Source organism: Hyperolius riggenbachi, chromosome 10 (assembly GCF_040937935.1).
Source record: "Hyperolius riggenbachi isolate aHypRig1 chromosome 10, aHypRig1.pri, whole genome shotgun sequence".
NCBI classification, from domain to species: Eukaryota; Metazoa; Chordata; class Amphibia; order Anura; family Hyperoliidae; genus Hyperolius; species Hyperolius riggenbachi.
The window spans coordinates 256516143-256783138 of record NC_090655.1 but is presented as its reverse complement, the minus strand read 5'-3'; the positions used below and the strand labels follow the sequence as shown (position 1 = coordinate 256783138).

Sequence of the window (266996 nt, the reverse complement as noted above, 5' to 3'; positions counted from 1 at the left end):
GTGGAACCGGACATAAGCAGGGTGGCCTTTTAGATGACAGGTTGTATTGGTCCTGATCTGATGGATAGGAGTGCTAGGGGGGTGACAGGAGGTGATTGATGGGTGTCTCAGGGGGTGGTTAGAGGGGAAAATAGATGCAATCAATGCACTGGGGAGGTGATCGGAAGGGGGTATGAGGGGGATCTGAGGGTTTGGCCGAGTGATCAGGAGCCCACACGGGGCAAATTGGGGCCTGATCTGATGGGTAGGTGTGCTAGGGGGTGACAGGAGGTGATTGATGGGTGTCTCAAGGTGTGATTAGAGGGGGGAATAGATGCAAGCAATGCACTGGCGAGGTGATCAGGGCTGGGGTCTGAGGGCATTCTGAGGGTGTGGGCGGGTGACTGAGTGCCCTAGGGGCAGATAGGGGTCTAATCTGATAGGTAGCAGTGACAGGGGGTGATTGATGGGTAATTAGTGGGTGTTTAGGGTAGAGAATAGATGGAAACACTGCGCTTGGGTGGTGATCTGATGTCGGATCTGCGGGCGATCTATTGGTGTGGGTGGGTGATCAGTTTGCCCGCAAGGGGCAGGTTAGGGGCTGATTGATGGGTGGCAGTGACAGCGGGTGATTGATGGGTGGCAGTGACAGGGGGTGATTGATGGGTGGCAGTGACAGGGGGTGATTGATGGGTGATAGGTGATTGGCAGGTGATTGACAGGTGATCAGTGGGTTATTACAGGGAAGGACAGATGTAAATATTGCACTGGCGAATTGATAAGGGGGGGGGTCTGAGGGCAATCTGAGCGTGTAGGCGGGTGATTGGGTGCCCGCAAGGGGCAGATTAGGGTCTAATCTGATGGGTAACAGTGACAGGTGGTGATAGGGGGTGATTGATGGGTAATTAGTGGGTGTTTAGAGGAGAGAATAGATGTAAACGCTGCGCTTGGGTGGTGATCTGATGTCGGATCTGCGGGCGATCTATTTGTGTGGGTGGGTGATCAGATTGCCCGCAAGGGGCAGGTTAGGGGCTGATTGTTGGGTGGCAGTGACAGGGGGTGATTGATGGGTGATTGATGGGTAATTAGTGGGTGTTTAGAGAAGATAACAGATGTAAACGATACATTTGGGAGGTAATCTGACGGTGGGTTTGCGGGCGATCTAATGGTGTGGGTGGGTGATCAGATTGCCCGCAAGGGGCAGGTTAGGGGCTGATTGATGGGTGGCAGTGACAGGGGGTGATTGATGGGTGATTGGCAGGTGATTGACAGGTGATCAGTGGGTTATTACAGGGAAGAACAGATGTAATTAATGCACTGGTGAATTGATAAGGGGGGGTCAGAGGGCAATCTGAGCGTGTGGGCGGGTGATTGGGTGCCCGCAAGGGGCAGATTAGGGTCTGATCTGATAGGTAAAAGTGACAGGTGGTGATAGGGGGTGATTGATGGGTAATTAGTGGGTGTTTAGAGGAGAGAATAGATGTAAACAATGGATTTGGGAGGTGATCTGATGTCGGATCTGCGGGCGATCTATTGGTGTGGGGGGGGTGATCAGATTGCCCGCAAGGGGCAGGTTAGGGGCTGATTGATGGGTGGCAGTGACAGGGGGTGATTGATGGGTGATTGACAGGTGATTGACAGGTGATCAGGGGGATAGATGCATACAGTAAACAGGGGGGGGGGGGGTCTGGGGGGGGTCTGGGGAGAATCTGAGGGGTGGGGGGTGATCAGGAGGGGGCAGGGAGCAGGGGGGGGGGATAAAAAAAAAATAGCGTTGACAGATAGTGACAGGGAGTGATTGATGGGTGATTAGGGGGGTGATTGGGTGCAAACAGGGGTCTGGGGGGTGGGGGTCTGATGGGTGCTGTGGGCGATCAGGGGGCAGGGGGGGGGGAAATCAGTGTGCTTGGTGCAGACTAGGGTGGCTGCAGCCTGCCCTGGTGGTCCCTCGGACACTGAGACCACCAGGGCAGGAGGCAGCCTGTATAATACACTTTGTAAACATTACAAAGTGTATTATACACTTTGTATGCGGCGATCGTCGCATAGTGGAAATTGAAATGCGATTGCGATCGCGATCGGAATCATTTCATAGTGGAAAGAGCCCTTAGAGCAGGTGCAGAGACAAGCAACAAAATTGATACGTGGGATGGAAGGTCTCGCTTACCAAGAAAGGTTAGATAAACTGGGATTATTTAGTCTAGAGAAAAGACGCCTTAGAGGGGATCTAATTAACATGTATAAATACATCAGAGGGCAATATAATAGCTTGGCGGATGAGATTTTTGTCCCTAGGCCTTCTCAAAGGACTAGAGGACAAGATCTGCGCATGGAGGAAAAACGTTTTAGCCATTTATTTAGGAAAGGGTTCTTTGCAGTAAGAGTGATTAAGATGTGGAATGCATTGCCACAGGAAGTCGTTATGGCAAACTCTATACCTGCATTTAGGGGGGGCTTAGATGCTTTCCTTGCGTTGAGGGACATCCATGGCTACAATTACTAGGTTATGCCTAATGATGTTGATCCAGGGATTTTATCTGATTGCCATCTGGAGTCGGGAAGGAATTTTTCCCTTTAGGGGCTAATTGGACCATGCCTTGTAAGGGTTTTTTCGCCTTCCTCTGGATCTACAGGGATATGTGAGGGAGCAGGCTGGTGTTGTACTTTATTTTCTGGTTGAACTCAATGGACGTATGTCTTTTTTCAAAAAAAATAACTATGTAACCCTGCCTGACGCGTAACCATACCCATACTGCACAAACACCCTAGCTTACAACTAACCCTAAGACCCCCCCCCCCCCCCAATTTTTCAGGCACCTCTATAGGCGTCCATTGAAATCTGTGTTTAGCGGTAATTTGGTCGCCTCTGATTCCCCCTTCCTCAGATGGCTGCATTATGTGGGCCCCCTTATCCCCCCCCCCCCATGCTCAGCAGCATTCGGTGGCCACTTGGTTTCTCCCCCCACCCCAGATAGCAGCATTAGGTGCCCCCCTCATCCCCCAACCCTCAGATAGTAGCATTGTGTGGTCCCCTTGCCCCTCACCAGATATCAGCATTAGGTGGACTCTTTGTCCCTCTCCACCCAGAAAGCTGCATTAGGTGGCCACGTTGTCCTCTCCCCAGATAGCATAATTAGATGCTGCTTCGTCTCCCCCCTCCCCAGACTGCAGCATGAGGTGGCCCCTTTGTCATGCTCCCCTCAGATACCAGCATTAGGTCACCAGTTTGTACCCTCCACCCCCATCCAGATTGCAGCGTTAGGAGCCCATAAAGCTGGCAGGACCCTGGGCCCGGTGGGTGTGCGTCAGGTGACTATTGGTTGCCATCTCCTTATGATAGCCACAAGTGGTCATGAACCTATAAACAGCCATCCATATAGCAAATAAAGAATATTCACAAAAAATGTCCAAAAGTTTAAACAGTATTTATTTGGGACATTACATGTACAACACCGCAAGAAGTGTAATTCCAGTGTCAAAAAGTAAAATGTGTATCAAAGCGACTCACATAATAACGGTCACATAAGAATATATATATATATATATATATATATATATATATATATATATGTATATGTATATATATATATATATATATATATATATATATATATATATATATATATATATATATATATATATATACACACACACAGATAAGCTCATGATACAATGGATCACATAATATGATAGCAATACAGAGAATACAGAGCAAGCATTCAAGCAATATACAACCCCCACATATGTATCAAATGTAGGATATGCAAAATTCTCAAATGCACCTCTCATAAGATCCCTTCAATATGTAATAAACCAAAAAGAAATTCCAGTGGAGAGTAACATGTGATCGGGAGATCAGTCTATGTAAAATAAATATGGAAGAGATAAGATGAAATTAAAGTAAGAGCTTACCCACCTTACCCAAAGTGACAAGACACCAGACCGCCACCCTCACGTGATCAGATCAGAGTAGCTGAGTTGGGTTATGTTGCACCGGTGTTAAACACAATTGTCCACAGGATTCAAGCACTTCAATTGCCAAAAACAAGTTCAGCATGAGACAGTCCAGCAGGGTGGTCAGCTGTGATCAAGTGGAAAAAAAGCACAGAAAGATCCGCCTTTACTAACTGGCATTTAGCAATTGAAGTTCTTGAACCCCACGGACTTGTGTTTAACAAACACCAGTGCAATGTACCCCGGCACAGCTAATCAATGCAAATCTTCCATAGCATGCTTTCTGAACATGATCATTGGTCTGATCAGACTCTACGGTTCAGCATTGCTCAGGTGTGTGGATGTGAGCAGAGATGGGTGTGCATTTTGTGTGTGGATAACGTAGGTGGTTCATAGTTGTTCGAAAGTCTCTCAGCAGACGATTGAATGTCATTTTATTGGAGGGAGGGATGAGGGTGCTTTTTATCCATGTGCAATTATTCATTAACATTTGTATTTTGTCAAAGTAGACATGTGTGAAACCCGATTGTTCAAAGTTCACTGTATATCACACTCTGGCTCCCCCTTCTTAATAGGGGTGACATTCAAATTCCTGTTGAGTTTAGTGCTCCTTATTTTTGTTTTTGTGATTAATGATAACAATACAATTTATTTATTACAGTGAATCTGAGTGATGCAGGTAATAGTACATCTTACATCACATGCAGAGGAACAGAACACGTCACACTGTGGGAACAATATACAGCTGATATTCAGCACATTATCCAGAGGAATAACTTTATTAGCAGCTTTAGCCACAAGAGAGATACTTGGGGATGCATCAGATTTCCATTCTAATAGGATTTATTTGGTTACATAACACAGAATCGTCTCTAGCCTTAGCTTCCCACATTTGTCTATAGCAGTGATTGTAACACATATAACAATAACCTGTCCCCCTCTCCACCCCAGAATTCCTGAGTCTCACCTCAGAACCTGTCACAGTGATCAAATCTTTCTGAATATTAGTCCTATGTGTGTCCACCTTTAAGGAAAACTGAGGGGAGGGGGTAAAAAATATTTTATGCATTGGAAGGAGAAAACACCAAGACTCTTGGCACTACAGCAAATGGTTATTCATTAACCACTTGAGTACCAGCAGTCTCTGGCCTGTTAAGGACCAGAAACTGCTGGTACAAAAAAACTGGGCTCACCAACATCTCACTGCACAGACCCACCGCTCTCGCTGGTCAGGCCGGTCTCCTGTCGCTGAAGCCCACTCACCCTCCCGTCCCTATCACCGCAGAGCTCCAAGAAGTGGTCAGGAGCTAATTTCATTGGCGCCTGACCCTGTGATCTATGCCCTGACAGGGATAATAGGTCCCAAACAGGATGTAGATTTGGGCCAGGAGCAGTTAATGATGCATCAATGTGTACATGTGACAGACATAAAAGAATGCTACACATCCCCATGTGGGGTAACATTAGTGGGGGCAGCCATGCCTGATGATCATTATGCACACCTGGGTGTTCTCTAAGGCTCACAAGGGACCTGCTTGTCTCCTTTACTAGGTTAGCAGGGAACTGTCTGCACAGAGTTTGTATGATATGCGTACGTTAAAAAGGGGCGCTGGGAAAAAGGGCGCCGGGTTTTTAACGATAAGCATGGATAACGTTTAAAAATGTATTGTACTGTATTTCGTTTAAAATTAATGTTTTATAAAGTTATAAATCATTAAATAATGTGCATTAAATCGGCAATTGTAAAAACGTTAATCTTTCGTTTAAATAGTGAAACGTATAATAACGTTTAAAAAAAAAAAATTACTAAGTAACCCTCCCTGTACCTACCCCTAACCCCTAGACCCCCCTGTTGATGCCTAAACCTAAGACCCCCCCTGTTGGTGCCTAAGTAACCCTCCCTGTACCTACCCCTAACCCCTAGACCCCCCTGTTAGTGCCTAAACCTAAGACCCCCCTGTTGGTGCCTAAACCTAAGACCCCCCTGTTAGTGCCTAAACCTAAGACCCCCCTGTTGGTGCCTAAACCTAAGACCCCCCTGTTGGTGCCTAAACCTAAGACCCCCTGTTGGTGCCTAAACCTAAGACCCCCCTGTTGGTGCCTAAACCTAAGACCCCCCTTTTGGTGCCTAAACCTAAGACCCCCTGTTGGTGCCTAAACCTAAGACCCCCCTGTTGGTGCCTAAACCTAAGACCCCCCTGTTGGTGCCTAAACCTAAGACCCCCCTGTTGGTTTTTTCGTTTAAAAATAATGTAAAAAAAATGTACTGTTTTTCGTTTAAAAATAATGTTTGAAAAAAAAAATATTGTACTGTTTTTCGTTTAAAAATAATATTTAAAAATGTATAAATCATTAAATAATGTGTAATCATGAGAAGCAGTAATAAAACATGAAGTCTCCGGGCGCCGCTTTTAAAACGTTATTTTTCTCCGGCGCCCTTTTTTCCTATCGGGCGCCCATTAAACGATATTTATTATAGGAGTGAATGGCGGCGCCCGATTTGTCCACTAGCCTCAGGCGCCCGAATTTACTGTTACCGTATGATATTCCCTGTGTCTGTGTGGGTTTCCTCCGGGCACTCTGGTTTCCTCCCACATCCCAAAAAACATATAGATAAATTAATTGGCTTCCCCCCTAAACTAGCTCTAGAATATGATACATACATTAAATGATACAAACATAGACATATGACTATGGTAGGGATTAGATTGTGAGCCCCTCTGAGTGACAGTTAAGTGACAAGACATTAATGGCCTCAATTCACTAAGCTTAACTCCTGTCTTTAATAACTCTTCTGAGCTGTTTTACAGTTATCACCATGGTGATATAATTGTGATAACTGTAAAACAGCTCAGAAGAGTTATTAAAGACAGGAGTTAAGCGTAGTGAATTGAGGCCAATATACTCTGTACAGCGCTGCTGAAGATGTTGCCACTATATAAATACTAAATAATAATAATATATAATGGGGTCAAAAGGCTCTTCCTTCTGTCACGCCCCCAGCGCACATCATCCTGCCCATGACGGACCGCCCACCCAGTCACTTCCTCATTGTGGTGGAATGCACAATCCCCTATGCAACCAGAAGGGGCAAGGGAAGCATGGTTACCCCCACTGACTCCTGACTCCATAGCAATTGGTGCAGACACCCATGTGACTAAAGATCAGACACAATGTTAACTAAACAAAAACACAACTGTGACAAATACAAACATGCGGACTGCAGGTGCCTGTATAGCATTTTATTGCAGCCCAAAGGTAAATTCAGCACAGTTCAAAAAATGCCACGCAAAAAACAATCTAAGGCCTTTTTCACAGTAAGTCGGTGTGTTTGATGCGACGTTAAAGAGAAGGTTCACAGTGGGTGGAAAAAAAATAAAAATGCACATCCACTTACCTGGGGCTTCCTCCAGCCCGCCTGGGCAGGACAGCCCGGAAAACGTCAGCGTGCCCCCGTGAGGTGCATTTTGGAGCGCAGAAGAGCGCGACCTGGCAGCCGGCCTGGCTAGGTCGGGTGCGCCACCGGAGGCGACCGGGAGCCTGCGGAGCGGCGGCGAGGGTACATCCTGCCTGCCACGGGCTGGAGGAATCCCCAGGTAAGTGGATGTGCATTTTTATATTTTTTCCACCCACCGTGGATCTTCCCTTTAAGGTTGCATAATGTGCCCCTAATGCAACGCATTGCAAGACTATAACTTGGACGTTATAAAACATTCTTTAGCCCTGCGTTTGGTGCGCCGTTTTAGTCGCACAGTGATGGAACGAAAACGGCGCATGCGTTACATTAAAAAACAAAACATTACTGAGCATGTGCAACACACACAACGCAACAGATTTATTGCTAAACGCACAGCATGCAGCACTTTGTAAATATTGCTACACGTTACACACAACGCAACGTGTGCACTGTGAATGTTGAACAGACTTAATATTGCTTAGTCCACGTTAAAACATTTTCTAATGTGCGACTTTAACGTCGCACTGTGAAAGAGGCCTAAATGCCATTTGATTGGGTGCATGTTGTAAATTTCATGCAAACTTTGTGGGCTTGCCTGCATGGTGTGAGCCTTTAACAATCCATAAATGCATTAAATGATCGTCAGGCTTAGCTGCCCCCACTAACGATGCCCCACAGCCTGCACTGGGAGGGGTCTATGTCTGTCACATGTACGTGTTGATGCATCACTGAAGAAGAACCATTTGCAGTAGTGGCGAGATACTTGGTGTTTTCTCCTTCCAGTGTCTCACCTGAGACTTCCTCCAGGCCCTTGAAGTCTGTGTGGTGCCTTGCTGAGGCTCTGGCCTTGTCCTGGCAGCTGTTTTCAGTATGCGGAAGTTCACAGACTCAGGCCGGGTTGTGAGCTCCTGTGCATGTGCAGTAGAACTGCAAGCAACGCGCGCCTGTGCATAAGCTCATGACAGAACCTGGATCGGCAAGCTTCTGCATACTGGAAACAGCTGGCAGGAGGTAACCGGAGCCTCAGCAAGGCACCACATGCACTTCAAGTAACTGAAAGAAGCCCAGGTAAGTAAAGATTTTTCCCTGAATATAAAACAAAGACACAGAGAGAGGGAATCGTTCAGTCTGGATGGATGGGAGCTTCTAATATTCCAACATCTGCAGCTCACAGTATATAAATCATGCTATATAGAACTGAAGTCTCACATCCTGATTTTGAATTGTGCACAGCAGCCATATCAGTGTGATGTAAAATCTGGCACATTCAGCTCCCAACAAAAACAAGTAATTACCGTAGCTTTTCAGCACTCTCCTTATCACCAGTGTTTATTCAGCAAGGAAGAATAGTTTTGGCTTTCATTTACTCTGCAGGAGAGCTGTGGCTGTATGTGACTGAACACCCTGCCTCATTTGCATAGAAAAAGCACATGGTTTATTAACGCTTGAAATGGGAAAGTTTTAACTAGTAGTTGTATGAAAGAAAAACAGATGAGGTTGCATTCCCTTATTAATTAACATGAGCACAAAGTATAATAAATAACATCACTCTCACCACGGTGTAGTCTGGCTGTGTTATGGCTCGGACCCCCGAGGTGTGCTCCGTTGGAACGTAGGAAGAGTCCATGAACTGGGTCATCAGTAAGTAGAATGAAAGATACATGCACCTTCCATCCCGGTTAGTAGCTGTTTATTATGTCCACAAGCCGAACGGGTACATCTCCATCACAGAGCCAATCTTAGAGGTAGTCCAGCGTCATGGGATCCACCAATCACCATGGGAGTGGAGGTGGGTGTCAGGGGACAAAGCCGGAGCTGGCAAGGCCAGTCGGCCAGCTCCCATTTTGACCCCTGTTACCCACCTTCAATTCCACGGTGATTGGTGGATTCCATGACGCTGGACTACCTCTAAGATTGGCTCTGTGATGGAGATGTACCCGTTCGGCTTGTGGACATAACAAACAGTAATGGAATGGAAGGTGCATGTATCTTTCATTCTACTTACTGACAACAATGTTCTAACAAGGCTTAGTACTATATGTACCCATGTTTATCTCATCACGTCACCTTAGTTCAGGGACGTTCCACCTTACAAACCAATGCACTGAGTAGCAAAAAGGTCCTCAGAATTCTGTGTAAAAACACTTTCATACGCACTTTGCAAAAGGTAAAAGAAATACTGGAAAAAAAAAACACTTCAGGCCCATTTCCACTATCATGGTTTCCGCGCCGAATCTGCAGAACTTTGCCATAGGGTACAATGGCACCGCCAGCCAAATCACTTGTGCTAGCGTTTCGGACGACATTGCCTTCCAAAATGGTGCGGGAGGCTGCGAATCCCATAGCTGTGCATGGCAAGGCTGATGGGATTCGTTTGCATAGCCGCAGGCCCAGAAATACAAGTGGAAATGGGTCCTTATTGCCAAGACATTTCCCACACGGAACACAAATGTCTGACAAGCAGTGATTCACATTCCCCACACTTAGCACATGAATAGGTTGTCTCACAAGTAGGGATGGACCAAACTGTTTGAGTGTGAACAGTCCATGGGCAGCCTACCTCTGGATTACTGCTGGGTCGGCAAGGTCCCTCAGTAGTACGCAGGAGCTGACCCAGCGGCGTGTGTCCTCGATCAGGCCTGAGTCCAGGCACACACTGCGCATCTGTGTGATGTCACAACTACGTTCGGCTCATCCCTACTCACAAGGGATGATCAATGAGATGCAAATATTGCAGAGGTCATGCAAATTTATGCAGCTTGAAAATGAAACAATTTAAAGCTTGGTGGGACTTGATTGGTCCATTCATAAGCTGCATAAATTTGAATACAAATTTACATAGGTAGAAAAAAACAGTCTTGTAAAAGTTTACCTCTTAATGGCTAACTGATAAAGTTAAATGATGCAAGCTTTCTGGGATCTAGTCCCCTTCTTCAGGCATATTTCTAAATGTTAGCTGTAGTAAAACACTGATGAAGGTAAATAGCAAACAAGAAGATGGCAGTTGTGCTGGTTGCTGTTTAGCAGTTAGGTGTCAGGTGATCAGAAGGCTGGAGCCAGTGAGCTCATGCAAGCAAACAAGAAATTTATGATCTTCCCACCTCGGACATCCATAAACCTCCCAGATGTGCATGTCACTGTTAACCACACTACCATTCGCCCTACCTCTCAAGCCCGCTGTCTGGGTGTCACCCTGGACTCCGCACTCTCCTTCACTCCCCACATCCAAAACCTCACAAAGTCCTGCAACTTCCACCTTCGTAACATCTGTAAGATTCGCCCTTTCCTGACCTCTGCCACCACCAAACTCCTCATCCATGCCCTCATAATTTCCCACCTTGACTACTGCAATGCCCTGCTGTCTGGTCTCCCTATGACCCGAACAGCCCCACTGCAGTCCATCATGAATGCGGCAGCCAGAATTATCCACTCCTCCTATCGCTCCACCACGGCGGATCCCCTACTTGAATCCCTCCACTGGCTTCCTATCCAGTCCAGAATCAGATTCAAGATACTGTGTCTGACCTACAAATCTGTCCACAAAACCGGTCCAACCTACATTTCCGATCTTACTCAGAGGTACACACCTAGCCGCTCACTCCGCTCTTCCAATGAACTTTGCCTAACAGCCCCCCGCATCACCCAGTCCCATGCACGCCTCCAGGACTTCTCAAGAGCTGCTCCAACACTATGGAACTCCCTACCTCCACTCATTAAGGCAGCCCCCTCCTTCAACATCTTCAAGAAGGCCCTCAAAACTCACCTTTTCACTTTGGCCTAGTGCTCTAAACCCACAGCTGAACTCTGGTCCCTTACCTTTCATGTCCTTACCTCTCCCTCTAGATTGTAAGCCTTTGGGCAGGATCCTCCTCCTTTTGTGTCCTACCTGATCATGCACCTCCATTACTGTGCACCCATGCTATGCATCTGAGTGAACCTAACTTGCCTAATCTCCATGCTCCCCTCCAGTGACTAAGCATTACCTTGTACTCATACTGTGCTGCATGATCTGGTCTTTCTTGTATTCAGGTATTGTCATTTTGATGTATGTCACCACTAAATATTGTCTGTAACCTAAACTAATGTCCAGCACTGCGTAATATGTTGGAGCTTTATAAATACAATAAATAAATACATCTAGCAGGTTTCTGAAGATCATGAAGCCAAGTCAATCATGTTACATAAGGAGTCATGAATCCCATTCCACAATTTAACCCTTCTGTCTAAATTGTGGAACGGGATTCATGACTCCTTATGTAACATGATTAACTTGGCTTCATGATCTTCAGAAACCTGCTAGATTTCATGTTTGCTTGCATGAGCTCACTGGCTCCAGCCTGCTGATCACCTGACATCTAATTGCTAAACAGCAACCAGCACAACTGCCATCTTCATGTTTACTATCTACCTGCATCAGTGTTTTACTTCAGCTCACATCTGGAAATATGCCTGAAGAAGGGGACTAGATCCCAGAAAGCTTGCATTATTTAACTTTATCAGTTAGCCATTAAAAGGTATTACTTTTACAAGACTTTGTTTTTTTCTACCTACATATATTGTTTGGCTAACACGGTACAGAAACATTTTTACTACTATAATACAAATTTACATAATACTGCATGAACTCAGAAATATTTGCATCATTGATCCTCTCTACTTTTCATTAGTGTGACATTTCTCATGTGTGACAAGATAAGATTTACATTCAAAACATTTCCCGCACTCAGCACATGAATAAGGCTTCTCACCAGTGTGTGATCTCTCATGTTTGACAAGTGTAGTTTTCTGAGCAAAACATTTTCCACACTCAGAACATGAATAGGGCTTCTCACCAGTGTGTATTCTCTCATGTCTGAGAAGGTGTGGTTTCTGAACAAAACATTTCCCACACTCAGAACATGAATAGGGCTTCTCACCAGTGTGACATCTCTCATGTGTAACAAGCAGTGATTTACGCCCAAAACATTTCCCACAAACAGCACATGAAAAGGGCTTCTCACCAGTATGCAATCTCTCATGCGTGACAAGATGTGATTTATTCAAACAACATAACCCACACTCAGAACATTGATAGAGCTTCCCACCAGTGTGAGATCTCTCGTGTATAACAAGCAGTGATTTACGCCCAAAACATTTCCCACACTCATTACATGCATAGGGCTTTTCACTAGTGTGACATTTATCATGTCTGACAAGGTCTGATTTATATCCAAAGCACTTTCCACACTCTGCACATGAATAGGGCTTCTCACCAGTGTGAGATCTCTTATGACTGACAAGGGTTGATTGACGTCCAAAGCATTTCCCACACTCAGCACATGAAAACGGCTTCTCACCAGTGTGAGATCTCTTATGACTTACAAGGGTTGATTGATGTCCGAAACATTTTCCACACTCAGCACATGAATAGGGCTTCTCACCAGAGTGAGATCCAGAGTGAGATCTCTCATGTTTGACAAGGTGTGGTTTCTGAGCAAAACATTTTCCACACTCAGCACATGAATACGGTTTCTCACCAGTGTGAGATCTCTTATGAATGACAAGGGTTGATTGAAGTCCAAAACATTTCCCACACTCAGCACATGAATAGGGCTTCTCTCCAGAGTGAGATCTCTCATGTTTGACAAGGTGTGCTTTCTGAGCAAAACATTTCCCACACTCAGAACATGAAAATGGCTTCTCACCAGTGTGATATTTCTCATGTCTGACAAGGGCTGTTTTGCATCCAAAGCATTTCCCACACTCAGTACATGAATGGGGCTTCTCACCAGTGTGAGATCTTTTATGTATGACAAGCAGTGACTTATGCCCATAACATTTCCCACACTCCGCACATGAAAATGGCTTCACACCAGTGTGAGATCTCTTATGAATGTCAAGGGTTGATTGACGTCCAAAACATTTCCCACACTCAGCACATGAATAGGGCTTCTCACCAATGTAAGACCGGTGAGGGGAGTCTGGTGGAATATTTGGAGTAACCAGGATATCTGCGGGAGACGCTTGTCCAGTGACATCATCATCCGTTGTACAGTCTGTGGATACAGAAAGACGAGTCTCTGAGAGGGTCCTGATCCCGGGACTCCACCCTGCAAATAGAGAAACATCATTACTTCCTGTTAGAGAATTCTGAGGGGAGGAGCAATTATCATTAGGGACGATTAGTGAGCTGCTGATAATTCCACAGTTGATGCAAAGTTAATGCAACTTTAATATGGGCCTGATGCAGCAGCTGCATAGCTCTGCATATAAGACACACAATAATCCGCTGTATAAGACACACTTTTTCTCCCCTAAAAATGAGGAGGAAAAGTCCCTGCACCTCTTATGGCAAAGGCAGGGAATCCCCGACTTACGAATGCCCGCCGATACGAACCGCCGACCCACCTTAACGTCGGGGATTCTCTGTCTGTGTACCCGGCTCCTCCCTCTCCTGCTCCCCGCCTCCCTGGTTGTGTAGTGGCAGTTGCTTACCTCATCCGCCATGCCTGCTGGGACTGCAGACCTCCTAGCTCTCCAAGCGGCTTCCTCTAGTGACAGGCTTCTAATGATTGCATCATCATTAGAAGCCCATCACCAGAGGGAGCCGCATGGAGAACATGGAGGTCTGCAGTCCCCACAGGCATGGCGAATGAGATAAGCAGGTGACACTACACACCTGTGTGTGTGAGTGTGGGGGGGGGGGAGGCAGGAGAGGGGGGGATAGGAGAGGGAGTGAAGGCATGTGGTGGAGCCGGGCAGGACACATTGGGGAGACAGGAGGACACAGGAAGTCACATGGGGAGACATGGAGACACAGAAGAACATATGGGGGACACAGGAGAACACATGGGGAGACATGGGGACAAAGGCAGACACGTGGGGCAGACATGAGGGACACAGGAGGACACATTTGGATACAGGAGGACACATGGGGCAGACATGGGGTGCACCGGAGGACACACAGGGCAGACATGGGGACAAAGGAGGAAACGTGGGGCAGACATGAGGGAGACAGGAGGACACGTGGGGCATACAGGAGGACACATGTGGATACAGGAGGATACATAGGGCAGACATGAGGTGCACCGGAGGACACAGGAGGACACATGGAGCAGGCATGCGGGACACACAGGGAGACAGGAGGACACGTGGGGCAGACAGGAGGACACATATGGATGTGTTCCTGATAAGAAGCGACAGACTGGACTGTTCCCTGCTCTCTGCTAAACTGCTAGCAGACACTGCTACAACTGATTTATAACACGGCTCATACACTACAGGGCAGTGCTGCTGCTTTTCACATGCAACTAGCGAAGTAACTAATTAGCAGGCTGTTTATGTATTTACTTAGTTAGTTACATGTGAAAAGCAGCAGCACACCTCTGTAGTGGCTCTCTCCTTAGTGGCCTCCTCTGCACCCTCAGCAGCTTCCCATGTAGTTCAGAGACAGAGCTCAAACTGTGAGACCTTTCGTGCAAGCAAGGCTTTGCCTCCCACCAACAGGCACGTCCCTAAGTTGAACGGGGTGCTGGCCCATACCATGTGCTAACAGCTCCTCCCATATTCCCTTGAAGAGGAAGTGGCCGATATGCATGAGGATTCCTGAGTAGCGAATCACTCCTTTTCACAGTTCACAGTGTCCAATATGCCCTGTGCCCTTGATCACTCTGTTGGCAACAGGGATCATCTCACAATGGACTTATGGAGTAGCTGCTTCAGACAGAGCCACTGGGTCACTGTTGTGAAAGTAGCTCAGCAGCAACTGGCACAGCAGCAGCAGCAGCAGCACAGCTGGTGGTGCCACCCTGCAGGTTCAGGGGAAAGCCTGCCACTTTCTCCTAAGCTACCGGTTCCTCAACAACCACAAGCATGCCCGTATCAGCAGCAAAGTGGAGCACCGCTACTGCCAAGCACTGCTGAAATTAGTGACCCTAGGGCCCCAGAGACAGAAGGCTGAAAACATTCTGGCCACCCACTGGAAGCAGAAGCAGAGGAGGGTAACCCCCCAGAGACCTCCACATAGGCTGCCTGACTAGTCTTAATATTTCTCCTCTGGTTTCACCCCTGTCTGTGATGTCGATTACACTGTCTGCTCCCTGCCTCGACCCTTTGCCTGGATTCCAACCACTCCTGTCTGCTGCCTGCTCTGGTCTGCTTTCTGTGCTGAGATCCCCTCATTGAGGTGTTCCATTCACCTGACCACAGTCTGGAGCTATCCAGCTATCCCAGGGGTGACGTGGTGGACACTAGGCTGCTAAGTCCATTGTCCCTTGCGGGGCACGCTGGTGAAGACCCGTGGAACTTAGATCCATACCTGTGTAACACTCGTCTGCTAGTGAGAGGGTCAATGAGCACCCCGAATATAACATAGTCCAACTCAGTAAAACTCCACTCCGGCAATGTTGGAGCGACTGTGCCAGCACAGGTGGGCTGTGTCCTAGTACCTCCTGGAGCAAAACATTACTGGCACAACAACACCCCATATGCTGACTTTAGTGGAGTGGGGGCAGATGCAACAGGTCTGCCTGGTATTGGCTCCATTATAGCAGGGAACCAGCCTGCTGAACAAGGAGCATGCATCTGTCTTCAGTTGGTTCCCAATGATTTTTCTGCTGGACGGGGCACTGTGTGATCTGCTTGACCAGGAAGTGGCTGCCCTGGAAGAGCTGGATCAAGCAAGGGTGCAGGGAGGCAAGCAGGCCCCCTCTGAGGAGGACTTGCAGGTGGTGGAGGATAAGCTGGGATTGGGAAGATGCAGAGAGCCAGCGTCGCGGAATATGTTGGCACTTTATAAACAAGCAATAATAATAAAATGTGGAGAGTCAGCAGCATCGTCAGGAAGCAAAAGATAAGCGTGTCCTTGCTGGGGATGACTTTCTGAGGATGACGTGCCCTGACTCACCCCACTACAAAGCCATGTTGCACAATGAAGACCAAGAAAATCTATGTGCCCTGAAAGAAGTGGTCAGCTCTATGCTCCCTCCAACCCCAGAAAAAGCACACCACAGCTAAAAGCAAGGAGGACTATGTGGAAAAAAAGCTAACCACATACCAGTCCCTACAGAGAGAATACAAAATGGCCCCATTCCTGGAAAATCTGCAAAACTCTCAAGAGAGGCAAATCCTGAGTGTCTACAGACTGAGTGCTCACAACCTGGAAATAGAGTCTGGAAGATACAGAGAGATGTACAAACCCAAGCAGGAGAGACCCAACACTATGAGCAGAAGACCCTTGAGGATGCATACCACTTCCTGTTGCACTGCCCCAAATATACTACAACCAGGGACACTTACTTTAAGAAATTGATGGAACCATTTCCAGACTTTCTCACATTAAAGGAGAACTGTAGTGAGAGGTATATGGAGGCTGCCATATTTGTTTCCATTTAAGCAATACCAGTTGCCTGGCTATCCTGCTAATTCTCTGCCTCTAACACTTGCCCTGAACAAGCATGCAGCAGATCAGGTGTTTCTGACAATTTTGACAGATATGACAAGATTAGCTGAATGCTTGTTTCTGGTGTGATTCAGACACTTCTTCAGCCAAATAGACCAGCAAGGCTGCCAGGCAACTGGTATTGCTTAAAAGGAAATAAATATGGCAGCCTCCATATACCTCTCACTACAGTTCTCCTTTAAAGGATGAGAGGAACATACAGTATGTATCTTACTGGGAGAGCAGGAATCCACAGTGACAATTGCTGCACACTATGTCACAGCATGCCACAGACTGAGAGGAATCCACAGTGAAAAATGCTGCACACTATGTTAGAGCGTGTAACAGACTGGGAGGAATCCACAGTGACAATTGCTGCACACTATGTCACAGCATGCCACAGACTGAGCGGAGGAATCCACAATAACAATCACTGCACACTATGTCACAGCATGCCACAGACTGAGAGGAGGAATCCACAGTAACAATCACTGCACACTATGTCACAGCATGCCACAGACTGAGAGGAGGAATCCACAGTAACAATCACTGCACACTATGTCACAGCATGCCACAGACTGAGAGGAGGAATCCACAGTAACAATCACTGCACACTATGTCACAGCATGCCACAGACAGAGGAGGAATCCACAGTAACAATCACTGCACACTATGTCACAGCATGCCACAGACTGAGAGGAGCATAACTAAACTGTAGACCTAAACATTTCCATAGACTGCTTAGCCATTGTACCCCTACCCCACCCCCTTCCATGTCCCCCTTTTCCCCTTGCTTTGGCAATGCCTGTATGAATCTTGGTCATGCCAATAAAGCTATATTTGATTTGATTTGAAAGAGAACATTGGAGTGCAGCTGCAGTACTCCAAGATTGGGAGAATCAGGAGAGTCAGTGGCATCAGCAAGGGGATGACGTGGTGTCTGGCCATTAAGGTGTGCCTCCGCAGGCACAACTTTTCACTATGCCGATCACATGCTGCGTTGCCTCTGCAGGGAACCCCGGGCGATTCAGATGAAGACAAGGAAGGATCTGTGGGTCGCCCTCATTCTTGACCTTTGACTGAAGGGGAACCTGGGGCAATTTGTTCCTCAGGGATGTCATGAAGAGCAAATGAGAGAGAAGCAGGAGGCCCTTGTCAGCCTTCCACCCACATGTCCACGTTCATCGGGCTCAGCAGTTGGCAGAATCCTTCAGTCACCTGCATAGTGGCTGACTACCTTCAGTCCCTGAGTGTATATGACAGCATGACCTTTGAGGACCCCATGAAGTACGGGGTTTCCAGACTGAACACCTGGAGGGAGCTTTCCCAGTACGCCCTGGAAGTCCTGTCCTGCTCCCCTCCCAGTGTGCTGTCTGAGAGAAGATTCAGTATGGCCGGTGGCGGGATCACTGAGAAGTGCTTCTGTCTGTCCAACAAGTTGGTGGACCGACTCCCATTCATAAAGAAAAGAAGACTTGGAACAAAGGTGATTTCCTTTACCCTGCTGTTGAGAGGACCTGAACTGGGAACCCTCTACCTCCCTCAAGTTTCCCACAAATTTGTTGTCTTTGATAAATTAAACTTGTCTGCCTGATTTGTCACCACTTGCTAACCTGCTGCCATTGAGGGCGTTCAGGTTGTAAACTGTGCAGTCTGATTTGTGGTAAGGGCCAACTGGGGCTTTAAGACTGCTGCCTCCTCCTGCTGCTGTCTTAATTTTGTTTAATTATTGCAGTGGTCCCACCGACAGCGTACGAGAGAGAACGGCGCCGGAGACTTGGGCGCAGGACACAGCCAGTATATGGCTGATCCTGCTGCCGCACAAGTCCGGGCCATGTTAATTACTATTCCCCCTCCAGGCCGACATGGATAGTGGGGGAATGAAATAATTTGGCTTCCAGCAATTGCTGGAAGCCGAATTATTGTTTTAAATGCAACTTCAGATCCGTCTTCTGACGGCGCTGAAGTTACTCCCTGTGCCTGCGATAGCCGTAGTTCCTATTACGGCCTAAGTCTCCTGCGCTGCTGCGCCCAAGTGTCCAGCGCTGGATTTACCGTGTTCGCCACCGACAGGTTCCAAGGCCTACTCTGCTACCATCAATTCCTCTTGCTACTTCTGTCATAATTTTATTTAAAGGATACCACAACTGAAACTAAGATTGCGGCTGTGTGTGGGGGAGTAGAAGTAATTACCTTCAGCTCCTCCTGCCCCCCTCCGTCTGCCGCCGTTCATTTACTATTTCTCCCGGTGTCTGCCGACTCTGTTGACCCCCCACCCGGACATACTGCGCCCTGTGCACGCAGTATGTCATCCCCTCTTCGCTTCTGGCCGGCGGATAACGATCGGCTCAGAAGCACGCTGATTCTTCTGCCTCCACTGGGCTGCGTGTGCGCTCCATTACACTAAGCGTCACATGCTAATCATGTGTTGTGGTATCCTTTAAATAATGCTGATGTGACCAGATTGAAAACTGTGCTGTCCAAGTGGTTGCAAGGCCCCAACTGTAGCCTCATGACCGCTGCCTGGAAACTCTTCCTGTTGCAGTTCTAATTTTGTTTAATTAATGCTGTGGTTCCACTGCCTGGTTCCATGGCTTACTCTGCTGCCACCAACTCCTCCTGCTGCTGTCATAATTTTAATTAATGCTGTGGTTCCACCGCCAGGTTTCACGGCCTACTCTGCTGACATCAATTCCTCCTCCTGTTATTGTCTTAATTTTACTTAATTAATGCTTGGGGTGCTCGGGGAGAAAACTGTGCTGTCCAAGTTGTGGCAAGGACACAACTGCAGCTTCACAACTGCTGCCTGAAACCTTCTCCTGTTGCTATCTTTTTTTGTTATTAATACTGTAGTCCCATTGCTGGGTTCTAAGGCCACCTCTGCTACAACCAAATCCTCCTGCTGCCTAAATTTTTTTTTTTTATGCTGTGATCCCAACGCCAGGTTCCACAGCCTATTCTGCTACCACATGATCGAGAAGCAGATGCCCTGATAAACTTGTCTTGGGGGGCTCCTGCGAACAACATTATATGCCAAAGAGAAGAAGAGCTTGTCAAGATCAAGGAGTGGGTGTGCTCATGCCAATGTTACATGCCAAAGAGAAGAAGAAGGACAATTTCACCCGTTCCTCTTTGCAGCACTTCTCAAGCTCCATCAGGTTTGATGGGAAGTGTTGGTGCACAGACATTTTAAGATCTCTCCAGAGATGTTCAACTGGATTCAAGTCTGTCCTCCAGAAAGGGTCCGTCTGATAAAGTGGTCTATAGCACCACGCTGTGCATTAAGGCACTTGCCTGCACGGACTTCCCTCTCCAGCTCCATTGTCTCTCTGGCTTTGTATGGTGTCACTGCAGGTATTAGTATTCACCTAGGGCTGCACTGCCATTGCATTGGGAATTACTCTATATATACTAATATATGTGTAATACTGCTTTCATAGGATTACCTTATGTTCACTGTGCACAGGCACTTTTTCTGATCAATTAATCATTGATACCTCATTGTATTATGCATATTATATGTCACTCACATATACATCTGTATATGATTGATTGTGTGCATACGTCCTATGACCTGGGTCTTACTCCTGTATGGGCTTCATGGAGAGGTTTGTTCTCCGCCTTAATATATGCTTAAATATATCCACTGCTTGGTTGGTTTTGGCCTTTGGTCCTTATGTCGTTTTTAATTGTTTTTATGGCTTGTTTATATCTAATTTTGGCTATGTAAAATGAACTTCTTCCACTTTAAATAGAATTGTATTGGTCTGGTCTGTATCACTTTCTCATTATTTATGATATGACAGTGATGCTGCTTTCAAGGAATATTTCACTGTAAGGTCCGCCGGTGCACGCCAGTGGCGAAATGCCGAGACCCGGCCTGCAGCTCCGACTTTCAAGTCTCGGCAAGCAGCTGACGTCACTGGAACACAGGAGGCTTCTCAGCTCTCATTGGTTAGGCGGAGGACACGTCCTCAGTACGCGCTCCGCCGATGTAGCCAGTAACTCTGATGCTCATGATTGCGTGTCAGCTGATCAGCTGACATGCTGGATTGCTATTGGTTTGTGTTCAATCCTGCCTTTGTTGATTGGTTTGTTCTTGCATTTAAACTTAGTAAGCGCCCCCAGTCATCGCCCGTGATAGCATTAGCTTTGGCTAGTTGCTGGGTAGCGCTCACTGTCTGATTTATTCCTGTTGCTGACTATTGCCTTGTATCCTGACCACGCTTAAAGGATAACTGAAGTGAGAAATATATGGAGACCATATTTATTTCCTTTTATACAACACCAGTTTCCTGGCAGCCGCCCTGTTGGTCTATTTGGAAGCAGTAGTATCTGAATAATGCCAGAAACGAGCATGAAGCTAATCTTTCAGATCTGACAATAATGTCAGAAACACCTGATCTGCTGCATGCTTGTTCAGAGGTTATGGCTAAAAGTATTAGAGGCCAAAGAATAGCAGGATAGCCAGGCAACTGGTATTGCTTAAAAAGAAAAAAATATGGCAGCCTCCATATCCCTCTCACTTCAGTTGCCCTTTAACCTATAATTCTGATTGATTCCTGTTGCCAACCTGGCCTTGTACCTCGGCTACGCTTGTCTTGCCACCTGGATTGACCTCTGCGTGGAAACGGATTTGTATGAACTCTGCCTGGACTGACTTTGGCCTGCCTTGATTACGCTATCTCTGGAAAGTGTCTATCCGGACTCCCTCACTGTCACTAGGAACTCCTGGCTCCTCTGCTACTTGGCTCACTCGTCTGGATAGCCTCATCCACTAGGCCTCAGGTGACTATCTTGTTTATTCATATCTACTGTGCCCAGTATTGCATTGCCATGAATATTTAGGTTGTCTGGTAATTAGCTGTCTGTCAGTCTGTATGCTACATCTACCTGCAGAGTGTATTGTAGTATTGTGTTAGGCAGGAGTTTGCACAGGTGTTACGGGCTGGGCTCTGGGTCAGTCATATGAGCATACAGTCTGACCTGTGGTTATTGACCAGACAAGCCTGACATTCCTCTTCACAATTTATTGTTCTTGCTTCCCTAGCACACTGCACATAGACATATAATCCTCCATATATTGTATAATTGTGATTACTTCCCCAGATGCTATATATTTCTAAATGATGCATATATGTATAGATCAAAACCGTAATTACGACTCGTAATCAGAATCATGTAATTTAAATTTCTACTTGAAATTCTGATTATGGTCATCAGTGTAGTAATGGAAATTACAGAGTAGCGACCTGTAGTCATAATTGGCCGCTATGATCATACCTATTTAGCTCAACCTGTTCAAAATCACTCACCTCTGCTCATCCCTGTAATGTTTTCCTCGATAGTTTTCCTGATTATGTCACCCTCCTCCATAGACTGCTGATCACTCCTCACATATGTCTCATCTTCTTCCTCTTTAATTGTCCTCATCATGACACCCTCATCCATAGACTGTTGATCAACCCTCACATACGTTTCTTCTTCTTCCTTTTTAAATGTCCCCATCATGTCACCCTCCTCGGTAAACTGCTGATCACTCTTCACATATGTCTCTTCTTCTTCCTCTTTAATTGTCTTCATCATGTAACCTTCCTCCACAGACTGCTGATCACTCCTCACATATGTCTCCTCTTCTTCCTTTTTAATTGTCCCCATCATGTTACCCTCCTCCATAGACTGCTGATCACTCCTCACATACGTCTCTTCTTCTTCCTTTTTAATTGTCCCCATCATGTTACCCTCCTCCATAGACTGCTGATCACTCCTCACAAATGTATCTTCTTCTTCCTCTTTAATTGTCTTCATCATGTAACCTTCCTCCACAGACTGTTGATCCCTTCTCATATATGTTTCTTCTTCTCCTTCCTCTTTCATTGTCCTCATCATGTCACCCTCCACCATAGACTGCTGATCACTCCTCACATATGTCTCTTTAATCACAACATTCATATGTATCAGTTCTCTAGCCTGTATACAAAATGAGAGATAATTTAATATTTGAACACAGATACAGTAACAGTGAGCGCCCCCCCCCCCCCCACACACACACACCTTTGTGTCCTCCCTGCACCCCCCCCCCCTTACTCCCTCTGACTGGTGATGGTTTATTTTATGCTCACCCCACCTGTGTGTGTACCCTGAAGTCCCCACTCACCACTAATTCTTAAAGGGAACCTGAAGCAAGAGGGATATGGAGGCTGCCATAATTATTTCCTTGTAAAGTATACCAGAGATGACCTGTGACATGGTAAAATAGACATGTGCATATACAGTGGCAAACATACAGACACTTATGCTGTGCTCTTTTTCTTTTTTTCCCTGCCTGAAAGAGTTTATAATTAGATATGGAACTGACAGTTTTTCTCCAGTCAGGTGTCGTCTCACTGATAAATTACAGCTATAAAACACTTTCCTAAGCAGATACCTGGGCTTTTTACTGTGAGAGGAAAAGATCAAAAGGTCAATAGTTCATGTATTTTCTCTCTGGGACTCTTGAGACACTGCCATTGAGCAGAGACTATACAACTCTTTACAAAACTTTTTTAAAACTCTTTACAAAATCTGCTTTGTAAATGTTTATACATAAAATAAAACCTTGAGATATCTAAAAGAGTCATTTTTAGGAGTAGGAAGACAGATCCAATTTTTTATTTTTAAATATTTTTTCAGTTTATTTTCAGCTCTGGATCACCCCTCAGTTGTGAAGTGGTTAAACAATGTCAGCTGCCTGGCTGTCCTGCTGATCCTCTGCCTCTTATACTTTTAGCCACAGACCCTGAACAAGCATGCAGATCAGATGCTTCTGACAAAAATGTGATGAGATTAGCTGCATGCTTGTTACAGGTGTGTGATTCAGACACTACTGCAGCCAAAATGATCAGCAGGATTGCCAGGCAACTGGTACTGTTTAAAAGCAATCAAACATGGCAGCTTCCATATACCTGTTGCTAAAGGCAACACAGCATCTATATAGAGAAATATACAAAATGAATCACCCCATAAGGGACGTTCGCAATACAGTGAGCTGTCACTGGGGATGACCAGTAGAGATGGCCTGAACGGTTCGCTGGCGATCGGTTCCCGGCGAACTTCGGTGGTTCGTGATCGCGGAGAACCGCAAACTTTTCCAGAAGTTCGGTTCTCCCCCATAGTGCACCATTAGGGTCAACTTTGACCCTCTACATCACAGTCAGCAGGCACATTGTAGCCAATCAGGCTACACTCCCTCCTGGAGCCACTCCCCTCCTTATAAAAGGCAGGCAGCGCCGGCCATGTTACTCACTCGTGTGCCTGCAATAGTGAGAGAAGGGACGGGCTGCAGACTCTCTCTCTTAGGGAAAGCTTAGTTAGGCTCTTGTAGGCTTGTTAGCTTGCTCCTTGCTGATTCTTATTGCTAACATTGCACCCCACAACAGCTCTTTTAAGAGCTAATCTTGTTCTTGTGATCTATTTTTTTTTCCTGTGTGTCCCACTGACACTTGTGTTGCATAGACAGCCTTGATAATTCATACTGTGTGTGTGTGCCACTGCCAGGCCCAGCACATTCAGTGACAGGTACACATTGTAATACCCATTACTGCATATACCTACCTACCTGTTGTTCACAGTGCACCCATCTACCTACGTGTGTGCACGCAGAGTCACTCTGCCTGTCTGGTATCTGTCTGTGTGTGACAGGTGCACATTGTAATACTCATCACTGCATATACCTACCTACCTGTTGTTCACAGTGCATCCACCTCATCACTGCATATACCTACCTGTTGTGTTGAGTGCACCTACCTCATCACTGCATATACCTACCTGTTGTGTTCAGTGCACTCACCTACCTACGTGAGTGCACGCAGTGTGATATGCCACTCCGTGCATACCTGTTAACTGCACCGGGGTGACTGCACATTGTATTAGTCAAGTCAGTGCATACCTTTCACTTCATCCCCCCCTCGATATGGACCAAACGGACAAACCATCCTCCTTCTCCTCTTCCTCAAGTACAGTATCTTCAGCCGCTTTCTTCCTTGCAGCTTTACAGCCATTCTCCTCCACTCCACCTCTGCCCTTTAGCGGTTCCTGCTCCTCTGCCCACAGCAGCCAGGTGTCCGTGAAGGAAATCTTTGAGCGGAAGAAGCCAATTTCTGCCAGTCATCCCCTTGCCCGGCGTCTGACAGCTGGCTTGGCAGAACTGTTAGCTCGCCAGCTGTTACCATACCAGCTGGTGGACACTGAGGCCTTCCATAAATTTGTGGCCATTGAGACACCGCAGTGGAAGATACCAGGCCGCAATTATTTCTCTAAGAAGGTGATACCCAAACTGTACCGTGAAGTTGAGAGGCGAGTGGTGTCATCTCTGGCGAACAGCGTTAGGTCAAGGGTCCATCTGACCACTGATGCCTGGTCTGCCAAGCACGGTCAGGGCAGGTACATAACTTACACAGCCCATTGGGTCAACCTGGTGAGCGCTGACAAGCAGGGAGTACGTGGCTATGCAGCGGACCAACTTGTGACACCTCCACGGCTTGCAGGCAGGCCTCCTGCCACCTCCTCTCCTTCTCCTCCTGCTACATCCTCTTCGCTATCGTCTTCCACCTCCTCGGCTGAATGGCAGTTCAACTCTACTGGTGCTGCGATCTCCTCTCCAGCTACACAGCCCCATCTCCCCAGGGCCTATGCTGCATTGCTGCATGCCAGGAATGACGATGTCACGCCATCTTAGACATGTCTTGCCTTAAAGCGGAGAGTCACACTGGACCAGCTCTTCTGGCTGCTCTTAAACAGGTGGATCACTGGCTGATCCCACACCAGCTGGAGATCAGCAACGTGGTGTGTGACAACGGCAGCAATCTCCTTTCTGCTTTGAATTTGGGAAAGCTGACACATGTACCCTGCATGGCACATGTGCTGAATCTAGTCATTCAAAGACTTGTGTCAAAGTACCCAGGTTTAGAGCACATCCTGAAGCAGGCCAGGAAGTTATGTGGGCATTTCAGGCGGTCTTATACGGCCAAGGCATGCTTTGCAGACATTCAGCGGAGAAACAACTTGCTGGTGAGACGCTTGATATGTGATAGCCCGCTGGAATTCGACCCTGGTCATGTTCTCTCGCCTGCTAGAACAGGAGAAAGCCGTCACCCAGTACCTGTACAATTACAGTAAAAGGACACAATCTGGGGAGATGGGAATGTTCTGGCCCAACAACTGGACACTGATGTGAAATGCACAAAGTGGCGGACATGTTACCAACTCACCTGAAGGCAGAAAGGATGCAGCACATGCAGAACAAGCTGGCAACTATGTTTTACAATGCGTTTAAGGGTGATGTCACAGCACAACGCAATAAAGGTACCACTGCCAGTAATCCTTCTACCATGTCCACGCAGGCAAGGGCAGGAGGCTCTACCGATCTCATGGTGATGGCGGACATTCGGACATTCTTTAGTCCAACGCCTCTGGGTAGCCCTTCGGAATCCACCCTCAACCAACGCCTGGACCGGCAGGTAGCCGACTACCTGGCCTTAAGTGCGGATGTAGACACTGTGAGCAGCGATTAACCCTTGGACTACTGGGTGCGCAGGCTTGACCTGTGGCCAGAGCTGTCCCAATTTGCCATCCAACTTCTGTCTTGCCTTCAGCACAGCTGGAGGCATTGTCACTGAGAAGAGAAGTCGCCTAAGTCACAAAAATGTTCAGTACCTCACCTTTATCAAAATGAATGAGGCATGGATCCAGGAGGGCTACTGCCCCAACCGAAGAGTAAGTCAGTCCCCACACACAGCATCTCTGCCTGCACACCATGTGACTGCCTGCCCCAAGACTAAGTCGGTCCCCACAGAGCATCTCTGCCTGCACGCTGTGTGACTGCCTGCCCCAAGACTAAGTCGGTCCCTACACAGCATCTCTGCCTGCAGGTCGCTTGACTGCCTTCTCCGCCACCACCAACAGGGTGCAGGACTCCAAGTGGATTCCTGAATTTTTCATGCCGCTGCTAGCAGTGGCCACTATAATAATGTGTCTGGTGCATGTACATGCCTAATTTTTCTGGCTGCGCTGCGGCTGCAACAACAAAACAAAAGGCATGTACATGTGTCAATTGCCCTTTGTGATCGTTACCTTGCCGCGGTGAAGGGGCTTGCATATCACAATGAAGCAATGACTGCCGGCTATATGAGTGTCTCGTGGGGAAGCACACCAAAGATAATAAGGTCGTTGTTTCATTGTGGACAGACCAAATTCGATCAGCTGGACAGTCACTGTTGTTCTGTCACTGAACTACCTCAGCCAGATCATATAGGCTGGAAAGCCGCCATCACCTGCACTCTCAGATGTTGCCACAGATTCTCGATTTGAGGTAGATCTGGACTGACTGGGCCATTCTAACACATGGATATGTTTTGTTTTAAACCATTCTATTGCCCTGGCTTTATGTTTAGGGTCGTTGTCCTGCTGGAAGGCGAACCTCCGCCCCAGTCTCAAGTCTTTTGCAGACTCCAAGAGGTTTTCTTCCAAGATTGCCAAGTGACAGAGGTGCCAAGTGTATCCTGAACTGAATACTGTTGTGTACTCCTAATTTTATTGCCTGAGGAAGCGGGTTTTTTGCCTGCGAAATGCATTGCAGCCCCTTTGGAGTGTACCAATAAATCTGTTTGCTTGAATATAGACAGTTTCCAGTGTCTGTTTTTAGGAGGTAAGCCCACCACTGCCTCCCAAACATATTTTAAACTTTTATTACTGTGATTTTACTATTTTGGCACCTCTGTTCTTTCTATACTGCACAAGTATCCACCCTTGGCGGAGGGGGGCCCCTGCTTCTTTCTGTCTACAGAGAGCAACTTCTTAATCCTGAGTGGGGACAGGACAATCTCCTCACCTGCCTATACAGTGGTTGCCTGGAGGTAACCCTGGTTTGTGAGTATATCTATTGTACTCTATTCATTTATCTATCCATTACAGTAATTACTACACTATATTGGGCTCTCGGTCTCTAATTCTCTCTTCTTCCAAGATTGCCCTGTATTTGGCTCCATCCATCTTCCCATCAACTCTGACCAGCTTCCCTGTCCATGCTAAAGAGAAGCAACCCCAATGTCCACAGTGTGCCTGCTGCCTTCCTTGTGGTGGTAGCTGTTTCTTAGGCTCCCACTCGACTGGAATCGAACCAGGATTCCCCGCCCATTACCTGTGGTCACCATGGTACTGGGAAAGTACCATCGAAAGTTTCACACAGTTGAATGAATGGCAGACTTGCCCTCCATAATAACACATTCTTGGCAAATGCTTTCGATTTGGTTCGCCTGGTGCTGGGTCAAGGGTCCATCTGACCACAGATGCCTGGTCTGCAAAGCACGATCAGAGCAGGTACATTACTTGTACAGCATGGGTCTCAGGCTCCCACTCCAGACCGGAATCGAACCCTGATTCCCCGGCCATTACCCGTGGTCACAATAGCAGACTTGCCCTCCATAACAGATTCTCGTTGCAGGTACTGAACAGCAAGTAGAAAATGTAATAAAAAAAATAGATGTAAGCTTTAACAATGGTAGAGAAAGAACCATTGAAAGTTGATAAGGCAGTCAGAAATTACCTGATATCACTGAGGAAGAGCAATCTCGCCATGGTGCGCACCAGTCCAGCATGGCCGTCACTACACAAACAGCTGTATGCGGTGCGTTACACAGTGAGTTTAGTGTGTCAGTGTGAAGCAGTACTCTAATTACACTCCCTGATTGATGTAAACATATGCAAGATGTATTAAAGCACTTTAGGCCTGTAATTTAGCATTCAATGTGATTTCTGCCCTTAAAACGCTGCTTTGCGTCAAAACCAGATTTTCCCCGGGACTTTTGACATCTATCCCACTCCACCTTGCCCCCCTCCAGGTGTTAGACCCCTTGAAACATGTTTTCCATCACTTTTCTGGCCAGCATAAGTGTTTCTAGTTTTCCAAGTTCACCTCCCCATTGAAGTCTATTGCGGTTCGCGCGAACCGAACTTTTGAGGAAGTTTGCGAGAACCGAAAATCGGAGGTTCGGGCCATCTCTAATGACCAGTATTATTTACCTACGAGGGGAAGGAGCTGGATGAGTGAGCGCAGGAACTTCCTGTGCAGTCTCACTTGAGCACCCCCTTCTCCCTCTGAGGCGGTGTTTACAAACGGCATGCCTATTTCTGGTGAACAACTCAATGTGGGCCCAGAGCTCTGCTGGTGTAGGTTATGGGGTGCTGAGTTGAGGGAGTGAGGCCTCTGTGTGACCATGGCGCTATTGCTGCAGTGGGGCCGGGGGGGTCATTGGGTAGTTAGCTCCTGTCGTATTTGTGTCAGAGAAGTAATAGCAAAGTGTGCGCCTTTACATTCACTGAGAAGACTTCCTGCAGCCATATATGTCATGTGCTGCCTGGTCTGAGAATTTGCTCTTTCTACCGATGCAGTGCAAAGTTCTATACAATATCTATACTTTTACTATTCTCATACTTGCCCATACCCATGTCTGTACTAATCCGCCAACTGCTCCCCCATACCCATGTCTGTACTAATCTCCCTCATACCCATGTCCGTACTAATCCCCCCACTGCTCTCCCATACCCATGTCTGTACTAATCTCCCCACTGCTCCCCCATACCCATGTCGGTACTAATCCCACCACTGCTCACCAATACCCATGTCTGTACTAATCCCCCCACTGCTCCCCCATACCCATGTCTGTACTAATCCCCCCACTGCTCCCCCATACCCATGTCTGTCCTAATCCCCCACTGCTCCTCCATACCCATGTCTGTACTAATCCCACCACTGCTCACCAATACCCATGTCTGTACGAATCCCCCCACTGCTCCCCCATACCCATGTCTGTACTAATCCCCCCACTGCTCCCCCATACCCATGTCTGTACTAATCTCCCCACTGCTCCCCCATACCCATGTCGGTACTAATCTCCCCACTGCTCCCCCATACCCATGTCGGTACTAATCTCCTCACTGCTCCCCCATACCCATGTCTGTACTAATCCCCCCACTGCTCCCCCATACCCATGTCTGTACTAATTTCCCCCATACCCATGTCTGTACTAATCTCCCCCATACCCATGTCTGTACTAATCTCCCCACTGCTCTCCCATACCCATGTCTGTACTAATCTCCCCACTGCTCCCCCATACCCATGTCTGTACTAATCCCCCCACTGCTCACTCATACCCATGTCTGTACTAATCCCCCCCACTGCTCTCCATACCCATGTCTGTACTAATCTCCCCACTGCTCCCCCATACCCATGTCTGTACTAATCCCCCACTGCTCCCCCATACCCATGTCTGTACTAATCCGCCACTGCTCCCCCATACCCATGTCTGTACTAATCTCCCCACTGCTCCCCCTTACCCATGTCTGTCCTAATCCCCCACTGCTCCCCCATACCCATGTCTGTACTAATCTCCCCACTGCTCCCCCATACCCATGTCTGTACTAATCTCCCCACTGCTCCCCCATACCCATGTCTGTACTAATCTCCCCACTGCTCCCCCATACCATGTCTGTACTAATCTCCCCACTGCTCTCCCATACCCATATCTGTACTAATCCCCCCACTGCTCCCCCATACCCATGTCTGTACTAATCCCCCCACTGCTCCCACATACCCATGTCTATACTAATCCCCCCACTGCTCCCCCATACCCATGTCTATACTAATCCCCCCACATACCCATGTCTATACTAATCCCCCCACTGCTCCCCCATACCCATGTCTATACTAATCCCCCACTGCTCCCCCATACCCATGTCTGTACTAATCTCCCCACTGCTCCCCCATACCCATGTATGTACTAATCTCCCCACTGCTCCCCCATACCCATGTCTGTACTAATCTCCCCACTGCTCCCCCATACCCATGTCTGTACTAATCTCCCCACTGCTCCCCCATACCCATGTCTGTACTAATCTCCCCACTGCTCTCCCATACCTATGACTGTACTAATCCCCCACTGCTCCCCCATACCCATGTCTGTCTGCTTCCCATACCCATGTCTGTACTAATCCCCCCACTGCTCCCCCATGCCCATGTCTGTACTAATCTACACTGCAGTCCATCCTACTATATGAGCAACGTCCAGTGGATATACATTTGCTAGTATATACAGTAAAAATAATCGCACAATTACCTTTTCCAACAACGTAGTCTCTCCTTGCAACGTCTCTTCTAGCGGTGTAAAATTACTTCCTGTACTAGTCATAATTTCCTATCTGGGCGTTCCACCTGGGCGTGGTAAAGTCGCCATCTTGTGGCGAGTAGGCTAACTGCAGCCTCTGTTTGTGTGATCGCCTGCACGTCTTACTATCTTTATTATGCTCTGTCACTGCAAAACATCCTCATCTACAGTCCAGATGATCCACATTCCATCATTGCAATAATTATTAGGTCCCAGGTAGTTGCTGGAGGCGGGATAATTCTATATAAAATGGGGCACTGGGCCCTTTGAGGCATGTGTAATAAAAGGGCGCCTGGAAATTTGGGCACCCAGGAAAACCGATAGTAGAAAATCGGTAAATTTTACAATAATCTACTTTTAAAGTGTAAAGAAAATTTGTAAAATTTTGATATTAAATACTGATATTTTACTACTTATCCTACTCTCCCACAGAACCCCCCCCCCCCCCCTCGTACACACACACCACCTACCTAATGCCTAACCCTAACACCCCCCTAACCTTAACCTAAGCCCCCTTCCTGCCACCAATCACCTCCCCCACAAGAATAAAAAGCCCCCTCCACCCAGATAGCAGCATTTGGTGGCCCATCTTGTCCCTCCCAGATAGCAGCATTTGGTGGCCATGTTGTCCTCTCCCCAGATAGCATAATACGATGGCTGCCTCATCTCCTCCCTCCCCAGACTGCAGCATTAGGTGGCCCCTTTTGTCATGCCTCCCCTCAGGTAGATGTATTAAGTGCCCAGTTTGTACCCCCCCAATCCCAGATATCCGCATTAGGTGGCCCCTTTGCTTCCTGCCTTTGCTTGCTGCTATGCATTAGGAGCCCATGAAGCTGGCAGGTCCCTGTCATGAGGTTATATATATATATATATAACCTCATGACACAATGGATCACATGATATGATAGTACTATAGAGCAAGCGATATACAACTCCCACATTTGCATCAAATCTAGGATAAGCAAAAATCTCAAATGTGCCTCTCATATGTTCCTTTCAATATTATTTAGTATTTATATAGGGCTGCTGATCTCTTCCACAGCGCTGCTCAGTGTATATTGTCCTATTTGTAATACACTCAAGAGAAAAGCCAGTGGAGAGTAGTAAGTGATCGGGAGACCAGTCTATGTACAATCTATATGGAGGAGATAAGATGGAGCAGGAATATGAAAGTAAAGTAAGAGCTTACCCACCGAATCCAAAGTGACAAGACACCAGACCAGCACCTCCGCGTGATCAATTAGCTGTGTTGGGGTACATTGCGCCGGTGTTAACCCTCCTGGCGGTTTGCTAAAAAAATCGCCAGGGGGCAGCAAATCTTTTTTTTAATTTTTTTTTTTCATGTAGCGACGGGGCGGGATGACGTCACCGACGTCGTGACGTCAAAGGGGATTCCTATCCACCCCATAGAGCTGCCTGGCACTGATTGGCCAGGCAGCGCACGGGGCCTGGGGGGGGGGCGGCTGTGGCGCGACGGATAGCGGCGGATCGGCGGGTAGCGGCGGCGATCGGGCACTGCACACAGCTAGCAAAGTGCTAGCTGCATGCAGCAAAAAAAAATTTATGCAAATCGGCCCAGCGGGGCCTGAGCGGTGCCTTCCGGCGGCATAGCCCGAGCTCAGCTCGGGCTTAAACACAATTGTCCACAGGGTACAAGCACCTCAATTGCCAAAAGCCAGTTTAGAATGAGACAGTCCAGCAGCGTGACCAGCTGTGATCAAGCACAAAAGCTCAAAAGGGATGCGTCACTCGCGTACAACAAGCAGAAATATACGCCCATACTAAACTGGCTTTTGAACCCCATGGACAATTGTGTTGTCCATGAGGAAAATGGAACCCCCCTCTGTAATGGAAAACCGCACTCTGTAATGGAAAACCGCCATCTGTAATGGAAACCCCCCCTCTGTAATGGAAACCCACCCTCTGGGGGATACTTACCTCGAGAGTGGGAAGCCTCTGGATCCTACTGTGCCTGAGCTGGATCCAAGCAAGTTAAATAAATACTCGCTTGTCGGGAGAGGATTCGGGGGGAGCCAGCGCTGGATACCTGTTATCTACAAAGGTCTTGGGGACCCTGAGGCTTCCCCCTCCCGAGGTAAGTATCCCCCAGAGGGTTATTTTTAAATTACAGAGTCTCTTTAACACTGGCGCAATGTACCCCGATGTAGCTAATCCCTGCAAATCTTCCACGGCATGCTTTCTGAATGTTATCATTAGTCTGATCAGACTCTACGATTCAGTATTGCGCAGGAGTGGATTTGAGCAGAGATGGGTGTGCAGTTTTGTGTGTGGATAACGTAGTCGGTTCAGTGTTGTTGTTTGTTTGTCTTCCAGCACATGTTAGACACAATTGAGTGTCATTTAATTGGGGGGTTGAGGGTGCTTTTTGTCCATGTGCAATTATTTATTTACATTTGTGTTTTGTCTAAGTAGACATGTGTGAAACCTTTTTGTTCACAGTCCACTGTCTATCACACTCTGGCTCTCCCTTCTTGATAGGGGTGACATTCAAATTCCTGTTGACTTTAGCGCTCCTTATTTTTGGTTTTGTGATTAATTATAACAATGCGATTTATTTATTACAATAAATCTAATTGATGCAGTTAACAGTACATCTTACATTACATGCAGAGGAACAAAACACGTCACACTGTGGGAACAATATACAGCTGATATTCAGCACATTATCCAGAGGAATAATTTTATTAGCAGCTTTAATCACAGGAGAGATACTTGGAGATGCATCAGATTTCCATTCTAATAGGAGTTATTTTGTTACATAACACAGAATTGTTTCCAGCAACAGCTTCCCACATTTGTCTATAGCAGTGATTGTAACACAGATAACAATAAACTGTCTGCCACTCTCCAAGCCAGATCCCCCTGGAAGATCCCACCACTGTCACAGTGATCAAATCTTTCTGAATATCAGTCCTGTGTGTGTCCAGCTTAACCTCCCTAGCATTCTGGACGAGCTAAGCTCGTCCAGAGACGCTAGAGGGCACCGCACAGGTCCTGGTGGGCCGATTTTGATAATTTTTTTTTCAAACACGCAGCTAGCACTTCGCTAGCTGCGTGTTTGCTCCGATCGCCGCTGCTCATCGCAGATCCGCCGCTACCCGACGCTAAAGAGGGCCCCCCCCCGCAGACCCCGTGTGCAGCCTGGTCAATCACCGCCAGGCTGCGCTTTGGGGTGGATCGGGAGTCCCTGTGATGTCACGACGTCGATGACATCACAACGTTCATGGTGACGGGGGAAGCCCTATAGGAAATCCCGTTCAGAACGGGATTTCCTTATGGGCGTGATCGCTGGCGGCGATCGGAAGGGTGGGAGGGAGGGAGCAGGAAGCGGAGAATCATGTAGCTAGCGCTAGGCTAGCTACATGATAAAAAAAAAAAAAAATCAGAACGCCCAGCAGGTTAAAGGAAAACTGAGGGGAGGGGGTAAAAAAATATTTTATGTACAGAAAGGAGAAAACACCAAGACTCAGCACTACTGCAAGTGGTTCTTCTTTAAAGACTTTAGTACCAGCAGTCTCTTGCCCCTTAAAGCAGTAGAATTAGCCATACTATGCCAGGGAAAAACAAATATATAAGTAGCAAAATACTTGATCTACTTACATAACACATGTATTGTACTGTCCACGTTTTGATTTCAGTGAATGTTATATAGTAAATGAAAAGAATTCTGTTCCTGGTGGGGGCCATGTCTTCTGCCCACAGCTGAGGCTAAATCCTGATGTCATTTCTGCCCTTTACTTTTTTCTTTTCTCCTCCAATCGCTGAGTAACCTCAGCCTTGCTTGTAAACACAAGTGAGCAGAGGATCGTGTTTCAGATAAGCAGCTAAGCAGGTAAATAAAGGGAAGAGGAGGAATATATTATAGATAAAAAGAAACCCCAGCATGCAACTGTTTGGCGCTGACTACTAAAGTGCCAGTGCTCCTTAAGTATGTGATAACTCCAAATCATAACAGCAGAAAAAGTTTTGAAAGTTTTGATTGCAGGATTAGCATCTTTATCACTTAATACACTCAGACCAGTTGCTGTTGAAATTTGATTTTTATGGTGACAATCCCGCTTTAAAGAGACACTGAAGCGAAAAAAAAATATAATATAATGAATTGGTTGTGTACTATGAATAATTACTAGAAGATTAGCAGCAAAGAAAATATTCTCATATTTTTATTTTCAGGTATATAGTGTTTTTTCTAACATTGCATCATTCTCTAATATGTGCAGATTACACAACACTCAGCATTCAAAATGATTCTTTCAGAGCAGTCTGTGAAGTAATGACCTCTCCTCTGGCAGATAAAAAGAAAACTGTTCACTTACAGTTGAGATAATAAAAGTCAGAAGACAGCCCTCTCCACGACTTTGAAAGTCGTAGAGATTAATGGCTTTTTTGCATAGAGATAACAACTGGAGTTTCTTAACTCTTCCTGTACTGGAAACAATTACACTGATGTATCTGATCTTAATGTTTTATTTCTTAGCTGTGCTACACATACAAATCATAATATCATCTTTTTTTTTTTTTTTGCTTCAGTGTCTCTTTAAGGACCAGAGACTACTGGTACACAAAAAAAGAAAAAAAACTGGGACTGACCGTTGTGTCGCCGCACAGACTCGCCGCTCTCGCTGGTCAGGCCACTCTCCCATCGCTGAAGCCCACTCACTCTGTGGTTCTATGACTGCAGACATGAACCAGTCAGGAGATAATTTCATTGGCTCCCGGCCCTGTAATCACTGTGATCTATGCTCTGGGAGGGATAATAGGTCTCAAATAGTGTGTAGATTTCAATTAGCTTGGTCTGGAAGCAGTGAATGATGCATCAACACGTACATGTGACAGACATCAATGAATTGCTAGACATCCCCATGTGCAGTAACAATAGTGAGGGCAGCTAAGCTTGATGATCATTTTGTGCACCTGGGCATTCTCTAAGGCTACAATGCACTGGATTGTATACCTTACCAGGTTAGCAGGGCACTGTCTGCATGGAGTTTGAATGATCTTCCCTGTGTCTGCGTGGGTTTCCTCCGAGCACTCCATTTTCCTCCCACATCCCAAAAACATAAAGATAAATTAATTGGCTTCACCCTAAATTGGCTCTAGACTATGATACATACACTACACAATACATATATACACATATGCTGTTTTGGGTTTTTTTTTAACATAATTTTATTGTTCAAAGCACAGAAGAAAATGAACAATTCACATCCATGTAATATGTTGCATAGTACCATTCCTGTGACATCATGTATGACAATAACAATATGCAATTTGTCTACAGAAATTCGTTAACATGGATGTTTCAGCTTAACAACTTTAACATAGCTTAAAATCATGTTGAGTCAAAGGAATATTGAAAATGGCACCTTATTCACACATATCCTGTTAAGTGACAAGACAATACAGGTCCTTCTCAAAAAAATTAGCATATTGTGATTAAGTTCATTATTTTCTGTAATGTACTGATAAACATTAGACTTTCATATATTTTAGATTCATTACACACAACTGAAGTAGTTCAAGCCTTTTATTGTTTTAATATTGATGATTTTGGCATACAGCTCATAAAAACCCAAAATTCCTATCTAAAAAAATTAGCATATTTCATCCGACCAATAAAAGAAAATTGTTTTTAAAACAAAAAAAAAAAGTCAACCTTCAAATAATTATGTTCAGTTATGCACTCAATACTTGGTCGGGAATCCTTTTGCAGAAATGACTGCTTCAATGCGGCGTGGCATGGAGGCAATCAGCCTGTGGCACTGCTCAGGTGTTATAAAGGCCCAGGATGCTTCGATAGTGGCCTTAAGCTCATCCAGAGTGTTGGGTCTTGCGTCTCTCAACTTTCTCTTCACAAAATCCCACAGATTCTCTATAGTGTTCAGGTCAGGGGAGTTGGCAGGTCAATTGAGCACATTAATACAATGGTCAGTAAACCATTTACCAGTGGTTTTGGCACCGTGAGCAGGTGCCAGGTCGTGCTGAAAAGTGAAATCTTCATCTCCATAAAGCTTTTCAGCAGATGGAAGCATGAAGTGCTCCAAAATTTCCTGATAGCTAGCTGCATTGACCCTGCCCTTGATAAAACACAGTGGACCAACACCAGCAGCTGACATGGCACCCCAGACCATCACTGACTGTGGGTACTTGACACTGGATTTCAGGCATTTTGGCATTTCCCTCTCCCCAGTCTTCCTCCAGAAATCTGAAAAAAGTACTTTGGACCACTGAGCAACAGTCCAGTGCTGCTTCTCTGTAGCCCAGGTCAGGCGCTTCTGCCGCTGTTTCTGGTTCAAAAGTGGCTTGACCTGGGGAATGCGGCACCTGTAGCCCATTTTCTGCACACGCCTGTACACGGCGGCTCAGGATGTTTCTACTCCAGACTCAGTCCACTGCTTCCGCAGGTCCCCCAAGGTCTGGAATCGGTCCATCTCCACAATCTTCCTCAGGGTCCGGTCACCTCTTCTTGTTGTGCAGCGTTTTCTGCCACACTTTTTCCTTCCCACTGATTTGCCTTGATACAGCACTCTGGGAACATCCTATTCGTTCAGAAATTTATTTCTGTGTCTTACCCTCTTGCTTGAGGGTGTCAATGATGGCCTTCTGGACAGCAGTCAGGTTGGCAGTCTTACCCATGATTGCGGTTTTGAGTAATGAACCAGGCTGGGAGTTTTTAAAAGCCTCAGGAATCTTTTGCAGGTGTTTAAAGTTAATTAGTTGATTCAGATGATTAGGTTAATAGCTCGTTTAGAGAACCTTTTAATGATATGCTAATTTTTTGAGATAGCAATTTTGGATTTTCATGAGCTGTATGCCAAAATCATCAATATTAAAACAATAAAAGGCTTGAACTACTTCAGTTGTATGTAATGAATCTAAAATATATGAAAGTCTAATGTTTATCAGTACATTACAGAAAATAATGAACTTTATCACAATATGCTAATCTTTTGAGAAGGACCTGCATACTCTGTACAGCGTTGTGGAAGATGTAGCCTCCGTATACACTCACCTAAAGGATTATTAGGAACACCATACTAATACGGTGTTTGACCCCCTTTCGCCTTCAGAACTGCCTTAATTATACGTGGCATTGATTCAACAAGGTGCTGAAAGCATTCTTTAGAAATGTTGGCCCATATTGATAGGATAGCATCTTGCAGTTGATGGAGATTTGTGGGATGCACATCCAGGGCACGAAGCTCCCGTTCCATCACATCCCAAAGATGCTCTATTGGGTTGAGATCTGGTGACTGTGGGGGCCATTTTACTACAGTGAACTCAATGTCATGTTCAAGAAACCAATTTGAAATGATTCGAGCTTTGTGACATGGTGCATTATCCTGCTGGAAGTAGCCATCAGAGGATGGGTACATGGTGGTCATGAAGGGATGGACATGGTCAGAAACAATGCTCAGGTAGCCCGTGGCATTTGCTCAATTGGCACAAAGGGGCCTAAAGTGTGCCAAGAAAACATGCCCCCCACACCATTACACCACCACCACCACCAGCCTGCACAGTGGTAACAAGGCATGATGGATCCATGTTCACAGTCTGTTTATGCCAAATTCTGACTCTATCGAGACTCATCAGACCAGGCAACATTTTTCCAGTCTTCAACTGTCTAATTGTGGTGCGCAAATTGTAGCCTCTTTTTCCTATTTGTAGTGGAGATGAGTGGTACCCAGGGGGGTCTTCTGCTGTTGTAGCCCATCCGCCTCAAGGCTGTGCGTGTTGTGGCTTCACAAATGCTTTGCTGCATACCTCGGTTGTAACAACTGGTTATTTCAGTCAACATTGCTCTTCTACCAGCTTGAATCAGTCGGCCCATTCCCCTCTGACCTCTAGCATCAACAAGGCATTTTCACCCACAGGACTGCCGCATACTGGATGTTTTTCCCTTTTCACACCATTCTTTGTAAACCCTAGAAATGGTTGAGCGTGAAAATCCCAGTAACTGAGCAGATTGTGAAATACTGAGACCGGCCCATCTGGCACCAACAACCATGCCACGCTCAAAATTGCTTAAATCACCTTTCTTTCCCATTCTGACATTCAGTTTGGAGTTCAGGATATTGTCTTGACCAGGACCACACCCCTAAATGCATTGAAGCAACTGCCATGTGATTGGTTGATTAGATAATTGCATTAATTAGAAATTGAACAGGTGTTCCTAATAATCCTTTCGGTGAGTGTAAATACTAAATAACAATAATAATAACATATAATGGGCTCAAAAGGCTCTTCCTTCTGTCACACCCCCAGCGCACATTATCCTGCCCATGACAGAACGCCCACCCAGTCACTTCCTCGTTGTGGTGGAATGCACAATCCCCTATGCAACCAGAAGGGGAGAAGGAAGCATAGTTACCCCCACTCATTCCTGGCTCCATAGCAATTGGTGCAGACACCCATGTGACTAAAGATCAGACACAAGGTCAACTAAACAAAAACACAACTGACAAATGCAAACATGCGGACTGCAGGTGCCTGTATAGCATTCACCGCAACCCACAGGTAAATCCAGCACAGTTCAAAAAATGCCTGCAAAATCCAATCACTGCATGCCAATTGACTGGGTGCATGGGAGTCTTGGTGTATTCTCCTGCCAGTGTCTCACCTGAGACTTCCTCCAGGTCCTTGAAGTCTGTGTGGTGCCTTGCTGAGGCTCTGGCCTTGTCCTGGCAGCTGTTTTCAGTATGCGGAAGTTCACAGACTCAGGCCGGGTTGTGAGCTCCTGTGCATGCGCAGTAGAACTGCAATCACGGCGGGAACATGCACCTGTGCATAAGCTCATGACCCAACCTGGATCGGCGAGCTTCTGCATACTGGAAACAGCTGGCAGGAAGAGACCGGAGCCTCAGCAAGGGACCACATGAACTTCAAGGGGCTGAAAGAAGCCCCAGGTAAGTAAAGATTTTTCCCAGCTCACCTCGATTTTCCCTTAACATTGCTGGAAGATAAATCCCTCTCTTGTTATCTTACTGGAATTTGTGCATTCAGCTCAAATCTCTTCATGTTTCCTGAATATAAAATAAAGACACACAGAGAGATAGAAGGAGGGAAATCTCCTTTCCTCAGTTCAGTCAGGATGGATGGGAGCTTCTAATATTCCAACATCTGCAGCTCACAGTACATACAGTAAATAATCATGCTATATAGAACTTTCCTGGAGTCTCACTCACATCCTGACTCTGAATTGTGCACAGCAGCCATTTCAGTGTGACATAAAATCTGGCACATTCAGCTCCCAACAAAATCAAATAATTACTGTAGCTTTTTAGCACTCTAGTTATCATGAGTCTTTATTCAGCAAGATAGAAGTGTTTTGGCTTTCATTTACTCTGCAGGAGAGCTGTGGCTGCATGTGACTGCACACCCTGCCTCATTTGCATAGAAAAAGAACATGGTTTATTAACCCTTGAAATGGGTCAGTTTTAACTAGTCATCGTATGAAAGAAAAACAGACGAGGTGGCACTCCCTTATTAATTAACAACACCACAAAGTATAATAAGCAACATCACTCTCACCATGGTGTAGTCTGGCTGTGTTTTGGCTCGGACCCGCGGTGTGCTCCGTTTGTACGTAGGTAGAAAGAGTCCATGAACTGGGTCATCAGTAAGTAGAAAGAAAGGCCGGCTGGCCTTACCAGCTCCGGCTTTGTCCCCCACCACCCACCTCCACTCCCACGGTGACCGGTGGATTCCATGACACTGGACTTACCTCTAAGATTGGCTTTGTGATGGAGATGTACCTGTTCGGCTTGTGGACATAATAAAACAGCTACTAACCCAGATGGAAGGTGCACGGATCTTTCATTCTACTTATTGATGTCAAACTTCTAACAAGGCTTAGTACTATATGTACCCATGTTTATCTCATCATGTCACCTTAGTACAGGGACGTTCTGCTTTAGAAACCAATGCACTCAGTTGCAAAAAAAAAAGTCCCCAGAATTCCGTGTAAAAACGCTTTCATATGCACTTTGCACCAGGTAACAGAAATACTGGAAAAAAACAACACTTATGGCCAAGACATTTCCCACACCCAACACAAATGTCTGACAAGCAGTGATTTACTCGCAAAACATTTCCCACACTCAGCACATGAATAGGGTGTCTCACAAGTAGGGATGGGCCGAACTGTTTGAGTGCGAACAGTCCATGGGCAGCCTACCTCTAGATTACTTCCGGGTTGGCAAGGCCCCTCAGTAGTATGCAGGAGCTGACGCAGCGGCACGCGTCCTCGATCGCGCCTGAGGGGGAGCATGCTCTGCGCATGTGCGTGATGTCACGACTATGTTTAGCTCCTCCCTACTCACAAGGGATGATCAATGAGATGCAAATATTGGCAAATTCATTCAAATTTATGCAGCTTGAAAATGGATAAATCAATTAAAACCTTGGTGGGACTTGATTGGTCCATTTATAAGCTGCATACATTAAAATTTCATATAATTCTGCAGTAACTCCTCACTTTTCACTAGTGTGACATTTCTCATGTCTGACAAGATACGATTTGTGAACAAAACATTTCCCACACTCTGCACATGAATAGGGCTTCTCCCCAGTGTGACATCTCTCATGCATGACAAGCAGTGATTTACGCCCAAAACATTTCCCACACCCAGCACATGAAAAGGGCTTCTCACCAGTGTGAGATCTCTCATGTGTGACAAGATGTGATTTATTCCAACAACATTTCCCACACTCAGCACATTGATAGAGCTTCTCACCAGTGTGAGATGTCTCATGTCTGACAAGCTGTGATTTATATCCAAAACATTTTCCACACTCAACACATGCATAGGGCTTCTCACCAGTGTGACATCTCTCATGCCGGACAAGCAGTGATTTAAGCCCAAAACATTTCCCACACTCAGCACATAAAAACCGCTTCTCACCAGTGTGAGAGCTCTCATGAATGACAAGCAGTGATTTCCATGCAAAACATTTCCCACACTCAGCACATGAATAGGGTTTCTCACCAGTGTGAGATCTCTCATGTGTAACAAGCAGTGATTTACGCCCAAAACATTTCCCACACTCATTACATGCATAGGGCTTCTCACCAGTGTGAGATCTCTTATGACTGACAAGGGTTGATTGATGTCCAAAGCATTTCCCACACTCAGTACATGAATAGGGCTTCTCACCAGTGTGAGATCTCTTATGACTGACAAGGGTTGATTGACGTCCAAAACACTTCCCACACTCAGCACATGAAAATGGCTTCAAACTAGTGTGAGATCTCTTATGACTGACAAGGGTTGATCGATGTCCAAAACATTTCCCACACTCAGCACATGAATAGGGCTTCTCACCAGTGTGAGACCTCTCATGTCTGACAAGTCCTGATTTATTAACAAAACCTTTCCCACATGTGGAACAGGAATAAGACCCTCCAGCAGGGGGAGAGCTGGGCAGGGTATGGGGCCTCTCAGGGTTAGACAGGTAAGAGGAGTCTGGGGTAATATTTGGAGTAACCAGGATATCTGCACGAGACTCTTGTCCAATGTCATCATCATCCGTTGTACAGTCTGCGGATACAGAGAGACGAGTCTCTGAGAGGTTCCTGATGCCGGGACTCCGCCCTGCAAATAGAGAAACATCATCACTTCCTGTTAGAGAATTCTGAGGGGAGGAACAAATATCATTAGGGATGGTCAGTGAGCTGCTGATAACTCCAAGTTGATACAAAGTTTAAAAAGCTTGGATATGGACCTGATGCAGCAGCTGCATGGCTTTGCATAAAATTACCGTATTTTCTGCCATATAAGATGCACTTTTACTCCCCCGAAAAATGGGGAGAAAAAGACCCTGCAACTTATATGGTAAAGGCAAGGAATCTGGCCGATACGAACCGCTGCCACGTCGGGGATTCCCTATCTGTGTGCCCGGCTCCCCCGCATGCCTCTCCTGCCTCCCCAGGTGTATAGTGTCAGCTGCTTACCTCATCCACCATACCTGCGGGGACTGCAGACTTGCATGTTCTCCATGTGGCTTCCTCTAGTGACAGGCTTTTAATGATTGCATCATCATTAGAAGCCCATCACCAGAGGAAGCCGCTTGGAGAAGACGGAGGTCTGCAATCCCTGCGGGTATGGTGGATGAGGTAAGCAGGTGACTCTAAACACCCGGCAGGAAAGGGGGACAGGAGAGGGAGCAGAAGCATGCGGGGGAGCAGGGTAGGACATTGGGCAGACAGGAGGACACATGAGGGAGACAGGAGGACACATGAGGGAGACATGGGGGAGACAGGAGGACACATGGGGCAGACATGGGGAGACCGGAGGACACATGAGGGAGACATGTTGGAGACAGGAGGACACATGGGGCAGACATGAGGGAGACAGGAGGAAACATGGGGCAGACATGAGGGAGACAGGAGGAAACATGAGGGAGACATGTTGGAAACAGGAGGACACATGGGGCAGACATGGGGGAGACAGGAGGACACATGGGGCAGACATTGGGGATACAGGAGGACACATTAGCCAGACATGGGGGATACAGGAGGACACATGAGGAAGACAGGAGGACACATGGGGCAGACGTGGGGGAGACAGGAGGACACATAGGGGATACAGGAGGACACGTGGGGCAGACGTGGGGGAGACAGGAGGACACATGGGGAAGACGTGGAGGAGACAGGAGGACACATGGGGGAGACAGGAGGACACATGAGGGAGACAGGAGGACACATGAGGGAGACAAGAGGACACATGGGGCAGACATGGGGGAGACACAAGACCACATGGAGCAGATGTGGGGGAGACAGGAGGACACATGGAGCAGATGTGGGGGAGACAGGAGGACACATGGGGGATACAGGATGACACATGGGGCAGACGTGGGGGAGACAGGAGGACACATGGGGAAGACGTGGGGGAGACAGGAGGACACATGGGGAAGACGTGGGGGAGACAGGGGGACACATGAGGGAGACAGGAGGACACATGAGGGAGACAAAAGGACACATGGGGCAGACGTGGGGGAGACACGAGGACACATGGAGCAGATGTGGGGGAGACAGGAGGACACATGGAGCAGATGTGGGGGAGACAGGAGGACACATGGGGGAGACAGGAGGACACATGAGGGAGACAGGAGGACACATGAGGGAGACAAGAGGACACGTGGGGCAGACGTGGGGGAGACAGGAGGACACATGGGGAAGATGTGGGGGAGACAGGAGGGCAGATGTGGGGGAGACAGGAGGACACATGAGGGAGACAGGAGGACACATGAGGGAGACAAGAGGACACATGAGGGAGACAAGAGGACACATGAGGGAGACAGGAGGACACATGGGAACACATGGGTGAGACAGAAGGACACCATTTGGGGGAGAACATGTACAAGATGGTCCAGGAATATGGACGCACCAGGTTTAGTATATTTTTCCCCTGGTTTTGGCAAGTCACTGACCATCACTATTTATCAGCCTGACAGAGAACTGCAGAAGGTTGTGCTTATTACAGGCGGCCAATCACACGACAACAACTTTGGATTGGATGCAGATTTTATGTAGCTTGGAATTTAGCCAATTCAATGTATTTCCTGACTAAATGTACAATCTTATCTCAGACATGTATTCTGACTCTATTGCTCCTTCTTCTTTAAAGCATGGCAGATAAACTGAAGGGATCACAATACGTATATCCTGTAATCACCATCAATATAATCAGCAGTTTGGCGTATAATCTATGAATTATGCATATACAGTATAATCCATTTCCCTATATGGTTAATAAGCCTCTACTGTATAAATAAACCTATAATTGCGTCATGAGTAAAAAAATGTGTTATTAGACACACACATAGACTATGGTGGTATGGTGATTGGAATTGATACTTTTTTTAATATAGTATGCATAATTTAGTGATGTGTGGCAGTCCTGCGTATGATTTATGAGTTATGCATACATAACCCAATTCCTTATATGGCTGATAAGCCACTACTGTATAAGGAAATCTATACATTTGTCACGTGTAAAATATAGACAGTAGTGGTAATGGCATTAAAAATATGGTGCATGGAATTGATACTTATAAAACTGAATGCATAATCTCTGTGAAGTACATAGCAATTTAATTACAAATATCTTATATATGATCACCTAAATATTTGATCATGTTTGCTGTCAATATTAACATTCTCCCCTCCGAATATTATGCCTAATCGACTATTAATGTATACAGTTTTTTCCCCTCTGCATAACCCCCAATTGGTACAGCGGGAGACATGGCAGCACTTTCAAACAGAAGTTATACCTGAATGATGTATCTGCATGGATGTGCAGAGCTCCAGTAACGGGACAATATTATACACCTAGCACTCAAAACAGGCAAAGGAGGGTGTTAGCTTCAGTAAATAATGTGTGCACAGATTATTACCTAAGAGACGACAATGACGGACCCTCTCGGGGAAGGCCTAACACTAGTCTAGCAATAAAAACATAATATTCCTTGTACTGCTAATCATAAATGGTATACACATTTCATCAAGTAGACCAATAGATGTAAATAGATGAGGTAGATAGAGCAAATAGGCAGACCCCAGCTTCCCATGCTCATGAGAGATGTAGTAACCAATGGGTTTGGCGATATGCGCCAACACCTCCCCGCTCTGCCTGTTCACATGACAACAGGTAACGCCGCGACATAATGTTCATCGATTACCCTCATATGTACAAGATACATTGCATCTCCTCACTCTTTTGGAGGGATTGCAATTACCTACGGATGCTTTGTTGGTGACCCTGGATGTGGAGGCTCTGTACTCCAGCATACCACAGGAGAAAGGAGTGGATGCTGTAGGTAGATTTCTGAGTGAAATGGATGTGGGCGAGATACCACATAATCAGTTCCTCTTGGATTGTCTGAGATTTATTCTTCAGAATAATGTTTTCATCTTTGATGGCGCCCACTACCTCCAGGTGCAGGGGGCGGCCATGGGGACAACTTGTGCCCCTTCCTTGGCAAACCTGTACCTGGGGGAGTGGGAACGCCACCTATTTGGTAATGATTCCTTCGTCATGTACCTGTGCCACATTGTGTCCTGGCATAGGTACATAGACGATGTGTTGATGTTCTGGACTGGCGGTAAAGATCTATTGGATGAATTTATCATGGCTTTAAATTGCAATGATTGGAACCTGAGATTCACTATGGATAGTCACAGCAGCTCGATCTCTTTTCTGGATCTTACTGTCAGTGTCGATGGAGAGGGCCATCTATCCACCCAGATTTATCGCAAAACCACAGCATCTAATGCCTATTTACACACAAGTAGTGCGCATCCATTACACACCATACGTGGCATACCTACCGGACAATATCTACGTGTCCGGCGAAATTGCACGGATGATGTCACATTCGAAAAGGAAGCTAAATTGCTACGATGCCGATTTAAAGAAAGAGGTTATAAAGACCATTGGCTCAAAAAAGCATACAAACGAGCCAAATCAACTAATCGTTCCGAGCTTTTACAAAAGAAGCCCAAGACCTCAGCTGACTTTAAGGAAACCCGTTTGATTACGCGGTATAGCGACCAAAATCGGGAGGTGGATGGTATTCTCCAGCGGCACTGGCATATCCTCACTAAGGACAGTATCATTAAAGAATTTGTTCCCTTTAAACCTCAAATCACATATAGACGAAGTAAAACATTAGGGGATTTGCTCTCCACAAGCCATTTTTGGGGGGAAAAAGGACCCGATAGTCATTGCAAAATTAAGGGCACGTATAGCTGCGGCGGATGCGCTTATTGCCAATACTTACAAACTGGAAAATCGGTAGTTTTACCCAATGGCCGCAGGTGGTATTTGCAACATTTTGTCAACTGCAATACCCCTGCGGTCATTTATCTGCTTTATTGCAGATGTGGCTGTTTTTACATTGGAAAAACTTCCCGTGCTCTAAAAGAAAGAATTAAGGATCATGTAGGAGACATCACGTGCTGCAATTTTAAATCCCCAATTTCCCGCCATGTTCATTTTGAACATCGGGGGGATGCCCATTATGTTAGATTTATAGGACTCGATGTAATACATCGACATCCTAGAGGGGGGAATGTGGATAGAGCTTTGCTCCAATTGGAGTCTCGTTGGATTTTTAATCTTGGAGAAACGAAAGATAAAGGCCTTAATGATAGCATTAACTACCGGGTCTTTCTCCCGAACTAGGCTTGTTGGTGAAACAAGCCCTCCAGCTGCTTGTAGTCTCTGCTCCCCTGCCTTTCATTATATTCATCTGTGCGTTCCCTGCTTCACCTGCTTGGAGGGAAAAGTTCCTTCCTCCCTGGTCTCGTCCTCACTGTTACGTTTATATTGCCCACTAATATTATGGACATGGTATCTGTGCATGCCCATCAGCTATCTATTCATTGGCACGGCTGTCCATACTCTCTATGTGTTACATTAGTTAATGTATGTTCTTTATTATATGGCCACAGCGGCTACTGTGTAATCACTTGTGGTTCACTTTGCCTTGGGTTGTGTTATATATTATATGTTGCTTACATTATTGTTTTGATTTTCTGTTCTTGCCGTCTATCCCCCGCCCCTCTCCGCCCCCTGCCCTCCCTATTTTGGATGCGTCACAGCGGGCATCCGCTTTAGGGTGTCCTCTTCCGGCTTCGCCGAGATGGAGCGCATTGTTTGCGCTCCAGTGACGCAATTCCAGACGCCTCCGCGCTCTGACGCGGGGCGTCCATGCGGGAGCACGCAGGGGGCGTGGCTGGGGCTGAGGATCAACGCGGCTAGTATAAAGAACGCCGTCATGGCGTCTTAGCAATATGCTCTCCTCTGTTTGCCTTTGAGAAGGCCGTTAGGAAACGGCGAAACATGTCAGGCCAATCTACAGCGAGGTAACTCTGCCACCCTGCTACCTGGGACTCCTCTCCATCATCATCACCCCTTTCTGGACATTACTACGTTAGCTGGATTGGTAATTATACGACCATACATGCATCATACACCCGGACCTCTATTATTACCTCTGGAACTTTGCTACTTTGTTGATATCAACACCTCATTACTGCACCCGGACTTTGGGCAAATGCCCACCACACTATAGTGGCCCTTTAGTGTTGGATTCCTGTTGGTACTATTTCAATCTACTAATTGCTTGTGCATGGCTTGCTTACCCCTGCTACAGATGTTATCGCTGTCACCGGCTTCCATACTATACGCTGCAATGCTTGGAATCATATCATTTACTAACAGCTTGCTGACAGCCTGTTTGTCTCATTAACCACCTACCACCTCATTTCCATCCCTGCGAGTGGGGGGTGCATGTTTGTGGATACCAACAACAATTATTAGTACATTGTTTCATCTGCTGCATTATTAGCCCCTGCGAGTGGGGGGCTTAGCTGTATCATCTTTTTTGTGAACCCTCTAAAATAATCACAATGGAGAACAATGTTCATTAAGGTCCTATGCATGTTTCTTATACCAGCAATAACATTTTACTAATTGGTCTTTCTGGGGACTGCAGCCCCATAGTTATGATGGAGATTTTGAGCCCTTAGTGGCTTTTTGTGGCGGAGTTGTGTGATATACAATTTTAATGTTTATATATTTAGATCATGTGTATAGGTCTAGTTTTAAGATTTTGGTACTTGTTCACTAATAAAGCTGTTTATCAAATTTTCATGCACCCAAGAGCCAATCCTCTCTTTTTGTTGCTTTTCATATATTATTGTTGGCAGGATGCATGAAAAAGGTCTTTTTTGATATTTAATATCATTATTAATTTACTCATTGCTCCCAATCAACTTTAGGTTTCCTTTTGTCATGATCGCTGCTGCAGCAGGTATTGCTGGAAGTAGTAGTGCTGCAGCTCAGGCAGTTCTGATCTCTTTCCATGCAAGCTGCATAGCTTTGTCTGCCTTTCCCTGCTGTCAGCTTGTGACTGATTATCATTCACCTGTGTGGGAATCTGCATGTCTGCTCCCATTGGATGACCTCAGTATAAAGATCTGCTTCCTGCAGGGTTTCCTCGGGTTTTTTATAGCTTCAGTTTAAGCCTGCCTTGCTGTCGCTTCAGCCCCCGATCGTGTTTCTTGTTCTAAAGATACTTTGCTGGTCTTTGCATCATATATTGGTTCATTGCCAATATATATGCATACCAGCACGTTTATTATTTTCCTTGTATTCGTGTTACGTTGATACATCAGTGTCGCTGATGTATACGTACACGAACTGTTTATATCCTGTGTGCAGTTAGTCAGCTTTCCAGCACGTTTTGGTAGGTTGCGCGTATCGCGATCGCCCGTGCTGAGATAGTTACCCTGCTCCTGGTTCTGTTTGTGGATTGCGTTCATCTCTGCGAAGAGATAACGAATCCTTCTAAATCCTGTTCTGTTACCGTTTGTGGATTGCGTTCATCTCTGCAAAGAGATAACGAATCCTTCTGAATCCTGTTCTGTTACCATTTGTGGATTGCGTTCATCTCTGCGAAGAGATAGCGAATCCTTCTGAGTCCTGTTCCCTGTATTGCTCCAGTCTAAGTCAGTGTTCCTGCTTATGTCATATATCGGTTCATTGCCGATATATACATATGTTAGTCAGACGTTACAAATAGTTTCATTGATAGCTGTAATTGTAATACGCTAGGAAAACATACTTACTGTATATTTGTCTGTGTTACGTTCATCTATCCTGATCCTGCTATTTCCTGACTATCCTGTCCTGTCTTTGTGAGGCACGCCATCGCTGCAACGCATTGGCTGCCTCATTCCAGTCTGTCTCGTTGTGGACGCTTGCTGTCGCTAAGTAGCGGCTGGCTAGCAAGCGTTCATTCTGTCTACCTGTCCTGATCTCCTCAGTTCTGGTTTCTGCGCTCAGCGCTACCTTGCGCTGAGACGTAATCGTGAAAGTATGGTTTGTGGCTGTCGGATCTGCACCGGCTCTGTGCGCCACAATCTCCTATTGGAGTCAGTACTCCCCTCCACTACACTAGGGATATCCTGATTCCTTGTGCTAGTGTGTGTACCTCCTCCACGTCAGCTCATGCATTGCATGCTGACTGAGGGGAATACACCACCAAGCCTTACACCTTTTTTGAGTAATTATACAATATACTGTATAAATAAACCTATAATTGCGTCATGAGTAAAAAAATGTGTTATTAAACACACACATAGACTATGGTGGTATGGTGATTGGAATTGATACTTTTTTGAATATAGTATGCATAATTTAGTGATGTGTAGCAGTCCTGCGTATGATTTATGAGTTATGCATATATAACCCAATTCCTTATATGGCTGATAAGCCACTACTGTATAAGGAAATCTATACATTTGTCACGTGTAAAATATAGACAGTAGTAAATATCGAAGAGGCGCATGCGCGGAGCCGACCTGGACGGATGCTAGGTTTTTGAGCTCCGTTAGAACACTGCCTGGACGGCCATTACTAAGCACTTCAGAGCGATAAATTCAGGCTCCAAAAAGTATCCCCGGACGAGGGGGATGTCGCAGAGAAGAAAGAGATCAAAATCTAAACCCAGCTCGAAGGCTACGCAGACTATCTCGGACTTCTTTCAGCAGCGCGCCACGAGGCAAAGCAGCAAGATGGCGGAAAGCGGTTCCTCCCCAGTAGCTGACCGAAGCACCCCAGAACCAGAGGCCTCTCAGACTTCCTCAGAAGATACGCCGAGCTTACATGCAGACCTCTACGAGTCTATAAAAACTCTTTTCAGGACTGAATTAACTACAGCAGTCACCAGCATAAATGCGCAAATCAGGGACATTGGAACCCGGGTGAATACCCTAGAGCAAAACCACGACCGCTTTGCTGTCGCCTTAGCAGAAGACAAAAAGGTCCAAACAGCCCATGAAGCGCGAATAGCTCAGCTAGAAGAAAAACTGGAAGAGTTTGAAAATCGAGCTTGCAGGTCAAATTTAAGGATCCGAGGCCTACCCGAGTCCTTTACCGCTCTGAGGGAAGTAGCTGGAAACCTTTTCTCCGACATCTTGCCACAGGTTGAACCGTGTCTTTTCCGTATTGATCGGATCCACAGGGCCCTGGGAAGACCCAGAAATCCTGACCAGCCGCGGGACGTTATCATGAAGCTACACTATTACGAGGCCAAGGAACAGATTATGCAAGCCGCCAGACAACTTTCGGAACTACCTGGGGTACCAAAATCAGTGCAGCTCTACTCTGATCTGGCCCCGGAAACCCTGCAAAAAAGAAGATCACTCAAGCCAATTGCCCAGGCCTTAAGAAAAGCTGACATAGCTTACCGCTGGGGATTTCCGTGCCGGTTGCTCTTTCAACACAACGGTCTTCTGTACGCTATCAAATCGGTAGATGAAGGAAAGTCAGTCTGTGCCAAGTTGAAGTTGGAAGTTGAAACCCCGCCATCACCGGCACGCCCGCTTCCCCCTCGCTCGCCCAGACCGGAAAGAAGCTGGGAATCGGTCACTGCACATTCCTCGCCTTCATCCTCGCAAACAGCCTCTCCTGCCAAATAAGTACCCTATGTATTTTCTATGTTTTCAGGCCTCCGAACTGTCCCCACTTACTCACGCCTCCACCTCCCAGGGTTATAGGGTCGCTCTCGCCCACCCGAGGGTCCCCCCTTATCAACAATGGCAAACATAAAAACTGTGGTCTCTTCACGGTCAGCATTACCCCCAAACGCCTACCAAGCTCTGGCCCTAAGAACCTTCTCTGCCGTGGGCACCTTTCACGCCTACTCTGAACTCAAAATAAGACTTTAGGGTATTAGGACACTGGTTTGCACCTTGTGGAAAAACATTCATCTTCAGAAATTCCTATAAGAGACTTTTACTCATAGTCCCCCTGAGGGCTGAACATACAGTGGCTCCTTTCCCCCATCCAAGGCTCAGTTAAACCGGCGAGAATCATCTAGTCAATATATCCAGACAACGATTATCTGAAGACAGCACAATATACGATCCAGATAATGCTCACATTTGGTCCTTTAAGGAGGCAAAGCTAGCAATATTGCAGTCTAAAGTTACCCTATGTTTTGTGAGAAATGGATGTTTGCGAGCTCTCTGGGTCGAGGTACTCCTTGGTGTTGGGGTGGATGGTTTTCTGCTGCGTTGGGTGGGGGTCCCTTGGCATCGGGGGGGGGGCACTGTGGGTCCCTCTGATGCCCGGGGTTCCCACCACACGCGGGGGGGAAGGAATCTTGCTCCCTATGGGAGCGCTATGCTATAATATGTATAGAGCCAAGGGGCTCCCTATGGAGTAACACCTAGATGAATATGTATTTTCTCCTCATTAAGAAGCCATGGTAATATATAATGATGCATGTTTTAGTAAACTCCGGGTAGTTTAACAGGATACTTCTTAACAGCCTTCACGGCTCAACATTTTACGGGCATTGTAGATATCCACTCTCTACTAAAGAAAAAAAAAAAAAAAATAATAATAATAATAATGGCTGCAGGCCTTGTATAGTTAACTGTGAGGAGGAAGGGGGCGTCTGGGGGAGTGGGGTGATGGGGAGGGGATCAGCATACTCTGAAGTTTTACTGATTATCTTATATATAAAAACAAAGTGTTATGAATAATCTATAAGAATGGGATAGTTTGGGCAGTGTTCAAGGCTATGCTGCCCCGTAACGATGCTGCCCACAAACTGACATCAAGATTGATGATGAATTAGTTCATTTAGCCACACTAGCATTAAGCACTACCTGGCCAGAGACTATGCCTCATGTATGAATTGTGTGTGCGTGTGAGGAGCGCTCCTAACTCCAGGCAGGGAATTTTAGAGGGGAGGGAAAAAGGGAAGTTTTATGGGATCATGTGTCATTTTGATAATAAATTTTGATATGCAGATTGAGAACTTGGAATTTCCTTTTTTGTTGCAAGTATCACTTTTTCAAAGTTCTCCTCATTAGAGTTGCTGACATGATTTTGAAGACTAGTTCACTAGGAGTTTAAATGCATGATATAGATGGAACCCAACTTTTCTGGGATCCTACTATACCCCCTCGAGAAGTCTGTGAGCCCCCGGGCTCATAGACTGTTTTAGTTCTTCGTTCTATTTTTAAGGCACATCTGGGGGATCAGGTCCAGGACAATAATCCAGAAAACTAGGGATCCAGGAGACTAATGACTACACATGATAACAAGATCACCTTAAAGACACTCTCTATTAATGTCAGAGGCCTCAACTCTCCAAATAAAAGAAACCAAGTTTTTCAACAGCTACTTAGATACGACCCAGACATAATATGCATGCAAGAGACCCACTTTTCAAAAAAATCTCACCCAAAATATTTTCATGCCAAATATCAACAGTACTTCCTCTCCAATACAAATAAGAAACATAGAGGCACTGCGATCCTTATCAAAAATAATCTCCCATTATCAAACATCAAAACTGAATGCGATGAGCAGGGAAGATATGTAATCCTACATGGAGAACTCTTCTCAAAGCATCTATACCTGATTAACTCATATGCTCCCCCCGAATCGGCATTCCAGTTATTTACGCACCTAAAAACACAACTAGATATAGGACCAAATACGATTTTTCTGTGGTGCGGAGACTTCAACTTCACTTTAATTGATTCGTTAGAAAAATCTAAGCCATCCCCAGATAAGCTTACCAAAAAACAAAGAAAACAATTACGAGTTGCGCTGGAAGACAATTTCCTGGTAGACGCATGGAGAGAACTACATGGGAGCAAAAAGGGCTACACACACTACTCACAAACCCACAACTCATATGCAAAAATAGACCATATCCTCACCACTTCATCAAACGTCCCAGCGTTACTATTCCTTAGACATATCCCAGTACCATGGTCAGATCATGACATACTCTTCCTTGGCATTGATTTACTAGCAGGTATTAGACCACCTTATACCTGGAGACTAAACGAATCACTATTGGTTGACCAGTCCAATAGAAATGCTATTGCTGACCATCTTAGTACGTACTTCAGGGAAAATGTAACAAATGACATATCACCCAGGTCTATCTGGTTAGCCCACAAGGCAACCATGAGGGGACACCTAATAAAACTAGCCACATCTCTTAAAAGGAAAAAACAAGAAAAGTCAGACAACCTGTTTTACAAACTTCGTAGACTTACTTTAGAAAACCAAGCTCACCCTAGCAAACACATAGCATCTCTCATCAAAGATACCCAATTACAACTAAATATCATTCAATCCTCACAGGTTGAGAAGGCACTAAGATGGACAAAGGCACGACAATACAAATACCTGAATAAACCAGACTCCTGGCTAGCAGCCAAATTACGCCACCAGCACAAAATAAATAATATATATAAAATTAGAGCATCCAATGGGGAAATCACCAGTGACCCTACAAAAATATTCCAAGCATTTAAAAATTTCTTCACAAATCTATACAAAACACCTAACAAAGTGGAGCCCACGGAAATAACCCAGTTGCTCCAGAATTTACAGCTACCCAAGCTAACCAAACAATCAAGCGATTTTTTAAATCGCAAAATTGATGAGGAAGAAGTCTCCGAGGCCATAAAAAAATTGAAGCCCAAAAAAGCCCCCGGGCCTGATGGGTTTAGTGCCGCTTATTATAAGAAATTTAGAGATGAACTAGCTCCGCACCTCACTGCCTTTTATAATGACCTCATAAAGCCGGGGAAAATTTCCTCAGAATTTCTAGATGCCCAGATAAGTATTATCCCAAAACCTAATAAAGATCAAATGGATATTAAAAATTACAGGCCAATCTCACTCCTAAATATTGATTACAAGCTGCTGACAGCAATCCTAGCATCCCGAATAAATGCATTCCTACCAGCCCTTGTATCCAAAGATCAGGTAGGCTTCGTGCCAATGCGTCAGGCAGTGGACAATATCCGTAAGAATATTACGCTTATCAATCATGCCAACAGACACAAAACCAAACTAATGCTTCTAACTCTCGACATAGAAAAGGCTTTTGATAGCCTATCATGGCCCTATATGTTTGCAGTGTTGCAGCAAGCAGGAATAAATGGGCGATATGTCCACTGGCTGACGCAATTATACTCACTACCCACAGCTACACTTAAACTACCTGGCTCAGATGGCACTAGAGTCACTATCAACCGAGGTACCAGACAGGGATGCCCGCTCTCCCCTGCCATATTTGCTCTAGCAATGGAGCCTCTCTCAAGAGCTATCAAACAGCACACAGGAATACTTGGTTATAGAGTTAAGGAATACGTCAATAAAATCAGCTTATTTGCTGACGACGTGCTCTTAACACTAACATCACCTGAAAAATCACTCCCCCATTTGCTCCAACTTCTTAAATCATTTGCAGAACTCTAAGGCTTAAGGGTCAACGCCTCTAAGTCAGAAGCTCTGTTCTGCAATACTGACCCCTTAACAGCCAAAAAGATCTCTGATACCTATAAATTTCAGTATAAGGACCACTACTTAAAATACCTGGGAATCAATCTGTCCAACAATACCTCAAAATTATATAAATTAAATTACACCCCATTAATACATACTCTAAAACATGACCTAGAAGCTTGGAAAAAGTACAGTATCTCCTGGTCAGGAAGAATCACGTCTGTCAAGATGACGTTATTGCCTAAGCTGACATATCTATTTAGGGTCTTACCCATACCCCTTAACACACAAGACATATCCTCCCTACAATCTGATATATTGAAATTCATATGGAACGGTAAAAGGGCCAGAATTGCTAAGAAAGTGCTCTGGATTCATAAATCGCAAGGAGGGCTATCTGTTCCTAACATATCTAAATATTATAGAGCATCGCAACTGGCGTTTTTGCCCTTCATATATGCGAAAGACCATGCTCCTGCTTGGGTAGAGCTAGAAAATGATATACTACAGCCTATGACCTGGAAAGGCCTTCTATGGTCAACAAAATGGAAGCTGGCTCCCCTTAAGGAACTAGCCCCTACGGTTTTTCACACCTTGAGTGTTTGGAGAGGGATGAGGACGAGATACAACCTACAATCTCCCACTCCCCCACTATTAGATATTTTCGGAAATCCTGACTTTCAGGCAGGATTAAATCATATAGCCTTTAAGGCATGGAAAGAGGCAAATATCCTCTCTTTACGCGATATTACAATTGATAACAAACTCCCATCATTACAACACCTAAAAAATATCTTCCCTGCAACCCTGAACGAAAATTTTCGCATATCTCAAATCTATCACTTTACCTCATCCTTCTCCATACACAATAAACCAATCACAAACACATGGTTTGAGCAACTATGCTCTAATGACCCCACCAAAAAAGGGGTCCTTTCGCAACTATACTCAATTTTTAATCAGCCCTCTATCTCTTTTCTACATAAATATCAAAAAGACTGGGAAACTGACCTGGGCGAGACATTAGATGGTGAAACTTGGTCTGAATGCATGGAAACTCTCTCTAAAGGAAGCATATATAGCTCAGGTCTTGAGACCTCAATAAAACTACTGCACAGAATCTACATGACACCACAAAAAATCCATACCTTTGATAAAAACAAACCAGACACTTGCTATCGAGGCTGTCCAGACAAAGGTACAATATATCATATCTTTTGGTCTTGTCCCAGGTCGGTTACAATCTGGTCTAAAATACACGCTCTCATCCGAAATGATCTGGGCATACCAATAGAAAAAGACCCTTAAATATTTCTTTTAGGTTACAAACCACTAGAAATCCAATATGCTTCTCACAAGCTAATACAATTTATAGCACTCGCAGTTAAACTACATATAGCCCATCTATGGCTACAACCAAACCTTAGATATCGACAGGTTCTGGACAGAATAAACTATATAATGCAATGTGAACAACTAAACGCCAGAATAGCGGATTGCCGCCCTAGATCGCTTCGAGAGAGTATGGCAGCCATGGTTAGACTCATCCTGTTCCAAAGGGACAGCTCAACTACTACGTCATTGTTGAAGGAAGCATTAATGTAACAGAAAAAAAGAATAAATAAAAGAGAGAGATGTCTTAAATATCAAACAGCAACTAAATTAGTCTATACAAATGCAAGTCCTGAGTCCTGGTCCTCCAATACAACATTCCGACGACCTGACGGAAGTTGTCTCTGTGCCATTTTGGAGTCCCCCCCCTTTGTCATCAGAGGGACTCCTGTATATATAGTCTTATGTTCTTCTACCGCAAATCAATGCGGAAATTTCCCTTGGGTACTCTACTCTAGGGATTGTTCTACAGCTCCACCTTCTATATGTTTAATGTTCAACTTTTGTTGAGTTACCATTTAAAACGCCTTCTAGGTAGATTTCCTGCAATTATATGGCATACTAGGTTTAATGTTACTAAATTATATGCTGTTTGAAAAAAACTGTTCATGCTTCTTATGCCTGCTACCTGTACCACTGTTTTCAAGCTTCTCTCAATAAAAGTCTTTGAAAGTAAAATATAGACAGTAGTGGTAAGGAGGGTGTTAGCTTCAGTAAATAATGTGTGCACAGATTATTACCTAAGAGACGACAATGACGGACCCTCTCGGGGAAGGCCTAACACTAGTCTAGCAATAAAAACATAATATTCCTTGTACTGCTAATCATAAATGGTATACACATTTCATCAAGTAGACCAATAGATGTAAATAGATGAGGTAGATAGAGCAAATAGGCAGACCCCAGCTTCCCATGCTCATGAGAGATGTAGTAACCAATGGGTTTGGCGATATGCGCCAACACCTCCCCGCTCTGCCTGTTCACATGACAACAGGTAACGCCGCGACATAAGGATGCCTATTGGATAGGCAAATACGGAGGGGGTAGGGGGGGAATGGGAGCGTAGTTTCCATGGGGATAGGCAAACACTGCTCGCAGAGTGAAGCGGTGAATAGAGGTACACATAAGGGGGCAGGCAGATACGGTTGCCTAATGGTGATTGGAGGGTAGATAGAGGGGCGGACTACCCCTGGATAGATACACCAATAGGAAGTGCCCAATGCTTCCCTATGGGGAAACAGCGCTATTTGGCGTTTTTGTTGTTCTGTATATTTATATACAAAGTTTTTAGAAGAAGGGGCAAGCCAACAATATAGACACTCTGTGAATCGACCGGGGCGATGAACAAATGCCCAGAAAGTATCTTTTTAACAATTATGGAATAAGATATGATAACCAATGACTATCGTCCATTAGTGATTGAAAGGATCACTGACCAATGGAAAGGGATGGAAAAGTGGTCAGTTTAGGACAAACAAGTCCTGCCCTACCCAGGTAGTGTATAAGGCTGATCAGGAAAGAGGTCAGTTGATTGCTGACTTAAAGAGGAACTGTTGCGAAAATCTTAAAATGTAAAACACATACAAATAAGATCTGCATTTCTCCCAGAGTAAAATGAGCCATACATTACTTCTCTCCTATGTTGCTGTCACTTACAGTAGGTAGTAGAAATCTGACATTACCGACAGGTTTTGAGCTAGTCCGTCTCTTCATGGGGGATTCTCAGCATGGCCTTTATTCTTTACAAAAATATTCTCTGAAAAGGATTAATACAAAGATGCTGGCCAGCCTCCCTGCTCGATGCACACTATTTTGACAGTTGAATGGAGTAACTGCCTTTCACTAAGTGCTTTTGAAAATAAAGAAAACCCTGAGAACCCCCCTATGAGAAGATGGGCTAGTCCAAAATCTCTCGGTAATGTCAGATTTCTACTACTTACTGTAAGTGACAGCAACATAGGAGAAAAGTAATTTATGGCTCATTTTACTCAGGAAGAAACGTACTTCTTATTGGTATGTGTTTTAAATTTTAAGATTTTTGCAACAGTTCCTCTTTAACTGGAGAGCAGATGCTCATTTTTTGTTTTTCATATGATGTAATTGCAATGTTATTTCTTTACTGCACTGAGCACTTTTCCCTGATGACGGCTCCAACTGAGGGGTTGAAACATGTTGGTTTGGTGGGGGGTTTCTTTATGATTTACAGAGCAATAAGCAAACTAGTGGAGGTATAGGTGTTGCTCTCATATAGATCTGTCTGGATGGCAGAATCAGATGCTTACTAAATAATCAGACCATACCTTGTTTTTTTGTGTAACAACTAGTCATTATGAAAACAAGTTTTTATTATCATTAAAATTATGTTTTAAATGTACATACACACTTCTCAATAGGATCAAAACTTGTGTTTTTTTCTATTAAATGTGATTAGTTGCATACAATTTGCATTATATTTGCTTCCAAGTCAGTTATTGAACATAGTCTGAAAATATGGGCCAAGCTACAACAGACCTGGAAACCTGGAGAATCCTTGTCGTGGGACTTGGGAGTGAGGTGTGCCTGAGCGCCAGAGGTCAGGACCCAACACAAGGGACAAGATGGCGCCTGCTGGTGGTGAGTCTTGTACATCTGCTCCTGCTTCCAGTGCAGCAAGCCACGCGCAGCCACGACGGGCAGCACCTCACTCTGTGACTTTGGTGGATCTAAACGTCCTCTGTCTATATATCAAGATGACCTCCTCCATAAAGGAGGATTTACAGTCTAAATGCCAAACTAGAGCACTGCTAAACTCCATCAGAGGCATGAAACTGATAATAAACGCCTCCAAGGTCTTGCATTCAACCAGGTCTGCCAGCTACAAGAGGCAACCCCTATCACTGAGGGCCTAGACAATGGGGAGACGCTGTAATATTCAGATCAGAGCGGTACCAGGCACCCTGCAGGAAATATTCCATACGCTGCTAGAGATGGATACTAATACACTCACTGGGTATTTATAATTTATATTAGAGATAAAGTCAGGTTAGAGGAGAGAAATGAAGCAGACAGTCAGTGTACCAGTCATGAGAATAGCCAAATTTCTATTGATAAGAAGCTCCTCCCACCAAACTCAAGTAGCAGTCATAGAAGAACATCCCCATTATAAAACAAATGCAATTTATCTTGTTGTTTAAAGAGACTCTGTAACAACAAAAACCTCCCCTGGGGGGTACTCACCTCGGGTGGGGGAAGCCTCCGGATCCTAATGAGGCTTCCCACGCCGTCCTCTGTCCCACGGGGGTCTCGCCGCAGCCCTCCGAACAGCCGGCGACTGTGCCGACTGTCAGTTCAATATTTACCTTTGCTGGCTCCAGCGGGGGCGCTGTGGCGACTTTCGGCACGGAAATAGACGGAAATACCCGATCTCCGTCGGGTCCGCTCTACTGCGCAGGCGCCGGAAACTTGCGCCTGCGCAGTAGAGCAGACCCGACGGCGATCGGGTATTTCCGCCTACTTCGGCGCCGAGAGGCATCAGAGCGCCTGCGCAGGAGCCAGGAAGGTAAATATTGCGTCACGGCTGTACGGAGGGCTACAGCGAGACCCCCGAGGGACGCAGGACGGCGTGGGAAGCTTCATTAGGATCCTGAGGCTTCCCCCACCCGAGGTGAGTACCCCCCAGGGGCCGTTTTGTCGTTACAGTTCCTCTTTAAAGAGACTCTGAACAGAGATGCTCAACTTTGGAACTGGATGAAATCTGAATAGTTGCTATTCGTATTTCATCCGGTTAAAATCAAATCACCTGTGGGGGGTAGGCGGGGGTATTAATCTTACCTATCATGACGTTTTCTTCGTCCATCCCTCTGCGCCTCCCATGATGCGGTCCACGCGCGTCACGTGACTACAAACACTTCCTCTTTCAACCCGGAAGGAGGAAGTGTTTTTAATCACGTGACCGCCACTTGTACCACATCATGGGAGGCGCCAAGGGACGGACGAAGAAAACGTCATGATAGGTAAGATTAACACCCCCGCCCACCTCACACAGGTGATTTGATTTTAACCGGATGAAATACGAATAACAACTATTCAGATTTCCTCCGGTTCTGGAGTTGAGCAACTCTGAAGCCTCCTACATTTTTTTAGGCAGTCTACTTAAGAATTAATGGCTTAGCTGAAATGCCGCTATCCCACGGCAAAAAGCGGCTTTAATCCCCCCCAAAATACCGGGGCAAAAATCTACGACTTTCAAAGTCGTGGATTTTGCCGCCTGGGGAGGCAGAGCTTTTAGCTGTAGCTCTGCCTCCATCCACTGCAATCTCCCATGGATCTACGCCTCCTCCCGCCCCTCTCAGTGAAAGAAGACTAAAAGGGGTGAGAGGAGGCGGAGATCCATGGAAGATTGACGCGAATGGAGAGAGGGCTACAGCTCTGCCTCCAACAGGAAGGAGCCCTGAAATCTGCCCTAGGAATTTTGGGGTAATTAAAGCCTCTTTTTGCCGCGGGATAGCTGCATTTCAGCTAAGACATTAATGCTTAAGAAGACGATCTAAAAAAATTGCCATTTTAGGAGGCTTCAGACTCTCTTTAACAGGTAAATATTCCAGCCTATATATAGAATCCTGGCACAGACTTCAACTATGGGAGGAGGATCAGTATGGAGACCTAAAGTTGCCCATTAACGGTACAATTTTTAGCGAACAACCATATTTACGATATTTGCATTCAAGGCATGTATTTATCCCCAGTGGGGCTTGCATTGCCTCTGTTGGTTTACATTTCAGGTACAGCCTTGAGCGCTGTCATTTGTCTGTCTGTCTGCTTTATAAAATGTGAACACCATTTATGATTAGCAGCACAAGGAATATTATGTTTTTATTGCTAGACTAGTGTTAGGCCTTCCCGGAGGGGGTCTGTCACCACCCTGGGGAAGTCTATTAGGTAATAATTTGTGCACACATTATCACTGAAGCTAACACCCTCCTTTGCCTGTAGTGAGTGCTAGGCGTGTAATATAGTCCAGTTATTGGAGCTCTGCACATCCATGCAGATTGATCATTCAGGTATAACTTTGGTTTGAAAGCGCTGCTATGTCTCCCGCTGTGAAAATTGAACGTAAGTATACTAGTGGCTAGTTGCATTCATTGCTTCAAATCTACTTTCAAAATTTTAGAAATTAGAATTAGCACATAATTTGCATCTGTTTTGCATTCAAGGCATGTATTAAGCCCCAATGGGGCTTTGCATTGCCTCTGTTGGTTTACATTTCAGGTGCAGCCTTGAGCACTGTCGTTTGTCTGTCTGTCTTATTATCTTTTGGGAAACACCTATGTCATTTCCTGTAAAAAAAAATTACTTGCTGGTTGAATAAAAGTTACTTTAAGCCAAAATTTGCCAGGGGTATAAATAATCATGGACAGCACTGTACAATATATTATATATAATTACGACTCATAATCAGAATCGTGTAATTTATATTTGTACTTGAAATTCTGATTATGGACATCATTGTAGTGATGGAAATAATGGTGTAGCGACCTGCAGTCGTACTTGTCCGCTACTGTCATACTTAATTAGCTCAATTTGTTCAAAATCACTCACCGCAGCTCATCCCTGTAATGTTTTCCTTGATAGTTGTCCTAATTATGTCACCCTCCTCCACAGACTGCTGATCACTCCTCACATATGTCTCTTCTTCTTCCTCTTTACTTGTCCTCATCATGTCCCCCTCCTCCATAGACTGCTGATCACTCCTCACATATGTCTCTTCTTCTTCCTCTGTACTTGCCCTCATCATGTCACCCTCCTCCATAGGCTGCTGATCACTCCTCACATACGTCTCTTCTTCCTCTTTAATTGTCCTCATCATGTCACACTCTTCTGTAGACTGCTGATCACGCCTCACATACCTGTATGTCTCTTCTTCTTCCTTTTTAACTGTCCTCAACATGTCACCCTCCTCCATAGACTGCTGATCACTCCTCACATACGTCTCCTCTTCTTCCTCTTTAATTGTCCTCATCATGTCACCCTCCTCCATAGACCGCTGATCACTCCTAACATACGTCTCTTCTTCTTCCTCTTTATTTGTCCTCATCATACCACCTTCCTCCATAGACTGCTGATCACTCCTCACATATGTCTCTTCTTCTTCCTCTTTAATTGTCCTCATCATGTCACCCTCCTCCATAGACTGCTGATCACTCCTCACATACGTCTCTTCTTCTTCCTCTTTATTTGTCCTCATCATACCACCTTCCTCCATAGACTGCTGATCACTCCTCACATATGTCTCTTCTTCTTCCTCTTTAATTGTCCTCATCATGTCACCCTCCTCCATAGACTGCTGATCACTCCTCACATATGTCTCTTCTTCTTCCTCTTTAATTGTCCTCATCACGACACCCTCCACCATAGACTGCTGATCACGCCTCACATATGTCTCTTTAATCACAACATTCATATGTATTAGTTCTCTACCCTGTATACAAAATTAGAGAAAATTTAATATTTGATCACAGATACATTAACAGTGCCCCCCCCCCCCCCCCCCCCACACACACACACACCTTTGTGTCCTCCCTGCACCCCCCTTCCTCTCTCTGACAGGTGATGTTTTATTTTATGCTCACTCTACCTGTGTTTGTTCCATGAAGGAAGTCCCCACCCACCACTGATTCTAAAAGGGAACCTGAAGCTGGAGGGATATGGAGGCTGCCATAATTATTTCATTTTAAACAACACTGGTTACCTGGCTGTCCTGCTGATCCTCTGCCTCTTATACTTTTAGCCTCAGACTCTGAACAAGCATGCAGATCAGACATGTCTGATATAAAATGTGACAAGATTAGCTGCATGCTTGTTAAAGGTGTGTTATTCAGACACTACTGCAGCCAAAATGACCAGCAGGACTGCTAGGCAACTGGTATTGTTTAAAAGCAATCAAATATGGCAGCTTCCATATACCTGTTGCTTCAGGCTTATTTTAAAGGCAACACACCATTTATGTAGGGAAAATAACAAAACAAACCACTCCATAAGGGATGTTCATGATAGAGTGAGCGGTTGGTGGGGGTGACCAATATTACTTACCTACGAGGGGGAGGTGCTGTTCCCTAGCCCCCTGTCTAAATGGGATTCACCATGTTAGCACTGCGTAATATGTTGGCGCTTTATAAATACAATAAATAAATAAATAAATGTTATCAGGGAGTACTGCAGCGCCGGCTTTTTGAAGCTTCCAGCGAAGTTATGTGTCCTCACTGCTGCAATGCATGCTGGGAGATGTAGTCCTTCGGTTGAAGGACTACATCTCCCAGCATGCATTGCTGCAGTCAGAGACATGCGGCACTGCAGGGAGTTTGAGTCTGCAGCAGCTCTGGTCCTCCCTGGGCATGCTGGATCCTATATGCATGGCGGGCTAGAGAGAAGCCCCGCCCCCTTAGGTAAATAACACTATCCACTATCCACTCCCACTCACTGCCCACTCTCTTATGAACTTCCCTTACGGGGAGGTTCATTCTATATAGTTTAGTACATACAGTATCTCACGATAGTGAGCACACCTCTCACATTTGTGTAAATATTTTATTATATTTTTCCATGGAACAGCCCTGAAGATGTGACATTTTGGGGTGATGCAGTGACTTGCATCAGGCAGAATTATGTGCATAAAGTCTTACCGTAGAGCATAATACATTGTATGTATTCTGCTCTTTGTGCTCTGCTCATCATGCAGTAACGCTGGGAATACACCATGAGATTTTTTTGGCAGATAGATGGTTCAATAGATAACTTCCGGCATGTTCAATCTGATTTTCAGAAAAATTGTTTTTCTGATCGATTTCTCATAGAAGTGAATGGAAAGCGATCAGAAAAATGATCGAAAAATCGATCGGACAGTAAATCTGCAAAAAAAATCTCATTGTGTATTCCAAGCATAACACTTTACACGTTATTCTACTTAAAGACCAACTGAAGCAAGAGGCAAATGAAGGATGATAGATTTACTTCCTTTTTTTTCCAAATAATTTTTATTGAAAGAAAGCTTTAAAGCAGCGAAATACTGTAGGTTTGCAAACCGTTGCATTTATAATATGATATGACAATATATATAATAAGCATTGTAATATATAAAATGGTTTACAGCTCGTATTTTGGTGAGTCCGGTTACCATGCATATAGTTTGTCTCTCTCTCTTTTTTTTTTCCTTTTTTTTTTTAAATAAAACATGATCAAAAATGGGAACCCTGGAAAACATATAGGAGTTCTTAACCTCCCTTGGACATATGTGTTCATTTATCATAGTATGATGTACAGGATTGAAATTATTCAGGACTCGTGATACCAGACACCTTAAGCAGGAATGTATCTGGATAGCTTGTTCCTTCTTTTTTTTCTATCTCTTGCTTTTATGTATGTTGTTCTTTTTTTCTTTTCTTTTTCCTTTTAGCTTGACGTATGTGTTAGAGGGAGCAATATATTTTTACACTAAGATCAGATAGGATGGACTGACCCCTGGGATCTCAGAAGGAGGTTCCAGGTACCCCCATTTCCCAGGCCGGACGGCCCAACTATCTATGCTATGTTCTTCAGATGCTCCCCCATATTTTTTTCTTGTCTTCTAGTTGGTATGTTAATACCCTATGTTTTATTTGTTCTGCTTTTAAAAGCTTTGTATAATTGTTGATCTGATCAATAAAGCTTGTTAATACAAAAAAAAAAACATGATCAAAAATAGACATTGCCGTGCTGTTGGGGGTCTGATATATAGAAAGTCCACATTTGGATAGAGAGAGAAAAAAAAAAAAAAAGGAAAAGGGGCCCCAGTGAAATGATTCAAGTAATGTCGATATTCCATAAAAATCTGGTCCTCATTAGTTGCTATCAGGTAAACAACAATGGATAAATACATGGAACAATCTATTATATAGCATTTCCCTCCCCGGTGTGAATATGCCTAATCCTGCTTAAGACGGCAATAGCATTAGCAATATCTGAAACTATAATATATTAGTCCTAATATAAAACAAAACAGTCCTCATCACATCTTATTATCTAAGAGAAAGATTCATTTATGACTTTTTCGCTTATATTTGTCCATCCAGTCCACACAGAAAAGATTTACTTCCTTTTAAAGGACAACTGAAGTGAGAGGGATATGGAGGCTGCCATATTTATTTCCATCTAAGCAATGCCAGTTACCTGGCTATCCTGCTGATCCTCTGCCTCTAATACTATTAGCCATAGCCCCTGAACAAGCATGCAGCAGATCAGGTGTTTCTGACATTAATGTCAGATCTGACAAGACTAGCTGCATGCTTGTTTCTGGTGTTATTCAGATACTACTGCAGAGAAATAGACTAGCAGGGCTGCCAGGCAACTGGTATTGATTAAAAGGAAATAAATATGGCAGCCTCCGTATACCTCTTACATCAGTTCCCCTTTAAGCAATCCGAGTTGTTAATACTTTTAGCCATAGGCCCTGAACAAGCATGCAGCAGATCACGTGTTTCTGACATTATTATCAGATCTGACGAGATGAGCTGCATGCTTGTTTCTGGTGCTATTCAGACACTACTGCAGCCAAATAGATCAGCAGGACAGCCAAGCAACTAGTATTGTTAAAACGAAATAAATCTGGCAGCTTTTGTATCACTCTCAGTTCAGTTGTCCTTTATGGCAGTTTATTGCAATGTACAGTAGTCAGCATACAGCTTGTAGAACAGTGGAAATGTGCTGCCCCATCAATATAACTCATAGAGTCATAGACCCGCACACCTCCTTAAACACTACATTTATAGAAGGAACGTTACATGTGCTGTTTCGGGCAAACCAGCCCTTTTACAAGCTGCCCAACAAATATGTCACATTACAGCACACATCCAGTATAAATACAAGACACACAAGTAAAATGAACAATCAACTGGCCAGAAGGATGGCGGACCTGATTGTAGACCTGCATACAAACCTTCAGGTATACTCCCAAAATGCCCCCCCCCCCCCCCCCAATCTCCTATTGGTCGTCCGTTTCCAATGTCAACAGCATTGCAAATAATCTCAGCATAATCAACACCGCTGGTCATCATGTATTTTTATTTATTGTATTTATAAAGCGCCAACATATTACGCAGCGCTGAACATTAATTTAGGTTACAGACAATATTTAGGGGTGACATACAGCAATATGACAATACAGGAATACAAGAAAACCAGATCACACACCATAGTATGAGTACCAGGTAATGCTTAGTCAGTGACTGGATGGAGCATGGAGATTAGGCAAGTTAGGTTCACTCAGATGCATAGCATGGGTGCACAGTAATGGAGGTGCATGATCAGGTAGGACACAAAAGGAGGAGGACCCTGCCCAAAGGCTTACAATCTAGAGGGAGAGGTAAGGACACGAATGGTAGGGGACTAGAGTTCAGCTGTAGGTTTAGAGCATTTGTGAGAGGTAGTAGGCCAGAGTGAAAAGGTGAGTTTTGAGGGCTTTCTTGAAGATGTTGAAGGAGGGGGCTGCCCTAATGGGTGGAGGTAGGGAGTTCCATAGTGTTGGAGCAGCTCTTGAGAAGTCCTGGAGGCGTGCATGGGACTGGGTGATGCGGGGGGGCGGTTAGGCGAAGTTCATTGGAAGAGCGGAGTGAGGGGCCTTGGTGTGTACCTCTGATATGGTAGGATTAGATTGTCGGCTTCTCTGAGGACAGTCAGTGACATGACTATGTACTCTGTAAAGTGCTGCAGAAGATAGTGCTATATAAATACATAATAATATGGTAGGACATTAGACTATGACTATGGTAGGATTAGATTGTGAGCTCCTCTGAGGACAGTCAAAAAAGAAATACACTATTATAATTATTAATAATATTGTTATGAATAATAACTGTTTGTGCTGATCTGGGCTTTATTTGTCGGGAGGCTGGATATATATTTGGAAATGTCTGTTTGTGCTGATGGTGATTTCCGCCTCCCACTACACATGTTCCTTACTTGTTATTAAAGTGTACCTGAGGTGGCAAACATGATTTAATATGTATTTACCTCGCTATTCTAGGGGCTTTTCTTCAGACCCCTCCAGGCTACCTCCTTTGTCCGGTGTCCCGTCCATCCTGCCCCTGTATTCCACATTCCTCACCACACCTGGGGCCAGTTAGAGCCCGGCGCATGGGCAGTATACTCTGCGCACCCCTGTATATCATACAGCCTCACAGCAGCCGTGGCTGAGAGCATCCTGGGCATGCATCGTTCAGAAAGAAGCAGAACTGCGCATACCCAGGACCCTCCCGGCAACGGCTGTCCAGCCGTGCCGATGCAGATACAGAGAGGGCGTATGGACAGCGCATGCATCAAGATCCAAGCGGAGATCCAAACGGGGGCATACAGCGGAAAGACGGCGGGACAGCAGGATTAGAAAGTAGCCTTGAGGACTCTGAAGAGCCTCTAGACTAGAACATAAAGGTAAGTACATATTAACGCTTTTATTTTCACCTATCTCACCTAATGTGTACTGAGGCTCTGTGGATCCACGACAGCCCCCTGTAACAAGCTGTGGTCGCTGTAAAAACCAGGGCTGTGGATTCACAGCAGTTTTTGTTTACCTGGAGTCACATGATTTTTGTACCCATTCCACGGGCAGCATGGTGGCGTAGTGGTTAGCACTCTTGCCTTGTAGTGCTGAGTCCCCATTTCGAATCCCAGTCAGGGCACTATCTGCACAGAGTTTGTCAGTGTGGGTTTCCTCTGGGCATGCAGGTTTCATCCCATATGCCTGAAGAAAGGGACTAGTTCCCAGAAAGCTTGCATCATTTAACTTCATCAGGTAGCCATTAAAAGGTATTACTTTTACAAAACGTTGGTTTTCTTGTACCTACTCCCACATCCTAAAAATATACAGATAAGTTAATTGACTTCCTCCTAAATTGGCCCTAGACTACGATACACACACTACACGATACATACATAGACATATGACTATGGTAGGGAATAGATTGTGAGCCCCTCTGAGGGACAGTTAAGTGACAAGACAATACATACTCTGTACAGCGCTGCAGAAGATGTTGGTGCTATATAAATACTAAATAATAATAAAGTACCCATTCCAAAGCTCTGCAAATACTGTGGAGTCAGGTAGTCAGAAACAGATTTCATAAACTGAGGAGTCAGAGTCGAAGAGTTGGAGCAATTTAGGATAACTGGAATTGGAGTCAGATGATTTTTGTACCGACTCCACAGCCCTGGTGAAAACTGGTAAAACAAATACACGTCATGCCGTTCCTGACCTAATCATAAATGTAAACAAACATGTGTAGGGTTACTAGGGCATGTAAGGAAGAAGCTGCATAGTATCGGCACCTCAAACCGTACGTCCCTAGCAACCAGATGTGTTATCTCCGCATGACTGTCACATGGGTGCAACCAGGGAGTGGACAGCTGCCCAGCTCCCAGGTGTATCCTGACTCCTAGCAACATATAAACACAATAATACTCACATTACGAGAATTCCATCTCCAATGGGGCGACGAAGGGGGATGAGCCAATGACCCACAGAAACTCTATCCTAAAACAAACAAAACATTAACATACAATGAAGTGAAAAATGTAAAGTATACAGATAAATACAGTGAACAATTACCAATTAATAAAGCGCTCTGGTTTCCTGACAGACCTTCTATTGTGTTCTCCACACTTAATTGCCTGATGAAGCAGGAGATTGGCCTGTGAAACGCGTTGCACATTTGGAAATTGTTATAAATAAATGCTATATTGTGTATAACGGCTCATCTGGCCTGGTCATTGATATACTTGAGGGAGGTGAGTCCACCCACTTCCTTCCTTTTAAACGGCTTTTAAAGAGTAACTGTCAGGCTGCAAAAGCGAATTTAAACCTCTATTCTCCTGTGTTAAACAGTTTAGAAGGAAGCCAAAAAGGCAATACTGAAGTTAAAAATCTCTCTTACTTTTGATGTGTGCTGAACTGCAAGGCTGTTAGACCCAAGCTCTTAAAAGGACGACAGGCCGCATACCATACTGCAAAGCATTCTGGGGCTGCTTGGGTCCTCCCCTCAGCTGCTAGTGAGAAAGTACAGGCTCATGTTACAACAGCGTAGCACTGAAAAATCTCAGGGCAGAGTACACTGCAGGAGCCCGCTATTGTTCCTAGCCACATGGCTAATCAATATTCACTGCACAGTAGTGTTTTCCATTACGGATCTTTTGTGTGAGTGAATCATCAGGAAGCAGGCAGGACATGACGACACATTTGGCTTCATAGGAAACAGACAAACATGGAACCTGCCATAAGCTGTCAGGAGCATCAATCTCTGCAAATACTATATAAAAATTCTGTGAAATCCAAACATGGACAGTGAAATGCATATCTAATGTAAGTACAGCCAATCTTTAGCTACGATATATGTGTTTTTTTTCTCTGAGACCCTATACCCAACAGCTCCTCTTTAAGTGATTTTATTCTTTGCTGGCGCCTCTGTTAGCCTTGTTTTATCACATACAATAGTCCACCCTTGGTGGAGGGGTATATCCCCATCCTTTTCTATCTACAGAGAGCGACTTTTTAGCCTGAGTGGGGTCAGGTCATAATTCTCCCCACCTGCCTGTCCAGTGGTCGCCTGTTTGGTGACCCACGTTTGTGAGTATATCTTTTTCATCTACATAAGATTATTTGATTTATTGAAAATACTACATTAGATTGGGCTCTCGGTTTCTCACCGTTTTGTTTTTCAAACCATGTCTGTACTAATCTCCCCACTGCTCCCCCATACCCATGTCTGAACTAATCTCCCCTCTGCTCCCCCATACCCATGTCTGTACTAATCTCCCCTCTGCTCCCCCATACCCATGTCTGAACTAATCTCCCCTCTGCTCCCCCATACCCATGTCTGTACTAATCTCCCCTCTGCTCCCCCATATCCATGTCTGTACTAATCCTCCACTGCTCCCCCATATCCATGTCTGTACTAATCCTCCACTGCTCCCCCATACCCATGTCTGTACTAATCCTCCCACTGCTCCCCCATACCCATGTCTGTACTTATCCCCCACTGCTCACCCATACCCATGTCTGTACTAATCCCCCCACTGCTCCCCTATACCCATGTCTGTACTAATCCCCCCACTGCTCCCCCATACCCATGTCTGTACTAATCCCCCCACTGCTCCCCATACCCATGTCTGTACTAATCTCCCCCCACTGCTCCCCATACCCATGTCTGTACTAATCCCCCCACTGCTCCCCATACCCATGTCTGTACTAATCTCCCCCCACTGCTCCCCATACCCATGTCTGTACTAATCTCCCCCACTGCTCCCCATACCCATGTCTGTACTAATCTCCCCACTGCTCCCCCATACCCATGTCTGTACTAATCCCCCCATACCCATGTCTGTACTAATCCCCCCACTGCTCCCCCATACCCATGTCTGTACTAATCTCCCCACTGCTCCCCCAAACCCATGTCTGTACTAATCCCCCCACTGCTCCCCCATACCCATGTCTGTACTAATCCCCCCACTGCTCCCCCATACCCATGTCTGTACTAATCCCCCACTGCTCCCCCATACCCATGTCTGTACTAATCCCCCCACTGCTCCCCCATACCCATGTCTGTACTAATCCCCCCACTGCTCCCCCATACCCATGTCTGTACTAATCCCCCCACTGCTCCCCCATACCCATGTCTGTACTAATCCCCCACTGCTCCCCCATACCCATGTCTGTACTAATCCCCCCACTGCTCCCCCATACCCATGTCTGTACTAATCTCCCCACTGCTTTTCCATACCCATGTCTGTACTAATCTCCCTACTGCTCCCCCATACCCATGTCTGTACTAATCGCCCCACTGCTCCCCCATACCCATGTCTGTACTAATCCCCCCACTGCTCCCCCATACCCATGTCTGTACTAATCACCCACTGCTCCCCCATACCCATGTCTGTACTAATCCTCCACTGCTCCCCCATACCCATGTCTGTACTAATCCCCCCACTGCTCCCCTATACCCATGTCTGTACTAATCTCCCACTGCTCCCCCATACCCATGTCTGTACTAACCTCCCCACTGCTCCCCCATACCCATGTCTGTACTAATCCCCCCACTGCTCGCCCATACCCATGTCTGCACTAATCCCCCCACTGCTCCCCCATACCCATGTCTGTACTAATCCCCCCACTGCTCCCCCATACCCATGTCTGTACTAATCCCCCCACTGCTCCCCCATACCCATGTCTGTACTAATCCCCCCACTGCTCCCCCATACCCATGTCTGTACTAATCCCCCCACTGCTCCCCCATACCCATGTCTGTACTAATCCCCCCACGGCTCCCCCATACCCATGTCTGTACTAATCTCCCCACTGCTCCCCCATACCCATGTCTGTACTAATCCTCCCACTGCTCCCCATACCCATGTCTGTACTAATCCCCCACTGCTCCCCCATACCCATGTCTGTACTAATCCCTCCACTGCTCCCCCATACCCATGTCTGTACTAATCTCCCCACTGCTCACCCATACCCATGTCTGTACTAATCTCCCCACTGCTCCCCATACCCATGTCTGTACTAATCCCCCCACTGCTCCCCCATACCCATGTCTGTACTAATCTCCCCACTGCTCCCCCATACCCATGTCTGTACTAATCCTCCCACTGCTCCCCATACCCATGTCTGTACTAATCCCCCACTGCTCCCCCATACCCATGTCTGTACTAATCTCCCCACTGCTCCCCCATACCCGTCTGTACTAATCCCCCCCACTGCTCCCCCATACCCATGTCTGTACTAATCTCCCCACTGCTCCCCATACCCATGTCTGTACTAATCCCCCACTGCTCCCCCATACCCATGTCTGTACTAATCCCCCACTGCTCCCCCATACCCATGTCTGTACTAATCCCTCACTGCTCCCCCATACCCATGTCTGTACTAATCCCCCCACTGCTCCCCCATACCCATGTCTGTACTAATCCCCCCACTGCTCCCCCATACCCATGTCTGTACTAATCTCCCCACTGCTCTCCCATACACGTTTGTACTAATCCCCCCACTGCTCACCCATACCCATGTCTGTACTAATCCCCCCACTGCTCCCCCATACCCATGTCTGTATTAATCCCACCACTGCTCCTCCATACCCATGTCTGTATTAATCCCACCACTGCTCCCCCATACCCATGTCTGTATTAATCCCACCACTGCTCCCCCATACCCATGTCTGTACTAATCTCCCCACTGCTCACCCATACCCATGTCTGTACTAATCTCCCCACTGCTCCCCCATACCCATATCTGTATTAATGTCACTACAGTGTATCCTACAACATTTGCAATGCCCAATGGTCAGTACATTTGCTAGGATATAACAAGAATCACACAATTACCTTTTTCAACAACGTAGTCTCTCCCGGCAAGTGTTGCATCACTTCCTGGATTTGTCTTAATTATTTCCGATCTGTGTGTTCCACCTGACAGATGTGATGTCGCCATCTTGTGGTAAATAGGCTAACTGCAGCCTCTGTTTGTTGACTTGTGCACTTCTCACTATTGTTATTATTCTCTGTTACTGCAAAACATCCTCATCTACAGATGAACCCACATTCCATTATTATAAAAAATATTAGTTCCTAGATAGTTGCTGGTGCTAAATAAAATGGGACCTTGGGCAAAAATGTACCTGTGAATCCCCCGAGGCATACATTAAGTAATAAAAGGGCGCCTGGGAATTTTTAGTAGAAAATCTGTTAATTTACTGATAATCTACTTTTAAAGTGTAAAGAATAATTGTAAAATTTTAGTACACACACACACACACGTAACCTTAACCTAAGCCCCCGTTCCGCCGCCAATCGCCTCCCCGACACAAAAATAAAAACACATTTTTTCCGATGCTTCCATAGGCCTCAATTGAAATTGCAGCATTAAGCAGTAACATGGGCATCTGCAGCGTCAAGTGGCCCCTTCGCACCCTTCCATATACCAGCATTAGGTGCCCCCCTCATCCCCCACCCTCAGATAGCAGCATTAGGTGGCCCCCTATTCCCCCTTCCTCAGATAGTAGTATTATGTGGGCCCCTTACCCCCCCCCCCCTCACACACACACACACACACACAAACCATGCTCAGCAGCATTACGTGGCCACTTGGTATTCACCCCACCCTCAGATAGCAGCATTAGGTGGCCCCCTATTCCCCCTTCCTCAGATAGTAGCAGTATGTGGGCCCCCTTACCATCCTCCCCCCCCCCACACACACAATGCTCAGCAGCATTACGTGGCCACTTGGTATTCACCCCACCCTCAGATAGCAGCATTAGGTGGCCCCCTATTCCCCCTTCCTCAGATAGTAGCATTATGTGGGCCCCCTTACCACCCCCCCCCCCCCCACACACACACCATGCTCAGCAGCATTACGTGGCCACTTGGTATTCACCCCACCCTCAGATAGCAGCATTAGGTGGCCCCCTATTCCCCCTTTCTCAGATAGTAGCATTATGTGGGCCCCCTTACCACCCCCCCCCCCCCCACAAACACACACCATGCTCAGCAGCATTACGTGGCCACTTGGTATTCACCCCACCCTCAGATAGCAGCATTAGGTGGCCCCCTATTCCCCCTTTCTCAGATAGTAGCATTATGTGGGCCCCCTTACCACCCCCCCCCCCCCACACACACACACACACACCATGCTCAGCAGCATTACGTGGCCACTTGGTATTTAACCCACCCTCAGATAGCAGCATTAGGTGGCCCCCTATTCCCCCTTCCTCAGATAGTAGCATTATGTGGGCCCCCTTACCATCCCCCCCACACACACACACACAAACCATGCTCAGCTGCATTACGTGGCCACTTGGTATTCACCCCACCCTCAGATAGCAGCATTAGGTGGCCCCCTATTCCCCCTTCCTCAGATAGTAGCATTATGTGGGCCCCCTTACCATCCCCCCCCCCACACACACACACACACCATGCTCAGCAGCATTACGTGGCCACTTGGTATTCACCCCACCCCAAATAGCAGCATTAGGTGGCACTCTCATCCCCCAACCTCAGATAGCAGCATTGTGTGGTCCCTCCCAGATATCAGCATTAGGTGGCCTTTTTGCCCCCTCCACCCAGATAGCAACATTTGGTGGCCCCTTTGACCAACTCCCCCAGAAAGCTGCATTAGGTGGCCACGTTGTCCTCTCCACAGATAGCATAATTATCAGGCTGCCTCATCTCCCTCCTCCCAGACTGCAGCATTAGGTGACCCCTATGTGATGCATCCCTCAGATAACAGCATTAGATGACCAGTTTGTACCCCCCCCCCCCCCAATCCCAGATAGCAGCAATAGGAGCCCATAAAGCAGGCAGGACCCTGGGCTCGGTGGGTTTGCGTTGGGTGACTATTGGTTGCCATCTCCTTTTGATAGCCACAAGTTTTCATGACACCATAAACATCCATATAGCAAATAAATAATATCCACACAAAAAATGTCCAAAAGTGTAAACAGTATTTATTTGGGACTTAACGTTTAAAACACTGCAAGAAGTGTTAGTCCAGTAGCAAAAAGCAAAAATAAATAAATAAATAAATAAAAAAATTATATATATATATATATATATATATATATATATATATATATATATATATATATATATATATTACACACACACAAATCAATTCATGATACAATGGATCACATAATATGATAGCAATAAAGAGCCAACAATATACAACTCCAACGTGTGTATCAAATCTAGGGTAGTGAACAAGTGGTTACAGGCAGCACCCAACCATCTAGATGTGACGTGCTATTGGTCGTTGTCCCTCTGTCTCCAGGAACAGCAAGCAGGAACTCCAAGAAAAGAGACCCAGCACCGTCTTCAAGTGTATTATAAGCTCTTTTATTTATTTAAGGCATCAAAAAGACAAAAAGGGCAAGTCTGTGCGACGTTTCGAGAGGCGACTCCTCTCTTTCTCAAGCTGACAAGCCCTCTGAATACATGAAACACAATCAGCCTTAAATAGTCCTTGCTCCACTAGGGAGCCAATCAAAATGGTCTGGATGCCCTGTCATCAACCAATTAGGTTAAGTTCCTGCTTGCAGGCCCTCCCATCTGGTGGAGGACCTGATAGGGAACTACATCTATTTATACACTCCAATCATTTTAAAATGGCCGCTAGAGGGCCAACCAATGGGGGTAGAGCATGTTCTGAATAGAAAAAATGTCATTCAACCGTCATGCGGAAATCCGCATTGAAAATCCGCATGGGGCTGCGTTCAATGCATATGCGTAAAAAACGTACGCGTAAAAACCATAATCCAATACTATGACCACGCGGAAATCCGCATTGGATATCCGCATATGGTTAAAATTAATGCGTATGCGTATAAATGTACGCATAAACACCCGGAAGCAAAAAATCGTCTCAACCATAGACGTTTCAATCCAATCGCCTATACCGGTTACGCATAAAGTTGATCTTTACAGATTGAAAAATGTACATGCTCCTAACCCTAATAGGAATGAGTGTCAACAATATATAATAAGAGAAATCTGAAAAAAATATAAAAAGAAAAAAATGACAAAACTCACGCTAGGTGTCTGGCGGCCACCCACAGCGGCGGCCAGACACCGAACGTCACAATAGAAATAAACCACATTTCACCCTCCCAGACTGGCGTCCGCCTTAATCGCGGCGGCCAGTCTGGGCTAGCGAGAACAAAATTACCAATTCTGTCCCGACCGGCGTCCATCCCTGGCGGCCAGTCGGGAAAGAAACAGGCAAAAAAAATCAAAAAAATATATGCTTTGAAGGCCAGCCCGGACTGGCGGCCAGTCCAGGAGAGCCAACAAATCAACATAGTCAATAAATAAATATATTTTTTTCAAAACCAATAATAATAAGTTTTGCTATAAGCTCCTCTCCCCCCCGACCGGCGGCCACCGATTGTGGCCGCAGGTCGGGAAGGATCGGGAAAAAAGAAAACAGAACCAACCCAAAAAGAAGACTCCAGGCGTCCAGACCAAACAATAAACAACAAGACATCTATCTATAAACACATGGACCCAACTCGCACTCCCGGTTAAGACCCCCTGGACCAAGGGCATCCAGCTTCCTAATCCAAAACAACTCCCGTGTCAATAGTAATTTGACCCTATCACCCCCCCTGCGTGATCTTTTAATTGGGGAGGATCGGCTAAAGGGATTGCACAAATCTAGAGGATAATCTCTTTGAATAAATCTATTGGCCATTTCCTTTAAAAGATCACGCTCCAGACAGATCGATCGGATTCCTCTGGTCACTACTTTTTCAACCAATTCCAAACAAATTGAGAAGATTGTTAGGAAACATTGGCCTTTATTAAAACAAGGTTTTCCACATTTCAGGAATATCCACTTATGTCATATAGACGGGCTCCTACAGTTGGTGACACTTTGGTGAGGGCAGATATTGGCTCTCGAACTGCCAATTTAACTACTATAAGAAAAGGGACTTTTCCCTGTTTGTCGTGTCATATGTGTAATTCCATTGTTAAAGGAGATACTTTTACACACCCTACTACAGGGAAACGTTTTTCAATTAATGGTTATTACACATGTGACTCTGCATATGTTGTATATCTTCTTCGCTGCCCTTGCGGATTGATTTATGTGGGGATGACCACACAGATACTTAAAATGCGCATCTCTGCGCATAAGTCAGCTATCCCCTCGGGCACATCTGAACAAGCGGTTGCTAGCCATTTTTCTGCCTGTCGCCATAATGTTAGCCAGTTGAGGGTCCAGGTGATTGACTCTGTCCCCCCACCACGCAGGGGGGGGTGATAGGGTCAAATTACTATTGACACGGGAGTTGTTTTGGATTAGGAAGCTGGATGCCCTTGGTCCAGGGGGTCTTAACCGGGAGTGCGAGTTGGGTCCATGTGTTTATAGATAGATGTCTTGTTGTTTATTGTTTGGTCTGGACGCCTGGAGTCTTCTTTTTGGGTTGGTTCTGTTTTCTTTTTTCCCGATCCTTCCCGACCTGCGGCCACAATTGGTGGCCGCCGGTCGGGGGGGAGAGGAGCTTATAGCAAAACTTATTATTATTGGTTTTGAAAAAAATATATTTATTTATTGACTATGTTGATTTGTTGGCTCTCCTGGACTGGCCGCCGCTGATATGTGGCCGCCAGTCCGGGCTGGCCTTCAAAGCATATATTTTTAGATTTTTTTGCCTGTTTCTTTCCCGACTGGCCGCCAGGGATGGACGCCAGTCGGGACAGAATTGGTAATTTTGTTCTCGCTAGCCCAGACTGGCCGCCGCGATTAAGGCGGACGCCAGTCTGGGAGGGTGAGATGTGGTTTATTTCTATTGTGACGTTCGGTGTCTGGCCGCCGCTGTGGGTGGCCGCCAGACACCTAGCGTGAGTTTTGTCATTTTTTTCTTTTTATATTTTTTTCAGATTTCTCTTATTATATATTGTTGACACTCATTCCTATTAGGGTTAGGAGCATGTACATTTTTCAATCTGTAAAGATCAATTTTATGCGTAACCGGTATAGGCGATTGGATTGAAACGTCTATGGTTGAGACGATTTTTTGCTTCCGGGTGTTTATGCGTACGTTTTTATGCATACGCATTAATTTTAATCATATGCGGATATCCAATGCGGATTTCCGCGTGGTCATAGTATTGGATTATGGTTTTTACGCGTACGTTTTTACGCATACGCATTGAACGCAACCTTATGTGGATTTTCAATGCGGATTTCCGCATGACGGTTGAATGACGTTTTTTCTATTCAGAACATGCTCTACCCCCATTGGTCGGCCCTCTAGCGGCCATTTTAAAATGATTGGAGTGTATAAATAGATGTAGTTCCCTATCAGGTCCTCCACCAGATGGGAGGGCCTGCAAGCAGGAACTTAACCTAATTGGTTGATGACAGGGCGTCCAGACCATTTTGATTGGCTCCCTAGTGGAGTAAGGACTATTTAAGGCTGATTGTGTTTCATGTATTCAGAGGGCTTGTCAGCTTGAGAAAGAGAGGAGTCGCCTCTCGAAACGTCGCACAGACTTGCCCTTTTTGTCTTTTTGATGCCTTAAATAAATAAAAGAGCTTATAATACACTTGAAGACGGTGCTGGGTCTCTTCTCTTGGAGTTCAAATCTAGGGTATGCAAAAATCTCAAATGCACCTCTCATAAGATCCTTCAATATGTAATACACCCAAGAGAAATGCCAGTGGAGAGTAGCAAGTGATCGGGGGATCGGTCTATGTAGAATCTATATGGAGGAGATTAGATAAAAGTAAAGTAAGAGCTCACCCACCGAATACAAAGTGACAAGACACCAGACCAGCACCTGCGGGTGGTCAGATCAGATTAGCTGCGTTGGGGTACGTAGCACCGGTATTAAACACAATTGTCCACAGCAATCGAGTATATCAGCACACCGTATTTGCAGCAATCATATTCTTTTACTGAGCCATTGTTAACCACAAAAGTAGCTGAATTGTTTGTGGGGCCTCGAAGGGTCCCCCTTTGAAGTGCTTGAACCCCGTGGACAATTGTGTTTAACACCGGCGCAATGTACCCAAACACTGCTAATCCCTCTAAATCTTCCATAGCATGCTTTCTGAACATGATCATTAGTCTGTTCAGACTCTACGATTCAGCATTGCTCAGGTGTGGATGTGAGCAGAGATGGGTGTGCTTTTTGTATGTGGATAACATAGGTCGTTAATAGTGGTTTGATTTTATCTCATCAGACATTAGACACGATTGAGTGTAATTTTATTGGGGGGATGAGGGTGCTTTTTGTCCATGTGCAATTATTCATTAAAATTTGTATTTTGTCACATGTGTGAAACCTGATTGTTTACAGTCCACTGTCTATCACACTCTGGCTCCCCCTTCTTGATAGGGGTGATATTCAAATTCCTGTTGAGTTTACTGCTCCTTGTTTATGTTTTTGTGCCCCTGCTGCCTCCAGCATGTCCCGGCTGTTACAGGTACAGTGTGCGCTGCTGAGGCTCTTCTGCTATCCCAGCCATCTGTCCCTGCTGCCTCCCGGCTGTTACAGGCACAGTGTGTGCTGCTGAGGCTCTGCACTTCTGCTATCCCAGCCATCTGCCCCTGCTGCCTCCCGGCTGTTACAGGCACAGTGTGTGCTGCTGAGGCTCTTCTGCTATCCCAGCCATCTGTCCCTGCTGCCTCCAGCATGTCCCGGCTGTTACAGAGACAGTGTGTGCTGCTGAGGCTCTGCACTTCTGCTATCCCAGCCATCTGCCCCTGCTGCCTCCCGGCTGTTACAGGCACAGTGTGTGCTGCTGAGGCACTTCTGCTATCCCAGCCATCTGCCCCTGCTGCCTCCAGCATGTCCCGGCTGTTACAGGCACAGTGTGTGCTGCTGAGGCTCTGCACTCCTGCCACTCCCAGCCATCTGCCCCCTGCTCCCTCCAGCATGTCCTGGCTGTTACAGGCACAGTGTGTGCTGCTGAGGCTCTGCACTTCTGCTATCCCAGCCATCTGCCCCTGCTGCCTCCAGCATGTCCCGGCTGTTACAGGCACAGTGTGTGCTGCTGAGGCACCACTGCTATCCCAGCCATCTGCCCCTGCTGCCTCCAGCATGTCCCGGCTGTTACAGGCACAGTGTGTGCTGCTGAGGCACCACTGCTATCCCAGCCATCTGCCCCTGCTGCCTCCAGCATGTCCCGGCTGTTACAGGCACAGTGTGTGCTGCTGAGGCTCTGCACTTCTGCTATCCCAGCCATCTGCCCCTGCTGCCTCCAGCATGTCCCGGCTGTTACAGGCACAATGTGTGCTGCTGAGGCTCTGCACTTCTGCTATCCCAGCCATCTGCCCCTGCTTCCTCCAGCATGACCCAGCTGTTACAGGTACAGTATGTGCTGCTGAGGCTCTGCACTTCTGCTATCCCAGCCATCTGCCCCTGCTGCCTCCAGCATGACCCAGCTGTTACAGGCACAGTGTGTGCTGCTGAGGCACTTCTGCTATCCCAGCCATCTGCCCCTGCTGCCCCCAGCATGTCCTGGCTGTTACAGAGACAGTGTGTGCTGCTGAGGCTCTGCACTTCTGCTATCCCAGCCATCTGCCCCTGCTGCCTCCAGCATGTCCTGACTGTTACAGGCAGTGTGTGCTGCTGAGGCTCTGCACTTCTGCTATCCCAGCCATCTGCCCCTGCTGCCTCCAGCATGTGCCGGCTGTTACAGGCACAGTGTGTGCTGCTGAGGCACTTCTGCTACCCCAGCCATCTGCCCCTGCTGCCTCCAGCATGTCCCGGCTGTTACAGGCACAGTGTGTGCTGTTGAGGCACTTCTGCTATCCCAGCCATCTGCCCCTGCTGCCTCCAGCTTGTCCCGGCTGTTACAGAGACAGTGTGTGCTGCTGAGGCTCTGCATTTCTGCTATCCCAGCCATCTGCCCCTGCTGCCTCCAGCATGTCCCGGCTGTTACAGGCACAGTGTGTGCTGCTGAGGCACTTCTGCTATCCCAGCCATCTGCCCCTGCTGCCTCCAGCTTGTCCCGGCTGTTACAGGCACAGTGTGTGCTGCTGAGGCTCTGCATTTCTGCTATCCCAGCCATCTGCCCCTGCTGCCCCCAGCATGTCCCGGCTGTTACAGGCACAGTGTGTGCTGCTGAGGCTCTGCCCTTCTGCTATCCCCGCCATCTGCCCCTGCTGCCTCCAGCATGTCCCAGCTGTTACAGAGACAGTGTGTGCTGCTGAGGCTCTGCACTTCTGCTATCCCAGCCATCTGCCCTTGCTGCCTCCAGCATGTCCTGGCTGTTACAGGCACAGTGTGTGCTGCTGAGGCTCTGCACTTCTGCTATCCCAGCCATCTGCCCTTGCTGCCTCCAGCATGTCCTGGCTGTTACAGGCACAGTGTGTGCTACTGAGGCTCTGCACTTCTGCTATCCCAGCCATCTGCCCCTGCTGCCTCCAGCATGTCCCGGCTGTTACAGAGACAGTGTGTGCTGCTGAGGCTCTGCACTTCTGCTATCCCAGCCATCTGCCCCTGCTGCCTCCAGCATGTCTCAGCTGTTACAGGCACAGTGTGTGCTGCTGAGGCTCTGCACTTCTGCTATCCCAGCCATCTGCCCCTGCTGCCTCCAGCATGTCCCGGCTGTTACGGGCACAGTGTGTGCTGCTGAGGCACTTCTGCTGTCCCAGCCATCTGCCCCTGCTGCCACCAGCATGTCCCGGCTGTTACAGGCGCAGTGTGTGGTGCTGAGGCTCTGCACTTCTGCTGTCCCAGCCATCTGCCCCTGCTGCCTCCAGCATGTCCCGGCTGTTACAGGCACAGTGTGTGCTGCTGAGGCTCTGCACTTCTGCTATCCCAGCCATCTGCCCCTGCTGCCTCCAGCATGTCCCGGCTGTTACAGGCACAGTGTGTGCTGCTGAGGCTCTGCACTTCTGCTATCCCAGCCATCTGCCCCTGCTGCCTCCAGCATGTCGCGGCTGTTACAGGCACAGTGTGTGCTGCTGAGGCTCTGCACTTCCGCTATCCCAGCCATCTGCCCCTGCTGCCTCCAGCATGTCCCGGCTGTTACAGGCACAGTGTGTGCTGCTGAGGCTCTGCATTTCTGCTATCCCAGCCATCTGTTATGGTGAGAGGCCCCTTGTTGTGTCACACCTGTCCCCCCAGAGCTCTCCAGTCTTTACAGATGGGTCTTGTGTTCTCTCTGGCCTTGTGGCTGCTCTGCTGAGATCCTCTGTACTCTACACCTACACAAGGGCAGCACCCCATCTCCCTGCAGTGTCACCCTTTACAGAGTGGCCATACTGAAGGGTATCCCTGCTCCCTTCTGCTTCTGGTTCCTGTGAGCTCTGCAGTCCGGGTAGTGTGAAGGTTGGCAATGGCATCTGGTATTTTGTGGCAGAATCTTGTGGAGTGGATGGAGGTGAAGGGAGGTCACCCTGTTGGGATGAGAACAAGCTGTGTCTTCATGTCCCTCCCACCTCCTGCTCCACCCAGCGGAGGTCTGCTGGCTGCCCACAGGCTGCTCTGACAGCTGCTCACAGGGAGCCATGTGTGACCTATAACCATGTTTGTGTGACCATATTATAAATAGCATTCCAGATTAAGCCATCAGCTGCCTCTGCATAAGTACAGGGATTGTCCATAGCCTTGTTAAAAAAACAGGGATTTCTAGTTACATACTGGAGAAACTTGGTAACCTAATTAGCTGCTCATCAGCGTAATACTGTATCTGGCCAATCCTACATGCCTTTGTACTATGCCCAGAGATTAAAGGTCCACACCAACCTCCTGTCATGCCCTAAACAGTGCTGCCCAACTATGTAGACTTGCTCTAAGGAGGGTAGAGCAGCAATGTAAAGGCTTGGGGTAGCAGAGAGAGAGGTGGGCGTGGCAGAAGTAGTGAGAGGAAGTGCAGCAACACAGGAAACAGACTGGCCACAGCTCTCAAGGGCCGGATGCAGCATGCGGGCCACCATTTGGACAGCCATGCCCTAACTGACAGTTGTTTGGTCTGAGCATGGTACATGGCACAGGTACAGAGGCATTTTACCAGGTAGAGGAATCACCAGTAAACTTTGTGCATTCAGCTCAAACCTCTTCATGTTTGCTGAATATAAAACAAAAACAGAGAGACAGAGAGAGGGAAATTTCCTTTCCTCGGATCAGTCTGGATGAATGGCAGCTCCTAATACCCCCACATCTGCAGCTCACAGCAGGAAAAGTCCCACCTGCCTGAAATATGGAGCTTCCAGAGGTCCTGGGGACTGATAATCATCCCTGCAGCCCATTATAGAACTGGGGTATTTCTGATCTATTCAGCACCCTCTGTTGTGTCCTCCATGAATAGGTCTGTGTGAGATCTGATGTGACCCCAAATGTGATTTATGCTGCCACCATTTCCCACACTCTGCTCTTCACTTCTCACTGGAGTAAATTCTCTTCTGTATAGAATATGAGATATCTGTCTGAAGGATGGCCAAGACATTTCCCACAATCAGCACAAGTGTCAGACGGGACACCTAGAACATTTCCCACACTCAGTAAATGAAAAAAGGCCTCTTTTTTTAATTATTACATTTTTCACTTTACATTAAACAAAGCTCCATCAGAAACAGACCACAAAAGAAAAGCTTAGCACTTGCCCTCAATGCACATCAAATGTAGACTATGTATTCGGTAATGCAGAAAACAGCTGATTTTACAGATCATCTTGCCAAGTGAAAACTCACTAAACCTGTTACTGCACCGAAAAGTAAAATTACCGACTAGTGAGGAAAATTACTAACGTGTGCGGTAATGTCAAGAAATTTCAATTTACAAGGATTAAAGCATTTGGTAAATCAAGTAAAATTGTTTGATAATAACCTACAGCTCTGACCAGCCAGTAACTCACAATCTCCATGTGGTAACATTGTCAGGTGTAACAGACAGCCAATAGTGAGAGCCAGACAGCCAATAGGGAGTGTTACACAGCCCTGATTCTCGCCCCCATTTGATCTGATACTCTGCCGGGTGGGACTTCAGGATGGCAGAGGAGGAGGAGACATTTTAAAAGGCTTTTCTGAGCTCCCTCTAGTGGAAGTATGCATATAGAAAGGGATGCCGGGGATGCACTGGACAGAAAAGACCCCGACTCACAGTTTTCTGCCTGACCTACTCCACAGCTGGGGAGACTTGCTGAGCAGGGCTTAGTGAATTCAAGCATGTATTTTATTATGAAACTTCTACCGCATTTGAGAAATGTTTGTGAATTTGGAAAAAGAAGTGTAGTACGCCTTCTTAAAGCGGATCCGAGATGAAAAACGAACTATAACAAGTAACTTGTCTATATCTTATCTAAAGTTTAGTTTACACACCAAATCTACCTGCAAACAGATTTAATAGAATATGATTATTTCTTTCCTCCTGTGATACAATGACAGCAGCCATGTTGTTTGTAAACATTACACAGAGGCAGGCTTATCTGCACCATCAGCACTCAGACTGTGAAAAAAACCTAATCCCCCCTCCTCCCTCCGCCTCTGGCTTATAACACCTCCTCCCCCTGCCCAGACTGAGCTCCCATGAGCCCTTGCTACTGCCAAGGCTCTCTGAAAACCTGTGGGCGTGGTTTATTTAGTTTATAGGGAATTAGAGTATTAAAACAAAAACAAAAAAGTATTTGGCTTGAGGAATGCCCTATAAACAATAGGAAAGGAACACAATTATGCAATGAGTAAAAGTTCACCTCGAATGCACTTTAACTACTTACTGCACCAGGTGCAGTATAATTACGTCCTGAGAAACTTCACTTGAAGTCCCAGGGTCGTAAATAGTCGTGTTCAGCTGCGGGTGGACACCGCAGGTTCCCACATGGGTACTCATCCCCACCCATTATCAAGGAGATGAATGACTGGGAACTGCAGGCCAGTCTTTGCAGGGGGGAAGCTTCAGACATCTAATGGTTCATGGGCAGGCAGGTGAGTTATTAAACCTAACACTCATCTTAACCTTAATGTTTTACCTTTTTAAACCATGGTATTCCTCAGGAGTGTAGAGAGCGCCTGTGCACGTTGGAGAAGCTCCATGGGACTCAGGGGGTAGAGCAAGGGGATTGGTCACTCTTGTACAATGTGGGGGAGGTGGAATCTGGGAAGCAGGGGCCCCAGGAAATTTTCACAGGGGTCCCCCTAGGATTGTAGTTACGCCCCTATCTTGCATGTATATTTCATTTGGCCTGGAATTTGGTAAAGTAATGCATGCAGCGTGTCATATGTAGTCTGGATACCTCTATCTGAGACTGGAAGGGTCATAGGCCGTGGATGGGAGGTACAAAGCTGGTGCAGTTGAGTAATCAGCAGCATCTAAGGGGTGTTCCCCAAGTCACCTAACAAAGGCCTGATTGGAGGGTGATATGCATCATAAGAGTGTGTTATAGCAGAGCAGAGTGGTGAATGCAAATTTAAAACTTGTAAAAGTAATAGATGTACTTCGACCATGCAAAGACTTTTGATTTTGTTCCCCTCAATAGCCTGATGCAGAAGCTGAGGATCCAGGGACTAGTAGAAAATGTTATTACATGGATAAAGAACTGGTTATAACAGAAGGCCAAGAGTGGTGGTCAATGGATCATATTTAAAATGGGAAACTGCTTGCAGTGGGGTCCCGCAAGGGTTAGTACTAGGTCCAATCCTTTTCAATATATTTATTAAATGATCTAGCAGATAGAATACAGAGTAATGTTGCTATTTTCAATACAAAATTATGCAGAACAATAAGCATGGCAGTGACATTTTCCAACAGGATCAAGTCATTTGGGCGCTAGGATCATCAAATGTCTAATAGATGCCAATATAAATAATCGGTAATCGAGTGACCATGAATAGGCCTTCTCACCAGTATGAAATCTCTCATGTGTGACAAGCTCCGATTTCTGGGCAAAACATTTCCCACACGCAGCACAAGAATTATTCTCCTCAGTAGTGTGGGACCTATCATGTTTAAGACTTTGTCTTCTCAAATACAAAGTATTTCCCACACTCACTACACGATTAGGGCTTCTCACCAGTGTGACATCCCTTATGTATGATAAGGTGTGATTTCCGTACAAAACATTTCCCACACTCAGCAGTATGAATACTGTTATGTCTGAAAAGTTGTGAATTGTTGGCAAAACATTTTCCACACTCCGGACACTAGTAAGACTTCTCAACAGTGTGACATCTCTCGTGTTTGATAAGCTCTGATTTCTGTACAAAAGATTTCCCACATTCAGAACATGAATAAGGTTTCTCACCAGCATGGGATTTCTCATGACTAACAAGAGATGATTTCCATGCAAAACATTTCCCACACTCAGAACATGAATAGGGCTTTTCACCAGTATGAGATTTCTTATGTATGGAAAGTTCTCCTTTCTGTGTAAAACATTTCCCACATACAGTACATGAAAAGGATTTCTCACCACTGTGAGTTTTCTTATGTCTTACAAGGATTCCTTTGCATCCAAAACATTTCCCACACTCAGTACATGAAAAGGGCTTCTCACCAGTGTGAGATCTTTCATGTATGACAACTTGCCTTTTCTGTGTAAAACATTTTCCACATGCAGCACATGAATAAGGCTTCTCACCAGTGTGAGATCTCTCATGTCTGACGAGGTATTCTTTTAATTGAAAATATTTCCCACACTCAGCACAAGAAAACGGTTTCTCACCAGTGTGAGATTTCTTATGTCTTACAAGGGTTCTTTTGCGTCCAAAAGATTTCCCACACTCAGTACATGAAAAGGGCTTCTCACCGGTGTGAGATTTCTCATGTGTTTCTAGATGTGATTTCCAAACAAAACATTTCCCACACATGGAACAGGAATAAGATCCTCCAGCAGGGGGAGAGCTTTGCTGAATATGAGACATATCAGGGTTGGGCAGGTGAATGGAGTCTGGGGGAATATTTGGGGTAACCAGGATATCTGCAGGAGACTCTTGTCCAATCCCATCGTCATCCGTTGTACAGTCTGTGGATACAGAGAGATGAGTCTCTGAGAGGTTCCTGATGCCGGGACTCCGCGCTGCAAATAGAGAAACATCAGCACTTCCTGTTAGAGAATTCTGAGGGGAGGAACAATTACCATTAGAAATGGTCAGTGAGCTGCTGATAATTCTAAGTTGATACATAGCTTTGCATATATTTAGCATACAATTAGCACCATCTTGGAGTTAATAACATATCATAGAACATCACTAGTTAATAGCCTGCCAGGAAACTGCAGAAGGTTGTGCTCACTACAAGCGGCCAATCACATGTCAATAACTTTGCCTTACTTCAGTGGCATAACTATCGCCCCTGCAGCCCCTGTGACTGTGGGAGGGCCGGAAGCACGTAGGGGCCCCTGAAATAACGCCCCACATCGATCAGAGCGGCCGGTGTGAGGAAACTGTAAAGCCGGTGTAGTGTTGCAGCTCTGTCCGGCTCTGTGGGGATGTGAACCACACCATGTTTCATTTGCAGAGGGGTGACCTAGGGCAGGTAGAGATGAAGTTTATATACTCTACTTAGACCAGGCTATTGCCTCATTTAACTTGTGCTCCCGAGCATACTGTGCAGCAGCTCTGTGGCTGGCAACTAGCAGAGGAGGACATTCCTGTCATCCGTCCCACCTAGTGTTGGTCACTCCGATGCAAATTTGTATACATTTTTATGTAAAATTATGCAGCTTGAAAATAAACCAATCAAATCCTGCTGAGGTAAAATTTGATTGGTTCATTTGCTGCATAAATTTGCATAAACATTTACATAATCTTGCATCAATTCAAAAATATTTGCATTTCATCGACCATCTCTAATCAACATCCTTGCCATATCTGTCATTTGTCTGTTCACTCCCTGCCTGAAATTCCTGCAATATGGGGGCAACTTCTTGCTCTTGTGAAATATGAATATTTGCAAATATGTTATATTTAGAAAGCATAATGGCACTTGGCATCGTTGTTTTAGTAGAGGGACTTTTTAGCTACTTCAGTCTCCCCTCCCACCAAACATCACTCACATTCTTACAACCCCCCCCCCCCCCCCCACCACCACCACCACCACCACTTATTTGCATCATGTGATCTATACTGTGCCCAGCAGGGACATATTTCTTATTCAGCTTAATAAGTATTTTCCATCTTTAATGTTGATCACTCACCTGTGCTCATCCTTGTAATGTCTTCCTTCTTAGATGTCCCCAATGTGTCACCCTCCTCCACAGACTGCTGATCACTCCTCACATATGTCTCTTCTTCATCTTCTTTAGTTGTGACCATGTCACCCTTTTCCGCAGACTGCTGATCACTCCTCACATATGTCTCTTCTTCATCTTCTTGAATTGTCCCCATCATGTCACCCTCCTCCACAGACTGCTGATCACTCCTCACATATGTCTCTTCTTCTTCCTCTTTAATTGTCCCCATCATGTCACCCTCCTCCATAGACTGCTGATCACTCCTCACATACGTCTCTTCTTCTTCCTCTTTACTTGTCCTCATCATGTCACCCTCCTCCATAGACTGCTGATCACTCCTCACATATGTCTCTTCTTCTTCCTCTTTACTTGTCCTCATCATGTCACCCTCCTCCATAGACTGCTGATCACTCCTCACATATGTCTCTTCTTCCTCCTCTTTAACCACAGTGTTAACATGTCTCGGTTCTCCACCCTAATTTCACAAAGTGAGATATAATGTAAAATGTGACCACAGATAACAGCATACACAGAGGGAAATAATGTGTCACAGTCTGGAGTCTCTGGGGACCCTCTGCTCCACTTACCTGATAATGGTGGGGGATGGTGTGATCTTCTTGTGGACAATCCTGAGAATAAAGAGGACCTGTACATCTCTCTGGTGGGATTTTGTTACTGGGTCCATCTGTAGGAAACAAACACACTGACTAAATACAATGGCCTCAATTTTGGTAGCTACTGCATGCGGTAATTCATGATTAAATCCTACCAGATTTGCTAAATGTCATTAACAGATGCGGTAAATTGCCATACATGCAGTAATTTGCTCAAAATCCATCCCAGAATTAAATCCACTGGCCTCATTTCTGGTAGTTATGTGCGGTAAATATTTTTTTTGTTGGTAAAATACCTCATGCAGGACTTTCCTCTTTTTTAGCAATTCTAAAATAAAATTCCGCATTTTGGAACATGAGGTAAAACATGCAGTAAATAACGTATGGTAGTTCAGTGGTTATCATGGGATGAATAAACAAGAGTAGTCTTCAATTGTCTTCCATAAGTTAGGATAGTCTTTGGAAGATGTTTTTTTTAATTATTATTATGTAGCAACCTTTGAAAAGTATATTTATAGGCATACCCTATAAAAAAATCCTGGAAATATTTCGAGTTTTACTTCACTACTCTTTTATTACACAGCCTGAATAGGAACTCCACTAAACCAGCAATACCAACTTCACTAAAGACTGCAGAATGCACACAAATTGACTTTACTGCCAGGTATTAAACTGATCAGTACAGTTTGTGCTAACATGCCCCCTAATTTCTATGAGAATTGCGATTTTTGATAAAATCAATGCAAGTTACTGCACGAATTACTGCATAATATACTGCATGCTGCAAGTCATGACTAAAATTTACCACATGCGGTAAAACGACTAAACTCTACCAGAATTACTAAATGTCTGTCACATGTACTGCATGTGGTAAATTACCACACGTGGTCATTTGCTCAAAAACCTTATCAGAATTGAGGCCATTGTCTATATATGCTGATCAGATGATGGGGGGGGGGGGGGGGATCTAGGTGGACCCTCTACTGCTCTCTCTTCTTTATAAAAATGAAAGTCTCCTCTTTACCTGGTGATGTGATGGGCGGCTGATTCTCCATCATGGCGTCCTTGTAGAGGTCCCTGTGTCCTTCTATATACTGACACTCCTCCATGGAGAAATAGATTGTGACATCCTGACACCTTATAGGAACCTGAAAAATATGATACAGTCACCACCCAGACACACACTATCTTGTTAATGGATAAAATCACATAATTCCCAGCACTGCTCACCTCTCCTGTCAGCAGCTTCATCATCTTATTGGTGATTTCTAGAATCTTCCACTTACTCTCAGATACCAGGGAGTGAGGTGGGGGAATTGTAATGGTCACATGATCACCAGACCTCACTGGAGAATAACTCTGTTAAGAGAGAACAAAAATAATGTCATGTGACCTCCCAGAATCCTCCTCACATCTCTAGTCAGGTGTGTGTTTTCTTAATAGATGAAAAGAGCGATGTCATGTGACCTCCCAGAATCCTCCTCACCTCTCCAAACAGCAGACAGATGATCTCCAGGGTGAGGTTGAATATCCTCTCGGTCATTTGACTCGGGTCCTCATCCATCCTCAGTCATGTGGTCATGTAATCTGTATAGGATGCTGCTGCCTTTTGACAGAGAATAAGAGGAGAATAATCTAGGTTGTACAGGTATCAGTGGTAAAACTGGCGATACAGGATCCCCCCTCCCCCAGCACTGAGTACACATTGCGAGAGGGTCAATTGAGCTGGTTCCTGCTTCATGCTGACAGTTAAAATATCAATAATATAATATTACCAATAATTTACTATAGAAACGTGGATCCAGGGGTGCCAAACAAGGCGTATATATAGTTCAGTGTGCCCTGGTCCTCCCCCCAGTACCAAGGGGTCACTATAATGCAAACTCTTCAAAGGATCGGCACCACACAATGTATTATAGAATGGGATAGTAGAATAAAACACAGTACCTGGCACCAAATGCAACAGGGCAGACACACCAGCACTGGAACACAGGGCGTGCACATCCGAAATAATCCGTCATCCAGTAGAAATAGAAAGTAGAAACTGGGACACCGCTCCTTTAAAATTCCTTTATTCCGGTGGGGGAAATAGCAGGTACATAGCAGTGGGGGTAACAAGTGCCTGACAGCTGTTTCGCTGGTTTAAACCAGATTCTTCAGAGGCAGAATATCTGCCTCTGAAGAATCTGGTTTAAACCAGCGAAACAGCTGTCAGGCTCTTGTTACCCCCACTGCTATGTACCTGCTATTTCCCCCAGGTGTGGGTGTGGGTGTGTGTGGGGGTGTGTGTGTGTGTGTGTGTGTGTGTGTGTGTGTGTGTGTGTGTGTGTGTGTGTGTGTGTGTGTGTGTGTGTGTGTGTGTGTGTGTGCGTGCGTGCGTGCGTGCGTGCGTGCGTGCGTGTGTGTGTAAATACAAAACCATGCCCACTGGGCAACATATTACCCAATCCTCGCAGGGAGGCCAAGTGGACCTGATGGGAAACAGTCCCAAAAGGAAACTAACCAATAAGCAATTCAAAAATGAGACTCACCAATCAGGGAGCAGCGATAACCGCCGCACTGTCAGTATAGAATCAGCATCAGCCGACGCGTGCGATTGGCCCCTTGAGGTCATGTGCTTTGATACACATACCTCTGACGTCTTGCTGAGCACTTCCGCATTGCAGAGGTGTCAGCGTGGGGAGAGATGCGCCGGGTGATGCCGATTCTATGCTGACAGAGCGGCGGTTATCGCTGCTCCCTGATTGATGAGTCTCATGTCTGAATTGCCTTGTGCTTATTGGTTAGTTTCCTTTTCAGACTGTTTCCCATCCGGTCTGCTTGGCCTCCCTGCTAATATTGGGTAATATGTTGCCCAGTGGGCGTGGTTTTATAGTGTGGTGGTTGTCACTGTTTGTTGTGGAATGACTTTGTGTGCAACTTGACTAAGGCCAACAGGCCGAAACAGCAGGCTGTCCTTGCTGAATATTGCTTCATGCTGCAATAAATCTCACTGAGCTACATTGTGTGGTGCCGATGTAGTGAAAAATTTTGCTACCCATCATATTTTGCAACTTGCCATAGAGGACAGTGTATGACTGTGTAGGCGTGGCTCCTCTCTGTTAACACGCCTGTAATTTTTTGCAACCACAGATCCCATTGAGCTAGAAGGGGGATTGTTCCCTCCAGGGGGGGTTATTAGTTGAGCAAGAGGGGGGATTGGGGGGGCGGGGTTATTAGTTGAGGAAGAGGGGGGATTGTTTCCTCCAGGTGGGGTTATTAGTTGAGCAAAAGGGGAGGGTTCTGTGTGAGAATAGGGTTTGGTTGGGTTGCATTTTCTGATACAGATAGGTTAAAGTCAATGGTTAGGTTGCACTTTCTGATAGCTATACCTATAAATAAGTGCAACCGGTTGCAAAATCTGATAAAGTTGCAAAAAATTTCACCACACCGGTCCTTTGAAAAGGTTGCAATAATTTACTATAAACATACTCTACTCTCCCCTCTCCCCCCATATCAACTGATTTACTGATTGACTACTCACAGCCAAACTACTAGGCTTAGTCAGTTGGCTAGAATTTCCAGCAAGTGGGGTTGGAAGTACTAACCAATGGGCTACTTTCACCAATTTGGTGCCACAGGACAGTAATTTCACATTATGGTCTATTACATGACCTCCTCATACCTTCCAACTTTTTGATAAGAAATAGGGACACTCAAGCCACACCCCTGGCCATGCCCCCTGCACATCCCTAGTGACTGATACCATAAAGATTTAAAAAGATAAATATATTGTTTTATATTTCAAACCACACTGGTCCATTCTATTCTGGTTCATTTTCCTCCATATTAACGTTTACAAATGAGAAATATATATATTTAAAGAATGGGAATAAAGTTTATCGTCAATAAAACACTTTTTTTTCCGTAGAAAAATACACAGATTTACACAGATCTGTCCATTAGTCCTGAAAGAGGGACACATGAGGAGGACAGAGGGACAGGGTTTCCAAAGAGGGACTGTCCCTCCAAAAGAGGGACCGTATGAAGCTATGCCTCCTCTGTAACAAAGTATGTCCACCCCGACCTCTGCTCTGCTCAAAATATAACAACAATCACACAATTACCTCTTCCAGTGCATTCTGCCCTCTACCTCGCGCAACGTCTCTTCCTTCAGTTACATCACATCCTGTCTATGGATTAACATCTTCTTGACCATGCGTTCCAACTTGGGAGAAGTGAGATCGCCATCTTGTGGGAAATAGGCTAACTGCAACCTCTGATTGTGGAATCACTGGCATTCAGTCAATATTATTATTATTATTAGTACTAGAAGATTGATACCGGATGAGCATGGGCATATCGGGGAAAAAGTGTGTATATAAACTGGGAAAGTATAGTAGGAGTAGTAGAGATTAGGTCTTGTAAGCAGGGGTCGAGTGGTGCGTGGACGCGGGTGGACGACGTCCACTTACTATTTCCAGAGCGTGGACGCCACCCACCCTGGCATGTTCGGAGTGGAGCAGCGCAGTGGAAGGAGAGCTGTGAGCAGCGGTGGAGAAGGCGGGCCATCTCCCCCCCCCCCCCCCCCCTTCCCTCACCTTGGGGCTCTCCCTCCCTCACTCTCCCCTCCAGAAGTAACGTGCGGGCGGGACTTACCTCTCCTTGTTCTGGTGCCGGATCTGCGTGTCGCTGCTCTGGTCTGGGCCAGACCAGACTAGCGGCAGTGGAATGCTCGTGCCGGAACGAGGAGAGGTAAGTCCCGCCGGCTGCCGGCTGCCTGCACGTTACTTCTGGAGGGGAGAGCGAGGGATGGAGAGCCTTAAAGGGATACTTAAGTCAAAAATAAAAAATGATTTTTACTCACCTGGGGCATCTCTCAGCCCCCTGAAGCTGTATGGTGCCCTTGCAGCTTCGTTCCGATCCTCCTGTCCCCGCCGGCGGCTACTTCCGAGTTCGTCGACAGCCGCTGACAGGCTGGGAGCGCGAGTGATTCTCCGCGTTCCCAGCCGCTATATCACCCTCTATGCTGAGAATCACTCGTGCTCCCAACATGTCGGCAGCTGTCGCCGAACTCGAAGGTAGCCGCCGGTTGGGACAGGAGGATCGGAGCGAGGCTGTGAGGGCACCATACAGCTTCAGGGGACTGAGGGATGCCCTAGGTGAGTAAAAATCCTTTTTTATTTTTGACTTAAGTATCCCTTTAAGGTGAGGGAAGGGGGGGAGATGGCCCCCCTTCTCCACCGCTGCTCACAGCTTTCCTTCCACTGCGCTGCTCCCCTCATGCTGGGGGGACACCTGACTACCTATTCTGGGCGCATATACCCCTGACTATATACTGAATATATTGGGCACATACCCCCTGACTACATATACTGGGCACATATACCCCTGACTACATATATACTGGGCGCATACCCCCTGACTACATATACTGGGCACATATACCCCTGGCTACATATACTGGGCACATATACCCCCTGACTACATACACTGAGCACATATACCCCTGACTACATATACTGGACACATATACACCTGCCTACATATACTGGGACATATACCACTGCCTACATATACAGGGCACATATACCCCTGACTACATATACTGGCACATATATACCCCTGACTACATATACTGGGACATATACCCCTGGCTACATATACTGGGACATATATCCCTGGCTACATATACTGGGCACATATACCCCTGGCTACATATACTGGGCACATATACCCCTGGCTACATATACTGGGCACATATACCCCTGGCTACATATACTGGGCACATATACCCCTGGCTACATATACTGGGCAAATATACCCCTGGCTACATATACTGGGCACATATACCCCTGGCTACATATACTGGGGACTACTATACTCATGGCTACTTATACTGGGGACACCTATAGACCTGGCTACCTATGCTGGGGGTACCTATTTTGGGGGAACTGCGGATTATCTGCATTTTTGTGGAACCGCTGTTATGTATTTTGGGGGAACAGCTGCAAGATTATGTGTATGTTAGGGGAACGGCTGCTGCCAGATTATGTGTATTTTGGGGAACTGCTGCCAGATTGTGTATGTTTGGGGAACCACTGCTGCCAGATTATATGTATTTTGGGTGTTACGTGTATTTTGGGTGATCCACTGCCAGGTTTTGCGTATTTTGGGGAACTGCTTCCAAATTGTAGTGGCTGGAAAGTGTAATGGTTAAAGGCTCTGCCTCTGACACAGGAGACAAAAGTTCAAATCTTGGCTCTGCCTGTTCAGTAAGGCAGCACCTATTCAGTAAGGAGTTTCTTGGGCAAGTCTCCTTAACACTGCTACTGCCTACTGAGTGCGCTCTAGTGGCTGCCTCGCAAGCGATTTGAGTCCGACAGTAGAAAGGAGCTATACAAATACTGTTATTATTATTAAATTATGTGTATGTTGGGGGAACTGCTCCCTTTATCTATTTTGGGAGAACCACTGCCATATTATCTGTATTTTGGAGGAACTTCTACCAGATTATATGTCTTTTTTGGTGAAATGCTGTCAGATTACATCTATTTTGGGGGATACACTACGGCAGAGCTCAAACTTCCCCGGCAGACCATTTACATCACTGCTAAGGTCATGTATATTTGGCCCCACCCATGACCACGCCCACATTATGCTTGACCACGCCCATTTTTGGAACCCCGCGCTACGCGTGGCACAGGGGTTTCCCAGGTGAGTCCACTCACCTCTTTTCCCAGGATTAGACCCCTGCTTGTAAGGATTACACAAAAATTTTACCAATTGACCAATATCAGTGCAGTGACAGATCTGGTCCTCAAAAGAGTGTGCAGTGGTAGACTCCCTGACAACTGAAGTACCTCCAGCTGGACTCCTCCATGTAAAATGTGTGCACCCGGGCCGTGGTGAGTATTGCAGGCCCACCCTTCCACTGGCTTGCATCCTCCTGTGTCCTGCATCTTTCTGCATTGCCAATGGGGACCACATGTACCAATGTCCTGTAGCTGCGATGGGGTCATGGGTATAGGCACCCCATCTGTAGTGATGTCGCAAACCTCCGATTTTCGGTTCGCGAACCTTCGCGGAAGGTTCGGTTCGCGGAAAAGTTCGTGAACCGCAATAGACTTTAATGGGGAGGCGAACTTTGAAAAATAGAATAAATTATGCTGGCCACAAAAGTGATGGAAAACATGTTTCAAGGGGTCTAACACCTGGAGGGGGGCATGACGGAGTGGGATACATGCCCAAAGTTTCGAGGAAAAATCTGGATTTGACGCAAAGCAGCGTTTTAAGGGCAGAAATCACATTGAATGCTAAATTGCAGGCCTAAAGTGCTTTCAAACATCTTGCACGTGTATACATCAATCAGGGAGTGTAATTAGAGTACTGCTTCACACTGACACACCAAACTCACTGTGTAAACGCACCGCAAACAGCTGTTTGCGTAGTGACGGCCGTGCTGGACTGATGCGCAACATGGCCAGAGTGCAGGCTGTGGCAGTTTTCCAGCCCATATGGTCGCCGGGCTGTGGTAGCTCAATGATAGAACAGTGACTGTCCAGCTGATCAACTTTGGTCTGTCCACAATGAAGCAACGACCTTATTATCTTCTTGTATGTAGGTAGGCATAGGTAGGAGTCCCAGTATAGGTAGGTAGGCATAGGTAGGTGCCTCAGTAGTTAGCTAGGCATAGGTAGGAGACCCAGTATAGGTAGGTAGGCATAGGTAGGTGTCCCAGTAGTTAGCTAGGCATAGGTAGGAGTCCCAGTATAGGTAGCTAGGCATAGGTAGGTGTCCCAGTATAGGTAGGTAGGCATAGGTAGGTCCCCTAGTATAGGTAGGTAGGTGTCCCCGTCAGGGCAGTTTCTAGGCTAAAATGCACCCAGTGCGAGAGTGTAAAAATTGCACCCCCCCATGCCGGAGCCAGGTATAGGTGCCTGCAGTATAGGTTAGCTAGGTCTAGTTGCATTCAGTATAGGTAGTGGGCTATAGGTCTCCCCAGTATAGGTAGCCAGGCATCGGTGCCCCAGTATAATTGCCCCCAGTATAGATTAGCCAGGTAGGTGCCTCCAGTATAGGTATCCAGTATAGTTCAGGGGCGGACTGGCCAGGGGGGAAGGGGGGCACTCTCCCCCCAGGCCGCCTTTCATTCAGTGATTTAGGGCAGGTCTGGTGTATTTGGGTTTGTTGTAAGGCAATGTGAAACTTGAGGCTAGCTGATAAAAGTGCAATCAGAGGACAGGCAAGCTGGTAAATATACACAGCATGATGCAGAGCTTGCCTGGATGGTCCGTGGGGAAACATCTGTCTGCTCTCTCCCTATTGTTATTATGACTGCATGTGTGGATAAGGTGTTATACAAGTTAAAGTTTTTGACAGTCCCTAGACTCCAGGAGGGCTACTTTCTTACTTGTGTGAGAGACTGGCAGGGACAGGAGTCATATTACAGGCAAGTAGCCTCTGTGTGATGTGCAATACAGATAAGCTCTCTGCTCTATCTCAGGCTATTCTCAATTTCTCTCCACTCCTCCTCTCTCTGGGCTAGTGCACGCCAAAATCGCAATAGCGATCGCTAGCAATTTGTGAGTGTGATTTTGTGAAGCGATTTTTCAGAGCGATTTTTTTTACTGAATTGCTCCAAAAAATGCTACATGCAGTGTGTAGCATTTTTTGGAGCAATTCATTAAAAAAATAGCTCTGAAAATCGCTTCACAAAATCACATTCACAAATTGCTAGCGATTGCTATTGCGATTTTGGCGTGCACTAGCCCAGGGAGGAGTGGAGAGAAATTGAGAATAGCCTGAGATGGAGCAGAGAGCTTATCTGTATTGCACATCACACAAAGGCTACTTGCCTGTAATAGGACTCCTGTCCCTGCCAGTCTCTCATACAAGTCAGAAAGTAGCCCTCCTGGAGTCTAGGGACTCTCAAAAACTTTTCAACTTGTATAACACCTTATCCACACATGCAGTCATAATACCAATGGGGAGAGACCAGACAGATGTTTGCCCACGGACCCTTCAGGCAAGCTCTGCATCATGCTGTGTATATTTACCAGCTTGCCTGTCCTCTGATTGCACTTTTATCAGCTAGCCTCAAGTTTCACATTGCCTTACAACAAACCCAAATACACCAGACACCAGACCTGCCCTAAATCACTGAATTAAAGAGGGAGATTGCCCCCCTTCCCCCCTGGCCAGTCAGTGTAGCTGTATACAGTGCTTCCCTGAGCTAATTACTCTGCAGGTTTGAATCCTAGCCAGCTCAACGTCTGCAAGGAGTTTGTTTGTTCTCCCCGTGTCTGCGTGTGTTTCCTCCAATTGTGTGTTTCCTCCGTGTCTGCGTGTGTTTCCTCCAATTAACATACAGATAAGTTAATTGGCTTCCCCCTAAATTGGCCCTAGACTAAAATATACATGCACTACACAATACATATATAGACCTATGACTATGGTAGGGACTAGGTTGTGAGCTCCTTTGAGGGACAGTTAAATGACAAAACAATATATTCTGTACAGCGCTGCAGAAGATGTTGGCACTATGTAAATACTAAATAACAATAGTAAAATCTTCAAACATCTACCCTCCTCCTGTGTACTTTCCAATAGTAATGTTTTCAGAGTCCTGTTACCCGCCACACCCAAACTTTCAGCATAAAATCTATTGGAAATCTGTGGAGCCACCTCTGCCTGCAAGGCCCCCAGATCTCCCCATCTATACGGGGAGGTCGTGGTGTTGCAGACTCACCTGTTCACTATGACTAAGGGCAGATCGTAGGCCCGACACGCATTAGTTGAATCCTGTGGTTTTAATTGCACTTGTCATGTGGAATTCCTGAATAAAGAATACCAGCGTTTTCAACCACTGCTTGGTTTGCGGATCCTTTTGTGTACAATATACTCTGTACAGTGCTGCAGAAGATGTGGGCGCTATATAAATACTAAATAATAATTATTATTATTTAGTATTTATATAGCGCCAACATCTACCGCAACGCTGTACAGAGTATATTGTTTTCACTTATTTGAGCCTCAGAGGGGCTCCTGATCTAATCCCTACCATAGCCATATGTCTACGTATGTATCACAGTCTTGGGCCGATTTAGGGGGAAGCCAGTTGACTTATCTGTATGTTTTTGAAATGTGGAAGAAACCCTGAATGCCCAGAGGAAACCCACACAGACACGGAGAAAGCATACAAACTCCTTGTAGATAGTGCCCTGGCTAGGATTGGAACTGGGGACTGCAATGTGAGAATGCTAACCACGGCTGTGGAGTCAGAGTCACTGGTTTCATAAACAGTGGAGTCAGTTTGGATGATTCTTGTACCGACTCCACAGCCCTGGTAATTATTAAGGTGCATACACACATCAGACTATAGTCTTTGGAAAATGAAAGATCACAGACCAATCTTACCACCCTTCATGTAGTATGAGAGCCATACCTACACAGTCTTTTCTATGGAGCTGAACTCCCCATCAGAAAAAAATCTTTGCAAGATGCTGCACACACAGATGCTTTACAGACACAAAAGATCAGTATCTGCAAAAGATCTGTTCCTGCCAAAGATCCGTTCCTGCAAATTGCATTCATAGTCTATGATACCTGCAGATCCTCATACACACCTTGTTTAACTGACATTCATCTGCAGATCAGACAATCATCTGCAGATCTGAAAATCCATCCTGGTGGATCTGATCTGCAGATGAATGGCTGTTAAACAAGGTGTGTATGATGATCTGCAGATATCATAGACTATGAATGCATTTTGCAGGAACAGATCTTTTGCAGGAACAGATCTTTTGCAGATACTGATCTTTTGAATGTCTACAGCATCTTTGTGTGCAGAATCTTGCAAAGATTTCTGTCTTATGGGGAGTTCAGCTCCATAGAATAGACGGTGTAGGTATGGCTCTCATACTGCATGGAAGGGGGTAAAATTGGTCTGTAATCTTTCATTTTCCAAAGACTATGGTCTGATGTGTGTTTGAGGAGCCAGAGTTGGATCAATTTTAACAACCTAGAGTTGGAGTGGGAGGTTTCATAAACTGAGGCATTGGAGTTGGATGCTTTTTGCACCGACTGCACAGCCCTCTTACTAACCACTACACCACCAGACTGCCATACACTTTACAATTGTTTTGCCAAATTAGACATTCAATTAGGCAAAAACATGCTTTGGGAATAAAAAGGGTTATCTTGCTTGAACTTTCACACTTCTGAAAGCCCTTATGCTATGCTGCAGACCGTGTTATGTGTAGATATTGGACTTGAAATGCTATAATTCTTCCCCAGTGTTGACATGCTAATGTGTTGCTAGTAGTAACATGATAGCTGCTTAGATACTTCGTACCTGAAAAAAACATCCTTCTAAGGCTACATACACACTTGAGATAAAGGTCTTTGGAAAAGGCAAGATCACATACTAATTTTACCCCATTCCATGTAGTATGAGAGCCATACCTACACAGTATATTCTATTGAGCTGAACTCCCCATCAGATAAAAATCTTTGCAAGATGCTGAGCACAAAGATGCTGTAGACATTCAAAAGATCATTATCTGCAGAAGATCAGTTCCTGCCAAAGATCCGTTCCTGCAAAATGCATTCATAGTCTATGATATCTGCAGATCCTTATACACACCTTGTTTAACAGACTTCATCTGCAGATCAGATCCACCAGGATGAATCTTCAGATCTGCAGATGATTGTCAGATCTGCAGATGAATGTCTGTTAAACAAGGTGTGTATGAGGATCTGCAGATCTCATAGACTATGAATGCATTTTGCAGGAACGGATCTTTTGCAGGAACGGATCTTTTGCAGGAACGGATCTTTTGCAGGAACAGATCTTTTGCAGATACTGATCTTTTGCATGTGTACAGCATCTTTGTGTGCAGCATCTTGCAAAGATTGTATCTGATGTGGAGTTCAGCTCAATAGAATAGACTGTGTAGAGTATGGCTCTCATACTACATGAAATTGGGCAAAATTGGTCTGTGATCTTGCCTTTTCGGCCTAGTGCACACCAGAGCGTTTCCGCTGCGGTTTGCGATCCGCTTGCGGGTGCGGATCCGCTAGGGTAATGTATTTCAATGGGCTGGTGCACACCAGAGCGGGAGGCGTTTTGCAGAAACGCATACTCCCGGGCTGCTGCAGATTTTGGATTGTGGATGCGTTTCTGCCTCAATGTTAAGTATAGGAAAAACGCAAACCGCTCTGAAAAACGGCACTTCAGAGCGGTTTGCCAGGCGTCTTTTGTTACAGTAGCTGTTCAGTAACAGCTTTACTGTAACAATACATGAAATCTACTACACCAAAAACGCTTCACAAAACCGCAAAACGCTAGCTGAAACGCTACAGAAAAAGAAGAAAAAGCGTTTCAAAATCTGCTAGCATTTTGCGGATCTGCTAGCGGTTTTTGGTGTGCACCAGGCCTTCCAAAGACTTTTATCTCAAGTATGTATGTAGCATAAGGAGAAGCAAGCTTGGATACAAACCTGAAGTGACATTATGGCCTGGTGCACACCAAAAACCGCTAGCAGATCCGCAAAATGCTAGCAGATTTTAAAATGCTTTTTCTTCTTTTTCTGTAGCATTTCAGCTAGCATTTTGCGGTTTTGTGAAGCGTTTTTGGTGTATTAGATTTCATGTATTGTTACAGTAAAGCTGTTACTGAACAGCTACTGTAACAAAAAACGCCTGGCAAACCGCTCTGAAGTGCCGTTTTTCAGAGCGGTTTGCGTTTTTCCTATACTTAACATTGAGGCAGAAACGCCTCCGCAATCCAAAATCTGCAGCAGCCCGGGACAAGTGTCAGACGGGACACCTAGAACATTTCCCACACTCAGTAAATGAAAAAAGGCCTCTCTTTTTTATCAACTGTATTTTTATCATTACATTTTTCACTTTACATTAAACAAAGCTCCATCAGAAAAAGACCACAAAAGAAAAGCTTAGCACTTGCTGTTAATACACATCATATGTAGACTATGTATTCGGTACTGCAGAAAACAGCTGATTTTACAGATCACCTTGCCAAATGAAAACTTACTAAGCCTGTTACTGCACCGAAAAGTAAAATTACCCACTAGTGAGGAAAATTACTGACTTGTGCAGTAATGCCAAGAAATTGCAATTCACAAAGATTAAAGCATTTGGTAAATCAAGTAAAATTGTTTGATATTAATCTACAGCTCTGACCAGCCAGTAACTCACAATCTCCATGTGGTAACATTTTTAGGTGTAGCAGACAGCCAATAGGGAGAACCACACAGCCGTGATTCTCACCCAATTTGATCTGATACTCTGCAGGGTGGAACTTGAAGATGGCAGTGGAGGAAGAGACATTTTCAAAGGCTTTTCTGGGCTCCCTCTAGTGGAACTATGCATATAGAATGGGATGCCGGGGATGCACTGGACATAAAAGACCCGGACTCACAGTTTCCTGCCTGACCTACTCCACAGCTGGGGAGACTTGCCAAGCAGGGCTTGGTGAATTGAAGCATGTCTTTAATTATCAAACTTCTACCACATTTGGGAAATATTCGTGAATTTGGAAAAAGAAGTGTAGTATGCCTTCTTAACTACTTACTGCCCCAGGTGCAGTATAATTATGTCCTGGGAAACTTCACTTGAAGTCCCAGGGCTGTAAATAGACATCTTCAGCTGCGGGCGGCTGCCGCAGGTTCTCATCACCGCCCATTAGCAGGGAGATGATTGAATGAGAACACAGATGGGGGTTAATAATACTTACACACCATAATATACCACGCACTTATGTTCTGGCTGGTTGTAATCTGGGTGCAGGGGGAAGCTAAGAGATGGCTGTCCCTGTGCTAGGTAAACTAGGGGAATACAACAAATATATTCCCCTACTGATTACCTGATTTATCCTTTTGGCCCCATAATTTGGGGTCCTGCTATTGCCGGTGTAAGAAATTATACCAACTATACGTTGGTTGCTATTGGCAACAACACACCTTTATTCCGGCACCAGCAACTCATTAGTAAGAGCTGCAAACACGACTCTCATCACAGCAACAGCATTAGAGATATAACTCCCCAGGCCAACTTCAGAGTTTAGGAGTTTATTCAGTCCACAGATATACAGTACAGATACAGTTCGTTACATCTTAGCAAAACAGATTCTTCTGTAGTAAATCCGTTGCGTTACAGCTCTTGGCTCCAGTCCTGGCAGCCAGGTTCCTCTTCTGTCTATACTACGTTATATCTAAACTACATAGGCCGGAGACCTATTATATACAACATACAGTTATAAAAGTAGGACACAACATAAATAAAGATAAAGTAAAGGTTGAGGCAGGAAGTAAAGCTCTGCAGCCTATATCCTGCCTTAAATACTCGTCACTACAGAGTTAAATGTGACATCATCTGCCCAGGGATGGTCCATACCTCGTCGCCTGTCATTGGCTAGGACCCCTCGTGGGGTAATGACAACAATGGACTTTACTGCGCATGGCAAATCCCATGCTCCATACCAGGTCACGTTGTTCTGTCCTAGGCTACATGTTTACAAAACAGTAGCTTATATATTTATATTGTTCCCCGCCAGCTAGTCTCACCTTGGGACTAGATAGCACCAATAACGCCTTGGAAATGTTCAGTACCAGTTCTGCTGAACTGTCTCTTTTCTCTCTAAGAGAAAATTCCCTTAAAGGGCAATCCTGCACACCAAGCCTTTTTCACTAACTCAGTTCAAGTAACTGACGCCTACTTAAATTACAACAATCCCCCCTAAAAAGGCTTGATCTGCAGATCCCTGCTTCCGAACCCGACAGTACCTGGTTTCTTTCCTTTGTTTCACTTTTCGATGCTCGTGCTCACATACTTCCTCTGCTCTAGGTGGTTATCCCTGGGAGAGAGGGCAAGACCTCTAGACCTTACTGTAACCAGGCTATCTGGGGATGCCCTACTTCTAAGTCCCTCTATACCACATTCTCAGCATTTGCGCCACTTACGTATCACTTACAAACTTGCATGATCACGGAAAAGTGAAACTTGTTTGTCTGTTAAACATCGGAGCAGTGCCAGGTGCCTTCTAAAAGAACGCCTTTATACAATCAGCTCCATCATAGGTACTGTTGAAACCTATACCCGTAACCCTGTATATCCCTTAATTTGGAAATATCGGTTCATGAGATTGTTTATGAGGCACCAATCTCTTAACCGTGTGAATTTGTTTGCGTAATTTCACACACAAACTCACCTGTATAATGATTCCCAAGATTGCCACCCCCATCACTACGACCAGTGGATGTAGGAAGAAATTCTGAATTGCAGAGGCCCAGTCCGAATGTCCCTGGAATATCGCCAGAAACCGTTTCCACCAGGTCAGACTGGAACTCACCTGATTATATTTGTGTTCAACCTCTTTAAGATCACCTTGATCATGATGAAATATCACCTCTAATTTAGTGTTCTGTTTGTTTAACCGTTTTAACAAAGTATGATCTTGTGTCAAAACCTGTACCCATTTGTCCCATGGCGTGTTATCCCTCAGGATGGGCACTTCCTGTGGAGCTTTGAACTGTAGAGTTCTCCTAACAATTTGAGGAATAACGTAGTCAAACCTTGATGACTTGATCCATATGGGATCTCCGCTCACACAATATGTTCCCCTTGAAAGATTAACCTTGTCGGAACAATTATGAAAATGTACCATGAATGTGTCATTAGACCTCATGTTTAAAAAACAAACTTTTCCTTCAGGCACTGGAGATATTGGTTTGGCATTAGGAGGGATCTTTTGGATGGCAGCTGCGCATTCTGTGTTATTGAGCCAGCAGGCTTCCTCCCTAAATTGGACTTGCCCCGGCAAACACAGGTACCTCTCTGAGAATTGCCAGCATGATGACAAATCTACTTGTTTCACCTCCCCATCTAGCACCAAAAAATGTTGACCTCTCAGGTCATGGTGTAAGACGTGTTGAGGAAACAGGTGTACCCAGGGATACCACTGGAAAAACTACCTGGGTTTCTCCACCAGTAGGAAGTAGCGGTGCATAAAGAATTGTCGCACACTATCCATTTGTTTATCCAAATATCTCGGTGCCTCCATGCAAAAGATCCTTCCCCTGGAAAATCAATAAACCGCTCCATGTCAAGTCTCAGCTGTAAAGGAGTTTTACCTTCTGATAAGGCTTGAGCCATTATCTTAAATTCTGCTGTTAACTCGGTCTGCATTGACAGGCATGCTGTCTCCCATGCAGTACCCCTAGCATGTGCAATCATCTTCTGAAGAATTATTTGAATGTGCCTTTGAGTGTACCCCTGAACTTTATATGTGTTGTGCGTTAACTGTTCCAAAACCAAGTTCAGATGGTGTTGGGTAACCACATTCTGTTGTCCCAATGTACCTAATTGTTGAGTGACCTCGGTCATACCTTCTATGTCTACACTGTTTGCTACCCCCATGCCTCCCAAGATTGGATCTGCTAAATCCCGGGACCTTCTCCTGGCTACACTATTCCCTGTGGAATGTGCCCATGACCTAAAAGCCTGTACCAGGGTGGCAGTGACAGTGCTGCAGTTAGGGTAGATATTACCCACTCCTTTAAGTTAATCTGCCAAGTGATCAATTGAAGCTGGGCCTCCATGATAACCGGAGTCGCCCTCATTTGATTTAACTGAAAAGGACCACTTTTTACAACCTAATGTATATCACATGACGGTAGGTGAGGTTCCTGGGTAGTCATTGGCAGGGTGACTACCTGAGCTTTAGGAGTTGTGGGAACCCCCACTTTTACTGTCACGGTTCCCCTTCTCATTATGCAAGATCTATTTGGACCTTTAAACTCTAGGGACTGTGGGATGCAAAAACCGTATGTCCATGGTCCTTCATCCTCCCGGACTAAGGGCGCTATTTTTAAACTCCCCCATTTTAGTCCCATCACCCTTCCGTCATAGAGAGTCCCCGGGGTGCTACCTGATGTATCCAAGGATTCTACCTCTCTACTCCCAAAAGTCCCCGGATCCATTAAACTCACATCCCATGCTAACCCTTGTGGCCCTCCCCAGAAGAATACGGTAGGTACTCTTTCTTCTGGGAAATTGATTAGCATATCAATGACAAAAGATGTTCCCAACTGCCCTGATTGGACCTTTGCCCCCCTTATGTCCTGAGGCAAAATGCGTACCTTAGGTCGGGAAGAATGTACGCTCTGCAATCTTTCAATTAAGAGTACCTCCTCACTTACCCATCTAGCATGAGGATAAGTTATAACTTAAATTACTTATAACTTAAATTATAACAGCCGGCATCTAAATTAAAGTGATTTGGTAGCAGTTCCACCTGCCCTGCTATTGCCATAATTAAAGTGAATCTGAAGTGGATTGTAAAATAAAAAAACAAATACTTACCCAAGGAGAGGGAAGGCTCTGGGTCCTATAGAGCCTTTCCTGTCCCCTCCCGGTCTCTTCCTTCCCACTCAGGCTTCTCTGTTTAAAGCTCCTGCCGCTGTAGACTTTGGTGCCATTGCCAAAAATAAGGCGGAGTATATCTGCCATTCAGGACCTATCCCTGGAATCCTGTACAATACTTTATGTGTGGGTATAAGTACAGCATGTGTGCATTGTGTGTGTAATGTATGCTAGTGGTGTGTGTAAGACTAAGTACACACGTGATGATTGTCACACATCAGGGATCAGGAAATTATTCCTTGGAGGACAATTCCATTCAGAGCCCGATGCTGTATAAACACATTGCCTGCACTAGCCTCTAGACCAGTGGTCCTCAAACTAAGGCCCGCGGGCCAAATGCGGCCCCCTGAGGCTTTTTTACCGGCCCCCCACACACAAAATGTATTACTTATAGATGCGGTCAGCTACATCTTTGAATATTGTTGGTCCGCATATAGAATAGCAGTGCTGGCACCACCCATCCACATGGAAGCCAGAAAGCAGTAATTCACTGGTTTCCAATCAAATCCCCCATCAGGTGACACTGCTGTCCAATTGGACTGCAGGTTGTCACCTGGGTATACTTCACTGTCTGGCCCGCAAAGACTTCTACATCATTTCATGTGTACTCCGGCCCCCAGCAGTCTGAAGTATGTTGTCCCAGCCCTCAACCCAAAATGTTTGGGGACCCAAAGACTATGGAGGGGGCGGAGGGTCAACAAGTAGTGCACAACTGTTCAGCTTCCCGGGGTGTGGGGTGTGGGGAGGGGCGGAGTGAAAACAATGTGATCGGGACTGCTCAGGTGTCATTAAGGGTCTGTAATACTGCAGCAGTCGCTGTACTCACACTAGATGAGCAAAGGATCATTGGACTAAGCTGTTATTATCGTCCACTTCAGCCAAATTTTATGTAGTGCATATGTAGCTTAAGAACAGCCGAAGTGACATGATGAGATAGACATGTGTATGTATAATGCCATACACACAAATAACTAGTCTGTGTTCTTTTTTTTCTGGCTCTGCCTGAAAAAGGTAAAGAGAACTGGAGGTGGCATACTGTAATCCTAATAGGACCCAGAGGCATGCCGTGTGCACAATAACATGCCTGTGGGTCATTCTATCGCCGCTGCCAGCCCTCCTGCGCCACTCTGTCCACCCTTAAAAGATCGCCAGGCTAGCGACAGTCTGCTAGTTGCTATCCTGCTTTATTTATGTGTGGATGTCAGTCAGCCTTGTAGCACCTCCTCGACTCCAGGCTCCCCCCGCTGCTTCCCGCCTCTGTTAGCTTCCTCCAACAGGAAGCCAAGCCGCGACCCTGGAAATACTCCTGGGTCACGGCTTGGCTTCCTATGGGAGGAAGCGAACAGAGGAGGGGAGCGGGGGGGGGGGGGGGGGGGGGGGGGCTGGAATCGAGTGGGAGATGCTATGAGGCTGACATCCTCACAGAAATAAAGCAGGCTAGTGACAATCTGCTTGTTTATGTGAGGCTGATCTTTTAAGGGTGGACAGAGCGGCACGGGTTTGGGGGGGGGGGGGGGGCTGGCAGCGTGATATAATGACCCACAGGCATGTTATTGTGCATATGACATGCCTCTGGGTCCTATTAAGATTACAATATGCCACCTCCAGTTCTCTTTAAAAATCAGGTATGCAAGTGACAGTTTCTGTCCAAGTCGGACTGGGTCAGACTATAGCATAACCCTCACTAGTAATTACAGTAATAAAAAAAAAAAACTTTCCTGTCAGTAAATGGCCTCTGAGAGCAGGAAAGAGATAAAAGAGTTCAATAACTCATAGATTTGAGCTCTAGCATACTTCAATGAAGGTGCCATTGAGCAGAGACAATGAAACAGTAAAAACTTAAAAACTAGATTTAAATATAAAATAAAACTGTGGGATATCTAAAAAAAAGTAATTTTTAGGAGACTGAGGATAGATACAATTGCTTTTCACCTCGGATGTCCTTTAAAGGGACAAGGCTGAAAAATGATGTCTGGAAGAGCCCTTAACTTCTTCCCGACCTCGTCACGCCGATGGGCGTGGCCGCGGTGGCAGCCCCAGGACCAGCTAACGCCGATTGGCGTTAAGTCCTGGGGCAGCAGTTTGCAGGAGCTTGCACGCACGCTGCACGAATCTCCTGCCTGGTGGGCGGAGTGGAGCTCGCAAGACTTTCGCCGCTCGGAGAACTGTTACACGGCGAAATTGCCGTGTATTTACATGTACAGCGCTGCGATCAGCAGCAGCGCTGTACTGGGGGCAGAAGCCGATGACAGCCGATCGCCATTATTGGCTGGCTGGCTGGGTGGTGGAAGGAATCAAAAAAAAAAAAAAAAAGAAAAAAAAAGAAAATAGTAATAAAAAAAAATAGAAAATGAATAACATAAATATTTATTTAAAAAAAAAAACAAAGGGGGGGGGGGGGAAGCGATCAGAACCCACCAACAGAGAGCTCTGTTGGTGGGGGGATCACTCGTGTACTGTGTTGTGCAGCCCTGCAGCTTGGCCTTAAGCTGCAGTGGCCATTTTAATAAAAGGCCTGGTTTTTAGAGGGGTTAAGCACTGCAATCCTCAAGAGGTTAATGCAAGGCTCTATGTAAGTGCTGCAAGCATCAGCAGGTGCTAGGGTTTGATCACCTGTAAATCATTATATGTCAGAAACTCCACCCCTCTCGACTGGCTGAAGTGTTTCCAAAGCTCTGCGGCCACTCCTGCGTGTGTTGCCACGGCCATGTTGCCACTTGCCATGGCAAGGCAGGTGGCGCTTCAGAACACTGCAGGCAGGAACCGCCACCCCGGTTTTGCCAGTGTGTGTGTGTGTGTGTGTGTGTGGGGGGGGGGCCCAAGCTTCAGACATCTAATGGTTTATGGGCAGACAGGTGAGTTATTAAACCTAGCACTCATCTTAATGTTAACCTTAATGTTTTACCTTTTTAAACCATGGTATTCCTCACAAGTGTAGAGAGCGTGCTGGAGACGCTGCATGGGACTCAGGAGGTGGGGCAAGGGGATTGGTCACTCTAGTACAATGTGGGGGGAGGTGGAATTTGGGAAGCAGGGATGCCAGGAAACTTTCACAGGGGTCCCCCAAGGTTTGTAGTTATGCCCCTGCCTTGCATGTATATTTCATGTGGCTTGGAATTTGGTAAAGTAATGCATGCAGCGTGTCATATGTAGTCTGGATACCTCTATCTGAGACTGGAAGGGTCACAGGCCGTGGATGGGAGGTACAAAGCTGTTGCGGTTGAGTAATCAGCAGCATCTAAGGGGTGTTCCCCAAGTCACCTAACAAAGGCCTGATTGGAGGGTGATATGCACCATAATAGTGTTATAGCAGAGGCAGAGCAGAGTTTAAAACTTGGAAAAGTAATAGATGTAGTGTAATTGGACTATGGGTACTCCCATGAATATCAAAAGAATGTCTATATGTGCTTTATCAACTATAAAAAAAGCCTTTGATTGTGTCGAATATGATAAGCTGTGGAAAGCCTTAGGCGAGCTAGGCGTGCCAACTCATCTGGTTAAGCCGATAAGATCACTATATGATGGCCAAGAAGCCACCGTGCGAACACCCTATGGTGACACTGATTGGCTAAAAATTGGTAAAGGTGTGAGGCAAGGTTGTATCCTATCGCCCTTCCTGTTCAATCTTTACGCCAAACTGATCGTAAGAAAATTGGTTCTTGAGAAAACAGAAATTGGCATGAAAATTGGTGGACGGAACATCAATAACCTTCTGTATGCTGATGACACGACTCTTCTCTCAGAAATGGCGGATGGCCTGCAGCATCTGATTAATCGAATCAAAGATGAAAGTGCAAACATCGGCCTCCATCTGAATATCAAAACGACCAAGATCATGACAACAGTAGATGACGGCAATATCAAGATGGCAGCTGACAAAGAAAAGAAATGTAAGATTGATTGTGTGCAGAAATTAACCTTCCTCGGCTCTCAGATAGATCGAAATGGTGATACGACTGAATGGAAATCATCATCATCACTTGGACTATGCAAAGCCTTCTGATACAGTTCCCCTCAGTAGCCTGATGCAGCAGCTAAGGATCCAGGGACTAGGAGAAAATGTTATTGCATGGATAGAGAATTGGTTATAAAAGAAGGCAAAGAGTGGTGGTAAATGGATCATATTAGCAGTGGGGTCCTGCAAGGGTCAGTACTAGGTCCAATCATTTTCAATGTATTTATTAATGATCTAGCAGATAGAATACAGAGTAATGTTGCTATTTTCAATACAAGATTATGCAGAACACTAAGCAGGGCAGTGACATTTTCCAACAGGATCAAGTCATTTGGGTGCTAGGATCATCAGGTGTCTAATAGATGCCAATATAAATTATCGGTTATTGAGTGCCCATGAATAGGCCTTCTCACCAGTGTGAATTCTCTCATGTGTGACAAGATCTGATTTCTGGGCAAAACGTTACCCACACTCAGCACAATAATAAGTATTCTCACTAGTGTGGGATCTATCATGTTTGAGAGGACTTTGTTTATGTACAAAGTATTTCCCACACTTACTACATAATTAGGGCTTCTCACCAGTGTGACATCTCTTATGTATGACAAGGTGCGATTTCCGTACAAAACATTTCCCACACTCGGCACATGAATAGGGCTTCTCACCAGTATGCATTCTGTAAAGTGTGAAAAGATATGATTTTCGTGCAAAACATTTCCCACACTCAGCACATGAATAAAGCTTCTCACCAGTGTGACATCTCTCGTGTTTGACAAGGTCTGATTTCTCTACAAAAGATATCCCACACTCAGCACATGAATAGGGCTTTTCACCGGTGTGAAATCTCTCATGTATGGTAAGTTTGTTTTATCTCCAAATGATATACCACACTCAGCACATAAATAGGGTTTCTCGCCAGTATGAAATGAATGAAAAGTTTTTATTTCTGTGCAAAACATTTCCCACACTCAGCACAAGAATAAGTCTTCTCACCAGTGTGACATCTCTCGTGTTTAACAAGCTCTGATTTCTGTACAAAATTTCCCACACTCAGCACATGAATAGGGTTTCTCACCAGCATGGGATCTCATATGAATGACAAGAGATGATTTCCATGCAAAACATTTTCCACACTCAGAACATAAATACGGCTTCTCACCAGTGTGAGTTTTCTCATGTATGACAAGATGTGATTTACTTACACAACATTTCCCACACTCTGCACATGAATAAGGCTTCTCACCAGTGTGAGATCTCTCATGTCTGACGAGGTGTGCTTTCAGTCCAAAACAGTTCCCACACTCAGTACGTGAAAAGGGTTTTTCACCAGTGTGAAATTTCTTATGTCTTACAAGGGTTCCTTTACATCCAAAACATTTCCCACACTCAGTACATGAAAAGGGCTTCTCACCAGTGTGAGATCTCTCATGTACAACAAGATGCCGTTTATTTCTAAAACATTTCCCACATGCATGAATAAGGCTTCTCACCAGTGAGATCTCTCATGTACAACGAGGTGTGATTTTCTTCCAAAACATTTCCCACACTCAGTACATGAATAGGGCTTCTCACCAGTGTGTGATCTCTCATGTACAACAAGGGTTCCTTTCTGAATAAAACATTTCCCACATGCAGCACATGAATAAGGCTTCTCACCAGTGTGAGATCTCGCATGTCTGACGAGGTGTGCTTTAAGTCCAAAACATTTCCCACACTCAGCACATGAAAAGGGTTTTTCACCAGTGTGAAATTTCTTATGTCTTACAAGGGTTCCTTTACGTCCAAAACATTTCCCACACTCAGTACAGGAATAGGGCTTCTCACCAGTGTGAATTCTCTCATGTGTACTAAGATTTGATTTAGAAACAAAACATTTCCCACATGTAGAACAGGAATAAGACCCTCCAGCAGGGGGAGAGCTGTGCTGGTTAGGAGACCCCTCTGGGTTAGACAGGTGAGGGGAGTCTGGGGGACTATTTGGGGTAACCAGGATATCTGCAGGAGACTCTTGTCCAGTGTCATCATCATCATCCGCTGTACAGTCTGTGGATACAGAGAGACGAGTCTCTGAGAGGTTCCTGGTTCCGGGATTCCGCGCTGCAAATAGAGAAACATCATCACTTCCTGCTAGAGAATTCTGATTGGAGGAACAATTATCATTAGGGATGGTCAGTGAGTTGCTGAGAATTCCAAGTTGACGCATAGCTTTGCATATATTTAGCATACAATTAGCACCATCTTGGAGTTATTGGCATGTCACTGGCCATCACTAGTTATCAGCCTGACAGAGAACTGCAGAAGATTGGCTGCCTGTAATGAGCACAATCACATGACAATAACTTTGCCTTGCATCAGTGGCATAACTATCGCCCCTGCAGCCCCCATGACTGTGGGAGGGCCCGGAAGCAGGTAGGGGCCCCTGAAATAACGCACCACGTCGATCAGAGCGGCCGGTGTGATGAGGAAACTGTAAAGCCGGGGTAGTGTTGCAGCTCTGTCCAGCTCTGTGGGGATGTGGACCACACCATGTTTCATTTGCAGAGGGGTGACCTAGGGCAGGTAGAGATGAAATTTATAAACTGTACTTAGACCAGGCTATTGCCTCATCCAACCTGTCCTCCCGAGCATACTGTGCAGCAGCTCTGTGGCTGGCAACTAGCAGAGGAGGACATTCCTTTCATCTGCCCCCCCGCCCCCACCCCCAGTGTTGGTCAATCAGATGCAAATAGTTTTGAGTGGATGCAAATTTACATACATTTGTATGCAAATTTATGTAGTGCGTAAATAAACCAATCAAAACCTGTTGGGGTAAAATTGGACTGGTTCCTTTTCAAGCTGCATTAAAATTTGCATAATCTTGCATCAACTTGAAATTATTTGCATCTCACTGACCATCTCTAACCAAAACCCTTGCCAGATCAGTCATTTGTCTATTCACCCCATGCCTGAACTTCCTGCAGTATTGGGGTAACCTCTTGCTCTTGTGAAATTGGAATACTTGCAAATACCTTCTGTTTAGGAAAGAATAACTGCACTTAGCATAGTTGTTTTAGCAGAGGGACTTTTTAGCTACTTTTCACTTCAGTCCCCCCCCCCTCAATCATCACTCACATTCTTACAGCCCCTCCTCCACTTATTGGCATCATGCGATCTATACTGTGCCCAGCAGGGACATTTCTTATTGAGCATAATATATAATTTCAGTCTCTAATGTTCATCACTTACCTGTGCTCATCCCCGTAATAATGTTTTCCTTCTTAGATGTCCCCAACACGTCACCCTCTTCCATAGACTGCTGATCATTCCTCTTATATGTCTCTTCTTCATCTTCTTTAATTGTCCCCATGTCACCCTTTACCACAGACTGCTGATCACTCCTCACATATGTTTCTTCCTCCTCTTTATATGTCCCCATCATGTCACCCTCTTCCATAGACTGCTGATTACTCCTGTTATATGACTCTTCTTCTTCCTCTTTATATGTCCCTATCATGTCACCCTGCTTCATAGACTGCTGATCACTCCTCACATACGTCTCTTCTTCTTCCTCTTTAATTGTCCTCATCATGTCACCCTCCTCCATAGACTGCTGATCACTCCTCACATATGTCTCTTCTTCTTCCTCTTTAATTGTCCTCATCATGTCACCCTCCTCCATAGACTGCTGATCACTCCTCACATATGTCTCCTCTTCTTCCTCTTTAATTGTCCTCATAATGTCACCCTCCTCCATAGACTGCTGATCACTCCTCACATATGTCTCTTTCTCCTCTTTATATGTCCCCATCATGTCACCCTCCTCCATAGACTGCTGATCACTCCTCACATATGTCTCCTCTTCTTCCTCTTTAATTGTCCTCATCATGTCACCCTCCTCCATAGACTGCTGATCACCCCTCACATATGTCTCTTCTTCTTCCTCCTCTTTAACCACAGTGTTAACATGTCTCGGTTCTCCACTCTAATTTCACAAAGTGAGAGATAATTTAAAATGTGACCACAGATAACAGCATACACAGAGGGAAAGAATGTGTCACAGTTTGCAGTCTTTGGGGACCCTCTGCTCCACCTACCTGATAATGGTGGGGGATGGTGTGATCTTCTTGTAGACAATCCTGGGAATAAAGAGGACCTGTACATCTCTCTGGTGGGATTCTGTTACTGGGTCCACCTGTAGGAAACAAACACACTGACTAAATACATTGGGCTCAATTCACAATCATTTTCCGCATGCGGAAATGCACTTGCTGTAAATTCCCGACTGAAATGAGACCATCTTGACATTCACAAAATTTTACGCATTAATTACCCGCATGCGTAAAAAGTGCGGTGGAAGTCCGCAAAAGTCGGTAATTTCCGCAAAAAATCTAAATTCACAAAAAAAAAAGGGGCGCCTTATTTATGACTTAACTACCGACTTAAAGGGAATGTCCAAGCAAAATAAAAAAAATGAGTTTCACTTACCTGGGGCTTCTACCAGCCCCATGCAGCCATCCTGTGCCCTCGTAGTCACTCACTGCTGCTCCAGTCCCCCGCTGGCAGCTTGCCGACCTCGGAGGTCGGCGGGCCGCATTGCATACATTTTTACGCATTCCCGCTAGTGCAGGAATATTAACACATGCATTTTTACACATTATTGCTTCAATGCGTAAAAATGTACGCATTGAACCAGTTACGCATAAAAATGTATGTGTTAATGTTCCTGCACTAGCGGGTATGCGTAAAAATGTATGCAATGCGTCCTGCCGACCTCCGGGGTCGGCAAGCTGCCAGCGAGGGACTGGAGCAGCAGTGAGTGACTACGAGGGCACAGGATGGCTGCATGGGGCTGGTAGAAGCCCCAGGTAAGTGAAGCTCATTTTTTTATTTTGCTTGGACCTTCCCTTTAATATCACCTACTAGTACTTGGTGATATATTTTGCTTCCCATTGACTTAAATGGAGTCTGGAGCCTTGAGTGCTGTGTTTGCTGGACTTTGACAAGTTTTTTTTATGTCACTTATTTTACGTATGGTTTCCGCTTGTTTACTATGGAATTACACATTTCCCAATTTTTTTTTTCCGCATTGTTCCTGCATGCGGGAAGCATGCGGACATTTTTGGTGAATGTGGAAAAAATGCAGAGATTATCACTGGCGGTAATATAGCGGTAAATCAATCTCTTACCGCATGTGTGATTGTGAATAGAGCCCAATGTCTATATATGCTGGTCAAATGATGGGGATCTAGGTGACCCTCCATACTGCTCTCTACTTTACAAGACAGGAAAGTCTCCTCTTACCTGGTGATGTGAGGGGTGTCTGATTCTCCATCATGGTGTCCTTGTAGAGGTCCTTGTGTCCTTCTATATACAGCCACTCCTCCATGGAGAAATAGATTGTGACATCCTGAAACCTAATATGAACCTGAAAAATACAATGATACAGTCACCACCCAGACACACCCTTACCTGTAAATGGATAGTATCCCATAATTCCCAGCACTGCTCACCTCTCCTGTCAGCAGCTCTGTCATCTTCTTGGTGATTTCTAGAATCTTCCACTTACTCTCAGATATCAGGGAGTGAGGTGGGGGAATTGTAATGGTCACATGATCACCAGACCTCACTGGAGAATAACTCTGCTAAGAGAGACCAAAAATAATGTCATATGACCTCCCAGAATCCTCCTCACCTCTCTAGTCAGGTGTGTGTTTTATCAATAGAGATAAGAGCAATGTCATGTGACCTCCCAGAATCCTCCTCACCTCTCCAGACAGGAGACAGATGATCTCCAGGGTGAGGTTGAATATCCTCTCGGTCATATGACTCTGGTCCTCATCCATCCTCAGTGATGTGGTCATGTGATCTGTACAGGATGCTGCTGCCTTTTGATAGAGAATAAGGGGAGGATAATTTAGAACCAATAATTTACTGAAAACATACAACCCTCCCCCCCCCCTCCTCAATCTACTGATTTACTGATTGGACACTTACAGCCAAACTACTAGGCTTGCAAACAACTCTTGCTTGTGTTCAACTTTTGCCTGCATTGCCTTTGACTTTATGGTACGCATACATAATTGTGACCATTTCCTGGTGCCAGGTCTTATGCTGCAATGTGTGCTTAATTAATTAGTCATAATTTGCATGTCTGTAGACTGACCCAGCCTCCCACAGCCCATGCCTGGCCATTCACACCTGATCCTCATTCCAGCACACACCTCCATCCCTTCTGCTATCTATTTAATCTAGTTTCTAAGTCAGATATGACTGTAGTCAGACGTGCATTAATTTTAAGTGCATGATTTGAAGTGCACAGCAAAAGACCCAAATTAGACCAGAATTGAACCAGTAGGGAACAGAGGGAACTGGCAGGAGACTCTGCACTTCTGTTACATGGTTTGCTAATTAACTGTTTTTTTATCTGCTTCACCATATGCTTGCCTGTTTCTGCAATTCCTATATCTAAACATACCCCACCTTCCTGCTGTCAGCTATCAATCTCCCTATATAGCACTTCAGAATGTATAAGATGTTTCTCTCAACCACTTCATTTTGCCTTCTGCTCTTGAAAATTAACGTCACTTCATCCTCCCACTGCCAGCAACACCATACACATTGCTCCCGCTCTGCTATCGTCTCCCCTTCTCTCTAGCCATGAACTATTCCTATTTCTCTGCTCAAACTACCCGTCCTCTGCTCTCACTAAACCTAACTTTCATACACACAAGTCTCACCCCCACATCTCTCTGCTCTGCCTACTACTACTCCTGGCTTCTGGGGACATATCACCAAACCCAGGGCCCACTCCTAGACCTCACACTGCTCAGACTACAACTAATTCCACCAATAACAAACCCCACCACCTCCCCTCCCAGAACACCTACAACCTTATTGATATCCCCCTTCTTCCTAGCTCTCCCCTCCCCATATCTGGGGCTCTATGGAACTCCCGCTCAGTCTGTAATAAACTGGCCTTCATTCATGACATGTTTATCTCCAACACTTTCACCTTTCTGGGGCTCACTGAGACATGGCTAACTCCATCAGACACGGTGTCTTCAGCTGCTCTAACACATGGTGGACTAAAATTTAGTCATGCCCCTAGACCTGGCCACAAACAGGGAGGCAGGGTGGGGATCCTCCTCTCTGAACACTGCTCGTTTAAGCCACTCACACCACTGCCCGCACTCTCATCCTTTGAAGTTCATGCTGTCCGTCTCTACTCTCCATACCACATTCAGATTGCTATTATCTACCGCCCGCCCGGTCCAGCCTCTACTTTCATTGATCACTTTTCAGCATGGCTTCTCCAGTTCCTCTCCACTGATATACCCTCTATCATCATTGGAGATTTTAATATACCCATCGACACTAACTGCCCTACTGCCACCAAACTGCACTCTCTCACCTCCTTGTCTGACCTCACCCAATGGTCCTCCACTTCCACCCACAAAGACGGCCACACTCTCGACCTTGTCTTTACCCGCCTCTGCTCTATTTCAAGCTTCCATAACACTCCACTTCCCCTCCCAGACCACAACCTTCTTACCTTCTCAATCAATTCTTCTCTACCATCAACTCCTCCAACACTACACCATACAGTCACGCGCAGGAACTACCGTAACCTGGATCTGAATACCCTGACTGAAGCCTTGCAACCTCTAAGTACTCTGCCATCCTACACTGACCCAGAGGCAGCATCCAGTTACTTATTTAGTGTAGTCTCCTCTGCCATGAATGCAGCTGCCCCACTCACCATCACCCGCCCCCGCCAAACTAACAGGCAGCCCTGGCTTACTGAACAAATCAAACTGCTGAAAAGGCGCTCCAGGGTGGCAGAAAGGTGCTGGAGAAAGAGCACTGCTGTAGAGGACTTCCACCACTACAAACAAACTATGCAGGAGCTCATGGATGCCCTCACCTCTGCTAAGCAGTCTTATTTCTCCTCGCTCATTTCCTCACAGTCCCACAACCCAAAACAATTGTTCAACACTTTTAACTCCCTACTTCGCCCCCCACCTCCTCCCCCCACCACATGTCTGTCAGCTGACGACTTTGCATCATACTTTACAAGCAAGATTGATGCAATACGTAATAGCTTCAACACGCAACCACTTTTACCAGCTCAACCATCACCTATAGATTCCTTCTGTCCGCCTGCATCCTCGCCCACTTCTAACTGCCTTCCCCCCGATCCACAACACCACTCTCCCACTCTAATATCGTTTACCACACTCACTGAACAGTGTCTTTCCTCACTACTCTCCAAAGCTCATCTCACTACCTGTGCACTGGATCCCATTCCCTCCCATCTAATCCCCCAGCTTTCCTCCTCCCTTAATCCCGCTCTAACAACTCTATTCAATCTTTCTATCTCCACTGGCACTTTTACTTCCGTATTCAAACAAGCTATTATCACACCACTTATCAAAAAACCCTCTCTTGATCCAGCTTCTCTATCAATTACCGGCCTGTCTCACTCCTCCCTTTTGCTTCTAAACTGCTGGAATGTCACATCCATTCAGAATTGTCTGCCTTTCTCTCTACCAACTCCTTACTTGACCCCTTTCAATCTGGATTCCGCACACATCATTCCACCGAAAATGTCCTCACGAAAGTTGCTAATGACCTACTGGTAGCTAAATCCAAAGGCCAGTTCTCCATTCTAATACTCCTTGACCTTTCCTCTGCCTTTGACATGGTTGATCATGCTCTGCTTCTGCAGACACTGTCATCTTTAGGAATCAAGGGACAAGCACATTCCTGGATCTCCTCTTCTCTCTCTGGACGCTCTTACAATGTGTCCTTTTCTAACACCAATTCCTCCCCACGCCCACTGTCTGTTGGTGGAGGGACATGGCTATATTCCATATACATCTCTTCTTGTCTCTGTGATGTGACTGAATTATTACTAGGAAGGTGAGATGCCGGCACTGGAGGGACATGGCTATATTCCATATACATCTTCTCTTGTCTCTGTGATGTGAATTATTACTAGGAAGGTGAGATGCCAGCACTGGGAGGACATGGCTATATTCCATATACATCTCTTCTTGTCTCTGTGATGTGACTGAATTATTACTAGGAAGGTGAAATACCGGCACTGGAGGTACATGGCTATATTCCATATACATCTTCTCTTGTCTCTGTGATGTGAATTATTACTAGGAAGGTGAGATGCCGGCACTGGAGGGACATGGCTATATTCCATATACATCTTCTCTTGTCTCTGTGATGTGACTGAATTATTACTAGGAAGGTGAGATGCCAGCACTGGAGGGACTTGGCTATATTCCATATACATCTTCTCTTGTCTCTGTGATGTGAATTATTACTAGGAAGGTGAGATGCCGGCACTGGAGGGACATGGCTATATTCCATATACATCTTCTCTTGTCTCTGTGATGTGAATTATTACTAGGAAGGTGAGATGCCGGCACTGGAGGGACATGGCTATATTCCATATACATCTTCTCTTGTCTCTGTGATGTGAATTATTACTAGGTAGGTGAGATGCTGGCACTGGAGGGACATGGCTATATTCCATATACATCTTCTGTTGTCTCTGTAATGTGACTGAATTATTACTAGGAAGGTGAGATGCCAGCACTGGGGGGCATGGCTATATTCCATATACATCTTCTCTTGTCTCTGTGATGTGAGTTATTACTAGGAAGGTGAGATGCCAGCACTGGAGGGACATGGCTATATTCCATATACATCTTCTCTTGTCTCTGTGATGTGACTGAATTATTACTAGGAAGGTGAGATGCCAGCACTGGAGGGACATGGCTATATTCCATATACATCTTCTCTTGTCTCTGTGATGTGACTGAATTATTACTAGGAAGGTGAGATGCCAGCACTGGGGGACATGGCTATATTCCATATACATCTTCTCTTGTCTCTGTGATGTGAATTATTACTAGGAAGATGAGATGCCAGCACTGGGGGGACATGGCTATATTCCATATACATCTTCTCTTGTCTCTGTGATGTGAGTCATTACTAGGAAGGTGAGATGCCGGCACTGGGGGGACATGGCTATAGTCCATATACATCTTCTCTTGTCTCTGTGATGTGACTGAATTATTACTAGGAAGGTGAGATGCCGGCACTGGGGGGACATGGTTATATTCCACATACATCTTCTCTGGTCTCTGTGATGTGACTGAATTATTACTAGGAAGGTGAGATGCTAGCCATAATCTATGGCACATGTAGGGGGGGGGGGGGGGGGGGGCACTAGAAAACTGGCAAACAAGTCACAGCATAAGCAGAAGGTACAGGGAAAACTTGGAAGTTGGGGGAGCAAAATAAGGACACACCTTCTTAGTATAAATGTTTCATCCACTGTGGGTATATGCTCCGGCTGACACATCAATGTCGTCTGGACCAAAAGAATCCGATGCTTAGCCAGCCACCGGTGTGAAAAAAAACCCCACATTTATTGATTAGAAATAATGGTGAGCATACAAACAATCAAAATCAATGACTATTTTATACCTGATATTGCAAACAGACACCTACAGATAATGCACAACAATGTACACTCAATAAGTTCGCTCGTTACAATTCATTCACATCATTGGTGTATGCGGACATTAAAGGGCACCTGAGATGGGGCCACAGACAAGAATATACATACCTGGGGCTTCCTCCAGCCCCTCCGGCCTGACCACTCCCACGCCGTCCTCTTCTGAATCCCCGTTCACCCGCAATCGGCCCCAGAAGTCCTCCAGTCCCGCGCTAACTGTGCATGCACTACCTGGCCAAGCACGTCACGTTCCCGTCACCGGGAGCGTTCTGCACCATACTACTGCGCAGGCACAGAAAGCTCCTGGCGACGGGAGTGAGACGGAGGAGTACGGCTGGCTAGACTGCGCCTGCGCCAACTGGAGGATTCTCCGGGGGCAAGCAAACAGGGAGACAGAAGGGGACGGTGTGGGAGCGGTCAGCCCGGATGGGTTGACCGCATATATTTTATCCATGTGGCCCCATCTCAGGTACACTTTAAATCAATCACAATCAATTGTAAATAGGTGAATAAATTAATTAAAATAACCAGGGCTGATGAGGAGGAGGGGGAGGGGCGTGTCATGAGGGAGTGAGGAAGTGTGCTCCTGGTCTCTCGGCTCGGCGTGGAAGTATGCAGCCAAGTAGCAGAGACCCTGTGTGCTGACCCATGCTGTGGAATTTCAGCACGGATCATTTGAGAGAGATCCCGGCGGCCCCCCTGTGGATGGAGCAGGAGAGGAGAACTGTGGCTGGAGGATAAGCAGATGGTGACTGGAAGATATGCAGAGACCAGCAGCGGGTGGTAACAAGCAGGCGAAGACACGTGCAGGCATAGCAGAGGAGGGGGAGGGAGAGGACACAGCACTGACAGCAGGAGGAAGAGCCGACCTGCAGCACCAGAGACCTCTGGTCGGTGGTGTATACTAAACACACCAAGGCAGAGTGGTGGAAATCTGCTTCTTGAGAACAGAAACTAATGGCTGTGGACACATAGGGAGAAAGCAGGCAAACTAGTGGAGGAGAGAAGCAACAGTACCCAGGTGATGAATGGCAACTGAGCTGGTAAGACAAACAACTTTTAATAACCTTTTTTTTTGCTGAACTGTATTGCTGGGAAACAAAGTGAATCACTGGCTCATTACATGGTGTTGTGATCTGAACTGCTGAGCCTGGTACGAAGTGAACTGGTCTACTAGCTTGCTGTACTGTGGAGCGGGTTGAAGCATTAGTTGAATACACAGTGAAGTATAACTGAATCGCTAGCCTGCCATGTGGTGAAGTGTATGGACTGGATAGCTTGCTATACTATGAAGCACACTGAACTATTAGCTTGCTAAGAGGTGAACTGATAGAGACTCCCTGTGGTACTGTGAACTGCTTTGAACAATTAGTCTGGCAAATTGTGCATCCCTAGAGACTCCATGCTATGCTGTAAAGTGTGAAATCTTAGAGAGACTCTGATATACTGAAAGGGTATTGAACTACAAGCCTGCTAGCCTGCTACGCTGTGAAATGAACGTGATCGATAAAATGCTATACTGTACCGTAAAAAGGAAGTGAGCTGCTGACCTGCCAAATCGTGGAGTGAAGTAGCATCAGTTTATTAAACGGTGAAGCTTACTATAACGGGAAGTGAACTGACCGGATTAAGCTTGAATCTGTTAGCTTGCTACCTGGTAAAGGGAAGCGTATTGTGACTTTGCTGTACTGCGAAGGGAAGCAAGCAATGAGTTTGCTGTAAGGGGAAGTTTGCTACACCGTGAAGTGATAGCGTTGGTGGCTCAGACCAAAAAAATGGTGAAGGATAAGGATAAGGATAAGAAAGCAAAAAACCTTACCCTCAAAGAGTCAGAAAATACAAATCAGCGGTCAGTTAGCAAGTTTTTTTCAGCTTCAGATAGATCAGCAACAGGTAGAATGTCTACAGAAGGGAAAGGATCAGTGGAAACTACCCTACCACCATCTAATGCAAGCTCTCCAGGGTCTGAAGCTAATCAAAGTAACAATCTTGAGGAGATATGGAGATATCTGCGGAGCATGCCAACGAGGCAGGACTTAGAGGCGCAAACGGCCCAAATAGTGGCCTCAATGAAGACAGAGATAGCAGAGATCAGGGAAGAAATGGGTGAGCTACAGGGGAGTCAGTGCAAAGAGATAATATAGAGAAATATCTACAGTCCTTGTTTAATGAGCTACTGGGGCAGCCAGAGGAACGTGAGATTAAGTTTGATCGAGCACATAGGGCCCTGCGGGCAGAACCGAAAGAAAAGGAACCCCCCAGGGATATAATATGCAGGTTACATAATTTCAGAGAAAAAGAGGACATAACGAAGGCAGCAAGACTTAAAGGGCCGATAAAATGGCAGGGCGCTGCAATTAGCATTTATCAGGACCTAGCACCTACAACATTGATGCAGCGTAGAGCCATGAGGCCACTATTAGCACTGCTGCAGCAAAAAGAGATACCCTATAAATGGGGGTTCCCTTTTGCCCTGATAGTTAAAAGGGACCATCGCCAACTGATATTGAGACACCCAGATGAAGTACCTGCATTCTGTAAGGACTTGTCTATCTCGGTAGTAGAACTGCCAGATTGGAAACCGGGAAATATGGGCAGCACACAAAGAGGTCTTAGAAGTAATAAAGAGTAATAAGATGAATATACAAGGTTGAAATAGGTTTTAGTGGGGGGTGGTGGAGAGGAGCGGGGGAAGGGAGGGGTGTAGGGGTGGGGGTGGTGTGGCTTTGTTTTTTTTTTTTGTTTTTTTTTTTTCTTTTCTTTTTCCCCTCACAGGATTTATATAAGAATGTTAAGGGGGCCGGACTTGCACTGAAGGTAATAACAGATATTAAGGGGAAGAATAAAGGGGGAGGGGGGAGACATCGGGTGAGGTTGAGGTCTCGGACACATCTGCTCGGCCAGGAATAGCCGCTCAGGTGTGAACGGGCTTAGGGGTTCACAGATTAGAGACACAAGAGGGTGGACACAGATGACACGAAAAAGGTACTAGCATTGCAGATCCGGCCCTCATACACAGATGTTGGAATACACAAATGTATAAAAGGTGGGAGGGTGAAATCAAGGGTAGGAGCACCAGAGCACATGAGGGAGGATGGGAGGCGGGAAGAGAAGTAGAGGAGCCCCCACGACCCCTCCAGACAAGTTTTTGGGGAATGGGGTACACTGGGTAGGAAGGGGTGGGGGGAGGGGGGGAATGTATTTATTTATTTCTTTATTTATTTTATTTCATTTTTATTTTTTTCTCCTTCCTACTCTCCGCTGTTTTATCCACCTCCTTGAAGTAATGAAAGCCGAGATCGGGGGCCGGGGAGGGACCTCTGCTCCAGTGAATGGCAGCTTATTACCCTAAGTGGTGTTGCAACGCACCAAAGGGACCAGAGGGAGGTACCCGATGGAAATTGTTCCTTTTTAAGGGAAAGGGAGAATGGGCCTGGGGAAGGAGAAGATGGGAAATATGGCCCTGGACCCTAAGAAGGGAAAGTTGCAAAGGGAAAGAGGGAATGTATGGAAGTGAGAGCGAGTGGGTAATGGGAAAGGAAATTCGGAGTGAGTGTGAGGGAGGGAGGGGAGAGAATGGAAGGGAGGTCAGTCCGGATTTTGTAAGCTACAAAATAGATAAAGAGTATGGATCTTAAGGTCCTGTCGTTAAACGTCAGGGGGCTTAACAAACCAGAAAAAAGATCAGCCATCCTGAGTCTGTGTCGTAGAGAAAGGGCGGGAATTGTATGCCTGCAGGAAACGCATTTTAAAGGCCCTACAGCCCCAAGAATGTTTGATAAGTACTATAAAACAATATATATGAGTGGCCTGCAGGCATCCAAGATCAAGGGAACAGCAATTCTAGTGGCAAAGGATGTGCCATTTGTATTGGGGGAGGAATATGCGGATCTGCAGGGTCGGTTTAATTTAATAAAAGGACAATTGTTTAATAGAACGGTGACAGTGGGTTCGTATTATGCGCCAAATGCCGGTCAGGCAAAAACATTAGAGCAATTTTTGAAAAAGGTTGAGGTGTTCGCAGAAGGAAGTGTTATTATTGGTTCGGATTTGAATGTAGCCCTGGATCCGCAGATAGACACCTCTGCTGGTAAATCGACCATTTCAGGTGGTATACAAAGGAAGAGTAAAAGATTATTGCATGGACTGCAACTGGTGGATGTTTGGCGCATATGCAATCCCACTGCGCGAGACTATACATATTATTCTCAGGTACATAATTGATATTCTAGAATAGATTATGTTTTTGTTTCACACGATTTGCTCTCTATTTCAAGGTCCCCAAATATAGGCCCTATAACACTCTCAGACCATGCACAAGTATCGGTGGAATTGAGGTGGGGAGAAAAGGTTAAGGGCCCAATGATATGGCGCTTGAATGACGCATTATTAAGGAATGAGGAAGTGACCCAGAGGGTACGGGAAGAATTGGAAAGCTATTTCCTTCTTAATTCCAGGGGCGAGGCTTCGGATATGACGGTCTGGGAGGCCCATAAATGTTATATAAGGGGTATTTTGATACAAGAAGGAGCCAGGAGAAAGAAAGAGAGAGATAAAGAAATAAAGGTTTTATTGGATAATATAGCAGAATTAGAACAACAACATAAAAAAGATAAAAATGAGAACATTTTGGAAGAATTAACTAAGGAAAGGAAACGTTTGGAAAATCTCCTCTTTTATAAAGTTCAGTGTATGGCTTTAAGATGTAAACGTACCTTTTATGAGTATGGAAATAAATGTGGTTCACTACTGGCCAAATCCCTCAAGAGACAGCAGAAAAGTAACTATATAGCATGTATTAAAAACACGAAGGGAGAGAAATGTTACAAGTTGGAAGACATAGTTGGAGAATTTCAGGAATATTATAAAAAACTATATAATCTAAAAGGGTCAATGCATGAGAGAGATATGGAGGTAAAGAATAGGAAGATACTGGATTATCTAGGAGAAAGTGGAATGCCCAGACTGTCAGATGAAGAGGCCTCGGCCCTGGAATTCCCTATTTCACTACAAGAGCTAAAATTAGCAATTACACAGACACCGACAGGAAAGGCCCCCGGACCCGACGGGTTTACAAGTGAATATTATAAGAGGTTTGGGGATCAAGTGGTGGGACATCTGATAAAGGCAATGAACAATATAACAGGTGAGGGGACACAGAGAGGGTTTTCCCCCCGTATGTTGGAGTCCTTTATATCAGTACTGCACAAGGAGGGAAAGGACCCTACACACTGTCAGAGTTACAGGCCAATTGCCTTGTTAAATGTGGATGTCAAACTATATGCAAAGGTATTAGCCAATAGAATATCCCCTATGATAAATAATCTCATACACCCAGACCAAGTGGGGTTTGTTGGAGGTCGGGAGGCAAGAGACAATACTATACGGACTATTAACTTGGCCCAGTGGGTGACGGCCCACTCCAACCCTGTCATGTTTCTATCTACAGACGCTGAGAAGGCTTTTGACCGGGTGGAGTGGGCCTTCATTGAAGGGGTACTGAAATATATAGGCATAAAGGAGAAAATGGTAAGCAGAATCATGGCACTATACTCAGAACCAAACGCGAGGGTAAGGGCAAATGGGGTCTTATCGGACGCGTTTGGTATAAAGAATGGGACGCGACAAGGGTGCCCCATGTCCCCAATGATTTTTGCGCTGACATTGGAACCCTTCTTGTGTAGGATTAGGCGGGACTCCAACATACGGGGCATTGAGGTAAGGGGAAAAATGTACAAGGTGGCAGCATATGCCGATGATATGTTGTTTTATCTTGTGGATCCGCATATTTCTCTCCCAAACTTGATGCGGGAATTTCATGATTTTGGTTTAGTCTCAAATTTAAAAATTAAATTTTGACAAAAGTGAGGCAATAGCCTGGGGGTTGGAGGAGCACCAGAGGAGCCTGTTGAAGGAGAATTTCTCGTTTAAGTGGCCAGATAACGCGCTGAGGTACCTGGGAGTGAAGATGATGTTTAGTTTAAAGGATATGGTATTATATAATTATTACCCGATGCTGGAACAGGTAAAAAAGGATTTGGAGTCCTGGGACCAACCAAAATGTTCATGGTTTGGCAGAGTGGCTATAATTAAAATGAATATTCTTCCTCGGTTACTGTATCTGTTCCAGGCCCTACCCATACCAGTGCCATCTTGTTTTTTTAAAAATCTAACTAGTTGCATTAATAGATTTATAAATAGGGGCCAAAAGACGAGAATAAGTTATAGACTACAATCAGCAGGAAGGGAAAAGGGGGGGTTGGTGGTACCAAATTTCAAGTACTATTATGAAGCCGCGATATTGACAAAAATAGTAGACTGGCATAAGCATGCAGAAGAAAACAGATGGGTATCTTTAGAGGAAGATATAGCGGGATGCCCTCTGACAAAGTTACTGTGGATTTCAGAGAAAAATAAAAAGAATATACAAGGCAAAGGAATAGAAATTATAAAATATACAGTAGGGACCTTTGAAAAATATAGGGTAAAGGAAGAGATTTCCCCCTGGCCAACACCCGTTATACCAATACTGGGAAATAAAATTTTCCTCCAGGAATACACCCAAGTAGTTATCCCAATTGGAGGGGAGAAAAGGAATGAATAGCCCGAGATCTAGTGAGTAACGGAGAATGGGTCCCCTTGCAGGAGCTGCAAAGGAAGGGGGAGAGAAGAACACTAGATGAATGGAGCCACATCCAATTTAAATCCTTTTTGAAAAGATGTGGTACTAAAGAGGCCCTAAGCAGGAAAAATACCCCATTTGAAGAGATGTGTAGGGGAAGGGGCCAACAAAGAAGGACCCTTTCAAAGATATATGCATTATTGAATGGGACAGAAGACCCTGCGGCCTCAGTGCGGGCTGGTTGGGAAAAGGACCTGGAAAGACCATTCACTGAGGAACAGTGGAAGAAAATAACTAAAATGGCAAGCAAGTCATCTATATCTACAAGGGGCCAGGAAGCAGGATATAAGATATTTGCTAGATGGTACCTCACCCCGGAGAGGCTGAGTAGGATGTTCCCAGGTACCTCAGCACAGTGTTGGAGGTGTGGAAAGGAAAAGGGAGATATATTACATATTTTTTGGGGGTGCAAAGAAATACGAGAGTTCTGGGAGGCTGTGAAAAACTATACTTCCCAAATAACGGGAGAGGAACTCCCGGATGACCCCGCCTTTTTTCTACTACATAGCAATGAGTGGCCATCAAAGAAATATGAGGGGTCTTTGGTGGGGTTCTTGATTAATGCAGCAAGGACCCTCATAGCAAGGCACTGGAAATCGACACAAGGCCCAAGTGTCTGGGAATGGTTTGTGGAACTGGAAAGGGTCTGGAAGATGGAGGAATTAACTAGTTTTGTACATGGAGATACAGGGAGACATGAGGAAAGATGGAGGCAATGGTTTGAATTCAAAGCCTTAGATGAATATGACAGAATAAGGAGGAAATCGGAATGAGATGAGACCCCTGGGGTTTTGATGGACAGGAATTAGGAAATGAGGAGAAGTTAAAGTAACAACGAGACGGACTGACCCTTGGGGGGGGGGGGGGGGGGGAGTGAATGGAGGCTTGAATGGTGGGAACTGGCACTTGCGTGTGGGGGGTATAGGAACTTAAGATACGAGAAAGGTCACATAAAAGACACAGTGCTATAAATTAATATCCATGGTGGAAGGTGTGACATTAGAGTGTGAAACAGATCTATAGGGAAGGGGAAGGACACCTGTTGTGCTGGGGGCACGCCGTTCAGTTTTCTGTTGGATTCTCCTGGTGGATTTGCCTGCGGCATGGAGAGGGGCTATTTGGCGGGTGGGTCTGGGAGGGAGTCTGGCGGAGAGTTGTGTGGTGTGTACTTGGCATTATATTGTAAGCGAGTGATAGATCACTGTGTATAGGAAAAATATGGAGACTATTTTCTTCGATTTTTTTTTTTACTGTACTTGTATGCTATTTATATTTGGAAAAATTTGAAATAAAGATATTTAACCTGCTGAGCGGTCTGGACGAGCTCAGCTCGTCCAACACCGCCAGAGGCTGCCGCTCAGGCCCTGCTGGGCCGATTTTCGTAAAATAAAAAGCAGCACACGCAGCCGGCACTTTGCCAGCCGCGTGTGCTGCCTGATCGCCGCCGCTCTGCGGCGATCCGCCGCGAGCAGCGGCGAAAGAGGGTCCCCCCAGCCGCCTGAGCCCAGCGTAGCCGGAACAAAAAGTTCCGGCCAGCGCTAAGGGCTGGATCGGAGGCGGCTGACGTCAGGACGTCGGCTGACGTCGATGACGTCACTCCGCTCGTCGCTATGGCGACGATCTAAGCAAAACAAGGAAGGCCGCTCATTGCGGCCTTCCTTGTTTATTCTGGGCGCCGGAGGCGATCGGAAGAACGCCTCCGGAGCGCCCTCTAGTGGGCTTTCATGCAGCCAACTTTCAGTTGGCTGCATGAAATAGTTTTTTTTTTATTTAAAAAAAACCCTCCCGCAGCCACCCTGGCGATTTAATCAGAACGCCAGGGTGGTTAATAAAAAAAAAAAAAAATAACCAGGGCTGTGGAGTCGTAGCAATTTTGGGTGCCTGGAGTCGGAGTCAGGAAAAAATGCACCGACTCCTAATGAATTTAAACTGTAATTAAAATAGACAATATGATAAAATGTTCTATTTCTCAGATAATATTCATCATAAACAATTTATATATACAGTAATAGCTCTGCTTATTCCACAAAAATGAAATAAACCAATCAAAAAAGTTACTTGTGCTGCAGTCCCTGTATTTTAAAAGTCAGATATACATATCTGATTGTGACTGTACAGTATATATGATGTGTACACAGGAATCTCTTATATATAGTAAATAACATCTACGCTGTAAGAATAAAGCCTGATGTGTAGCTGTGTCACCAATAGAGATGGTCAATGAGATGGAAATAATTCTGCGTTGATGCTGATTTATGCAAATCTATGCGCTCCCTTTGTTCATGAAATAAAATAATTTGATATGTTGTTAAAATTTGGTTTGGTGACTACGAATTAAAGGGCACCTGAGACGCATGAAAATAAAAGTTTTATACATAACTGGGGCTTCCTCCAGCCCCCTTCAGGCTAATCAGTCCCTCGCTGTCCTCCTCCGCCACCTGGAACTTCTGCTATGAGTCCCGGTAATTCAGCCAGTCAGCGCAGTCTGGCCATGTACCGCTTCCACAGCCAGGAGCATTCTGCACCTACGCAATAGTGCTCCGCAGGTGTAGTACATTCCTGGTGGCGGACTTGAAAGAAAGGGGGAGAACCGAGAGCCCGATATGGTGTAGTACATTAATAAGGTGATGTCTGATTGTACTCACAAGGACGGGTCGCTTCCAAGGCAACCACTGGATAAGCAGGAGGGGAGAATTGTAACCTGACCCCGCTCAGGGTTAAGAAGTCGCTCTCTGTAGATAGAAGTAAATGGGGATACACCCCTCCACCCAGGGTGGACTAAACAATTATGTGGTATAACAACAGAGGCGCCAAGTAGAGTAAAATGTGTTAAAATTGTTAAGAAGGGGGAAGTGGGTGGACTCACCTCCCTTCTGAAAAAATGGCCAGACAACGGGCAGGTTACTTAGTTTAAAGTAACATTTATTATGAGCTCCAAAAGTGCAACGCGTTTCACGGGTAACAGTCCCGCTTCTTCAGGCAAACAATTTTTGGAGGGAGTAAAGTCGGGTCAAGAGCCAGATATAGCGCCTCTGGTGGCGGAGTGTGTGCATGTGCACTGCACCCAACTGGCTCAAGTACCTGGACCCATAACAGAAGATCCAGGTGGTAGAGGATGACAGCGAGGGACTGATTAGCCTGAAGGGGGCTGGAGGAAGCCCCAGTAATGTATAAAACTTTCATCTGTCTCAGGTGTACCTTAAGTTACACAGTAGTACTATATTCTACATATGCACTTCCCATAGAGATGCAGGGAATCCACTGAGAATGTTGTGCACATTGAACACAGAGGTGTTGTCTAACACCCATAAACCTGGTACAGATTGTACATGAAGAATGTGTAATAGAGGAAGAATCGCCTTATTCTCCAGCAGAGTACCTGCACATCACTCTTACATGTACCCACAGTTACATTGCCTAGGGCCTGATCCATGTTCAGATTGTGCATGAAGAATGTGTAATAGAGGAAGAATCTCCTCATTCCCTTGCAGAGTACCTGCACATCAGAAGATCAGCTGGATAGCCAGGTAACTGGTATTGTTTAAAATAGAATAAATATGGCAGCCTCCATATCCCTCTCACTTCAGTTGTCTTTTAAAATTCCTAACCGTTGGCAGTTAAGAGATGCATTTTATGTTACATACTTTCAATCAACAATATTGTAATATGCAAATTAGAGGAGTCGGAGTCCGTGGATTTTTGTACCGACTCCACAGCCCTGAAAATAACAGCGCTGTTACACATAAACACGCCCACCTACTCAACAATCACACATGCCGGCCAGTCATACAGACGGGCCCACCAAGGAACCAATGCAGTAAACTGGAAAGCTACATTCCTAAAGCTGCATCTAACTTCCCTGACTTTCCACTTGGGACCGATTCCTCTAAAAAAGCAATAGTTCTCCAGCTCAGATATTCCAATAAAGTTGAGCAGACCATATGGCTGTATAAGTACAAATTGCAGAGCAGCCAGGAACAAGGATGCATAAGCACACAAAGCTGTAACAGCAGCAGCAGTAGCAGCCAGGCTCCACAAAGCAGCATTGTGTCTGGCACATGTACACATGGACCAATCAGTTTCCAGGTCCTAAGCCACCTGTAGATGTGTGTAATGCTGGATACACACGTTGAGATTTCCTGTTCGATTCTCGGGATCGAACGGATCGATTCGATTATTTCCAACATGCTCGATTCGGATTTCGATCGTTTCTGCCATCGATTTGAATATTAAGTATGCCAAATCGACGGCAGAAACGATCGAAATCCGAATCGAGCATGTTGGAAATAATCTAATCGATCCGTTCGATCCCGAGAATCGAACGGGAAATCTCAACGTGTGTATCCAGCATTAAGCTCACAGTGTCCATTGGCTGGTCAGTGTTGGTCTGATGAGGGGCCCCCTATATCACCTCTGTGTCCTCGTTCACCTCATCCTCCTGCATATCCCAGTTATTTGCTGCTGCCACTACAGCTGGCGGTTTCTGTAGCAAGTGACTGTCCCAGTCAAACAGCTGCAGATGGAAGTGTCACAGTCACGCTAGACAGCGTTGGTGGCAGGGAGACAAATGGGCAATCGCCGCACTGCTGTGAGACCAAGGGAACCACCACCATGGCTAGCAGTCTGTGTGCATAGCAAAGCTTGAGTGCAGCCAATCAGCAGTGGGGATAGATCAGAGGGAAGCGGCCAGCAGCGTGGATGGCGGGAGGACGGTGTGCAGACACCAGCTAGTTTATATACAGTACAGACCAAAAGTTTGGACACACCTTCTCATTCAAAGAGTTTTCTTTATTTTCATGACTATCAATATTGTAGATTCTCACTGAAGGCATCCAAACTATGAAGTAACACATGTAGAAGTATAGTACATAACCAAAAAGTGTGAAACAACTGAAAATATGTCATATTCTAGGTTCTTCAAAGTAGCAACCTTTTGCTTTGATTACTGCTTTGCACACTCTTGGCATTCTCTTGATGAGCTTCAAGAGGTAGTCACCTGAAATGGTTTTCACTTCACAGGTGTGCCCTGTCAGGTTTAATACGTGGTATTTCTTGCCTTATAAATGGAGTTGGGAAATCAGTTGCGTTGTGGAGAAGTCAGGTGAATACACAGCTGATAGTGCTACTGAATAGACTGTTAGAATTTGTATTATGGCAAGAAAAAAGCAGCTAAGTAAAGAAAAACGAGTGGCCATCATTACTTTAAGAAATGAAGGTCAGTCAGTTCAAAAAATTGGGAAAACTTTGAAAGTGTCCCCAAGTGCAGTCTCAAAAACCATCAAACGCTACAAAGAAACTGGCTCACATGCGGACCGCCCCAGGAAAGGAAGACCAAGAGTCACCTCTGCTGCGGAGGATAAGTTCATCCTAGTCACTGGCCTCAGAAATCGCAGGTTAACAGTAGCTCAGATTAGAGACCAGGTCAATGCCACACACAGTTCTAGAAGCAGACACATCTCTAGAACAACTGTTAAGAGGAGACTGTGTGAATCAGGCCTTCATAGTACAATATCTGCTAGGAAACCACTGCTAAGTACAGGCAACAAGCAGAAGAGACTTGTTTGGGCTAAAGAACACAAGGAATGGACATTAGACCAGTGGAAATCTGTGCTTTGGTCTGATGAGTCCAAATTTGAGATCTTTGGTTCCAACCACCGTGTCTTTGTGTGATGCAGAAAAGGTGAACGGATGGTCTCTACATGCCTAGTTCCCACCGTGAGACATGGAAGAGGAGTTGTGATGGTGTGTGGGGTGCTTTGCTGGTGACTCTATTGGGTATTTATTCAAAATTGGAGGCATACTGAACCAGCATGGCTACCACAGCATCTTTCAGCGGCATGCTATTCCATCCGGTTTGTGTTTAGTTGGACCATCATTTATTTTTCAACAGGACAAGGACCTCAAACACACCTCCAGGCTGTGTAAGGGCTACTTGACCAGGAAGGAGAGTGATAAGGTGCTGCGCCAGATGACCTGGCCTACACAGTCACCAGACCTAAACCCAATCGAGATGGTTTGGGGTGAGCTGGACCGCAAAGTGAAGGCAAAAGGGCCAACAAGTGCTAAGCATCTCTGGGAACTCCTTCAAGACGCTTGGCAGACCATTTCAGCCGACTACCTCTTGAAGCTCATCAAGAGAATGCCAAGAGTGTGTCTAAACTTTTGGTCTGTACTGTACAGTAGAGACTCGTTATAGTAAACTCTGAAATAGCAAACCTCTGGATATAGTAATCTCCGTCCTCAGGTCCTGATCATGAGGCTGTATGAATATACAATGTACAACCAATCCTAATATAGTAAACTTCTGATATAGTAAGCTTCTTTTCCCGATGCTTTGGAGTTTACTATAAAGGGATTCTATGGTAAAAGTCTCTTCTATGGCAATTTCTTCAAAGGGGATGATCAGGATAGTGACCGGTGTACTATGACCTCCTCATACCTACCAACTTTTTGATATAAGAAAGAGTGACACTCAAGCCACACCCCTGCCACCAGTGGCGGCTCTAGGAATTTTTTTGGGGGGTGCTATGCAGGTGCTGAATAATTTTGAAGGGGGGCTAGGTGTGCCGAAAAATGGGGGCGTGGTCAAAAGAGGGTTGTGGGCAAAAAGAGGGGCGTGGCCAACAAAATAGTGCCGTGGCCATCAAAAAGAGGGGCGTGGCCATCAAAAGAGGGGCATGGTAAAGTACTGGAGTATATTCCAGTGCTATATAAATACATAATGATATGGTAGGATATAAGAGTATGGTCGGATTAGATTGTGAGCTCTTCCGAGAACCTGACTATGCACTCTGTAAAGAGCTTGATAAGATGTTACTGCTATATAAATATAGTATGGACATTACACTGACAGGATAAAGGGGCATACAGACATGCGACTAAAGTCGTTGGTAACGAACGACTAACGATCGTTTATAACGACGATCGATACAAAATAACCGCTAACGATCGTTAAGGGTAACGATCAGCGACTGAAGTCGTTGCAAAATGGAAATCCGTCCTGGCGGATTTTTTGTAACGACGATCGTTAGCAAAAGTACGTGTGTATGCTGATCGTTACAAAAACGATCGTTCGTTAAGTACCGTACATGCGCAGACAGAGAGAGAGAGAGACAGAGAGATGTATATAGATATATGTATATATATATATATATATATATATATATATATGTATATATAGATGTAGATAGATGTATATAGATAGAGATATATCTATCTATATCTCTCTCTCTCTCTGTGTATATATATATATATATATATATATATATATATATATATATATATATATATATATATATATATCTGTACGCAACTTCCTCTTTCCTACTGGCCATTAACAATGACGTTCGTTCCGGGTTCATTGATCTGAATAACGTTTAGCATAATAGATGCGCTGCATCATACGTTCGTCACTTCCGCATCGTTCGTTCGGAAACGATCTGATCGTTTGCCACTTTCAACATCTCTTTACTAACGACCTTTTCATTTCTCTCCTTAATTGATCGTTCGTCGTTGCTTACGAACGATCGTTATCGCATGTCTGTACGTAGCGTAAGAGTGTGAGCCAGCCTAGCCAGGCCCAGTGGGCCTGGCTGGCCCTGGCCCAGGTAGCACCGGCAGGCAATGATGATGACGCAGCAAAAGTGGCCCCAACCCCCCGCCCAATGCCCGCGCTGAACTGGGCCTCCCTCATTCACTCAATGGGACTGGCTCTCCTCTCTCCGACTCCAGACCTCCCCCACTCTCTGTCTCCAGTCCAGGCTATGACTAACGGTCTCTCTCTCGCTGCTCGGCTCTCTCTCCCCTCATGCCCACGGCTCCGCCCTCACCACGTCGACACCACGCAGTGTGCGCAGTTTTATGCTGCCTGGCCGAGTGACGTCACGTCAGCGTGCGCTGCGCATGGAACGTCTGACGTCAATCGCCATGCCACACACAGCAAGGGGGAGCCTGAGCAGAGCACAGCAGCGTGAGTGGCTTGCTAGATCGGCTGAGGCTGGGCTAGTGCCTGGGAAAAGTTAAAGCAACAGAGCGGCGCTGTACGAAGAAAAAAAATTCAAATCAGCACTTGTTTTTTTAGGGTGTGCTAATAGGGTGCTTGGAGGATTTTAGGGGGGGGGGGCTTCAGCACCCAAAGCACCCACCTGGCGCTGCCCCTGCCTGCCACACCCCTAGCCATGCCCCCTGCATATGCCTAGTCACTGATACCATAAAGATTTCAAAAGATAAATATGTTGTTTTTTATTTCAAACCACACTGGTCCATACTATTCTGGTTCATTACCCTTCATATTAACGTTTAAAAATTATCAATTTAAAGAACGGGAATAAAGTTTATAGTCAATAAAACACTTTTTTTCCCCGTAGGAAAATACACATATCTACACAGATCTGTCCATTAGTCCTGAAAGAGGGACACATGAGGAAGGAAGAGAGACAGAGGGACAGGGATTCCAAAGAGGGACAGGGATTCCAAAGAGGGACAGTATGAAGCTATGCCTCCTCTCCTCTGTAACAAAGTATGTTCACCCCGAACTCTGCTCTGCTGAATATATAACAATAATCACACAATTACCTCTTCCAACAACGACTCTCCTCCACTCGTGCAACTTCTCCTCCTTCTGTTACATCACATCCTGTGTATGGATTACTATCTTGTTGACCATGCGTTCCAACTTGGGAGAAGTGAGATCGCCATCTTGTGGGAAATATGCTAACTGCAACCTAATTTTGTCGGAGCAGTGCTTTTCAGCGCTGCTAGCTTTGGGCGCAGCCAGCGCCGCCATAGACTGTAATGGGAATCAGTCTATAGCGGCGCTCAGTGAGGAAGGTCGGCTCCGTCAGAAGACGGAGCCGAAGTTGTTTAAAAAACACAATAATTCGGCCTCCAGCAATCGCTGGAAGCCGAATTATTTCATTCCCCCACTATCCATGTCGGCCTGGAGGGGGAATAGTAATTAAAACGCCCCGGACTTGTGCAGAAGCAGGACCAGCCATTTAACAGCTGGATCCTGCGCCCAAGTCTACCAGCGCCGTATTCAAATGTACGCTAATTTTGTGGACTCACCGGCATTCGGTCAATATTATTATTATTAGTACTAGCAGATTGACCAATATCAGTGCAGTGACAGAGCAGACAATGGTTTTATAATGTAAACAATACTGTTGGACACAGGAGAGTAGAATTGTAAAGGTGCCATACATTAGTCGATTTGTGGCATCGATATCTGGCCCTCAAAAAGGCGTGCAGTGATTCCCGGGTCGTGGTGAGTATTGCAGGCCCACCTGTCCACTGGCTTGCATTCTCCTGTGTCCTACAGCTTTCTGCATTGCCAATGGGGGCACCTGTTCCACATGTACCATCACATGTACTGATGTCCTGTAGCTGCGATGGGGTCACGGGTACAGGTACAGGCACCCCGCTGGCAATGGAGAAAGACATGGGACATAACAGGAAGCATACAAGTGAACAGGTGAGCCTGCAATACTCACCGTCACTACGGCATCCACATATAGATGGGGAGATCTGGGCTTGCAGGCAGAGGTGGCTCCACAGATTTCCAATAGATTTTATGCAGAAATCTGTTGGAAATCTGTTTGTAAGGTGTGGGCAGGTAACAGAACCCTGAAAACAATACTATTGGAAAGTACACAGTTGGGTAGATGTGTGAAGATTTTATTATTATTTAGCAGTGTTCTCCCCAGGATCAATCAGCCGGGCGGAGTGCTCAGGTAAAATAAATTACCGCCCGGCTGATGAGACTGCCTGCCCTGCTGTCACTACATGCCTGGCTCTTTGCTGTCCTCCATCTGTCAGTTAAGCCACGCTCGGTCAATCAGCTTGCCTTTGCCATCACAGGCGTGGCCTAGTGGGAGGAATCCACAGGGCACCCTGTCTATCGTTCGCACTTGTCAGCCAATCTGCGGCCACGGGGAGATTCTGTGTAGCCCTCGACATTTGGGATGACATCAGCTGGCAAGCGGAGGTTAAAGAAAACCTGAACTGTAAATTAAAAGTCAAAATACGCATACTCAAGTCATACTTACCTTCCATGTAGTCTACTCCTCAGTGTCTTTCTCCTGTCCCGCGTCCTGTTTGTTCACTGTGATCAAGGGAATTTTCCGTCCTCCATTTTGAAAATGGCCATTACATTATTAACAGCTTTCTGGTCAGCACACAGTTAAACTGTAACATCGCCCACTTGAGCCATAGGGAAACATGGACATTACCTGGTACACCAGTTTTCCTCTCAGCTATAACTGACAGCAACTGATATTTTACTGACAGCAACTGATATATTTCAGATGTGACAAAATATTGTCAGAACTGGAAGGGATAATTGTCAGAAGAAAATGGTGAGCTTCTGAGAGGTACTGATGGCAAGGTAACTATGTAATGTTCATTTGAAGTTACCTCATGTGTTTATTTTAAATATTTTTACTCAGTACAGGTTCTCTTTAACAAGCTGACGGTGGTGGTTGCTTCTGTTGCTCCTCGGGAGTGCAGCGGTGAATGTATATGGAGCGTAGCCAGGTTGGGGGGCAGATGCCAGGAATGCTCCGAAGTGGAGGAGGGCGCTGGGGATTGTGTAGGGGACTGAGGAACCTCATCTCCGATTCTGAGCCCAGACATGGGGAGAGCGGCTGTGTTGCGGGGAAAGCGAGGCCTCTGCCTGTAATGTGTCACTTGTCACTAGCTCAGCTTCAGCCAGGCTATTAGCAGGCCAGCCAATCACAGCCTCTGCCTGACTTTGTGTAAAGGGGCACTCAACACAGGTGTGTATCTCCAGTCACAGGAGTAGGACTGTATTGTCTCTATGTCACTAGCCCAGCTCCAGCTATCAGTAGGCCAGCCAATCACAACCTCTGCAGTGTTCTCCCAGGCTTGTGAGCACCCGGTTGTCATCTGGTTGCCTACTCATCCTCAAATAAAAATTCCACAGCTAAAAATGTAGTTGCAGTTTGGCTCCTATACCCCTGTCACAATGTGGGGGAAAGTTAACCCTTCAATATGCTTAGACACCATTAAATAAAATTGTTAGGGTCACACACTTTCTAAGGTATACCAAACTTACTTTATTGTTGCATAACTACAAATAGCCCCCCATAAATACTCACAATACCATTACATAGATCCCAAACATTTTAAAACCAGCAATTGCGGAGCCTTTATAGCTGAATGCGTGTAATCAATACAAAGTGATGCAAATATATAGATATAATTTCTCCTGGCCAGGAATAAACTACACCACCATCACATTCGTCCGCGCATACTCCCTCCTTACACACTTGTGCCACAGCTGTTGTAACTGGTGGGGGCCCATCTGTATCAGAGTTATGGTTTCCAGTGCACTATTAATCAGGCAAGATAATGTTCCATTCACTGTATACAGTTCATCTGCCACCGCTTGTAGCCTGGCAGCATAGGTTGATCTCACCCCTCCAGCTGTCAGCTTCTATCCTCGGTATATCCCAGGTCCTTAGTTGGATAGCCGGTCACTCTTGCTCTATCCGCGCTGGGGTCAGCACGACCACCTCACAGCGCTATTCCCGCAAGGTAGAGGACGCCAGCCCGGGATCCCATCAGTGACGTGTGAGAGGGATGCTGCGTCACACGCATCCGCTTCGGCTCCGCCCACCGACGCGTTTCACGTCCTCATTGGACGTTTCATCAGGGTGTGTCCATGCCTCCTTCTGCCCCGTCCTATGTATCCTCCTTGACCCCGCCCCTTGTCTCCGTAACAGTACCATTCACATTGATCTATACAGTGACTTTTCCTGGGGTGGGTTTCATATGGATAGCATATATTCCATGGGGGTTGTTATGCAATAGGCACACATTGACAGTATACAGCAGTATGATGTTCTCAGGGCACAATAAAAATATTATTGCCTTTGCTTTCTTTTTATACACAGTTCCAGAACACGGATGTCGGCACTGGCAGTGTGTGGATTAGACAATGTCCCCATTTTTTTCCTTTTCTGATATGAATGTTTTTTACACAGTTGCTCAAATATATTTAGGCATTCCCTCCATCCTGTCTCAGCAGCACACAGAGATATTTTATATTTAATATGTGTGTGATACACACTTAAAGGCACAGTCCTTATCCATGGCACAATCCATGCACTGCGGTTCCACGTATACCACATGCGCTACCCACAGACATAATTCAATATTGAGGTTCACATTCATCATCTCACATATAGTTAATTAAGAGTGGGGGGGGGGGGGGAAATCACTATATAGTTAATTATATCTATTTGCCCTGAGGAATGGGAAAAGGTCCAATTCTGCATTCAATCCACCCGGAGTTACACTCCCAAGTTTAAAGATCCACATAGCTTCTTTGCAGTAAAGGACCTCATCAAAGTCACCCCTTCTCCCAGAAATTTTTAAACCATAGATTCCCCTAACCGAGGTCCCCCTCAGGCTGTTTTGATGATGATCCCTATAATGGTCATAGATTAATCCTGTTGCCTTCCCACTTGTAATTTTACAGAAGTGTTCCAATACTCTCTCTTTTAATGCTCTTTTTGTTTTACCAATGTATTTTAGACCGCAAGGGCACTGTATCATATATACAACTTTTTTCGTGTCACAATTAATAAAAGATCTGATAGTATATTCCTTTTCGCCCTTGCTGTCAAAAAATACCCTGGTATTTTCCACATATGGACACATTTTGCACTTAGAACATTTAAACATGCCTGTAGGTTTTCTCTGATCAAGCCATGTAGATGGATTTCTCTGTAGTTCACTATGTACCAAGCGGTCCCTCAAATTAGGCGCCCGCCTTGCTGTTAAGAGTGGTCTTGGCCCTACAATTTTTGCTACTTCTCCATCTGAGGTCAAAATAGGCCAGAACTTATTCAGAAGTTCACGCAAGTTACCCCAATGGGCTCCAAAACCGGTTATCAGGCGCATATGTCCCTCCCCCTCCGCCCTCCGCGGCATCCCTCCGGGGGCCAGCAATTTTTGCCGGTCCTGGCTCCATGCCCTCTTCAGCGCTTTACGTAGTACCGAGTGTGCATAACCACGTTCACGGAATCTTTGATACATCATCCGAGCTTCCTGTCTGAAGTCATCGTCCCTCCCACAATTCCTCCTAAGACGGAGGAACTGTCCATAGGGAATTCCCTTCTTTAGGGACTGTGGATGATGACTCCCTGCATGCAATACCGTATTGCCTGCTGTGGGTTTGCGAAAGGACATTGTGACCACCCTCTTTCCCTCAATCTTCAGCATGAGGTCCAAAAATGGAATCTCCATACCCGAAGAGAAGGTCAAACGGATATTTTTACCGTTGATATTGAGTTTGGCCACAAACTGCTCCAATTCACATTGGGTGCCCCTCCACACCATTAAGACGTCGTCTATGAATCTAATCCAGAGGGCGACGTGTGCACCATATTCCTGGCTGGGGAACACTTGCTCCCTCTCCCAGAGTCCCAAATGCAAGCAAGCATAGGCTGGTGCACACGACGCCCCCATCGACGTTCCGCGTAGTTGCTGGTAATAGCACCCATCAAAAATAAAGCAATTCCGCGTTAAAATTAATCTCATCGCCTCAACAATGAAGGCATTGTGAGCCAGAGCGGAGGGATGCCGCTCGCGGAGGAAGAAGGACATTGCCCGGAGGCCCTCCTCATGCGGGATCGACGTGTAGAGAGACTCAACATCGATCCCCACAAGGAGGGACCCCGGGGGCACCTCAAAACCGGCAAGGACACCCAGGACATCACGTGTATCTTGAACATATGAAGGCAGGTCCTGCACCAATGGACGTGTTTTCCTATCAACATATTGACCTAGCCGTTGGGTGGGACTACCCACCGCGGACACGATTGGTCGTCCGGGTGGGTTAGACATAGACTTATGAACTTTTGGAATCGTGTAAATAGTTGGTATATTATAGGTAGTTACAGTGAGGAATTCATATTCTTTGGTGGTAAGTATTCCCTCATGTAGTCCCTCATCAATTAGGCTATTGACCTGATTTTTAATTACAGGAAACGGATTTTCGCGAAGTTTTCGATATGTATTTACATCATTTAATTGTCTCTCAATCTCTTTTACATAATTCTCCTCATCCATAAGAACAACATTTCCCCCTTTGTCACTAGGTTTAATAACCAGCTTAGGGGCTTTTTGTAATTCTTCCAAGGCTATTTTTTCCTGAGAAGTTAAATTATTGTCCCCCTTGGAAGGGAAAAGTTTTAAATTCCATAACTCTCGTTCAATTGTGTTTAGGAATACATGTACATTTCTATTTTGCGATAGGGGGGGCATGAATGTTGACTTTGCCCGTAGATTCGTAGCTAGGGGCGGAGAATCGGAGATAACAGGGGAAATGTTGTTCATATCAAGGTCTAAGACCACTCTTAACAGCAAGGCGGGCGCCTAATTTGAGGGACCGCTTGGTACATAGTGAACTACAGAGAAATCCATCTACATGGCTTGATCAGAGAAAACCTACAGGCATGTTTAAATGTTCTAAGTGCAAAATGTGTCCATATGTGGAAAATACCAGGGTATTTTTTGACAGCAAGGGCGAAAAGGAATATACTATCAGATCTTTTATTAATTGTGACACGAAAAAAGTTGTATATATGATACAGTGCCCTTGCGGTCTAAAATACATTGGTAAAACAAAAAGAGCATTAAAAGAGAGAGTATTGGAACACTTCTGTAAAATTACAAGTGGGAAGGCAACAGGATTAATCTATGACCATTATAGGGATCATCATCAAAACAGCCTGAGGGGGACCTCGGTTAGGGGAATCTATGGTTTAAAAATTTCTGGGAGAAGGGGTGACTTTGATGAGGTCCTTTACTGCAAAGAAGCTATGTGGATCTTTAAACTTGGGAGTGTAACTCCGGGTGGATTGAATGCAGAATTGGACCTTTCCCCATTCCTCAGGGCAAATAGATATAATTAACTATATAGTGATTTCCCCCCCCCCCCCCCCCCCACTCTTAATTAACTATATGTGAGATGATGAATGTGAACCTCAATATTGAATTATGTCTGTGGGTAGCGCATGTGGTATACGTGGAACCGCAGTGCATGGATTGTGCCATGGATAAGGACTGTGCCTTTAAGTGTGTATCACACACATATTAAATATAAAATATCTCTGTGTGCTGCTGAGACAGGATGGAGGGAATGCCTAAATATATTTGAGCAACTGTGTAAAAAACATTCATATCAGAAAAGGAAAAAAATGGGGACATTGTCTAATCCACACACTGCCAGTGCCGACATCCGTGTTCTGGAACTGTGTATAAAAAGAAAGCAAAGGCAATAATATTTTTATTGTGCCCTGAGAACATCATACTGCTGTATACTGTCAATGTGTGCCTATTGCATAACAACCCCCATGGAATATATGCTATCCATATGAAACCCACCCCAGGAAAAGTCACTGTATAGATCAATGTGAATGGTACTGTTACGGAGACAAGGGGCGGGGTCAAGGAGGATACATAGGACGGGGCAGAAGGAGGCATGGACACACCCTGATGAAACGTCCAATGAGGACGTGAAACGCGTCGGTGGGCGGAGCCGAAGCGGATGCGTGTGACGCAGCATCCCTCTCACACGTCACTGATGGGATCCCGGGCTGGCGTCCTCTACCTTGCGGGAATAGCGCTGTGAGGTGGTCGTGCTGACCCCAGCGCGGATAGAGCAAGAGTGACCGGCTATCCAACTAAGGACCTGGGATATACCGAGGATAGAAGCTGACAGCTGGAGGGGTGAGATCAACCTATGCTGCCAGGCTACAAGCGGTGGCAGATGAACTGTATACAGTGAATGCTGTATGCTGCCAGTGCGGCACAGTGCTCCTCCAATCCATGCTGGGAGCTGTAATCAATAGGAATGTCATCTGATATCTACATATAGAAGCTTAGGGGAGACAGAAGGGTGGAGCTTCTGTTGGCAGGGGGTGTGGTTGGTGATATCAGTGTGTGACTAATATATTGGTAGTGGGGCCATTTTAAGAGGCTGACAAGGCAGGTCATCACGCAGGGCAACGTACAAGAGGGAGAGAAACAGGAAGGCCCATGCAGAGACAAGCAGAGGGGGTAAAATAACCATATGCAAGTTTAAATGATTTTCAAACATTCCTGTATGTTTTACATTAACTTAGATATTTTTTAAGGCTTTTTTTTAATTTATTTTTTAATCTGCAATCTCAGTGTAATAGATTTCACTATGAAATGTTCAAATAACTACAAAAAAAAAACCCTAAACACTCCCCCGGGGTGCATGTGCTACATACTGAGCCTTAACAGATGGCAAACAGCTGGGTAATCTCTGAAAGTAACAGCCACCCCCAGACATCTGCCCCTGCTGCCTCCAGCATGTCCCGGCTGTTACAGGCACAGTGTGTGCTGCTGAGGCACTTCTGCTATCCCAGCCACCTGCCCCTGCTGCCTCCAACATGTCCCGGCTGTTACAGGCAGTGTGTGCTGCTGAGGCACTTCTGCTATCCCAGCCACCTGCCCCTTCTGCCTCCAGCATGTCCCGGCTGTTACAGGCACAGTGTGTGCTGTTAAGGCTCTGCCCTTCTGCTATCCCAGCCATCTGCCCCTGCTGCCTCCAGCATGTCCCGGCTGTTACAGGCACAGTGTGTGCTGCTGAGGCTCTGCACTTCTGCTATCCCAGCCACCTGCCCCTGCTGCCTCCAGCATGTCCCGGCTGTTACAGGCACAGTGTGTGCTCCTGAGGCTCTGCACTTCTGCTATCCCAGCCATCTGCCCCTGCTGCCTCCAGCATGTCCCGGCTGTTACAGGCACAGTGTGTGCTGCTGAGGCTCTGCACTTCTGCTATCCCAGCCATTTGCCCCTGCTGCCTCCAGCATGTCCCAGCTGTTACTGGCACAGTGTGTGCTGCTGAGGCACTTCTGCTATCCCAGCCCCCTGCCCCTGCTGCCTCCAGCATGTCCCGGCTTTTACTGGCACAGTGTGTGCTGCTGAGGCACTTCTGCTATCCCAGCCCCCTGCCCCTGCTGCCTCCTGCATGTCCCGGCTGTTACTGGCACAGTGTGTGCTGCTGAGGCACTTCTGCTATCCCAGCCACCTGCCCCTGCTGCCTCCAGCATGTCCCGGCTGTTACTGGCACAGTGTGTGCTGCTGAGGCACTTCTGCTATCCTAGCCACCTGCCCCTGCTGCCTCCAGCATGTCCCGGCTGTTACTGGCACAGTGTGTGCTGCTGAGGCACTTCTGCTATCCCAGCCAGCTGCCCCTGCTGCCTCCAGCATGTCCCGGCTGTTACTGGCACAGTGTGTGCTCCTGAGGCACTTCTGCCACCCCAGCCATCTGCCCCAGCTGCCTCCAGCATGTCCCGGCTGTTACTGGCACAGTGTGTGCTGCTGAGGCACTTCTGCTATCCCAGCCAGCTGCCCCTGCTGCCTCCAGCATGTCCCGGCTGTTACTGGCACAGTGTGTGCTCCTGAGGCACTTCTGCCACCCCAGCCATCTGCCCCAGCTGCCTCCAGCATGTCCCGGCTGTTACAGGCACAGTGTGTGCTCCTGAGGCTCTGCACTTCTGCTATCCCAGCCATCTGCCCCTGCTGCCTCCAGCATGCCCCAGCTGTTACAGGCACAGTGTGTGCTGCTGAGGCTCTGCACTTCTGCTATCCCAGCCATTTGCCCCTGCTGCCTCCAGCATGTCCCGGCTGTTACTGGCACAGTGTGTGCTGCTGAGGCACTTCTGCTATCCCAGCCCCCTGCCCCTGCTGCCTCCAGCATGTCCCGGCTTTTACTGGCACAGTGTGTGCTGCTGAGGCACTTCTGCTATCCCAGCCATCTGCCCCTGCTGCCTCCTGCATGTCCCGGCTGTTACTGGCACAGTGTGTGCTGCTGAGGCACTTCTGCTATCCCAGCCACCTGCCCCTGCTGCCTCCAGCATGTCCCGGCTGTTACTGGCACAGTGTGTGCTGCTGAGGCACTTCTGCTATCCTAGCCACCTGCCCCTGCTGCCTCCAGCATGTCCCGGCTGTTACTGGCACAGTGTGTGCTGCTGAGGCACTTCTGCTATCCCAGCCAGCTGCCCCTGCTGCCTCCAGCATGTCCCGGCTGTTACTGGCACAGTGTGTGCTCCTGAGGCACTTCTGCCACCCCAGCCATCTGCCCCAGCTGCCTCCAGCATGTCCTGGCTGTTACTGGCACAGTGTGTGCTGCTGAGGCACTTCTGCTATCCCAGCAATCTGCCTCTGCTGCCTCCAGCATGCTATCCCAGCCACCTGCCCCTGCTGCCTCCAGCATGTCCCGGCTGTTACTGGTACAGTGTGTGCTGCTGAGACACTTCTGCTGTCCCAGCCATCTGCCCCTGCTGCCTCCAGCATGTCCTGGCTGTTACATGCACAGTGTGTGCTGCTGAGGCTCTGCACTTCTGCTATCCCGCCCATCTTCCCCTGCTGCCTCCAGCATGTCCCGACTGTTACAGGCACAGTGTGTGCTGCTGAGGCTCTGCACTTCTGCTATCCCAGCCATCTGCCCCTGCTGCCTCCAGCATGTCCCGGCTTTTACTGGCACAGTGTGTGCTGCTGAGGCACTTCTGCTATCCCAGCCATCTGCCCCTGCTGCCTCCAGCATGTCCTGGCTGTTACATGCACAGTGTGTGCTGCTGAGGCTCTGCACTTCTGCTATCCCGCCCATCTTCCCCTGCTGCCTCCAGCATGTCCCGACTGTTACAGGCACAGTGTGTGCTGCTGAGGCTCTGCACTTCTGCTATCCCAGCCATCTGCCCCTGCTGCCTCCAGCATGTCCCGGCTGTTACTGGCACAGTGTGTGCTGCTGAGGCTCTGCACTTTTGCTATCCAAGCCATCTGGTAGTGTGTGAAGGGTAGTGTGAAGGTCGGTAGTGTGTGAAGTGGTAGTGTGTGAAGGGTAGTGTGAAGGTCGGTAGTGTGTAAAGTGGTAGTGTGTGAAGGGTAGTGTGAAGGTCGGCAATGGCACCCGGTATTTTATGGCAGAATCTTGTGGAGTGGATGGAGGTGAAGGGAGGTCACCCTGTTGGGATGGGGAACAAGCCTGTGTCTTAATGTCCCTTCCACCACCTGCTCCACCTGGCGGAGGTCTCCTGGCTGCACAAAGGCAGCTCTGACAGCTGCTCACAGGGAGCCATGTACTGACATATAACCATGTTTGTGTGACCATATTATAAATAGCATTCCAGATTAAGCTGTCAGCTGCCTCTGCATAAGTACAGGGATTGTCCATAGTCTTGTTAAAAAATAGGGATTCCTAGTTAGATACTGCAGAAACTTGGCAATCTAATTAACTGGTTATCAGCGTAATACTGTATCTGGCCAATCCTACACTAGCTGGCAGCATGCCTTTGTACTATGCCCAGAGATTGAAGGTCCACACCAACCTCCTGTCATGCCCTAAACAGTACTGCCCAACTTTGTGGACACGCTCCCAGAAGTCTTGCTCTAAGAGGGTAGAGCAGCAATGTCCAGGCTTTGAGCGTCAGAGAGAGACGGACATGGCAGAAATAGTGAGAGGAAGTGGAGTGACACAGCAAACAGACTGGCCACAGCTCTCAAGGGCCGGATGCAGCATGCGGGCCACCATTTGGACAGCACGGCCCTAACTGACAGCTGTTTGGTCTGAGCACGGCACGTGGCACAGGTACAGAGGCATTTTACTATGTAGAGAAGTCACCAGATAACTTTGTGCATTCAGCTCAAACCTCTTCATGTTTGCTGAATACAAAACAAATACACAGAGAGAGGGAAATCTCCTTTCCTCAGATCAGTCTGGGTGAATGGGAGCTCCTAATATCCCCACATCTGCAGCTCACAGCAGGAATAGTCCCACCTGCCTGAAATATGGAGCTTCTAGAGGTTCTGAGAACTGATAATCATCCCTGCAGCCCATTATAGAACCAGGGCTGTGGAGTCGGTCCAAAAATCCACCGACTCCGACTCCTCAGTTTAGGATTCCACCGACTCCGACTCCACGACTCCGACTCCTCTAATTTGCATATTACAATTTTGTTGATTAAAAGTATGTAACATGAAATTCGTCTCATAACTGCCAACGCTTAGGAATTTTACAAGACAACTGAAGTGAGAAGGATATGTAGACTACTATATTTATTCCCTTTAGACTAAAACTAGTCCTTGGTAAGAGTACTTGTAAAAGGTACAAACCGGAACAAAGAACATCTATCAGGCCCTAGGCAATGTAAGTGTGGGTACATGTAAGAATGATGTGCAGGTACTCTGCAGGGGAATGAGGAGATTGTAAACAGACAACACCTCTGTGTTCAATGTGCACAGCATTCTCAGTGGATTCCCTGCAGCTCTGTGAGGAGTGCATATGTAGAGTATAGTACTACTGTGTAACAAAGTAAACCTGAGACAGATGAAATTAAAGTTTTATACATACCTGGGGCTTCCTCCAGCCGCCTTCAGGATAATCAGTCCCTCGTTGTCCTCCTCCACCACCTGGATCTTCTGCTATGAGTCCAGGTACTTGAGCCAGTCTGGCGTAGTGCGCATGAACACACTCCACCGCTAGGAGCATACTACACCTGTGCAGCACTATTGCGCAGGTGCAGAATGTTCCTGGCTGTGGGAGTGGCATGCGGCCGGACTGCGCTGACTGGCTGAATTACCAGGACTCATAGCAGAAGATCCGGGTGGTGGAGGACAGTGAGGGACTGATTAGCCTGAAGGGGGCTGGAGGAAGCCCCAGGTATGTATAAAACTTTACTTTTCATCCGTCTCAGGTACCCTTTAATTTGTAGTCACCAAACCAAATTTTAATAACATATCAAATTATTTGATTTCATCAGCAAAGGGAGTGCATACATTTGCATAAATCAGCATCAGTGCAGAATTATTTCCATCTCATTGACCATCTCTATTAGTGACACAGCTACACATCAGGCTTTATTCTTACAGCATAGATGTTATTTAGTATATATAAGAGATTCCTGTGTACACATCATATATACAGTCACAATCAGATATGTATATCTGACCTTAAAAATACGGGGACTGCTTTATTGAAGCAGCACAAGTAACTAATTTTGATTGGTTTATTTCATTTTTGTGGACTAAGCACAGCTATTACTGTATATATACATTATTTTTAATGACTATTATCTGAGAAATAGAACATTTTATCATATTTTCTATTTTAATTACAGTTACAAATTCATTAGGAGTTGGAGTCGGTGCATTTTTTCCCGACTCCGACTCCAGGCACCCAAAATTGCCTGACTCCACGACTCCGACTCCACAGCCCTGTATAGAACTGGGGTATTTCTGATCTATTCAGCACCCTCTGTTGTGTCCTCCATGAATAGGTCTGTGTGAGATCTCTGATGTGACCCCAAATGTGATTTATGCTGCCACCATTTCCCACACTCTGCTCATCACTCCTCACTGGAGTAAATTCTCTTCTGCATAGAATGTCAGATATCTGCCTGAAGGATGGCCAAGACTTTTCCTGCAATCAGCACAAGTGTCAGACAGGACACCTAGAATGTTTCCCACACTCAGTAAATGAAAAAAGGCCTCTCTTTTTTATCAACTGTATTTTTATTTTTTTATTATTACATTTTTCACTTTACATTAACTACTTACTGCAGCAGGTGCAGTATAATTACGTCCTGGGAAACTTCACTTGAAGTCCCAGGGCTGTAAATAGTCGTCTTCAGCTGCAGGCAGCTGCCGCAGGTTCTCGTCACCGCCCTTTAGCAGGGAGATGAATGGTAACACAGAATGGGGGGTTAATAATAATAGAGTACGTCCTACCATTACACACCATAATATATCACACACCAATGTTCTGGCTGGTTGTAATCTGAGCACAGGGGGAAGCTGAGAGATGCGTCCCTGTGCTAGGTAAACTAGGGGAATACAACAAATGCAGAGTGAAAAACAATGCAATCGGGACTGCTCAGGAGTCATTAAGGGTCCGACATAACAGAGAAGTCGCTGTACTCACAATACATGAGCAAATGATCATTGGACTAAGCAGTCATTATTGGCCGCTTGAGCCAAATGACTGCTTAGTAAAATTTCATGTAGTGTGTATGTACAGCCAGATTTTATGTAGTGTTTGTACAGCCACATTTTATGTAGTGTGTACATAGCGTAAAGGGACCAAGGCTGAAAAATGATGTCTGGAAGAGCCTATAATGCAAGGCTCTGTGTTAGCGCTGCAAGCATCAGCAGGTGCTAGGGTTTGATCACCCATAAATCATTATTTGTCAGAAACTTCAACCCTCTCGACTGGCTGAAGTGTTTCCAAAGCCCTGTGGTCACTCCTGCTTGTGTTGCCATGGCCACCCCCAGCCACTTTATTAGGCTGCAGCTGTGAGCTAGGGGCGGGCCATGGCAAGGCAGGTGATGATACAGAACACTGCAGGTTTTGCTAAGGGGGGGTTGGCGAAGCTTTAGACATGTCAAGCTAGGTACACACGATACTATTTTCTTGATTATTTCCAACATGACCGATGTGAATTTTGATCGATTTTCTGATTGATTTGCATAAAAGTGAACAAAAATCGATCGGAAAATCGATTGAAATTCAAATTGGTCTTGAAAAAATTCGATCTGGCAGGTAAATCTGCCAGCAGGAAATTGTATGGTGTGTACCTAGCATAATGGCTTACGGGCAAGCAGGTGAGTTATTAAACCTAGCACTCATCTTAGCCTTAATGTTTTATCTTTTTCAACCATGGTATTCCTCAGGAGTGTGTGTGGGTCTCAGGAGGCGGAGCAAGGGAATTGGCCACACTTGTACAATGCACAAATCCACTTCTAGCAACAAGGTTTGACAGATCAAGCAATATTTAACATGTGAATCAGATTACATAACGTATTTACTGGAATGCCGGTGCCCCCTACAATATGTGGGCCGCACTGAGCAAGCGTTACACAAACACACCAACAAACAGAGAAAACATTAAGAAAGGCTTCTCAAAACACATTGGCCTCAATTCACTAAGGGCTCTTTCACATCAGAGCTTGCGTTGGAGAATGCTCAAAGCATACGTTTTGTTGTATGCCTTTTACTGCGTTTTGATATGCGTTGCACTGCAGTGAGTGTGCGTTTTTAATCCGTTTTCAATGCGTTACTGCACATAGAAAAACGCAGGTAATTTTTTTTTCTTTTAGTTGTCAACTTTCTACATTGTTCCTCTGTTGCATTCTGGGACTGATTGCCTGCGTTAACGGATTAAAAACGCGCATAGTGTGCGTTTTACATTGACTAACATTGTAACGCATAAAGCTAGCGTTAGCCAAAAAACTGCGCCTGGGTGCAGTGGAACGCAACGCACAAAAAGGCTGCGTTATATGTGAAAGCTAAAATGAAAGTCAATGGACTTTCATTTCACCTTGGGTAACGCAAACTTTATCCTTTGCGTTGAAACGCAGAAAATCTGCCCTAATGTGAAAGAGCCCTAAGCTTCTCTCCTGTCTTTAATAACTCTTCTAGAGTTGTTACCATGGTGATAAGGCATGTGGTATTCAGGAAACATTTTACCTCAGGCAAACCTAAAGTTAACTCTTCTGTCTTTAAGTTAACTCTCCAATCCTTAAAACAACTCCAGAGTTAAAGACGGGCTGTTTATTAACTGTGTGTGAAAATAACTACAGAGGAGGTAAATAAACTACAACGGAGGTAAAATAACAACAGAGGAGGTAACTTAAGGAATGAAGAGATAAGATAACTCTCTCTTATGTGGAGGTAAGTTTTCTCTTGCCTTATTATCTCCAGCATGATCTTAGTGAATTGAGGCCAGTGTATCTAATCATTTCAATAAATTCCATTCCACAGCAGAGACTCCTCCCTAATGAAAATTACGATTTTGGAACAAGCAGTCAATAAAAATAAATTCAGTCGTTTTAGAAGTCTGTGCAATAGAGAGACCTTTTGGATCTTGCAACTAGAAACCCTGCGGGCTTGAACATTGCTTTGGAAAGTATGCCGAATAACCAATGCTTCTATATCCAAACCTCAACAATATACAACTCTGTGGTTTCTAGATACTGGTTTCCAACCAGTATACCCTTTTGCTACTTAACATTTTACTGTTCAAAGTTTTACATTGTTATTGATTATTACTGATTATTAATGATTTTTCATTACTGATTATATTTTATAACTTCAAAGTTACATGCATATGCACTCCCTATTTTCCCATTAGTATCATTACTATTATTACCACCACCATTATTACACTTTCTTTTTATGTAACTTTATCTTTCATCAATACTACCCAGTGTATATGGGATAACATTGCATATAGACACTTGTACAAAGGGGGGAGGTGGAATCTGGAAAGCAGGGATGCCAGGAAATTTTCACAGGGTCCCCCAAGGTTTGTAGTTATGCCCCTGCCTTGCATGTATATTTCATGTGGCTTGGAATTTGGTAAAGTAATGCATGCAGCGTGTCATATGTAGTCTGGATACCTCTATCTGAGACTGGAAGGGTCATAGGCCGTGGATGGGAGGTACAAAGCTGGTGCGGTTGAGTCATCAGCAGCATCTATGGGGTGTTCCCCAAGTCACCTAACAAAGGCCTGATTGGAGGGTGATATGCATCATAAGAGTGTTACAGCAGAGCAGAGTGGTGAATGCAAATGTAAAACTTGGAAAAGCAATAGATGTACTCGGACTATGCAAAGACTTTTGATACTGTTCCACTCAATAGCCTAATGCAGAAGCGGAGGATCCAGGGACTAGGATCTGCATGCATAGAGAAATGGTTATAAAAGAAGGCAAAGAGTGGTGGTAAATTGATCATATTAGCAGTGGGGTCCTGCAAGGGTTAGTACTTAATGATCTAGCAGATAGAAAACAGAGTAATGTTGCTATTTTCAATACAAAATTATGCAGAACACTAAGCAGGGCAGTGACATTTTCCAACTGGATCAAGTCATTTGGGCTCTAGGATCATCAGGTGTCTAATAGATGCCAATATAAATTATCAGTAATCAGGTGCCCATGACTAGGCCTTCTCAGCAAGGTGAATTCTCTCATGTGTGACAAGCTCTGATTTCTGGGCAAAACATTTCCCACACTCAGCACAAGAATAATTCTTCTCACTAGTGTGGGATCTATCATGTTTGAGAAGACTTCGTTTATGTGCAAAGTATTTCCCACACTCACTACATGAATAGGGCTTCTCACCAGTGTGACATCTCTTATGTATGATAAGGTGCGATTTCTGTGCAAAGCATTTCCCACACTCGGCACATGAATAAGGCTTATCACCAGTGTGAGATCTCTCATGTATGACAAGACGTGATTTACTTACAAAATTATTCCCACACTCTGCACATGAATAGGGCTTCTCACCAGTGTGAGATCTCTCATGTATGACAAGTTGTCCTTTCTGTGTAAAACATTTCCCACATGCAGAACATGAATAAGGCTTCTCACCAGTGTGAGATCTTTCATGTCTGATGAGGTGTGCTTTACATTTAAAACATTTCCCACACTCAGCACAAAAAAAGGGTTTCTCACCAGTGTGAGATTTCTTATGTCTTACAAGGGTTTCTTTGCGTCCAAAACATTTCCCACACTCATTGCATGAAAAGGGCTTCTCACCAGTGTGAGATCTCTCATGTGTTTCTAGATGTGATTTAACAACAAACCATTTCCCACATTCAGAACATGAATAGGGTTTCTTACCAGTGTGAGATATCTTATGTCTTACAAGGGCTCCTTTACTTCCAAAACATTTTCCACACTCAGTACAGGAATAGGGCATCTCACTAGTGTGAATTCTCTCATGTGCGACAAGATGTGATTTTGAAACAAAACATTTCCCACATGTGGAACAGGAATAAGCCCCTCCAGCAGGGGGAGAGCTGTGCTGGGTATGAGGCCCCTCAGGGTTAGACAGGTGAGGGGAGTCTGGGGGAATATTTAGGGTAACCAGGATATCTGCAGGAGACTCTTGTCCAATTTCATCATCATCCATTGTACAGTCTGTGGATACAGAGAGACGAGTCTCTGAGAGGTTCCTGATGCCGGGACTCCGCACTGCAAATAGAGAAACATCATCACTTCCTGTTAGAGAACTCTGAGGGGAGGAACAATTATCATTAGGGATGGTCAGTGAGCTTCTGAGAATTCCAAGTTGATGCATAGCTTTGCATATAATTAGCATACAATTAGCACCATCTTGGAGTTATTGGCATGTCACTGGCCATCACCAGTTATCAGCCTGACAGAGAACTGCAGAAGATTGGCTGCCTGTAATGAGCACAATCACATGACAATAACTTTGCCTTGCATCAGTGGCATAACTATCACCCTTGCAGCCCCTGTGACTGTGGGAGGGCCCGGAAGCAGGCAGGGCCCCTGAAATAACGCCCCACGTTGATCAGAGCGGCCGGTGCGAGGAAACTGTAAAGCCGGTGTAGTGTTGCAGCTCTGTCCGGCTCTGTGGGGATGTGGACCACACCATGTTTCATTTGCAGAGGGGTGACCTAGGGCAGGTAGAGATGAAGTTTATATACTGTACTTAGACCAGGCTATTGCCTCATCTAACTTGTGCTCCCGAGCATACTGTGCAGCAGCTCTGTGGCTGGCAACTAGCAGAGGAGGCAACTATATGGAGAAAGAAAAGGCAAACCAGCTGTCCCTAACTACTTGTCCATCTTACCCACACAAACGATAGTGGGCGGGGCCAAACCCAAGCATTAATTACTTCCAACATATTGTACGAAAATTACGGGTTGCCAGCCACCTTAATGTGCCAAGTATCAAAAATGTATTAATTAAGGAGAGGGAACATAGTGAATCTTCAATAATATACACATATAAAAGGAACACTCATGATTCAAATAATTAAAAGCTAATATAGCCATCAAACCAGCAATAGATAATACATATTCCAGTTTAGTATAGCATATATATGGAGAAATCTCATACATGCATACTTCAAGCATCCCGCGCTAGCATACTGGTGCCCTGTGTATCATGGATAATTTTTGATGGGGGCCCCCCTTAATATTTCCACACTCCAGCGAAACTCCAGGTAATAGCCACACTTAATGGAATAGGATAATCGCCCCACTCTGTATCTATGTAATTGGGGCCGACACGACATATATCCCAAGAGTGATGGCAGTTCACATATCCACATAGAGGGAATAAAGGATGGGTCTCACCAATCACAGGTGTCAGCGTTTCTTTAGCTTTTCCGGTGCATGAGATACAGTTTCTCTCACTGCTTTTAAAGTGGCTTGAATGATTGTAAAGCCGTCCTTTTCATCTGCTCCCCACGGTGATCGAGTCACCTCACTCTGGATGTGGTGCAATCAGCTGTCTTTTTCCAGAGAGGCTACCAGCGGGAAGACCGGCCGGGCGCGAGACGCCAAGCACTCATCAGCGCGACAGCGTGGGTGGAAGCTCAGGCTGCGTGGCTCCGCCCACCGACGTTTCGCGTCATGTGTGACGCTTCATCAGGGTGTGGCTTCAACATACGGCTATGCGATTAAGAACAGTCTGAAGGCCCGCCCCATCTCCGCACTCGCAGCATAACTTATGATCTACGGGCAGCTAGATAGGCTGACAGCCATACGTAAATGTGTCAATCTCAAATCGGCGCTTGAGCAGGGCAGGCGTACCAAGTCTTAAAGGAGCCAATAGGAGCATCACTGGTTCGCACCACGGTGGAGGGAAGGACAGGTAAATGCCATACAAACGACATATAAACGACATGCGCTTGGACAAATAGTGCTCCAAATCACACAATAATATGATGCGGTTGTCAACAGGTCCACACAGTTCATGAGTCCACAATCCATCTATTGTAGGGTATATTCTGGGTAATTCACAACGGGGGAACAGGGATGGATAAACACACCCCTATTGTTCTTTGTTGTTTTTGTATTATTTGTTTTTTTAGGGCACCTATTTCACATGACACCTATCTTTCATACATATCCCAACCGCTCAATCATACCGTCGGATCCGCAGAAATGGAGTTAGGTCCAGTTCTGCGTTTAGACCGAGTGGTGCCACAGTATTTAATTTAAAGATCCAAGATGCTTCCTTGCAGCAGTAGTTCATCAAAATCTCCCCTCCTAGTGGATACCTTTAGTTTATATATACCCTTAACTAAAGTACCTGTCAATTCATTACTGTGACATTCTCTATAATGGTCATATATACCTCCTATTGCTTTACCTCCTTTAATTTTGCCAAAGTGTTCTAACACCCGTTCTTTCATGGCCCTTTTTGTCTTGCCAATGTATTTGAGCCTGCACGGGCACTGTACCATATAGACGACGCGTGTCGTATTACAATTGATGAACGATAGTATATCATACTCTACATTACCCGCGCTATTTTCAAACACATTAGTTCGTTCAATAAACAGGCAGAGTTTACACCTGCTACACTTATATGACCCATTGGGTATACCTCTCTGTAGCCACGTGTCGTTGTTGACACTTAATTCACTCCGGACTAATTTGTCCTTTAGGTTGGGTGCTCTTTTTGCAGTAAGAAGTGGGCGAGGGCCCACCACCCTGGCTATCTCATCCGAGGCTGTCAAAATTGGCCAGAAAGTAGACAATAATTCCCGCAGGTCCTCCCAATGGGTGCCATAACTGGTCACGAGCCGCATATGTCCCCCTCCCTCCACACCGGACCTCCCACTGCGAGCAGCCAGGAGATCCTTTCTATCCAGGTTCCATGCCCTTTTAACGCCTTCCGCAAAACTGAGTGTGTATATCCGCGTTCGCGAAATCGTTTATACATGTCCCTGGATTCACGCCGAAAGTCATTTTCATTGGAACAGTTTCTCCGTAACCGGAGAAACTGACCATAGGGGATACCTCTTTTTTAATGAGGGTGGGTGATGGCTGGAGGCATGGAGAAGCGTGTTACCAGCTGTGGGCTTCCGAAAAGATGTGGAGACCACTTTATTTCCATCAACTCTGAGGCGCAAATCCAAAAACGATATCTCACTACCATATGAGTATGTGAGTTTAATATTACGTTTATTAGAGTTGAGGGTAGAAACTAGCAGAGGAGGACATTCCTTTCATCTGATCCCCCCCCCCCCCCCCCCCCCCCCCATCCTAGTGTTGGTCACTACATTTGTATGCACATTTATGCAGCTTGAAAATGAACCAATCAAATCCTGCTGGGGTAAAATTCGACTGGTTCAGTAAGCTGCATTAAAATTTGCATAATCTTGCATCAACTTGAAATTATTTGCATCTCACTAATCATCTGTAATCAAAACCATTGCCAGATCAGTCATTTGTCTATTCACTCCATGCCTGAAATTCCTGCAGTATTGGGGTAACCTCTTCCCATTGTGAAATATGAATACTTGCATAATTGTACTCGGCACAGTTGTTTTACCAGAGGGACTTTTAGCTACTTTTCACTTCAGCCCCCCCAATCTTCACTCACTTCCTTACAGCCCCTCCCCCACTTATTGGATTCATGTGATCTATACTGTGCCCAGCAGGGACATGTTTCTTATTCAGCTTAATATGTATTTTCAATCTCTAATGTTTATCACTCACCTGTGCTCATCCCTGTAATAATATCGTCCTTCTTATTATATGCTCTCATCATGTCACCCTCCTCCATAGACTGCTGATCACTCCTCACGTACGTCTCTTCTTCTTCCTCTTTACTTGTCCTCATCATGTCACCCTCCACCATAGACTGCTGATCACTCCTCACATATGTCTCTTCTTCTTCCTCTTTACTTGTCCTCATCATGTCACCCTCCTCCACAGACTGCCGATCACTCCTCACATATGTCTCTTCTTCTTCCTCTTTACTTGTCCTCATCATGTCACCCTCCTCCATAGACTGCTGATCACTCCTCACATACTTCTCTTCTTCTTCCACTTTATATGTCCCCATCATGTCACCCTCCTCCACAGACTGCTGATCACTTCTCACATACGTCTCTTCTTCTTCTTCCTCCTCTTTAACCACAGTGTTTACATGTCTCGGTTCTCCACCCTAATTTCACAAAGTGAGATATAATGGAAAATGTGACCACAGATAACAGCATACACAGAGGGAAAGAATGTGTCACAGTTTGCAGTCTTTGGGGATCCTCTACTCCACCTACCTGATAATGGTCGGGAATGGTGGGATCTTCTTGTGGCCAATCCTGGGAATAAAGAGGACCTGTAGATCTCTCTGGTGGGATTCTGTCACTGGGTCTACCTGTAGGAAACAAACACACTGACTAATTATATTGTCTATATATTTTAGTCAGATGATGGGGGATCTAGGTGGACCCTCCATACTGCTCTCTCCTTTACAAGAAATAAAAGTCTCCTCTTACCCGGTGATGTGAGGGGTGTCTGATTCTCCATCATGATGTCCTTGTAGAGGTCCTTGTGTCCTTCTATATACAGCCACTCCTCCATGGAGAAATAGATTGTGACATCCTGAAACCTAATATGAACCTGAAAAATACAATGATACAGTCACCACCCAGACACACACTTACCTGTAATTGGATAGTATCCCATAATTCCCAGCACTGCTCACCTCTCCTGTCAGCAGCTCCATAATCTTCCTGGTGATTTCTAGAATCTTCCACTTACTCTCAGATACCAGGGAGTGAGGTGGGGGAATTGTAATGGTCACATGATCACCAGACTTCACTGGCGTATAACTCTGTTAAGAGACACCAAAAATAATGTCATATGACCTCTCAGAACCCTCCTCACCACTCTAGTCAGGTGTCTGTTTTATTAATAGAGATAAGAGCGATGTCATGTGACCTCCCAGAATCCTCCTCACCTCTCCAGACAGCAGACAGATGATCTCCAGGGTGAGGTTGAATATCCTCTCAGTCATGTGACTCTGGTCCTCATCCATCCTCAGTGATGTGGTCATGCGATCTGTACAGGATGCTGCTGCCTTTTGACGGGGAATAAGGGGAGGATAATTTAGTACCAATAATTTACTGAAAACATCCCCCCCCCCCAATCTACTGATTGGATACTTACAGCCAAACTGCTAGGCTACAAGTCAATTGGCTAGCATTGCCTGGAAGTGGGTTGGAAATAATAAGAGATGGGTTACGTTTAAGTGCCCAAAATCACCACTTCAGTGCCATAAGACACATGCTGCCAAAGCTGGCCCCAATGAACCTGCCTATCACTCCACATTGCTGTCATGGTAGGGCCATGCAGAGTATCACAGGAAAGCATACAAATTTGGTTTATAGCTACCTGTGCACTATACTCACAGCGTGCTGCAGTCCTGTCCTCCCTCTGCCTCCTCTCCAGCTGGCCTTCTCTCCTCACATCCACCTCCCACTGTTACCATTCCTGTGATGGTACAGCAGTGCTGGTAGTGGTAAAAGGATGAGGATATGAGGAGAGAAGAGGCAGAGTCTGTGTCTAATGGGAGCAGAAGATTGGAGCACAATGTGACAGCTAGCTATAAACCTATGTAAATCCTTCCTTATACTAACCTGCATGGAGGCGGGGGAAGAAATGGCATAACTGGGATAGGGGCCATTACATACTGGAGGATAATGGAAATGCTGGGGGACACAGGGAGGATAAGGCTACACAGGGAAAAAAATGGCATCAGAGGGATGGGGGACATTACATACTGGTGGATAATGGGCATCCATGGGCATTCAGGGTCTTGCTCTCTCCTAGTTTTCCTACTATCTCACAGATAGGACCTTCAGAGTCACCTACTCCGGCAACACCTCCTCTCCGTGACACCTCAATGTTGGAGTTCCCCAAGGCTCAGTCCTCGGACCTCTCCTTTTCGCTAACTACACTTATGGTCTTAGCCTGCTCCTTTCCTGTTCCTTTGGCTTCCAATATCACCTATACACTGATGATACCCAAATATACAAATATACGCCCCAGCCTGACATCACTATTTCTGTTGATGGCATTTCAAGATCACCTTTCTACCAGGCTCACGGTCTAGATGTAAAAACGGACTCAAGTCATTCATTCAAACCACTCATAGACAAAACTATCTGCCTCTTGTTGCCTCCACCTTAAAAACATCTCCCGCATGCGCCCCGTTCTCACACAGGATGCTACCAATCTTCTGGTGCATGCCCCGATTATTTCACGACTAGACTATGGCAACTCTCTGCTCTACAACCTCCCTGCCAACCATTTATCCCCACTACAGTCCCTCATGAACTCTGCCGCACGACTCATCCACCTCACTTCCCACTTCTCCAGCCCATTTACCCTGTGTCAGTCCTTTCACTAGCTGTCAGTCACACCTTATTCACCTCGCCTCCCACTTCTCCAGCCCAATATGCCCTCTGTCAGTCCTTTCACTGTCTGCCTATCACTCCTCATCCACCTCTCCTCCAGCTTCTCCAGCCCAATTCCTCTCTGTCAGTCCATTCCCTGGCTGCCAATCACACCTCATCCACCTCGCCTCCCACTTCTCCAGCCCAATTCCCTTCTGTCAGTCCCTTCACTGGCTGCCAATCACACCCTCATCCACCTCACCTCCCACTTCTCCAGCCCAATTCCCCTCTGTCAGTCCATTCCCTGGCTGCCAATCACACCTCATCCACCTCTCCTCCAGCTTCTCCAGCCCAATTCCCTTCTGTCAGTCCCTTCACTAGCTGCCAATCACACCTCATCCACCTCACCTCCCACTTCTCCAGCCCAATTCCCCTCTGTCAGTCCCTTCACTGGCTGCCAGTTACACAAAGGATACAATTTAAAATCCTTACTCTCGCCTACAAAGCTCTTCACAGCCTAGCTCCTTCCCATCTAAATCAACTTATTTCCAGATACCATCCTACACGCAATCTCCGCTCTACTAACGATATCCTTCTGTCTTCTTCCCTGGTCACCTCTTTTCACTCCCGCTTACATGACTTCTCTCAGTCCTCTCCCCTCCTCTGGAATGCTCTCCCTCAACACATCCGCCACTCACCCGCACTTACTCTTTTTAGGCACAATCTGAAAACTCACCTCTTCAGGCAAGCATACTCTCCTATCTAGGACACGTCACCCACTGACCACCATTTCTACCATCTGATACACAACTTCCCCTTACCTACTGTCTTATTTCTTAAACCTTTAGACTAAAGCCTGGTACACACCATGCAATTTCTCGCCAGATAGATGGGGCGAATAGATCATTTCCAACAGGTTCAAAGTGATTTCCGATCGTTTTTCTGATCAATTTGCATAAAAGTGATCAGAAAATCGATCAGAAATCCGATCAGATCTTTCAGAAATGATCTATCTGATGGGAAATTGCATGGTGTGTACCAGACTTAAGGCCTTCTGGCCAAGGCTCTCATCCCATTTAGTCTCATAAAGCTGTGTAATGTGTGTGCATGCCTCCCACCTGTGTAATAATCTGTAGTTGATTTGTTCACTGCATCAGCGGTAATCCACCATTGTCTTGTATTAACTATAGTATTATTATACCCTGAATGCTGTTGTACAGCACCACGGAAGATGCTGGCGCTATATAAACCAATAATAAAAATAATGTCAATGCTGGGGGACACGGGGGGGGGGGGAAGGGCATGGCTATACAGGGTGAGAAATGGCATTACCGGGGTAAGGGACATTACAAACTGGAGGATAATGGCAATGCTGGGGGACACAGGGAGGACATGGCTATACTGGGTAAGAAATGGCATTAATGGGGTGTGGGGACATTACATATTGGAGGATAATGGCAATGCTGGGGGACACAGGGGAGATATGGCTATACAGTACTGGGAAAGAAACGGCATTACTGAGGTGGGAAACATTACATACTGGAGGATAATGGCAATGTGGGGGACACAGGAAGGACATGGCTATACTGGATGGACATATAGTCTCGTCTCTGTGATGTGACTGAACTGGATTATTACTAGGAAGGTGAGATGCTGGCACTGGAGGGACATAGCTATACTCCATATACATCTTCTCTTGTCTCTGTAAAGTGACTGAATTATTACTAGGAAGGTGAGATGCCAGCACTGGAGGGACATGGCTATATTCCATATACATCTTCTCTTGTCTCTGTGATGTGACTGAATTATTACTAGGAAGGTGAGATGCCAGCACTGGGGGGACATGGCTATATTCCATATACATCTTCTCTTGTCTCTGTGATGTGACTGAATTATTACTAGGAAGGTGAGATGCCGGCACTGGGGGGACATGGCTGTATTCCATATACATCTTCTCTTGTCTCTGTGATGTGACTGAATTATTACTAGGAGGGTGAGATGCCGGGAACTGGAGTTACATGGCTATATTCCATATACATCTTCTCTTGTCTCTGTGATGTGACTGAGTTATTACTAGGAAGGTGAGGTGCCAGCACTGGAGGGACATGGCTATATTCCATATACATCTTCTCTTGTCTCTGTGATGTGACTGAATTATTACTAGGAAGGTGAGATGCCGGCACTGGGGGGACATGGCTATATTCCATATACATCTTCTCTTGTCTCTGTGATGTGACTGAATTATTACTAGGAAGGTGAGATGCCGGCACTGGAGGGACAAGGCTATATTCCATATACATCTTCTCTTGTCTCTGTGATGTGACTGAATTATTACTAGAAAGCTGAGATGCCGGCACTGGAGGGACATGGTATATTCCATATACATCTTCTCTTGTCTCTGTGATGTGACTGAGTTATTACTAGGAAGGTGAGATGCCGGCACTGGAGGGACATGGCTATATTCCATATACATCTTCTCTTGTCTCTGTGATGTGACTGAATTATTACTAGGAAGGTGAGATGCCAGCACTGGAGGGACATGGCTATATTCCATATACATCTTCTCTTGTCTCTGTGATGTGAGTTATTACTAGGAAGGTGAGATGCCAGCACTGGAGGGACATGGCTATATTCCATATACATCTTCTCTTGTCTCTGTGATGTGACTGAATTATTACTAGAAAGCTGAGATGCCGGCACTGGAGGGACATGGTATATTCCATATACATCTTCTCTTGTCTCTGTGATGTGAATTATTACTAGGAAGGTGAGATGCTGGCACTGGAGGGACATGGCTATATTCCATATACATCTTCTCTTGTCTCTGTGATGTGACTAGGAAGGTGAGATGCCGGCACTGGAGGGACATGGCTATATTCCATATACATCTTCTCTTGTCTCTGTGATGTGAATTATTACTAGGAAGGTGAGATGCTGGCACTGGAGGGACATGGCTATATTCCATATACATCTTCTCTTGTCTCTGTGATGTGACTAGGAAGGTGAGATGCCGGCACTGGGGGGACATGGCTATATTCCATATACATCTTCTCTTGTCTCTGTGATGTGAATTATTACTAGGAAGGTGAGATGCCAGCACTGGAGGGACATGGCTATATTCCATATACATCTTCTCCTGTCTCTGTAATGTGACTGAATTATTACTAGGAAGGTGAGATGCCAGCACTGGTGGGACATGGCTATATTCCATATACATATTCTCTTGTCTCTGTGATGTGACTGAATTATTACTAGGAAGGTGAGATGCCAGCCATAATCTATTGCACATTTAGGGGGGGGGCACTTGAAAACTGGCAAACAAGTCACAGCATAGCAGCAGGTACAGGGAAAACTTGGAAGTTGGGGGAGCAAAATAAGGATACACCTCCTTTGTATAAATGTTTCATCCACTGTGGGTATATGCCCCAGCTGACACATCAAAGTCGTCTAGACCAAAAGAATCCGATGCTTAGCCAGCCACCGGTGTGGAAAAACAAAACACATTTATTGATCAGAAATAATGGTGAACATGCAATCAAAATCAATTGCTATTGAGGAGGCGCATGCGCGACGCCGAGCAAGATGGCCGTTTAGCCTGAGAGCTCCGCCGATGGCTAGCACAAGATAAACCCTACAGCGTCATTCTCCTGGCATACCTGGACTAAAAAGGCTTGTCCTGGTTCCCCATCGAGTGCAGATTCATATGGGACCGAAGAAGAGGGGTAAATCGGCATCCAAAAGGAACTTTGAGGCATATTTCTCCCGGCCTGCTAGACCTCCGTCTCCTACCAAGATGGTGTCTCCTAAATCCCAGCATGGCGAGGAGCGGCCTGATACTTCAGATTTCATAACAAGGGCTGTATTGGAATCCTGTTTATCCGACCTTCACATGAAACTACCAGGTACAATAAAGGACGCGGTCTCCTCAGCCCTGGAGGGCCTTCGCTCGGACGTTGAGTCCTCACTAGCTCGGACCGCGGCACTGGAAAAATCGGTTGCGACTTTGGAGCAACGCTGCGCATATTTAGAGGAGGAAAACGATAAACTAACAGATACAGTCGGGGAACTACATCGCTCCATGGAGGATCATGAGAATAGAGATCGGAGGTCAAATCTAAGGGTAAAAGGGGTGCCGGACTTTGTCAAGCCCCCGGACATTAAACAATACTTGACCGACCTATTCACAGACATTTCCCCAGACACCTCACAAGATATGTGGCGGTTCGACTGAGCCCACCGGGTGATAGGGCCACACCCAGAGGGAGCTCCTCAACTTAGAGACATAATAGTCCGCTTCCACTACTACGAAGTTAAAGAGAAGGTGGCCATAAAGGTACGCAATGTTAACTCTTACACATTCCGTGACCACGAAGTACAAATCTTTAACGATATATCCCCCATCACACTGGCTAAACGCCGAAAACTTAAAGCTGTTACTGCATTATTAAGGGAAAATGATATCCAGTATAGATGGGAATATCCCTTTAAACTGATAGCGGTCAAAGAGGGCACATATCACGCCATCTCTGCCCCAGAAGATGCTCCGGATTTACTTAAAGGCCTAGGACTACGCATGCCGGGGAAATCTAAATCTAAATCTTACTCCCAAACAAATGGATCTCCTGCTAAAGCCCGGGATCAAACTGCATCACCACCCTGCCTCTCGTCAGAGGTCCCTATCACCTGAGCACGGAACTAGGACACTGCCTACTATTTTCTTTCCACAATTCAGGTTTATTTTCGATATTCGTAAAGTTTTTGACGCTATGTAGTTACAAGTATTCAGATTTATATTGTGCAGCCTGGAGGTGCGGCTCTGGGACACCCAGTCGCAAGGTGCCAGCATGCATCCCCTCTATGGGTGTGCAGCGGGGCGCACCCAAACAAGGGATATATATACCCTTGTCTTTCATAAATATGTTTTACTGGCATTGCATGTACAGTTCCTGATTACATCAATGATGTTTATCATGCAATACTTAGTTTATGGAAATGTTATGCTGTTTGTTCCCCTAAAGTTAGGGGCTGGTTTTTCTCTGTCTCTGTTTTTCTCTCTCTTCTTTTCTTTCCTTATTTCCACCCTGTTCTCTGATTATCTTGCCTGCCAGCCACTCACCATTGTTTGTTTGTGCTTATATTACATGTCATGGATCCCCCTAATTTGGGCTCACTGCATTATTAAAGTTGGCTTCTATAATCTCCCACCATGGTAAAGTTGGTTACACTTAACGTTAAAGGGCTCAACTCGGTTCGTAAACGATACTTAGCCCTACGGGATCTAGAGCGCATTGGCGCAGATTTTGTTTTCCTACAGGAAACACGGTTTTCCTCTAAGCGACCGGGATATCTGAAAAGCAAGGCCTACCCGACCTCTTTTATGGCTAGCGACGCAGAAAAAAAAAGCGGGAGTCGAACTATTAATACACAACAGATGCCCATTTCGGGTTTAAACTGAATGCAGTGATCCCAAGGGTAGATTCATTTTATTACAAGGTTCCTTGCATGGACTAGATATTGTATTGGTGGTTGTTTATGCACCAAACGACCATCAGCTGCAATTTTTGGAAAAGGTTTTTAAGAAAGTGGAACAGCTAAAATGCACAAATGTGATCATAGGGGGAGATTTTAACTTAATAAGCTTCCCTACTAGGGATCGTAGATCCGAGACCACTCCCTCTAATTTCTCTACTATTTGCAAAACTGCTAAGAACTTCAGGCTGTTGCAGAAACAGTTTGGATTGTGTGATGCCTGGAGAGCTCTGCATGCAGAAGACACTGATTTCACATTCTACTCCCACTCTTCCTCTACATATACTAGAATAGACCACTTTTTTATAACTCCTGCCCTGCTGAACACTTTGATTTCTTCTGAGATAGGCCCAATCTCCTGGTCAGACCACGCCCCACTAGACCTAACTTTAAATTTACAACCCAAAAATCCCCTCGGTCTGGAAGTTAAATGACAGCTTACTCTTGGACGAGGAAGTATATCAAGATATCTTAGAAAATTTAAACAGCTTTTTCCAAATAAACACGGGGTCAGTTACTCATTACTCTACTGTATGGGAAGCCCATAAGGCTAGCATTAGGGGAAAACTTATCGCAATAGCTAGCAAAAGGAAAAGAGAAGCCCTTACAAAGGTTACTGATCTTCTTACTCAAATTGCCACGTTGGAAGAATCTCACAAAAAATGCCCCTCTAAACAGTTATTTCATAAACTGGAAGTGTTGCGCAAGGAACTAGCCGATCTCCATTATACTTCAGTTGAAAGGTCATTGTTATTCACGAGGCAACTGTTATGAGAAAGGGAATAAGGCCCATACACTACTCGCCGAAAAACTCAGGGACATGAAAATACGAAATGCAGTCCTTACCCTTAAAGACAAAAAGGGGGTAATACATCATGACCTTCGCCATATAGCCCAGATATTTAAGGAATATTTTTCTGAAATATATAATCTTCAAAAGGCAGAAAATTATACACATCCACCCCAAATAGAAATGAAAAACTACTTAAAATCCTGTGGGCTCCCTATACTGACATCTAATCAGTTAAACACACTGAATGCAGGAATAGAATTGGAAGAGATTCTTGAGGTTCTTAAAAAGGCTCAACCCCACAAAGCCCCTGGTCCTGATGGGTTCACAATGGCCTACTATAAAAAATTTCGGGATCTTTTAGCCCCAAAAATGGCCTTATTATTTAATAACTTTCTGGGAATGGACCCTATTCCTGATACAATGTTAAAATCTCATATGGTGGTATTGCCCAAACCTGATAGGGATCCGTTAGACCCCAAAAATTATAGGCCAATTTCTCTATTGAACACAGATTTAAAAATTTTTACAAAAATTTTGGCAAATCGCTTATCTCCGCTATTGCCATCTCTAGTAGATATGGACCAGGTAGGCTTCGTTACGGGTAGATATGCAGGGGACAATATTCGTCGTACTATAAATTTGATAGATTTTATCAATCACTCAAAACTTCCATCCATACTACTAAGCCTCAACGCAGAAAAGACCTTCGATAGGTTAAGTTGGCCTTTTCTATTTCAAACTCTGAGGACCATGGGCTTTGAGGGAGCGTTTCTCAACACTCTCTATAAATTGTATTCGAACCCCCAGGTAGCTTTAAAAATACCGTTTACAGACCCTCATCAATATTTCTCAATATCCAACGGTACTCGTCAGGGCTGCACCCTGTCCCCCCTGCTTTTTGCTCTTTCTATAGAGCCTCTGGCGGCGCATATTCGGGGCAACCCTGATATAGCAGGGATTAAAATTGAGGATACTGCATACAAAATCTCACTATTTGCGGATGATGTACTGATATCGGTAACCAACCCGCATGTCTCCCTCCCTAATATACATGCAGAGCTCTCTAGGTTTGGTAACTTCTCAAATTATAAAATCAATGATAGCAAGACAGAGGCCCTCTCCTTTAATCTTCCTTCCTTAATGGTAGAAGGTTTGAAATTGCGGTTCCCATATAGATGGCAGAAGGATACCCTCAAATACTTGGGAATTCATCTCCCTTATGATTCCAAGAAATTAATCCAATTTAATGTTTCTCCTTTAATTATTCATATTATTAAAGACCTAAACAAATGGAAAGATTACAATATATCCTGGATAGGTCGTATGACGGCCTTTAAAATGAACTCCCTACCTAAATTAGTCTATATATTTTCCACAATACCTATATGGATACCGCAAACTATATTAATCCCCCTTCAAAAGGCTTTACTACGCTTTATATGGCACAGCAAACCACCTAGGATCTCAAAAAAAATTATAACCCTACTCGCTATAAACTGACTATTTCTAAAGCGTTTAGTTATGTTCTTAGTTGGCTGCCGAAGTCGAACTATGCTGCCCCTAACACAATGGTCCGAGCTGCCAGACTGATATTATTACTGGCAACTTACACCATTACCATGAGGACATGTTCCACTATACTTACCATTGACATAATACTGTCTACCGTTAGACCATGTTGGTCTCCCTGTTTTTTGTTGTTAAACTTGACACAGTGTCCCCTACAATTTCTATTACGAATCAATAAGTATGGACGGTGGAGGGGAAGGAGGCATGGTGGCATAGCACAAATTATCCCCAAAAAATGACTAATCTAAATATCATTTCCCACAACGCTAAGGGATTGAATTCCCCCTACAAACGCCGTAAAGCATTCATAGATTATCAAAAATGTCAACCTGACATCATTTGTGTTCAGGAAACACATTTCACAAAGACTTCCGCCCCAAAATATTTTCATAAACAATACCAGAGACACTATGCCTCCTCCTCCAACACTAAGCACAGAGGTGTCCTCATATTATTGAAAAACTCCCTACCTTTTGATGTTGACAAATGTATTACAGATGATGACGGTTGCTATATTATTCTAACTGGGAGTTTCCAATCGCTCCAATATTGTATAATTAACGTATACTCACCTCCGGAGTCCCCCATGCAACTCATGAATGAAATACTTCAAAAAATACATGAGCTACCCCCCTGCCCAATATTGTGGGCGGGAGACTTCAACATTGCTCCCAACCCAACAATAGATAGATCTCATCCTACCAGCACTGCTAGGCAAAGGCAACTATCTAAATCCTTACACACGGCGTTAGCATCAATTCAGCTGGTCGATACCTGGAGGGAACATAACGCCACTAACCGTGGCTACACCTTTTATTCTTCAGCCCACCAGACATATTCTAGAATCGACATGATCTATATCTCATCATCTCTGATCCCCAACCTTATTTTCTCCCGTCATGTTATAAGCTCGTGGTCTGACCATGACATCGTCTGGACAGCATGCAGTTCTTTAATAACCCCACTAGCACGTCCACCCTGGAGACTTAACGAAAGCCTCCTAACCGATAACGAAACCATACTAGACCTTGAGGAAAAATTGCAAGACTACTTCCGAATAAACGATACTGACAACATCAAACCAGATATTCTTTGGCTTGCCCACAAACCTGTGATTAGGGGGTATCTGATTAAAATAGCTTCTCAGAAAAAAAGAAGTAAAACCAATACACAACTAAACCTAGAACATAAACTCTCTCAACTCCAACGAGCTCACGCATGTTCTCCCTCCAGGTATCTCCAAAAACAAATCGCTGATACACAAACTCAAATAGAAATCCTCCTTTCAGAACGTGTAGAAAAAGCAATCAGATGGACCAAGTCCAAACAATACGTACAGTATAACAAACCCAACACCTGGTTGGCCAGAAAGTTGCGCCACACTCAAGCAATCAATAAAATCTTAAAGATACGCACCAAATCAGGATCCTTAACCTCTGATCCCCTTAAAATACACTCTGAGTTTGCAGAATATTATAAAAAACTATACTCCGCCAAACCTCCTAGTAGGGAAGACCCACTGACTCCCCCCTTTTTTCAGCAGCTGAGGACCACACACTTACTCCCAGAGAAATCCCAAGCACTTAACATCCCCGTCACAGACCTAGAAATTATGCTTGCCATTAAAAAACTCAAAACGGGCAAATCCCCAGGCCCAGATGGCTTCTCAGCCCCATACTACAAAAAACTCAAGAAAGTACTAACTCCATATCTTAAACGTCTATTTAACTCTATTCTCGACGGAAAAACCCCTCACCCTGAATTTTTACAATCCGTCATAGCCGTTATCCCCAAGCCACAGAGAGACCCCCTAGACATAAAAAACTACAGACCAATTTCTCTCCTCAATATTGATTACAAATTGCTAACCTCGATCTTAGTAGCAAGAATAAACAAGGTCCTAAACCCACTGGTCCACAGAGATCAGGTGGGCTTCATCCCCTCCCGCCAGGCCCCTGACAATGTCAGAAAAGTAGTTAATCTCCTCCACATAGCCAATTCCCATAAAACACCACTCGCCTTACTCGCCCTTGATATGGAAAAGGCATTCGATACCATTGACTGGCCATTTATGCTTATAGCCTTGCAAAGGGCGGGGATAAATGGCTCATTTCTTCAAGCGGTTCAATGTCTGTATTCAAACCCCTCAGCCCAACTTAAACTCCCCTCTAGCGCTCCCACGAACATCCCCATACAGCGGGGCACTAGACAGGGGTGTCCCTTATCCCCTGCAATCTTCGCCCTAGTCATCGAGCCCCTTGCCAACAAAATCAGAGCGTCTCCAGATATACAAGGTCTTAAGGTAGGCAACAGGGAATACAAGGCCAATTTATTTGCCGATGACCTCCTCCTCACTCTGACCTCTCCCCATACTTCAATCCCCAACCTGCTCAAAGTAGTTAAACAATTTGGCTCCATTTCGGGCCTTTGCCTGAACATTAACAAATCAGAGATACTCCTATCCAACCTTACCGCACAAAGTGCGTCGTCCCTGGCCACCAGTCTGGGACTACAACTTAGAACAAACTATCTAACGTACCTGGGAATTAAAATACCAGCTAACCCCAAAAATCTCTATGCTCTAAACTACAAACCTATGCTACTCGAACTCCAACGGGACCTCTCAAGGTGGAACACCCCTTCCATCTCCTGGACAGGCCGAATACAAGCGGTTCGTATGAACCTTCTACCGCGCCTACTTTACTTATTCAGAACATTACCAATACAGGTAACTAAGCTATCACTTAGAAATCTACAGACACTTATCTTTAAATTTATTTCTAATAATAAAAAAAGCAGAATAAACCAAAAAGTAATGCACATGAATAGATCCAGAGGGGGATTAGGTGTTCCAGACCTCTTTAACTACTACCGAGCGGCACAAATTGCCCAAATAGCCCAAATCCACTCACAACACAACCGCCCACTCTGGGCAGATATTGAAGATGCCCTACTTTACCCAGTATCCTTCTCCTCGCTACAGTGGGCGCTGAAAGCTCCACAGACCAAACAATTAATTAAGTCACCTCTGACTGCCCATTCATTACAAATATGGAACCGTATTAAATTTAACAAAAACCTACAATCCCCCCTCCCGAAACAATTCCCGATATTTAACAACTTAGCCTTCCCACCGGGCCTTGAACCCCGTACCTTTCAATGGTGGACACAAAAAGGAATCACTACCATAGAAAAACTCTTGATAAACGACAAGATACCAACGTGGCAACAATTCTGCTCAACCACTTCGTTCCCCCCTACCGAATTCTTCAGAGCTATACAACTCTTCCACTTCCTGAAATCCCTCGCAACCGAGCCTAACACCACACTTACCCGCACTCCATATGAAGCCTGGTGCTCACTACGCCCACTAGAAGGAGGACTGATCTCATACATATACTCAATGCTATCACAGCCCCCAGACTTTTATAAACTAAAACCCATGATTGATTGGGAGACAGACCTAGGACGAACACTACCTGATAAATCCTGGACAAAATGTTGCCTCACACTAACCAAAGGTAGCAACTATTATTCACATATTGAGACGAATTATAAAATCCTCCACCGTACCTACTTAACAACCCAGAAACTCCACAGGTTCTCAAACTCCACATCACCACTCTGCTTCAGGGGCTGTGGCCAAACCGGCGATATAACACACATCTGGTGGTTTTGCCCAGTTGCACAGAAATTCTGGCAGGACATCACGTCCGCCATAAGCACTGCTCTTGAGGTCCCCCTATCCCCAGACCCATTCCAACTTTTACTCGGCAATAAACCACAAAAGTGGAAATATCCCAACCACAGGCTAGCCCAACATATTACCAAGGCTGCTAGATTGCATATTGCGAGGCAATGGCAAAAACCATTTCTCTCCATCGCACTAACCGATCTTATAGTTAAGGATATTTTAATATCAGAAAGGCTGAATGCAATACTCAATGATACAACACTATCCTTCACTAGAACTTGGCAGCCCTGGCTCTCTGCCGCCACATCAACAGGTCTAAGATCATGTGCCTTGTCCTTCTAAAAACTGTACCATACAAAGCTACTAAAGAGAACTAATTGTTAACTTGATTCTGTGTCATGTTTGTAACTGTTAACGTTAATGTTCAAACTGCCTTGTTCACCCAATAAGTGTAACATGTGATTACGCCCTTTGCCAAGGGCAACGACAAAAGCAATCTTGTTTTTTATTGAAAACCTTAATAAAACGTTTGAAACTAAAAAAAATTATAACCTTGCAAAGACAATATGGAGGTGTATCAGTTCCAAATATTTATAACTACTATGTAGCAAGTCAATTTAGGCAGATGGTAGCATGGGTTGAGAGAAGGCCTCATGCAAAATGGGCACAGATAGAATTTGCAGCATTCAGACCCTATCACCCTAGCGCTTTCCTATGGAAAAATATTTTTCCTCCTATGGAGGCGGGGGGGATATACTCCTCCCTACGGTCCAATTTAGAATTGTGGGCAGTAGTGGGGAGGCGGATATCCCTCTTTCCGCAGGTGTCAGCTAAGATCCCAATTTTTGGCAACCCCAGGTTTACTACAGGTCTTAGACGCACTTCAACATCAATATGGTATCAAAAAGATATTTGGTTTATTTCAGACTTAATGAATCCCTTTACAGGGAAACTATATACCTTTGATGATCTCAGGGATCACATGGCACTCACCAATACACATTACCTGCAATATATGCAAATTCGGCATTTTGTAGCCTTGATTTCTCCTAATACGGAATTCCCACATAAAACGGAGTTTGAAGCAATTTGGGATGCTGGCCCCACACAAAAAGGATTAATTTCTTCTTTCTATACATGGCTGAACTCTCCACAACGCAATACTTTGGAATATCAACATGAAGTACTGGGACCAAGCACTGGAAACAGATACTAATCTTGATACTTGGTCAAAGATATGGACTAACGCTTCTAAATCCTCTATCTGTGTGCTTACAAAAGAGAATATTTATAAAATAATGCTACTATGGTATCAGACCCCAGTTCGCTTACATAAGTGGAACCCTTCACTTTCCCCGGCATGCTGGAGGAACTGTGGTCAACCTGGAACTCTCCATCACTTATTTTGGTTCTGTTCGGAAATTCAAACATACTGGTCGGATGTACTCCATCTAATAAAACATTATACTGAATTTGAAGTTCCTAGAGATCCTTGGATTTGTTTATTAGCCAAGCCTATACCTAAGATGAAATCACATAACCAACGTCTGATTAACCATTTTCTGACAGCAGCGAGATGTGTTATTTCTAAACATTGGAGGGACTCCTCCCCTCTTAATAAATCTGAAGTGATAAACAGAATAAGGTATATTTACAAATTAGAACATCTTACAGCTGTCATACAAGATAAGATCCATATTTTTCAAAAACTATGGAGAGATATTGACTTATGATCTGTATCGGGTAGAATGTACAATAACTTTTTGACCCTACTGTTTTTGAAGGGGATTATATGGTTCGGTGGGCTGGCAGGCCACCCGCTCTTCTCCTCTTTTCTGATCTAAATCTCAATCTTTTTCTTTTTCCTTTTCTCCTTCCCACTTCATCCTTATCTTAGTCTGGGGTTCTCCACCCCTTTCAGGATGGTGATCTGGAAAGGTCACCTCATTTCTTGTTATAAGACAACAGATTTATACCCATAAGGGCTCTTTACAGCGAGATGGGTGACTCTTTGTAGGTTACTACCCTTTTAGTTCAAGGAAAATATCCACTGATAGAGGCCATAGGATATATTTTATCTCCACATGGCAATCGTATTGGGTCACTGTTACTGCTGTTAACTCTATTTGGTCTTACTATTTTGTCCTGACTTAATAAGAATATCTTTGTGGATTGTATTCTACTATGCAAAGAAAAAGAAAAATTTAAATACAAAAAAAAATCAATTGCTATTACATAACTGATAGCGCAAACAGACACCTACAGATAATGCACAACAATGTATACTCAATAAGCTCGCTCGTTACAATGCATTCACATCATACGTGTATGCTGACATTAAAGGGAACCTGAGATGGGGCCACAGACAAACAATATACATACCTTGGGCTTCCTCCAGCCCCTCCGGCCTGACCGCTCCCACGCCGTCCTCTTCTAATTCCCCGTTCACCCGCAATCGGCTCCAGAAGTCCTCCAGTCCTGAGCCAACTGTGCATGCGCTGCCTGGCCACGCGCACCGCGCTCACGATGCCGGAAGCATTCTGCACCACACTATTGCGCAGGCACAGAAAGCTCCTGGCGACGGGGGAGCATGCCTGGCTAGACTGAGCCTGCACTGACTGAAGGATTCTCTGGCGCCAGTTATGGGCAAACTGAGAGTCAGAAGAGGGCGGCGAGGGAATGGTCAGGCTGGAGGAAGCCCCAGGTATGTATATTTTATCCATGTGGCCCCATCTCAGGTACACTTTAAATCAATCAAAATAAATTGTATGTAGGTGAATAAATTAATTAAAATAACAGCACTGTTACACATAAACACGCCAACCTCCTCAACAATCACACATGCCGGCCAGTCATACAGATTGGCCCACCAAGGAACCAATGCAGAATACGGGAAAGCTAAATTCCTAAAGCTGCATCTAACTTTCCTGACTTTCCACTTGGGAACGATTCCTCTAAAAAAGCAACAGTTCTCCAGCTCATATATTCCAATAAAGTTGAGCAGACCATATGGCCATATAAGTACAAATTGCAGAGCAGCCAGGAACAAGGATGCATAAGCACACAAAGCTGTAACAACAGCAGCAGTAGCAGTCAGGCTCCACAAAGCAGCGTGGTGTCTGGAACATGTACACACGGGCCAATCGGTTTCCAGGTCCTAAGCCACTTGTAGATGTGTGTAAAGCTCACATTGTCCTTTGGCTGGTCAATGTTGGTCTGATGGGTGGGGGGACCCCTATATCGCCTCTGTGTCCTTGTTCACCTCATCCTCCTGCATATCCCAGTTGATCACTGCCACTACGGCTGGCGGTTTCTGTAGCAAGTGACTGGCCCCAGGTGTGGTCAAACAGCTGCGGATGGAAGTGTCAGAGTCACGCTAGACAGCATTGGTGGCTGGGAGACAAATGGGCAATCGCCGCACCGCTGTGAGTACAAGGGAACCACCACCATGGCTAGCAGCAGTCTGTGTGCATAGCGAAGCTTGAGTTCAGCCAATCAGCAGTGGGCATAGAGCAGAGGGAAGCGGCCAGCAGCGTGGACGGTGGGAGGGCGGCGTGGCAGACGTCAGCTAGTTTATATACATTAGAATCTCGTTATAGTAAACTCTGATATAATAATCATCTGGATATAGTAAACTCCGCCCTCAGGTCCTGACCATCAGCCTGTATGAATATACAATGTATGACCACTTCTGATATAGTAAACTTCTTTTCCTAGTCCTTTGGACTTTACCATAAAAGGGATTCTATTATAAAGTCTCTTGTATGGCAGTTTCTTCAAGGGGGATGATCAGGATAGTGACAGGTGTACTATGACCTCCTCCAGGGGCGGCGCCAGGGGGGTGCAAGGGGGTGCTCGAGCACCCCCTAGAATTGTCCAAGCACCCCCAAAGCACCCCCTGGAGTGAACTGACTTCAGGCGTCTAAAAGACGCCAAGTCAGTTCACACAGCGGCAGCACGGAGCAGCAGGCAGGGCTACGGTAAGATGGCCGCCCGGAGCCCTGTTCTGCAGACTTCGAGTCTGCAGTGCATGGCTTCGGGCGGCCATTTTCCCGTAGCCCTGCTCTCTGCATGCAGGCAGGAAGTCTCGTCGTGACGTCGGGAAGGAAGAGGATCGTGGGCGCGCGGGCGCTGCGCGCCACAATGAGGTCGGGACTCGGGACAGGAGGTCGGGAAAGAAGGTCTTCTGGCTGTAGGTGAGTAAATGGGTTTTTCTTTTCTTTTTCAGTTGATGCTGATTGTGCATATTGGGGTCATATCTGCTACGGATTGTGCATATTGGGGTCGTATCTGCTACGGATTGTGCATATTGGGGTCGTATCTGCTACGGATTGTGCATATTGGGGTCGTATCTGCTACGGATTGTGCATATTGGGGTCGTATCTGCTACGGATTGTGCATATTGGGGTCATTTCTGCTACCGATTGTGCATATTGGGGTCATTTCTGCTACCGATTGTGCATATTGGGGTCATTTCTGCTACCGATTGTGCATATTGGGGTCATTTCTGCTACCGATTGTGCATATTGGGGTCATTTCTGCTACTGATTGTGCATATTGGGGTCATTTCTGCTACCGATTGTGCATATTGGGGTCATTTCTGCTACCGATTGTGCATATTGGGGTCATTTCTGCTACCGATTGTGCATATTGGGGTCATTTCTGCTACCGATTGTGCATATTGGGGTCATTTCTGCTACCGATTGTGCATATTGGGGGTCATTTCTGCCACCGATTGTGCATATTGGGACCATATCTGCCACCGATTGTGCATATTGGGACCATATCTGCCACCAATTGTGCATATTGGGACCATATCTGCCACCGATTGTGCATATTGGGACCATTGGACGTGTTTTTTGTTAAAATCTGCTCACATTACGTGTATTTTCTTGAGAAAACCTGCACAATTATGTGAATTTTCTGGGAAAAGGGTCACCAAAACTTGGGCCCTCTGTCTTTGCGTTGCACTTTTAAAGGGAACCCGAGGTGAGAATAATATTGAGGCTGCCATATTTATCTCCCTTTAAGCAATACCAGTTGCCTGGCTGCCGTGCTGGTCCTCTGCCTCTTATTCTTTCAACCATAGACCCTGAACAAGCATGCAGCAGGTCAGGGGTTTCTGACAATATTGTCAGAACTGACAAGATTAGCTGCATGGCTTGTTTCTGGTGTAATTCAGTTCACTACTACAGCCAAATAGATCAGCAGGGCTGCCAGGCAACTAGTATTGTTTAAAAGGAAATAAATATGGCAGCCACCATATCACTCTCACCCTGGGTTCACTTTAAATTAGTTAGCCCCGCCCTCACCCGGTCATGACCACGCCCATTGCTTCGCGCGCCGCAGGTTGTAGCCACACCCATTTCGCGCGCCGCAGGTCGTCAGCTCCCCCGGAAATTGGTCCAGCACCTGCATAGCACCCCCTAAAAAAATTTCCTGGAGCCGCCACTGACCTCCTCTGTAATCAATTTAAAGAATGGGAATAAAGTTTATAGTCAATAAAACACTTTTTTCCCCGGTAGATAAAATACACATATCTACACAGATCTGTCCATTAGTCCTGAAAGAGGGTCACACGAGGAAGGAAGAGTGACAGGGATTCCAAAGAGTGACAGTATGAATCTATGCCTCCTCTGTAACAAAGTATGTCCACCCCGATCTCTGCTCTGCTCAATATATAGCAAGAATCACACAATTACCTCTTCCAACAACGACTCTCCTCCACCTCGTGCAACTTCTCTTCCTTCTGTTACATTACATCCTCTCTATGGTGTAATATCTTGTTGACCATGCTTTCCACTTAGGAGAAGTGAGATCGCCATCTTGTGGTCAATAGGCTAACTGCAGCCTCTGTTTGTGGAACAATCTCGTCAATCTTCAGACCAATATCAGAAAGATCTTGCTCAAAAGGACTTGAAAGGTTGTGCAGTGGTAGATTCCCTGACAACTGAAGGACCTCTAGCTGGTCTCCTCCATGTAAAATGTGTGCACCCGGACCGTGGTGAGTATTGCAGGCCCACCTGTCCACTGGCTTGCATCTTCCTGTGTCCTGCATCTTTCTGCATTGCCGATGGCGGCGCCTGAACCATGTGACATCACCACATGTACTGATGTCCTGTAGCTGTGTTGGGGTCACGGGTACAGGCGCCCTACTGGCAATGAAGAAAGACATGGGACATAACAGGAAGCACACAAGTGAACAGGTGAGTCTGCAATACTCACCATGGCCTCCCCGTATAGATGGGGAGATCTGGGGGCCTTGCAGGCCGAGGTGGCTCCACAGATTTCCAATGGATTTTATGCTGAAAGTTTGTGTGTGGCGGGTAACAGGACTCTGAAAACATTACTATTGGAAAGTACACAGGAGGAGGGTAGATGTGTGAAGATTTTACTATTGTTATTTAGTATTTATATAGCACCAACATCTTCTGCAGCGCTGTACAGAGTATATTGTCTTCTCAGTTAACAGTCCCTCAAAGGAGCTCACAATCTAATCCCTATGATAGTCATATGTCTATGTATGTATCATATTCTAGGGCCAATTTAGGGGAAGGAAATTAACTTATGCTTTTTTTTGTTTTTTTCTGAATACGGGAGGAAACTGGAGTGCCTAGAAGAAACTCACACAGACACAGGGGAAAGCATATAAACTCCTTGCAGATAGTGTCCTGGCTGGGATTTGAACTGGGGACTGCAAGGCGAGACAGCTAACCAGGGCCAAGGAGGCGGAGTCGAGGAGTCGGATAATTCTTGTACCGACTGCACAGGACTCTTGCTAACCTCTACGCCACCAGGCTGCCATACACTTTACAATTGTTTTGCTCAATTAGACATTCAATTAGGCAAGGACATGCTTTTGGGAGAAATAAGGGTCATCTTGCTTGAAGTTCCACACTTCTGAAAGCCCTTATCATGCTATGCTGCAGACCGTGTTGTGTGTACACATTGGGCTTCAAATGCTATAATTCCTCTCCGGTGTTGACATGCTAATGTGCTGCTAGTAGTAAAATCACAGCTGCTGTGATACCTGGTAACTGGAAAAACCTCCTTCAAAGGAGAAGCAAGCTTGGATACAAGCCTGAAAAGACATTATCTTCAGTTTGAGGAACAGATTATACGATGAGTCAGGATAGGCAGCGGCAGGAGTAGTTCCAGGTGTGAGTGTGTGTTGAAATCTGTGAGTAAGGCGAAAGCAGGTGGCGGCCCCTAATGTGAAAAGTTTTTCTCTCAAAATAATGTTATGATGTCTGGATTAAGTGGTTTGATTCTTATGGTAGTTACATACCAAAATGCATTTTTGTAGTAATTGAGGCTTGCATGTTTTTTATTGTGTTTTTTTGAACATGGCAAACATACCCCGTGCTTAAGGGATACCCACAGTGACATGTGACATGATGAGATAGACATGTGTATGTACAGTTCCTAGCACACAAATAACTATGCTATGTTCCTTTTTCTCCGTCTGAAAGAGTTAAATATCAGGTATGTAAGTGGCTGACTCAGTCCTGACTCAGACAGGAAGTGACTATGGTGTGACCCTCACTGATAAGAAATCCCCCTTATCTTTTTCTTGCTCTCAGAAGCCATTTTCTGCTAGGAAAGTGTTTTATAGTTGGAATTTCTTATTAGTGAGGGTCACACTGTAGTCACTTCCTGTCAGGACTGAGTCAGCCACTTACATACCTGATATTTAACTCTTTCAGACAAAGAATAAAAGGAACACATCCTAGGTATTAGTGTGCTTGGCACTGTACATATACATGTCTAGCTCATCATGTCACATGTCACTTTGGGTATCCTTTAAGGGGACAGAGACAGTAAGAAGATTATGGTTATCTTCTTGCTCTAGTTAGTCACCTTGGGAACCCTTTTTAGGTATTTTTGTAGGGCCTGTAATAAGGGATTATGGGAAAAAAAAATCAGTGGATTTGTATGTAAAACTCTACTATGGTAGAGTAGATGTGTGAGGCTACTTGCACACCAAGACGTTGCGTTAGGTGCTACGTTAAGGTCGCATAACGTGCACCTAACGCAAGGCCTGGTGCTCTTCGATGTGGATGTCAGAGTGAGCCGCGTTGTGCAGCTCACTCTGGCGTCTGTGAAGCCGTGATGCGTACTCTTGGACGCATGCGGCATCACCTGGTCCCGCCGGCCAATCGCCGCACAGAGCAGCCGCACCAGGAAGTAAACACTGCATGTCACAACGTGCAGTGCATATTAATTAGCCATGTGCCTGGCCGCTCTCCGCTCCTCCCCAACATGACTGAGCATTTGCAAACAGTCTAACGCGGCTTAAGCCGCTGTAACGCTATAGTATGCTGCACTTTCAGAAGAACGTGCAGCGTTACATGTAACGCAACGTGGGCAGTGTGAACAGCCCACTTGTGTTACATTGCTGTGCGTTGGGGGAGCATTACAGGCTGCACTAACGTGCACCCGTAACGTCTTAGTGTGTAAGCAGCCTAAAGGTAGCCATACACTTTACAATTGATTTGCCCTATTGCACCACTGGCAATAGAATAATGGCAACAGAATAGAATGACAAAAGCAGGAAATAAGCAAATACACAAATCTCAGCTCCCTCCAATCATACAGCAGTCAGCTGGTAACTTTATATACTATGAGTTTCTCTCCATTTATGCCGATAGCAGCTTATGATGCAGAGGCATTTCTTGCAGCATGAGCTGGTGCATTATCATGCATGAAGATGACTGTCATGGAAAGCACAAATCTATTCTTCACACCTTCTGGGACCCTAAAAGGGCTGACCATATCTCTCCCCATGATTCTGACCTGAACCATGACTCTGCCACCTTCTTACAGATGTCCCAGCCTTGCTGTGACATGGTGGCCGTCCACCAACAATCCTGCACCTTGATGTTCACAGGACTCAGCAACTTCTAAAACCTTTTTGCTGCTTTGTTAGGGCATTTTAGCAGCTGCTCTCTTAATCGGATGCATTTGTTTGACAGAACCATTCCTCATTTTGCTTTTATCTTTTATCTGCACAAACACCCATGTGTGCTCTGAGTCAGCCACAAATCTTTTAACAGCACAATGGTCATGCTTAAGTGTTTGTGAAATATAAAGGTTTTCATACCTTGTCCAAGGCATTCAACTATTTCATACTTTTCGGTAGCAGAGAGATCATTTCTCTCTCATATTACTTGAAAATGGTGGTCTGCTTAATAATGTGGAACACCCTTTATTAGTAGTTTTTCCTCTAATCGGGCTCACCTGCCAGACTACAGTAGTTATCAATGGTGTCTGAGATTGTTTTCAGTGAACAGAAGAGCTCAATACAAAATACCATCCATCAGTTTAATTAAAGAACAAAATATTTAATCTGTATGACACTTAAATACAATTTGCATAATAATTTGGAACGCAGTGTAACATGGACCTGAACTCAGAACTTCCTCTCGGCTCTAAAACATACGCAACATTCCTGTATGTTTTACATTAACTCAGATATTTGTTAAGGCTTTTTTTTTTTAATATAATTTATTTTTTAATTTGCAATCTCAGTGTAATAGATTTGACTATGAAATGTTCAAATAACCACTAAAACACACCCAAACACCCCCGGGGTACATCTGCCACATGCTGAGCCTTAAAGAGGAACTTCAGCCTAAACAAACATACTGTTATCAAGTTACATTAGTTATGTTAATTAGAATAGATAGGTAATATAATCTCTTACCCACCCTGTTTTAAAAGAACAGGCAAATGTTTGTGATTCACGGGGGCTGCCATCTTTGTCATGGGGGCAGCCATCTTGGGGGCAGACATCTTTTTGGTTGAAAGGAGGTGACAAGGAGCAGGAGACACAGTTCCAACTATCCTGTGTCCTGATTACCCCTCCCAGCTGCACACACTAGGCTTCAAATGTCAAATTCAAAATGTAAAAAAAAAAAATTGCACCAAAACAGCAGATGAGAACAACAACATCAGAAATTACATCATGCTTTGCACAGAATCAGGGGGAAAAGCAATGATGTGCTATCCAGCGCTAATCACACGAAGCTTGAAGGGTAAATAATGCAGCTACTAGCAGCTCCTGGATCCCGGCTGAAGGAATAACTGTAGCAGTAGAAAAACAAAGAAGAGGGAGGGCTCCGTAGTGCATGAACGTTATTTTATTCCTCAGACACGCAATGTGTTAAAAACACTTACTAAAAAGACTCATGCGTGGATGCGCCGAAACGCGTCGTGAGGTACTGCACACGGACACCATAGGGAAGGCACCTATTGTCCATCACCAGCTGGGACAGTCATTCACTGCAGGCCACAGAGGAGGAGCAGGTTACCACCCATGGTTGTCTTTTAGGGCTTGCAGCCCATGATATGCTTATGCTTCATTGTTTTTTAGTAAGTGTTTTTAACACATTGCGCATCAGGGAAAAAAAGCCTGGGCAGGTTTCTTCTGTGCAGCTAAAATGAGGCTTGTATAAGAGAAACAAAGTTCTGATGCTTTGAAACTGTTAAAGAAACGCCAAGCCTTTTCAGTGCTGCTGAGTCGATTTTGAGTCCGGAGGTTCACTTTAACAGATGGCTAACAGCTAGGGAGTCCCTGGAAGTAACAGCCACCCCCAGACATCTGCCCCTGCTGCCTCCAGCATGTCCCGGCTGTTACAGGCACAGTGTGTGCTGCTGAGGCACTTCTGCTATCCCAGCCATCTGCCCCTGCTGCCTCCACCATGTCCTGGCTGTTACAGGCACAGTGTGTGCTGCTGAGGCGCTGCACTTCTGCTATCCCAGCCATCTGCCCCTGCTGCCTCCAGCATGTCCTGGCTGTTACAGGCACAGTGTGTGCTGCTGAGGCTCTGCACTTCAGCTATCTCAGCCATCTGCCCCTGCTGCCTCCAGCATGTCCCGGCTGTTGCAGGCACAGTGTGTGCTGCTGAGGCTCTGCACTTCTGCTATCCCAGCCATCTGCCCCGGCTGCCTCCAGCATGTCCCGGCTGTTACAGGCACAGTGTGTGCTGCTGAGGCACTTCTGCTATCCCAGACATCTGCCCCTGTTGCCTCCAGCATGTCCCGGCTGTTACAGGCACAGTGTGTGCTGTTGAGGCACTTCTACTATCCCAGCCATCTGCCCCAGCTGCCTCCAGCATGTCCCGGCTGTTACAGGCACAGTGTGTGCTGCTGAGGCGCTGCACTTCTGCTATCCCAGCCATCTGCCCCTGCTGCCTCCAGCATGTCCTGGCTGTTACAGGCACAGTGTGTGCTGCTGAGGCTCTGCACTTCAGCTATCTCAGCCATCTGCCCCTGCTTCCTCCAGCATGTCCCGGCTGTTGCAGGCACAGTGTGTGCTGCTGAGGCTCTGCACTTCTGCTATCCCAGCCATCTGCCCCGGCTGCCTCCAGCATGTCCCGGCTGTTACAGGCACAGTGTGTGCTGCTGAGGCACTTCTGCTATCCCAGACATCTGCCCCTGTTGCCTCCAGCATGTCCCGGCTGTTACAGGCACAGTGTGTGCTGTTGAGGCACTTCTACTATCCCAGCCATCTGCCCCAGCTGCCTCCAGCATGTCCCGGCTGTTACAGGCACAGTGTGTGCTGCTTAGGCACTTCTGCTATCCCAGCCATCTGCCCCTGCTGCCTCCACCATGTCCTGGCTGTTACAGGCACAGTGTGTGCTGCTGAGGCGCTGCACTTCTGCTATCCCAGCCATCTGCCCCTGCTGCCTCCAGCATGTCCTGGCTGTTACAGGCACAGTGTGTGCTGCTGAGGCTCTGCACTTCAGCTATCTCAGCCATCTGCCCCTGCTTCCTCCAGCATGTCCCGGCTGTTGCAGGCACAGTGTGTGCTGCTGAGGCTCTGCACTTCTGCTATCCCAGCCATCTGCCCCTCCTGCCTCCAGCATGTCCCGGCTGTTACAGGCACAGTGTGTGCTGCTGAGGCACTTCTGCTATCCCAGACATCTGCCCCTGCTGCCTCCAGCATGTCCCGGCTGTTACAGGCACAGTGTGTGCTGCTGAGGCTCTTCTGCTATCCCAGACATCTGCCCCTGCTGCCTCCAGCATGTCCCGGCTGTTACAGGCACAGTGTGTGCTGCTGAGGCTCTTCTGCTATCCCAGACATCTGCCCCTGCTGCCTCCAGTATGTCCCGGCTGTTACAGGCACAGTGTGTGCTGCTGAGGCTCTTCTGCATCCCAGCCATCTGCCCCTTCTGCCTCCAGCATGTCCTGGCTGTTACAGGGACAGTGTGTGCTGCTGAGGCTCTGTACTTCTGCTATCCCAGCCATCTGCCCCTGCTGCCTCCAGCATGTCCCGGCTGTTACAGGGACAGTGTGTGCTGCTGAGGCTCTGCACTTCTGCTATCCCAGCCATCTGCCCCTGCTGCCTCCAGCATGTCCCGGCTGTTACAGGGACAGTGTGTGCTGCTGAGGCTCTGCCCTTCTGCTATCCCAGCCATCTGCCCCTGCTGCCTCCAGCATGTCCCGGCTGTTACAGGCACAGTGTGTGCTGCTGAGGCGCTGCACTTCTGCTATCCCAGCCATCTGCCCCTGCTGCCTCCAGCATGTCCTGGCTGTTACAGGCACAGTGTGTGCTGCTGAGGCTCTGCACTTCAGCTATCTCAGCCATCTGCCCCTGCTGCCTCCAGCATGTCCCGGCTGTTGCAGGCACAGTGTGTGCTGCTGAGGCTCTGCACTTCTGCTATCCCAGCCATCTGCCCCGGCTGCCTCCAGCATGTCCCGGCTGTTACAGGCACAGTGTGTGCTGCTGAGGCACTTCTGCTATCCCAGACATCTGCCCCTGTTGCCTCCAGCATGTCCCGGCTGTTACAGGCACAGTGTGTGCTGTTGAGGCACTTCTACTATCCCAGCCATCTGCCCCAGCTGCCTCCAGCATGTCCCGGCTGTTACAGGCACAGTGTGTGCTGCTTAGGCACTTCTGCTATCCCAGCCATCTGCCCCTGCTGCCTCCACCATGTCCTGGCTGTTACAGGCACAGTGTGTGCTGCTGAGGCGCTGCACTTCTGCTATCCCAGCCATCTGCCCCTGCTGCCTCCAGCATGTCCTGGCTGTTACAGGCACAGTGTGTGCTGCTGAGGCTCTGCACTTCAGCTATCTCAGCCATCTGCCCCTGCTTCCTCCAGCATGTCCCGGCTGTTGCAGGCACAGTGTGTGCTGCTGAGGCTCTGCACTTCTGCTATCCCAGCCATCTGCCCCTCCTGCCTCCAGCATGTCCCGGCTGTTACAGGCACAGTGTGTGCTGCTGAGGCACTTCTGCTATCCCAGACATCTGCCCCTGCTGCCTCCAGCATGTCCCGGCTGTTACAGGCACAGTGTGTGCTGCTGAGGCTCTTCTGCTATCCCAGACATCTGCCCCTGCTGCCTCCAGCATGTCCCGGCTGTTACAGGCACAGTGTGTGCTGCTGAGGCTCTTCTGCTATCCCAGACATCTGCCCCTGCTGCCTCCAGTATGTCCCGGCTGTTACAGGCACAGTGTGTGCTGCTGAGGCTCTTCTGCATCCCAGCCATCTGCCCCTTCTGCCTCCAGCATGTCCTAGCTGTTACAGGGACAGTGTGTGCTGCTGAGGCTCTGTACTTCTGCTATCCCAGCCATCTGCCCCTGCTGCCTCCAGCATGTCCCGGCTGTTACAGGGACAGTGTGTGCTGCTGAGGCTCTGCACTTCTGCTATCCCAGCCATCTGCCCCTGCTGCCTCCAGCATGTCCCGGCTGTTACAGGGACAGTGTGTGCTGCTGAGGCTCTGCCCTTCTGCTATCCCAGCCATCTGCCCCTGCTGCCTCCAGCATGTCCCGGCTGTTACAGGCACAGTGTGTGCTGCTGAGGCTCTGTACTTCTGCTATCCCAGCCATCTGCCCCTGCTGCCTCCAGCATGTCCCGGCTGTTACAGGCAGTGTGTGCTGCTGAGGCACTGCACTTCTGCTATCCCAGCCATCTTCCCCTGCTGCCTCCAGCATGTCCCGGCTGTTACAGGCACAGTGTGTGCTGCTGAGGCTCTGCACTTCTGTTATTCCAGCCATCTGTTATGGTGAGAGGCCCCTTGTTGTGTCACACCTGTTCCCCCAGAGCTCTCCATTGTTCACAGATGGGTCTTGTGTTCTCTCTGGCCTTGTGGCTGCTCTGCTGAGTTCCTCTGTACTCTATACCTACACAAGGGCACCACCCCACCCCCCTGCAGTATCACCCATCACAGTGTGGCCATACTGAAGGGTTGCCCTGCTCCCTGCTGCTTCCTGTGACTCAGCTCTGCAGTCCGGGTAGTGTGAAGGTCAGCAATGGCATCTGGTATTTGTGGCAGAATCTTGTGGAGTGAATGGGGGTGAAGGGAGGTCACCCTCTGTTGGGATGGGAACAAGCTGTGTCTTCATGTCCCTCTCACCCCCTGCTCCACCCGGCGGAGGTCTTCTAGCTGCCCACAGGATGCTCTGAGAGGTGCTCACAGGGAGCCATGTGTGACCTATAACCATGTTTGTGTGACCATGTTATAAATAACATTCCAGATTAAGCCGTCAGCTGCCTCTGCATAAGTACATGGATTGTCCATAGTCTTGTTAAAAATCAGGGATTCCTAGTTACATACTGCAGAAACTTGGTAACCTAATTAGCTGCTCATCAGCGTAATACTGTATCTGGCCAATCCTACATGCCTTTGTACTATGCCCAGAGATTGAAGGTCCACACCAACCTCCTGTCATGCCCTAAACAGTGCTGCCTAACTTTGTAAACTTGCTGTGGAGAGAGTGGAGCAGCAATGTAAAGGCTTCGGGCGGCAGAGAGAGGTGGGCGTGGCAGAAGTAGTGAGAGGAGTGATACAGCAAACAGACTGGCCACAGCATTACCTCCCATGGGCCGGATGCAGCCTGCGGGCCACCATTTGGAGAGCCCTGCCCTATCTGACAGCTGTTTGGTCTGAGCATGGAACATGGCACAGGTACAGAGGCAGGTAGAGGAGTCACCAGATAACTTTGTGCATTCAGCTTAAACCTCTTCATGTTTGCTGAATATAAAACCAAGACACAGAGAGACAGAGGGAGGGAAATCTCCTTTCCTCAGGTCATTCTGGATGAATGGGGGCCTCTAATATCCCCACATGTGCAGCTCACAGCAGGTAAAATCCCACCTGCCTGAAATATGCAGCTTCTAGAGGTTCTGGGGGCTGAATCATCTCTGCAGCACATTATAGAACTGGGGTATTTCTGATTTATTCAGCACCCCCTGTTGTGTCCTCCATGAATAGGTCTATGTGAGATCTGATGTGACCCCAAATGTGATTTATACTGTCACCATTTCCAACACTCTGCTCACCACTCCTCACTGGAGCAAATTCTCTTCTGCATAGAATATGAGATATCTGTCTGAAGGATGGCCAAGACATTTCCTGCAATCAGCACAAGTGTCAGACGGGACACCTAGAACATTTCCCACACTCAGTAAATGAAAAAAGGCCTCTCTTTTTTATCAACTGTATTTTATTATTACATTTTCACTGTACATTAAACAAAGCTCCATCAGAAAAAGACAACAAAAGAAAAGCTTTAGCACTTGCTGTCAATACACATCATATGTAGACTAGGCATTCGGTAATGCAGAAAACAGCTAATTTTACAAATCACCTTGCCAGATGCAAACTCACTAAACCTGTTACTGCACCGAAAAGTAAAATTACCGACTAGTGAGGAAAACTACTGACTTGTGCGGTAATGTAAATAAATTGTAATTCACGAAGATTAAAGCATTTGGTAAATCAAGTAAAATTGTTTAACATTAACATACAGCTCTGACCAGCCAGTAACTTACAATCTCCATGTGGGAAGATTTTCAGGTGTAGCAGACAGTAATAGGGAGAGCCAGACAGCCAATAGGGAGCGTTGGGACTTCAGGACGGCAGAGGAAGAAACATTTTAAAAGGCTTTTCTGAGCTCCCTCTAGTGGAAGTATGCATATCGAAAGGGATGCCGGGGATGCATTGGACAGAAAAGACCCCGACTCAGTTTCCTGCCTGACCTACTCCACAGCTGGGGAGACTTGCCGAGCAGGGCTTAGTGAATTGAAGCATGACTTTAATTATGAAACTTCTACCGCATTTGAGAAATTTTAGTGGATTTGGAAAAAGAAGTGTAGTATGCCGTCTTAACTACTTACTGCACCAGGTGCAGTATAATTAAGTCCTGGGAAACTTCACTTGAAGTTCCAGGGCCACAAATAGTCGTCTTCAGCTGCAGGTGGCCACCACTGGGTTCCCACGTGTGTACTCCTTACCGCCCGTTAGCAGGGAGATGAATGAATGGAAACTGCAGGCCGGTTTTGCCATGGGGGGTGGGGGGTGAAGCTTCAGACATCTAATGGTTTATGGGCAGACAGGTGAGTATTAAACCTAGCACTCATCTTAACCTTAATATTAACCTTAATGTTTTACCTTTTTAAACAATGGTATTCTTCAGGAGTGTAGAGAGCACACTGGAGAAGCTCCATGGGACTCAGGGGGTAGAGCAAGGGGATTGGTCACTCTTGTACAATGGGCAGGGAGGAGGTGGAATCTGGGAAGCAGGGGCCCCAGGAAATTTTCACAGGGGTCCCCAGTTTAAAATTATGCCCCTGCCTTGCATGTATATTTCATGTGGCTTGGAACTTTATAAAGTAATGCATGTAGCTGGTGTGGTTGAGTCATTAGCAGCATCTAAGGGGTGTTCCCCAAGTCACCTAACAAAGGCCTGATTGGAGGGTGATATGCATCATAAGAGTGTTATAGCAGAGCAGAGTAGTGAATGCAAATTTCAAACTTGGAAAAGCAATAGATGTACTTGGACCATGCAAAGATTTTTGATATTGTTCCCTTCAATAGCCTGATGCAGAAGCTGAGGATCCAGGGACTAGGAGAAAATATTATTACATGGATAGAGAACTGGTTATAATTGAAGGCAAAGAGTGGTGGTCAATGGATCATATTCAAAATGGGAAACTGCTAGCAGTGGGGTCCCGCAAGGGTTAGTACTAGGTCCAATCCTTTTCAATCTATTTATTAAATGATCTAGCAGATAGAATACAGAGTAATGTTGCTATTTTCAATACAAAATTATGCAGAACACTAAGCAGGGCAGTGACATTTTCCAACAGGATCAAGTCATTTGGGTGCTAGGATCATCAGATGTCTAATAGATGCCAATATAAATAATCGGTAATCGGGTGCCCATGAATAGGCCTTCTCACCAGTATGAAATCTCTCATGTGTGACAATCTCTGATTTCTGGGCAAAACATTTCCTGCACTCAGCACAAGAATACGTCTTCTCACTAGTGTGAGATCCATCATGTTTGAGAAGACTTTGTTTATGTACAAAGTATTTCCCACAATCACTATATGAATAGGGCTTTTCACTCTTGGGAGATCTCATGTATGACAAGGTCTGATTCCCTTAGAAAACATTTCCCACACTCAGCACATGAATAGGGCTTTCTCACCAGTATGAATTCTGTTATGTATGAAAAGTTTTGATTTCTGTGCAAAACATTTCCACATTTCCCACACTCAGTACAGGAATAGGGTTTCTCATCAGCATGATATCTCATGTGACTGACAAGAGATGATTTACATGCAAAACATTTCCCACACTATGCACATGAATAAGGCTTCTCACCAGTGAGATCTCTCGTGTCTGAGGAGGTGCCCTTTAATTCCAAAACATTTCCCACACTCAGAACATGAAAAGGGTTTCTCACCAGTGTGAGATTTTTTATGTGTTACAAGGGTTCCTTTACGTCCAAAACATTTCCCACACTCAGCACATGAAAAGGGCTTTTCACCAGTGTGAGATTTCTTATGTCTTACAAGAGTTTCTTTATGACCAAAACATTTCCCACACTCAGTACATGAATATGGCTTCTCACCAGTGTGAGTTCTGTCATGTATGACAAGTTGTCCTTTCTGTCTAAAACATTTCCCACACTCAGCACATGAATAAGGCTTCTCACCAGTGTGAGATCTCTCATGTATAACGAGGTGTGCTTTACGTCCAAAACATTTCCCACACTCAGCACATGAAAAGGGTTTCTCACCAGTGTGAGCTATCTTATGTCTTACAAGGGATTCTTTACGTCCAAAACATTTCCCACACTCAGTACAGGAATAGGGCTTCTCACCAGTGTGAATTCTCTCATGTGCATCAAGATGTAGTTTAGAAACAAAACATTTCCCACATGTGGAACAGGAATAAGATCCTCCAGCAGGGGGAGAGCTGTGCTGGGTATGAGGCCCCTCTGGGTTAGACAGGTGAGGGGAGTCTGGGGGAATATTTGGGGTCACCAGGATATCTGCAGGAGACTCTTGTCCAGTGACATCATCATCCGTTGTACAGTCTGTGGACACAGAGAGATGAGTCTCTGAGAGGTTCCTGATGCCGGGACTCCGCACTGCAAATAGAGAAACATCATCACTTCCTGTAAGAGAATTCTGAGGGGAGGAACAATTATTAGTAGGGATGGTGACAACTCCAGTTGATGCATAAAATTAGCATACAATTAGCACCATCTTGGAGTTATTGGCATGCCACTGGCCATCACTAGTTATCAGCCTGACAGAGAACTACAGAAGATTGGCTGCCTGTAATGAGCACAATCACATGACAATAACTTTGCCTTGCATCAATGGCATAACTATCGCCCCTGCAGCCCGTGACTGCAGGAGGGCCCAGAAGCAGGTAGGGGCCCCTGAAATAACGCCCCACATCGATCAGAGCGGCCGGTGTGAGGAAACTGTAAAGCCGGTGTAGTGTTGCAGCTCTGTCCGGCTCTGTGGGGATGTGGACCACACCATGTTTCATTTGCAGAGGGGTGACCTAGGGCAGGTAGAGATGAAGTTTATATACTGTACTTAGACCAGGCTATTGCCTCATCTAACTTGTGCTCTCGAGCATACTGTGCAGCAGCTCTGTGGCTGGCAACTAGCAGAGGAGGACATTCCTTTCATCCCTCCCCCCTAGTGTTGGTCACTCAGATGCAAATAATTTTGAGTGGATGCAAATTTACCTACATTTGTATGCAAATGTATTCAGCTTGAAAATTAACAATTCAAATCCTGCTGAGGTAAAATGTGACTGGTTCATTTTTAAGCTGCATTAAAATTGCATAATCTTGCATCAACTTGAAATTATTTGCATCTCACTGACCATCTCTAATCACAACCCTTGCCAGATCTGTCATTTGTCTATTCACCCCATGCCTGAACTTCCTGCAGTATTGGGGTAACCTCTTGCTCTTGTGAAATTGGAATATTTGCATAATTGCACTTGGCATAGCTGTTTTAGCAGAGGGACTTTTTAGCTACTTTTAACTTCAGTCCCCCCTCCTCCCCCCAATCATCACTCACATTTTTACAGCCCCTCCCCCACTTATTGGCATCATGTGATCTATACTGTGCCCAGCAGGGACATGTTTCTTATTAACCTTAATATGTATTTCCTAATGTTTATCACTCACCTGTGCCCATCCCTGTAATAATATCTTCCTTCTTAGATGTCTCCAAAACGTCACCCTCCTCCATAGACTGCTGATCACCCCTCACATACGTCTCTTCTTCTTCCTCTTTAATTGTCCCCATCATGAGAACCTCCTCCATAGACTGCTGATCACCCCTCACATATGTCTCTTCTTCGTCCTCTTTATATGTCCTCATCATGTCACCCTCCTCCATAGACTGCTGATCACTCCTCACATATGTCTCTTCTTCCTCCTCTTTAACCACAGTGTTAACATGTCTCAGTTCTCCACCCTAATTTCACAAAGTGAGATATAATGGGAAATGTGACCACAGATAACAGCATACACAGAGGGAAAGAATGTGTCACAGTTTGGAGCCTTTGTGGATCCTCTACTCCACCTACCTGATAATGGTAGGGGATGGTGGGATCTTCTTGTGGACAATCCTGGGAATAAAGAGGACCTGTACATCTCTCTGGTGGGATTTTGTTACTAGGTCCATCTGTAGGAAACAAACACACTGACTAATTACATTGTCTATATATGTTGGTCAGATGATGGGGGATCTAGGTGGACCCTCCACTGCTCCTTCCTTTACAAGAAATGAAAGTCTCCTCTTACCTGGTGATGTGAGGGGTGTCTGATTCTCCATCATAGTGTCCTTGTAGAGGTCCTTGTGTCCTTCTATATGCTGCCTCTCCTCCATGGAGAAATAGATGGTGACATCCTGAAACCTAACATGAACCTGAAAAATACAATGATACAGTCACCACCCAGACATACCCTTACCTGTAATTGGATAGTATCCCATAATTTCCCAGGACTGCTCACCTCTCCTATCAACAGCCCCATAATCTTCTTGGTGATTTCTAGAATCTTCCGCTTACTCTCAGATACCAGGAAGTGAGGTGGAGGAATTGTAATGGTCACATGATCACCACACTTCACTGGCATACAACTCTGTTAAGAGAGACCAAAAATAATGTCATATGACCTCCCAGAATCCTCATCACCTCTCTAGTCAGGTGTGTGTTTTATTAATAGAGATAAGAGCGATGTCATGTGACCTCCCAGAATCCTCCTCACCTGTCCAGACAGCAGACAGATGATCTCCAGGGTGAGGTTGAATATCCTCTCGGTCATGTGACTCTGGTCCTCATCCATCCTCAGTGACGTGGTCATGTGATCCATACAGGATGCTGCTGCCTTCTGATGGGGAATAAGGGGAGGATAATTTAGTAGCAATAATTTACTGAAAACATACCCCCCCCCCCAAACACACACCCCTCCCCCCAATCTACTGATTGGATACTTACAGCCAAACTACTAGGCTATTACTAGGTTACAAGTCAATTGGCTAGTATTGCCTGGAAGTGGGTTGGAAGTACTAAGCGATGGGCTACTTTCAAGCACTGAAAACCACCACTTCAGTGCCATAAGAAACATGTCTGCCAAAGCTGTCCCCAATTCACCTGCCTATCACTCCACATTGCTGTCATGGCAGGGCCATGCAGAGTATCACAGGAAAGCATAAAAATGTGGTTTATAGCTACCTGTGTACTATACTCATAGCATGCTGCAGTCCTGTCCTCCCTCTGCTTCCTCTCCAGCTGGCCTTCTCTCCTCACATCCACCTCCCACTGTTACCATTCCTGTGATGTTACATCAGTGCTGGTAGTGGTAGATGGATGAGGATATGAAGAGAGAAGAGGCAGAGTCTGAGGCTAATGAGAGCAGAGGACTGGAGCACACTGTGACAGCTAGCTATAAACCTATGTAAATCCTTCCTTATACTAACCTGCATGGAGATGGGGGAAGAAATAGCATTACTGGGATAGGGGGACATTACATACTGGAGGATAATGGAAATGCTGGGGGACAGATGGAGGACATGGCTATACTGGGGGAAAAATGGGATTACTAGGGTGGGGGGACATTATACATTGGAGGATAATGGCAATGCTGGGGGACACAGGGAGGATAAGGCTACACTGGAAAAGAAATGGCATCACTGGGATGGGGGACATTACTGGTGGATAAGGGGCATCCATGGGCATTCAGGGTCTTGCACTCTCCTGGCTTTCCTCCTATCCCACAGATAGGACCTTCAGAGTCACCTACTCCGGCAACACTTCCTCTCCGCGACACCTCAATGTTGGAGTTCCCCAAGGCTCAGTCCTCGGACCTCTCATTTTCTCTATCTAAACTTATGGTCTTAGCCTGCTCCTTTCCTGTTTGATTGGCTTTTAATATCACCTATACACTGATGATACCCAAATTTACATTTCAGCACCTGACTTAGGTACTTTAACAGTCCGTGTCCCTGACTGTCTCAATGCAATCGCCTCCTTCATGTCCTCCCGTTTTCTAAAACTCAAAATGGACAAGATTCAAATGGCAATCTTCCTACCTGACAATTCAATGCCAATTCAAATCCCTGCCTGACATTACTATATCTGTTGATGGCATTTCAAGATCACCTGTTTAGCAGGCTCATGGCCTAGGTCTAATAATGGACTCAACCCTCTCACTCAAACCACTCATAGACAAAACTATCTTCCTCTTGTTGCCTCCACCTGATAAACATCTCCGCATCCGCCCTTTTCTCACACAGGATGGTACCAAACTTCTGGTGCATGCCCCGATTATTTCACGACTAGACTATTGCAACTCGCTGCTTTGCAACCTCCCTGCCAACCATTTAGCCCCCCCTACAGTCCATCATGAACTCTGCTGCACGACTCATCCACCTCTCCTCCCACTTCTCCATGCCAAAACCCCTCTGTCAGACCCTTCACTGGCTGCCAGTTACACAAAGGATACAATTTAAAATCCTTACCCTTGCCTACAAAGCTCTTCACAGCCTAGCTCCTTCCCATCTAAATCAACTTATTTCCAGATACCATCCTACACGCAATCTCCACTCTATTAACGATATCCTTCTGTCTTTTTCCCTGGTCACTACTTCTCACTCCTGCTTACAAGACTTCTTTCGATCCTCTCCCCTCCTCTGGAAAGCTTTCCCTCAACACATCCACCACTCATCCACACTTACTCTTTTAGCCAATCTTTTAGTACAATCTGAAAACTCACCTCTTCAGGCAAGCATACTCTCCTACCTAGGACACCACCAGCAGATCACCATCTCATACAAAACTTCCCCTTACCTACTGTCTTATTTCTTAAGCCTTTAGACCAGGCATGGGCAAACTTGGCCCTCCAGCTGTTACGGAACTACAAGTCCCACAATGCATTTGCCTTTATGAGTCATGACTGTGGCTGTCAGACTCCTGCAATGCATTGTGGGACTTGTAGTTCTGTAACAGCTAGAGGGCCAAGTTTGCCCATGCCTGCTTTAGACTGTAAAGCCTGGTACACACCATGCAATTTCCCGCCAGATAGATGGGTCAAATAGATAATTTCCGGCAGGTCGGAACTGATTTCCGATTGTTTTTCTAATTGATTTGCAAAGAAGTGAACAGAAAATCGATCAGAAAAATGGTTGGATCTTACGGAAACTATCGACTCATCTATCTGATGGGAAATTGCATGGTGTGTACCAGACTTAAAGGGAACCAAAACTGAGAGGGATATAGATGTTTCATTTTAAACAATACCAGTTGCCTGTCAGTCCTGCTGATCTCTTTGGCTGCAGTAGTGACTGAATCACACACCTGAAACAAGCATGCAGCTAATCCAGTCTGGCTTCAGTCAGAGCACCTGATCTGCATGCCTGTTCATGGGCTGTGGCTAAAAGTATGAGACACATGATCAGTGGGAGAGTCAGGCAACTGGTATTATTTTAAATGGAAAAATCCATATCTTTCTCAGTTTAGGTTCCCTTTAAGGCCTTCTGGGCAGGGCTCTCATCCCATTTAGTCACACAAAGCTGTGTAATGTGTGTGCATGCCTCCCACCTGTGTAATAATCTGTAGCTGATTTGTTCACTGCATCAGCGGTAATCCACCATTGTCTTGTATTAACTATAATAGTGTTATACCCTCAATGCTGTTGTACAGCACCACTGAAGATGCTGGCGCTATATAAATCAATAATAATAATGGCAATGCTGGGGGACAAGGGGGGGGGGCATGGCTATACTGGGAAAGAAATGGCATTACTAGGGTGGGGGGGACATTACATACTGGAGGATAATGACAATGCTGGGGGACACAGGGAGGACATGGCTATACTGGGAAAGAAATAAAATTACTGGGGTGGGGGACATTACATACTGGAGGATAATGGCAATCCTGGGGGCACAGGGAGTTCATGGCTATACTGGATGGACATGTAGTCTTGTCTCTGTGATGTGACTGAACTGAATTATTACTAGGAAGGTGAGATGCCAGCACTGGAGGGACATGGCTATATTCCATATACATCTTCTCTTGTCTCAGTGATGTGACTGAATTATTACTAGGAAGGTGAGATGCCAGCACTGGAGGGACATGGCTATATTCCATATACATCTTTTCTTGTCTCTGTGATGTGAGTTATTACTAGGAAGATGCCAGCACTGGAGGGACATGGCTATACTCCATATACATCTTCTCTTGTCTCTGTGATGTGACTGAATTATTACTAGGAAGGTGAGATGCCAGCACTGGAGGGACATGGCTATATTCCATATACATCTACTCTTGTCTCTGTGATGTGACTGAATTGTTACTAGGAAGGTGAGATGCCGGCACTGGAGGGACATGGCTATATTCCATATACATCTTCTCTTGTCTCTGTGATGTGACTGGATTATTACTAGGAAGGTGAGATGCCAGCACTGGAGGGACATGGCTATATTCCATATACATCTTATCTTGTCTCTGTGATGTGACTGAATTATTACTAGGAAGGTGAGATGCCAGCACTGGAGGGACATGGCTATATTCCATATACATCTTCTCTTGTCTCTGTGATGTGAATTATTACTAGGAAGGTGAGATGCCAGCACTGGAGGGACATGGCTATATTCCATATACATCTTCTCTTGTCTCTGTGATGTGACTGAATTATTACTAGGAAGGTGAGATGCCGGCACTGGAGGGACATGACTATATTCCATATACATCTTCTCTTGTCTCTGTGATGTGACTGAATTATTACTAGGAAGGTGAGATGCCGGCACTGGAGGGACATGGCTATATTCCATATACATCTTCTCTTGTCTCTGTGATGTGACTGAATTATTACTAGGAAGGTGAGATGCCAGCACTGGAGGGACATGGCTGTACTCCATATATATCTTCTCTTGTCTCTGTGATGTGACTGAATTATTACTAGGAAGGTGAGATGCCAGCAATGGAGGGACATGGCTATATTCCATATACATCTTCTCTTGTCTCTGTGATGTAACTGAATTATTACTAGGAAGGTGAGATGCCAGCACTGGAGGGACATGGCTATAATCCATATACATCTTCTCTTGTCTCTGTGATGTGACTGAATTATTACCAGGAAGGTGAGATGCCGGCACTGGAAGGACATGGCTATATTCCATATACCTCTTCTCCTGTCTCTGTGATGTGACTGAATTATTACTAGGAAGGTGAGATGCTGGCACTGGGGGGACATGGCTATATTCCATATACATCTTCTCTTGTCTCTGTGATGTGAGCTAGGAAGGTGAGATGCCGGCACTGGAGGGACATGGCTATATTCCATATACATCTTCTCTTGTCTCTGTGATGTGACTGAATTATTACTAGGAAGGGGAGATGCCGGCACTGGAGGGACATGGCTATATTCCATATACATCTTCTCTTGTCTCTGTGATGTGACTGAATTATTACTAGGAAGGGGAGATGCCGGCACTGGGGGGACATGGCTATATTCCATATACATCTTCTCCTGTCTCTGTGATGTGAATTATTACTAGGAAGGTGAGATGCCGGCACTGGAGGGACATGGCTATATTCCATATACATCTTCTCTTGTCTCTGTGATGTGAATTATTACTAGGAAGGTGAGATGCTGGCACTGGAGGAACATGGCTATATTCCATATACATCTTCTCTTGTCTCTGTGATGTGAGCTATTACTAGGAAGGTGAGATGCCGGCACTGGAGGGACATGGCTATATTCCATATACATCTTCTCTTGTCTCTGTGATGTGACTGAATTATTACTAGGAAGGGGAGATGCCGGCACTGGAGGGACATGGCAATATTCCATATACATCTTCTCTTGTCTCTGTGATGTGAATTATTACTAGGAAGGTGAGATGCCGGCACTGGAGGGACATGGCTATATTCCATATACATCTTCTCTTGTCTCTGTGATGTGACTGAATTATTACTAGGAAGGTGAGATGCCAGCACTGGAGGGACATGGCTATATTCCATATACATCTTCTCTTGTCTCTGTGATGTGAATTATTACTAGGAAGGTGAGATGCCGGCACTGGAGGGACATGGCTATATTCCATATACATCTTCTCTTGTCTCTGTGATGTGAATTATTACTAGGAAGGTGAGATGCCAGCACTGGAGGGACATGGCTATAGTCCATATACATCATCTCTTGTCTCTGTGATGTGACTGAATTATTACTAGGAAGGTGAGATGCCGGCACTGGAGGGACATGGCTATATTCCATATACACCTTCTCTTGTCTCTGTGATGTGACTGAATTATTACTAGGAAGGTGAGATGCCGGCACTGGAGGGACATGGCTATATTCCATATACATCTTCTCTTGTCTCTGTGATGTGAATTATTACTAGTAAGGTGAGATGCCAGCCATAATCTAAGGCACATGTAGGGGAGCCACTAGAAAACGGGTAAACAAGTCACAGCATAGCAGCAGGTACAGGGAAAACTTGGAAGTTGGGGGAGTAAAATAAGGATACACCTCCTTTGTATAAATGTTTCATCCACTGTGGGTATATGCCCCGGCTGACACATCAATGTCGTCTAGGCCAAAAGAATCCGATGCTTAGCCAGCCACCAGTGTGGAAAAAAACCCACATTTATTGATTAGAAATAATGGTGAGCATACAATCAAAATCAATGACTATTATATAACTGATAGCGCAAACAGACACCTACAGATAATGCACAACAATGTATACTCAATAAGCTCGCTCGTTACAATGCATTCACATCATTGGTGTATGCTGACATTAAAGGGAACCTGAGATTGGGCCACAGCAAAGCAATATACATACCTGGGCCTTCCTCCAGCCCCTCCGGCTTGACCACTCCCGCGCTGTCCTCTTCTGATTCCCCGTTCACCCACAATTGGCTCCAGAAGTCCTCCAGTCCCGCGCCAACTGCGCATGCGCTGCCTTGCCACGCGCACCGCGCTCACGATGCTGGAAGCATTCTGCACCATACTACTGCACAGGCATAGAAAGCTTCTGGTGACGGGAGTGAGACGGGGGAGTACGCTTGGCTAGACTGCGCCGACTGGAGGATTTTCCGAGGCCAGTTGCAGGCAAACGGGGAGGCAGAAGAGGGCGGCATGGGAGCGATAAGACCGGAGCGTCTAGAGGAAGCCCCAGGTATGTTTATTTTTTGTTGTGGCCCCATCTCAGGTACAGTTTAATTCAGTCAAAATCAATTGTAAGTAGGTGAACAAATTAATAAAAGTAATAGTGCTGTTACACATAAACGTGCCAACCTCATCAACAATCACACATGCCAGTCATACAGATGGGCCCACCAAGGAACCAATGCAGTACACTGGAAAGCTAAATTCATAAAGCTGCATTTAACTTCCCCAACTTTCCGCTTGGAAACGATTCTTTTAAACAAGGATGCTTAAGCACACAAAGCTGTAACGACAGCAGCAGTAGCAGCAGTCAGGCTCCACAAAGCAGCGTGATGTCTGGCACATATACTGACGGACCAATCAGTTTCCAGGTCCTAAGCCACCTGTAGATGTGTGTAAAGCTCACAGTGTCCTTTGGCTGGTCAATGTTGGTCTGATGGGTAGGGGGACCCCTATATCATCTCTGTGTCCTCGTTCACCTCATCCTCCTGTATATCCCAGTAATTTGCTGCTGCTGCCACTACGGCTGGCGGTTTCTGTAGAAAGTGAGTGGCCCCAGGTGCGGTCAAACAGCTGCAGATGGAGGTCTTAGGCCACATACACACATCAGACCATAGTCTTTTGAAAATGAAAGATCACAGACCAATTTTACCCCTTCCATGTAGTATGAGAGCCATACCTACACAGTCTTTTCTATGGAGCTGAACTACCCATCAGAAAAAAATCTTTGCAAGATGCTGCACACACAGATGCTGTACAGACGCAAAAGATCAGTATCTGCAAAATATCTGTTCCTGCCAAAGATCCGTTCCTGCAAATTGCATTCATAGTCTATGAGATCTGCAGATCATCATACACACCTTGTTTAACTGACATTCATCTGCAGATCAGACAATCATCTGCAGATCTGAAGACCCATCCTGGTGGATCTGATCTGCAGATGAATGTCTGTTAAACAAGGTGTGTATGATGATCTGCAGATATCATAGACTATGAATGCATTTTGCAGGAACGGATCTTTTGCAGGAACAGATCTTTTGCAGATACTGATCTTTTGAATGTGTACAGCATCTTTGTGTGCAGCATCTTGCAAAGATTTCTGTCTGATAGGGAGTTCAGCTCCATAGAATAGACTGTGTATGTATGGCTCTCATACTACATGGAAGGGGGAAAAATTGGTCTGTGATCTTTCATTTTCAAAAGACTATGGTCTGATGTGTGTATGAGCCTTTAGAGTCACACTAGACAGCCTTGGTGGCAGGGAGACAAATGGGCAATCATCACACCACTGTGAGACCAAGGGAACCACCACCATGGCTAGCAGTCATGTACATAGCAAAGCCTGAGTGCAGCCAATCAGCAGAGGGAAGCGGCCAGCAGTGTGGATGGCAGGAGGACGGTGTGCAGACGCCAGCTAGTTTATAAACAGTAGAATCTCTTTATAGTAAACCTTTGTATATAGTAAACTACATTTCCTGGTCCTTTGGAGTTTACTATATAGGAATACTACTGTAAAAGTCTCTTGAAGTCGCAGTAGTTATATAAAAGTCTCTTGTACGGCAATTACTGCAAGGGGGATGATCAGGATAGTGACAGGTGTACTATGACCTCCTCTGTAACAAAGTATGTCGACACCGACCTCTGCTCTGCCCAATATATAACAATCACACAATTACCTCTTCCAACATGTCTCCTCTTCACCTCGTGCAACTTATCCTCCTGCTGTTACATCATTTCCTGTCTAGGGGTTCAAAGCTTGTTGTCCGTGCGTTCCACCTGGGAGAAGTGAGATCGCCATCTCGTGGTGAATAGGCTAACTGCAACCTCTGTTTGTGGAATATCCCGCACTTAGCTATTATTATTATTATTTTATTATTTTTATCATCAGATTAATGCCTATTGGGTACGGGTATGTCGGGAGAAAGTGTGTCTATACACTGGGAAAGTTTAATAGGAGTAGTAGAGGTTAGAGACAAGGGGCTTGATTCACAAAAGGGTGCTAACATAGTTTGCACGCCTAAAAGCTTTGCACATGCTAACTAGGGTGCTAAGTAGTTAGCACATGCAAACTTAGCACTGTAGTTAGCACATGCAAACTACTTAGCACCGCACTAACTAGGGTGCTAAGTAGTTTGAATGTGCTAACTATGGTGCTAAGTACATAGCTCCCAGCAGTCCCTCTTTGGGAACCCTGTCCCTCTGTCCCTCTTTCCTCCTCATTTATCTCTCTTTCAGGATGCAAATATGTAAATATATGTATTTTTCTACTGAAAAACTGTCTTTAATACACTCAAAATGTTATCTATATCCTTTACATTGATATATTTCTTATTTTTCAATGTCAGTATAGAGGAAAATGAACCAGGATAGAAAGGGCAAGTGTGGTTTGAATTATAAAACAACATATTTTTCCTATGAAATCTTTATGTTATGTGTGACTAGGGGTGTGCTGGGGGCATGATTAGGGGTGTGTCAAGAGTGTGGCCTAAGTGTCCCTCTTTCTTATCTCAAAATGTTGGGAGATATGGCTAAGTAGTTTGCATGTGCTAACTACTTAGCACCCTAGTTAGCACATGCAAAGTGCCTTTTCACTGGCGTGCTAACACTTAGCACCCTTTAGTGAATGGAGGTCAAGGTCTTGTAAGGATTACACAAAAAATTTTCCAATTAGCCAATATCAGTGCAGTGACAGAGCAGACTATGGTTTTATAATGTAAACAATACTGTTGGACCAGTACACAGGAGAGTAGGCTTGTAAAGGTGCCATACATTACTCGATTTGTGGCATTGATATCTGGCAGATTTGATCAGAACAATGATGCAACATGGCCGGCTGATCATCATTTTGATTGATTTGTGGCATACTGGAAAGATCTTGCTCAAAAGGGTGTTCAGTGGTAGATTTCCTGACAAGTAGCACCTCCAGCTGGTCTCCTCCATGTAAGTCTGTGGTGAGAAAAAAAAAAGGGAAATCTTGTGCTGCTAAAATGCCCGGATGATTTGCAGACTTGAAAAGGAGACAAAAAGGGAAAGGAGCGCTCATTACTGTGATATTGCTTCAATGTAAAAACACGCAAATAAAATTACACTTACAAAGTGTTAGATGGTAATCGCCTGTAGTAGGGCAAAAGCCCTGAGATGGTCCCTGGGGGCAGCCTCCCTCTCGCTGTGATGGTGGACATTTGTCAAATGGTGGTGGAACGTGAGTCTGGGGCCCTCGCTGGACTTCCTGATGAAGACGTCCAGATATGACAAAGACGTGGACACGTCGAATTGCATAGTGACATCACTGCTACTCTGAAGTCCAGTGGGGGTCCCAGGCTCGCGGTCCACCACCATCTGACGAATGTCCGCCGCTGCAGGCCTCAGAGAGAGGGAGGCTGCCCCACAGGGATGATCTCAGGGCTTTAACTCTACTGCAGGCGATTACCATGGTGAGTATTGCAGGCCCACCTGTCCACTGGCTTGCATCTTCCTGTGTCCTGCATCTTTCTGCATTGCCAATGGGGGCGCTTGCACAATGTGACACCACCACATGTACTGATGTCATGTAGCCCAGCAAAAAAGATGATGACCAGCACCGGCTGTTTTTTAAAAATGCAGGATTTTATTCACGTTAACAACTGTGAATAAACAGCTCTGGACATCCGGCAACTTCCAGGATGTAACTATAGCTCTGAGTATTATAAGCTCTTTGATGCATGCAGGTATTCAAGGACCTAAAACAGCAGTAGGATGGGTCCCCATTGCAGCCAGGTCTGCCCCCATAAACGGACTCCGTTTCGAACGGTTGCACTGTTCTTTGTCTAGTGAATAGCATGCTATTCACTTGACAAAGAACGGTGCAACCGTTCAAAATGGCGTTTTTTTGGTTGCACGGGAAGAGGAGGAGGGAGCAGAGGAGACCACTGAGGAGGACTGGCTGCCTGAACAGGCCTCAGTGTCGGCAGGAGTGGCACTGGCAAAGGGGGTTGTGGTGGTGCTTTTTGTCGGAACACTGCCAGCGCCAGCTTCCTTCAGCTTCTTGAACGCCTCATGCTTGTGAAGATGTTTGTTGGCCAGGTGGTTGATGAAACTGGAGGTGCCATAGTTGGAGGGGTTGCAACCTCTGCTCAGCTTCACCTGGCACACGTTACAAGTGACGAACTTGCTGTCCACTGAGGGCAGATAAAAAAAACTGCCAGATTGGGGATTGTAATTTTCTCTTACGTCCTGATTGGGCTGATGCTGCTTTTTTTTTATCCCTGCGGTGGTTTGGCCTGGGGTTGAGTGCAGGGATGGTCGCTGGATTCTGCGGAATTAAGATTTCCGAGATTCCGGACGGCATTTGATGATTCCGGTTCCGTTGCGACGGAACAGAATTGCTATAGCGCTATGGTGGAATTTCCGCTGAAAAATGTGGAATTCCGCGGAATGCAATTTTTTTTTTTTTTTTTTGCCAGCAAACGGATTTCTGTCTAAAAATAAGATTTTCTGCTCACCAGACTTAGAATTTCCACACAAACCTCCCCTCCTTCCTCCTTTCCTCCTCCTCCACCTCCTTCAGAGGAGGAGGATCTTGTCTTCCAGGGAATTGTAGGATGTCAAAAGCCAGCTCACATACATTGGCCAGGAATCGAACCCAGGTCTAGTGCTTGGAAGGCAGCTCTCCTCACAGCTATACCACCACCAACACTACATGCTGAAGCCAGCCTAGCATGTACCATTGTGATATATCCAAGAGAAAAATTAACTTGCTTAAGGATTTGTAGGATGTCAAAAGCTAACTCACATACATTGGCCAGGAATCTAACCCAGGCCTACCGCTTGGAAGGCAGCTATCCTCACCATTATACCACCAACACTACACACTAAAATACTACATGCTGAAGCCAGCCTACCATGTACCATTGTGATATACCCAAGAGAAAAATGAGCTTACTTAGGGAATTGTAGCATGTGAAAAGCCAGCTCACATACATTGGGCAGAAATCGAACCCAGGCCTACCGCTTGGAAGGCAGCTATCCTCACCCATATAACACCAACACTACAATGCTACCTGCTGAAGCCAGCCTAGCATGTCCCATTGTGATATACCCAAGAGAAAAATGTGCTTACTTAGGGAATTGTAGGATGTGAAAAGCCAGCTCACATACATTGGCGAGGGAGAGGGAGAGGGAGAGAGAGAATTTTTCTCTTGGGTATGTCCCAATGGTACATGCTAGGCTGGCTCCAGCATTTAGCATTGTAGTGTGTAGTACATAGCAAAGAAATGAAAAGCGCTACTTAAAAACAGACTAGTGCCTACCTGCAAGAGAGTGCAAGCCCCACTTGTGGGATAAAATACACACCTAGCATACACATAACCTGTCTACCACTGGAGGATGTTGGTTTCCTGTAACAGCTTGCATGCAACTTGTTAAGTACTCGTCCCTCCCACTGCGGAGAAGTCATCCCCCTATGGGAGGGGACCTAACACTAACTAAATCCTAACCTATGCATATGCATAGCCTGGGTGTGCTACCAAGTAAAATCGAAAATTGCGCAAAAGGCGGATCAGCGCATCACCAGGCCGCCTCCGAATCGTTTGCAGTTTCTGGGGGGGGGGGGGGGGGGGGATCAGCACACCTCTGATTGTAGGCTATTCGAAGGCAGCCTGGTGATGCACTGTTCCTCCTTTTGCGGAAATTTTCAATTTTTGATTTTACATGGTAGCGCACCCAGGCTATGCATATGCATAGGTTAGGATTTAGTTAGTGTTAGGTCCCCTCCCATAGGGGGATGACTTCTCCGCAGTGGGAGGGACGAGTACTTAACAAGTTGCATGCAAGCTGTTACAGGAAACCAACATCCTCCAGTGGTAGACAGGTTATATGTATGCTAGGTGTGTATTTTATCCCACAAGTGGGGCTTGCACTCTCTTGCAGGTAGGCACTTATCTGTTTTTAAGTAGCGCTGTTCATTTCTTTGCTATGTACTAATTTAATTCATTTTTGGTCAGCTGCTCCCACTTAGCAGTCTTGCTTTTGGTGTATATGCAGAGCTTCTGTTTGGGTTCAAGGTGCGTTTGCTGTTTCTGGGGGAGGGCTCAGCGCACCTCTGATTGTAGGCCATTCGGAGGCGGCCTGGTGATGCGCTGATCAACCTTTTGTAGTGTGTAGTGTTGGTGGTATGATGGTGAGGATAGCTGCCTTCCAAGCGGTAGGCCTGGGTTCGATTCCTGGCCAATGTATGTGAGCTGGCTTTTGAAATCCTACAATTCCTTAAAGAGAATCTGTATTGTTAAAATCGCACAAAAGTAAACATACCAGTGCGTTAGGGGACATCTCCTATTACCCTCTGTCACAATTTCGCCGCTCCTCGCCACATTAAAAGTGGTTAAAAACAGTTTTAAAAAGTTTGTTTATAAACAAACAAAATGGCCACCAAAACAGGAAGTAGATTGATAAACAGTATGTCCACACATAGAAAATACATCCATACACAAGCAGGCTGTATACAGCCATCCTTTTGAATCTCAAGAGATCTTTTGTGTGTTTCTTTCCCCCTGCAGCTATCTTCCACTGAAGTGTCAGGCTATTTCTTCCTGCAGAGTGCAGACAGCTGTGCCTGTATGTAATTCCTCAGTATGTGAAAGCCCAGCCAGCTCAGAGGAGGATTTATCCAGCTTGTAAAAGATAATAGAACAGAGAGAAGCTGCACTAATCTAAATAATGCACAGGCATCAGGCAGTGTGCAGAGAGGGGCCTGGATGGGGGAGTTCATAGCAGAACCACAACACTGAAGAACTTGGCAGCCTTCCAGACACAGGCCTGACAAGTCTGACAAGAGAGAGATAAGTTGATTTATTACAGAGATGGTGATAGTAGAACGTGCTGCAGTAAGCCAGAACACATTAGAATAGATTTTGGAACTTGTAGGATGATAAAAAACAGGATGCAATTTTTGTTACGGAGTCTCTTTAAGTAAGCACATTTTTCTCTTGGGTATATCACAATGGTACATGCTAGGCTGGCTTCAGCATGTAGCATTGTAGTGTGTAGCGTTGGTGGTATAATGGTGTGGATAGCTGCCTTCCAAGCGGTAGACCTGGGTTCGATTCCTGGCCAATGTATGTGAGTTAGCTTTTGACATCCTACAAATCCCTGAGCAAGCTCATTTTTCTCTTGGATATATCACAATGGTACATGCTAGGCTGGCTTCAGCATGTAGTATTGGTATAGCGGTGAGGAGAGCTGCCTTCCAAGCACTAGACCTGGGTTCGATTCCTGGCCAATGTATGTGAGCTGGCTTTTGACATCCTACAATTCCCTGGAAGACAAGATCCTCGGAGGAGGAGGGAAGGAGGAAGAAGAAAAAGGAGCAGGGGAATAGCCAGCAGGTGCTATTGGCTACCAGGTAGCATAAACAAGGTTTTATTTGTGAGTACTTTAATTTTTCCACCAGAATGCGGAATTCCGTGGAATTTAGCAAAATTCCGGCAGAAATGTCATAGCGACGGAATTTAGCGCTGGTGGAATCCGCAAATTCCGGCGGAATAGAGTTTGCTCTTTACGATCATCCCTAGTTGAGTGGTGCGGCTGGTGGTAGTGGTAGAAGATGAAGCAGCAGGCTGTGGGTCCCACATTCCATGCCCACTGCTGCTACTGCCAATGTCAGCGATGCTGATCCTCCGTGCCAGACCCACGGATGCCTCCTCCTCTTCAGACTCAGAGCCAACATCCCCCTCCTGTGGTTGGTAGTCACGGTCCTTCATCTCGTCATCATAATTATCATCAGCATTATACTCCCCCTCCTCAAACAATTGCTGGGATGTTGATGACCCCCCAAACTCCTCTTCTGCTGACACCTCAGGCAAGGAATCCCCCCCCCAACAATAATCATCACCATCACCATCTTTGACTCCTCCGCAAACCCCAGTGTGGCCAGAATGTCCTTGTCAAAGTCAGTGGTGGTAACAGCCCTGATTGCACTCACAGTGTCTGGACTACAGAGCGCGCTGACTGAGGCTAGACTGCCCGCTGGGGTCGACATGATGACCAACGAGTCCTTATGCACTGCTGGGCGGCTGCTGCTGCTCCTGTGAACATGAGTGGTGGTAGTGGTGGAGGTGTCTGTTGTTATAGAGCTGGTGGTGGCCTGCTCATCCACCATCAGCTGCATCACAGGCTCGGCATCTTTGTCCTCCAATTTGCAGCGCCGACCCTGCTGAAAAATGGCCACTACACGCTGCTGCGCATTTGCAGCGTGAATTCCCCTATCAGCTGGGTGCCCAGTGCGTCCACGGCCAGTGGCTAGCGGCGGAATGGACACTGGTGCGGCAGAACTGCTGGCGGTGATGATGCCAGCAATGTTCCCTCTCTTCTTGGCCTTGATGCCCTTCCCCCGGGTGCCAGTGCCAGCAGTGCAGGTTTGTGTGATGATGAAGATGATGATGTCACCAGATGGATGTGGGGTACTTGCACTTTATTGAAATCGGGGTAATTGGTGTTAGACTTGAATGAATCTGCAACACAGTGTGCACACTAACGGTCTGTCACACACACTGACACTCAGAGTCAGCAGCACAGCAGAAATGCAGTAATCTGTACTAGTAAGCTAACACAGACACTGTACTACTCTAACAACTAGCACTGCAGTACTAAATAACTTCACAATTATACAGTTATCCTATTCCCTAAACTACACTGTAGCTAAGGCAATAGCAAAGGCCTGGCCTGTGTGCACAAACAGCACACACACAGACACAGACACCTAACTAGCAGAGCTGCTGCAGGCTGCAGCAGAGACTGTCACAGACACACACACACTAACAAACTAAAATCACAATACAACAAACTAGCTAAACAACAATGACAGAGTTTTATAGTACAGGTGTTAATGTGCAAAAACGCTGGGTTTAACACAATACAATGCACTTGCTTTAACCAAACAGCACTGGAGTGTCTCTCTCAGTGTGCAGTCAGCAAGGACGAGTTCCCTCAACATGGCCGTCTCTTTATACATGCATGTATTTGTATTCTATGTCCTGTTCTTTTTCACACTAGCCCTGTACTTGCCAAACCCAATTCCGGGCACGGCCCAATTGTGCTTGGCGAAATAAAAAATTATGATTCAATTGGCAATGGAGAGAGACATGGGACAGAACAGGAAGCATGCAAGTGAACAGGTGAGTCTGCCCAGAGCTTCGGTTGGCTGCTGCTTAGGCCAACATGCTATCATACTGTTACCTGTCATAAATTACAATGTACTGTATTTAATGCACATTAGCACTTAGCGCCTTGTACATTTAGCACTTTTTGTTCCCCTGAGGAAGGTCCCCAATTATAGAGGGACTGAAACATGTTGGGTTGTTAATGTAGGGGGGTGTTTATTTGTATGTATCATTGCAGTGAGAAGAGTGAATTTATCACTTGCAATGTAAGCTGAGGATATTACCATTGATTTGTATCACCTTCCACTGTTCTTTCACCAAACTAGTATGTGCTAGCAGTGCTACTATTTTTTTTATCTTTGATCTTTCATTAAAAGTTATGTGTTTTTTTTCCCTCTTTTAGGGCTAATCTGTGTTTAAACAGACACACAAGCCTCAGCTCCTCCAATCACACAGCAGTCACTGCTGGTACAGACTAGAGATGGCCCGAACGGTTCGCAGCAAACTTCCAAGGGTTCGTGATCGCGGCGAACCGGGAACTTTTCCGGAAGTTTGGTTCGCACCCATAGTGCATCATTAGAGTCAACTTTGACCCACTAAATCACAGTCAGCAGGCACATTGTAGCCAATTAGGCTACACTCCCTCCTGGAGCCCCCCCCCCCCCCTTATAAAAGGCAGGCAGCATCAGGCAGTGGACTCACTCCGTGTGCCTGCAGTAATTAGTGAAGGGATAGCTGCTGCAGACTCTCATAGGGAAAGCTTAGTTAGGCTCTTGTAGGCTTGTTAGCTTGCTCCTGGCTGATTGTTATTGCTAAAAAAAGCACCCCTCAAAAGTTTTTAAGAAGCTAATCTTGTTCTATATTTTTGTGTGTGGCTCACTTGCATTATATTTGAAAAGGAGAGAAGAGCTTGGCACTAGACACGGCAGGTGGACTGGAACCGCTGGCGCTGAAGATCACGTGCTGCTCATAGTGAAATGACAATGTTTCAGGAGAAGAAAGAGAGGGACTGTGCCCTTAAACACACCTTTATTTGGTTCCAATGGACATCACATACAGCAGCGTGCAGTGGGGGTTAGGTGAGGCTTGACAGCCTTTTCGCGTGCTAACGCGTCATCAGAGGCACTAACTGTGGCCTCACCTAACCCCCACTGCACGCTGCTGTATGTGTTGTCCATTGGAACCAAATAAAGGTGTGTTTAAGGGCACAGTGCCTCTCTTTCTTCTCCTGAAACATTGTCACTTGCATTATATACAGCCCTGTCAGTCAGTGTCACTGTGCCTGTCTGTGTGTGACAGGTGCACATGTAATACCCATCACTTCATATACCTACTACCTGTTGTCCACTTCAGTGCACCCACCTACCTACGTAAGTGCACACAGTGTCACTGTGCCTGTCCGGTTCCTGTTTGTGTGTGACAGGTGCACATTGTAATTAGGGATGCTCATTCGGATTCCGCGGAAATGCAATTTCCAAAATTCCGATCGGAAATTGCATTTCCGCATCGGAATGCGGAAATCGGTAATGCAAGTGTCGTAGGCGGATTTCCGCCGGAAATCGCGGAAATTTCCGCCGGAAATCGCGGAAATTCCACCCGACTTTAACATTGATTTTCTCAAAAACTATAAGGTATTTTGAAAACTATTAACCGCTAAAGTCGGCGGATTTTTACTGTAATGTAAAATGCAGAAAATCTGCATCTGCCTATTTTCTGCATTTTACATTACAGTAAAAATCCGCCGACTTTAGCAGTTAATAGCAAAGCCCCCGTAAGTCCTAGAAACACCAAATTTCAGGGTTTATTAAACAGAATCTTCTGAACAAGATGCAAAAAAAGTTTTCAAAAAGACCTCATAGTTTTTGAGAAAATCAATGTTGAAGTCGGGCGGAATTTCCGCGATTTCCGGCGGAAATTCCGCCTTGGAATGCGGAAATTGGTAGCGGAAAGCGGAATCAGTAATCGGTACATGACGGAATGCGGATTTACCGCGGAATCGGAAATTGGCATTCCGACCATCCCTAATTGTAATATCCATCAATGCATATATCTACTACTACCTGTTGTTCACGTCAGTGCACCCACCCACCTACGTGAGCGCACGCAGTGTCACTGTGCCTATCCGATACCTGTCTGTGTGTGACAGGTGCACATGTAATGCCCATCACTGCATATACCTACTACCTGTTGTTCACTTCACCCACCTACCTTCGTGAGCACACGCAGTCTGATATACCACTCCGTGCATACCTGTTAACTGCACCTGTGTGACTGACTGCACATTGTATTAGTCAAGTCAGTGCATACCTTTCACTTCATCCCCCCCAATATGGACAAAACAAAAGGCAGAGGCAGGCCACCTGGCAGGTCTGTTCAAGGTCGTGCTGTCGTGATTTGGTGCAGCCCGCGACCAAAGTACAGTGTTCAGAATTATAAGGCAAGTTGTATTTTTGAGGAATAATTTTATTATTGAACAACAACCATGTTCTCAATGAACCCAAAAAACGTATTAATATCAAAGCTGAATATTTTTGAAAGTAGTTTTTAGTTTGTTTTTAGTTTTAGCTGTTTCAGGGGGATATCTGTGTGTGCAGGTGACTATTACTGTGCATAATTATTAGGCAACTTAACAAAAAACAAATATATACCCATTTCAATTATTTATTTTTACCAGTGAAACCAATATAACATCTCAACATTCACAAACATACATTTCTGACATTCAAAAACAAAACAAAAACAAATCAGTGACCAATATAGCCACCTTTCTTTGCAAAGACACTCAAAAGCCTGCCATCCATGGATTCTGTCAGTGTTTTGATCTGTTCACCATCAACATTGCGTGCAGCAGCAACCACAGCCTCCCAGACACTGTTCAGAGAGGTGTACTGTCTTCCCTCCTTGTAAATCTCACATTTTATGATGGACCACAGGTTCTCAATGGGGTTCAGATCAGGTGAACAAGGAGGCCATGTCATTAATTTTTCTTCTTTTATACCCTTTCTTGCCAGCTACGCTGTGGAGTACTTGGACACGTGTGATGGAGCATTGTCCTGCATGAAAATCATGTTTTTCTTGAAGGATGCAGACTTTTTCCTGTACCACTGCTTGAAGAAGGTGTCTTCCAGAAACTGGCAGTAGGACTGGGAGTTGAGCTTGACTCCATCCTCAACCCGAAAAGGCCCCACAAGCTCATCTTTGATGATACCAGCCCAAACCAGTACTCCACCTCCACCTTGCTGGCGTCTGAGTTGGACTGGAGCTCTCTGCCCTTTACCAATCCAGCCACGGGCCCATCCATCTGGCCCATCAAGACTCACTCTCATTTCATCAGTTCATAAAACCTTAGAAAAATCAGTCTTGAGACATTTCTTGGCCCAGTCTTGACATTTCAGCTTGTGTGTCTTGTTCAGTGGTGGTCGTCTTTCAGCCTTTCTTACCTTGGCCATGTCTCTGAGTATTGCACACCTTGTGCTTTTGGGCACTCCAGTGATGTTGCAGCTCTGAAATATGGCCAAACTGGTGGCAAGTGGCATCTTGGCAGCTGCACGTTTGACTTTTCTCAGTTCATGGGCAGTTATTTTGCGCCTTGGTTTTTCCACACGCTCCTTCTTGCGACCCTGTTGACTATCTTGAATGAAACGCTTGATTGTTTGATGATCACGCTTCAGAAGCTTTGCAATTTTAAGAGTGCTGAATCCCTTTGCAAGATATCTCACTATTTTTGACTTTTCTGAGCCTGTCAAGTCCTTCTTTTGACCCATTTTGCCAAAGGAAAGGAAGTTGCCTAATAATTATGCACACCTGATATAGGGTGTTGATGTCATTAGACCACACCCCTTCTCATTACAGAGATGCACATCACCTAATATGCTTAATTGGTAGTAGGCTTTCGAGCCTATACAGCTTGGAGTAAGACAACATGCATAAAGAGGATGATGTGGTCAAAATACTAATTTGCCTAATAATTCTGCACTCCCTGTATGCTGCCACCATTTCCCACACTCTGCTCTTCACTCCTCACTGGAGTAAATTCTCTTCTGTATAGAATATGAGATATCTGCCTGAAGGATGGCCAAGCTATTTCCAGCAATCAGCACAAGTGTCAGACGGGACACCTAGAACATTTCCCACACTAAGTAAATGAAAAAAGGCCTCTCTTTTTTTATCAACTGTATTTTTATTATTACATTTTTCACTTTACATTAAACAAAGCTCCATCAGAAATAGACCACAAAAGAAAAGCTTAGCACTTGCCGTCAATGCACATCATATGTAGACTATGCATTCGGTAATGCAGAAAACAGCTGATTTTAATAATCACCTTGCCAGATACAAAGTCACTAAACCTGTTACTGCACCGAAAAGTAAAATTACTATTGAGGAAAATTACTGACTTACTGTGCAGTATTGTCAAGAAATTGCAATTCACAAAGATTAAAGCATTTGGTAAATCAAGTAAAATTGTTTGATATTAACCTACAGCTCTGACCAGCCAGTAACTCACAAACTCCATGTGGTAACATTTTCAGGTGTAGCAGACAGCCAATAGGGAGAGCCACACAGCCCTGCTTCTCACCCAATTTGATCTGATACTCTGCAGGGTGGGACTTCAAGATGGCAGAGGAAGAGACATTTTAAAAGGCTTTTCTGAGCTCCCTCTAGTGGAAGTATGCATATAGAAAGGGATGCCGGGGATGCACTGGACAGAAAAGACCCAGACTCACAGTTTCCTGCCTGACCTACTTCACAGCTGGGGAGACTTGCTGAGCAGGGCTTGGTGGATTGAACCATGTCTTATATTATCAAACTTCTACTGCATGTGGGAAATTCTTAACTACTTACTGCACCAGGTGCAGTAAAATTAAGTCCTGGGAAACTTCACTTGAAGTCCCAGGGCTTTTAAATAGTCGTCTTCAGCTGCGGGTGGGCGTCACACGTTCGTCTCCGCCCATTAGTAAGGAGATTAATGAATGAGAACACAAATGGGGGTTAATAATAATAATAGAGTAGGCCCTGCCATTACACACCATAATATACCATGCACTTATGTTCTGGCTGGTTGTAATCTGGGCGCAGGGGGAAGCTGAGAGATGGCTGTCCCTGTGCTAGGTAAACTAGGGGAATACAACAAATATATTCCCCTACTGATTACCTGATTTGTCCCCATAATTTGGGGTCCTGTTATTGCCGGCACCTGAATTAAAGTGATTTGGTAGCAGTTCCACCTGCGCCGCTATCGCCATAATTAAAGTGAATCTGCAGTGGAATGTAAAAGAAAAAAAAAACAGATACAGAAAAGGCTCTGGGTCCTATAGACCCTTCCCTGTCCCCTCTTGGGCTCCTCCCTCCCCCGCAGGCTTCTCTGTTTAAAGCTCCAGCCGCAGGATACTTTTCCTCAGGACCCATCCCTGGATTCCTGTACAATACTTTATGTGTGGGTATAAGTACAGCATGTGTGCATTGTATGTGTAATGTATGCTGGTGGTGTGTGTAAGAGTAAATACACACGTGATGATTGTCACACATCAGGGATCAGGAAATTATACCTTGGGTGACAATTCCATTCAGAGCCCGATGCTGTATAAACACATTGGGCCTGATTCACAAAGCGGTGCTAACAGTTAGCACACTGGTGAAAAGCCCTTTATCACGCCTAAACTCACGGCCGGTGTTTGTTAATACTAGAGTCAGGCATTGGCCACCCCCCCCCCCACTCCAATGGCAACCAAACGGCCACTCGAAGAAGAAGAGGAGTCAGAGGGGGACGAAAAGTGCAACAACAAAAAAGGAAGAAGACAGAACAGTCAGGATTAGGAACTTCAACAATCAAAATGTTCAATATTTCCTCACACAAATTATCAGATGGCGATTTATCGCTTCTCAGAAGAGGACTGAACTTCGCCCCCACGATTAGACCGAATGCCTTTAATCTATTCAAAGATCTTCATAGGTTCATTAGAACCCTGACTCTAAAAAGAATCTTTGCACTAAAGGAAAGGAAGAGTGAGACTGAGAAGTCTGACAACCCCCCTAATCCACTGGGAATAGGTAATGTGCTCACTGATAATGATAATGAAGCCCTGATGGACCTGATCCAGTTAGGAGAAGCAAACAGTATTGATGATAGTCTGGGGAATGAGATGGTTGGATTCTTGGAACCAGTTAGGGACTCTGGACTTAAGCCGAGATCCATATTCTATTCAACCCAATCCAAAGGCCAGTACATCAGTAGCTTCTACCACATCGTGATGGAAGAACTCAACAAACTCTGTAAAATGAAGAACACCAAGAATCAACGCAGTAATCTGACGAAAGAGGAACAGGTTGCACTGGAAGGCCTCAAAAAGAATAAGGAAATTGTTATTCGTCAAGCAGACAAAGGAGGAAGCATTGTTATACAAGATTTCACAAAATATCGAGATGAAGGAGATCGATTATTAGGGGATAGAAACACTTATTTAAGACTCTTTTCAGATCCTACGCAGAAGTTCATAAAGGAACTCCAAGTTATCTTGGACAAAGGGCAGTGCTTAGGGATCATAACAGAGGAGGAATACAAGTTTTTAGTGCCATCAAACCCTATAGTTCCATACTTCTACCATGTCCCCAAAATTCATAAAAATGAAACTTCACCACCAGGACGGCCCATAGTGGCGGGCATGGAGGGAATTCGATCCCCCGTATCGGACTATATAGATCACTTCCTACAGCCGATAGTCCAGCACACAGATGCCTACACAAGGGATTCAATGCATGTGTTGGAAATTCTCGAGGCATACCATTGGGAAAGCAGTTACTCGTGGGCAACCTTGGACGTTTGCTCACTCTATACGTGTATCCCACATGACGAAGGAATAGAAGCAGTTAGTTACTTTTTGTTGAAAGAGGATTCTTTCAACCCACAACAAGCCCAATTCATTTTGGAACTTGTAGAATTTGCTTTAAAGCATAACTACTTCACTTTTATGAATCAATTCTTCCTTCAGATCTGTGGGACATCGATGGGGGCGGGGTTTGCCCCCAGTTTTGCCAACCTCTTTATGGCATTTTGGGAGAAGCAATATATTTGGTCCAATCATATGTACAGAAAAAATCTGATTCTGTATACTCGTTATATAGATGACATCTTAATAATTTGGGACGGCACAAAAGAAAAATTTGAAGAGTTTGTGACTTATTGCAACACAAATACAACAGGTCTCGAACTTACGTCTGTATTTGATAGAGATAAATTGGTCTTTCTGGATCTAGAATTATCTATCGATGAACAATCTCAAATCTGTACACAAACCCACTTCAAGCCATCAGCTGGGAATTCATATCTCCATGCGGCCTGCTGTCACCACCCGAAGTGGATAAAGAACATCCCACGAAGCCAGTTCTGCAGACTAAGGAGAAACTGCACAAAGGAACAGGATTATAGCAGACAAGCGGCACAACTGGCAGAGAAGTTCAAGGAAAAACGTTATCCAGATCCACACATAAAAACAGTATTGGAAGAATTCAGAAGTAACAGTAAAAGAATCAGTCAACCAAAGGATTCTGGAAACAAAGCCCCGATGCCTCAATTCATCACAGGCTATACAGAAAGCTCTCGACGCATTCAGGGCATAATAAAGAAAAACTGGCCCATCATACTGCAGGACCCTCTACTTAAGCCCACTATGCCGGAGGCACCAAAAATAATATTTAAGAGAGCACGCTCCCTCAAAAACCAAATTGCGCCCAGCAACAGGAAACAAGATCCCCCACGCACATGGTTGAGATCCACTATCGTTGGGAACTTTAGGTGTGGAAACTCCCGTTGTGGATGTTGCCCCTTTATCTTGCATGGTATGAAACAACTGGAGCATCCCAATGGGGGAATTGTACCATTCAAACAGTTCATCAATTGTGCAACAGACTTCGTTATATATGCGCTAACCTGTAGCTGCAAGAAACTATATGTAGGAAGAACAACTAGGTCTCTTAGAAAAAGGTTAGGCGAGCACAAGTGTAACATTTTAGCAAAATCTGAGAAACACAGTGTACCAAGGCATTACACAAAATATCACCAATCAGATCCCAGTTGCCTCAAGATAGTGGGCTTAGAAAGCATCTCGTCAACTCTATCTAGGGGCTTAAGATACAAGAAACTATGTGAACAAGAAATTTTCTGGATCTTCAAACTGGACACCCTAACACCTAAAGGACTAAATGAAGACCTGGAAGTACGGAGCTTCCTACAATGAGTACCTATGGAAACATCCAGACAGTAACTCTGGACTTCCACAGATAGCCTGGTGTTACTTTACCTTTCCTTCCCTCTTCATTTCACCACTTCCCTTCTCCACACTGTCCAACCCCCTTCCCCCCCCCCCCACCATCCCCCCCCTTCCTAACCCTTCCCGCCCCCTTCATCCCTCCCCACTGTCCCACCCCTTCCCTTCCAATCCTTTCCCAGAACCCTGCCTTTTTCCTTGATTGTTGTTGTACCTAAGCCTAGACAGTAATAAGGCCGGTAGTCAATGGAATAGGGCCGCACATATATATATATATATATATATATAAATAATAATTCTGGCCCTTCCATAAGTAAGTTAGAGCCCGCATAGGGTACATGATTTTGTTGATCGTAATCATAGAAGGTTCATTTGACCCTTTACACCTCGCCTAAAGGTCCTGTTTATATCCATCTTAATTTCCATGTGCCTAAAAGGTCGCATGGAGTTGCATTGGAGTAGCATTTTTTACTTCCCAATGGATTCTGGCGCCCTAAAAAGGTATAGCATACAGCTGTCCAAACAAAAACGGGGTCCTTTAGGGGGCTTTACCCCACCAACTTCGGTCCTTATATAACTATGCGACAAAAAAGTCGCACAGATAGAATTGTAGTAGCCATATGATCCATGCTTAACCATAGTGTGTAAAGGGATTTTCCTATTTCCCTTGTACATATGGGATTTAATAGACAATCATTTTAGATATATCAGCAGTCCTTTTATAGTCACCATTGAAGCCCTTTAACTAAACAATGCCTGACTCTAGTATTAACACCGGCCGTGTGCCGGATTTTGTTTCTCATAGCAGGGTTAAAGTGAACATCCGGACTAAAAATCGACTCAGCAGCACTGAAAAGGCTTTGTGTTTCTTTAACAGTTTCACAGCATCAGAACTTTGTTTCTCTTATACAAATCTCATTTTTAGCTGCACAGAAGAAAACTGCCCGGGCTTTTTTCCCCTGATGCTGTGCAAAGCATGATGGGATTTCTGATTTTGTTGTTCTCTTTCTGCTGTTTTGGTGCAATTTTTTTTTTTTACATTTTGAATTTGACATTTGAAGCCTAGTGTGTGCAGCTGGGAGGGGTAATCAGGACACAGGATAGTTGGAACTGTGTCTCATGCTCCTTGTCACCTCCTTTCAACCAAAAAGATGGCTGCCCCCATGACAAAGATGGCAGCCCCCATGAATCACAAACATTTGCCTGTTCTTTTAAAACAGGGTGGGTAAGAGATTATATTACCTATCTATTCTAATTAACATAACTAATGTAACTTGATGACAGTATGTTTGTTTAGGCCGAAGTTCCCCTTTAACATCCGTTGGTCGGAGACCAACAGGATCAGCAGCAACCTCTGCACACTTTTATTCCACCCACTAGTGCCATGCGACCTTAATTGGGCAGCACTGTAAATAGTAGGTCTTTTTATTCATCTGAATTATAGCACAAATGCACCTTATCTGGCACTCTTATGTAACGCATAGTGACCTGAAACAGAACGCACTAGTCCAGTTCATAACTGCCACTATTTAGGAACGTATAGTCGTGAGTGCTGTCCGGGACGAATTTTTAAAGAAACCTTTTAAAAATACCTTTTAACAGTTAAAACCAATTTGCATATAGTATTGATCTATTACACCATAATGTAAGGTCTAGCATTGATCTAATCCCCCGTAATGTAAGGTCTAACATAACACACTGAACAGCCAATTGGAAGCAGCTTCGACATCCCAGGGAGGAACCCTGGGACTTGCTCCCCGCCCACATACGTGGGTACAAAACACTGCCATCTTTGCCGCTACGTCACCTGATGAAGGCGTGGTTAACGCCGAAACGTCGTGACGTCAGACGGCACTTCCGCGACCTGACTCCGCCCACCGCCTCCGCTCCCACGCCAAACATCATCGCAACCCGTCGCTCTGGCCAAGCGCGGGTGAGAGGAGAGGACTACCGGCAGGCTTGACAGGCGCTTTTAATTCCTACACATTGTAAGTGTAATTTGAATGCGTTTATACAAAGTAAAAAAGTTTATTGCACCAGCGGTGCGCTCCTGTTTTCTTGTAGTTCCCCTCAATAGCCTGATGCAGAAGCGGAGGATCCAGGGACTAGGATCTGCATGTATAGAGAAATGGTTATAAAAGGCAAAGAGTGGCGCTAAATTGATCATATTAGCAGTGGGGTCCTGCAAGGGTCAGTACTAGGTCCAATCATTTTCAATCTATTTATTAATGATCTAACAGATAGAATACAGAGTAATGTTGCTATTTTCAATACAAGATTATGCAGAACACTAAGCAGGGGCAGTGACATTTTCCAACTGGATCAAGTTATTTGGGCACTAGGATCATCATGTGTCTAATATAAATTATTGGTAATCAGGTGCCAATATACGTTATCGGTAATTGGGTGCCCATGACTAGGGCTTCTCAGCAGTGTGAATTCTCTCATGTGTGACAAGCTCTGATTTCTGGGCAAAACATTTCCCGCACTCAGCACAAGAATAAGTCTTCTCACCAGTGTGACATCTCTCGTGTTTAACAAGCTCTGATTTCTGTACAAAAGATTTTCCACACTCAGAACATGAATAGGGTTTCTCACCAGCATGGGATCTCATATGACTGACAAGAGATGATTGCCATGCAAAACATTTTCCACACTCAGAACATGAATAGGGCTTCTCTCCAGTGTGAGATCTGTCATGTCCAGCAAGTTGTCTTCTCTCAATAAAACATTTCCCACATGCAGCACATGAATAAGGCTTTTCACGAGTGTGATTTTTCTCATGTATGACAAGATGTGTTTTACTTGCATAACATTTCCCACACTCAGAACATGCATAGGGCTTCTCACCAGTGTGTGATCTCTCATGTACAACAAGTGTTCCTTTCTGTGTAAAACATTTCCCACATACAGCACATGAATAAGGCTTCTCACCAGTGTGAGATCTCTCATGTATAATGAGGTGTGCTTTAAGTCCAAAACATTTTCCACACTCAGTACATGAAAAGGATTTCTCACCAGTGTGAGATATCTTATGTCTTACAAGGGTTCCTTTATGTCCAAAACATTTCCCACACTCAGCACATGAATAAGGTTTTTCACCAGTATGACATCTTTCATGTTTGACAAGTTTTTTTTTATCTGCAAAACATTTCCCACACTCTGCACATAAATATGGCTTCTAACCAGTGTGTGATCTCTCATGTACAACAAGTGTTCCTTTCTGTGTAAAACATTTCCCACATGCAGCACATGAATAAAGCTTCTCACCAGTGTGAGATCTCTCATGTCTTATGCGTTGTGCTTTACTTCCAAAACATTTCCCACACTCACATGAAAAGGGTTTCTCACCAGTGTGAAATTTCTTATGTCTTACAAGGGCTCCTTTACTTCAAAAATATTTCCCACACTCAGTACAGGAATAGGGCTTCTCTCCAGTGTGAATTCTCTCATGTGCAACAAGATTTGATTTAGAAACAAAACATTTCCCACATGTAGAACAGGAATAAGATCCTCCAGCAGGGGGAGAGCTGTGCAGGGTATGGGGACCCTCAGTGTTAGACAGGTGAGGGGAGTCTGGGGGAATATTTGGGGTAACCAGGATATCTGCAGGAGACTCTTGTCCAGTGTCATCATCATCATCCGTTGTACAGTCTGTGGAAACAGAGCGACGAGTCTCTGAGAGGTTCCTGATGCCAGGACTCTGTGCTGCAAATAGAGAAACATCATCACTTCCTGTTAGAGAATTCTGAGGGGAGGAACAATTATTATTAAGGATGGTCAGTGAGCTGCTGAGAATTCCAAGTTGACGCATAGCGTTGCATATAATTAGCATACAATTAGCACCATCTTGGAGTTATTGGCATGTCACTGGCCATCACTAGTTATCAGCCTGACAGAGAACTGCAGAAGATTGGCTGCCTGTAATGAGCACAATCACATGACAATAACTTTGCCTTGCATCAATGGCATAACTATCGCCCCTGCAGGCCCTGTGACTGTGGGAGGGCCCGGAAGCAGGTAGGGGCCCCTGAAATAACACCACACATCGATCAGAGCGGCCGGTGTGAGGAAACTGTAAAGCCGGTGTAGTGTTGCAGCTCTGTCCGGCTCTGTGGGGATGTGGACCACACTATGTTTCATTTGCAGAGGGGTGACCTAGGGCAGGTTGAGATGAAGTTTATATACTGTACTTAGACCAGGCTATTGCCTCATCTAACTTGTGCTCCTGAGCATACTGTGCAGCAGCTCTGTGGCTGGCAACTAGCAGAGGAGGACATTCCTTTCATCCCCCGCCCAGTGTTGGTCAATCAGATGCAAATAATTTTCAGTGGATGCAAATATACATACATTTGTATGCAAATTTATGCAGCTTGAAAATGAACCAATCAAATTCTGCTGGGGTGAAATACAACTGGTTCCTTTTCAAGCTGCATTAAAATTTGCATAATCTTGCATCTCTAATCAAAACTCTTGCCAGATCAGTCATTTGTCTGTTCACTCTCTGCCTGAAATTCCTGCAGTATTGGGGTAACCTCTTGCTCTTGTGAAATTTGAATACTCGCATAATTGTACTTGGCATAGCTGTTTTACCACAGGGACTTTTTAGCTACTTTTCACTTCAGTCCCCCCTCCGTCCAATCATTACTCACATTCTTACAACATCTCCCCCACTTACTAGCTTCATGTGATCTATACTGTGCCCAGCAGTGACATGTTTCTTATTCAGCTTAATATGTATTTTCCATCTCTAATGTTTATCACTCACCTGTGCTCATCCCTGTGATAATGTCTTCCTTCTTATATGCTCTCGTGTCACCCTCCTCCATAGACTGCTGATCACCCCTCACATACGTCTCATCTTCTTCCTCTTTACTTGTCCTCATCATGTCACCCTTCTCCATAGACTGCTGATCACTCCTCACATTTGTCTCTTCTTCCTTCTTATATGTCATCATCATGTCACCCTCCTCCATAGACTGCTGATCACTCCTCACATATGTCTCTTCTTCCTTCTTATATGTCCTCATCATGTCACCCTTCTCCATAGACTGCTGATCACTCCTCACATATGTCTCTTCTTCCTTCTTATATGTCCTCATCATGTCACCCTTCTCCATAGACTGCTGATCACTCCTCACATATGTCTCTGCTTCTTCCTCTTTATATGTCCCCATCATGTCACCCTCCTCCATAGACTGCTGATCACTCCTCACATACGTCTCTTCTTCTTCCTCTTTATATGTCCTCATCATGTCACCCTTCTCCACAGACTGCTGATCACTCCTCACATATGTCTCTTCTTCTTCCTCCTCTTTAACCACAGTGTTAACATGTCTAGGTTCTCCACCCTAATTTCACAAAGTAAGATATAATGGAAAATATGACCACAGATAACAGCATACACAGAGGGAAAGAATGTGTCACAGTTTGGAGTCTTTGGGGATCCTCTACTCCACCTACCTGATAATGGTCGGGGGTGTGGGGATCTTCTTGTGGACAATCCTGGGAATAAAGAGGACCTGTACATCTTTCTGGTGGGATTCTGACACTGGGTCTACCTGTAGGAAACAAACACACTGACTAATTACATTGTCTATATATGTTAGTTAGATGATGGTGGCGATCTAGGTGGACTCTCCATATTGCTCTCTCCTTTACAAGAAATAAAAGTCTCCTCTTACCCAGTGATGTGGGGGGTGGCTGATTCTCCATCATGGTGTCCTTGTAGAGGTCCTTGTGTCCTTCTATATGCTGCCTCTCCTCCTTGGAGAAATAGATGGTGACATCCTGAAACCTAATATGAACCTGAAATATACAATGATACAGTCACCACCCAGACACACCCTTACCTGTAAATGGATAGTATCCCATAATTCCCAGCACTGCTCACCTCTCCTATCAGCAAATCCATCATCTTCTTGGTGATTTCTAGAATCTTCCGCTTACTCTCAGATACCAGGAAGTGAGGTGGGGGAATTGTAAAAGTCACATGATCACCAGACTTCACTGGGGTATAACTCTGTTAAGAGAGACCAAAAATAATGTCATATGACCTCTCAGAACCCTCCTCACATCTCTAGTCAGGTGTCTGTTTTATTAACCCTCCTGGCGGTCTATTAAAAACCGCCAGGGGGGAGCACAGCAGTTTTTTTTAATTTATTTATTTTTTAAATCATGTAGTGAGCCCAGGGCTCGCTACATAATAGCCGCTGTGCAGAGGCATCCCCCCACCCGCTTTGATCGCGTCCGGCGATCTCTGATCAGGAAATCCAGTTCAAAGAACGGGATTTCCTGGAGGGCTTCCCACGATTTCATCGACGACGTGACGCCATTGGGAGTCCCGATCCACCCCTCAGCGCTGCCTTGCACTGATAGGCCAGGCAGCGCACGGGGTCTGGGGGGGGGGGGGCGGCAAGTAGCGGGGAGCGGCGGCGGCGATCGGAGGGCACGCGCAGCTAGCAAAGTGCTAGCTGCGTGTTGCAAAAAAAAAAAATTATGCAAATCGGCCCAGCAGGGCCTGGGAAATCCTCCTGCGCTGCATAGCCCGAGCTCAGCTCGGGCTTACCACCAGGAAGGTTAATAGAGATAAGAGAGATGTCATGTGACCTCCCAGAATCCTCCTCACCTCTCCAGACAGCAGACAGATGATCTCCAGGGTGAGGTTGAATATCCTCTCAGTCATGTGACTCTGGTCCTCATCCATCCTCAGTGATGTGGTCATGTGATTCATACAGGATGCTGCTGCCTTTTGACGGGGAATAAGGGGAGGATAATTTAGTACCAATAATTTACTGAAAACATCCCCCCAATCTACTGATTGGATACTTACAGCCAAACTACTAGGCTATTACTAGGCTACAAGTCAATTGGCTAGTATTGCCTGGAAGTGGGTTGGAAGTACTAAGCGATGGGCTACTTTCAAGCGCCCAAAATCACCACTTCAGTGCCATAAGACACATGCCTGCCAAAGCTGGCCCCAATTCACCTGCCTATCTCTCCACATTGCTGTCATGGTAGGGCCATGCAGAGTATCACAGGAAAGCATAAACATTTGGTTTATAGCTACCTGTGTACTATACTCACAGCGTGCTGCAGTCCTGTCCTCCCTCTGTCTACTCTCCAGCTGGGCTCCTCTCCTCACATCCACCTTCCACTGTTACCATTCCTGTGATGTTACAGAAGTGTTGGTAGTGGTAGATGGATGAGGATATGAGGAGAGGCAGAGACGGAGGCTAATGGGAGCAGAGGACTGGAGCACACTGACAGCTAGCTATAAACCAATGTAATTCCTTCCTTATACTAATCTGCACGGAGGTGGGGGTAGAAATAGCATTACTGGAATAAGGGGACATTACATACTGGAGGATAATGGAAATGCTGGGGAACACAGGGAGGACATGGCTACACTGGGAAAGAAATGGCATCACTGGGATGGGGGACATTACATACTGGTGGATAATGGGCATCCATGGGCATTCAGGGTCTTGCACTCTCCTGGGCTTTCCTCTTATCTCACAGATAGGCCTATCCGAGTCACCTACTCCAGCAACACCTTCTCTCCGCGACACCTCAATGTTGGAGTTCCCCAAGGTTCAGTCCTCGGACCTCTCCTTTTCTCTATCTACACTTATGGTCTTAGCCTGCTCCTTTCCTGTTTCTTTGGCTTCAAATATCACCTATACACTGATGATACCAAAATCTACATTTCAGCACCTGACTTGAGTACTTTAACAGCTCGTGTCCCAGATTGTTTCAATGCAATCGCCTCATTCATGTCCTGCTCTTTTCTAAAACTCAAAATGGACAAGACTGAAATGGTGATATTCCCACCTCACAATTTGAATGCCCCTGCCTGACATTACTATTTGTGTTGATTCCAACATGCAGAAAAAGAGGCTTTGCACATCCCTAAGTAAAACTTTTGATTTATTTGAAAAAGATTAAAAGGCATACATTACAGATCCGAATGGTATAGGAGAGAGGTACAGGCTGGTGGGGAGGTCGACAGCCATTTCGCGCCGTAACATAGAGTGGCGCATCGTCAGGAAAAACTATTTGTGTTGATGGCATTTCAAGATCACCTGTCTACCAGGCTCGCTGCCTAGGAGTAATAATGGACTCAAACCTCTCATTCAAATCACTCATAGACAAAACTATCTGCCTCTTGTTGCCTCCACCTTAAAAACATCTCCGCATCCGCCATTTTCTCACACAGGATGAAACAAAACTTCTGGTGCATGCCTCGATTATTTCACGACTAGACTATTGCAACTCTCTGCTTTGCAACCTTCCTGCCAACCATTTAGCCCCTCTACAGTCCCTCATGAACTCTGCTGCACGACTCAACCACCTCTCCTCCCACTTCTCCAGCCCATTTACCCTCTGTCAGTCCTTTCACTGTCTGCCTATCACACCTTATCCACCTCGCCTCCCACTTCTACAGCCCAATATTCCTGTCAGTCCCTTTGTTGGCTGCCAATCACACCTCATCCACCTCTCCTCCCACTTCTCCAGCCCAATTCCCCTCTGTCAGTCCCTTAACTGGTTGCCAGTTACACAAAAGAGACAATTTAAAATCCTTACTCTCGCCTACAAAGCTCTTTACAGCCTAGCTCCTTCCCATCTAAATCAACTTATTTCCAGATACCATCCTACACGCAATCTCCGCTCTATTAACAATATCCTTCTGTCTTCTTCCCTGGTCACTTCTTCTCACCCCCACTTACAATACTTCTCTCAGTCCTCTCCCCTCCTCTGGAATGCTCTCCCTCAACACATCTGCCACTCACCCACACTTACTCTTTTTAGGCACAACCTGAAAACTTACCTCTTCAGGCAAGCATACTCTCCTACCTAGGACACTTCGCCCACTGACCACCATTTCTACCATGCCTCTCACCTGTGTAATAACCTGTAGTTGATTTGTTCATTGCATCAGCGGTAATCCACCATTGTTTTGTATTAACTATATTATTATTATACCCTGAATGCTGTATTAGACATGTAGTCTAGTCTCTGTGATGTGACTGAATTATTACTAGGAAGGTGAGATGCCAGCACTGGAGGGACATGGCTATATTCCATATACATCTTCTCTTGTCTCTGTGATGTGAGCTATTACTAGGAAGGTGAGATGCCGGCACTGGAGGGACATGGCTATATTCCATATACATCTTCTCTTGTCTCTGTGATGTGACTGAATTATTACTAGGACGGTGAGATGCCAGCACTAGAGGGACATGGCTATATTCCATATACATCTTCTCTTGTCTCTGTGATGTGACTGAATTATTACTAGGAAGGTGAGATGCCGGCACTGAGGGACATGGCTATATTCCATATACATCTTCTCCTGTCTCTGTGATGTGACTGAATTATTACTAAGAAGGTAAGATGCCAGCACTGGAGGGACATGGCTATATTCCATATACATCTTCTCTTGTCTCCGTGATGTGACTGAATTATTACTAGGAAGGTGAGATGCCAGCACTGGAGGGACATGGCTATATTCCATATACATCTTCTCTTGTCTCTGTGATGTGACTGAATTATTACTAGGAAGGTGAGATGCCAGCACTGGAGGGACATGGCTATATTCCATATACATCTTCTCTTGTCTCTGTGATGTGACTTATTACTAGGAGGGTGAGATGCTAGTACTGGAGGGACATGGCTATATTCCATATACATCTTCTCTTGTCTCTGTGATGTGAGTTATTACTAGGAAGGTGAGATGCCGGCACTGGAGGGACAAGGCTATATTCCATATACATCTTCTCTTGTCTCTGTGATGTGAGCTATTACTAGGAAGGTGAGATGCCGGCACTGGAGGGACATGGCTATATTCCATATACATCTTCTCTTGTCTCTGTGATGTGACTGAATTATTACTAGGAAGGTGAGATGCCGGAACTGTAAGGACATTGCTATATTCCATATACATCTTCTCTTGTCTCTGTGATGTGACTGAATTATTACTAGGAAGGTGAGATGCCGGCACTGGAGGGACATGGCTATATTCCATATACATCTTCTCTTGTCTCTGTGATGTGACTGAATTATTACTAGGAAGGTGAGATGCCGGCACTGGGGGGACATGGCTATATTCCATATACATCTTCTCTTGTCTCTGTGATGTGACTTATTACTAGGAAGGTAAGATGGCAGCACTGGAGGGACATGGCTATATTCCATATACATCTTCTCTTGTCTCTGTGATGTGACTGAATTTTTACTAGGAAGGTGAGATGCCGGAACTGGAGGGACATGGCTATATTCCATATACATCTTCTATTGTCTCTGTGATGTGACTGAATTAATACTAGGAAGGTGAGATGCGGGAACTGGAGGGACATGGCTATATTCCATATACATCTTCTCTTGTCTTTGTGATGTGACTGAATTATTACTAGGAAGGTGAGATGCCAGCACTGGAAGGACATGGCTACATTCCATATACATCTTCTCTTGTCTCTGTGATGTGACTGAATTATTACTAGGAAGGTGAGATGCCAGCACTGGAGGGACATGGCTATATTCCATATACATCTTCTCTTGTCTCTGTGATGTGAGTTATTACTAGGAAGGTGAGATGCCAGCCATAATCTATGGCACATGTACGGGGAAGGGGGGGGGGCACTAGAAAACTGGCAAACAAGTCACAGCATAGCAGCAGGTACAGGAAAAACTTGGAAGTTGGGGGAGCAAAATAAGGACGCACCCCCTTAGTATAAATGTTTCATCCACTGTGGGTATATGCTCCGGCTGACACATCAATGTCGTCTAGGCCCAAAGAATCCGATGCTTAGCCAGCCACCGGTGTGGAAAAACAAAACACATTTATTGATCAGAAATAATGGTGAACATACAAACAAAATCAATGACTATTATATAACTGATAGCGCAAACAGACACCTACAGAAAATGCACAACAATGTATACTCAATAAGCTCACAAGTTAAAATGCATTCAAATCACTGGTGTATGCAGACATTAAACGGCACCTGAGATGGGGCCACAGACAAACAATATACATACCTGGGACTGGGGAGCACGCCTGGCTAGACTGTGCCTGCGCTGACTGGAGGATTCTCTGGGGCCAGTTACGGGCACACTGGGAGTCAGAAGAGGACGGCGAGGGAACGGTCAGGCTGGAGGAAGCCCCAGGTATGTATATTTTATCCATGTGGCCCCATCTCAGGTACATTTTAAATCAATCAAAATCAATTGTAAGTAGGTGAATAAATTAATTAAAATAACATCGCTGTTACACATAAACATGCCAACCTCCTCAACAATCACACATGCCGGCCAGTCATACAGATTGGCCCACCAAGGAACCAATGCAGAATACGGGAAAGCTACATTCCTAAAGCTGCATTCAACTTCCCTGACTTTCCGCTTGGAAATGATTCTTTTAAAAAAGCAACAGTTCTCCAGCTCAGATATTCTAATAAAGTTGAGCAGACCATATGGCTGTATAAGTACAAATTGCAGAGCAGCCAGGAACAAGGATGCATAATCACACAAAGCTGTAACGACAGCAGCAGCAGTCAGGCTCCACAAAGCAGCGTGGTGTCTGGCACATATCCTGACGGACCAATCGGTTTCCAGGTCCTAAGCCACCTGTAGATGTGTGTAAAGCTCACAGTGTCCTTTGGCTGGTCAATGTTGGTCTGATGGGTGGTGGGACCCCTATATCGCCTCTATTGTCCTTGTTCACCTCATCCTCCTGCATATCCCAGTTATTTGCTGCTGCTGCCACTACGGCTGTCGGTTTCTGTAGCAAGTGACTGGCCCCAGGTGCGGTCAAACACCTGCGGATGGAAGTTTCAGAGACACGTTAGACAGTGTTGGTGGCAGGGAGACAAATGGGCAATCGCCGCTCCGCTGTGAGACCAAGGGAACCACCACCATGGCTAGCAGTCTGTGTGCATAGCGTAGCTTGAGTTCAGCCAATCAGCAGTGGGGATAAAGCAGAGGGAAGTGGCCAGCAGCGTGGATGGCGGGAGGACGGCGTGGCAGACGTCAGCTAGTTTATATACAGTAGAATCTCGTTATAGTAAACTCTGATATAATAATCATCTGGATATAGTAAACTCCGCCCTCAGGTCCTGACCATCAGCCTGTATGAATATACAATGTATGACCACTCCTAATATAGTAAACTTCTTTTCCTAGTCCTTTGGAGTTTACCATAAAGGGATTCTACTGTAAAAGTCTCTTGTATGGCAATTTCTTCAAGGGGGGGTGATCAGGATAGTGACAGGTGTACTATGACCTCCTCTGTAACAAAGTATGTCCACCCCGACCTCTGCTCTGCTCCATATATAACAAGAATCACACAATTACCTCTTCTAACAACGACTCTTCTCCACCTCCTGCAACTTCTCCTCCTTCTGTTACATCACATCCTCTCTATCGTGTAATATATTGTTGACCATGCGTTCCACTTAGGAGAAGTGAGATCGCCATCTTGTGGTAAATAGGCTAACTGCAACCTCTGTTTGTGGAATCACTTGCATTCAGTCAATCTTCAGACCAATATCAGTGCAGGAACAGAACAGACAATGGTTTTATAATGTAAACAATACTGTTGGAAGAGTAAACAGGAGAGTAGGTATTTAAAGGTGCCAATACATTACTCAATTTGTGGCATCAATATCTGGCAGATTTGATCATAACGATGAAACAACATGCCCACCTGATCATCATTGTGATTGATTTGTGGCATACTGGAAAGATCTTGCTCAAAAGGACTTGAAATGTTGTGCAGTGGTAGATTCCCTGACAACTGAAGGACCTCTAGCTGGTCTCCTCCATGTAAAATGTGTGCACCCGGACCGTGGTGAGTATTGCAGGCCCACCCTTCCACTGGCTTGCATTGTCCTGTGTCCTGTATCTTTCTGCATTGCCGATGGCGGTGCCTGAACCATGTGACATTACCACATGTACTGATGTCCTGTAGCTGTGATGGGGTCACGGGTACAGGCACCCTACTGGCAATGAAGAAAGACATGGGACATAACAGGAAGCACACAAGTGAACAGGTGAGTCTGCAATACTCACCACGGCCTCCCCGTATAGATGGGGAGATCTGGGGGCCTTGCAGGCCGAGGTGGCACCACAGATTTCCAATAGATTTTATGCTGAAAGTTTGTGTGTGGTGGATAACAGGACTCTGAAAACAATACTATTGGAAAGTACACAGGAGGGTAGATGTGTGAAGATTTTACTATTGTTATTTAGTATTTATACAGCGCCAACATCTTCTGCAGCGCTGTACAGAGTATATTGTCTTGTCACTTAACTGTCCCTCAAAGGAGCTCACAATCTAATACCTATGATAGTCATATGTCTATGCATGTATCATATTCTAGGGCCAATTTAAGTAAATTAACTTGTGTTTTTTTTTGTTTTCTGAATGCGGGAGGAAACTGGAGTGCCTGGAGGAAACTCACACAGACACAGGGGAAAGCATATAAACTCCTTGCAGATAGTGTCCTGGCTGGGATTTGAACTGGGGACTGCAAGGCGATACAACTAACCAGGGCCAAGGAGGCGGAGTCGAGGAGTCGGATAATTCTTGTACCGACTGCACAGGACTCTTGCTAACCTCTACGCCACCAGGCTGCCATACACTTTACAATTGTTTTGCCCAATTAGACATTCAATTAGGCAAGGACATGCTTTTGGGAGAAATAAGGGTTATCTTGCTTGAAGTTCCACACGTCTGAAAGCCCTTATCATGCTATGCTGCAGATCGTGTTGTGTGTACACATTGGGCTTGAAATGCTATAATTCCTCTCCGATGTTGACATGCTAATGTGCTGCTAGTAGTAAAATCACAGCTGCTGTGATACCTGGTAACTGGAAAAACCTCCTTCAAAGGAGAAGGAAGCTTGGATACAAGCCTGAAAAGACATTATCTTCAGTTTGAGGAACAGATTATATGATGAATCAGGATAGGCAGCGGCAGGAGTAGTTCCAGGTGTGAGTGTGATGTGTCTGTGTTGAAATCTGTGAGTAAGGGGAAAGCAGGTGGCGGCCCCTGATGTGACAAGTTTTTCTCTCAAAATAATGTTATGATGTCTGGATTAAGTGGTTTGATTCTTATAATAGTTACGTACCAAATTGCATTTTTGTAGTAATAATTGAGGCGTGCATGTTTTTTTTTGAGGGGGGGGGGGGGGGGTTTGGGGGGAGTGGAGTCCATTTTTTTCCTGCTATTCAGGAATTGTTGTTATTGTATTGTGTTTTTTTGAACATACCCCATGCTTAACCACTTCACCACTGAGGGGTTTTACCCCCTGACCACCAGAGCAATTTTCACCTTTCAGCGCTCCTTCCATTCATTCGTCTATAACTTTATTATTACTTATCCCAATGAAATGAACTATATCTTGTTTTTTTCGCCACCAATTAGGCTTTCTTTAGGTGGGACATTATGCCAAGAATTAATTTATTCTAAATGTGTTTTAATGGGGAAATAGGAAAAAATGTGGGAAAAAAATATTATTTTTCAGTTTTCGGCCATTATAGTTTTTAAATAAAGCATGCTACTGTAATTAAAACCCATGAAATGTATTAACCCATTTGTCCCGGTTATAAAACCATTTAAATTATGTCCCTATCACAATGTTTGGAGACAATATTTTATTTGGAAATAAAGGTGCATTTTTTTCAGTTTTGCATCCATCCCTAATTACAAGCCCGCAGTTTATAAAGTAACAGTGTTATACCCTCTTGACATAAATATTTAAAAAGTTCAGTCCCTAAGGTAACTATTTATGTTTTTTTTTTTATTGTATTTTTTTTATTTTTTTAATTACAAAAAAAAATAAAAAAAATTGGGGAGTGTGGGAGGTAATGAGTTAATTTATTGTGTAAATGTAATGTTTGTGTATGTAAAATGCTTTTAGGGTGTAGTTTACTATTTGGCCACAAGATGGCCACAGAGTGTTTGTTTACATGCGACCTGTAAGCGTCAGGAAGGACGCTTACAGGAAGCAGTAGGAGGCTGGGAGACTCACAATGATCTCGCTGTTTCTGAAAGAAGCAGCAGATCATTGCGGGGGCTAGATCAACGAACGGGAATGGATTTTCCCGTTCATTGATCTCCGGGCGAGCGGGCGGCGGCGTGCACGAGCGGCGGGTGCGCGCGCACAAGCGGCGGGAGCGCGGACAGCGGCGATAGCGCGGAAGGTACGGATTTCTCCGTCCCTGGTTTTTTAGGGGGGAAAAAAGGGACGGAGAAATTCGTACCGCCGGGGGTAAAGTGGTTAAAGGATACCCAAAGTGACAGGTGACATGATGAGATAGACATGTGTATGTACAGTTCCTAGCACACAAATAACTATGCTATGTTCCTATTTTTTTCCCTCTGTCTGAAACAGTTAAATATCAGGTATGTAAGTGGCTGACTCAGTCCTGACTAAGACAGGAAGTGACTACAGTGTGACCCTCACTGATAAGAAATCCCCCTTATCTTTTTCTTGCTCTCAGAAGCCATTTTATGCTAGGAAAGTGTTTTATAGTTGGAATTTCTTATTAGTGAGGGTCACACTGTAGTCACTTCCTGTCAGGACTGAGTCAGCCACTTACATACCTGATATTTAACTCTTTCAGACAAAGAATAAAAGGAACACAGCCTAGGTATTAGTGTGCTTGGCACTGTACATACACATGTCTAGCTCATCATGTCACATGTCACTTCGGGTATCCTTTAAGTTAAGGGGACAGAGACAGTAAGAAGATTAATTATGGTAATCTTCTTGCTCTAGTTAGTCACCTTGGGAATCTTTTTTAGGTATTTTTGTAGGGCCTGCAATAAGTGATTACGGAAAAAAAATCAGTGGATTTGTATATAAAACACTACTATGGGAGAGTAGATGTGTAAAGGTAGCCATACACTTTACAATTGTTTTGCCCTATTGCACCACTGGCAATAGAATAATGGCAATAGAATAGAATGACAAAAGCAGTAAACAAGCAAATACACAAGTCTCAGCTCCCTCCAATCATACAGCAGTCAGCTGGTAACTTTTTACACTATGAGTTTCTCTCCATTTATGCAGATAGCAGCCTATGATGCAGAGGCATTCCTTGCAGCATGAGCTGGTGCATTGTCATGCATGAAGATGACTGTCATGGAAAGCACAAATCTATTTTTCACACCTTCAGAGACCCTAAAAGGGCTGACCATATCTCTCCCCATGATTCTGACCTGAACCATGACTCTGCCACCTTCTTACTGATGTCCCAGCCTTGCTGTGACATGGTGGCCGTCCACCATCAATCCTGCACCTTGATGTTCACAGGACTCAGCAACTTCTAAAACCTGTTTGCTGCTTTGTTATTGGCATTTTAGCAGCTGTTCTCTTAATCGGATGCATTTGTTTGGCAGAACCATTCCTCATTTTGCTTTTATCTTTTATCTGCACAAACACTCATGTGTGCTCTGAGTCAGCCACAAATCTTTTAACAGCACAATGGTCATGCTTAAGTGTTTGTGAAATATAAAGGTTTTCATACCTTGTCCAAGGCATTCAACTATTTCATACTTTTCGGTAGCAGAGAGATCATTTTTCTCTCATATTACTTGAAAATGGTGGTCTGCTTAATAATGTGGAACACCCTTTATTAGTAGTTTTTCCTCTAATCAGGCTCACCTGCCAGACTACAGTAGTTATCAATGGTGTCCGAGATTTCAGTGAACAGAAGAGCTCAATACACAATACCATCCATGAGTTTAATTAAAGAACAAAATATTTAATTTGTATGACATTTAAATACAATTTGCATAATAATTTGGAACGCAGTGTAACATGGACCTGAACTCAGAACTTCCTCTCGGCTCTAAAACATACGCAACATTCCTGTATGTTTTACATTAACTCAGATATTTGTTAAGGCTTTTTTTTAATATAATTTATTTTTTAATTTGCAATCTCAGTGTAATAGATTTGACTATGAAATGTTCAAATAACCACTAAAACAAACCCAAACACCCCCGGGGTACATCTGCCACATGCTGAGCCTTAAAGAGGAACTGAACTCTAAATAGCAAACTAGACCAGCAGCATCCTTTTCAAAAATCACTGGCAAAAAGTTTACAACATATGGTCAAAAAAATTGTAAAGAAAAATAATAACACAAATCATTTACTTAACCTATCCCCCCCCCCCCCCCCCCAAGTGGAATGCATGTGGCGTGCAGGAGTAGAGCATGTCATGTGTGTGCTTAGGGTGAAAGAAAGTGCAGAAAGCCTCATCAAAAGTAAGCATGATCTAATTCCTGTCTCCTGCGATGTGTTTTTCATGCTATTGTACACGCGATGGAATTTTCTGGCAGATTTCCTGCCCGATCGATTATATCCAACCTGTCAGATCATATTTCGATCGTTTTTTTGTTGAAGTGAACTCAAAATCAATCGAAATCAGATTGGACAGGTTGGATATAATCGATCGGGCAGGAAATCTGCCAGAAAATTGCACAGCTGTTGATAAGAGACAATAATTAGGAGAGAGACTTGTCACCAAGCTTTCTCAAATCACAAATTCGGATGAAATCCAAATAAGTGTTATTCAGATTTCATCCACTTAATTACAGCACCTGTGTGAGCGAGGGGGGGAAGCAATCTTACCCATCAGCCGTCTTCTTGCTCCGTCCCTTGGCGCTTCCCACGCTGCGTTCCAATCCGCTGTCACCTGACTATACGCTTCCTCCTTCAACCCGGAAGGAGGAAGTGTTTGTAATCACGTGACGGCGAATTGGAACGCAGCGTGGGAGGCGCCGAGGGACGGAGCAAGAAGACGGCTGATGGGTAAGATTAACCCCCCCTCGCCCACCCGCACAGGTGCTGTAATTAAGTGGATGAAATCCGAATAAAGGCTCGTACACACACATTTGAATTTATAGAACGACTGGTCCGTCAGACCCTCCCGCTGGGCGGGTGTTCCAGCGACAGTCCAGCGCGTGTACAGTCTGTCAGGCAGACTGATAAGGCTGTTTCTGAACGATCCGTGCAGCCTGATCCAGACTGTACACACGCTGGACTGTCTCTGGAACGGCCGCCCAGCGGGAGGGTCTGACGGACCCGTCGTTCCATAACATCGTGATTTGAGAAAGCCTGCTTGTCACCCACCTTTCAGCTGTTCAGCTATTAGTATCATCTCAACAGAAGAAATGCAGCTATTGAGACACAAAGCAGAGACATATATCCACAAATGCTAAGTAGTGTACACACCACATACACAATGCAATTAGAACTGCTGTACAGCCCAAAAAGATAATTTCTAATTTCAGATATTAGTAATTGTCTTTGTGGGCTGAGTACAGCAGTTCTAATTGCATTGTATGTGTGGTATGTAAACTACTTAGCATAAGTGGGTTTATGTCTGTGCTTTGTATCTAAATAGCAGCATTTCTTTTGTTGAGATGATTGGTGCATTGCAATTGTAGGCGATACTTGATATGTTTGCTTGCGTGTCATATACATATGAATGATTGATGTCAGTTCTATTTCAGTGGGAATGAACTATTTATTGAATGTACAGGGCTGTGATCTGCTGACAGTAGAGGATAGATAAAATACAAAGCAGAAAAATGACAGGCTGGAAAACACAGGCGCAGCCAGATGACATCACTGTAAGTAACTGTACACTACCACAGGCTAATTTGCATACTGCACAGTGATTGGAGAAAGGAGCTGCTTGAGGAAGGAGAGGCTGGAGGAAGTAGAAATCAGCTGAATGGCACTGTAAACTTGCCAACCAACATATGGCTGCACGCACTGCACTAGAATTCAGTAACAAAAATAAGGAAGACATCTGACAGGTATATTACAGCAAACATATATTTTTATTTATTAAAGCAGTATTATGCAACACATCAGATATTTTTACAGTATTACATTTTAAGGTCAGTTCCACTTTAACAGATGGCTAACAGCTAGGGAGTCCCTGGAAGTAACAGCCACCCCCAGACATCTGCCCCTGCTGCCTCCAGAATGTCCCGGCTGTTAAAGGCACAGTGTGTGCTGCTGAGGCTCTTCTGCTATCCCAGCCATCTGCCCCTGCTGCCTGTGTGTGCTGCTGAGGCTCTTCTGCTATCCCAGCCATCTGCCCCTGCTGCCTCCAGCATGTCCCGCCTGTTACAGGCACAGTGTGTGCTGCTGAGGCTCTGCACTTCTGCTATCCCAGCCATCTGCCCCTGCTGCCTCCAGCATGTCCCAGCTGTTACAGGCACAGTGTGTGCTGCTGAGGCTGTTCTGCTATCCCAGCCATCTGCCCCTGCTGCCTCCAGCATGTCCCGGCTGTTACAGGCACAGTGTGTGCTGCTGAGGCTCTGCACTTCTGCTATCCCAGCCATTTTCCCCCTGCTGCCTCCAGCATGTCGCGGCTGTTACAGGCACAGTGTGTGCTGCTGAGGCTCTGCACTTCTGCTATCCCAGCCATTTTCCCCCTGCTGCCTCCAGCATGTCCCGACTGTTACAGGCACAGTGTGTGCTGCTGAGGCTCTGCACTTCTGCTATTCCAGCCATCTGTTATGGTGAGAGGCCCCTTGTTGTGTCACACCTGTCCCCCCAGAGCTCTCTAGTGTTCACCGATGGGTCTTGTGTTCTCTCTGGCCTTGTGGCTGCTCTGCTAAGTTCCTCTGTACTCTATACCTACAAAAGGGCAGCACCCCATCCCCCTGCAGTGTCACCCATCACAGTGTGGCCATACTGAAGGGTATCCCTGCTCCCTGCTGCTTCCAGCTCCTGTGACTCAGCTCTGCAGTCCGGGGAGTGTGAAGGTCAGCAATGGCATCTGGTATTTGTGGCAGAAGCTTGTGGAGTGGATGGAGGTGAAGGGAGGTCACCCTGTTGGGATGGGGAACAAGCCTGTGTCTTCATGTCCCTCTCACCCCCTGCTCCACCCGGCGGAGGTCTCCTGGCTGCCCACAGGCTGCTCTGTCAGGTGCTCACAGGGAGCCATGTACTGACATATAACCATCTTTGTATGACCACATTATATTACAACTAGTATTCCAGATTAAGCAGTCAGCTGCCTCTGCATAAATACAGGGATTGTCCATAGTATTGTTAAAAACCAGGGATTCCTAGTTACATACTGCAGAAACTTGGTAACCTAATTAGCTGCTCATTAGCATAATACTGTATCTGGCCAATCCTACACTAGCTGGCAGCATGCCTTTGTACTATGCCCATAGATTGAAGGTCCACACCAATCTCCTATCATGCCCTAAACAGTGCTGCCTAACTTTGTGGACTTGCTGTGGAGAGGGTGGAGCAGCAATGTAAAGGCTTTGGGCGGCAGAGAGAGGTGGGCGTGGCAGAAGTAGTGAGAGGAGTGATACAGCAAACAGACCGGCCACAGCATTACTTCTCATGGGCTGGATGCAGCCTGCGGGCCACCATTTGGAGAGCCCGGCCCTAACTGACAGTTGTTTGGTCTGAGCATGGTACATGGCACAGGTACAGAGGCAGGTAGAGGAGTCACCAGAAAACTTTGTGCATTCAGCTCAAACCTCTTCATGTTTGCTGAATATAAAACAAAGACAGAGAGTGATTTATGCTGCCACCATTTCCCACACTCTGATCTTCCCTCCTCACTGGAGTAAATTCTCTTCTGCATAGAATATGAGATATCTGTCTGAAGGATGGCCAAGACATTTCCCACAATCAGCACACGTGTCAGACAGGACACCTAGAACATTTCCCACACTCAGTAAATGAAAAAAGGCGTCTTTTTTATCAACTGTATTTTTATTATTACATTTTCACTTTACATTAAACAAAGCTCCACCAGAAAGACCACAAAAGAAAAGCTTTAGCACTTGCTGTCAATACACCTCATATGTAGACTATGCCTTCGGTAATGCCGAAAACAGTTGATTTTACAAGACACCTTGCCAGATGCAAACTCATTAAACCTGTTACCGAAAAGTAAAATTACCAACTAGTGAGGAAAACTACTGACTTGTGCGGTAATGTAAAGAAATTGCAATTCACAAAAAGATTAAAACATTTGGTAAATCAAGTAAAATTATTTAACATCAACATACAGCTCTGACCAGCCAGTAACTTACAATCTCCATGTGGGAACATTTTCAGGTGTAGCAGAAAGCCAATAGGGAGAGCCACACAGACCTGCTTCTCACCCCATTTGATCCGATACTCTGCAACGTGGGACTTCAGGACGGCAGAGGAAGAAACATTTTAAAAGGCTTTTCTGAGCTCCCTCTAGTGGAAGTATGCATATCAAAAGGGATGCCGGGGATGCACTGGACAGAAAAGACAGTTTCCTGCCAGACCTACTCCACAGCTGGGGAGACTTGCCGAGCAGGGCTTAGTGAATTGAAGCATGTTTTTAATTATGAAATTTCTACCGCATTTGTGAATTTGAGTGGATTTGGAAAAAAGAAGTGTAGTACGCCTTCTTAACTACTTATTGCACCAGGTGCAGTATAATTACGTCCTGGAAAACGTCACTTGAAGTCCCAGGGCCATAAATAGTCGTCTTCAGCTGCAGGCGGCCACCGCGGGTTCCCACGCGTGTACTCCTTACCGCCCGTTAGCAGGGAGATAAATGAAATGGAAACTGCATGGCGGTTTTGCCAGGGGGGGTTGGGGAGGGGGGGGGGGTGGGTTAAGCTTCAGACATCTAATGGTTTATGGGCAGACAGGTGAGTTATTAAACCTAGCACTCATCTTAACCTTAATGTTAACCTTAATGTTTTACCTTTTTAAACGATGGTATTCCTCAGGAGTGTAGAGAGCACACTGGAGATGCTCCATGGGACTCGGGGGTGGAGCAAGGGGATTGATCACTCTTGTACAATGTGGGGGGAGGTGGAATCTGGGAAGCAGGGGCCCCAGGAAATTTTCACAGGGGGCCCCCAAGGTTTGAATTTATGCCCCTGCCTTGCATGTATATTTCATGTGGCTTGGAACTTTATAAAGTAATGCATGCAGCGTGTCATATGTAGTCTGGATACCTCTATCTGAGACTTGAGGGGTCATAGGCCGTGGATGGGAGGTACAAAGCTGGTGTGGTTGAGTCATTAGCAGCATCTAAGGGGTGTTCCCCAAGTCACCTAACAAAGGCCTGATTAGAGGGTGATATGCATCATAATAGTGTGTTATAGCAGAGCAGAGTGGTGAATGCAAATTTAAAACTTGGAAAAGCAATAGATGTACTTGGATCATGCAAAGACTTTTGATATTGTTCCCTTCAATAGCCTGATGCAGAAGCCGAGGATCCAGGGACTAGGAGAAAATATTATTACATGGATAGAGAAATGGTTATAACAGAAGGAAAAGAGTGGTGGTCAATGGATCATATTTAAAATGGGAAACTGCTTGCAGTGGGGTCCCGCAAGGGTTAGTACTAGGTCCAATCCTTTTCAATCTATTTATTAAATGATCTAGCAGATAGAATACAGAGTAATGTTGCTATTTTCAATACAAAATTATGCAGAACAATAAGCATGGCAGTGACATTTTCCAACAGGATCAAGTCATTTGGGCGCTAGGATCATCAGATGTCTAATAGATGCCAATATAAATAATCGGTAATCGGGTGCCCATGACTCGGCCTTCTCACCAGTATGAAATCTCTCATGTGTGACAATCTCTGATTTCTGGGCAAAACATTTCCTGCACTCAGCACAAGAATACGTCTTCTCACTAGTGTGAGATCCATCATGTTTGTGAAGACTTTGTTTATGTACAAAGTATTTCCCACAGTCACTATATGAATAGGGCTTTTCACTCTTGAACATGAATAGGTTTTTTCGCCAGTATGAATTCTGTTATGTATGAAAAGTTTTGATTTCTGTGCAAAACATTTCCACATTTCCCACACTCAGTACATGAATAGGGTTTCTCATCAGCATGATATCTCATATGACTGACAAGAGATGATTTCCATGCAAAACATTTCCCACACTATGCACATGAATAAGGCTTCTCACCAGTGTGAGACCTCTCATGTCTGAGGAGGTGCCCTTTAATTCCAAAACATTTCCCACACTCAGCACATGAAAAGGGTTTCTCACCAGTGTGAGATTTTTTATGTGTTACAAGGGTTCCTTTACGTCCAAAACATTTCCCACACTCAGCACATGAAAAGGGTTTCTCACCAGTGTGAGATTTGTTGTGTGCTACAAGGGTTTGTTTACGTCCAAAACATTTCCCACACTCAGCACATGAAAAGGGCTTTTCACCAGTGTGAGATATCTTATGTCTTACAAGGGATTCTTTACGTCCAAAACATTTCCCACACTCAGTACAGGAATAGGGCTTCTCACTAGTGTGAATTCTCTCATGTGCATCAAGATGTAGTTTAGAAACAAAACATTTCCCACATGTGGAACAGGAATAAGATCCTCCAGCAGGGGGAGAGCTGTGCTGGGTATGAGGCCCTTCAGGGTTAGACAGGTGAGGGGAGTCTGGGGGAGTATTTGGGGTAACCAGGATATCTGCAGGAGACTCTTGTCCAGTGTCATCATCATCCATTGTACAGTCTGTGGACACAGAGAGATGAGTCTCTGAGAGGTTCCTGATGCCGGGACTCCGCACTGCAAATAGAGAAACATCATCACTTCCTGTTAGAGAATTCTGAGGGGAGGAACAATTATCATTAGGGATGGTCAGTGAGCTGCTGAGAATTCCAAGTTGACGCATAGCGTTGCATATAATTAGCATACAATTAGCACCATCTTGGAGTTATTGGCATGTCACTGGCCATCACTAGTTATCAGCCTGACAGAGAACTACAGAAGATTGGCTGCCTGTAATGAGCACAATCACATGTCAATAACTTTGCCTTGCATCAATGGCATAACTATCGCCCCTGCAGCCCCTGTGGCTGTAGGAGGGCCCGGAAGCAGGTAGGGCCCCTGAAATAACGCCACACATCGATCAGAGCGGCCGGTGGGAGGAAACTGTAAAGCCGGTGTAGTGTTGCAGCTCTGTCCGGCTCTGTGGGGATGTGGACCACACCATGTTTCATTTGCAGAGGGGTGACCTAGGGCAGGTAGAGATGAAGGTTATATACTCTACTTAGACCAGGCTAGTGCCTCATGTAACTTGTCCTCCTGAGCATACTGTGCAGCAGCTCTGTGGCTGGCAACTAGCAGAGGAGGACATTCCTGTCATCCACCCCCTAGTGTTGGTCACTCAGATGCAAATAATTTTGAGTTGATGCAAATTTACATACATTTTTATGCAAATGTATTCAGCTTGAAAATTAACCATTCAAATCCTGCTAAGGTAAAATGTGACTGGTTCATTTTTAAGCTACATTAACATTTGCATAATCTTGCATCAACTTGAAATTATTCGCATCTCACTGACCATCTCTAATCAAAACTCTTGCCAGATCAGTCATTTGTCTAGTCACCCCATGCCTGAAATTCCTGCAGTATTGGGGTAACCTCTTGCTCTTGTGAAATTGGAATATTTGCATAATTGTACTTGGCATAGTTGTTTTAGCAGAGGGACTTTTTAGCTACTTGTCACTTCAGTCCCTCCTCCCCCTAAAAATCACTCACATTCTTACAGCCCCTCCCCCACTTACTAGCTTCATGTGATCTATACTGTGCCCAGCAGGGACATGTCTCTTATTCAGCTTAATATGTATTTCCTAATGTTTATCACTCACCTGTGCCCATCCCTGTAATAATATCTTTCTTCTTATATGTCTCCAAAACGTCACCCTCCTCCATAGACTGCTGATCACTCCTCACATACATCTCTTCTTCTTCCTCTTTAATTGTCCCCATCATGAGAACCTCCTCCATAGACTGCTGATCACTCCTCACATATGTCTCTTCTTCCTCTTTATATGTCCTCATCATGTCACTCTCAGCCATAGACTGCTGATCACTCCTCACATACGTCTCTTTATCTTCCTCTTTAACCACAGTGTTAACATGTCTCGGTTCTCCACCCTAATTTCACAAAGTAAAAGAGATAATTTAAAATGTGACCACAGATAACAGCATACACAGAGGTAAATAATGTGTCACAGTTTGCAGTCTTTGGGGACCCTCAGCCACACCTACCTGATAATGGTCAGGAATGGTGAGATCTTCTTGTGGACAATCCTGGGAATAAAGAGGACCTGTACATCTCTCTGGTGGGATTCTGTTACTGGGTCCATCTGTAGGAAACAAACACACTGACTAATTACATTGTCTATATATGTTGGTCAGATGATGGGGGATCTAGGTGGACCCTCCATACTGCTCCTTCCTTTACAAGAAATAAAAGTCTCCTCTTACCCGGTGATGTGAGGGGTGTCTGATTCTCCATCATGGTGTCCTTGTAGAGGTCCTTGTGTCCTTCTATATACTGCCTCTCCTCCATGGAGAAATAGATGGTGACATCCTGAAACCTAATATGAACCTGAAAAATACAATGATACAGTCACCACCCAGACACACCCTAACCTGTAATTGAATAGTATCCCATAATTCCCAGGACTGCTCACCTCTCCTATCAACAGCCCCATAATCTTCTTGGTGATTTCTAGAATCTTCCACTTACTCTCAGATACCAGGAAATGAGGTGGGGGAATTGTAATGGTCACATGATCACCAGACTTCACTGGCGTATAACTCTGTTAAGAGAGACCGAAAATAATGTCATATGACCTCCCAGAATCTTCATCACATCTCTAGTCAGGTGTGTGTTTTATTAACAGAGATAAGAACGATGTCATGTGACCTCCCAGAATCCTCCTCACCTCTCCAGACAGCAGGCAGATGATCTCCAGGGTGAGGTTGAATATCCTCTCGGTCATGTGACTCTGGTCCTCATCCATCCTCAGTGATGTGGTCATGTGATCCATACAGGATGCTGCTGCCTTTTGATGGGGAATAAGGGGAGGATATTTTAGTACCAATAATTTACTGAAAACATCCCCCCTCCCCTCAATCTACTGATTGGATACTTACAGCCAAACTACTAGGCTACAAGTCAATTGGCTAGCATTGCCTGGAAGTGGGTTGGAAGTACTAAGCGATGGGCTACTTTCAAGCGCCCAAAACCACAACTTCACTGCCATAAGACACATGCCTGCCAAAGCTGGCCCCAATTCACCTGCCTATCACTCCGCATTGCTGTCATGGTAGGGCCATGCAGAGTATCACAGGAAAGCATAAACATTTGGTTTATAGCTACCTGTGCACTATACTCACAGCGTGCTGCAGTCCTGTCCTCCCTCTGTCTCCTCTCCAGCTGGCCTTCTCTCCTCACACCCACCTCCCACTGTTACCATTCCTGTGATGTTACAGCAGTGCTGGTAGTGGTAGATGGATGAGGATATGAGGAGAGAAGAGGCAGAGTCTGAGGCTAATGGGAGCAGAGGACTGGAGCACACTGTGACAGCTAGATATAAACTATTGTAATTCCTTCCTTATACTAATCTGCATGGAGGTGGGGGAAGAAATAGCATTACTGGGATAGGGGTACATTACATACTGGAGGATAATGGCAATGCTGGGGGACAGATGGAGGACATGGCTAAACTGGGGGAAAATGGGATTACTGGGGTGGATAAGAGACACAGAGAGGATAAGGCTACACTGGAAAAGAAATGGCATCACTGGGATGGGGGACATTACATACTGGTGGATAATGGGCATCCATGGGCATTCAGGGTCTTGCTCTCTCCTGGCTTTCCTCCTACCCCACAGATAGGACCTTCAGAGTCACCTACTCCGGCAACACCTCCTCTCCGCGACACCTCAATGTTGGAGTTCCCCAAGGCTCAGTCCTCGGACCTCACATTTTCTCTATCTAAACTTATGGTCTTAGCCTGCTCCTTTCCTGTTCGATTGGCTTCCAATATCACCTATACACTGATGATACCCAAATTTACATTTCATCGCCTGACTTAGGTACTTTAACAGCTCGTGTCCCTGACTATCTCAATGCAATCGCCTCCTTCATGTCCTCCTGTTTTCTAAAACTCAAAAGGGACAAGATTGAAATGGTGATATTCCCACCTAACAATTCAATGCCCCTGCCTGACATTACTATATCTGTTGATGGCATTTCAAGATCACCTGTCTAGTAGGCTTGTGGCCTAGGTCTAATAATGAACTCAACCCTCTCATTCAAACCACTCATAGACAAAACTATCTTCCTCTTGTTGCCTCCACCTGAAAAACATCTCCCGCATGCGCCCTTTTCTCACACAGGATGCTACCAAACTTCTGGTGCATGCCCCGAATATTTCACGACTAGACTATTGCAACTCTCTGCTTTGCAACCTCCCTGCCAACCATTTAGTCCCGCTACAGTCCATCATGAACTCTGCTGCACGACTCATCCACCTCACCTCCCACTTCTCCAGCCCATTTACCCTCTGTCAATCCCTTCACTGGCTGCTGGTCACACCTTATCCACCTCTCCTCCCACTTCTCCAGGCCAATACCCCTCTGTCTGTCCTTTCACTGGCTGCCGGACACACCTTATCCACCTCGCCTCCCACTTCTACAGCCCAATATGCCTCTGTCAGTCCCTTCACTGGCTGCCAGTTACACAAAGGAAACAATTTAAAATCCTTACTCTCGTCTACAAAGCTCTTCACAGCCTAGCTCCTTCCCATCTAAATCAACTTATTTCCAGATACCATCCTACACGCAATCTCTGCTCTATTAACGATATCCTTCTGTCTTTTTCCCTGGTCACCTCTTCTCACTCCCGCTTACAAGACTTCTCTCAGTCCTCTCCCCTCCTCTGGAATGCTCTCCCTCAACACATCCGCCACTCACCCACACATACTCTTTTTAGGCACAATCTGAAAACTCACCTCTTCAGGCAAGCATACTCTCCTACCTAGGACACCGCCCACTGACCACCATCTCATACAAAACTTCCCCTTACCTACTGTCTTATTTCTTAAGCCTTTAGACCAGGCATGGGCAAACTTGGCCCTCCAGCTGTTACGGAACTACAAGTCCCACAATGCATTTGCCTTTATGAGTCATGACTGTGGCTGTCAGACTCCTGCAATTCATTGTGGGACTTGTAGTTCCGTAACAGCTGGAGGGCCAAGTTTGCCCATGCCTGCTTTAGACTGTAAAGCCTGGTACACACCATGCAATTTCCCGCCAGATAGATGGGTCGAATAGATAATGTCCGGCAGGTCCAAACTGATTTCCAATTGTTTTTCTGATTGATTTGCATAGAAGTGATCAGAAAATCGATCAGAAAAATGACCAGAAATCCGATCAGATCTTTCAGAAATGATCTATCTGATGGGAAATTGCATGGTGTGTACCAGACTTAAGGCCTTCTGGGCAGAGCTCTCATCCCATTTAGTCTCACAATGCTGAGTAATGTGTGTGCATGCCTCCCACCTGTGTAATAATCTGTAGCTGATTTGTTCACTGCATCAGCGGTAATCCACCATTGTCTTGTATTAACTATAGTAGTGTTATACCCTGAATGCTGTTGTACAGCACCACGGAAGATGCTGGCGCTATATAAATCAATAATAATAATAGCAATGCTGGGGGACACGGGGGGGGGGGGGGGGCATGGCTATACTGGGAAAGAAATGGCATTACTGGGGTGGGGGACATTACATACTGGAGGATAATGGCAATGCTGGGGGACACATCTATACTGGGGAAAAAAATGGTATTGCAGAGGTGGGGACATTATATACTGGAGGATAATGACAATGCTGGGGGACACAGGGGGGACATGGCTATACTGGGAAAGAAATGACATTGCTGGGATGGGGGGACATTACATACTGGAGGATAATGGCAATGCTGGGGGAAACAGGAAGGACATGGCTATAATGGATGGACATGTAGTCTTGTCTCTGTGATGTGACTGAACTGAATTATTACTAGGAAGTGAGATGCCAGCACTGGTGGGACATGGCTGTATTCCATATACATCTTGTCTTGTCTCTGTGATGTGACTGAATTATTACTAGGAAGGTGAGATGCCAGCACTGGAGGGACATGGCTATATTCCATATACATCTTCTCTTGTCTCTGTGATGTGACTGAATTATTACTAGGAAGGTGAGATGCCGGCACTGGAGGGACATGGCTATATTCCATATACATCTTCTCTTGTCTCTGTGATGTGAATTATTACTAGAAAGGTGAGATGCCGGCACTGGAGGGACGAGGCTATATTCCATATACATCTCCTCTTGTCTCTGTGATGTGAATTATTACTAGGAAGGTGAGATGCCGGGCACTGGAGGGACATGGCTATATTCCATATACATCTTCTCTTGTCTCTGTGATGTGACTGAATTATTACTAGGAAGGTGAGATGCCGGCACTGGAGGGACATGGCTATACTCCATATACATCTTCTCTTGTCTCTGTGATGTGACTGAATTATTACTAGGAAGGTGAGATGCCAGCACTGGAGGGACATGGCTATATTCCATATACATCTTCTCTTGTCTCTGTGATGTGACTGAATTATTACTAGGAAGGTGAGATGCCGGCACTGGAGGGACATGGCTATATTCCATATACATCTCCTCTTGTCTCTGTGATGTGACTGAATTATTACTAGGAAGGTGAGATTCCGTAACTGGAGGGACATGGCTATATTCCATATACCTCTTCTCTTGTCTCTGTGATGTGACTGAATTATTACTAGGAAGGTGAGATGCCGGCACTGGAGGGACATGGCTATATTCCATATACATCTTCTCTTGTCTCTGTGATGTGACTGAATTATTACTAGGAAGGTGAGATGCCGGCACTGGAGGGACATGGCTATATTCCATATACATCTTCTCTTGTCTCTGTGATGTGAATTATTACTAGGAAGGTGAGATGCCGGCACTGGAGGGACATGGCTATACTCCATATACATCTTCTCTTGTCTCTGTGATGTGACTGAATTATTACTAGGAAGGTGAGATGCCGGCACTGGAGGAACATGGCTATATTCCATATACATCTTCTCTTGTCTCTGTGATGTGAATTATTACTAGGAAGGTGAGATGCCTGCACTGAAGGGACATGGCTATATTCCATATACATCTTCTCTTGTCTCTGTGATGTGACTGAATTATTACTAGGAAGGTGAGATGCCAGCACTGGAGGGACATGGCTATATTCCATATACATCTTCTCTTGTCTCTGTGATGTGACTGAATTATTACTAGGAAGGTGAGATGCAAGCACTGGAGGGACATGGCTATATTCCATATACATCTTCTCTTGTCTCTGTGATGTGAGTTATTACTAGGAAGGTGAGATGCCGGCACTGGAGGGACATGGCTATATTCCATATACATCTCCTCTTGTCTCAGTGATGTGACTGAATTATTACTAGGAAGGTGAGATGCCAGCACTGGAGGGACATGGCTATATTCCATATACATCTTTTCTTGTCTCTGTGATGTGACTGAACTGAGTTCTTACTAGGAAGGTGAGATGCCAGCACTGAAGGGACATGGCTATATTCCATATACATCTTCTCTTGTCTCTGTGATGTGACTGAATTATTACTAGGAAGGTGAGATGCCAGCACTGGAGGGACATGGCTATATTCCATATACATCTTCTCTTGTCTCTGTGATGTGAATTATTACTAGGAAGGTGAGATGCCAGCACTGGAGGGACATGGCTATATTCCATATACATCTCCTTTTGTCTCTGTGATGTGACTGAATTATTACTAGGAAGGTGAGATGCCAGTACTGGAAGGACATGGCTATATTCTATATACATCTTCTCTTGTCTCTGTGATGTGACTGAATTATTACTAGGAAGGTGAGATGCCAGTACTGGAAGGACATGGCTATATTCCATATACATCTTCTCTTCTCTCTGTGATGTGACTGAATTATTACTAGGAAGGTGAGATGCCAGCACTGGGGGGACATGGCTTTATTCTATATACATCTTCTCTTGTCTGTGTGATGTGACTGAATTATTACTAGGAAGGTGAGATGTGGCTAGAGGAAGCCCCAGGTATGTTTATTTTTTGTTGTGGCCCCATTTCAGGTACAGTTTAATTCAGTCAAAATCAATTGTAAGTAGGTGAACAAATTAATGAAAGTAATAGTGCTGTTACACATAAACATGCCAACCTCATCAACAATCACACATGCCAGTCATACAGATGGGCCCACCAAGGAACCAATGCAGTACACTGGAAAGCTAAATTCATAAAGCTGCATTTAACTTCCCCGACTTTCCGCTTGGAAACATTTCTTTTAAAAAAGCAACAGTTCTCCAGCTCAGATATTCCAATAAAGTTGAGCAGACCATATGGCTGTATAAATACAAATTACAGAGCAGTCGGGAACAAGGATGCATAAGCACACAAAGCTGTAACAGCAGCAGCAGCAGTCCGGTGTAGTGAAAAATTTTGCTACCCATCATATTTTGCAATTTGCCATAGAGGACAGTGTATGACTGTGTAGGCGTGGCTCCTCTCTGTTAACACGCCTGTAATTTTTTGCAACCACAGATCCCATTGGGCTAGAAGAGGGATTGTTCCCTCCAGGGGGGGTTATTAGTTGAGGGGGGGGGGGGGTTGTTCCCTGAGGGGGGGGTTGTTCCCTGGGGGGGGGGGGGGGTATTACTTGAGGAAGAGGGGGGATTGTTCCCTCCAGGGGGGGTTATTAGTTGAGCAAGAGGGGAGGGTTCTGTGTGAGAGTAGGGTTTGGTTGGGTTGCATTTTCTGATACAGTTAGGTTAAAGTCAATGGTTAGGTTGCACTTTCTGATAGCTATACGTATAAATAAATGCAACTGGTTGCAAAATCTGATAAAGTTGCAAAAAATTTCACCACACCGGCTCCACAAAGCAGCGTGGTGTCTGGCACATATACTGACGGACCAATCGGTTTCCAGGTCCTAAGCCACCTGTAGATGTGTGTAAAGCTCACAGTGTCTTTGGCTGGTCAATGTTGGTCTGATGGGTGGGGGGACCCCTATATCACCTCTGTGTCCTCGTTCACCTCATCCTCCTGTATATCCCAGTTATTTGCTGCTGCTGCCACTACGGCTGGTGGTTTATGTAGCAAGTGACTGGCCACAGGTGCGGTCAAACAGCTGCGGATGGAAGTGTCAGAGTCACGCTAGACAGCGTTGGTGGCAGGGAGACAAGTAGGCAATCACCGCACCGCTGTGAGACCAAGGGAACCACCACCGCGGCAGAGCCGGGACAAGGTCCTCCAGCACCCAAGGCTGAGACACCAAAGTGCGCCCCTCCGTCCCTGCCACCCGAGCCATCAAACACTGATTGCTATTAGACTAAGAGGCGCCACAGGCGGAGCAGTGCTTTTCAGCGCTGCTAGCTTTGGGCGCAGCCAGCGCCGCCATAGACTGTAATAGGAATCAGTCTATAGCGGCGCTCAGTGAGGAAGGTCGGCTCCGTCAGAAGACGGAGCCGAAGTTGTTTAAAAAACACAATAATTCGGCCTCCAGCGATCGCTGGAAGCCGAATTATTTCATTCCCCCACTATCCATGTCGGCCTGGAGGGGGAATAGTAATTAAAACGCCCCGGACTTGTGCAGAAGCAGGACCAGCCATTTAACAGCTGGATCCTGCGCCCAAGTCTACCAGCGCCGTATTCAAATGTACGCGCCACAGGGTCCACAACCTCCCCAACACCTTAATATCTAGTTATCTGGCTTGCAGTCACTGCCATGTATCCCCTTTTCTTATTTCTTTCTGCTTCAAACACAATTAGGAATGACAGCTGAATGAATTCTGCACCCCCTCATACACTGCGCCCTGAGGCTGGAGCCTCTCCAGCCTATGCCTCGGCCCGGCCCTGCACCGCGGCTAGCAGTCAGTGTGCATAGCAAAGCTTGAGTGCAGCCAATCAGCAGTGGGGACAGATCAGAGGGAAGCGGCCAGCAGTGTGGATGGCAGGAGGACGGTGTGCAGACGCCAGCTAGTTTAAATACAGTAGAATCTCGTTATAGTAAACCTCTGGATATAGTAAACTACATTTCCTGGTCCTTTGGAGTTTACTATAAAGGAATACTACTGTAAAAGTCTCTTAAAGTCGCAGTAGTTATATAAAAGTCTCTTATATGGCAATTACTGCAAGATGGGTGATCAGGATAGTGACAGGTGTACTATGACCTCCTCTGTAACAAAGTATGTCCATCCCGACCTCTGCTCTGCTCACTATATAACAATAATCACGCATTTACCTCTTCCAACATGTCTCCTCTTCACCTCGTGCAAGTATCCTCCTGCTGTTACATCATTTCCTGTCTAGGGGTTAATAGCTTGTTGTCCGTGCGTTCCACCTGGGAGAAGTGAGATCGCCATCTCGTGGTGAATAGGCTAACTGCAACCTCTGTTTGTAGAATATCCCGCACTTAGCTATTATTATTATTATTTTTATCATCAGATTAAAGAGAATCTGTATTGTTAAAATCGCTCAAAAGTAAACATACCAGTGCGTTAGGGGACATCTCCTATTACCCTCTGTCACAATTTCGCCGCTCCCCGCCGCATTAAAAGTGGTTAAAAAGAGTTTTAAAACGTTTGTTTATAAACAAACAAAATGGCAACCAAAACAGGAAGTAGGTTGATGTACAGTATGTCCACACATAGAAAATACATCCATACACAAGCAGGCTGTATACAGCCTTCCTTTTGAATCTCAAGAGATCATTTGTGTGTTTCTTTCCCCCTGCATCTCTCATGCACTGAAGTTTCAGGCTGCTCTTTTCTTCCTGCAAACAGCTTTGCCCTTGTCTGTAATTCCTCACTATGTGAAAGCCCAGCCAGCTCAGAGGACGATTTATCCAGCTTGTAAAAGATAAGAGAGGAGAGAAGCTGCTCTTATCTAAATAATACACAGGCAGTGTGCATAGAGGGGCCTGGAGGGCGGAGTTCATAGCAGAACCACAACACTGAAGAACTTGGCAGCCTTCCAGACACAGGCTGACAAGTCTGACAAGAGAGAGATAAGTTGATTTATTACAGAGACTGTGATAGTACAAAGTGCTGCAGTTAGCCAGAACACATTAGAATAGCTTTTGGAACTTGTAGGATGATAAAAAACAGGATGCAATTTTTGTTACGGAGTCTCTTTAATGCCTATTGGGTACGGGCATGTCGGGAGAAAGTGTGTCTATACACTGGGAAAGTTTAATAGGAGTAGTAGAGGTTAGAGACAAGGGGCTTGATTCACAAAAGGGTGCTAACATAGTTTGCACGCCTAAAAGCTTTGCACAGGGTGATAAGTAGTTAGCACATGCAAACTTAGCACTGTAGTTAGCACATGCAACCTTAGCTCTGTAGTTAGCACATGCAAACTACTTAGCACCATAGTTAGTACATGCAAACTACTTAGCACCGCACTAACTAGGGTGCTAAGTAGTTTGAATGTGCTAACTATGGTGCTAAGTACATAGCTCCCAACTGTCCCTGGGACAGTCCCTCTTTGGGAACCCTGTCCCTCTGTCCCCCTTTCCTCCTCATTTATCTCTCTTTCAGGACTCAAATATGTAAATATATGTATTTTTCTACTGAAAAACTGTCTTTAATATACTCACAATGTTATCTATATCCTTTAAATTGATATATTTCTTATTTTCCAATGTTAGTATAGAGGAAAATGAACCAGGATAGAAAGGGCAAGTGTGGTTTGAATTATAAAACATTTTCCCTATGAAATCTTTATGTTATGCGTGACTAGGGGTGTGCTGGGGGCATGATTAGGGGTGTGCTGGGGCGTGATTAGGGGTGTGTCAAGAGTGTGGCCTAAGTGTCCCTCTTTCTTATCTCAAAATGTTGGGAGATATGGTTAAGTAGTTTGCATGTGCTAACCACAGTGCTAAGTAGTTTGCATGTGCTAACTACTTAGCACCCTAGTTAGCACATGCAAAGTGCCTTTTCACTGGCGTGCTAACACTTAGCACCCTTTAGTGAATGGAGGCCAAGGTCTTGTAAGGATTACACAAAAAATTATCCAATTAGCCAATATCAGTGCAGTGACAGAGCAGACAATGGTTTTATAATGTAAACAATAATGTTGGACCAGTACACAGGAGAGTAGGCTTGTAAAGGTGCCATACATTACTCGATTTTTGGCATTGATATCTGGCAGATTTGATCAGAACGATGATGCAACATGGCCGGCTGATCATCATTTTGATTGATTTGCGGCATACTGGAAAGATCTTGCTAAAAAGGGTGTTCAGTGGTAGATTTCCTGACAAGTAGCACCTCCAGCTGGTCTCATCCATGTAAGTCTGTGGTGAGAAAAAAAAGGGAAATCTTGTGCTGCTAAAATGCCCGGATGATTGGCAGACTTGAAAAGGAGACAAAAAGGGAAAGGAGCGCTCAGTACTGTGATATCGCTTCAATGTAAAAACACGCAAATAAAATTACACTTAGAAAGTGTCAGATGGTAATCGCCTGTAGTAGGGCAAAAGCCCTGAGATGGTCCCTGGGGGCAGCCTCCCTCTCACTGTGGTGGTGGACATTTGTCAAATGGTGGTGGAACGTGAGTCTGGGGCCCTCGCTGGACTTCCTGATGAAGACGTCCAGATCTGACAAAGACGTGGACACGTCGAATTGCATAGTGACATCACTGCTACTCGGAAGTCCAGTGGGGGTCCCAGGCTCACAGTCCACCACCATCTGACGAATGTCCGCCGCTGCAGGCCTCAGAGAGAGGGAGGCTGCCCCCCAGGGACTATCTCAGGGCTTTAACTCTACTGCAGGTGATTACAGGCCCACCTGTCCACTGGCTTGCATCTTCCTGTGTCCTGCATCTTTCTGCATTGCCAATGGGGGCGCCTGCACAATGTGACACCACCACATGTACTGATGTCATGTAGCCCAGCAAAAAAGATGATGACCAGCACCGGCTGTTTTTTAAAAATGCAGGATTTTATTCACGTTAACAACTGTGAATAAACATAGCTCTGGACATCCGGCAACTTCCAGGATGTAACTATAGCTCTGAGTATTATAAGCTCTTTGATGCATGCAGGTATTCAAGGACCTAAAACAGCAGTAGGATGGGTCCCCATTGCAGCCAGGTCTGCCCCCATAAACGGACTCTGTTTCGAACGGTTGCACTGTTCTTTGTCTAGTGAATAGCATGCTATTCACTTGACAAAGAACGGTGCAACCGTTCAAAATGGCGTTTTTTGGTTGCACGGGAAGAGGAGGAGGGAGCAGAGGAGACCACTGAGGAGGACTGGCTGCCTGAACAGGCCTCAGTGTCGGCAGGAGTGGCACTGGCAAAGGGGGTTGTGGTGGTGCTTCTTTTTGTCAGAACACTGCCAGCGCCAGCTTCCTTCAGCTTCTTGAACGCCTCATGCTTGTGAAGATGTTTGTTGGCCAGGTGGTTGATGAAACTGGAGGTGCCATAGTTGGAGGGGTTGCAACCTCTGCTCAGCTTCACCTGGCACACGTTACAAGTGACGAACTTGCTGTCCACTGAGGGCAGATAAAAAAAACTGCCAGATTGGGGATTGTAATTTTCCCTTACGCCCTGATTGGGCTGATGCTGCTTTTTTTTATCCCTGCGGTGGTTTGGCCTGGGTTTGAGTGCAGGGATGGTCGCTGGATTCTGCGGAATTAAGATTTCCGAGATTCCGGTTCCGTTGCGACGGAACAGAATTGCTATAGCGCTATGGTGGAATTTCCACTGAAAAATTTGGAATTCCGCGGAATGCAATTTTTTTTATTTTATTTTTTTTGCCAGCAAACGGATTTCTGTCTAAAAATAAGATTTTCTGCTCACCAGACTTAGAATTTCTACACAAACCTCCCCTCCTTCCTCCTTTCCTCCTCCTCCACCTCCTTCAGAGGAGGAGGATCTTGTCTTCCAGGGAATTGTAGGATGTCAAAAGCCAGCTCACATACATTGGCCAGGAATCGAACCCAGGTCTAGTGCTTGGAAGGCAGCTCTCCTCACAGCTATACCACCACCAACACTACATGCTGAAGCCAGCCTAGCATGTACCATTGTGATATATCCAAGAGAAAAATTAACTTGCTTAAGGATTTGTAGGATGTCAAAAGCCAGCTCACATACATTGGCGAGGAATCGAACCCAGGCCTACCGCTTGGAAGGCAGCTATCCTCACTATTATACCACCAACACTACACACTAAAATACTACATGCTGAAGCCAGCCTACCATGTACCATTGTGATATACCCAAGAGAAAAATGAGCTTACTTAGGGAATTGTAGCATGTGAAAAGCCAGCTCACATACATTGGGCAGAAATTGAACGCAGGCCTACCGCTTGGAAGGCAGCTATCCTCACCCATATAACACCAACACTACAATGCTACCTGCTGAAGCCAGCCTAGCATGTCCCATTGTGATATACCCAAGAGAGAAATGTGCTTACTTAGGGAATTGTAGGATGTGAAAAGCCAGCTCACATACATTGGCGAGGGAGAGGGAGAGGGAGAGGGAGAGAGAGAGAGAGAGAGAGAGAGAGAGAGAGAATTTTTCTCTTGGGTATGTCCCAATGGTACATGCTAGGCTGGCTCCAGCATTTAGCATTGTAGTGTGTAGTACATAGCAAAGAAATGAAAAGCGCTACTTAAAAACAGATAAGTGCCTACCTGCAAGAGAGTGCAAGCCCCACTTGTGGGATAAAATACACACCTAGCATACACATAACCTGTCTACCACTGGAGGATGCTGGTTTCCTGTAACAGCTTGCATGCAACTTGTTAAGTACTCGTCCCTCCCACTGCGGAGAAGTCATCCCCCTATGGGAGGGGACCTAACACTAACTAAATCCTAACCTATGCATATGCATAGCCTGGGTGCGCTACCAAGTAAAATCGAAAATTGAAAATTGCGCAAAAGGTGGATCAGCGCATCACCAGGCCGCCTCCGAATCGTTTGCAGTTTCTGGGGGGGGGGGGGGGGAGGGATCAGCACACCTCTGATTGTAGGCTATTCGGAGGCAGTCTGGTGATGCACTGTTCCTCCTTTTGCGGAAATTTTCAATTTTCGATTTTACATGGTAGCGCACCCAGGCTATGCATATGCATAGGTTAGGATTTAGTTAGTGTTAGGTCCCCTCCCATAGGGGGATGACTTCTCCGCAGTGGGAGGGACGAGTACTTAACAAGTTGCATGCAAGCTGTTACAGGAAACCAACATCCTCCAGTGGTAGACAGGTTATATGTATGCTAGGTGTGTATTTTATCCCACAAGTGGGGCTTGCACTCTCTTGCAGGTAGGCACTTATCTGTTTTTAAGTAGCGCTGTTCATTTCTTTGCTATGTACTAATTTAATTCATTTTTGGTCAGCTGCTCCCACTTAGCAGTCCTGCTTTTGGTGTATATGCAGAGCTTCTGTTTGGGTTCAAGGTGCGTTTGCTGTTTCTGGGGGGGGGGGGGGGGGGGGGGCTCAGCGCACCTCTGATTGTAGGCCATTCGGAGGCGGCCTGGTGATGCGCTGATCCACCGGTTGACTTAAGCCTGTTACAGCCGTTGCCACACAGCCTAGCTCCCTTCACAGCATCTCTTCCGGTCCAACATCCATCCTATCCATATACAACGATCTCTTTCCGTGGACATACGGATTCACAGAGACTCACATCACTACAGGATTGGTAGCTATACTGCTGGTTCACTTACTTTGTTGGATTTTGCTGTTTCGTGTCTAAAAAGACTTACCATCTCTACACCTTTCATACTGGGACACCGATGTTGCGATTGGACATTTGAAGTCCCACCTATTGACCTCTGGTTTCTACTGGCAGCAGAGAGAATCTGGTCTGCACCAGAGTCTAATGTTGTTGTATGCTTTCAGAACAGAAGCAGTTTCAGCATATTTCTGGAACCAATGTATATACTCCTGGAATCACTGTCTATCTGGAACTTTCTCTCTATAGGAAGCTATTTGTAATACACAGTATACGTTGTATTGAGGATCCGGAATTACTTACATATTGATTGAAGGGACAATGCACTATACAGGCTGATAGTGGCTATATGCTGTGCAGGCTCACAGACCGCTTATTTTTAATAACATGCCCATTTGTTGCATTGAATATCTGGTTTTTATGACACATTAGGATAGTTTGTACCAATAAATATTTTGTATTTTTTATCATATGACTCATTGAGTGCTTTGGCTTGCAGCAGGGTGCTGCTTCTTTTCTTCCACAATTTTATTTGTGATTACTTTAATTTTTCCACCAGAATGCGGAATTCCGTGGAATTTAGCAAAATTCCGGCAGAAATGTCATAGCGACGGAATTTAGCGCTGGTGGAATCCGCAAATTCCGGCGGAACAGAGTTTGCTCTTTACGATCATCCCTAGTTGAGTGGTGCGGCTGGTGGTAGTGGTAGAAGATGAAGCAGCAGGCTGTGGGTCCCGCATTCCATGCCCACTGCTGCTACTGCCAATGTCAGCGATGCTGATCCTCCGTGCCAGACCCACGGATGCCTCCTCCTCTTCAGACTCAGAGCCAACATCCCCCTCCTGTGGTTGGTAGTCACGGTCCTTCATCTCGTCATCATAATTATCATCAGCATTATACTCCCCCCTCCTCAAACAATTGCTGGGATGTTGATGACCCCCCAAACTCCTCTTCTGCCGACACCTCAGGCAAGGAATCCCCCCCAACAATAACCATCACCATCTTAGACTCCTCCGCAAGCCCCAGTGTGGCCAGAATGTCCTTGTCAAAGTCAGTGGTGGTAACAGGCCTGATTGCACTCACGGTGTCTGGACTACAGAGCGCGCTGACTGAGGCTAGACTGCCCGCTGGGGTCGACATGATGACCAACGAGTCCTTATGCACTGCTGGGCGGCTGCTGCTGCTCCTGTGAACATGAGTGGTGGTAGGGGTGGAGGTGTCTGTTGTTGTAGAGCTGGTGGTGGCCTGCTCATCCACCATCAGCTGCATCACAGGCTCGGCATCTTTGTCCTCCAATTTGCAGCGCCGACCCTGCTGAAAAATGGCCACTACACGCTGCTGCGCATTTGCAGCGTGAATTCCCCTATCAGCTGGGTGCCCAGTGCGTCCACGGCCAGTGGCTAGCGGCGGAATGGACACTGGTGCGGCAGAACTGCTGGCGGTGATGATGCCAGCAATGTTCCCTCTCTTCTTGGCCTCGAAAATTGAAAATTGCGCAAAAGGTGGATCAGCGCATCACCAGGCCGCCTCCGAATCGTTTGCAGTTTCTGGGGGGGGGGGGGGGGGGGGATCAGCACACCTCTGATTGTAGGCTATTCGGAGGCAGTCTGGTGATGCACTGTTCCTCCTTTTGCGGAAATTTTCGATTTTACATGGTAGCGCACCCAGGCTATGCATATGCATAGGTTAGGATTTAGTTAGTGTTAGGTCCCCTCCCATAGGGGGATGACTTCTCCACAGTGGGAGGGACGAGTACTTAACAAGTTGCATGCAAGCTGTTACAGGAAACCAACATCCTCCAGTGGTAGACAGGTTATATGTATGCTAGGTGTGTATTTTATCCCACAAGTGGGGCTTGCACTCTCTTGCAGGTAGGCACTTATCTGTTTTTAAGTAGCGCTGTTCATTTCTTTGCTATGTACTAATTTAATTCATTTTTGGTCAGCTGCTCCCACTTAGCAGTCTTGCTTTTGGTGTATATGCAGAGCTTCTGTTTGGGTTCAAGGTGCGTTTGCTGTTTCTGGAGGGGGGGCTCAGCGCACCTCTGATTGTAGGCCATTCGGAGGCGGCCTGGTGATGCGCTGATCCACCTTTTGTAGTGTGTAGTGTTGGTGGTATGATGGTGAGGATAGCTGCCTTCCAAGCGGTAGGCCTGGGTTCGATTCCTGGCCAATGTATGTGAGCTGGCTTTTGAAATCCTACAATTCCTTAAGTAAGCACATTTTTCTCTTGGGTATATCACAATGGTACATGCTAGGCTGGCTTCAGCATGTAGCATTGTAGTGTGTAGCGTTGGTGGTATAATGGTGTGGATAGCTGCCTTCCAAGCGGTAGACCTGGGTTCAATTCCTGGCCAATGTATGTGAGTTAGCTTTTGACATCCTACAAATCCCTGAGCAAGCTCATTTTTCTCTTGGATATATCACAATGGTACATGCTAGGCTGGCTTCAGCATGTAGTATTGGTATAGCGGTGAGGAGAGCTGCCTTCCAAGCACTAGACCTGGGTTCGATTCCTGGCCAATGTATGTGAGCTGGCTTTTGACATCCTACAATTCCCTGGAAGACAAGATCCTCGGAGGAGGAGAAGGAGGGAAGGAGGAAGAAGAAAAAGGACCAGGGGAATAGCCAACAGGTGCTATGGGCTACCAGTTAGCATAAACAAGGTTTTATTTGTGATTACTTTAATTTTTCCACCAGAATGCGGAATTCCGTGGAATTTAGCAAAATTCCGGCAGAAATGTCATAGCGACGGAATTTAGCGCTGGTGGAATCCGCAAATTCCGGCGGAACAGAGTTTGCTCTTTACGATCATCCCTAGTTGAGTGGTGCGGCTGGTGGTAGTGGTAGAAGATCAAGCAGCAGGCTGTGGGTCCCGCATACCGTGCCCACTGCTGCTACTGCCAATGTCAGCGATGCTGATCCTCCGTGCCAGACCCACGGATGCCTCCTCCTCTTCAGACTCAGAGCCAACATCCCCCTCCTGTGGTTGGTAGTCACGGTCCTTCATCTCGTCATCATAATTATCATCAGCATTATACTCCCCCTCCTCAAACAATTGCTGGGATGTTGACACCTTCTGCCGACACCTCAGGCAAGGAATCCCCCCCAACAATAACCATCACCATCTTAGACTCCTCCGCAAACCCCAGTGTGGCCAGAATGTCCTTGTCAAAGTCAGTGGTGGTAACAGGCCTGATTGCACTCACGGTGTCTGGACTACAGAGCGCGCTGACTGAGGCTAGACTGCCCGCTGGGGTCGACATGATGACCAACGAGTCCTTATGCACTGCTGGGCGGCTGCTGCTGCTCCTGTGAACAGGAGTGGTGGTGGAGGTGTCTGTTGTTGTAGAGCTGGTGGTGGTGGCCTGCTCATCCACCATCAGCTGCATCACAGGCTCGGCATCTTTGTCCTCCAATTTGCAGCGCCGACCCTGCTGAAAAATGGCCACTACACGCTGCTGCGCATTTGCAGCGTGAATTCCCCTATCAGCTGGGTGCCCAGTGCGTCCACGGCCAGTGGCTAGCGGCGGAATGGACACTGGTGCGGCAGAACTGCTGGCGGTGATGATGCCAGCAATGTTCCCTCTCTTCTTGGCCTTGATGCCCTTCCCCCGGGTGCCAGTGCCAGCAGTGCAGGTTTGTGTGATGATGAGGATGTCACCAGATGGATGTGGGGTACTTGCACTTTATTGAAATCGGGGTAATTGGTGTTAGACTTGAATGAATCTGCAACACAGTGTGCACACTAACGGTCTGTCACACACACTGACACTCAGAGTCAGCAGCACAGCAGAAATGCAGTAATCTGTACTAGTAAGCTAACACAGACACTGTACTACTCTAACAACTAGCACTGCAGTACTAAATAACTTCACAATTATACAGTTATCCTATTACCTAAACTATGCTGTAGCTAAGGCAATAGCACAGGCCTGGCCTGTGTGCACAAACAGCACACACACAGACACAGACACCTAACTAGCAGAGCTGCTGCAGGCTGCAGCAGAGACTGTCACAGACACACACACACACACACACACTAACAAACTAAAATCACAATACAACAAACTAGCTAAACAACAATGACAGAGTGTTATAGTACAGGTGTTAATGTGCAAAAACGCTGGGTTTAACACTATGCAATGCACTTGCTTTAATTAACCAAACAGCACTGGAGTGTCTCTCTCAGTGTGCAGTCAGCAAGGACGAGTTCCCTCAACATGGCCGTCTCTTTATACATGCATGTATTTGTATTGTATGTCCTGTTCTTTTTCACACTAGCCCTGTACTTGCCAAACTAAATTCCGGGCACGGCCCAATTGTGCTTGGCGAAATAAAAAATTCTGATTCAATTGGCAATGGAGAGAGACATGGGACAGAACAGGAAGCATGCAAGTGAACAGGTGAGTCTGCCCAGAGCTTCGGTTGGCTGCTGCTTAGGCCAACATGCTATTATACTGTTACCTGTGATAAATTACAATGTACTGTATTTCATGCACATTAGCACTTAGCACCTTGTACATTTAGCACTTTTTGTTCACCTGAGGAAGGTCCCCAATTATAGAGGGACCGAAACATGTCGGGTTGTTAATGTAGGGGGGTGTTTATTTGTATGTATCATTGCAGTGAGAAGAGTGAATTTATCATTTGCAATGTAAGCTGAGGATATTACCATTCATTTGTATCACCTTCTACTGTTCTATCACCAAACTAGTATGTGCTAGCAGCGCTACTATTTTTTTATCTTTGATCTTTCATTAAAAGTTATGTGTTTTTTTTTCCTCTTTCAAGGCTAATCTGTGTTTAAACAGACACACAAGCCTCAGCTCCTCCAATCGCACAGCAGTCACTGCTGGTACAGACTAGAGATGGCGCGAACGGTTCGCCAGCAAATGGTTTCCCGCGAACTTCCGTGGTTCGTGATCGCGGCGAACCGGGAACTTTTCCGGAAGTTCGGGTCGCCCCCATAGTGCATCATGAGGGTCAACTTTGACCCACTACATCAGGGGTCCCCAACCACCGGGCTGCGGCCCACTGCCGGTCCGTGGGCAATATCCAGCTGGGCCGCCGCCTCCTCCCCTCGCGGCCGCCGCTCCTGTCACCTTATGAGCTGGCGGCCGCTTTCTGTCACAGATTCCCCTTAGCCGCTCTCCTCTTTGTAGCATCTCCTCCTATTACAGCAGTGCTTCCTGTGCGGCTGCTGTGAGGAGGGAAGGAGGAGGGGCAGCAGCTTCCTGTAGCGGCGATCGCCATTACCATGGGAACCGCTGCCCTGCCTCCTTCCCTCCTCACAGCAGCCGCACAGGAAGCGCTGCTTTAATAGGAGATGTTACACAGAGGAGAGCGGCTACGGGGAATCTGTGACAGGAAGCGGCCGCCAGCTCATAAGGTGACAGGAGCGGCGACCGTGGGGGGAGTGGGCTACACTGGGGCACTATACTAGCTATCCTGGGGCACACTGGGCACTATACTAGCTATACTGGGGCACGCTGGGCACTATACTAGCTATCCTGGGGCACTATACTAGCTATACTGGGGCACCCTGGGCACTATACTAGCTATCCTAGGGCACACTGGGCACTATACTAGCTATCCTGGGGCACACTGGGCACTATACTAGCTATACTGGGGCACGCTGGGCACTATACTAGCTATCCTGGGGCACTATACTAGCTATCCTGGGGCACACTGGGCACTATACTAGCTATCCTGGGGCACACTGGGCACTATACTAGCTATACTGGGGCACACTGGGCACTATACTAGCTATCCTGGGGTACACTGGGCACTCTACTAGCTATCCTGGGGCACACTGGGCACTATACTAGCTATCCTGGGGCACACTGGGCACTATACTAGCTATCCTGGGGCACATGGGGCACTATACTAGCTATCCTGGGGCACATGGGACACTATAATACTGGGGCACACTGGGCACTATACTAGCTATCCTGGGGCACTATACTAGCTATCCTGGGGCACTATACTAGCTATACTGGGGCAACCATACTTGGCCACTTTGATACTAATTATACTGGGGCACTATACTAGCTGTACCGGGGTAACTAGACTCCCTATACTGGGGCAACTGTGATTGCTGTGCCGCCGCGAATACCCCCCCTCCCCCTACCAAATTGCCTCCGGGCCCCAGACAAAATTTTGGACGGTTACCGGTCCCCGGGCTGAAAAAGGTTGGGGACCCCTGCACTACATCACAGTCAGCAGGCACATTGTAGCCAATTAGGTTACACTCCCTCCTGGAGCCCCCCCCTTATAAAAGGCAGGCAGCATCAGGCAGTGGACTCACTTCGTGTGCCTGCAGTAATTAGTGAAGGGATAGCTGCTGCAGACTCTCATAGGGAAAGCTTAGTTAGGCTCTTGTAGGCTTGTTAGCTTGCTCCTGGCTGATTGTTATTGCTAAAAAAGCACCCCTTAACAGTTTTTGAGAGCTAATCTTGTTCTTGTCATCTCTATTTTTTTTGTGTGGCTCACTTGCATTATATTTAAAAAGGAGAGAAGAGCTTGGCACTAGACACGGCAGGTGGACTGGAACCGCTGGCGCTGAAGATCACGTGCTGCTCATAGTGAAATGACAATGTTTCAGGAGAAGAAAGAGAGGCACTGTGCCTTTAAACACACCTTTATTTGGTTCCAATAGACAACACATACAGCAGCGTGCAGTGGGAGTCACTTGCATTATATACAGCCCTGTCAGTCAGTGTCACTGTGCCTGTCTGTGTGTGACAGGTGAACATGTAATACCCATCACTGCATATACCTACTACCTGTTGTTCACTTCAGTGCACCCACCTACCTACGTAAGCGCACGCAGTGTCACTGTGCCTGTCTGGTTCCTGTCTGTGTGTGACAAGTGCACATTGTAATACCCATCACTGCATATATCTACTACTACCTGTTGTTCACGTCAGTGCACCCACCCACCTACGTGAGCGCACGCAGTGTGATATACCACTCTGTGCATACCTGTTAACTGCACCTGTGTGACTGACTGCACATTGTATTAGTCAAGTCAGTGCATACCTTTCACTTAATTCCCCCCAATATGGACAAAACAAAAGGCAGAGGCAGGCCACCTGGCAGGCCTGTTCAAGGTCGTGCTGTCGTGATTTGGTACAGCCCGCGAACAAAGTACAGTGTTCAGAAGAAGGCACGTGCCATCAACCCCCAATATTGTCAGTACATAGTTCACTATTTAACACAGAACATCTTATCTTTCTCAGCTTCCGCACGGAAGCGTGACATTTCTTCCTCCTCCTGCTCTGATTCTGGCACCCCACTTAACACTCAGTCGGCCGCCACCACCAAAGTGCCATCACCCCAGGGCTCAGCGGTGTGGACATTTTTTTGTGTGTCTACCTCAGATGAGAGCAATGCCATCTGTACTCTCTGTCATCGAAAATTGAGCCATGGAAATACCAAGACCAACTACCTTATAAAGGCACATGATTACAAAGCACAAACTGCAATGGGATGACCACCTGAGGGAAAGCAGCACACAAACGCAAATCCACACACCGCAGTGGAAGATATGCAATTATTTCTCAAAAAAGGCGATACCCAAACTGTACCGTGATGTTGAAAGGCAAGTGGTGACATCTCTGGCATACAGCGTTGGGTCAAGGGTCCATCTGACCACATGGTCTGCAAAGCACGGTTAGGCCTGCCCGAAGACTAAGTCAGTCCCCACACACAGCATCTCTGCCTGCACGCCATGTGACTGCCTGCCCGAAGACTAAGTTGCTCCCTACACAGCATCTCTGCCTGCAGGCAGCTTGACTGCCTTCTCCGCCACCACCAACAGGGTCCAGGACTCCAAGCGGATTCCTGAATTTTTAAGGCCGCTGCAAGCAGCGGACGCTATAATAATTTTTCTGGTGCGTGTACATGCCTGTCTAATTTTTCTGGCTGCACTGCAGATGCAACAAAACAAAAGGCATGTACATGTGCCAATTCCCCTTCGTGATCATTACCTTGCCACGGTGAAGGGGCTTGCGTATCACAAAAAAGCATTGACCGCCGGCTATATGAGTGTCTCGGCAGCGGGGTGGGGGGGGGGTGGGCACACCCAAGATAATAAGGTCATTGCCTCATTCTGGACAGACCAAATTTGATCAGCTGCACAGTCACTGTTCTTCAATTCAGCTACCTCAGCCCAGCGACCATATGGGCTTGAAAACCGCCACAGCCTACACTCTGGCCACGGTGCGCACCAGTCCAGCACGGCCATCACTACACAAACAGCTATTTGCGGTGCGTTACACAGCGAGTTTGAAGTGTCAGTGTGAAGCAGAACTCTAGTTACACTCCCTGATTGATGTATACACATGCAAGATGTTTTAAAGCACTTTAGGCCTACAGTGAGATTTTTCAAGTGGCTATGAGCGCTCCTCTCTATTACTGACCTAGAGATAACCTAGGAGTAAACAATGTGTTCTATACCATTAAGCACACCTTTAAGAAACTGTTTACAATACTCGATCCAAAACAACAGAAACAAAGGGAAAAAATAAATAAACACCAAACTGTCCACTCAAACAGCACTATGGATCACCACACATGGGAGGGGTATACCACCCTACAGTTAATGTTCACAAAAGAATTGTGCCGGCGCTCAACATATAGTTTACTATTAGTGATATACTTTCTTCACTTTTCAAAAGTTAGTTCACACAAAATACTCTCACCAGATATGATAGCTGATTTTGTTATAGATCAGCATGAGAAGCATATCAGTATAGCCATATCTTCATCTGTATTTACCCGCATCAAAAACTTAAAAGAAGGGAAACCACATAGCGTAATCCGCCTTACAGTCGTTTCCACAATGTCAGAGCCACCCCACTCGTGTGTTGGTGTTTAAATGCAAACCAGCCCACCACCAGCACGTCTAGAGAACTGCTAACCGCTCACCAGATGCCAATGCTGATCAGAGATGCAAGATCAGCCAACAGCGCTTATTGGATCCAAGATCCTTCACAGCTGGTACAGACACACAAGCCTCAGCTCCATCCCATCACACAGCAGTCACTGCTGGTACAGACACACAAGCCTCAGCTTCTTCCCATCACACAGCAGTCACTGCTGGTACAGTCACACAAGCCTCAGCTCCTTCCCATCACATAGCAGTCACTGCTGGTACAGACACACAAGCCTCAGCTCCATCCCATCACACAGCAGTCACTGCTGGTACAGACACACAAGCCTCAGCTCCTTGCCATCACACAGCAGTCACAGCTGGTACAGACACACAAGCCTCAGCTCCTTCCTATCACACAGCATTCGCTGCTGGTACAGACACACAAGTCTCAGCTCCTTCCCATCACACAGCAGTCACTACTGGTACAGACACACAAGCCTCAGCTCCTTCCCATCACACAGCAGTCACTACTGGTACAGACACACAAGCCCCAGCTCCTTCCCATCACACAGCAGTCACTGCTGGTACAGACACACAAGCCTCAGCTCCTTCCCATCACACAGCAGTCACTGCTGGTACAGACACACAAGCCTCAGCTCCTTCCCATCACACAGCAGTCACTGCTGGTACAGACACACAAGCCTCAGCTCCTTCCCATCACACAGCAGTCACAGCTGGTACAGACACACAAGCCCCAGCTCCTTCCCATCACACAGCAGTCACTGCTGCTACAGGGACACAAGCCCCAGCTCCTTCCCATCACACAGCAGTCACTGCTGGTACAGACACACAAGTCTCAGCTCCTTCCCATCACATAGCAGTCACTGCTGGTACAGACACACAAGTCTCAGCTCCTTCCCATCACACAGCAGTCACTGCTGGTACAGACACACAAGCCTCAGCTCCTTCCCGTCACACAGCAGTCACTGCTGGTACAGACGCACAAGCCTCAGCTCCTTCCCATCACACAGCAGTCACTGCTGGTACAGACACACAAGTCTCAGCTCCTTCCCATCACACAGCAGTCACTGCTGGTACAGACACACAAGCCTCAGCTCCTTCCGATCACACAGCAGTCACAGCTGGTACAGACACACAAGTCTCAACTCCTTCCCGTCACACAGCAGTCACTGCTGGTACAGACACACAAGTCTCAGCTCCTTCCCATCACACAGCAGTCACTGCTGCTACAGGCACACAAGTCTCAGCTCCTTCCTATCACACAGCAGTCACAGCTGGTACAGACACACAAGTCTCAGCTCCTTCCCATCACATAGCAGTCACTGCTGGTACAGACACACAAGTCTCAGCTCCTTCCCATCACACAGCAGTCACTGCTGGTACAGACACACAAGCCTCAGCTCCTTCCCGTCACACAGCAGTCACTGCTGGTACAGACGCACAAGCCTCAGCTCCTTCCGATCACACAGCAGTCACAGCTGGTACAGACACACAAGTCTCAGCTCCTTCCCATCACACAGCAGTCACTGCTGGTACAGACACACAAGTCTCAGCTCCTTCCCATCACACAGCAGTCACTGCTGGTACAGACACACAAGTCTCAACTCCTTCCCGTCACACAGCAGTCACTGCTGGTACAGACACACAAGTCTCAGCTCCTTCCCATCACACAGCAGTCACTGCTGGTACAGACACACAAGTCTCAGCTCCTTCCCATCACACAGCAGTCACTGCTGGTACAGACACACAAGTCTCAACTCCTTCCCGTCACACAGCAGTCACTGCTGCTACAGACACACAAGCCTCAGCTCCTTCCCATCACACATCAGTCACAGCTGGTACAGACACACAAGTCTCAGCTCCTTCCCATCACACAGCAGTCACTGCTGGTACAGACACACAAGTCTCAGCTCCTTCCCATCACACAACAGTCACTGCTGGTACAGACACACAAGTCTCAGCTCCTTCCCATCACACAGCAGTCACTGCTGGTACAGACACACAAGCCTCAGCTCCTTCCCATCACACAGCAGTCACTGCTGGTACAAACACACAAGTCTCAGCTCCTTCCCATCACACAGCAGTCACTGCTGGTACAGACACACAAGTCTCAGCTCCTTCCCATCACACAGCAGTCACTGCTGGTACAGACACACAAGCCTCAGCTCCTTCCCATCACACAGCAGTCACTGCTGGTACAAACACACAAGTCTCAGCTCCTTCCCATCACACAGCAGTCACTGCTGGTACAGACACACAGGTCTCAGCTCCTTCCCATCACACAGCAGTCACTGCTGGTACAGACACACAAGCCTCAGCTCCTTCCCATCACACAGCAGTCACTGCTGGTACAAACACACAAGTCTCAGCTCCATCCAATCACACAACAGTCACTGCTGGTACAGACACACAAGCCTCAGCTCCTTCCCATCACACAGCAGTCACTGCTGGTACAGACACACAAGTCTCAGCTCCTTCCCATCACTCAGCAGTCACAGCTGGTACAGACACACAAGTCTCAGCTCCTTCCCATCACACAGCATTCACTGCTGGTACAGACACACAAGTCTCAGCTCCTTCCCATCACACAGCAGTCACTGCTGGTACAGACACACAAGCCTCAGCTCCTTCCCATCACACAGCAGTCACTGCTGCTACAGACACACAGGTCTCAGCTCCTTCCCATCACACAGCAGTCATTGCTGGTACAGATACACAAGCCTCAGCTCCTTCCCATCACACATCAGTCACTGCTGGTACAGACACACAAGTCTCGGCTCCTTCCCATCACACAGCAGTCACTGCTGGTACAGACACACAAGTCTCGGCTCCTTCCCATCACACAGCAGTCACTGCTGGTACAGACACAGAAGTCTGAGCTCCTTCCCATCACACAGCAGTCACTGCTGGTACAGACACACAAGCATCAGCTCCTTCCCATCCCATAGCAGTCACTGCTGGTACAGACACACAAGCCTCAGCTCCTTCCCATCACACAGCAGTCACTGCTGGTACAGACACACAAGCCTCAGCTTCTTCCCATCACACAGCAGTCACTGCTGGTACAGTCACACAAGCCTCAGCTCCTTCCCATCACATAGCAGTCACTGCTGGTACAGTCACACAAGTCTCAGCTCCTTCCCATCACACAGCAGTCACAGCTGGTACAGACACACAGGTCTCAGCTCCTTCCCATCACACAGCAGTCACTGCTGGTACAGACACACAAGTCTCAACTCCTTCCCATCACACAGCAGTCACTGCTGGTACAGACACACAAGTCTCAGCTCCTTCCCATCACACAGCAGTCACTGCTGGTACAGACACACAAGCCTCAGCTCCTTCCCATCACACAGCAGTCACTGCTGGTACAGACACACAAGTCTCAGCTCCTTCCCATCACACAGCAGTCACTGCTGGTACAGACACACAAGCCTCAGCTCCTTCCCATCACACAGCAGTCACAGCTGGCACAGACACACAAGTCTCAGCTCCTTCCCATCACACAGCAGTCACTGCTGGTACAGACACACACGTCTCAGCTCCTTCCCATCACACAGCAGTCACTGCTGGTACAGACACACAAGTCTCAACTCCTTCCCATCACACAGCAGTCACAGCTGGTACAGACACACAAGTCTCAACTCCTTCCCATCACACAGCAGTCACTGCTGGTACAGACACACAAGTCTCAG

At 45.8% G+C, this 266996-nt stretch overlaps 3 protein-coding genes and 1 pseudogene across 3 annotated transcripts; all 4 read right to left on the bottom strand.

Moving 5' to 3' along the window:
- Positions 1 to 11967: 11967 nt before the first annotated feature.
- LOC137537121 (zinc finger protein 271-like) lies at positions 11968 to 31030 on the bottom strand. Its single transcript, XM_068259254.1, has 3 exons — positions 30959 to 31030; positions 22124 to 22778; positions 11968 to 13479 (listed from the first exon to the last, which is right to left on the bottom strand). Exons 1-3 carry the CDS (start codon positions 31028 to 31030, stop codon positions 12044 to 12046), a joined length of 2163 nt encoding a protein of 720 aa, XP_068115355.1. The 3' UTR covers positions 11968 to 12043.
- Positions 31031 to 39753: 8723 nt separating this feature from the next.
- LOC137537120 (gastrula zinc finger protein XlCGF57.1-like) lies at positions 39754 to 62758 on the bottom strand. The gene is made up of 2 exons (XM_068259253.1): positions 62338 to 62758; positions 39754 to 42621 (listed from the first exon to the last, which is right to left on the bottom strand). The coding sequence occupies exons 1-2, from the start codon at positions 62756 to 62758 to the stop codon at positions 41501 to 41503; spliced, it is 1542 nt and encodes a 513-aa protein (XP_068115354.1). The 3' UTR covers positions 39754 to 41500.
- A 23142-nt stretch (positions 62759 to 85900) lies between these two features.
- Positions 85901 to 249015, bottom strand: LOC137537119 (uncharacterized; annotated as a pseudogene).
- On the bottom strand, positions 186910 to 228167 carry LOC137535837 (zinc finger protein 665-like). Its single transcript, XM_068257724.1, has 10 exons — positions 228132 to 228167; positions 222406 to 222525; positions 221671 to 221799; positions 221462 to 221585; positions 221241 to 221338; positions 220546 to 221128; positions 219188 to 219485; positions 218986 to 219148; positions 218226 to 218955; positions 186910 to 189571 (listed from the first exon to the last, which is right to left on the bottom strand). The coding sequence occupies exons 2-10, from the start codon at positions 222508 to 222510 to the stop codon at positions 189048 to 189050; spliced, it is 2754 nt and encodes a 917-aa protein (XP_068113825.1). The 5' UTR covers positions 222511 to 222525; positions 228132 to 228167; the 3' UTR covers positions 186910 to 189047.
- Positions 249016 to 266996: the final 17981 nt, after the last annotated feature.

What these genes read in the sequence shown, in the direction of transcription:
- LOC137537121 (XM_068259254.1), bottom strand. Translation starts at nt 31,030, where the DNA reads ATGACTAGTACAGGAAGTAATTTTACACCGCTAGAAGAGACGTTGCAA. An exon ending in AGACTACGTTGTTGGAAAAG is followed by an intron (nt 22,779 to 30,958) that starts GTAATTGTGCGA and finishes TTTTGTATACAG; the next exon opens with GCTAGAGAACTGATACATAT. An exon ending in CATTACAGGGATGAGCAGAG is followed by an intron (nt 13,480 to 22,123) that starts GTGAGTGATTTT and finishes CTCTATTTGCAG; the next exon opens with GGTGGAGTCCCGGGATCAGG.
- LOC137537120 (XM_068259253.1), bottom strand. Translation starts at nt 62,758, where the DNA reads ATGAGGACAATTAAAGAGGAAGAAGAGGAGACGTATGTGAGGAGTGAT. An exon ending in CATTACAGGGATGAGCTGCG is followed by an intron (nt 42,622 to 62,337) that starts GTGAGTGATTTT and finishes CTCTATTTGCAG; the next exon opens with GGCGGAGTCCCGGCATCAGG.
- LOC137535837 (XM_068257724.1), bottom strand. Translation starts at nt 222,510, where the DNA reads ATGAATCACATGACCACATCACTGAGGATGGATGAGGACCAGAGTCAC. An exon ending in TCTGTCTGCTGTCTGGAGAG is followed by an intron (nt 221,800 to 222,405) that starts GTGAGGAGGATT and finishes CTCTCTTAACAG; the next exon opens with AGTTATACCCCAGTGAAGTC. An exon ending in TATCACAGGGATGAGCACAG is followed by an intron (nt 219,486 to 220,545) that starts GTGAGTGATAAA and finishes CTCTATTTGCAG; the next exon opens with CACAGAGTCCTGGCATCAGG.